This window comes from Leucoraja erinacea, chromosome 32 (assembly GCF_028641065.1).
Source record: "Leucoraja erinacea ecotype New England chromosome 32, Leri_hhj_1, whole genome shotgun sequence".
Taxonomy (NCBI): Eukaryota; Metazoa; Chordata; class Chondrichthyes; order Rajiformes; family Rajidae; genus Leucoraja; species Leucoraja erinaceus.
In genome coordinates this window covers 17,869,445-18,157,802 of record NC_073408.1, presented here as the reverse complement: position 1 = coordinate 18,157,802, position 288,358 = coordinate 17,869,445, and the positions used below count along the sequence as shown (strand labels likewise).

The 288,358-nt window shown below is 42.9% G+C and overlaps 3 protein-coding genes and 1 non-coding gene across 6 annotated transcripts; all 4 read left to right on the top strand.

Moving 5' to 3' along the window:
* The first annotated feature begins 93,408 nt into the window (after positions 1-93,408).
* On the top strand, positions 93,409-128,294 carry LOC129712409 (myb/SANT-like DNA-binding domain-containing protein 2). 2 transcript variants are annotated; one of them, XM_055660822.1, is made up of 4 exons: positions 93,409-94,569; positions 104,472-104,820; positions 117,893-117,950; positions 119,979-128,294. In XM_055660822.1, the coding sequence occupies exons 1-4, from the start codon at positions 94,198-94,200 to the stop codon at positions 120,844-120,846; spliced, it is 1,647 nt and encodes a 548-aa protein (XP_055516797.1). In that variant the 5' UTR covers positions 93,409-94,197; the 3' UTR covers positions 120,847-128,294. The 2 variants fall into 2 exon arrangements, with proteins under 2 accessions (XP_055516797.1, XP_055516796.1); XM_055660821.1 differs by having other exon boundaries at positions 117,890-117,950.
* A 12,637-nt stretch (positions 128,295-140,931) lies between these two features.
* LOC129712410 (endothelial cell-selective adhesion molecule-like) lies at positions 140,932-234,461 on the top strand. Its single transcript, XM_055660823.1, has 7 exons — positions 140,932-141,291; positions 209,621-209,769; positions 211,502-211,703; positions 213,420-213,575; positions 217,899-218,021; positions 221,037-221,178; positions 222,392-234,461. The coding sequence occupies exons 1-7, from the start codon at positions 141,237-141,239 to the stop codon at positions 222,786-222,788; spliced, it is 1,224 nt and encodes a 407-aa protein (XP_055516798.1). The 5' UTR covers positions 140,932-141,236; the 3' UTR covers positions 222,789-234,461.
* Positions 196,434-196,506, top strand: trnaf-gaa (transfer RNA phenylalanine (anticodon GAA)). The gene has a single exon. It is a non-coding gene; the product is annotated as a tRNA-Phe (tRNA).
* Positions 234,462-246,321: 11,860 nt separating the features above from the next.
* On the top strand, positions 246,322-279,146 carry LOC129712408 (V-set and immunoglobulin domain-containing protein 2-like). Of its 2 annotated transcripts, none has more exons than XM_055660820.1 (7): positions 246,322-247,183; positions 256,593-256,756; positions 258,911-259,118; positions 260,157-260,318; positions 262,531-262,653; positions 267,106-267,244; positions 275,918-279,146. In XM_055660820.1, the coding sequence occupies exons 1-7, from the start codon at positions 247,138-247,140 to the stop codon at positions 276,030-276,032; spliced, it is 957 nt and encodes a 318-aa protein (XP_055516795.1). In that variant the 5' UTR covers positions 246,322-247,137; the 3' UTR covers positions 276,033-279,146. The 2 variants fall into 2 exon arrangements, with proteins under 2 accessions (XP_055516795.1, XP_055516794.1); XM_055660819.1 differs by having other exon boundaries at positions 246,325-247,183; positions 262,528-262,653; positions 275,918-279,143.
* The last annotated feature ends 9,212 nt before the right edge of the window (positions 279,147-288,358 follow it).

The following is a 288,358-nucleotide window of genomic DNA, read 5'->3' as shown; positions in this document are numbered from 1 at the left end:
ATGGATAGGTGACGTTCCGGGTCTGGACCCTTCTGCAGACTCAAAGTCTGTCGAAGGGTCCCGACTCCAAATGTTGTCTGTCCATTCCCTCCACAGATGCTGCCTGACCCGCTGACTTACTCCAGCACTTTGGGTCTTTTTTTAATTTTTGGGTCTTCTTTAGAGAAAAGAACCAGCATCTGAAGTTCTTTGTGTTTTTAAGAATACATAATCCTGTCACACCAGATCGGATGAAAAATGAAAATGCCTTCAAACACATGAAGCCTCCAAATTACGTTCATGAGCTTAGAATTGCTCAGGGTACTTGATGGACACCAAACCACTTTGGAATTTAGATTCATCATTGAAATGCAGCAGACTAATTTGCCATTGCAAGATCCCCCATGCAATAATGGCAAGACAACCAGTTACTGTGCCGATTTAGTTTAGCGGGAACAGGTTGGAAACGGCCCCTTCGGCCCACCGAGTCCATGCCGATCATCGATCACTTTCACTCACAAGTTCTATGTTATCCCACTTTCTCACCCACTCCTTACACTCTTGGAGTAATTAACAGAGGCCAACTAACCTACAAAACCGCATAACTTTGGGATGTGGGAGGAAACGGGAGCACCTGGAGGAAACCTCACAGGGAGAACTTGCAAACAGCCGAGGTCAGGATTGAACCCAGGTCTCTGGCGTTGCAGCTTTACCAGTTGTGCCAATGTACCACCACAAATTTGATGCAGGATCAGGACGTGGCCTTGAATCTGGTTCTCTCAGGGCAGGCAAATGGGAAAGAGTACATAGATGTCCTGTTATAGACTCAAAATGCTGGAGTAACTCAGCGGGACAGGCAGCATCTTTGGAGAAAAGGAATGGGTGACATTGCAGGTCGAGACCCTTCTTCAGACTCAACGTTTTGGGTCTCATCCCGAAGTGTCACCCATTCCCTCTCTCCAGTGACGCTGCCTGTCCCGCTGAGTTACTTCAGCATTTTGTGTCTACCTTTGGTTTAAACCAGCAACGGCAGTTCCTTCGTACACATATATGTTCTGCTATTGTGCTTTTCATCCGCATGTGTTGAATGAGTTGACGTTTTCCTTTCCTGCACATGAAATCCAATTCATTATTCTACAATATGTCCTTTCACGATTCCTTAAACAGGAATGTATGCATCAATAAACTAGCAAAGGGAAGGGAGAGCTATCTGATATTCAAAGTGCGCTACGCAACACTAGTTAACACAAATGTGTTCCATGCTGTGACTCCACTATACTTTATTGCGGGCAAAAAATGCAGGGCAGCCTTTGAAGAGACTTAATAAAATGGAGTGCTAATTCAATATTGAATCCTTTGATGTTCAATTCACGGAGTGCATTCAATGGGAAACATTAAAGTAATCAAAAAAGCAATTTAATTTCTATCATAAAATATTCCTTAATATTGCACTGCTTGGTGGTTTGAAGTTTTATGTGGGAAGGTGGAGAATCAACAGCCCATGAATCATAATGTAAAAACAAAATGGTACACTTGCTAGAAATCTGAAATAGTATCAGAAAATTCTGGAAATACTGATGGGTCAGGCACCAATAGTCGGGAAATGAACCAAGATTTAATGTTTCATGTTATTAAGTGTTCATCGGAACAGGGGCAGAGCCATTTCTCATAAGTTTAACAATGCAGTCTTATGTTATTTAGATATTCAGATCTAAGATGTTATTCAGATCTTAAGATGTTTACAATAGTGTGTAGGAAAGAACTACAGACGCTGGTCGGTGGGGGCACTGCGAGCCGGCAGCCCTGCCAGCAGCGTGTTAGCTTTTCCTACTTTTTCTGTTTTTTTAGTATATCCCAATGAGTGTTTTTTAATGTTTCTCGGTGTATCTTGTGTGGGGATGGTGTGGGGCAGGTAAGGGGGAAACCGCTTCGGTCGCCTCCTCCACGGAGAAGCAACTTTTTCCAGGTTGCCTCCCCTGCGGCCTTTCCCGGAGACGCGCCCGGGGATTCAGCTGCGGGCGCAGTGTAGACTTTTTCATCGCACAGCTGGGGGGTCGCCAGAATGGAGCGCTCCGTTCACTGGCCCGCGGCAGCTAGTGCGGCGTCCGGAGCCTGGGATCCCTCGTTGGGGACCCCGGAGGAGAAGAGCTCCGACCACCGGCCCGTGGCCTACTTCTAACCGTGGGGACTTACCATCTGTAGTGGGATACCTCGCCGGGGATCCCTAGAGAAGAGCTCCGACTGCGGGCCCTGCGGTCAGCGGTGCTTCTAACTGCGGCGCGGCGGGGACTTTAGATCTTCGACCGCCGGCCGGTGGCCCACACCATCTTGAAGCCGCGGTCTCCAATAGGGAAGCACCGATTCAGGACTTACTTTTCTGCACATCTGGCTGTCTGCAGCGGTGACTGCAGGGTAGTGGTCCTGACCACGGGGGGAAATGGAGGAGGACTGACTAAACTTTGTGGCTTCCACCAAAGTGATGAATGCTGCGGTGGGATGTTTGTGTTAAATTTTTATTGTGTATTGTGTGTTCTTTTTTTTTATTGCACCGCTGCTGGCAAATTCATTTCACTGCACTTTATTGTGATATATCCTTCATCATAAATCTGACTTGACTGACTAGACTTGACTTGGTTTATACCGAAGATAGACAAAAAGTTCATTATCCACTGGAGATCAACATGTCCTACATTCTGCAGCCACTTTTCTTTGACTTTGGTCTTTACCCAAGCATCATTAGGAACAAGGTCTTCAGTGACTTTCTGTTCCTCCATAGAAACCCCTCCTGAGTGCCTGCAAACGTTCTGCTTATGAAAACAAATCTATATGTTCAACATGCTGTTCAAAGTAGCAAATAAACAAGAGAGAACCTCTAACCAAACATGGCACGATGAACTCCACTATTAGGAGTGATACACTATTAAAACATCCTTAAAAAGTACTGAAACATTACCGATATCTGAAAACAGGTCCCGACCCGAAGCATTACCTACCCAGGGATGCTGCCTGACCTGCTAAGTCACTCCAGCACTTTGTGATCCACCCACATCCAAAACATATGCTCGTTGGAAGGGCAATTGACAACTGTAAATGACACCTGGTGTAGGTAGGTGGTTGGAGAATCAAAGGGGTGCTGATTAGCATGTTAATAGAAAATAATTTGCAGGGATATATATGGAAGAATGCGAGCTGTCAAATGACCTTTCTGTATTTTAAGAGAACATGAGAATGAATGGGTGGTATGGTAGCGCAGCGGTAGAGTTGCTGCCTTAGAACTCCCAAGACCTGGGATCAATCCTGACCACGGGTGCTTGTCAGTATGGAGTTTGTACATTCTCTCTGTGACTACGTGGGTTTTCTCCGGGTGCTCCAGTTTCCTTCCACATTCCACAAGCATACAGGTTTATAGGTTCATTGGCTTTGGTAAAAATTGTAAATTTTAGGATTTGGCAGTGTATGGTCAGCCTGTTTCCATGTTGTATCTCTAAAGTCTAAAGTCTACAAATCTCAGGATTGACATTAATTGATTTTTGTTTTTTGGATTTTAAAGTATAAATATTTAAACAAATGTTTAATACAATTCTGGCAGTAATCTAACTGAAGGGCAGAACAAGCCCAAGAGGTTGTTATCACAAAGGGTTTTGCATGGCTTAAGAGTTTAGTTTAGTTTAGTTTAGAGAAACAGCGTGGAAATAAGCCCTTCTAGGTGAGTCCTTGGCGACTATCACCAAGGGTCTCGACCTGAAATGTCACCCATTCCGTCTCTCCAGAGATGCTGCCCGTCCCACTGAGTTACTCCAGCTTTTTGTGTCTACCTACCCGTTCAGACTAGTTCTATGTTATAGCAATCACATCCACTTCCTGCACATTCGTGGGAATTTTACAATAGCCAATTAACCTACGAACTCGCACGTCTTTGGGATGAGGAAGAAAAGCGGAGCACCCGGAGGAAACCTATGTGGGCACAGGCAGAATGTGCAAACTCCACACAGACAGCACCGAGGTCAGGATTGAACCTGGGTCTCTGGCGCTATGAGGCAGTGACTCTACCGGTTGCACCACTGTGCCGCCTAAGATAGCAGTGGCTATTGAAGCTATCTGCACTGCAGATGGCACAAGGGGTTAACAGTATATCCTTCATCATAATGTGCAGTAAAATCCAATCCTTTTTAAAGAATAAATTGAAGTGTCATCTCTCTGCTGGATGCCATGGCACTACATGAATTGAATTGAGACTTCCCAACCCAAGCTACTGGCAGGCAAAGTGCAAGCTTTTGCCAATGCTTACTGTGAACGGTGCGCTAATATCTGGGACAACTCATTTACCAATGTCTCTTGTCACTGCATGAAAGCAGCTCACTTCTGTTTAGCTTCTTCCCATAATGGCTGCAATGGGATTTGGGGCTTACCACGTGGACAATCACAGGCCTGAGCCCAGCTTCAATCCCCAGCCATCCACTGATAAATCAAACCTTGCGCCACCCAGCAAACCATCTCTCAAACCAAGCATTTGTCTTGTGAACGGAGAACAAAAAGTGTACCCTGGCTGAGTCAGGCCCCCGCTGTTGTTTCCTCTCTTGCCGGCAGCCCTTCACCTCCACATGAACCCTATTCACTTCTCCCAAATGCTACGAACAAGCTGTTCCATGGTTAGCCTGCAGCACATTCAATAAACAGCTGCTAACTACAAGAGGCAGGGGCAAGGATAGTCAATGCTCTTGGTTGCCTGCTAGCTTGCTGTTGGCTAAACTGGGAGTATGCTGGGCAAAGGTGCGAGATTTTGTTGTCATGTATAAGTGAGGCGGTTATTGTGTAGGAAGGAACTTCTGATGCTGGTTTACACCGAAGAAAGACACAAAATGCTGGAATAACTCAGCGGGACAGACAGCTTCTCTGGAGAGAAGGAATGGGTGACTTTTGCGGTCGAGACCCTTCATCAAGCTGGTTGTTATTATTTTGGTGTTGACAACATAGAAAATTCAGCCATGGGGTGGATGTAGAGTTAAGGAACAAAGTCCGAACATGTTTGCTAAGTTTCTCCTTCTACTTTATAACGACTGCAGCTACACTCTTCACTTCTGCTTTTCCTCATATTCAGTCACTATACACCTCCATCCCCCACCAGGAAGGCCTTAAAGCCCTCCGTTTCTGCATCCACAGAACCATCCAATTTCCATCTGCTAACAGTCTACACCGCTGGTCCTCACCAACTTCTCCTTTGAATCCTCCCACTTCCTCCAAGTTCAAGGTGTAGCTATGGGAACCCGCATGGGCTCCAGCTATGCCCGCCTCTTTGTAGGGTACATTGAAGAATCCCTATCCCTGTACACTGGCCCTATCCCCGAACGTTACATTGATGACTGCATCGGTGCTACCTCCTGCACCCATGCAGAACTCATGGACTTCATCAACTTCCCCACCAATTTTCATCCTGCACTCAAATTTACTTGGACCATCTCTGACACCTCCCTCCCCTTTCTAGATCTCACAGTCTCCATCACAAGAAATAGACTATTGAATGACATCTATTATAAACCCACTGACTCCCACAACTATCTCAACTAGACTTCTTCCCACCCTGCTTCCTGCAAAGACTCTATCCCCTACTTCCAATTCCTCCGTCTACGCCACATCTGATGAGGTGTTCCATACTAGAACATCCGAGATGTCCTCATTCTTTAGGGAACGGCGGTTCCCCTATCCCATCATAGATGAGGCCCTCACTCGTGTCTCCTCGGTATCCCGCAATTCTGCCCTTGCTCCCCCTCCCCCTAATCGCAACAGAGACAGAGTCCCCCTGGCCCATACCTTCCACCCCATCAGCCATCGCATACAACACATAATCCTCCAAAATTTCCGCCACCTCCAACAGAATCCCACCACGAGCCACATTTTCCCCACCCCTTTCCGCCTTCCGCAGAGACCGTTCCCTCCGCAACTCCCTGGTTAACTCATCCCTTCCCACCAAAACCAACCCCTGTAACCGCAGATGATGCAACACCTGTCACTTTACCTCCTCCCTCGACTCTGTCCAGGGACCCCGACAGTCCTTTCAGGTTAGGCAGAGGTTCATTTGCACCTCCTCCAACCTCATCTACTGTATCCGTTGTTCAAGATATGGACTCTTATACATCAACGAGACAAAACGCAGTCTGGGTGATCATTTCGCAGAACACCTTCGCTCAACTGGCCTGAACCAAACTGATCTCCCGGTTACTGGACACTTTAATTCTCCTTCCCATTCCTACACAAGCCTTTCTGTCCTCCGTCTCCTCCATTGTCAGAGTGAGGCTAAATGCTAATTGGAGGAACAGCATTTCATATTTCGCTTGGGCAGCTTACAGCCCAGTGGTATGAATATTGATTTCTCTCACTTCAGGAAGCCCCGGCATTCCCTCTCTCACTATCCCTCCCCCACCCAACTCACACTAGCTTCTCATTTTCACCCTACAAAAAGCTTACAATGGCCTGTTTCCTTTATCATTGTTACTTTTTTTGCATATCTTTCATTCATTATTCTTTATCTCTCCATATCACCAACTATATCTCACGTTTCCTTTATCTCTAACCAGTCTGAAGAGGGGTCTCGACCCGAAACATCACCCATTCCTTCTCTCCAGAGATGTTGTCTGTCCCACTGAGTTATTCCGGCTTTTAGTTTTTATCTTCAGTTTAAACCAGCATCTGTAGTTCCTTCTTACAAACTCTGCTGCACGGCTGATTTACACTGAATGTACCAGCCGAATCTGCATGGGAGATAAGGACTTAATGTTAATTACTTCTTGTAATTAACTTTTAATAACGTGAGAATTGTTAATTCCTGCCAATCAACCAATCACACGAAAAATATCACTAAGTATGCCGTCTCAGGTTTTTGACTAAGGATTGATTTTTGGGTACACAGGAGACACAAGGAACTGCAGATGCTAGTTTACAAAAAAAAAAAAAAGTGCTGGAGTAACTCACCGGGTCAGGCGGCGCACTCTGAAGAACATGGATAGGTGACACAAAAAGCTGGATTAACTCAGCGGGTGAGACAGCATCTCTGGAGAGAAGTAATGGGCGACGTTTCGAGTCAAGACCCTTCCTCAGTATGCCCATTCTTTCTCTCCAGAGACGTTGCCCCACCCGCTGAGTTAATCCAGCTTTTTGTGTCTACCTTCGATTTAAACCAGCATCTGCAGTTCATTCTTGCACATAGATAGATGATATTTCAGTGAGAGGCACTCTCACAGGTACAACCATTTTTAAAATAGTCCTTAAACTACCTCTTCTAACACCTTCTGTTTTTTCATCTCTGTTTTTTGTCCAACCATCTGCCTATATTACCCCCCCTCCCCCCCTTCCCACACCCCCCCCCCCCCCCCCCCCCCCCCCCTACCCTTTACCTGCCAGGTTTGTCCTGCCCTTCCAGCTTTCTTGCTTCCCCTTTTCACCCACAATCAGTCCAAAGAAGTGTTCCGACCTGAAACATCACCTCTCCATGTTCTCCAGATATGCTGCCACCTGTGTAGTACTCTGTTAGTACTGTGTTACTCCAGCATCCTGTATTGTTTTTTGAGAGTTTGAACATTGCCAAGATTGAAAATTTAATACATTGCTCTCATTTTTTTCACTCTTAATCCAGCCTTTCTTTTCACATATTCCTCTTTCCACACATAGTGGACACAGAATTCACCCACTCTAATTGCAACTTCTCCAGTTAATTTCTCAGTCTTTCACTTGGACGTTAGACACAAAATGCTGGAGTAATTCAGCAGAACAGGCAGCTGGAGAGAAGGAATGGGTGACGTTTCGGGTCGAGACCGTTCTCCAGTCTCAATCCATCATTAGGGCCATTTTGAAATATTATTATTTGAAGCAATCAGCTAATAATTAGTCAACTGAAAATGGTTAAGCATTAATTCCAACTTAAATTGTACTTGGAAGTTCTCTCCTTTGTAACTGTGTCTGAATGGTGGGGCAGGCATGAGGGGCCGAATGGCCTACTCCTGCTATTATTGACTCAATGACTGCATGTATAACGAGAGCTTCATTGGCTGGGGAATGCATTAAGTTGTTCTGGAAAGCATGTAGATACATGAAAGTTTTGCTTCTCAGACACTGGCTGTGATTAATGAACACTAGCATGTTACTGTGTAATTGAAAGTGTTGATTAATTTTATCTGGTTAGATGCTGCTGTGGTACAAAAAGATGGATGAAACCAGTCATCCATTGCTTTTCCAAAAAGAAAAGTCTCGTAGCTAAACACCAGTGGTATTTTTGTGGTTCAGTTTGATCAGCATTCCTGCCCCTCAGTCAGCAGGCTGGAACTCATATCCATTCTAAAGATTTGGATATCAACGTCTAAGTTTACACCCCAGTGTAGAGGGAGTCTTTCTTCATACTTTAAACTTTAGACTTTAGACATACAATGGAGAAACAGACAAACTCGTACACTAACATTATCCTACACACACAAGGAACAAATTGCAATTTTTACCGAAGCCAAGAAACCTACAAACTTGTACATCTTTGGGGTGTGGGAGGAAACTGGAGCACCTGGAGAAAGTCCACGCGGTCACATGGAGAACGTACAAACTCCGTACAGACAGCACCTGTGGTCAGGATCAAACCCAGGTCTCTGGCGCTGTAAGACAGCAACTCTACTGCTGCGTCTCTGTGCCGCACCACATCTCCTTTGAAAACATAGAACTTAGTGCAGCACAGGAACAGGCCCTTCGGACCTTAATTTTCATGCCGAACATGATGTCTGAAGAAGGGTCTCAACCCAAAATGTCACAATTTCTTCTCTCCAGAGATGCTGCCTGCCCCGCTGAATTACTCCAGCATTTTGTGGCTATTCAAACATAAACTAATATCCTCTGCCTCAATTCCTTGCATATCCATGTACTCATCCAAAAGGCACTTAAATGCCACTATCACATCTACTTCACCACCACCCGTGACACCCTTGAGGTCAATTGGCCACTGTAAGCATCAGGAGCACCAGGGCTGGAGCTGATGTCAATGTGAGGAGAATAGAGATTAGTGTATAATTAGTGTAAGCAAGCGCTTGATGGTCGGTGTGGACTCAGCGCACCAAAAGGCCACCTGATTCTTGACCTGTGACCTATGGACTCTATCACTTCCTCAATAGCCATCCTGAGGTCAGGAAATGTGTTAAACAAGTGCGACCCTTTTTAATTACAACTTGCAAAGGGGGGAAAAAAAAAAATCCAATGCATGTGATCAGAAAAATGCAGCTGGAAATGTTCTATTGACTGGTGACGTCACTACCATTGGTCCCAGTGCCTTGGGCAAGGAAGGGACAAGAAATCACACAGTCACACGTTCCCTGGTCTTTATTGCCAGACATGAAGAAAAGTGTATTCTGACTTAGATCTGAAGAAGGGGGCGGCTAATGGCGCAGCGTTACAGTTGCTGCCTTTACAGCACCAGAGACCCGAGTTCGATCCTAACTACGGGTGCTGTCTGCATGAAGTTTGTACCTTCTCCCTGTGACCGCGTGGATTTTCTCCGGGTGCTCCGGTTTCCTCCCACACCCCAAAGATGTACAGGTTTGTAGATTAATTGGCTTCGGTAAAAATTGTAAATTGTTCCCAGTGTGTAGGATAATGCTGGTGTATGGGGAATCATTGGTTGTCACAGACTCGGTGGGTTGAAGGGCCTGTTTCCACACTGTATCTACAAAGTCTAAACGTCTAAAGATAATTACTGTCCCTGCTAGTAGCATGCTAGTTGCCACGCTGTATCTCTAGTCTAAAGAGTTTCGATGGGAAACGTTGCTTATCCATGTTCTCCAGGGATGTTGCCTGGCCCGCTGAGTTACTCCAGCACTTTGTGTCCTGTTGCTTTCTGACATAATTAGCTAGTGCAGTATGTTGCATGGGCTCCTGGAATCCCCAAGTCTTTACTTTCCTGATGGACATGGGAAGAATATAATAAGAGTGATCTGAACAGAAACCATTTACTTATCACCAGTATCAGGAATGGGCACAGAAATGAAAGACAAATTCCAGCAGAATGCCATGTTGTGATAAGCATGCTAAGTCTGGCTGTGGAAGCAACCCAGTAAAGAGGAAGGTTAAACTCTTTCTGTGGAGAGCAGATCCATTGTATAGCTCTCCCCCTGGAGGCCGTGTACCTATCAAAGCACTGCCAGACAGAGTCAAAGCCCTTAACTTACTTAAAGTTTAATATCTAATAACTCCTTGGCAATTTAGAGAAAATTAAGTAGGTATTCATTACTCTAATTAAATATGAATGACACTAACTAGTAAAGTGTCCAAATTGATGAAGTGATTGTTAGTAATTCAATATCCATTATACACGGTCTTCATTAGAGATCCATTGTATGCACAAATGTGATTAGTTGTAGATTAGTGGAGATGGCGCTCTCTTAGTTAGTCAAACACTGAATCAGGCACAAAACAGAGGTGATGTAAGGAACTGCAGATGTTGGTTCACAAAAAAACACACATAGTGCTAGAGTAAGTTTGCAGATGACACTAAAGTGGGTAGTATTGTAGATAGCGAAGATGGTCCTCAGAAATTGCAGCCAGTTCATGATCGGTTGGGCAGGTAGGCTGAGGAATGTTTGATGGCGTTTAATACCGATATGTGTGTGGTGTTGCATTTTGGGATGTCTAACCAGGACAGGACCGACATGGTGCATGGCAGGGCTCTAGGGAGTGTTGTAAAGCAGAGGGTTCTGCAATGCAGATAGATATTTCCTTGAGTGTGACATCTCAGACAGATGGGGTGGTCAAGAAGGCTTTCGGCACATTGGCCTTCATCAGTCAAAGTATTGATTATTGAAGTTGAGAGGTTATCTTACAGTTGTACAAGACATTGGCACAGTCACATTTGTGTTCAGTTTTGGTCACCCTGTTAAAGGAAAGATGTTGTTACGATGAAAAGGGTGCAGAGAAGAATTATGAGGATGCTGCGAGTACTCGAGGGCCTGAGCTGTAAGGAGAGGTTGAGCAGGCTAGAACTTTATTATTTGGGGAGCAGGAGGATGAGGGGTAAACATATAGAGGTGTTTAAGATCATAAGAGGAATAGATAGGGTAAATGCACAGTCTTTTACCCAGAATAGGGGAATCAAGAACCAGGGGACATAGGTTTAAGATAAGGGGGGAAAGATTTAATAGGAACCTGAGGGGCAACGATTTTACACAAAGGGTGATTAGTATATGGAATGAACTGTGAGAAAAGGTCGTTGAGTCAGGTACTATCACAACATTTAAAAAACATTTGGACAGGTACATGGATGGAAAGGATAGATTTGGAAGAATGAGGGCCAAACACAGGGAGGTGGGACTAGTGTAGATGGGGCATGTTGGTCAGTGTGCGCAAGTTGGGCCAAAGCGCCTGTTTCCATGCTGCATGATTCTATGACTGTAACCTAGTTGGTAAGGCGGCACCTCTGGAGAACAAGGATAGGTGATGTTTATTGCACTATTATTGCATGTTTGTTTTTATGTGTATGTATATGTGTGTATATATGTGGGGTCAAGGAAAGAGCGTTCACGTCGCGGCCCTGTTTCCACCAATCTTTCCACCATTACGCACAAGAAGCATAAGCACCGATGTTGGGGAAGTCCAAAACAAGGGGTCACAGTTTAAGGATAAGGGGGAAATCTTTTAGGACCGAGATGAGAAAAACATTTTTCGCACAGAGAGTGGTGAATCTCTGGAGTTCTCTGCCACAGAAGGTAGTTGAGGCCAGTCCATTGGCTATATTTAAGAGGGAGTTAGATGTGGCCCTTGTGGCTAAAGGGATCAGGGGGTATGGAGAGAAGGCAGGTACAGGATACTGAGTTGGATGGACGAGGCAGCTGTCTGTCTCTTCATCTTTTTATTTTTTGTTTTAGTTAGTTAAGTGTTTTGTTTGGAGGTCTAGACTTTTTTATGTGGGGGTGGGGGGGGGGGGGGGGGGGGTGGGGGGGGGGGGGGGGAAACTGGGGAACCTTTTCAGGGTCCCTACCTGGTCGGAGTGGCAGCTTTTCTCCAGGCTGCAGCTTCGACACCCGTCCTCGCGGCCTACCAGCGGGCCTGGAGCGGCGTTTCCTGTCGGGGACCGCCCAGAACCTCGGCTTCGGCGGCGGCACAGTGCTGGAGCGCTATCGTGGAGCGGACGATGCCTTGCCTGGGTCGCCGCGCTGGAGCTCCGGTGAGCTGAGACCGCCGGGAACAACATCGCGGAGCTGCGGGACTGTGGAGCGACCAGCTGCGGGCGGCGGCGCTGAACTTTACACCGGGAGCCTGGGATCTCTAGATGAGATCGCCAGTGGTGGAGCTCCAACCGGCGCGGCCTCCAGTGCGGAAGCGGCCGTTCCAGGTGTCCCAGGCCCTGGGAGGACTCTCCCGACGCCAGAGCAACAGCACCCGGCGAGAACGGCCAGGAACATCGGGCCTCCGTGGAGGCAACTGTGGAGGCCTCAATAGGCCCGACTATGGGTGAACTGGGGTTGGGGGACTGGAATTTGTGCCTTCCCTCATGGTGGGAGCCATTGTGGGGGGATGTTCTATGTGTTTAATACTCTCACAGGTGTTATGTCTGTATTCTTTTTTTGTGTGCTGCAAAATGGCAAAAAGCATTTCACTTCACTACACCTGGGTGTATGTGAATGTGACTAATAAAATACCTTTGATACCTTTGATGATCAGCCACGATCATATTGAATGGCAGTGCAGGCTCGAAGGGCCGAATGACCTACTCCCGCACCTATTTTCTATGTTTCTATGTTTCTATGACAAGACAGGCACCATTGTAAGCAGATGCCGAGAAGTGTGTTCAGCTCTGGCTGAACAACATCTAATCTTGTGCTTGGACCCGATAAGAAGAAGATTTCTGTTGTGCTGCAGCAAATAATAATTTCATTGTTCTGTTCGGAACATGTGACACTAAAACACTCTTGACTCTTGATCAATCATCAAGTACTCTCAAGGCTAAGATAGGCGATTCGAAGATATCAGGTAATGCGGATAAAGCAGAGTCTCAGCGTGATCTTTGAGCAAGGGGGCAAGCTTGCGGCTGAAGAGACCGCATTGTCTTCATTTCCTTATGCCCCTATTTCTCCGCACAGTCTGCTGCACTGACGATCGAAGGAAATATTCCTTTAAACATAAAAGAATCCCATCATCGGTATACATGTTAATAAGGATATTGAGAGAAGGTTTCCCATTACGAATCACAAATTCAATCCCGCATTCTGAGATAAGTATTTGTGAGATTATTACGTTTGTCAGAATACTTAGTGGTTTTGTTTGATAGAGCCTATAAATTGAAGGTGTAAATTCAGTTACTCACATCCATTTACCTTTCACGGTGGTACAATCTATCATTGAATGAAGAAAATTGATACCGGAAAAAACATAAGTTATAAAAGACCGTGCAATATGGTCTGGCATCTGCAGTCTATTTTGGCTATGTACAATAAATCCTACCGACTCTGGGATTTCATTAAATGCAGTATATATAGGAAGGAACTGCAGATGCTGGATGTACTTTAACGAAGGTCGACCCAAACCTCAACGTGACAGGCTGTGTCTCAGGAGAGAAGGAAACGGTGACGTTTTGGGTCGAGACCTTTCTTCACACGTGTCTGTCCATCTTCATTAGATGCAGGTTGCTCATTGTGTCGGAGAGTCATAAAGCACAGAAACAGGCTCTTTGGCACAACTTGTCGATGCTGACCAAGAGGCCCATCTACAATGGTCCATTTGCTTGTGTTTGACCCATATCTTTCAAAACCATTCCCACCATATACCTGTTCAAGTGGCGTTTAAATTGTTATTGTAGCTGCCACAACCATTTCCTCTGGCAGCTTGTACCATATATGTACTATCCTCTGTGTGAAACGGTTGCCCAATACCATCCTATTAAATCTTTCCCCTCTCACTTAAAACATATACTCTCAACTTTTTGATTGCCCTACTCTGGGAATAAGATGGCGTGCACTTAACCTATCTATTCCTCTCATGATTTTATACACCCCTATATACACCCAACGGTATGAATATTGATTTATCTAACTTCAAGTAACTCTTGAATCCCCTCTCTCTCCATCCCTCCCTCACCCAAGTCATTGTACTAGTTTTCAAAGTCGTCATGTTGAGTCTCATTGTCTGTAATCCGTCTTCACCTAGCCCATAGCTAATAATGGCCCATTTCCTTTTTAATCATTACTTTTTTGCATATCTTTCCTTAATCTATATTACTAAAAGTAAGATCTTAAACGCTTTTGACTCACTGCGATATGATTTCCGAGAGAACGCCGCTACTTACGGCCATAATTTCTTGGCCACCTCGCTTAGAGCCCCTCTCCGCCGGACTGGACCTGAGGATTTTCCCCATCGATGAAAAATCAGAGAGATATTAATGCTTTTTTTTAAATTGCCATTGACTCTGCTGCCCCCACTGGCGGCAGGGTGGATGGACTATAAAACCTGGAAGTGCCGTGGCTCACTCAGTCTCAGCCAGACAGAGGAGGCGAGAGGGTCACGGCTCTCTGAGCTGTAAATAACACTGAACGCACGTCTATTCCACGGTGAGTCCCCGGGATGTGGTTTTCAGCAAATGTGTTTGTTGTTTGCAAAGTGTTTGCCCAATTGGCTTGGCTTTTAAAGAACTTGCTTGCAACAGTTTTCGGAAGGATAAAGCGTGAATAAACATTTTATTAGATAAGGACTGTGTTTAATTTCAAAGTTGGCGCTCATTCTGTGATTTTCGCTTAGTTGCAAGATGGTGCCGATGGCGTCATTTCCGGTTAGCGGCATGCTGGCGCTGAGTGCATAATTTCCGGTTCGTAGCAAGAAACGAGAGGGTGACGTCAAGATGGCGCCGAGTGCAGGCGCCGTTGAATAATTCAAGAGAGCTGACTGCTATGTCTATGGTGAGTGTGTTTGTTGGATGTTATTTAAAGCACATTTTTGCTTCAGCACCAGCAGCCTCTACCAGAGGCTTTAAACATTTGTTTTACACACTGTATATTCAACACGTTCTGAAGTTACTTGGCATTTTAGTATTGGGTGAGTGTGTGTGAGTGAATGAGTCTGTGTGTGTGTTTGTGTGTGAATGAGTCTGTGTGTGTGTTCGTGTGAGTGTATGTGTGAATGAGTCTGTGTGTGTGTGTGTGAATGAGTCTGTGTGTGTGTTCGTGTCAGTGTATGTGTGAATGAGTCTGTGTGTGTGTGTGTGTGTGTGTGTGTGTGTGTGTGTGTGTGTGTGTGTGTGTGTGTGTGTGTGTGTGTGTGTGTGTGTGTGTGTGTGAGAGAGAGAGAGAGAGAGTCTGTGTGAGTGTCTGTGCGATGGAGTCATTTCCGGTTAGCGGCATGCTGGCGTTGAGTGCGTCATTTCCGGTTCGTAGCAAGAAACGAGAGGGTGACGTCAAGATGGCGCCGAGTGCAGGTGCCGTTGATTAATTCAAGAGAGCTGACTGCTCTGTCTATGGTGAGTGTGTTTGTTGGATGTTATTTAAAGCACGTTTTTGCTTCAGCATCAGCAGCCTCTACAGGATGCTTTAAACATTCGTATTACACACTGTATATTCAACTCGTTCTGAAGCGTGTGTGTGTGTGTGTGTGTGTGTGTGTGTGTGTGTGTGTGCGTGTGAGAGAGAGAGAGAGAGAGTCTGTGTGTGAGTGTCTGTGCGAGGTGGACGGTGTGTGTGATCAACAAATAACAAATAGTACAAACTAGCGCAACAGAAAGCCCCCCCCCCCCCACTGGCCAGCAATATTGGAATTGGTGGAGGGGTGGAATATTGTGTTGGGTGACCAGCGCTCCCGTGTGATGCTGGGACTTAGTCTAGTGTGTTCTATACCTCTTTATATCACCATCTATATCTCTCCGTTCCCTTTCTCTTTCCCCTGACTCTCAGTCTGAAGAAGATTCTCAACCTGAAACGTCACCTATTACTTTTCTCCGCTGACCCGCTGAGTTATTCCAGCTTTTTGTTTCTACCTCTTATCCACTCATCCTCCTGTGCTCCTCCTGACAACATCTTCCCTGCACTCTTTCCAGCTTAACAACATCCTTTCTATAGCAGAGTGAACAGAAATAAACACAATACTCCGAATGCGGCCGTATCAACATCTTATACAGTACACCTGCAATACTATATTCAACGTTGATACTTATTGCTCTGACTAATGAAGACCATTGTGCCATAAGTATTCTTCCCCTCCCACCTATATCACTTTTCTGGCTTTACATGTTGCTCCACTTCTCTCCTTATCTGACATATTTTGTCATTTTTTTAATCTCCAGCCTTTGTCACTGACTCCACTCATCTGCAAATCAAACACTCCCTTATCTGTATCCAGCTGTCATTTGCTCGGCTTTCTCCCAACGTTATCATTATTCCAGCTATCTCTTCCCCTACTACAATCAGTCTGAAGAAGGGTCCCGTTCCCAAGACATCTCCTGTCTACTGCCTTCACGGATACTGCCTGACCCGCTAAGTTGCTCTCGCACTTTGTGTTTTGCCAAAAGTAGATATTTATGGGAATGGTCTCTGCAATGTCTTCCCACTGAAGCTGCCTTGCCGCCAGCCTTTTCCGCATTATCTGTTTTATATCAGTGTTCACTGTGGTTGATTTAGGTTTCAGTGAGCTAGCAAGAACAAAACTGTTAGAAGAAATGAAGTGCCAGGTCTATCGTGATTTATCTTTCCCATTTCGCACTTTAAGCCAGACTTTGATCCAGATGACCTTGACCAGTACAGCCCAGTACTGCTGTTTTCATCTTTCCACCAGCATGTAGTCAGAAGTCAATCACCAGCAGTACACTTCAAAGGATCCTCAGCTTCCTGCAGTTAAGACACCGGGTTGCCTGAAGACATATTTTCTTTAGATTTCTAATTATTTTCAGACTTTCCACCACTGATTATCTGAAAATGTTTTCAATGGGAACACAAGCTTGTTAGCAGGCGTAGCTGGAAGAGCTATTCTTGAAATCTGGCTGCAGTGCAATGATCTGGCGAGAGCTGCCATGCAACACATGACTTGCTTGGTGAAGGTGTATATGTGTCGGCTCCACTCTAACAGGGGCCAGAAGAGGAAGAATCAAGCAGAGGGACATCTGCAAGAAACGTCGAGCTGCAAACAATCAGCGCAGCATTCGTCCACAAGGTGGCTATTTTTTCTGGCCGCTTTATAAAGTGTGCATGATGAATGAAAGATATGGAAACGTCAGATATTCAATGATTCAGTGATTCACTGATACTTTATGGTCACATCTACAGTGAATAATTTTGTTTTTGCATACAATCTGGAAAAATCATACAGCAGACTTCATGTAGGCAGTACAAGAGTCGCCACATTTCTGGCACCGACAAAGTTTCAAGTTCTTAGCATAGTCATATCTTCTTGCAGTGACGAACCAGGCCTGCCATTGCACGTGGCCACACAGGTAAGTTTAGTTTATTGTTACGTGCACCATGAACAGTGAGGTACAATGAAAAGCTTTTGTTGAAGAAAGAAGGCAATACATGATTACAATTGAGCCATTCACAGTGTACAGATACAGGATAAAGGGAATAACGTGAATAATGTTTAGTGCAAGATAAAGCCGGTAAAGTCCAATCCAAGATAGTCCAAGCGTCTCCAATCAGGTAGATAGTCGTTCAGGACTGCTCTCTAGTTGTGGTAGGGTGGTTCAGTTGCCTGATAACAGCTGGGAAGAAACTGCCCCAGAATCTGGAGGTGTGTGTTTTCACACTTCTATACATTTTTTCCTGATGGGAGAGAGGAGAAGAGTGAGTGGCCAGGGTGAGACTCGTCCTTGATAAAGTAGGAGGAAACAAGGGCATGCAGAGGAAATCCATGCACTCAGAGAGAAAACTTGCAAACTCCACACAGACAGCACCTGAAGACACGATCAATACTGGGTCTCTGCACTGGGTGACTGATAACGGATGGTAGATAACATACCTTTTTCCTAATGGGAGAGGGGAGATGAGGGGAGTGGCCAGGGTGCCTGCAAGGACCCTCTTTGCTCTTGGCAGCCCGTCCGCTATGTTGGTCTCGGCGGCCCGTCCAGCGTTCAGCTCCGCGGCACATCCCGGGAGGCATGAGTGAGTATTGTGGGGGTGATGACAACATTGATTTGGGGCAAAAAAGCAAGTGCAGTGAAATATTTAACGTACAGGAGAGCAACGGAAAATTAGCTGGGGAGAAAAAGTTTGATATGCTAAAGTGTGCTCGGAATTGGCTACTCCCCGTACATGGAACAGATGGAGATGCATCAAAGAACATGTGATATCACCAGAGTCCCAAGAGAAAACTCAAACAGAGCAACCTGACCCCAAGAAGAAAAAGAAAGGTGATATTATGACTAATGGTAGGTCCAAAGATGTAAGTTACTTGTCATTCATTTTCAAACAAGAACATAACATGCATATTATTGCCATGTATATGGACATTAGTGATTAGATCAATCTTGGCTCAAACATTCCTTCCACACAGGTTTCGGAGGTGTAGCAATGCTGCAGCATCAATGATTCTTGATTTTCAGGGTTCTCTTTACCTCTTTGGTTCCTCCAGTAAGTCATAGAGTCACCTTCTCCGTGGAATGTCACCTTGTCGTGGTGGAGAAGCTTGTGTGGTCCTGAGATCCTGAGAGCGATGCCGTCTGGAGCTTTGCCACCCATGGCGGTAAGGACGAAGACCCATTCTAGCTTCCTCTCATGAATCAGCACCACTGTTAATGTGGCCATGCCAAACAGGACAATCCAATGTTTGTTGTTCCCCAGTGTGTGTGACAACTTTGAAACTCTTTGGGGATGTTCCAACCGAGGCCATGAATCACTTTCTCTCCACCACGTGACTGTTTACCCTCAGTCAGCTCTTCATGAAGTAGCTGCTTTGGAATTCTGCCATCTGTTGTGACAAATAAGGCGAAAGGGGGAACGTTTAATGGAGATGTTGGGGACAAGTTTCTTTTCACACAGAGAGTGATGGGAGCCTGGAACCCACTGCCAGAGGTGGTGGTGGAGACACATACATAGGGGTGTTTAAGATGCTTTTGGCCAGGCACATGGAAGTGCAGGGCATAGAGGAATATGAATCACGTACAGGCAAATGAGATCAGTTTAATTTGGCATCATATTTGGCACTAACATTGTGGGCCAAAGAACTTAGATTGTTCTTTGTTTTATGTTCTGAGTTTTATATGCAACCTATCTGATATGTGATTGCTTGAACAATGTGTAGATGCTGTTAAGGGCAAAATCTGAGTGTCACGACTCTAGTCTTGATGCAAAGTATTTTGACCAGAGGTCCATGTGGAAGTAGTTAAGATGTCTGACTTCTGCTATACACTGTCCATGTCTCGTAAGTGCAGAGTAAGGTGGGTGTAACAACAGCACAATACACCTTCAACTCAAAACACAAGCAGTCCATTAGAGCAGTGGACCATAAGGACATCCGAGAATTTAGGTAGGAGATTTTAATCCTGTGCCTTCAGAATTTTGACAAGATACACATTTGGTACATGCAAACAGAGACTATGTTGAAACAAGGAACTGCAAATGCTGGTTACAAAAGAAGACACAATATGCAGGAGTTACTCAGCGGGTCAGGCAGCCTCTGTGGAGAACATGGATAGGTTATGTTTTGGGTCGAGATGTTCAGTCTGAAGAAGGGTCCCAAACTTAAATGTCACCTATCCATGTTTTCCAGACATGCTGCCTGACCCGCTGAGTTACTGCAGCACTTTGTGTCTTCATTAGATGGAAGGTATCAGGCAAGAAAAAAAGGGTGCAACTTTTTTGTGGGATGTAACATCGGAGGAGAAAAATGCCCATTCAGCCCCTCGAGACTGCTCTGCTATTTAATCATGGCTGATCTAAAAAAATGTTTTTTTTTTATTTTTTATTTTTTTTGTTTGTTTTGTTCTTTCGTTAAAAAATTGTATAAAATAATAAAAAATATTAAATTAAAAAAAAAATCATGGCTGATCTATTGAATCATGCAAGAACTGTAGTAATTAATGGGATATCAGTGTACGTTCAATATTGGGAGCTATTGAAGTTAAGAAACAGGTGTGATATATAAATTAATTGTTATGATTAGTTAACGTGGCAGCAAAGATATGAAGGAAAACAAATACAAATGCACAAACAGAAAATGCGAGAAGAACTCAACCAGTCAAGTAGCATCTGTGAAGAGAGAAACTAGTTACTGTTACGCAAACCATTTCTGAGGAAGGATTGCTGACCTGAAGCAAAAACTGTTTTTTATTTTGATAGATGTTGTTTGACAGGCTGTTCATCCAGCATTCTCTATGTTTGTTAGTATTGAAGTGATGCACATTAAATGTGACGTTGTTCAGGTAGGCAGCCTCTAGTTTATTCATATACGGGACATATTGTTGAACTATTATGCCTACGTTATATTTTACTGTTTACAGTTAAGAGGATCAGAAGTAGATTATGCTTGGTTACATTTATAGAACATAGAATAGTACAGCACAGGAAAAGGGCCTTTGGCCCACAATGTCCTTACTGAACATGATGATAAGTTAAACTAATCTCTTCTGCTCGCATGTGATCCCTATCCCTCCATTCCCTTCATACCCATGTGCATATCTAAGATGCCACCCCAGGCAATACATTCATTGTAGGGTTTGAAGAGGGACCCAGCACAAAACGCTGTCTTCCTTTCCTTCAACACATTCTGCCTGACCCGCTGAGTTCCTGCAGCACTTTGTGTTTAGCGCAATGCATTTACTGTGCCTGACTGTGAGAGTATGGTTTGTAAACTTTAATTACATGTACAATTTACATTTTATGTACTTACTTAATAGAAATAATATATTTATTGATAGTTATTGTTAATGTGGGTCTGGTACTTTTGTAGAGGAAGCAATATAGTGAATATCTAATGCATACTGTATGTTATTTAAGAATATGACTACTGATATTTTATTTCTATCAACCACTGCAGTTACCTGAATGTTATTTACCTTCACCAATGGATTTACTGTATGGTGAGAAATTCTATCCTGTTTGATGACTTTCTTTACTAAATAGCAACATAGAGAAGTTACTGAATTTACACTATACATTGTTTCCTTGAAGTGTAGGGGCTGTACAGTTTAAAAGTATCTGATTGATATTACCCACAACAAACAACTCCATTGTATCAATATAATTACAGCCATTTCACTTCAAATGTGTTTTACCACATTGGCCTTGGAGTGTACTGGGGCCTGCTGGGAACATGAGAGATGCTTTATAGATGCCAGCTCTTTTTTTTTCTCTTTGAGTATGATACACAGCAACTGTGGGAATTGAAATGTGGCTTCATCTGCACAATACATGTATATAAAACATTACCAGGTCTGGTCTACAACAGTACATTTTTTATCTGCTGTAAGAATGAAATGGTGCTGAGGGAATATTGTATGGGCCCTCGGTGACCAGGAATTCCCTGCAATCATGATATCCTGCAACAACTTAGAACACCAGTGGTGAATTCCCAATAAATTTACTGGAAAACTGAATACATACTAAGTCTAATTACTGCTTGGAATGGACAATAACCAATATTTAATCGGGCTTCGGTACTTAGAAGCTAAATCTACTTCAGAGAACCATAACTATGTTTCATCTCAAGTGTGATCTTCATATTTATTCTTTGAGATATGTTATTTTATGATAACTTTCTATTTACTTATTGAAGTGTGGACACCAGCCATCTCAAAAAATTAGCAAGTACGAAAAAGGATGACAAGACTTAAGATTAAGAAAGCAAATTTGCTACTAATGCTACAAATACTCCGTTCTGGTGTCCAGCCTGCCAGAGGTGTAATACCTGGATATCTTTGGTATCCATTATAAATATTGGTAGATGGCTATGAATTCATCCCAAAGTGGCTCAACAACATACTGCATTTACACGGAACATTTAATACAGAACATAGCACAGTATAGCATACAACTGGCACCATCAGCCCACAACGTTTGTGCCCAACATGATAAACTAATCTCATCTGCCTGTACATGATCCATATCCCTCTATTCCCTGCACTTCCATGTGCCTATCTAAAAACCTCTTAAACGCCACTTTCATATCTGTCTCCACCACCAACCGTGGTAATAATTTCCAGTTCCCCACCACTCTCCTGTGTAAAACACTTGCCCCGCATATATCCCTCTTATCAGATAGCTATGTCCTCTAGTTTTGGACATTTGGACAATACGGTAAAATGTCTCAGGACTTCTCAATGTAAATTAATGGTATAAAACTAACAGTCAAAAGTAACTGGGCTGCCAAATGCTCAGTGAAAGGCTTTGAGAATTTTCATGAGATGGGGGATAGAGGAGCCAGAGGGATTTTGGAGGGAGTTCCAGGGCTTAAGGCCTAGGCAGTTATCTGGGTTTAGGTCCAAGGCAGATAGAAACATAGAAACATAGAAATTAGGTGCAGGAGTAGGCCATTCGGCCCTTCAAGCCTGCACCGCCATTTAATATGATCATGGCTGATCATCCAACTCAGTATGCAAGATGTAGCTTAATTGAACGAAAACCGAGAGTCCCCTGACAAAGGTGTTGCATTACTTTTTTTTACTTCAAACCTTATTGTGTGTGTCCAAAAATTATTTTGTTTAAGACTCCATGAGTATCCTCTACTATTGCAAGAAAGTTATTATTGAAATTCTGGAAAAATTGTTGTTAATAATTGTAGATAATGTTCGATAAAAGTGGGGGTATAATACAGTTTTTTATTTTCCTGAGAGGAGAGAAGTTGCAAGTATCTGGACACTGAAATCGCCTAAAAGAAAACTTGAATAAATTCTGGATGACCAGACTAGAATTGTGGGCAGAGGTATGGTAACGAATATTTAGATCCAGGTGACGCTTGTCCACAATATAAGTGATACGTGGCAATGATTCTTGAAGCCTTCGTAAAGGCTTAGGCAGTAGATATGTCAAATGCACAAGGTTTCTGGGGATCAGGTGTCATAAGGGAGACACAAAGAACTGCAGATGATGGAATCTTGCACAGAAATAAAGTGCTGGAGTAACACAGCGGGTAACGCAGCAATTCTGGAGAAAATGAATAGGTGGCATTTCAGGTCAGGGCTCTTCTTCAGCTTTAGAGAGGGGCAAAAAACTGGACACGAAGTTGGGTCTCTGAACAAGATGCCTGGCAGGTGAAAGTTGGAGGAAGAAAGAAATAATGCTAGTTTATACCAAAGATAGGCATTCCAAAATGTCACCCATCTTTTTCCTCCATAGACGCTGCCTGACCTGCTGAGTTACTCCAGTGCTTTGTGTCTATAGGTGACAATTGGATTAGGAGGTTTTGATTGCAGATGAATAGGAGACAAAAGGGGGTGAAAGGAGACAAGGAAATAAAAGATAAGAAGGAAAGAGTAATGAAAGAGCAGTAAAATGTAAAACCAGAGAAAGGGATATTGGAATGGGAGGTGGAAGGGGGTGCAGAATAGTGAGATAACTGGGTGTGCGGGGTTGGGAGGGGGGGGGGGGGGGGGGGGGATTGTGATAACTTAGGTCTGTGATAACTGTGTGCAGCAGCACCATTTACATGTGAACAGACAGGAGGCTCAGATTATATCGGAGAAGTTGAGAGGAATTAGTTACTCAGCAAAGGAGCATCGTTAGGGTCTCGCAGGCCAAGCTCATTCTCTCTGTACATTAATGGGCTTGAGTAATATTCCTGTTTTATATGAGGATTTAACTTATCAAATTAAATATTAATGGTTGCAAGCTAACAGTCAGGCAGCGTGGTGCTGGTGATACATATTAAGTGAAAGGGAGAAATGTGCTGATTTTTGAAGGGTTATGGAAAGGGCTCATGCTTAAGACTTTAACTTTCCCTAGACAAGGACCAAACCTGCTGTGCTTTTATAACTTTAATTTCATATTTGCAGATTTTTTATTTCCTGCTTTTATTTAGTTTTACTTCTTCTGCCTATTCGGTGGAGGTGCAAATGTCGCTGCCTGCAAGTGACAGGGATTCAGCATTAATTACACAGCAGGCAAGAAGAGAGAGATATCGAAGCCCATCAATGTATTAATGTGCATCGTGTTCTCAGCCGCATTGACATCTCCCAGTGTTAGTTGTTGGACTTGGGCCTCAACTTCCCTGCGAAAGTTACGGGGGTCTATGCCAGATACAGGGACAATTTCTACCCAGCTGTTATCAGGCAACTGAATCACCCTAACACAATGAGAGCAGCGCTGAACTACTACTACCTCTTTGGTGGCCCTCAGACTATTCTTGATTGGGCTTTGCTGGCTTTACCTTGCATCAAACGTTATTCCCTTATCATGTATCTATACACTGCAAATGGCTTGATTGTAATCATGTATTATCTTTCTGCTGCACACAACAAAAGCTTTTCATTGTACCTCGGTACACGTGACAATAAACTAAACTAAACTATGCCACGAACAAGCATCAAATGTAACTTTGCCAGAGTTAGAAACTAGTTCAGTTCAGTTCAGTTTAGTTTATTGTCACGAGTACTGAGGTCGAGTGAAAAGCTTTTTGTTGCATCCTAACCAGTCAGCAGAAAGACAATACAAAATTACAATCAATCCATTTATGGTGTACAGATACATGATCAGGGAATAATGTTTAGTGCAAGGCAAAACTAGCAAAGTCCAGTCAAGGATCCAACCGATCAATTAAAAATTGAGAGCCTTAGAATGGAAAGGGAGGGAGAGGTCTCTTCATTTTTGCATTTGAAAAAGTGATTAGTCTATCAAAACACGAGAGCATGTCAACAAGATTAATGAGATTGTGTCCGGTGACATCTGCTATACTTAGCCAAGCAGACAGCAGATATTCCCGCTCGAAGGAATGGGGATACAACATGCAAATTCTAATCTATATGTAGATTGGAGTAAGCGGGGTTAAACAGTGTGATACATCATGAGGTTTAACACAGGAATCTGAGCTCACACAGAACGGCACAATCACATTCTGGAATTTGCGTTAAAAAACAAGTATTTACTTTTTCCCTTTCCACATCTTGTGGGAAATGATCACATTAGACAGAGGGGGATGAGGTCATGGCTCACGAACCTGGCATTTCCACAACACCTCAAATCATTTTAAACCCAGTAAAATGACTTTGAAATGTAATGCCGAGAAAACACTGCAGACACTCCACACAGCACAGCCACAGAAGCACAAGTGGAATAAATAACGGTTCATATTGGTAATAAGCAGACAGGAAAGTGAATGCTTGGGAGCACTCCCACTCACCTTCGAAGAGCATTATGTACCTGGAAGACCTGCTTATGCATTGAACCTTATCTAAGCATCTCTCTATGACCCTCGGCACTGAGTGATAAGGTAAAAGCACAGACATTTGGGGAATTGGTAGATAAACAACTTGAACAGCTCTTGCTTTTGTCTCATCTTGTTACATTTTTCTTACTTTCGTTCCTGCCCTCTTCCCCTGCTGTGTGAAGCTTTGGCCGCAAGGGTAGGTTCAATGAATCCACCTCAAGTGGTGCAGTGCCTTACAGCACCAGAAGTATGGGTTCGATCCTGACTATGGCTGCTGTGTGTATGGAGTTTCTACATTCTCCCTGTGACTGCATGGGTTTCCTCTGGGTACTCTGGTTTCATCCCACACGCCAAAATCGTACAGGTTTGTAAGTTAGTTGCCTTCGGTAAAAATTGTAAATTGTCTCTAGAGTGTAGGATAATGCTAGTGTTCGGGGCGTGATCACTGGTTGGTGCAGACTTAGTTGGCCGAAGGGCCTGTTTCTATGCTGTCTCTCTAAAGTCTACAGTTTAAAGTCTATTGCTAATCTCAGTTTTACTTCATTGGGGTCTAATTGTAATACCCCATTGGTATTGGCCGGGTACAGTTACTTAGATGTAAATGAAACATGATCCTTTCTTGATTGGTACCTGTGCATGTGTTGGTGAGGACTTGATCCAATCGAGCCAATACTAACATTTCTCTTTGTAACCCAGGGATGGCGGGGCTAGTGCATCTCTCACACTTTGGTCCCATACTTCTCATCTGGTCCAGATGAGGGATCTTTGCTAATATATATATATAGATATAATATAGCTATTAAGTAGAACCTCCTTTGGTCTGCTCAATAGCTTGAAAACAGCTCAGTAGACACCAAGAAGTTCTCCTCATCCATTAAAAATCCTTAATCTTGTATCCAAGTCTGTCCAACACTTGATAAAAGTGCATTGTCTCAAGCCAGCTTTCGGGATAGGTATAGGATAGGCAGCGGCACGACTCGGGGCTGGGACGGCGCTCCGGTGAGGACGGCCCAGCTCAAGGCTGAGACGATGCTCCGGTAGCTGAGGCGGCGTCGACCTGAATCCGGGGCTCGGCCGCGGGCCAGTGGACGACATCGTCGGGAGCTCGCAGGTCACAGGCTGGTGCCTGTTTTCCGGAGCTCCCGCGGCAACAGCTGCATCAGCTGGACTGGAGGGCGGCAGCTTCGACCACCCCGGGCCGCGGAGCTTGAACCGGCCCTTTGGCGGAGCTCGGTGAGCCGCGGGACTGACTTACCATACCGCCTCACGCAGGGGGGAAGAAGAGGAGGGAAACGGAAATTAGGGCAGGAGTAGGCCATTCGCCTCAGCCTGCAGGCCATTCAGAATGATCAGGCTGATCATCCAACTCAGATCCCGTACCTGCCTTCTCTCCATACCCCCTGATCCCCTTAGTAACCACATCTAATTCCTCTTAAATATAGCCTCCATCAACACCCTCTGTGAGAGAGTTGCAGAGATTCCCACTGTGTGAACTCACTGCGGTTTTAAAGGATGCTTAATTGTGACCCCTGTTTATTCTTGCCTGTGTGTTTTGTTGTGGTGGATGCTATTTGTGTTTATTGTGTGTTTTGTTGTTTATTATTATATGTATGGCTGCGGGCAACGACATTTCGTTCAGACCAAAAGGTCTGAATGACAAATAAAGGATCTAAGTCTAAGTCTAAGTCCAAGAAGCTCAATGTAATGAGAGATCAGTGCAGAGGCTATGTGAAAGAAGGAACTGCAGATGCTGGTTTATATCAAAAAATACACACAAAGTGCAGGAGTAACTCAGTGCGTCAAGCAGCATTTCTGGAGAAAATGAATAGGTGATGTTTCCGGTCTGAGGAAGGGTTCTGACCTGAAACGTCACCTATACTTTTTCTCCAAAATGTTGCCTGTCCCACTGCGTTAATCCAGCATTTTGTGCCTATCTTCAATGCAGAGGCTAGTTTTACAAATGGGAAGTCGGTGGGGAAGAATCTCTTTCAGATATCGCATCAATCCTTGAATGCATGTGCAGCAAACGGCCCACTATAGATGTTGTTAGTAGTACATATGATGGGACACAGGATGGGGTGGCAGGAGGGCCGGGTGGGTGGGGGTGGGGAGCAGACATAGCTCATGGTTGTGGCAACTGTCTGAGAATATGCATAAAGCTTGTTTGCAGTTTGATTAATTGGATCAGAATTCCAGTCCAGTCCAGAATTATTCCATTACCGCCACTTAATATTATGCAGGACATCTGCCAATGGGTATTTTGTCATTAATGAACCTCATCCCTTAAGTAAGTCCAGCTGTTCATGATGTATTTTGCTTAGTTAACGTTTAATCCTCTCCCAGCACTCCAAATGGAGATGAAAGCATAGATCTTTTAACTGTTTTTTGTCCCTTTTTTAATACTATTAGTCACATGTAAATATGGATTCAATAGAGGTCACTTTTGGTCTTGGGTCAAACAGCCTATAGTAATTCAACACCCGATGTTGCATCTCCCTCTACTTTCAATTCTTTGGACATGATGGAGGGAAGAGATACACTGGCTTGTCTCACTCTATTGTGCAGTCAGAATTCATCAACTACCCCAACCCCACCAGTTTAAAATGTCATCAAATGCTGGAATAACTCAGTGTGTCAAGCAGCATCCCTTGAAGATATGGACGTTTTGGCTCAAAACGCTTAAAATCTATTGCTGAAATTCCTATTGTTTTCAATTATCCCGTTGAATGCTATTCAGCAGTAGTAACTATAAAAATTAAGTTTAGTTTATTTTGAGTGTGAAGAAGGGTCCCGATCCGAAACGTCATCCATCCTTTTTCTCCAGAGATTCTGCCTGACCCACTGAGTTACTACAGCACTTTGTGTCTATCTTTGGTATAAACCAGCATCTGCAGTTCTTTGTTTCTACATAGTAACTTTACCACCTTTGATATTGTTACCACTATTTCCTGTATCACCTCACTAGAAGTAATCACTGCTGCTGGATTAGAGAAGCCAGCTGATACTGTGGCCTATTACCTGTTGACAAGTTAATCGACCAGCTGCAGCATTACGTTCCTGTTCGATCCCTGTACGAACTCACTCTACAATCCAATCAAGCCAGGATCGTGTTTTCTGTAGAAATAAGGAACTGCAGATGCTGGTTTACAAGGAGTCCAAAACTTCTGGAGTAACTCAGCAGGTCAGGCAGCTACTCTGGAGAATGTGGATAGGTGATGTTTCAGGTCGAGACCTTTCTTTGGACTCATTTCCCGTTTTCTGTTCCTGACAAAGCCACTTTTGGACGATGATGTTGTTCAGCCCAAACTGTGTTAAACACAGAAATAAATGTTTGCTACCTTCCCAAAGTACTGCAAGCCTATATAGTTGAACCAACTAAAGGACTGATTATCTACCCTATTTATGCCTCTCATAATTTTATATACCTCTGTCGAGTCTTTTAGCTCATCACTTCATTGTAAAATCTCGCTGTTTGTGACTTGTTGCCCACAAAAGAATTGTGTTTGTAAATCATTGTTATTGCAGATACAACATGGAACAGGCCATTCGGCCCTACAAGCCCACGCCAACCATCGATCACCCTTTCACCAGACTGATTCCTGGGATGTCAGCACTTTCATATGAAGAAAGACTCGGTTTGTACTCGCTAGAATTTAGAAGATTGAGGGTGGATCTTATAGAAACGTACAAAATTCTTAAGGGGTTGGACAGGCTAGATGCAGGAAGATTGTTCCCGATGTTGGGGAAGTCCAGAACAAGGGGTCACAGTTTAAGGATAAGGGGGAAATCTTTTAGGACCGAGATAAGGAAAACCTTTTTCACACAGAGAGTGGTGAATCTCTGGAATTCTCTCCCGCAGAAGGTAGTTGAGGCCAGTTCATTGGCTATATTTAAGAGGGAGTTAGATGTGGCCCTTGTGGCCTAAGGGATCAGGGGGTATGGAGAGAAGGCAGGTACAGGATACCGAGTTGGATGATCAGCCATGATCATATTGAATGGCGGTGCAGGCTCGAAGGGCCGAATGGCCTACTCCTGCACCTATTTTCTATGTTTCTATGTTTCACATATGTTCAATGTTATTCCAAATTCTCATCCACTCCTTACACACTAGGGGCAATTTACAGAGACCATTTAACGTGCTAACCCGCAGGTCATTGGGATTTGTGAGGAAACTGAAGCACCCGGAGGAAACCCACGTGGTCACAGAGAGAACACACAAACAGCACCCATGATCCAGTCTCTGGTACTGTGAGACAGCAGCACTACCAGCTGCACTACTGTGCTGCCCCTTGGTTAACCAGAGCCTTGGAATATACCGAGAATGTTAAAGATGTTATGCAGTTCAATTATATTGTTCATGTTATACCATTAATTAGATGAGATGTTAAATGAACAAACGTGTACTGAGCCTTTCAATAGTCAATATGGAAAGTGGGCAGGTCCTGGTCTCAGAAAGGGGCTTGGTAATGGATTTGACCAAGTGAATTCAATGTGAGACATGCAGGAAAGATCAAGGCCAGCATAAAGGACATCACACCATCAGCAACCTGGGATCAGCTGTTTGTTCAACATACAATAGCTCCTCAGTGGCAGTTTATATACAAAGAATTCTGACATCAGAAGAATTCCCAAAAAGCTATAGACAGAATTATTTATCAAATCCATCCTGCGGCAAATTCAAGTGAACTTCAAAAAATTCTTCACAGCAGCCAGCAGACGGGCACTAAGGGATTTCCAATAAACACTGTGAATTAGTGGAAGTAATATGCAGCCATTCTGGACTCTTCAGCCAAAGGAATTATATTAAATTATTATATCCTGTTACATTATTGAAGGTCCCAATTCAACAATGAGCAAATCCAGTTAAAACTATAAAGATTGTGCAAAGTACCTCTTCTAAGTCAGAACAATTCATCAAAATTGAAAACAAATCACTCGTTGCTGAACACAAAGGCGAGATTAGTTGTTGTCCTAGTATTGAGATGTTAACATGAAGGCTCGATCCCATGTTCTAGGCGAACATCAAATTATTCCAAAAAGAGACACAAAGTGCTGGAGTAACCAATTTCCTCCAGGGATGAATAAAGTTTTATCGTATCGAATCGAATCGTATCGTATGGTAACTCAATGGGTCAGGCAGCATCTCTGGAGAACATGGATGTGCAATGTTTCGGGTCGGGACCCTTCTTTGGGCTGATTATGGTCGGGGGGAGGCGGAAGGTTTGCAGAAGCTGCAAGGGAGATAGGGATAGGATAATGTTGGTCAAGTGTTAGGTGGATACAGGTGAGAGACCGATGGTTGAAGAAAGGCCAGAGATGAAAAGACAAGAAGTGTGAGATAAAGAGAAAAGGATAGAAGAGGTGCGAATTGTGAACCCAGAGGAAAGAATGGTGGTGGAAAGGGCAAGGGGGAAGGGGAGAAATGGGTGCACATGCAGATGGGGCAAGAGGGGGGAAAGGGGGAGGATGGAGGATTTGTTTGTATGTTAGTTACCTAAAATTGGAGAAATCAATGTTAATAAGTTAGGATGTAGAATTTCCATGCAGAATAGGAGGTGCAGTTCCCCTGTTGCCATGCATCCTCAATCTGACAATAGGGAAGAGCCAGGATAGAAAGGTCAGTATTGGTATGGGAAGAAGGTGAGTTCCCATCGACCGACTGACCAAATGGTGCCAGCACAGCAACCTGGCACTCAACATCAGTAAGAACAAGGACTTTGGCAGGGGAAGGATGAGGACCCACAATCCTGTTCATATCAATGGTGGATGGTGGAGAGGGTCAATAACTTCAAATTCCAGGATGTGCATATTTCCGAAGATCTCTCCTGGACACAGCACACCGATGCAATTATAAAGAAGGCACATCAGCAACTCTCCTTCCTGAGAAGATTACGGAGATTCGGCATGTCGAAGAGGATTCTCCTAAACTTCTACAGGTGCACGGTAGAGAGCATTCTGACTGGTTGCATCGTGGCCTGGTTCGGCAACTTGAACGTCCAGGAGCGAAAAGACTACAAAAAGTTGTGACCACTGCCCAGTCCATCACCGGCTTTGACCTCCCCACCGTCGAAGGGATCTATCATAGTCGCTGCCTCAAAAAGGCAGCCAAAATCATCAAGGACCCACACCATCCTGGCCACACACTCATCTCACCACTGCCATCAGGAAGAAGGTACTGGAGCTTGAAGGTTGTAATGTCCAGGTTCAGGAACAGCTACTTCCCCACAGCCATCAGGCTACTAAACACAACAATGAATAAGCTCTGAGCTCTGAACTGCAAAGACTATATTATTATTGCACTATATTTGTTCTTTATTGAACTTTTTTCTTTGTTTCTCTTCGCCCGTTATGTACAATGTTTACATATTCACATATTCTGTTGTGCTGCAGCAAGTAAGAATTTCATTGTCCTGTCCGGGACATATGACAATAAAACACTCTTGACTCTTGGAATGGTTAGCAACCAGGAGATTAAGGAGGCCTTGGTGGACTAAGCGCGAGTGTTTGGTGAAACAGTTCCTAGCTTAGTCTTGGTCCCACCAATGTAAAGGAGGCCACACCATGAACACCAAATGCAATAGAGGACGTGCACCTGAGCATCTGTTTCACCTGGAATGCCTGCTGGACTCACTGGATGGATGGGAGGAAGGAGGTATAGGTACAGGTGTTACAACTCCTGCGGTTGCAGGGGAAAGTACCTGAGGATTGGGGTTGTTGGCGGGATGAGTAATTCAACGAGTTGCGGAGGAGCGGAAGGCGGAAAGGGGTGGGCATGGGGAGATCAAAATATCCCAATAAGATCCAGTGCTAAGTATTCTGTCTATTTCTTCTGCATTGAGCAAAATATATATTAGGTTTGACTAAAGGCAGAGAGTAGCTGCCACATTTAACTATCTCACCAGTCACATTGGAATTCACAAGTTCGCAAGTTATAGTAGTAGAATTAGGCCATTCGGCTCATTGAGCCTACTCCTTCCATGCAATCATGGCTGATCCCATTTTCCGTCTGGACCCTCTCCAAAGCCAGCACTTCCTTCCTCAGATAAGGGGCCCAAATTTGCTCACAGTACTCCAAATGCAGCCTAACCAGCGCCCCATAGAGCCTCAGCATTTCTTAGTGATATTATTTTACAAAGAGATCTACACAATCTTTATGTAAAACAGAGAACATGGATCAATAGAACTCAGGATCAGGCCCTTCCGGCCACAATGTCCATGCCGAACATGATGCCAAGCTAAGCTAATCTCCTGTGCCTGCATGTTATCCATGTTGCTTAATTCCCTGCATATATCAGTGTCTATTCAAAAGCCTTTTAAATGCCCCTATCATTACTGCTTCCATCACCACCCCTGGCAGCATGTTCCGGGCATCCACCACTCCCTGTGTAAAAAAAATACTTCACCGGTTTGCCCCTCTCACCTCAGAGTTATACCTTCTAGTCTTTGACATATTGACCCTGGATAAAAGATTCTGACTGTCTACCCTATCTATGCCTCTCATAAATGTATATATTTGTTTTGGGTCTCTACTAAACTTCCAACATTCCAGAGAAAGCAATCCAAGTTTGTCCAACCTCTCCTTCTAGCTAACACACTCAAATCCAGACAGGAATCTAATAAACTCTTCTGCACCCTTTCCAAAGCCTTCACATACGTCCTGTAATGGGGTAACCCAACTTGATCAATATACTCCAAACACGGCCTAACCAAGGTCCAACAAAGCTGCTAGATTACCTCAAGACTCATATATTCACTGCCCCACGACTTTCATCCCATTTGCCTTTTTTATCACTCTATCTACTTGAGTTGCCATTTTCAGGGAGCTTTGGACTTGGACCTCTAGATCCCTGTGTAAATCAATGCTATTAAGGTTCTTACCATTAACTGTACAGTTTTCCCTCTTCTGTATACTGTCTTTTATCTAATTCATTGAAATATACTATTCAATGGGCAGTACATATAACATCCACCAAAGTCCACTAACACCTTGTACCTACAGTACAACAAAGCCCTCTGACAATATTGGTTCATGGCAAGACCCTAGAAAATGTGGAGCCTCCTCTCATGGACATCGATCATGAAATTAGCCTTCAATGCACCACAATGGCCTTCGACTATCTGATGGAAAAAGGGTTTGATGATCAAGAACTCAAACCCAACACAAAGCTCGTTGTCTGCCGGGCAATATTGATCCCGACTGAGTCAATGGTTCGCTCCAGCAGCACTTCAATCCACTAATGTATAGATTCACTGGCAAATATGCCTTGTTCTATCAGCTGATCAAATGCAAATACATGTCTCTCACACTAACATTGTGTTCCAATGGACATCCCATCCTATAATTTTTGTCCTGTAGAATAACCATGGTTATTTCAATCGCTTTACCTTTAGGATTAGTCAACTCAGATTCTGGTGATTTTTTTTTCCATATTGATTGCAGCAGTAGTTGCTTCTTTGGATTTATTAAGATTTATATATATATTCTTGTGGATGCAATCCTGTTCAACTGCTGAAGACTCCTACAGGAGGCATGTTCTTAGCTCCTCCTTCAAGTACACAAAAATAAATGTGATTGGAATTCAAATGGTGGTCCAGGAATTTTAAAAAAATAGGTTGTTTCTCAGATGTGGAGAGAATCAGATCAAACTGTTTTCATGGACCAGAATTCACAAACTTACAGGTAGCCTGACATGAGCACATTAAATCAGTCCAGAGCTCGATGCTTGTACTTTACAAGAAAGAATATCGTAGAATTACACTTCTGCGCAAAATAATTCTACCACAAGGATTGCGGTATATTTAATTTATGTTCAGCTCTACTTAGTTATTCCAGTTGAGTTACAGGACTGGCATCTACCTGACAATATGAAGGATTTCCAAGTATTTCTTCTTTACAAAAATCTGGCTAATTACAGCCTAAACTGTCTCCTCTCATCTTCAGCAAAGTGATGGAAAGTGTCATCAACAATGTTAACGAGTGGCACTTGCTCAGTACACCTGCTTACTCACGTCAAGTTTCATCAGAACTATTTGACTGCAGTTCTAATCATGCACATGATCCAAACATGGACCTAAGAGATGAATTCCGGAGGTTTCATTTGCGGGTGAGTGGCTGAGAGAAGGAAGACATGTCACATATATAAACCAGCCTTTTGGTGTCCTTAAGTGACTATGGTGTATAAACGGAAGAGAGGCAGTATAGGGCTCTGGTAAGACCACATCTGCAGTATTGCGTACAGTTTTGGTCTCCTAATTTGAGGAAGGACATCCTTGTGATTGAGGCAGTGCAGCATAGGTTCACGAGATTGATCCCTGGAATGACGAGACTGTCTTATGAGGAAAGATTGAAAATACTAGACTATTATTCACAGTAGTTTAGAAGGATTAGGGGATATCTTATAGAAACATATAAAATTATAAAAGGACTGGACTAGCTAGATGCAGGAAAAATGTTCCCAATGTTGGGCAAGTCCAGAACCAGGGGCCACAGTCTTAGAATAAAGGAGAGGCCATTTAAGACTGAGGTGCAAAGAAACATTTTCACCCAGAGAGTTGCGAATTTGTGGAATTCCCTGCCATAGAGGGCAGTGGAGGCCAAATCACTGGATGGATTTAAGAGAGAGTTAGGCAAGGCAACTTTATTTATATAGCACATTTCATACACGAGGCAGACTCAAAGTGCTTTACATAAAAACATGTCATACAATAAAATGAAATAATAAAACAAAATAAAATAGAAGAATTAAAAGAAAATAAAAGCAAAGTTAAAAATGAATTATAAAAAGTGCAAAATTTAAAAGTACAATGTAGTTAAGATTTAGCTGAAAGCTAAAGTAAATATAAAAGTTTTCAGTGTTGTTTTAAAAGTGGTCAAAGTTGAGGCAAGTCTTAAATCTTCCAGACGTTTATTCCAGCTATTTGTTGCATAGTAACTAAATCCTGCTTTCCCATGTTTTGTATTTACTCTGGGAATCACTAACAGATTGGTCTCAGAAGATCTTAGCGGTCTAGAAGGCTTATATAGTGGAAGCATGTCAGTGATATACTTTGGCCCTAAACCATGTAGTGATTTATAGGTGAGCAGCAGGATTTTGATTCTCTGACATACAGGGAGCCAATTATAAGGATTTAAGAATTGGTGTAAAGTGTTCAAATTGTTTGGTCTTTGTTAGAACTCTAGCAACAGCGTTCTGAACAAGCTGTAGCTGCCTGACAGTTTTTTTTCGGAAGACCTGCAAGGAGACCGTTACAATAATCTAGCCTACTAGTAATAAAGGCATGTACAAGTTTTTCTAAGTCTTGAGCTGACATGAGTCCTCTTAATCTTGCTACGTTTTTGAGTTGATAGTAGGCCGATTATGTTACTGATTTGATGTGACTGTCGAAATGTAAATCTGAATCCATAATAACCCCGAGATTTCTGGCTTTGTTAGAAGTTTTCAGGGACAGAGAGTGAAGGTGTTGGGTTACTTTAAGCCTTTCTTTTTTAGCACCGAAAACAATTATCTCCGTTTTGTCCTTATTTAGTTGGAGGAAATTTTGGCATATCCAGTCCTTGACTTGCTCAATGCACTGGCACAGCAGATCTATGGGGCGATAGTCATTTGGTGATGGCGCTACATAGATGAGTGTCATCGGCATAGCAGTGGTGGTCAATATTATTATTTGGCATGATTTGCCCTAGTGGGAGCATGTAGATGTTGAATAAAGAGGGTCCTAAGATCGAACCTTGCGGGACTTGGTTGGTTCTGATACAAAGTCGCCAATGGAAACAAAATAGTTCCTATCTTGTAGATATGACTTGAACCAACTTAAGACTGTGCCTGAAAGCCCCACCTATTTTTCCAACCTGTCCAAAAGTATTGAGTGATCAACAGTGTCGAATGCAGCACTGAGGTCTAATAGCATTAATATTGAAACTTTGCCAGAGTCTGTGTTAAGACGGATGTCGTTTACAACTTTAATAAGGGCGGTCTCGGTGCTATGAAGAGGTTGAAATCCTGACTGGAAGTTGTCGTAGCAGCCAGTTGAAGCCAGGAAGTGATTAAGTAGCTGGAGGATAACTTTCTCAATGATTTTACTTATGAAAGATAGGTTTGATAGGTCTCTAGTTGTTAATAATAGAGGCATCTAGGCTCCGCTTTTTTAAGTTAGATAGAGCTCTAGGGGCTAGTGGAATCAAGGGATATGGGGAGAAGGCAGGCACGGGTTATTGATTGGGGACGATCAGCCATGATTGCAATGAATGCCAGTGCTGGTTCGAAGGGCCGAATGGCCTCCTCCTGCACCTATTTTCTATGTTTCTATGTAGACGTTTGGCCTACTGGAGTGTCGTCAGTGTTGGAAAAATCTGTGTGTTGAGGTGTCCCACTGTGCTTGAGGGTAAATGCAGAGGCATTTGCTTTGAGAGGCTTTGGCGAGAAGGCTGAGTGGAGGGTAACAGCAAGATAAGGTACGATATTTTTTGTTGTAACTTTTCTTTCGCAGCACAGTGGTGGAGCTGCAGTCTCACATTGCAGTGACCCAGTATTGATTGTGCCCTCTGGTGCTGGCTGTGTGGAGTTTGCACATTCTCCCTCTGCGAGCAATGGTTTCCTCCAAATGCCCACATTTCCTCCTACTTTATCAAGGATAAGTGTCACCCTGGTTACTCCCTCTCCTCCCCACTCCCATCAGGCAAGAAGTATAAAAGTGTGAAATTGCACACCTCCAGATTTAGGGACAATTTATTTCCAGCTGTTATCAGGAAATGAACGATCCTGCCACAACTAGAGAGCAGTGCTGAACTACTATCAACATCATTGGAAACCCTTGGACTATCTTTGACTGGATTTTCCTGGCTTTATCTTGCACTAAATGTTATTCATGATATTCCCTTTATCATGTATCTGTACACTGAGGATGGCTCGATTGGAATCATGTATTGTTTTTTCGGCTGACTGGTTAGCACGCAACAAAAACTTTTCACTGTACCTCTGTACAAGTGACAATAAACTAAACTCAAACCTAGTTGGCCTCTGTAAATCGTCCCTAGTGTGCTGTGCGTGAAAACGAAAGTGGGATAACATAGAACTAGTGTGAGCATCGATGGTTGGCATGGACTCGGTGTGCAGAAAGATTTCATGCTGCATCTTTCAATCAATCAAAACATTAGTCTGAGTGCAGTAGGGGTGGCAGCTAGCCTAGGGCACTGGTATGCTTCTCCTGCAGGATGTAGGGTCGGGGAGATTTCCAGTGTCCTTGCAGACTACACCTGTGGGAATCGCATCCAGGTGCATCCCGTGGCTAAAGGGCCTGTCCCACTAGGCGATTTTTTTTAGGCGACTGTCGGCGACTGGCATCGCAGAAAAAACGGCGACTGGCCTATTGGGCCTGTCCCACATAGGCGATGTTTTAGGCGACTGCCGGCGACTATGACAATGGAATTCACCTAAGTCAGCACCGGCGACAACCTACGTCACCTGGCAACAACCTACGTCACCTGGCAACAACCTACGTCACCTGGCAACAACCTACGCCATCCTGGCAACAACTTACGTCACCTGGCAACAACCTACGTCACCTGGCAACAACTTACGTCACCTGGCAACAACCTACGTCACCTGGCAACAACCTACGCCATCCTGGCAACAACTTACGTCACCTGGCAACAACCTACGTCACCTGGCAACAACCTACGCCATCCTGGCAACAACTTACGTCACCTGGCAACAACCTACGTCACCTGGCAACAACCTACGCCATCCTGGCAACAACTTATGACAACCTACGATAGCGCCTATGTCTGGAGAAGACAAGCTACGACAAGCCCACAGTCGCCGACTGTCGCTGAAAGGTTTTGAACATTTCAAAATCCAGCAGCGGCCAGAAAAACGCTACGACTCTTTAGGCGACTGAGGAGACGACTCACGACCATACAGGCGACACCCCGGCGACCGTGAGGCGACAGCCTAGTCTAAAAATATCGCCTAAGTGGGACAGGCCCTTAACTGTGCAAGGGAACAGGAGGTGCAGCTGCAGCTGGAAAACCTTAGGAACATCTGGGAGAATGAGAGTGTAATAGATGGGAGTTACAGTGAGGTGGTCACACCTACGGTGTATGCAGAAAGTAGATGAGTGGCCACTGGAAAAGGGAATAGACTGAGAGCACAGGAAACCCTAATGGCCATTCTCCTCAAAAACAAATAGATGCTTTTGGAATACTGTTGGCTGGAGCCATACTCCCACCATAAGGTATAATTGATGAACCTGCCATATAATTGTTGACGGCTACTGTCCAAACCTGACATGCCAATGATTACCTAAGAGATATAGTGTGTAAACAGGCCTTTCAGCCCACCCAGTCCATGCCAACAACAGATCACCCTATGGGTTCTATCCCACACATTAGAGACAATTCTTACAAAAGCCAATCAACATACAAACATGCATGTCTTTGTAATGTGGGAGGAAACCGGAGAATCCAGTTAAACCAGTCACAGTGAGAATGTACTAACTCCATACAGATAGCACCCTATATTCAGGATCAAACCCGCGTCTCTGGCGCTGTAAGGCAGCAAATCTACCGCTGCATCATTGTGTTTAAAGTGGAGGATAGAGTGATATTTGAATGCTACTTTGCCCTGGATGTTATTAAGCTTCATTAACACTATCGTGGTGGTCCTCAGAAGCCACCCAAGCAAATGGACAGCATTTTCCAAGAATCATAATTTATGCCTTGTAGTTGGTGAAAGATCATGAGAAATTGAGAGTTGGGACAATCAGCAGAGTTTATTTTGGCTATGACCTAATCTTGGAGCACAATATTAATTTGGTTTGTTTCATTGAGACACAAGCAACTGCAGATGCTGAAGTCTGGAGCAGCAAAGAAGGGTCATGACCCAAGCCTTGAACTGGCCATTTCCCTCCACAAATGCTGCCTGGCCCATTGAGTTCCTCCAGCACCTCAATTTATGCTCCATTTGTTGATACAGTGCAGATTATTCACTTGGGAGCATATCTTGTCCTTTCCATCCAATGTAAACACAGAATTGGGACTTTCAGTAACCATTGGCACAGCGTTGCACAGTTAGCATTCTCTGACATTAATTTCTGAATCCTACCCTGTGAAAAATGCACATCCATGGGTCAGATGTGAGTAGTTGTTCTTCCACAGATAACAAAGGACTACTTTCCGTGATAAATGGTGAATGTCACAGCTCCTTGTGAAAGTTCTGTCAAGAATTCCTCTTACTGAGGTAACCTCAGTCTGAACCAGAGTTTCTGAACTAATGGCCAGTTGCCAACTGGAGTCAGAAAGAAACTTTCCTAATTGGCACTGGTTTTATAACTGTTTTTTCCCCTCTTCCTGGAGATTTAGTTGTAAACGTACGCAAAAAACACGTATTATAGGCACAGAATATTGGAGTAACTCAGTGGGTCAGGCAGCATCTCTTGTGAAAAGCAATAGGTGAAGTTTCGAGTTGAGGCCCTTCTACAGACCCGGTCCAAAACTTCACCTATTCTTTTTCTCCAGAGATGCTGCCTCAGCCGTTGAGTTACTCCAGCATTTTGTGTCTATCTTCTGTATAAAGCAGCATCTGCAGTTCTTTCCAGCACACCTAGTCTTCTCCACATATTTAGTTCCTTTGAATTCAATTGAGGAATACCCATCAGGAATATCTCCTGGAACACTGCTTTCAACTATGGAGACAAGAGACTGTAGATGCTAGAATCTGAAGCAACACACCATGGTGGAACTGCTAGATGAAAGATCAATTACTTCTACAGTTTCTTTTACAAATGCTGCCTTACCTGCCGAGTTCCTCCAGCAGCTCATTTTTTTTTGCTGATTTGGCACATTATTGTTTGAATTGTTAGTTTCCTTTGGAAATTTCTGCATATTTTGTACTTTTTTTTTGAGCTGGCACATGTGTAAAGAAGATGTTATTCTGAGCCTAGAGTATCTTTTGTTTCAATACCTGTGCTGCGGTCTAAGTGCTCGGAAACAGAAGTTACTGGAAGTGTCCGCCACCAAAAGAAACAGGTTTAGTTAAGCAGAGATAAAAAAGGACTGCCGCAGAATTTAAATTCAATTTTTCCATTCACCAAACTCTGACTGAGTTGAATTACATTTTTTGTTTGAAAAAGTAGATGCATATTCAGTTATAAAATGAGAAGGCTGAAAGTCGTTTTACTCTACATACCAGACAGAATCAGGACAGATCATGAGACAACACAGTGCTCACTATTGGTACAATGAAAGTTTAATTACGTCTTGCCTGAAGGGTAACGATACAAAATGAAATGCAGCTTTAGAGTGCAGAAGGCCAGATGTCATTAACAATTCTTCATATCACACGAATGAAAAAGGGAGCAATCAGATATCTAATTGTACAATTCTAATTACAAGGATTACCATGATTATGGCATTACAAATTGAGAGTGCTGCAGGCAACGGAATAGATTAGCTGCCGTGCAGGGTTTGACAGGGTTGCGAGAGAACAGTCGGTTACATCTATGTCACTTCTGTGAGACAGTAACGGAGGAGGTAAGAGTCCAAGGATTTTTTTTGTATGTAAATGAATTCTGATTGGAAAGAGGATGTGAGAATTAGTCACGGTGCAGTTCCAGCATCTCTGATTTATTGGATATCGCCAGCAGTTTCACTATCAACTTTATGCATCAGTCTTCGCAAAAAGGGGGTATCTTTCTTAAACATTATGATAATTTTAAATGTATCATAATCTTATATATCAGTGAGGGAGGTTACTCTCATCATAATTTCACCTGCTTTTTGTAACAATGCAAGCTTTTACAAAACTTTTCTTTTTTCAAATCAGTTGTGTGCTTTTCAGGGCAATAGTGTAATATCGGAAAACACTATTCTTTCCTCACCTATTGAGTGGATTATGTTACCCTTGGCTGGGTATATCACTGGGGAATGTTCCTCTCAACTGCCACAATTACCAAGGTCAGGGTTCAACCTCCAAAGTACTGCAATTTGACTTTGGTAAAAATTGTAAATTGTCCCAAATGTGTCGGATAGTGCTGGTGTCCAGGGATCGCTGGCCGCATGGACTTGGTGGGATGGAAGGCCTGTTTCCGCACTGTAGTTCTAAATGAACTAAACCCCTGAATATCTCTCTGCTGATCTTCTTCCAAGCTGGACCATGGAATCACACATGGGTTACAAGACATCAAGAGGACATTCAGCCCTTTGTGTCCATGTCAGCACGCCACCAGAGTAGCTCTCCAGTTCCACCTCAAAATCCTTCCTCTGTAAGATTTCCCTGCAAGATTTTTGCCAGCATCTATTTGTACAATTCCCTCTTCAAGAACAAAATGGAGCCTGCCTCCATCAGCTCCACGACAATACATTCCAGATTCAAAACAAATGCTGCGTTCATTAATTCCCCTTCCCTTTTACTGTAACGTGTGGCCTCCAGTTCTCAAGTACTACACAAAGCAACTGTCTTCCATTATCCATCTGTCTAGCCCCCTATCATATTATATCTTTCCATCAAATCTCCCCTTATCCTTCACTTCTCAAAAGAAAGCAGTTCTAGCCCCTCTAATCTACCCTTCCACCTGTAGACTCTCATCCCAGATACCATCCACATAAATCTTTCCTGAACCCCATCTAATGCCTTCACATCCAGCCTTTAATATAGCGACCAGGATTGAAGATGATGCTCCAAAGGATGCTGTCCATGCCAACTATGTTAAAAGATAACAAGCTCAAATATCATCAGAATGCACAAATGCAGACTTTGACTGTGAAAAGTTCTGGTCAGAGATAACAAAGTTGGCCCTGGCATTGCTTTGAATACAGAGAAGCAGGACCTAAGAATGAAACCGACAGGTGATGGATTACCCGCGCCCTAATGTTGTCGAGCAGTCCAGTCCTTCAGGCTGCGGTAAAGCTATTGCGCTACAAAACTGAAGTACTCAATTTCAGGCTGAAACAGATGACAAAAGATTAACTTGGTAAATCCAGTGACATGATGTGCTTTTCTCGATTGTCTGGAAAATTGGTCTGATAGAGCTTGTCTTCAAACAATCAGAAGCCAATTTTGTGAGTAAGGTTTCTGCCTCTGGAATTAACAGGCAATCCACAACGGGACTGGAAAGAGAATCAATTCAATTTCTATTCTCAAAGTGAGGAAAAATGTGAGGAATTCTATTTGAACATCAGATTTGATTATGGAGAAATATAATGAAAGAAAGATAATGTGAACCGACGTAGAATATTTATGATATCTTTAACTTACTTTAAATATTTTTAAATATCTATTTCAGGAATAAATAATGTGATGTAAAATAGAACTTTATCTGCATCCTCTGTCACCCAAACATGAATAATTTACACCAGTTCAAGAGAACACATGGAGCGTCTTTAAAATATAATGTTTCTTTGCAATGTCAGCTCTGGCACACCTGATTCAATTCCCTCTTTAAGGTAGAAATCATCTTTAAAAGTCCTGCTGGATATCAACCAGCTGTGAGTGCAAGAGAAAGCATAGCAAATGAATGCCATTGGTGCAACAAGACTGAAAGATCATCCAACTATCAGTATTAATGTAATGTTAAAGCTCATTTCATTAAACAAGCCAAAAAGTCCAACAAAATGTTCTGTCCGTAAACCTGCAGTTGACCCACAAACAAATCTGGATTATTTTTTTGCTTGATACTTTAAAATGATTTAAACTCACAGCGCTCGGGCATCTTCACATTTTACGCCATTTTACATGGATAGGACAGGTTTAGAGGGATATGGGCTAAACACAGGCAAGTGGGACTAGTGTAGATGGAGCCTGTTGGTTGGTGTGGGCAAGTTGGGCTGACAGGCCTGTTTCCTCTTTTTCAACCTCTTTAATTGATTGAAAAATACAATTATTCATTCTACAAGCACCTGTTGGCCTGCACAAGCACCTGTTGGCCTGCACTTACAATGCAGACTTGAAACTCGGATTGGCGACTTGTGCACTGGTACTGAATCTAAATTGTGCATATGTATAGGAATACCTGTACTGAACTGTACACAAAAATGAATTTCACTGTAGCTCGGTACATGTGACAATAAAGTGCCATTGATTTTACCTCATTCACAGATTTCACATATCGCACTCTGTTCTCATTGATTGCCTCAGCTTTTACAAGCATGCATGTTCTTCTTCACGCCCAACTGATCTTCATGCCATGCTATTTCTAGGTCCAGAGGCAGGCCTGTTTCACATGCTTTCGATTTTTTGGGATAGTCAAAGCATAATGCACACTTTGTCAGCATTCACAGAGGTAATTGGGAGAGAGACAAAGAGTTATAAGGAGCCACATGATAGAAACAAGCCTTTCAGCCCAACAGGTAGAACTGGCCATCAGACATCCATTTACCCAAATATTATATAAATTCCATTTGTATTCCCATTTTCCCATCAATTCGCTGCAGATTACACCAGCCACCTACCCATTAAGGACAATTTACAGTGTCCTACAAACCCATATATCTTTGGGATATGCAAGGAAACTGTAGCACTTGGAGGAAATCCAAATATCACAGGAAGAACATGCAAACTCTGCACAGACAGCACCTCAGGTCAGGATTGAACCTTGGTATATAAGGCAGTGGGTTTATCAGCCATGCTACTGTCTCCTGTTATTTCCTAATTTTCCATCTGGCCAGAACATATCTCTCTTACTTCTTTTCCATACTTAAAGCTGTTCATGCAAGGAATGTTAGTAGATGACAAATTCATATATTTTTAGAAGGTGTACTGATTCAGCTTTATTCATAAGTTAAAACACATTGCTCGCTGGCATCCAATGAAATGTCATATTGATGTTTATTGCAATGAGTTCGGAATTTAGAAATATGGAATGTTGTTGCAATCGTTCAGGGTACTAGTGAGCCCATATCTGGAGTACTGTGACATTTTGATCCCTTATCTAATAAAGGACAGTGCAGCTTTGGAGGAGGTCTAAGAAAAATTCACTGGGCTAATTTCTAGGATGGATGGGTTGTCATAGCAAGAGAGGTTGGACAGGTATTCTCTAGGGTTCAGAAGAATTACAGTGATCTTTGTGAAACATAAGATTCTGAGGGGACATGACAGAGTATGTGTCGAGGTGTTTATGAGTGAGAGAGTCTTGAATGAGGAGTCACCATTTCAAGATGAGGGGCTAGTCATTTAAAACTGACATCCATAGATATTTATCTTCGCAGAAGGTGGTGAATCTCTGGAATTGTCTCCCCCAGACAGTTATGGAGTTGAGGACATGAGAAGTACTTAAGGTGGAAGTTAATAATTTTTGAAAGATCTCTCCCAGAAATGTATGGCTATGAGGAACTGGTACAGAATACGATTGATGCCAGCAAAGATCAGCCATGATCAGACTGAAGGATGGGCTTGACGAGAGAGGCCTTGTGACCAATTCCTGCTGATATTTTCTTGTGAATATATTACTGTAACAATATATATCTGCCTATCATCTTAAACCACACAGTTATTTTCACAGATTAGGTATGCCAGTATATTATCAACCAAAAGTGGTTTTGATTCCTATTGCTAACAATTGCATTTTATTTAGTGCTTGCAATATATATATTAATGAAGATATAACTTGTAAAATATTAAATAGATTAATTTTGAGCAATTGAATGGCCTTTTTCAACCCAACTTTGGTATTTTACTGTGATCATTCTTTTAATGAAAGAAAAATAGGATTCATTTAGCAGCTTTCACAACCTTAAACAATGAGGAACATGTGAAATACTATAATATAGAGAAATGTGGCAGCCAATTGCACACAGCAAGATCTCACAAACAGTAATTAAATAATCACTACAGAAAATCAAAGGTCCAAGAATAAATGTGTATCAGGAGAAGGAGAGAAACATTTACTCTTATGGGCTCCTTTATGGTCATGCAAGGTATTAGATGGGACCCCAGTTTGAAATATTGGGTGTGTGATAGTGTGGGGATCTTGAGATATCTGGTGAAGATAAATGTAGAAATATCTGGAGAAAGGACATGGAGAGAGTGCAGGGTAGAAAAATTGAGCAAGGATAATGAAAATTGTGTTTAGAAGGGACGGGGCAGTCAATCAGAGCTGCTGCAGGAATTATAGTAAAGAAAGAAAATTGAAAAGTCTTCATCTGAATGTGTACACCATTCATAATAAGATGGATGAATGATAAGACAAATAGAAATAAATGGGCATGATCTAAGAGCCATTACAGAGACACGTCTGCAGAGTTGCCAAGATTGAGAGCTGAATATTTCAGGTATTTAACTTTTAGGATAGACAAATTGAAAAAGGAAAAGGTTGACATTAAAAGAAAGGGTAAAGGCAGTAAGGAGGAAAGAAAGGTCTTGGCTCAGAAAAATTCAAGCAGTTGAATTAGTTTAAGTGATGCTAAGAAACTGCAATATAAGGGGATTTTTTATATATAGTCCACAAACTGTAGAAATAATCTGGGGCAGAGTATAAATCAAGACTTTGAGGCACATATAACAACACAATAATCATGGGCAATTTAAATCTAAATACACAGACAGGGCAAACTAAATTAGTAGTAACAGTGTAGTAGACAAATACATGGAATTATGTTAAGTATTAAGGAACCAACTAGAGAAAAGTGTGTTAATTAATAAAACAGATTAATTAAAACAGTTAATTAATGTAGTTAAGCTTTGAGACAAGAGTGTACTTAATATGATGGATTTTTGATATCAGCAATGATTTAGTTCAATCCAAAACCAGAGACTTAAATCTTAACAAAACAAATTGTGAAGGTATGAGGCATGAATTAAATAGTTGGTGAGGAAATCATATTAAAAGGTATGAGATTGCATAAGCAATTACTAAAATTGGAATTATTAATACATAGTTTACAAAACTATATATCCATTTTACAGCACAAGAGCCCAACAGAAAACGTGGTCCAGGTTCACAAGAGAAGTTAATTACAGCATTAAATTAAAGAAAATGGCTTATATTATTGACAAAAAAAGAAGCAAGCCTGAAGATTGGAAGAATCAACATTTTCTGTTGAGTACTTGTGCCACAAAAGGGACATATTGTTTTATAAACAATATACTAATTCTTCAGTTTCAGTAACTAGTTATGTAAAGACACCTTTTAATATCATCTCCTCAACAGCTATTCAATTCATGCCTCTTATGTTCACGATATTGATAAAGAATGGCAAAATAGAAGGAGTTTAATCTGATGAGAAATATAAACTGTAAAAGCTTCTATAGATGTGCAAAACAGAAAATATATGTAAACGTTAAGACAGGTCCTTTTGCAGATTAAGGCGAGAGTAATTATCTGTGGTAATAAGAAAAATGACAGAGAAATTAAACAATTATTTTGTCTCCACTTTTCTGGAAATAGTTCAAAACAACAGGTTCAGAGTAAATGATGAGTTGAAAGAAGGTGCCATTAGTGAAAAAAAGTTTGGCAATTAATTACCTGGGACCAAATGAAGTGCTCCCAAGAGTTTGAAAGAGGTGGCTACTGAAATATTGGATGCAATGGTTGCCATCTTCCAAAAATTCACAAATTGGAAGGTGGCAAATATATCACGGCCGTTTAAGAAAGGAATATTTTGTTGGCCTTTTATCACAAGAGGTCGTTAGAACATAAGTAAAGCCATTGGATTTGATTATTATTGTCACGTGTAACATATTTGTTTATTATTGTCAACATATAACAGTGCGGCACAGGAACACACCCTTCAGCCTACAATGTCTGTGCCAAACATGTTGCCAAGTTAAACTAATCTCCTCTGGCAGCACATGGTCCGTGTATCTCCATTTCCTGCATGTCAATATGTCTATCTAAAAAGCTTCATAAATGCCACTATCGTATCTGCCTCCACCACTACCCTTGGCAGCGTGATCCAGGCACGCAGCCCTCTGTGTAAAAAAAACCTGCCCTGCATGTCTCCTTTAAGTGTTGCCCCTCTCACCAATCTATGTCGCACATAATTTTAATAGTGTTCAATTATCATATGTACCATATACTTTTTATGCAGGTCCACCACCGATTTGTTTTGGCAACTGGTAGTCCGGCACCTCTTTCATACTGGACTAAATGACGAGAGTGCACTTGTACTTTTCCCCGAATGCCCCCCCGAAAATATGGCTCCTAGTCCGGGTGAGGCAGCCAATCTCCACCTCCTTGGGATCAAGTTCCGCGGTTGATTGTCAGATCGAATTTGTCGGCTGAAGCCGGGGCTCTGGAACTCCGGCTTGGCTGGAACCGGCAGATCCGTTCCCATAGCCAACCTCCAAGGTCAACTTTGTGGGCCGGTCCCCCCAAGGCCGTGACCTCTGTTAGTCCAGCAAAACGGACAATATGACAAGGCTCTGGAACTAAGGGTTCCTGAAAATGGGTGGTGGACCTGTACCTCTATTAGGCCCCACCCCTCATTCTCCAATTTTCCAGAGAAAAGCCAAGTTTTTCCCAACCTCTCCTTAAAGCCACCACCCTCTAATCCAGGCAGCATTCAGGTAAACCTCTTCTGCATCCCCTCCAAAGCCGTCATGTCCTGGCTACTCTCCACATCACATGTTGCTGGAGAAGTTGTAAAGATGTTTATCAGAGCCCCTGCAATCTTCTCTTTTGCCTCTCAATAAGCTACGGTAGATCTCATCAGGCTCCGGGGATTTACCCACCAATCTCTTCAGCAGCCTCCATTTCGATTTTAAACTGCCCTAGCATGTTAGTATTCCCCACACTGATCTCACGAAGCATCTTGATCCTTCTCTCCAGAGATGTTGCCTGTCCTGCTGAGTTACGCCAGCATTTTGTCTATTTTCACTTCCTTCCATGTCCTTGTTGTCGGAGATACAGATGCAAAGTACTCTTTTATGTTCTGTGATACAGTCCTGTTGCATCAAGGTGGAATGAGTGTAGATTAACCCAATAATTTGGCACTATCATGGTGGGCCAAGGGCCTGTTTCTGTGCTGTGCAAATCTAGATGTTGTCTATCAGTCTTTGATTCTAATCTGTTGATGACACGTATTCAAATATTAGATAGAGCTCTTAGGGCAAGCGGAATCAAGGGGTATGGGGATAAGGCAGCTACGGGGTACTGATTGTAGATGATCAACCATGATCATGTTGAATGGTGGTGCTGGCTTGAAGGGGTGAATGGCCTACACCTGCACCTATTGTCTATGTATCTATGAATTCTGGAAATCCTTTTAACTAGTAACCTGAGTCCGAATTAGCAGTGTCCACTGCTTTCCGTAAGTTGCGATGTAACTTTGTAAATTGTACTGGGAGACTGATTCTCATTTCTTGCTCCAGGATTGCTCCAATATTCATTTATGTCATCTCTTCTCTCGCTGATCAGCACATCAACAACCTTTGGTGCATCGGCCTTCATCATCTTTTTTGCTCTGGGTGCTTACAGAGGTAACAGGTGCATCCTGTATCCAAACCCATTGTATCGCAAACTTTTGTGCCGCACATTGCTCATATGTTGTGAAATGAGAATTCATTTGTTTGTGCCTCCAGTTCACAAGCGACATGTACAGATGACGGCCATTTTCGTGTTCTTCCAGCTGATCTCCTTCATCGTCGTGCTGATGGCAGCACTCTTCTGCCTGGTTGATCCAAGTAAGTGCTGTAACGTCTTTATCTTTACATTCTCACATCAGCCTCATTTCTTTGCCATCCATGAGATAGAGAGTGTCCCTTGGTCTAGCTTAGATGCATGTCCAGACATTGAACTCGTCTGAGAGCTTTGCTGTGTAGTTCTTGTTTTGATGGAGTGGGACAGAATACCAACTTGCACTTAGAACTAGTCTGCCCACAACCTGTTGGTCTTGCAGCAGAGTGAGATGTCCATCAGGGAATGTTGCCGACTGGCCCGCTCCACACTGTAGGAGTACGTGCTGTTGACATTTGAAGCTCAGTGCAGCCAACACCAAGGCACTGTGGGGGAGGAGCACAGTCTAGGGTCCTGCCGCTGCTGGGCAATATGACACTATTGATTGTATAGATGTTGAGAATGTCTGAAGAGTTTTTACACAGTTAGGGTTTTTTAATTTTTTTAAACTTTTGAATATAGTTTATTTTTGAAAATTCTAAAAGTGAGCATAGAACAGCATGAGAACAGGATAGACACAAAAAGCTGGAGTAACTCAGCAGGTCAAGCAGCATCTCTGGAGAAAATGGATAGGTGACGTTTTGCAGAGTGCTGGAGTAACTCGGCGGGTCAGGCAGCATCTCTGGAGCACATGGATAGGTGACGTTTTGCAGAGTGCTCGAGTAACTCAGCGGGTCAGACAGCATCTCTGAAGAATATAGATAGGTGACATTTCTGGAAGTGCTGGAGTAACTCAGCGGGTCAATCATATATGGAGAGAAGGGGTAGGTGAAGTGTTTAAGAAGGAACTGCAGATGCTGGAAAATCGAAGGTAGACAAAAGTGCTGGAGAAACTTAGCGGGTGCAGCAGCATCTCTGGAGTGAAGGAAATAGGCAACATTTCGGGCCGAAACCCTTCTTCTTGGTGTCTGCCCGAAACATTGCCTATTTCCTTCGCTCCATAGATGCTGCTCCACCCGCTGAGTTTCTCCAGCACTTTTGTCTATGAAGGGGTAATTGACGTTTCACAGAGTGCTGGGATAACTCAGTGGGTCAGGCAACATCTCTGGAGAACATGGATAGGTGACATTTCGCAGAGTGTTGGAGTAACTCAGCGGGTTAGGCAGCATCTCTGGAGAAAAGGAATAGGTGGCATTTCAGGTTGAGACCCTTCTTCAGAACCTGACAAGCCACAAATTTGTGTTTGGTGATTACGTGCTGATTGCCCTGTTAATGGATGTGGTCTTTGGATCTTGTACATACATTAATGTGGACAAGTGTTTGATATTGCACTTTGGGAGGTCAGATGTAAGGGGAAAGTATATAGTAAATGGCAGGACCTTTAGGAGCAGTGATGTCAAGTCAATTGTCATGATCGTGTATAGGTACAATGAGCAGCAATGACAACCTTGCTTGCAGCAGGATCTCTGGCACAGCGACTCAACACACAAAACAAATTAAATATCGTTTACACATAAATTCTAAAGATTGTGCAAAACACACTTAGAAATCAAGTCCATGGTAGTGAACACAGAACGGTAAAGCACAGAAACAGGCCCTTAGGCATAAAACGTTCATGATGCCAAGCCCAACACTTATCTCCTTTCCCATAATCATTATCCCTCTGTGTTCACCACACTCTGTGTTAACAGCTTTCCCCACACATCTCCTTCAAACTTTGACCCTCTCACCTTAAAGCTATGCCCTCTAGTATTTGATTTTTCCATCCTGGGAAAAAGGTTCTGACGGTCTACAATATCTATGCAATTCATTTTATATACTTCTATCAGGTCAGGTTCCCTTTGTGGGCCATACCTTGATACGAGATGGAGGCGCAGGCAAGTCTTGAGTCTGAAGAGGGGTTTTGGCATGAAACGTTGCCTATTTCCTTCGCTCCATAGATACTGCTGCACCTGCTGAGTTTCTCCAGCACTTTAGTCTCCCTTTGTGGGCCAAATGGCCTGTTCCTGTGCTGCACTGTTCCACCTTTAGTTTTCTGAGTCTTGTGAGAAACCTAAAACCAGAATTCATAATTTCTGATATAGATTCTGCGATATGGATTAGTCGCCATGTAACACGGCAAGGAAATATTTTTTTTCTGAGAGTTATTAACGTTTGTAATGGCCCTGTCTCAGGATCACCCATGAGTGATCCCGAGTTTAAAACAAATCAAACCAGTGGTAATCACGTTGAATTAACGTAGCGGGAACATCGGAACTCATAACGCTAACGGCAGGTACTCGGGAAACTGGTTAACTCGTGAAAATCTTTTGTGAAAGATTTCCATGAGTCAAATTTACTCTTGAAGTAAAAATGTTAAACTTTTAAACTCGTTGTAAGAACGTAGTAGCCCATGAGTTTACCGTAGTGACTCGTGAGTCTACCGTGGGCACTCTTTAACTCAGCGGGACAGGCAGTATCTCTGGAGAGAAGGAATGGGTGACGGGATGACGTTTCCAAAATTCTGCTGCGTCTTTGTGTTACTCCAGCACTGTGTGTTCACTTTTTGTCAACCAGCATCTGCCCTTTCTTGTGTATGACATTATTTGTATCTCTTGTCTCTTATATCTTGGTTGGTGGCAACATTTCAGGAGGGTTGTAAGAAAAATAAAATGGAATTAATGGATGTTTGAAGGCCTGTGGGGATTCAGTGAGCTGATCGGCCTTTTTTGTGTTGTTTGGCGCTATGACATGGAGTTAGTGCAGGAGAATGGAACTACTGTCTACACAGAAAATTGGGGTGGGGAGTTAAATAAGTCTATCCTCATGTCTATACCAAAGTATAACATGATATGAATGGTTAATAATTGCCTTGTCATTTCTTCAAGATGAAATCTTACCATCTCTGTCTCCAATATACCCAGTAAAAGAGATTTGGAATAACTCACTCGTGTAGGTCAAGAGTGTTTAACTGCCATACGTACTGAAACAGAACAATAACATTCTGCCTTGCAGCAGCGTAACAGGCTTGTAAACACAGTATTCAATAGAGAACATAATAAACAAAATTTAAAAAAATAAAATATTAGCAGAAAAACAAAAGTCCGAAGTCCCTAGTGCAACCAAGTGTGAGTGTGACATTGTCCCTGTGTAGAGCTTTGACAATGTACATGAGCCCATGATCCAGTGGCATTCATAAGGTTAAAGTCAACTGAAATGAAAACCTGAAATCCGGTCAAATTTACTTGGGGAGTGGACTGCTGTCCAGCTGATCCCACAACCCCCTGGAGTATGCCCATCGATCAAGGTCGCATCCCTTAGTTTAGTCTCAGTAGGCCATTGTGGTGTCTACCCTGCAAATACATCTGCGGCTCCGCATAGCTCAGCATCATTAATCAAACCAGTGCAGCAACCAGCCTTAGAGAAAGCACATTATCACCTCTGTTTTCTGTCTGTTTTAATTATACTCTCAGTGGGAAGCCAATGCAAACACACACACACACTGCCACCTCATTGTCTTCAGCTCATCATGGGACCTCAGTGGCTCGAGGGCACAACCTGGTCAAAATGATAGAGATATCTTATGCCCTTTTTTAAGAGCCCGGTTGACAACTCCATGTTTTTTTGTCATGGTTATATATTATGATCCAGACCTAGCTAGAATATATGGTTTTTAAGCAAAAAAAAAAATCCTTTTGCATTTGAATAGAGGTTTATTGAGTATAAATTGCCTTTCAATCTCAATAAAAGCTTTGACAATGAAGACAGATCTTTGGAATGTGAAAAACATCAAAATGAACAGAAGAGAGAATCCCAATTCCATTTTCTCGTGGAAATTCAAACTAAAATAAAAATACATAAATAAGAAATATATCACTGTCAAAGTCTCTCAAAGCACTTGACAGTGAATTGCCTTCACTGCCGAATTTGTAAACATAGCACCAATGTGCCAGCAATCCCTAACAAACAGAAATCCAACAAGCAACCAATCTGGCACAGTGCAATGTTCTTGGCACAGGGCATGTCCTTATTTACCGAAGTAGTCAGTCCAAATGGCTCCATGATGGACCATTTGTGGTTATTATCTTGTTTACACTGAAACTCAGTGCTGAAATCTGGGCACTGTGTTCAAGTAGGAACACTTAAACACACTTGAGATGGGGCTCTGGGTCATTTTAAGCCAGGCAGTCGGGTGGAAATGTGCTGAGAAGTGACGCAGGTTAGAAAGCTTGATGGCTTGACTATTAGCTGGAGAATAACTAGCTGGCTTCAGAGAAGTGTGGGTGTTAAAATTGCACACAAACTAATTCCACTGGCTTCCAACCCGTGAGTTAGTAAAAATCCCTCTCAATAGGCCAATATGGAATGGCACCTCTCGTGTACAAGAAGATAGACACAAAATGCTGGAGTAACTCAGCGGGTCAGGCAGCATCTCTGGGAAAACAAGGAATGTTCACCATTCATTTGGGTAAGTGCTGGTATAACATTACTCGGTTGTTGGATGTAACCTGGTGACTGGGATGACACGGTGGCGCAGCGATCGAGTCATTGCCTTACAGCGCTAGAGACCCAAGTTTGATCCTGACTACGGGTGCTCTCTGTACAGAGTTTGTATGGTCTCCTTGTGACCACGTGGGCTTTCTCCAGGTGGTCTACTTTCCGCCCACACTGCAAAGATACACAGATTTGTAGGTTAATTGGCTTTGGTAAAGATTGTAAATTGTCCCCAGTGTGTAAGATAATGCTTGTGTATGGGGATCGCTGGTTGGCGCCGACTAGGTGACCAAAAGGCTTGTTTCCACGTTGTATCTCTAAACTAAACTAAACTGAACTACACTGCTTTAACACAGCATTTCATACTTTAGTGTCTTCATACACAGGGTTAATTAAGAAGACTTGTTTTTTTCCGATCAACACCATCCTGGACCCCTTTGGTGATGTGCGGACACTTGACCTCCTCCACTGCCCTGTCTCTGGACTGACAACATCAGTTTTCCTCAACAATTGTTTCCAGTAGACATCAGGTAAATCCTGCCTGGGGTAAATGTCACTGGCTTCTTTAAGAACTATTAGTTGAGACTACACACTTTCACTGCATCTCCTGAGCATTTTTCCAGATGGAAGCTTTAAACTACTTCTCAATCAGCCAGGCATATTTCTTCAATTATTTAATAATGTAATCCCAAGGTTATTCTTTATTTCTATTTCTGTTTAAAGCTCACTGGCCATACTTGGGTAGCTTGCATAAGTGACCATTCTCCACATGTGGGCTTGGACAATGATCATTAATATTTCATGGGATCTAGCCCATGGAGCTTAACCTTGTCCTTACCTGTGTAAATGTTACAGCAGTGCCTGCTGTTTCTCATCATTTGTTCTTTCCATGCAGTTGACATTTCTATGGCTGTATTTGTTGCTCATCCCTGGTAGCTTTTAGAAGGTGATGTTTTGCATCCTTAATGGGGAATGCTATTTGGCAGGATCAGACAGTCACAAAGTTTGGGTAAAGTGCGATTCATAGAGGAAACGGTGCTAGTAATAAAGATAAAGCCAATAACACTGGAGTAATTCAGAGGGTCAGGCTGCATCTCTGGAGAAAAGGAATAGGTGATGTTTCCGGTTGAGACCCTTCTTCAGACTTGACCGGTGGTGCTGGTAATGAGTTGTACTGAGCTGGTGGTGGCCATCATTCCAAATATAACCAATTGTGTACAGCCTTTCATGAAAAGCACATCCAGAACTTACCAGGTCCCTTTGTAAGAAAGGAGCTGACGAGCAGACATCTGGCCACACTGGAATTCCCCAGCAGAAGTAGAGTATTAGCTTTGGTGATCCAACACCAGTCAGCTCTGGTGTGGGACCGGAACCCACATTCATTAGAATCAAGATATCAGACCAGTGGTGCTCCCATTACACTCTTTGGCACTATCAGAATAATCATGGGAAGATGTTGCAATCCATCCTATAGTTTGTATGGTGTATCAGGCTGAGGAGATGAGAGTCCAGTCTAGTGAAAGGGCCTTTGTATGAAATTGAGGCAACCATTTTCATACACAGCTAAGTCCTACGAAGACCCGCTGAGTTACGAAGTAAAATGAGAAGACCGTGCGAAGAACAATTCTTGAGTATCAAACTTTCACCATGTAATGAGCAACACTCGCTTGTTGTTTGATAAGGACCATTGAATAGATCCGTAGTTTGAAGAAAAAACAGCATGTTACTTAACTCGGTGGGGCAGGCAGCATCACTGGTGGACATGGATAAGTAACAAATCAGGTTGGGTTCCTTCTTCAGAATGATTGTTTGGAGAGTGGCGGTAGCGAGGGGTGGGGGGGAGGGGGGGAGGAAGGGCAGGACAAAACCTGGCAGTTAATAGATGCAAGGTAGACACAAAATGCTGGAGTAACTCAGCGGGACAGGCAGCATCTCTGGAGAGAAGAAATGGATGACATTTTGGGTCGAGAACTTTCTTCAGTCGCTGCTGCCGCCAGTTAATAGATGGATACAGGTGAGGGGAGTTTTTGATTGGCAGATAGTTGCACAAAGGCCAGAGATGAAAAGATAGAAGATGTGAATAGAGGTGGTGTAAGGACTTATTTGCATAAGGGTGATTCCTGTGAGAGTGCCTCTCACCAAAAATAGTGCAGCCTTACATTACAGACCACAAAGTGAGCCTGAATCAGAGGGTATCAGAGAAATATTACAACTGAACCATTAAGGTAACAAAATTAATCAGTTTACAGTTTAGTATCTCCAACTTTAACACAGTGAAATTTAGTTTTAAGAACGTTCAATCATTTTACGCGACAGATACCCGCTACATCTAAGTGCCGTAAAAATAACAATTTTGAATCACATTACGGTGTCAAGACATTTAAGTACATAGCCCATATCCTGAAATATGTCAAAGATCCAGTAACAAAAGAAGTCATTCCCAGGTTCACTAATCTAGCGGAATCACTGATGATAAAGTGTTAATGGTAGCTGAGGCTATAAATTGCATTAATTTCCTATACACCATCAAAAATGATTTTGTTTTCAATCACAAAATGTATAATACTGCCGAGTAATAATTCTTGTCCTCGACTATTTTTTCACAGATGGCAGCATGTGTTCCTGCTGATTGAATCATGAGAAGCTATTGAGTTAACAACTTTTTACCAATTATTTCAATTGTTTAATGGAGCATTTAGTAACTGGGTTTTAAGTTTGGTTGGGAATCTGCCAAATAAGGATATTATGTAAATAGGAAATGCTTGCTGACTTCCAAATATTTCTGAAGTTCTGATATTTAGCCGGAATTAGTGATCTGTAACATTTGGTTAACATTTATCCAAACAATAGTTAAACCGTAAAAGGCCAAAAGTTCAATAAAATACTGCAGCCTAAAGACTCAGTGCGGGTTATTTTGAGTTTGGTGATAAGTGGAAAAAGAAGAACATCATTTTAGTTGACGTACACATTTCCCTAATTTGAAGTCAATGAAAATGGAAATCAGTGGATGGATAATAGAGACTGATCACTCCTTTTAACACAATTATAGAAGGTACTATAAGATTACTACCATTACTTTATAAAGAGACTTCTTAGAACAGCTAATTACGTACAATTCTCACTATGTTAATATTTTCATTTTGTATTTAGCTTTCCTAAATTCCAATGGTTTTAATAGCTTTACATTTCAATAATTTAATTTTTAAATATACTATTAATTAGATAAGGTATTTAATTAATTTAGCTTGTGCAAAAGCAGATATGTTTAACCGTTCACTAAGTTAAAGGGGATAGGACCAGTGCAAAAGAAATACCTTACTTGGGAGTTGCGAATAATGTAATATGTGGTTTGCCACAGAATAGGTAACTGTTTATCCAGTGAGTCACTTAATACTATAAGAACAAATCACTGAAGAAAGATCCAGCTTCTGGTTGTGTAGGATGGAACTGCAGATGCTGGTTTGCACAAAGATTGCCACAAAATGCTGGAGAATCTTAGCTGGTCAGGTAGCATCTCTGGAGAAAAGAGGTGACGCTTAGGGTCGAGACCCTTCTTCAGTGAAAGTCAGGGGAGAGGAAAACTAGAGGCATGATAATGATCACCGCTTCCACGGCCAACATTCGACCATTGTGGGCTCCACCTTTCTTGAGTTGTCGGTGCCAGCTGTGATTTATTCTGTATCTTTTCATCCCTCTTGCTTCTCTCTCCCTTGTCTCTCAGTCTGAAGAAGGGTCTCAACGCAAAACATCACCTATTCCTTTTCTCCAAAGATGCTGCCTGACCCACCGAGTTACTCCAGCATTTTGTGTTCAGCTTCGGGTTTGGAGGAAACGAGGTCTACAAATAAAGTTACAGTGAAACTATGTAAAATGGAACCATTCTAAACACAAGATGAACACCACTCTACTGCTGTGATGAAAACGTGTTAGTTTGAGTGAGAGCTTGAAACGTGAACAGTGAGGTACTAAAATAGTCAAATTATGAATTTGGAGTTCATTTTTCTCCACTGTGTTCTATTAAATAATCTCAAGTTGATGTACTACAGTGCTCTGATTGTTTCCCAATGATGCTGTTCGAAAAAAAAGTTGTGTGTTTATTGGGCAGTATCACAGCTGGTAGAGTGGGCCAGAGACTCTGGTTCAATCCTGACCTTGGGTGCTGTCTGTGTGGAATTTAATTTAGCTGAGTTTAGTTTAATGTCACATATACCGAGGTGCAGTGAATAACTTTTTTGTTGCATGCTGTCCAGTCAGCGGAAAGATGATTACAACTAGGCCGTCCACAGAGTACAGATACAATATAAAAGGAATAATGTTATTCATAAGTCTGAGGGTAACGTTTAATGCAAGGTAAAGTCCAATTAAGGACAGTCCAGTAGATGGTAGCTAAGGACTGCTTTCTAGTTGGTGATAGGTTGGTTCAGTTGCCTGATAACAGCTGGGAAGAAACTGTTCCCAAATCTGGAGGTGGTTTCACACCTACACCTCTTGCCTGATGGAAGAGGAGGGAAGAGGGAGTGACCGGGGTGAGACTCATCCTTGATTATGCTGGTGGTGTTACCGAGGCAACGTGAAGTGTAGATGGAGTAAATGGAAGATTGCACATTGCCCCATTGCTGTCATTATCAGAACTCAAATGTAAAGACAAGTGATAAATGCAGGACCAGCAGGCATCTTCAAAAACATGGAATCCCTGTAAAGAATCAATGCCTTCAGAGAGATATTTAGCCGAAAAAAATGCATGATCCAGTTTCAGCCACTGCTGTTATCAGTGTAAGTGCAATGACTGACAGCTAAGGGATAGAGTTAAACTAAAACACAGCAGTTTAGAAAACCTTTCCGTTGAATGCTGATCCTGCAGTCCAGCTCTCGCTTTTAAAATTCTGTAACATTTGTGCTAAAACTGTCTAATAAGCTGCCAGGATTGAACTGCTAAACAGGCTCAGGGAGATTCACAGAGGCAGAGATGTGGGAACATTAAGAGTGCAGCATTTAGCACCCTTTGCCTGGTCTGACACTCAGTAAGTACATGTCTGATCTGCACCTCTGCTCCATTCACCTGCCACAGTGCTATCCTTTGATACCTTTTCTCAGCCAAAAATCCATCTTTGAAAACCCTCATTAATTCAGCATCCAGAAGAAGCGAATTCCAGATTCCTTTATCTTGTGTTGACATTGGTCTCTGATTCCCTGTCTAATTGGCTTTGCTCATTATGTATGATGTCCCCTTATTCTTGATCCTACCACCTCAAGGAACGGTTTTACTGGCTTCATCAAAGAGAATTTATTTAACATTATAAGCATCTCAATCAGTCCAGAATTTTATTTTTTATTCTGCCCTGCCAGCTTTTCATACCTCTAGTTTCCCTTCCCCCCCGACTCTTAGTCTGAGGAAGGAATTTGACCCGAAATGTCACCTATTCCTTTTCACCAGAGATGCTGCCTGACCCGCTGAGTCACTTAAGCTTTTTGTGTCCATCTTTAGTGTAAACCAACATCTGCAGCTCCTTCTGACACAGTCAGTTTGTCAACTATGTGAGCCATTGGAGAGGAAGGAAGAAAAGGAATAGATGACGTTTCGGGTCTTCAGATCCTGACCCGAAAAGTTACCTATTCCTTCTCTCCAGAGATGCTGCCTGTCCTGCCATTACTCCAGAATGCTGTGCCTATCTTAGCCAGGATAGCCATTATAGGTCTTCCACCTTCAGCTGACACTCACTGAGGCAACGACGCATGACATAGTTTTTTTGTTCCTGAGCAGGAAAGTCCCTGGACCGATTGTCAGGCTCTGCACCAGTCGTGCACTGGGCCCAGGATGATCTGGGTTGTTCCGTTTGGCAGCACTTAATAAATCTACACAGTGGGTTGTCTGGGCTGCTCGAGTGATTAATTTGTTGGTACAATGAAAACAATACAACTCCGAGAATTTGCTCCCTTTAGAAGGACCTCCAAGCTAACTGCACACAGATCTCACACTGCTTTACAAGAGGTCAGTGCAAGTGCACAAAGCAGCCGACATGGGCAATATTAGAATAAACAACTTTTTAATGCAATGCCCAGAAGGCTGCCAATAGCCTCTCTAAGCCATAAACGACAGAGAATTGTGCGAGTCATTCATCCAAATTAAGGTTTTTGTTAACAATCAGTGGTCATTATCCACAAGATTGATGCAGGACTAATCAAACCTTTTAATGGACACCTGGCTCGTGCTGTTGGGCACTGAATTTAACGGATTACCATGTCAATGGATATTTCATATCCTTTCCTGTGACTGCTAAATACATTTTTTGGGCAGATTTATAATGCTCTTATTCACAAACCTAATGTGCAGTGCTCCACCTGCCTTGGTCAACATCGTGCCCAGATTTCCTTCATGATTTTATTTTTTATCTTTTCCACAGGGTTAATAGTTGAGCGGCAGGCAGATAGATGCATGTTGGATGCAACTTAATGAGCAAATGTGTACTACCAAAACTGCTGATCTTTTCCCTTCCCTCTGCTCTAAGGATGTGACATGTATAGTTCCTCAACACCAACAATGAATGTACAAAAGTAATTGAATTTGTGCAGCATCTTCCATGACCCCAGAATGGGTGGTCTATCGTCAGAGCTTACTTAGTTGGCCAAAGGGCCAATTTCTGTGCTGTATAACACCATAACATTACTGGCACACACCAGTTACGGTGACACGGTGGTGCAGCAGGTGACTTGCTGGCTCACAGCGGCAGAGACGAGAGTTCGATCCCGACTACGGATGCTTGTCTGTATGGAGTTTGGCTGTTCTCCCTGTGACCAGAGTGAGTTTTCTTCGGGAGCTCTGGTTTCTTCTGACATTCCAAAGATATATAGGTTTGTAGGTTAACTGGCTTGGTATAATTGGAAATTGTCGATAGTGTTAGTGTGCAAGGAACGCTGGTCAGCACGGACTCGGTGGGCCGAAGGACCTGTTTCCACGCTGTATCTTTAAACAAACAAGTTATGTACCAGAGAGCTGCCAGAAGTCAAGAGAGTTTAATTATCATATGTACCAAAACAAAATAATGAAATTCTGACCTGCAGCAGCAAAACAGGTTTGTAAATACAGAACTCAACAGATAACACAATAAAGTTGAATACATATAAAACTTCAATATAGTTCAAAACAAAACAAATGTCCTAAGTCCTTCGTGCAACCAGGGCAGTTCATAGTTCTATGGTAGTTGATATCCATAGTGTTCAATAGCCTGGTGATTGTTGGGAAGAAGCTGTTCTTAAACCTGGAGTCACAGTTCACAGACTATTTTACCTTCTTCCTGATGGAGGGAACTAAAAGGAGCGCATGACCCGGGTTGTGTAGGTCCTTGATGATGCTGGCTGCCTTTTGAGGCAATGCCTCCTATCGATCGATTCGATGGTGGAGAGGTCAGTACTTGTGTTGGACCGGGCAGTGTCTACACGATCTCCTTCATTCATGGGCATACGAGTTGTCGAACCAGGCAGTGAACACTGTAGTGAATATTTTATAAGATTGGACTGGATTGGAAAATAAATGCATCTGTGTTTTGCCTTTTATATTTACTGTAACAAAATGACCATAGTGTTAAAAATACTCTTGTAAAATGGATTGTATTGATTTTATAAATATTTTTAAGTGGTGCTCTCACTACTTTGAGCCAAGATTGAAATATTACTAAGATCCACTTCAGGGTTAAAGGTTGGTCAGCCCCAGTGACATCTTTCTCTCACCCTTGAACTGACAACCATTCTGTTTGTCGTTAGTAAAAGATCAGCTGTTTTGATATTACACATTCTCTCATTAAGATGCATCCATTACACATCTCACTAATGAGTAACTGTGTAGTGTAAAGGCCGTTAAGCAGTCTACGTGTCCACGTGTGTGTGTGTGATATTGGATGGTAGAGAATTACTCCACCGTCTCCTGCCTTTCCTGCACCTGATCATTTGTGACTCTGGGGAGGTAGACTCAAGGTGCACTGCTGCCTTCTGGGATAGGCCTCAGCTGGGCCTAGGCTTGGTAAGGAGGCCCACAGAGAGCACCTGGCAGCAGATATCTCCTTGATAGATGGATCACTGTAAAAAATCCGATCGCTTTGGTCATTGCTCCAGTCTCCAGCATGGGAATTGCCTCCCTCTGGGGAGAAAACGAGTCACTGTTTACCCAATCAAAGTGTTTCTAACTGCTCCTGAGAGGATAATGGTTTTGGACTGGGGCCAAAGAAGATGAAAGTGTGTGTAAACTCTCTCAGCTGTCACCGACAGGAGGAATTAGAGGCACTCCATGAATTTCTATGGACATGGAAAAGCAATGAACAAAAATTCTAGCTTGGACCTCAACATTCCTCCTTTCAAGATGATCGGTCCAGCAGGCAATGTTTTAACCCTTTCCCAGTCCCTTGTGTTTACTAAAAGAACAGATTTTCTGTCGCAGAATATACCAGCTGCTGCAGAGCTATCAGTGAAGTTTGATTTCCTTATTGGGCCATTGAAGTTCAGCATGACTATAATAACCAAAGTGTTGTGATATGACAAATATCAATTAGTGCTCTGGCAACTTTGGCCATCTGTCTTGGCTAAAGCAACGAACAGCATCTTGATGACAAAACCTTTATCAGCACATTGTATTAAAAAAAACAAGATAAACATGACTGCCAAGAACTTGCACAAAAAAATAGAAATCTCTTAAAGATTTAAATCCATTGTTAATTCACTGGTCACAGTTAAAAAAAAAATATGGATAGGATAGCTTTAGGGGGAAGATAGGCACAAAATGCTGGAATAACTCAGCGGGTCAGACAGGCAGCATCTCTGAACAGTCGCTGAGATTGTCTATGTTCTGATATAGGCAGGAATCTTTCTGAGGGATTCGATGAGGGTTTCAGCAGAGGTTGACATGACCCTAATTGATGAGGGACAGGGGCGGGCAGGTGGGTTTGAAGAACGGGTTTGAAGGTGGGTTTGAAGAACGTGAAAGTACACAAAGTGTTGGAGTAATTCAGTGGGTCAGTCAGCTGGAGAACATGGATAGGCGATAAAGAGAGATGGGGGGGGGGGGGGGGGGGGTTGTGAATTTTGAAGGCACGATATCACTTGCTGAAGAGAATAAGAGAATCATTTATAATAGGAGATCACAAAAGCACCAGGCGTGGAACATAGAAAGTACAACACCAGAACAGGCCCTTTGGTCCACACTGGCATTAATTTCAATCTGAAGAAGGGTCTCGCCACAAAATGACACCCATTCCCTCTCTCCAAAGATGCTGCCTGTCCCGTTGAGTTCATCCAGCATTTTGTGTCTACCATGTCTAACACAAACATACTGCAAGTTAAAAGTAAACAACAACAGACTGCCATTAATACGTACACTTTCTTGTCAACATTTAGATCAATTAATTATCACAAGTTTCCCAACGCTTTCACCTCAAAGAACATAGAACATAGTGCATCACAGGAAAGGGCTCTTCAGCCTAAAATACCAAGATAAACTAATCTCATCTGCTGCTCAAATACATATAATACATATACATATATATAAATACAGGAAGCGGACTTCACACTTCAGCAGTGACTGGAAGGCGTTTGCAGCCCAGGCCACCCTTGACTCTCACACGGACATTGATTCCTATACATCCTCTGTTCTGGACTTTATAAACTCCACCATCAATAGTGTCACCTCCCTCAAACAGGTGACCATATACCCGAATCAGAAGCCATGGATGAACAGCGAGGTCAGGCTACTGCTGAAAGCACGGGACACCGCTTTCAGGTCAGGCGATGCTCGAGCCTACAGTTCATCCAGGGCTAACCTGAAGAGGGGCATCAGGAAGGCCAAGCACTGCCATAAGCTCAGGATTGAGGAGCACTTCAACAACAACTCCGACCCCTGACGCATGTGGCAAGGCATCCAGGCCATCACGGACTACAGACCCTCCAACATCACCCCCACATCCAGCGACGCCTCCTTCCTTGAGGAGCTTAATCACTTCTATGGCCGCTTCGACAGAGACAATCTAGAGACAGCCATCAAGGCTGTGCTACCTGCCGATCACCAACCCCTCACACTCACCCCCTACGACGTGTACGTGGCACTGAGTAGGACTAATGCACGTAAGGCTGCTGGCCCTGACGGCATCCCCGGGCGCGTGCTCAGTGCCTGTGCTGCGCAGCTGACAGACGTCTGGACTGACATCTTCAACCTGTCACTTGCCCAAGCAGTTGTCCCCACTTGCCTTAAAGCCACCTCCATCGTGCCAGTGCCAAAACACTCCACTGCGGCAAGCCTCAACGACTTCCGCCCAGTTGCACTTACCCCCATCATCAACAAGTGCTTCGAGAGGCTGGTCCTGGCACACCTCAAAAGCTGCCTACCCCCCACACTGGATCCCTATCAGTTTGCCTACCGCAAGAACAGGAGTACGGAGGATGCCATCTCAACGGCACTTCACTCCGCCCTCTCCCACCTTGACAACAGAGACACTTATGTAAGAATGCTGTTCATCGATTACAGCTCGGCATTCAACACCATTATTCCATCAAAACTGATCACCAAACTCGGTAACCTGGGCATCGACCCCTCCCTCTGCAACTGGATACTGGACTTTCTAACCAACAGACCCCAGTCTGTGAGGTTAGACAAGCACACCTCTTCAACCCTCACCCTGAACACCGGCGTTCCTCATGGCTGTGTGCTGAGCCCCCTCCTCTACTCCCTCTTCACCTATGACTGCACACCTGTACATGGTACTAACACCATCATCAAGTATGCAGATGATACAACGGTGATTGGCCTCATCAGCAACAACGATGAGCTGGCCTACAGGGAGGAGGTCCAGCACTTAGCAGCATGGTGCGCTGACAACAACCTGGCCCTTAACTCCAAGAAGACCAAGGAGCTCATTGTAGACTTCAGGAAGTCCAGAGGCGGCACGCACACCCCCATCCACATTAACGGGACGGAGGTGGAACGTGTTTCTAGCTTCAGGTTCCTGGGAGTCAACATCTCCGATGACCTCTCTTGGACCCACAATACCTCTACTCTGATCAAGAAGGCTCATCAGCGTCTCTTCTTCCTGAGGAGACTGAAGAAGGTCCATCTGTCTCCGCAGATCCTGGTGAACTTCTACCGCTGCACCATCGAGAGCATCCTTACCAACTGCATCACAGTATGGTATGGCAACTGCTCTGTTTCCGACCGGAAGGCATTGCAGAGAGTGGTGAAAATTGTCCAACGCATCACCGGTTCTACGCTCCCCTCCATTGAGTCTGTCCAAAGCAAGCGCTGTCTGCGGAGGGCGCTCAGCATCGCCAAGGACTGCTCTCACCCCAACCATGGACTGTTTACCCTCCTACCATCCGGGAGGCGCTACAGGTCTCTCCGTTGCCGAACCAGCAGGTCGAGGAACAGCTTCTTTCCGGCGGCTGTCACTCTACTAAACAACGGACCTCGGTGACTGCCAATCACCACTCCCCCCCCCCCCCCCCCCCCCCCCCCCACTTATTATTATTTATTTTTTTATTATTCAAATCGTTTGCTATGTCGCTCTTCAAGGGAGATGCTAAATGCATTTCGTTGTCTCTGTACTGTACACTGACAATGACAATTAAAATTGAATCTGAATCTGAATCTGAATCTGAATCTGAATATATATGATCCATACCCCCTCCATTCCCAGCACATCCACGTGTCCATCTAAAAGCCTTAAATGCCACAATTGCATCTGCATCTGCCTCCACCCCTGGCAACACATTGCAAACACCCACCACTTTCTATGTAACGTGATGAAAGGCAAAGTAAAACCAGAAAAGACTGGAAACACTGATCAGGTCAGGCAGCATAACTCTGTTTTCTCTTTCCAGAGATGCTGCCTGACCTGCTGGGCATTTCCAGTATTTTCAAGTGCCATGGAAGAGATAGATTTGGTGAATTGTTTGTAGTGCGGCATGTCTGAACAACCTGAAACGCCACCCATTCCTTCTCTCCAAAGATGCTGCCTGTCCTGCTGAGTTCCTCCAGCATATTGTGTCTATCTTCGGTGTAATCCAGCATCTGCAGTTCCTTCCTACACACTGCCCATTATTTCTGGATGTGCAGTCAAGATGGCCGACCTTCTTCGACAGCTGTTTGTTTTTTATTTCTAATTGCTCAGAATCATTAGCTGAAAGGGAAAGAAACAGAACTGCAAAAAAAGCAGCGCAACTGCCAAATCTCCACAGACAAGCAGACCAGACACACACATACCAAATGTGAAAAAGTGACAGCTGTTCTAACAAAACAGCACAACAGACAGATGATTCTGCCCAGTGTGATCTCTATAGCCTCCAAGTGCAGCAGATGACTGACATTATTTATTGGTGTCTGAATGCATTCAGTCTCCAACCTGTTGCAATCTCCACCAGTCACCTCGTCACATCGAAATCAGCTTCAATCCCATTTTTCAACTGTGATTTTTGTCCTTTGCAGCTCAGTTTATGGATTAAAACAACACGTGCCCCTCACAGAACACACCCTGCTCAAAAAGTAGCAAGAAACAAATGGCACAGATGCTGAAAGTGAATAAAAAGCATATACCAAACTGGTTTATAGACAAAAGAAGTCAGGCAACTGTGGGGGTGGAGGGATTGGTAAATTTGTAAGCGCCCTTTATGGGCGACTATTTGCATACCGTGGCAAGGTATGCAAGCGAAGAATGTCACTGTGGCTTGTCACATGTGACAGTCAAGTATTCAATTCAATATCTGTCACACAAATCATTTCTCCTGCAGAGATGATGCTTGGAGCATTTCTGGTTTTGTGTTTCCCGGTTTCTCATTAAGTATTTTGGCTCTGTAGATAAGTGGACAAATTCTTCTCATTGTAACTTGCAGTGCTGTGTCAGGACTGAGAACTCTCTGTCAAAGGACATTTTATAATCAAACATAAATGGCTGCACTTGATTGGTATGGGTGGTTTTCAATTTGCTCGTTCTTGTGATTTAATCCTGGAAACATCAGTTATTTCCTGACTGCATTGCCAAACCCCAGCTTCGGATCTCCTTTTTGGGTTTGGGCGAGAGTACTTCAGATTATTGATTAATCCAGTTCAATAACACAGTGAAGTGGAGACAATTGATTGATTACCGCATCTGGGGGTTGCAGTCCCTAATTTATGACCTAGGCTCAGTTGATACTTAATGGTTGAGTTGGCTCCCTCATATGTGCTCTGATGAATGCAAGAAATAAAATTATATCACACACACCAAAATGTATAAAAATGGCCTTTATTAAAATTTGACAATGTGCACTTTAGCCACATGTGATTTTTTTCTATTACAAATCCCAAATTGTGGAGTACAGGGGCAAATTAATAAGTGATGGGTCTTTGTCCCAAACACTATGGATCTTTGTCCCAAACATTATGTATACACACACGCAAGCATTCCCTGACTTACGTAATCGATGATTTATGTAAACTTGCACTTAGGTAGGCAATTCTATAAACCCACTGACACCCACATAGTCTCTGCCTTAGAGCTCCCACGTGGTCTCAGCATTGAACAATAAATTTACCTATGCAAAGTACTGTAGCACTCACTTTTTGACTTACGTAACATCCGACCCACAAGGGTCCATGGGACATAACGTACGTAAGTCGGGGAGCATCCATGTATATATTAGATATATATATCTATCTATATTACTAGAAGTCTGTTCTTGACCGGTTTTGGCGATCTGTGCTGCGATTTCCGAGAGAACGCCGCCACCTACGGCCGTCATTTTTGGCCACCTCGCTCAGAGCCCCCCTTCGCCGCATGTGTGCTGAGGATTTTTCCAGTCGATGAAAAATGACAGAGATATTAATGATTTTACAAAATTCCCCATTCTCTCTGCTGCCCCCGCTGGCGGCAGGGGGGATGGACTATAAAACCAGGAAGTGATGTGCCTCAATTAGTCTGCAAGCTGGAGGAAGGCAGAGGGTCATGTTTCTCTGAGCTGTGAATAACACTGAACACATGTCCACACAACTGTGAGTAAGTACCCTTAATGTGGTTTGAAAATGAAAATATGGTTAAAGTAAAAAAGGACTGCCTGCAAATGGTTGTTTGGGGGGTTTGGGTTGAAATAAAAAGGCACTCTCTCTCCCCCCCCCCCCCCCCCTCCCCTCCCCTCCTCTACCCCCCCCCCCTCCCTCTCCTCCTCCCCCCTCTCCCTCCCTCTCCCTCCCCATAGTCTCCTTTCCTCCCCTCCTCCTCTCCCCCCCCCACTCTCCTCTCCCCTCCCCCCCCTCCTCTCCCCTCCCCCCCCCTCCCCCCCCCTCCCCCCCCCCCCCCCCCCCCCCCCCTCCCCCTCCCCCTCCCCCCCCTCCCCTCCCCCCCCCCCCCCTCCCCTCCCCCTCCCCCCCTCTCTCCCCCCCCCTCCTCCCTCTCCCCCCCCCCCCCTCTCCTCTCCCCCCCCCCTCTCTCCCCCTCCCCCCACTCCTCCCCCCCCCTCCCCCCCCCCTCCCCTCCCTCCCCCCCTCCCTCCCCCCCCCCTCCCCCTCCCCCCCCCCCCTCCCTCCCTCCCCTCCTCCCCCCCTCCCCCCTCCCCTCCCCCTCTCTCTCCCCCTCCCTCCCCTTCTCTCTCTCCCCCCACCCCTCCCCTCCCTCTCTCCCCCCCTCCCCCCCTCCTCCCCCCCCCCTCCCCTCCCTCCTCTCCTCCCTCTCCCTCCCTCCTCTCCCCCTCCCCTCCCCCTCCCTCTCTCCCCCCTCCCTCTCTGTTCCCCCCCCCACCCTCCCCCCCTCCCCCCCCCCCCCCCCCCCCCTCCCCCCCTCTCCCTCCCTCCCCCCCCCCCCCCCCCCCCCCCCCCCTCTCCCCCCCCCCCCCGCTCTCCTCTCCCCTCTCCTCCACCCCCCTTCTCCTCCACCCCTCCTCCCCCCTCCCTCTCCCCACCCTACTCTCCCCTCCCCTCCTCCTCCCTCCTCTCCCCCTCCCCCTCTCTCCTCACCTCTCCCCTCTCCCTCCTCCCCTCACCCACCCCTCCTCCCCTCTCCCCCTCCCCCCCTCCCCCTCCCCCACCGTCCCTCCCCTACCCCCCTCCCCTCCACCTCCCTACCCCCCCCTCCACCCTCTCACCCTCCTGCCCCCCACCTCCCCCCCTCACCCCCCCCCTCTCCTCACCCCCCCTCACTTCTTTTTCTCCACCTCCCCTCCTCTCCTCCCTCTCCTCCACCCCCCCTTCCCTCCACCCTCCCCCTCCTCCTCCCTCACCCACCCTCCCCTCTCTCCCCTCCCCCTCACCTCCCCCCCCCCCTCTCCCCCTCACTCTCACCCTCCTCCCCCTCTACCCCCACATTTCCCCTCTCACCCACCCTCTGTCTCTGCAACTCACGTAGAGCGTGAGGGCAGAGCCCCTTCTCTCTCTGCCCTCACGCTCTACCCCCTCCCCCCCTCTCTAGATGCGACTGCAAGTTGGGGGCTATGCAACAGTAGATAGGGGGGTTATGGGGTATAAGGAGCAAATTAATAATATTAATATAATATCAAGGGGGGTAATTAGCGTGAGTGCGGGGGGGGGGGGGGATAGTTAGTGTGTGCGACGCTGCATGCCGCCTCCCCCCCCCACAACCGTACGTTGGGGGAACAGACCCAACGGGTCTGCACTTGGTCTAGTATTATATATAGATCTATAATAGGTCTGTAAACCAAGTACTCAAAAGATAACAGAAGAAAGGTTCAATAAATTATGAAGTGCAAAACAAAACAAATTCCCTAAGTCCCTAGTGCAACGAAGACTGTTCGTATTTCGGACTATTGGCATTTGTAGTGTTCAATAGCCTGAGGCTAGATGGGAAGAAGGTGTTCCTGAACCTGGGAGGTCACGTTTTTTCAGAATTTTATTTCTTCTTTTGCAATGAAAGGAAAGAAATGATAGAGTAGACAGTGTGATTTGGGTTGTTGATGATGCTGGCTGCCTTTTTGAGACAGCGCCTCCTACAGATCAATGGCAGAACCGTCAGTGTCTGTGGTGGACCGGGCGGTGTTCCCCACTTTTTATAAGCCCCTGGGCGTTTGAGTGATCAAAGCAGGTGGTAATGCAACCAGTCATTATGCTCTCTACTGTACAGCTGTAGAAGTTGAAGTGAATATTCATCGACATACCAAACCTCCTCAATCTTCAAAGGAAGTAGAGGCATTGATTGAGCTTTCTTTATGAATGCATCAATGTGCTGGGTCCAGGACAGATCTTCATAGATATGCACGCCCAGGAACTTGAAGTTGATGACTCACTCCATCACTGACCTGTCGATGAAGACAGGTTGTGTAGGAAGGAACTACAGATGCTGGTTTAAACCAAAGATAGACACAAAAAGTTGGAGTAACTCAGCAGAACAGGCAGCATCTCTGGATAAAAGGAATGGGTGACGTTTCGGGTCGAGACCTTTCTTCAGACTGGTTAGGGATAACGGAAGCGAGAGCTATAGACCACTGGGCTGTAAGCTGCCCAAACGTATATGAGAAGCTGTTCCTCCAATTTGCATTTAGCCTCACTCTGGCAATGGAGGAGACCTAGGACAGAAAGGTCTGTGTGGGAATGGGAAGAAGAATTAACGTGTTTAACAATCAGGAGCTCAGGTGATTTTAGGCGGGCTGAGCGAAGGTTTTCAGATAAACGATTGCCCATACTATGTTTGGTCTAGCCAATGGAGAAGAGCCCACATCTTGAACAATGGATACAATAGACCCACTGCAGTTCGCCTACAGAGCCAACCGATCCACAGAGGACGCAGTCTCAACAACACTGAATCTCGTACTGTCACACCTTGATCGGAAAAATACTTATGCCAGGATAGACTTCAGCTCTGCTTTTAATACAATCATTCCGCAGCAGCTGGTGGAGAAGTTGGAGCTATTGGGGGTTGATGCTGGCACATGCAACTGGGTCCTGAACTTTCTGTCGCAACGGCAGCAGACAGTCAGGGTGGGCAGTAGGACATCAAAAACCATAGCCGTGAGCACTGGCTCACCCCAAGGCTGTGTCCTAAGCCCCCTGCTGTTTAGTCTGCTGACACACGACTGTACTGCTAGACTCAACAACAACTTCATCAACAAGTTCGCTGATGACACAACAGTGGTGGGTCTCATCAGTGACAATGATGAATCGGCGTACAGGATGGAGGTGGAGCTGCTCACAGGTTGGTGCAAATCCCACAACCTCATTCTCAACGTGGGAAAAACTAAGGAGATGGTGGTTGACTTCAGGAGGGCGGGGAAACAACACCATACACCTCTGCACATCGATGGAGCTGATGTGGAAAGGGTCAGCAGCGTGAAGTTCCTAGGACTCCACCTGTCAGATGACCTGACGTCCACGGCCAACACCACAGCACTGGTCAAGAGAGCCCAGCAGCGACTACACCCTCTCCGAAGACTACGTAAAGCAGGTCTCCCCACTACACACCTACGGACTTTTTATAGGGGGACAATCGAGAGCACATTGACCTACGGCATCACTTCCTGGTTCGGGAGCTGCAAGGCGTACGAACGGCACCAACTAGACAGGATTGTGAAGACCGCCAGCAGGATTATTGGTGCTCCACTCCCTTTCCTGCTGGACATATACAGGAAGAGATGTATCAACAGAGCCATCTCCATCATCAAAGACCCCTACCACCCATCGCATCACATATTCTCCATCCTGCCATCTGGGAAGAGGTACAGGAGCATTAGCTGCAAAACCAGCAGGATGCTCCTCAGCTTCTTCCCGCAGGCTATAAGACTGCTAAACGGACTTTGCCCCCTTCCAAAGTATCGCGCACCAACCACCAACCTGGACACACTGCAGCAGAGCCACTGTCGTGCCGCTGCTGATCGGAACGCCTGTTGAATGTTTAGTAGAGTGTTAAATTTGTTCATGATATATGTATTTTTATTTCTATTTATTTTTAATGCACACTGAATGGACACTGGTTGAGCAACGTTTTTTTGTTTCCTCTGGGTATGTGAATCCTCAGGAAATGACAATAAAGATATACAATACAATACAATACAATAGATGAGGTTGGAGGAGGTGCTACTGAACCTCTGCCTAACCTGAAAGGACTGTCGGGATCCCTGAACAGGGTCGAGGGAGGGGGTATGGCGACAGGTGTTGCTCAGTGGTTTGGGTGGGAAGGGATGAGTTAACAAGGAAGTTGCGGAGGGAACAGTCTCTGCGAAAGGCGGAAAGGGGTGGAGATGGGAAAATGTGGCTGGTGGTGGGATCAAGTTGGAGGTGGCGGAAATTTCAGAGGATTATGTGTTGTGTGCGACGGCTGACGGGGTGGAAGGTTGGTTCGTAGATCCTCAGCCTATCTAAAGTCGGCAATCGGCTCATTGTTGGTCATTACTAATGTTGAGGAAAAAGGTTGTTGTTCTGGCACCATTCAATCAGACAATCGATCTCCCTCCTACCCTCATTATCCATAATTCATCCAACAACGTAGAACACATGGAGCTCGTCCAGGAGTGAAGCCAAGCTGGTGGGTGAGCTGCCACTTGAGTTTGCTTTGTAGGAAGTAATGGATTTCCCAAAGTGAGGGCAAGGGATGAAATGATAGACATCTTTGATGGTGGAGCAACAATGCTCAAGGGTCTTTGATCCTCTGGTGCTACATTGACTCAAATATGAAAGTCAGAGGTATGATTTGTAAGTTTGAATTTGACAAGTAAATTGCTGGTGGTGTTAATAGGGAGGAGGGAACAGCTCCCACACCATCCTGGCCACACACTCATCTCACCGCTGCCATCAGTTAGAAGGTACAGGAGCCTGAAATCTGCAACATCCAGGTTCAGGAACAGCTTTTTCCCAACAGCCATCAGACTATTAAACACAACTTCAAATAAACTCTGAACTATAACAGCCTATTGCACTTTATCTGTTTATTTATGTGTGTATACATATATATATATATATTCTATAGTATATGGACACACTGATCTGTATTTATGCCGAAAATATTCTGTTGTGCTGCAGCAAGCAAGAATTTAATTGTCCTATCTGGGACACATGACAATAAACTCTCTTGATTTGACTTGACATGGTCAAAGGTAGGGCGTGCAAACTCCAAACAGATAGCATCCGATGTCAGGATCGAACCCAGCTCACTGGAATGGTGAGGCAGCAGCTCTACCAGCTGCATCTACCAGCTGTGGCAACCTTACTGACTGGAAAGAAAAAGTATCTTGAAAATCATGACCCTCTCTGCATACCTGGCCTAGCCCATCCTTCTCTGCAGCTTGGAGATCCTACCCAGTGTCACCACGCTCACACCCAAACAGATGTGTCATAGATGCACAGCGTAATAGAGTCATACAGGACGCCCTTTGGCCAAACTTGCCCATGCTGACCAAGAAGCCCCATTGACACGTCCCAGCTGCCTGGGGTTGGCCCATATCCCTCTAAACCGTTCCTATCCATGTACCTGTCCAAACTTCTTTTAAATGTTGTTGTCGTACATGTTGTGTGATGAACCACCAAGCACCATAAATGGGGACTTGCCTCTTTAGCACTCTGCAGCCCATATTTTACGTCCCTTGAAGAGCACATGGAAGAAACCTGTTTAATTCCAGGTCCAGGCACTGCAGGGTTCAGAGGTTTGGGATGGAATGGTGGTGTGGAGTGCAGCGGGATCGATGATGAGTGCATGCATATTGCTGATGTATCATTTGTAAACGTGCACAGACACCACATGTACAGGAAACAGACGAACACAAAGCCATGCACACATAAGCCAGGTAAACATGCACACAGCATCAACATTATCAAATCATGCACAGAATCCACATGTACATAGTGATTCCACATGCATATAGCGAATCCAAATGCATGTGCATAACACAGACTGCTTTCAGTTGCAGATGCAAAGGGAAACTTGTACCTAAGTGTATATTAGCTCTGGACTGCTCCAGTTTAGTCTTCATCTGTTCAAAAAGGAAAGATCTGCACCGCAGGTATAATTTGCGACTTCAAGTGAGTTGAAAGATGATGATGATGACACATAATTGTCACTTGTTCCCAGTTAGGTACAGTGACATTCTTTGTTTTTGCATAAAAAGTACACAAAAGAGCCACCACAAAGGCACCGACGAAGTTACAAAAAATATGCATCCCCTCTTTGTCCCACCCCCATCCAGTCCCCATTTATTCACAGTGGCCTTTGTTTTGGTGAGGTTCTGGGGGATATCTGGTTATAGAGAGCCGAGTTTATTCAGCGAGAAATGTTCATATCATCCTAACTCAAGAGTGTGACTTTTTTTATTTGTTCCTGAAGGCTGCAGAGAGAGCTGGGAGTTTGTGGCATTCATCCAATTGAGGGTACTGGGTTTCGGAGACAGCACGGAGACCCAAACTGGTAACCATCTGGTGGAGGTGCCTGCCCCTCTCTGCCTCGAACACCGCACTGCTGGGCTACGGGCCTTTTTATGTCTCTCCAAAGGGTTCTTGTGTCCCTGGGCTGGGCAGATGGGGCTGTGGATTTTTCCATAAACACTGCTGTCAGTGTGACTCGCTGTGTGAGACCGACACTGTGACTTTTAACTGATGGCACCTAGTGGCTGGGTTGAGAATTCTGAGAATGACTGCTGAGTATTTTAATTAGATCGTACGTCCTTTACCAAGTCAATAGGAAGAATTTCACAGGGGAGGGAATGCTGGAGACCAGGACTTTAGACTTTAGAGATACAGTGCGGAAACAGGCCCTTAAGTCCACGCCGACCAATGGTCACTCCGTACACTAGCACTATCCTACACACTAGGGACTATTTACAATTTTACCAAACCCAATTAACCTACAAACCTGTACGTCTTTGGAGCATGGGAGGAAAGTGGAGCACCCGGAGAAAACCCACATGGTCACAGGGTAATCGTACAAACTCCGTACAGACAGCATCCGTAGTCAGGATCGAACCCAGCTCTCTGGCGCTATAAGGCAGCAACTCTACCACTGCGCCACGGTGCCGGAGGGTTTTGTTTCGCTGCAGATCACAACTCAAAGAATTCTCACCCTTAATGGCTTCATAGTAAGCGGAGAAAGTGAGGGGGAAAATGGTATTGTGAAAGCAGCATAATTTTGGTCTCATTTGCATCTCGTTAAGGGCAGCACGTGGCGCAGCGATAGACCTGCTGCCTTACAGTGCCAGAGAGCTGGGTTTGATCCTGACTGCAGGTGCTGCCTGTACGGTGTTTGTACATTGTCCCTGTTACCATGTAGATTTTCTTCAGTTTCCTCCCACATTCCAAAGACATGCAGGTTTGTAGGTTAATTGGCTTCTGAAAATATCCCCAGTGTGTAGGATAGTGCTAGAGTACGGAGTGATCGCTGGTTGGTGTGCACTGGGTGGGCCCTAGGGCCTATTTCCACACTTTATCTCTCAAAACCTATGTCTTCCACACTCAAAGAACATCAGTGAATGTTCAAATTTCACTCTTCCTATGGAACCAGACTCAAGATCACTCATGCAGTCGGGGGTTTAATGATCCTTGAGAAATATTTCCAACGTTAGTCCTTCTCCCTCTGTGACTCCCTTCTTTTTTTTTAAATCTCTTTCTTCTTTTGTATGCACTATCCTTGGCTTGTTGAAACATGGAACTATGGATGCTGGTTTACACAAAAGGACACAAATGCTGGAGATGGGCACAAAGTGCTGGGTAACTAAGTGGGTCACAAAGTGATTTAGTATGTGAGCAGGGCACAAAGAACAGGAGTAACTCAGGATGACAATAAGTGCTCGGGTAACTCATTGTGACAAGAAGTGCTGGAGTAACTCAGTCTGACTTAAAGTGCTGGGGTAACTCAGTGTGGCACAGAGTGCTGTAGTAACAGTGTGACACACAGTGCTGGAGTGACTCAGTGTGGCACAGAGTGCTGGAGTAATGCAGTGGTGCTTAGAGTGCTGGAGTGACTCAGTGTGACACAGAGTGCTGGAGTGACTCAGTGTGGCACAGAGCGCTGGAGTGATGTAGTGTGACACAGAGTGCTGGAGTGATGCAGACCTGAAACATCACTAATCTACATACTCCAGAGATGCTACCTGACCCGCTGAGCTACTCCAGCATTCTGTATCTTTGGCTCATTTACATTTCTCCTCTCTTCTCCCAAGACCACAAGCCACATTTTTGCTCTGATCTTCACTCTGGCAGTGAGGGTAGAGGCACTTTGTTCCACTTCTTGGTCATGGTGACATCGTGCTTAGGACCCTCTACCTACCAAGTACAATAAAGGACCATAAGCCAACAAACAGCTAATAATGGCCTGTTTCCTTTATCATCGTCACTTTTTTGCATATCTTTCATTCATTGTTTTTTCTCTATACCATCGTCTATATCTCTCGTTTCCCTTTCCCCTGACTAAACTGAAGAAGGGTCTCCCATTCCTTCTCTCCAGAGATGCTGCCTGTCCCGCTGAGTTACTCCAGCTTTTCGTGTCTATCTTCAGTTTAAAGCAGCATCTACTGTCCCTTCCTACACATTCCGCCACAAAGAACGATCAGGCAGAAAGAGACAGGAAACAGGCTTAGTGCCTTTTGTCTGATCCAGGATTTGATGCAAAACCTCATCAATTATGTATACATTTTAGAGAGTTCATGTCTGCTTCCTCAATTTTACTGTCAAAATGAACCAGCTCCCTTTCCAAATGAACAACACGGCATAATATGATTTGGAACAGATAATGTGTGAGATTGCAACCACATTAGAGCAGGAACTCAAAGAGACACAGAATTAAATACAGCACTGTATACCTGACAGCACTGACCGCACGAGGTGGAGAGGTACCCTGAAACAAATCTCAAAACGGGGGAAGAGAAACCGTTGAACACAGCGGCAGACTAGCGGGCACGCAGAAAGGAGCGCAGCAACTTCAACAAACCAGAGAAAGCGCACAAATGTGACCTTTGCCACGGAGACTGTCACTCCCGCATTGGTCTCTTCAGCCACAAGTGACGCTGCTCCAGCCGAGGTTTGGAGCAAGCAGCCAACAACTAGGATGCATCACCCATGGTCAGTCATGACTGAGGGGGGCCTGCAAAAATATATATACCTAGGATTGAAAACTTTTGATTCTGACATTTTTTAATAAATGATCCATTCTTTGCCCAGAGTGTAGAAAGTTTACAGTTGGCAATTTTATTTTTGGATGTAATATAATCTGGTGTTAATGCACCACGCTCCGTATTCTTCTCAATGTCTATTTAACAAGTGTGGTCTGATTTCTGATCTCCTTCCCATGTAACAAGATGTCTTATAGTTTTTGATCAGATGCAGTGATTCCACATGATTACCATCGTCTGAAGTGGAGATGAAGCAGAACAAGGTTGGCATATCAGGCCGCACTCAGTTCCCTGCTCGAAGACTGTGCAGAATCAATTCAGATTTCTCATCCTGCAGTTTTAAATGACCGCTGCTGGAAAATGTACAGTTATGAATACATTCCATGAGCAGATTGGGCTGCAGTCATTTCCCTGTCCCCTCAACCCTACTCCATTGACAAACCAATTCCCACCTCCATGTGCAAGGGCCTTTAAATAAAATTACCGAGTAATGCCACAAAGAAAAACAGCAAGCAAGACAGAAAGAAATATGATGCACTCCAAGATTTTTTTTTGTTTGCAGTAGTTTAGTTTACAGATACATATGGAAACAGGTCTTTTGGCCCACCAAAGGTAGACACAAAATGCTGGAGCAACTCAGCAGCATCTCTGGAGAGAAGGAATGGGTGATGTTTCGGGTTGAGATCCTTCTTCAGACTGATATCAGGGGAGTGGGCTTGACAGAGATAGAAAGTGGTCTGAGACAGTAAGACTGGTGGGAGAACTGGGAATGGGGAGGGGAGGGGATAGAGAGGGAAAGCAAGGGCTATTTGAAGTTAGAGTTAATGTGCTGTTCCTCCAATTTGCACTGGGCCACACTCTGACAAAGGATGGGGCCCAGGACAGAAAGGTCAGATTGGGAATGGGAGGGAAAGTTGAAATGCCGAGCAACAGGGAGATCAGGTAGGTTAAGACGGACTGAGCGGAGGTGTTCCACAAAACGATCGCCGAGCCTGCGCTTGGTCTCGCCGATGTAGAGAAGTTGATACCTGGAACAGCGGATTCAGTAGACAAGGTTGAAGGAGATGCTTCACCTGGGAAACTGTTTGGGTCCTTGGATGCAGTTGAGGGGGAAGGTAAAGGGACAGGTGTTTCATCTCCTGCAGTTGCAGGGGATAGTACCGGGGGAGGGGATGGTTTGGGTAGGAAGGGACGAGTTGACCAGGGAGGTTCGGAGGGAACAGTCTCTGTGGAAAGCAGAAAGGGGTGGAGATGTGAAGGTGTGGCCAGTAATGGGATCACATTGGAAGTGACGAAAATGTTGGAGGATGTATGCCACGGATCATGGGGTGGAAGGTGAGGACAAGGAGAACTCTGTCCTTGTTACGAATGGGGGTAGGGGGAGCAAGATCGGAGCTGCGGGATATCGAGGAGACCCTAGTGCGAGCCTCATCTATAATGGAAGAGGGAAACCCCCCACGTTCTAAAGAATGAGGACATCTCCGATGCCCTGGTATGGAAAACCTCATCCTGGGCGCAGATCTAGACTACACTTCTTCCCATCCTGCTTCCTGTAAATACTCTATCCCCTTCTCCCAATTCCAGGATGAGGTCACCCATTCCATCGATTCAGAGATGCTGCCTGTCCCGCTGAGTTACTCCAGCATTTTGTGTCTATCTTTGATTTATGCCAACATCTACAGTTCTTTCTTACACCTTTGGTCCACCAAGTCCACACCATCCATCAATCACCAGTTCATACTAGTTCTATGTTATCCCAGTTTCTCGTCCACTCCCTGCACACTAGGGGCAATTTACAGAGACCAATTAATGTTCAAACATCTTCAGGATTCAGGAGGAAACCAGGACACCCACAGGAAACCCATGTGGTCATAAGGAGAACTCCATAAAGACAGCACCCAAGATCAGATCCGAACCCAGGACTCTGGCACCGTAAGGCAGCAGCTCAACCATCTTGTGCCACTGTACCACCCAGTTTCATTCAGTATTAATAGTTGAAGAACATGTGGGAAATAACTTATTTGAAATAGGACCTAGGATCTTTTCCATCCATCCGACTGACCTACAGAATTATATCAAATTTGTAATGCAGCATCTCAGGCAATTCTGTACTGCACAAGAATCTCACACTAAATGTTTTGTTCAAATATAGGTTCCCACAACCATCTGATTCAAAGATTCTGAAGAAGGGTCCCGAAACGAAACGTCACCTATCCATGTTCTCCAGAGATGCTGACTGACCCGCTGAATTACTCCAGCAATTTCTGTCTCTTTTTTGTAAAACAGCATCTGTACTTCCTTATTTCTGCATGAAGTTGGTTATGGTTAATCTTTAATCTCAATTTGCATAAGGTGGGAAAAACTTCTGAAAAAGGGTCCTGCCCTGAAATGTTGTGTGACAATTTCCCTCCACACATGCCGCCTGACCCACTAAGTTCCTGCAACAGTTTGGTTTCTTTTAATTCACTGGATATATTTGTTTCTTCATGTCATAAGGTCATATGGTCATAAGGAATAGCCCTTCACTACTCTGTATGTTTCTATATTCTTCATTCTTCTAAACTCCAGCGAGTTTGCTGCTCACTTCCTGCTGGGACCTAATCAGTGATTTACAAATGTTTCACAGAACTTTGTACGTGTATTTCTGTATATGTGTCTGAGTGTATGTTTCTGAGTGACAGTGTCTTGTGTCTGAGTGTCTGTGTCTGTGTATGTGTATGTGTAATTATGTTCCCAAGAAAGCAAATATTAACAAATAAAAAGTTTAAATAAACACTCCAGTTCTTTCTGGAGAAGAGTTGCACATTTTCCGTGTCAAAATATATAATTCCCACACTCTGCTTCCTGTGCCCTGGTCAATTTCTTATCTGCTCCTCCAATGCCACAGTCGTCAATTTTACTGACAAGTCTATTATGTAGTACTTCAGCAAACACCATTGAAAATCCATATGCATAATATCAAGTGTACTATTCGTCAAATTGTTCTACTACTCTGTCAAAGAACTCAGTCAAACACAATTTGCCTTTCACAAATTTTCTGCTGGCTTTTATCTTTAATCCATATTTTTCCAAGCACCACCTGCCTTTTTTCCCCCCAAAGATTACAATCTCCAAGAGCTTCTCCACCCTGACCTGTCCTGTACTTGCTGCAGATAACATCAGTATGTTGGCTGAACTTGAAGAGGTTGTTGCAACAGATCCTTTCACCTTTACAGATTGTATCCCCTTTCAACACTCTGTAAAAATCTCTCGTCCCCACACTGGCTTCATCAACAACCTCAGAACCCGCAAAACTGGAGTGCAAGCAGGGCGACACGGAGGCGCAGCGGCAGAATTGCTGCCTTACAGTGAATGCAGCGCCGGAGACCCGGGTTTGATCCGTACGGAGTTTGTACGTTCTCCTCGTGACCTGCATGGGTTTTCTCAGAGATCTTCGGTTTCCTACTCCAAAGACATACAGGTTAATTGGCTTGGTAAATGTTAAAATTGTCCCTAGTGGGTATAGGATAGTGTTAATGTGTGGGGATCGCTGGTCGTCACGGATCCGGTGTGCCGAAAGGGCCTGTTTCCACGCTGTATCTCTAAACTAACCCAAATTCCTAGGGACCTGGAGGAATCTCACGCGGACACCTGGATGGTTCTTTCTGCACCTTCAATTCAGAGATCCAAAGAGTTCATTCTGGTTAAACGGATCAGCTGGCTTGCTACAAATTGCAGCCAACTTTACTGTGGTTTCGGTATTGCCTTATTATTTTTCACATGTACCGAGATACAGTGAAAAATATTTTTTATTGTGTGCTATCAGCACCTCATACAATGCAGGAGTACAATTCAGTCAAACATGAGTGCCACCACGGAGTAAGTGATGAGTAAGAATGGTCCTTGGACACCTTTGGAGAGGAAACATTGGATTGGAAACATTTCCAAGGTAGTTTGGGGAGATAACAAGGTAGTATGATTCATTGAAACAGTTCTTTTAAACTGGCATAGTGAGCAAAATTATCTCTCCTGTGTGGAAATAGAAGGCATGGCTGAGATTTTCTGAATTGCAGCAAAATTCAAGAAGGTCTCTGAATTGAAGGAACAGAATGAAAGGTATTTGGTGATTGTGCACACCATTCCTTAGGCTCATTTCCTTTCTTCTTGCCTATTCGGAAACATCTCCTCTCCATTCAATATCACAGCTTATTAATAATTAACTAAATGATAGGGGCGGCACAATGGCATAGCTGCCAGAGCCACTGTCTCACAGCTCCAGAGACCTGGGTTCGATCCTGACCTTGGGTGCCATGTGTGAGGTGTTTGCACGTTCTCCCTGTGACCCCATGAGTTTCCTCCGGGTGCTCCAGTTTCCTCGCACATTCCAAAGACGTGCGGGTATGTTGGTTAATTGGCTTCCATGAAATTGCCTTTAGTGTGTAGGGAATGGATGAGAAAGTGGAATAACAGAACTAGTGAGAATAGGGGATTGATAGTTGGCATGAACTCGGTGGACCAAAAGACCTGAACTGTCAGAGATGCCATCTTCCAGATGAAGTGTTAAACTCCCCTGTCTTCCACCTCGGTTGAATGAGGATAGTAAGGCACTATTTTCGTGTTCTTGTTCTATGTCTGCATAAAACTTGAGAGTCTTCAAGGTACAACAGAAGTCTTTATTACATGAACACAATGCTGGCAACAAGGACAACTAAAACTGGCTGCAACCACACGCTCTGACTGCACACTCACACAGTGTACAGACAGAGATAACCAAATATTATAGAGGAGCTCCTCTATAATCTTTGGAGATAACTATGTACAAAACATCTCCCTTTGTCCTGTCCACCGCCACCTGCTGCACGGGAGGAGCAACGGGTCCTCCCACCCCACACGGTCCACCAAACATCACAACTATATGAAAAAGATCATTAACCGTGTCACTAAATCAGATCACCTGGTTGTTGCTATTGCTTTGCTAATTGTTAGAGCTTGCCTTGTTACTTAAATTAAAAAAACACGTCTTTTTTTCAAGAAGGGAAGGTTTCGCGAAGATTTGCCTCGTTTAATATGTAACAGCAATGGCCATGCTTCAAGACACATCAACAGCAGTAAAACACTTTAATACATCATGACTGCAAACGTGGAGTACCAATGGAAGTCTTCATTATCTGTTCAAAATGAACATGGTTCTGAAAGCAAAGTAGCAAATAAGACTGGGGATGGATTGATTAGAGGTTATTTTGAGATGGGGAGAGTTTCTGATAAGCTTAGTTCTCAGAGGTGATAGTGAATGCCACTGCACAGAAGCTCCACTCTCTAAAGTTCTTTATACTTCATGGCTGTGGCTAGACTTGTATCCGTAATCATGTTGGTTCAGCTGCAGAAAGTTAAAGTAGAACTTGTTATATTATGTCACTTTTTATCCCCAAATTCTGGTGCATACCTACTTCCAATTATATAGCACCTTCAATGTTTTCCAAGCCATTTCGCAGGTGCAGAACCAAGTTCAAGGTCAACAACAGGGTCTCGACCTGAAATGTCACCTGGTCCTTTTCTCCAGAGATGCTGCCTGACCCGCTGAGTTAATCCTGTTTTTTTGTGCCTATCTTCAGAAATAACAGGACAGGCAAACAAAAGCTTGGTTAAGCTAGGTTTAGAGTGGAGCCTTCAACAGAAAAATGTATAATGGTAGACATTTTGGGCAGTAATTTTAGGATTTGTTATCTGAAAGCGTGAATGCAACTGATGATGTAATTTACTGAGAAGATTGTCAAGAAGCCAGAATTAGAGCAGACAGATATTTTAGAGATTTATTTAGTTGGTGGGGACTGCAGAGATCACACAACAAAACCAGAGGACCATGATGGATAAGATTTAAACAAGGAGCCTCTAATGATCAGCGAGAGTATGAATGATGGTCAATTAGATTGGAACCAGTTGGGACATGGGCAACAGAGTCATGGATGAATTTTACAGAGAATAGAATCTAATATAACATATGCACCAGTGCAAAAGATACAATGATGTGTAAATATCTAATTCCCCATAGTTTTTAAATCCATGCAAAAAACATGCAAAAAGTAGACTCACATCAATTAATGTATAATACTTTAACACTATTAGATTCGCTCTGATCGATTTTACTCAAAAATCTTTCCAGATATTTTTAAAAAATCAATCTCAACCCTTAATATTTAAATCTGGGTTAGGCTTTAACAAATAAGTCTAGAATCTATGCCCTGGAATATGCACTGGAAACAGAGGAGATTCCCTAAATGGCCTGTCCCACTTGGGCGATTTTTTAGGCTGTGGCCACACGGTCACTGGGGTGTTGCCTGTATGGTCGTGAGTCGTTTCCTCAATCGCCCAAAGAGTCGTAGCATTTCTCTGGTCACCGCTGGATTTTGAAATGTTCAAAACTTTTCGGCGACAGTCGGCAACCATGGGCTTGTCTTCTCCCTGACGTACGTGCTGTCATTGGTTGTCGCCAGGATGGCGTAGGTTGACTCCAGGTTATGTAGGTTGTCGCTGGTGCTGACTTCGGTAAATTCCATTGTCGTAGTCGCTGGCAGTTGCCTAAAAAAAATCGCCTAAGTGGCACAGGTCCATTAGTCCAGTCGCCGGTTTTTCGGCAACCTGCTACAACTATGACAGTCGCCTAAAAAAAACGTCTAGTGGGACAGGCCCTTTACTCTCACCTCACATTAACAAATGCATTAAGTATTATTTTTATTTCTAGACAAAAAGACACAAAGTGCTGGAGTAATTCAGCAGGCCAGGCAGCATCTCTGGCAAACGTGGATAGGTGACCTTTCAGGTCGAGATCCTTCTTTAAACTGCCTGAAGGGTCTCGACCCGAAACGTCACCTATCCATGCACTCCAGAGATATTGCCTGAAGCTGCTGAGTTACTCCAGCACTTTGGGTCCTTTTGTGTAAACCAGCATCCGCAGTTCTTTGTTTCGACATTTTCATTTCTAGTGTTTATTAAAGTATGTTATTCATTTGCAGAGATCACACGACAAAACCAGAAGGCCATGATGGACCATGTTTATTAAAGTATGTTTATTCAAATTATTTTGCTGAATGAATATCTAAAGAATGCTGTTCTTGACTTTGAATAACTTGTAGTTGATTTCACTCAAATATTTGAGCAGAATACAAAACAGAATTGAGGGACAACTGGAGCTCATTTGGACAGTGAGGGTAAAACTCAGCAACAATGCTGCCACCCAGTGTGCTATGAGAGTAACACAGGCATAGCTGAAGCAAATGCGAGAGAAAACCTGTACAATTACCACAAAAGTACACAAAAATGCTGGAGAAACTCGGCGGCTGCACCCGCTGAATTTCTCCAGCATTTTTGTGTACCTTCGATTTTCCAGCATCTGCAGTTCCTTCTTAAACAATTACCACAAAATGCTCCGCGGGACAGGCAGCATCTCCGGCGAGAAGGAATGGGTGCTGTTTCGGGTCGAGACCCTGCTTCAGACCCGAAAACGTCACCCATTTCTTCTCTCTAAAGATGCTGCCTGTTCCGCTGAATTACTCCAGCATTTTAGTCTATCTTCGGTTTAAACCAGCATCTGCATTCCTTCCTACCCATTCCTGTACAATTACCAAGCAGACACAAGGAACTGCAAATGCTGGAGTCTTGACCTGACACGCTGAACTACTCCAGCAATCTGTCTTTTCTGTCCAATTGTCAACGTGTTATCAAGTCCTTTGAAATATAATTTTTTTATAGATACAAAGTGATGAAGTAACTTAGCAGGTCAGGCAGCATCATTGGGTGAACATGGATAGGTGACATTTCGGGTCAGGACTTTCCTTCATCCATGTTCTCTTCAGAGATGCTGCCTAACCTGATGAGTTACTACAAAACTTTGTGTCCTTTTCTTGTAAACCCATATCTGCAGTTCCCTGTTTCTACACTCAGAATTATTTACATGTTGTTCCACTAATAAATTCATAAAATAATTTTATATCTGCATTACCAAAGTTCCATCAAGTAACTGAGACTATTGAAATCCTCCATCTTCCACCCATTGTGGAGGTCAGTACAGTGGTATTCAGCTGAGATTCCTGAGTGGTCTCAGGACTGACTCCAAACCCTATAAATGTGTCATAGCAACAAGTCTAGGACCGAAGACCTACTGTATTCTTCCCTCAGCTGACCAATCAGTGCACGTCCATGTTGAACAACGCCTGGAAGAAACACTGAAAGGAGAAAGGTGTGTGAGTGAGTGGGAAACCTCAGTGTCCGTCACCATGATAATCGATTTGTGAAAGGCACAGCCAGAGATTGGGTCTACAGCAGTTAGTGAGTGAACGGACACAAGTCGTTCACTCACCACCACACAATTCTCCCAATGGGACACTGATTCACCCATCATCACTTTCCTTACCCATCTGATTCCAACACTGGGAGCTTTGTGTCCATGTTCAGATTCAGATTTAGATTCAACTTTAATTGTCATTGTTAGTGTACAGTACAGAGACAACGAAATGCAGTTAGCATCTCCCTGGAAGAGCGACATAGAATATGATTTCAATAAATAAATCTATTTACATGCATACAGTCATAGTGTTTTTCCTGTGGGAGGAGTGTCCGGGGGGGGGGGGTGATTGGCAGTCACCGAGGTACGTTGTTTAGTAGTGTGACAGCCGCAGGGAAGAAGCTGTTCCTGGACCTGCTGGTCCAGCAACGGAGAGACCTGTAGCGCCTCCCGGATGGTAGGAAGGTAAACAGTCCATGGTTGGGGTGAGAGCAGTCCTTGGCGATGCTGAGCGCCCTTCGCAGACAACGCTTGCTTTGGACAGACTCAATGGAGGGGAGCGAGAAACCGGTGATGCGTTGGGCAATTTTCACCACCCTCTGCAGTGCTTTCCAGTCGGAGACAGAGCAGTTGCCATACCATAATGTGATACAAATGGTAAGGATGCTCTCGATGGTGCAGCGGTAGAAGTTCACCAGAATCTGAGGAGACAGATGGACCTTCTTCAGTCTCCTCAGGAAGAAGAGACGCTGGTGAGCCTTCTTGACCAGAGTCGAGGTATTGTGGGTCCAAGAGAGGTCATCGGAGATGTTGACCCCCAGGAACCTGAAGCTGGAAACACGTTCCACCTCCGTCCCGTTGATGTGGATGGGGGTGTGCGTGCCGCCCCTAGACTTCCTGAAGTCTACAATGAGCTCCTTGGTCTTCTTGGAGTTAAGGGCCAGGTTGTTGGCAGCGCACCATGCAGCTAGGAGCTGGACCTCCTCCCTATAGGCCGACTCATCGTTGTTGCTGATGAGGCTCATCACTCTCCAGTGTTGGTATCCATTTTCACATACCCCTTCCCCAACCTATCCACATTTCTTTGCCTTGCTTGCTTCTACCTATTATTTACCTGCCTCGGTTTTCCAACCCCATGCCACCCTCACCTAGCTTCATCCTTCATCCCTCATTGGTCCATCAATCACCCACCCCATACCTCACACCTCATTCCCCATCCCCAACCATTAGGTTGCTTGTTAATTAGAAAGGCCTAGATAGATGCGGAGAGGATGTTTACAGTAGACAAAGATTCTAAGACCCGAGGCCACAGTCTCTGAATAAAAAAATATACTTTTAGAATGGAAATGAGGAGATTTTTTTTATCCAGAGAGTTGTGAATCTGTGGAATTCATTACCACAGATGGCTGTGGAGGACAAGTCATTGAGTATTTTAAAAACAAATATTGATAGGTTCTTGATTAGTAATAATAATAAATAATAATAATAATAATAATTTTATTTATAGAGCACTTTAAAAACAAACATAGCTGCAACAAAGTGCTGTACATCACTAATCATTGACAAAAAAGTTAATACACACCAAAAATAACAATCAAAAGAAATAGTAGGAAAAGACATGTAAAATAAAGAAACATCAAAAACACCACAAACAGAAGCAAGGGCATGAAAGGTTATGAGAAGGTTGGAGAATGGGGTTGAGAGTGAAAAATAGATGCTATGATGTAATGGCAGAGCAGACTCAATAGCACACCAACATTAAATAGTTCAATATTAAACAGCTCCTACATCCTCCCCACTGCCCACACACACAGATGCTGCTCGACCCACTGAGTTGGCTTGCAGTTTGTTTTATGATCCTGATTCCACCATCTGCAGTCTCCTAATTTGCTCCTTATTCTCTATGGGCCACAAAGGAAACCCACACAATAAACAAGGTTCACATGCAAACTCCATACAGATGACAGCACTGTAGATCACTATTGAACTTGAAGCTTTGGATGTGAAAGGCAACAACATTATTTACTGCACACCATTGTGCTGCACAATAAATGGTTTACTCAGTGTTCATCGTCTCCTCAATTTTGGCTAAAACAGCAAGGAGGGAGGCCACCAACAAGGGAGGATGTCCTCTTGAAGTCAGTCCATTATCGAGCAGGAGCAGACTAATAACATAAACTGCCCTTGAGAGCTGTCAATGGTCCTCCAGGAGTAAGAAAATATTGTACATGAACAGAGAGGTGTTGCATCTCTGTGGGCTGTTTCTCGACATGATCAATGAGATGCTGCACATGAGAAGATTGCTCTCCGACAGCAGATATACAGTGCACATGAAATTATTCCACCCACACATCATTAAGGAAGTCTTGGATGCAAAGTGCTGGAGTAAATCAGCTGATCAGGCAGCATCTATAGAGAACATGAATAGGTGACATTTGAAGAAGATTGAAGATGGGTCCCGACCTGAAATGTCACCTGTCCATGTTCTCCAGGGATGCTGTCTGACCCACTGAGTTACTCCAGCACCTTGTGTCCTTTAGTGTAAACATGCATTTCCTTGTTTTGACATTAAGGAAGTCTTATAAAATTACACCGAAATCTGACTCCAAGGATTAGAGTGAAAACAGCAGGAGAAATGACCTCTGATTGGGGTCAGTCAGCAGCTCAGCTTCTGGTCTGGACATTAAATCAATGGCAGTGTATTCCATAGTGCTGACTTCCAACTGTAGCTGCTTAGTCAGAATAGTTGCCCATGTTCCACAATTTGACATTCCAGACAGCTCCTTCACCTTGTCTGGGCAGGCTATCCACCCAAAACCATTCAGACCATCTGTGCAACATCAAAGTGAAGGGGAATATTTTTGCAACAGCCAGGCAGTAGCCACATATTGCGACACAGCACCAGAACATCAAAAATTACATCTACAGACATGAAATAGGGAAGACATTAGGTTATGTAACTATTCAGATAAATGTTGCAGTTTCATACACACATACTATTTATTTTCTGAAGCGTCCAAACGTTACCCATCCTTTTTCTCTTTTTCTGACCTACTGAGTTACTCCAGCATTTTATGTCTATATTTTGTATAAACTAGAATCTGCAGTACACAAACACACTATTTAATGTTGGTGCGCTATACTCAATTCTTAAGACAGCAGCAACATTCAAATGGACAACCTGAAATGCCGATCACACCTTGATGATGACACATGCAGTCTGTTGGCCCATGTCTTTGCCCCGCCCCCCCAATCTTTGCACCCCCCAAGCCCTTTCAAGTCATGATTCATGTAATTAGTGTTTTTATGGCTGTTGACAGATCAATTTCTCTGCTGGGATAAATAAAGTTCCCTCGCATCGTATTGTATCGTATGTATACCATCACATCTGGTGAATGCTCACAAGGAGGCACCCCTTGAATAACGCATGCAATAGAATCTCAGCTTCATTAAATCAAGAGTGCGTTCTGCAAAGAGACTGATACTGTAGTGACTCTTATTACGTTGGTGCTCAGTTAGTAAGTTTCGAGTCCAAACTAGTGTGAGGAATGACAGCAGTAGAGGGTGGCTCTTTAACCTCAGTATACATCTCTCTGGATGGCAAAAAATGTTTGGCAATGAAAGCACATAGAACATGGAACAGCACAGCACTGGAACAGGCCCTTCAGCCCACGGTGTCTATACCAACCGTGAAGCTATTTGACACTGCACACATGCCTGCACATGTCCACATTCTTCTATTCCCCCACAGTTCACATGCCTGTTGAAATGCCGTTTAAATATTGCTTCCACCACTTCCCCAGCCACACATTCCAGATGTCGACCACTCTCCCTCTCAAAGCAAACTTGCCTCGTAAAGCTCTTTTAAATTTTCTCCCTCTCACCTTAAAATGATGCCCTCTAATTGACATTCCCATCCTGGGAAAATGCCTCTGACCACCTACCCTGTCTATGCCTCTCATTCTCTGTTTCTCCAGATAAAACAATCCAAGTCTTACATCTAATACTCTCTAATTCAGGCAACATTGTGGTAAAACCTGCTGCATCCTCTCCACATCCTTCCTGTAATGAGGCAACCAGAAAAACATATAATACTTCAAATGTGGCTGACAAATGTTTTATACAATTGCAACATGACTTCCTGACTTTTACAACCAACACCCCATCTGATGAAGATAAATATGTGTTATGGTTTCATTACCCGACCTGCTTGTGTTGCCATTTTCAGGAAGCCATGGACTTCCACCTCCAAGATCCTTCTATCCATCTATACTCCTGCAGGTCCAATCTTTACTGCATACTTTCCTTTTTCATTTAGTTTATTTATTGAGATTAGATTTACTTTACATATTACAGCACATTCAACCTAGTATCCATGCCAGCTTTCAACACACTAATAGCATAATCTTGATTCACCCTCCTAAAACCAGCATTTGCAGTTCTTTCCCACTCACTTCCCAGACCCTCCTAAACCTGCCGCCTCTACCATCAAGAAGGACAAGGGCAACAAGTGTATAGGAACACCAACGCAGGAAGAGGGCCTTCCGCCCACAATGTGCATGATGAACATTGAACAAGTTAAACTAATTTGTTCTGCCTACACATGATCCATATAAATAGTGGGCAATAAATAGTGATGCCCGGATCCTGAAAAAAAGAAACATTATCTTTCTTCTCTGCCCTTTGTATTCATTGGTCATGTCAATTAGAATATGTAATTAGAACATATATTTTTGGTTACCTTGTGTTAGATTGCTATGATTAAAGAATGCAATCCAGCTACATAAATTAAAACCAGTGAACTACAATGAGAAAATGTTCAAACCAATATTTTTGAATATATGCCATGTTTAATTCGTTTTGACTTATTCATGTACACTAACCCCTCTGGCAATGTAAATGAACATAACTACAGTCATTGCTTGCAGTACCTGCATGTTTTCTGCGTAGTGAACCAGCACACCATTTTTTGTAATAACCTATGGTATCCCTAACATTTAAAAATGCTATAAATTAAATAATATATAATATGGAATACAAAAAATGTCTCCTGTCCTCCTACCATTGAATAATCCCAAGTTCTCCCATGTTGTAATCCATCTGCCAGCTTGTTGTCCTTTCTTTCAACCTGGCTCTGCAGAAATTACAGAGAGGGAGGCTGAAATAATAGCAGAAACCATTGTAAGTACTTGGAAGGTCAAGCAACAGCTGGGGACACAAGGAACTACAGGTTGGAATCTTGAGCAAAACACAGAGTGATGGAGAAACTCGGCAGGTCAGGCAGTAACTGTGGGGGGAATTGGACATACGATGTTTCAGATCAGGACCCTTCTTAAGACAGGTGACAAGCAACAACCAAGGAAAGAGAAGCCTGGTTAACCATCTGTGAGAGCTGAGAGCCCAGTACTGATCCATATGTGACCCAATGCAAGAATTGGATTCATGAGTTGTAATTTAGAGTCTTCTACACAGTTGAATGTAACCAAATGGAGTGTCCTTCTTTATTCATCATTGTCCTGTAATTTATTTTATACCACATGCAGTGGTAGGCATCGTGGTCATAAAGTCATGAGTTATACAACATAGAAAGAGGCCATTTGTCCCAACATTTTGTCCTATCTATTCTATTCCCATTGCCTGCATTAATTTCATATGCATTGCTCCACGAGCATTGCTCATTCAAGTAGGTATTCATATGCCTCTTAAATGTTGTTACAGTTCCTCCACCATCATCTCCTCTGGCAGTTCATTCCAGAATCCTATCCCTCTTTTGTGAAAAATAATTACCCACCAAATGCTCTTTGAACTTTCTCCTTCTGACCTTAAATATATGCCCTTTAGTTTTAGACACTGCTGTCACTGGAAACAGACACAACAGACATCTACCTGTCTATGCCTCTCACATATACCTCTAACCTGTCACTTCTTAGCCAGTTTTGCTCCAGGGAAAATAAATCCAGCCTATCCATTCTCTCCTTATAACTTGGGTAAATCAATCAATTGAGGCAAACACCCTTATTTTTTGCGAACCTCCTCTAGAATATTAACATCGTTCCTTCAGAGTGGTGACCAAAACTAGATGCAGAACTCCAAATGTGAGCTAACCAATATTCTGCACCATTATAAACATGACATCCCAACTTTTCTTCTTAATGCTTTGGACAATGAAGCCAAGCACACTATACACCTTAAAAAAAGACACAAAATGCTGGTGTAACTCAGCGGGTCAGGCAGCATCTTCGGAGGTGACATTCCGGGTCTGAATCCACTACACACATTCTTCACCTTTCTGCCCACATGTGTTGCCACTTTCAAAGAACTATGCAGTGTATCCAAGTTCTCTCAATTCAACTGCATGCCCCTGGACCCTGCAATTTATTATGTATGTCCAGCCCTACTTGAACTTGCCAAAGTGCACTTCATAGTTGCCCAAGTGAATATTCCATCAGCCATTCCCTTACTCAATTTCCCAGTTGACTAGTTCTTGTTGTAACCTGAGACACCCATCTTCAGTCCTTTCTACTGACAATTTTGTGGTCACCTGCAATCACACTAATCACGCCACCTACATTCTTATCTGAATCATTAATACGTGACAAACAACAGACCAACCCTCGGGTACACGGCTTGTCAGGCCTCTAATCTGAAACGCAGTTTCACTTTGAAAATAACAAGTAAAATTCTAGAAAATAATCATATCATAATTTTTATTTCCGTAGTGGTTAGTACATTTCAAGTGGCATTTTTGAGCTGGTATTATCGGAATCAAGAACTAAACATAGTTCCATGTTGAATGAAGCAAGATCCCTGCTGTTGAACATCTTTATAGATTTCCACTGAATGGCAGGAATTGGTGCACGGCTAAACAAAAGAATAAAGTAGAGACACAATTCTAAAGACACTATCTCTAAAATCTAAAGTCTATGCTCAGTGTGTCAAAAAACTTTGATGCAAGCAAAGGGATGGCAAGGACCATGAATCAGGACTGAGTGAGTAAAGAGAGTAAAAATGAGAGGGAGGGGTGAAGCAAAGACTGGTAGGTGATAGATGGAACCAGATGAGGTGGGAAGATGATAAGCTGATGGAGCCAGCTGGGGTGAGTGGTGGTGAAGGTAGTTACAAAATGAAAAGCAAACTGCTATAGGAGTCAGCACATCAGTCAGCATCTGTGGAGCCAAAGTATATGGCTGATGTTTGAGTTGAGATCCTGCATCAGTCCTGTTCACACAATGCATGAACATTTGCTGTTTGACCCACTGAGTGCCACAGTTTTTTTTTTTGCTCCACATTATATCATCTTCAGTCTCTTGTATCTCCAAGGTAAAGATGCAGAGTGTAACCAGGTAAGGAAGAGATGATGGGGAGATGGAATCAAGTAGGTGTGGTTGACAGATCTTGATAATGGTAAGGTGATTGGTAAAAGTGAACAAAGTGAGAGACAATCTGGGTGGATCAGGAGGAATGGAAGAGGATCAGAGAAGGGTATGGGTTCCCTGACAGTGAAAAAGGCAACGTGCATACCATTGGATTACAACCCTAATGGAATACGAGTTGTCATCTACTTTGCACATGGCTCATCCTGGCAGTGAATGGACAGGTTACTGTGAGAATGGGAAGGAGAGCTGAAATGTCATGCAACTGGAAGCTCAATGTGGCTATTATGGACAGAGTGAGGGTGCTCTCCAAAACCGTCGTCTAGACTATGTTTGGTCTCACTGATGTACAGGTACACATTGTGAACACTGAATGCAACAGCCAAGGTCGGAGGAGGTGCCCGTGAATCTCTACCCCACTGAGCAGGACTGTTTAGGTAACTTGATGGTCATGAGGGAGGAGGTGTACATCCCACGGGTTCCTGAGGAAGTGAGAGCAGGAGGAATTAATAGACCAGGGAGAGCAACACCAAAAGTGGAGAGGAGGGGCAAAGACTGGGGAAAATGTAACTGGTGGTGGGATACCAAACACACCTCATATAGATATACGTCAAACAAAAGATTCATAAATTGCCTGGACTGTGAAGTTCAACACTTTTTTGGGACAAGGTCTTCTTTCAAGGATTGTCAGGCATAAGAGAGTAGCTCCTCTTTGTCCCATGATCCTCAAGTTGACATGACCAATGCTATAGTTGTTTGGGGCAAGAGGTCCCCTCCATTTATTTATGGCCAAAATAGCATATCCAATGGAATAAATATAAACTCAATACGAAGATAGACATAAAAAGCTGGAGTAACTCAGCAAGATAGGCAAAATCTCTGGAGAGAAGGATTGGGTGACTTTTTGGGTCGAGACCCTTCTTCAGACGGGTTAGGCATAAGGGAAACGAGAGATATAGATGGTGATGTGGAGAGATAAAGAACAATGAATGAAAGATATGTGAAAAAGTAACAATGATAAAGGAAACGGGCCATTGTCTGAAGAAGGGTCTTGACCCGAAACATTGCCTATTTCCTTTGCTCTATAGATGCTGCCTCACCCACTGAGTTTCTCCAACATTCTTGTCTACCAGGCCATTGTAAGCTGTTTGTAGGGTGAAAATGAGAAGCTAGTGTGAATTGGGGGAGGGATAGAGAGAGAAGGAACTCAACACAGTCTCTTTAGAATGACTGATATTACCAACTGCTTCTAATACTACAATGTTGCTGTAATGTTATGCCCAGACGGTTTAGTGGACAAGGAATGTAGTTGTGTTGGCTCCATCGGTATAGGGGTAACGGCCCCATGTTGAGTCTACTGTCCCACAATGCAGCGGGTGGAAGTCACCGGCGCCATCTTTGAAGGGGGCAACAGCTTCGACCCATATGACCTGCTATCATACAATCTAAAGTACGTAAATCTACGTTTTCAAATTGCATACAGTTCTGAGGCGTGGCGGGGTAACGTTACACATTAAGATGTTTCGGGTTCGCGCGATTCTATTTCGGAATTGGTGATAAATCAGAGAAACGTCTAATCACCTCGAATTAAGCGGGTTCACTCTGGCCGCTGCCGCCATCTTTGTTTGGGGGCACCAGGCCGCCGCAGGGTCTCGCAGATAAACCCAGGGCTTACATACTTTCCTATTAGACACGGGTTCCGATTGTTATCGATGTTCATATCGTTTCAACGCACTTTAGCCGAAGTTTGCGTGAATTTACAGGCAGTAATGAACTGAATGACAAATCAAGGCCGCCATCTTTGTGCGGGGCGCGATTGTTTCCTATTCGCTCCGCCGGGTGTAACCTCGCGAATCCCGTTCTACTGTCGCAGAAAGCTTTCAGCGACCTGGCGTTACTCTTTGAAATACTTTGGGCCAGCTTCTGTACCTAAACCGCTCTCCAGTCCAATTAAATGAGAGCGCTCGCCATTTTTCAAAGGGGCGCGGGCGGACTATGTCCCACAATGCTCGCTGAGCGGCCATCTTTGTGCGGGGCACGGGGCTCTGCTGGCGGAATGGCCGTGTCTCTGCGTTTAAATTGGAGTTTGCGGGTCGGGGTGAAGTAATTGAAGCGTTTTCCGGGCATTATTTGTAGCTGTCGGGTGCTAAGGGCTGTGGTATTTGTCCCGGGAGGAGGGGGCTGCAGGGTTTGCCCCTCTGCATCCCACAGTTCCCGGGGCGAGTGCACGGATGTAGACGGTGGACGATGGCGGCGCCCAGGGCAGCGGACTCCCCGAGTCGGAGCTGGCCGAGCGCGGCGGCCGATGCCTCGCTCCAAATCGTCGCTCCCACCTGGACAGAAGTGGCGGGCGACCCTGCCAGCGAGCCTCCCACCCCCAGCTGGAGCAGCGGGGCGGTGGAGAACCCGGCCCCCAGCCCGAGCCGGCCGCCCGCCTGCCGCGGCATCTCCTGGACCCCGGCCGAGACCAACGCGCTGATCGCAGTGTGGGGCGACGAGCGGCTGCAGGACGTGCTGGAGGGCAACCTGCGCAACTCGCACATCTTCGACAGGATCTCGCAGGCCCTGCGGGAAATGGGCTACGAGAGAAGCGCTAACCAGTGCAAGGAGAGGATAAAGGTAGCCGAGACTCCTGGCGAGTAAACTAACTGTAACCAATAACCGGTGTCTTGCAGGCACCGTCTCCATGGTTCAATGGCACTTTATTGCCGCAGATACAGTGAAAAATGTTGTTTTGCATGCAATACCATGCATAAGTACAATCGTACAGGAGTGTAACAAAAGGTAGTGTAACATTGTATGTAGTGCAGTTGGGACTATGTAAAGGGCACTCTACTGTTTTGAATAGCCCAAACCAACTAACCTGTGTGGTAACTCGTGTTATGTAATTAACTTGCCATCTAATTCATGTTTCCCATCTCTTATTGATTCAGTTTGGGCAATTCTAAGCCCCTTTCCCCCCTGTACCTGTGAATGGTTTCTGTTGTTTTTGATGGAACTGGTACTAAGTGGAGTTGGGCCACAGAATTAACCAATTTTCCATTCACACAATAGTTACAACACAGGAGATCTTCGAATCCATGCTAACTATGTGAGAGCAATTCGGGTTGACCCATTGCCTGTTCTCTCCCTTTAGCCCTGCAAAGTAATTCCCTTGAAATACTTATTCAGCTTCCACATGAAAACTACAACTGAATTTACTTAATCCACTATACATTCCAAACTCTAACCATTCTGTTTTCAAAATAAAATCACAGGATTATAGTTTGATAGTAGGGTTCAATGACTATGTTACCTTGTTAGGTAATTTCAGAGGCTAGTCAACTAATTAGATCTAGTGGGTACATAAAAATGCTGGAGAAACTCAGCGGGTGCAGCAGCATCTATGGAGCGAAGGAGATGGGCAACGTTTTGGGCCGAAACCCAAATAATTAGATCTAGTGTTATCAGACTAGATTGTATTTCTACCTTGAGAAAGTTGCTAAATGTAGTTTCATGTTTATCATACTATATCTTTTTCTTCCATATCTGTTTCAATCACTTATATTTAAAATTCCTTTCTGACTTGATAGAGCATAAACATGTTTCTGAATCACTGGTGCACGTAATTGATGACACCTTACTTAGTTATCTAAACTTACAGCAGCCTCAATCTATGACCCCACGTTCACAAATGTCAAAAGCATGTCGCGGTCTATCTACGCGTCCTCTGAGTCCTATAGATTTGTCACAAGCAACATTTTAAACCGTTACCTTTTTGCATGATGATTTCTAATTCCTAAGTTGAAAATCAGAAACTTTTGCTTATTCCCCACATTTAGACTGGATATTAGTTTCATTGTTCCTGTCTTATCATTCCATCTCCAGGTGGTTACATTCCTTTTTTACAAACCCGAAACAAACTAAGATTGGAATGGGGCTGAGTTTGGAGCTGAAAGAAGAAAATCCATCTTCCTAGGGACAAAAGTAAAGACAATAATGTCTGTCCTTCAAAGGCTGATTTATTTTTCAACTTCTATCTTTATTATTTGTAGTTCAGTTGACATTGGTGATTAGTGTTTTTTTTCCCCCTGGATTGTGTCCAGGTCTTGAGTGATTCTCATGTTTGTCTCCAGATCTCACTGCAGTATTCCAAGCGTGGTTTGTGTTGTCTTGTGCCACAGATGAAAGTCATGTTCCAAGGTGTTCAACTGTTTCACCTATAAGGTTGCCATATTATTCTGTTTGTATAATGCCATGCTACAGTTTGGCAAATTTTCTTCAGCTTTAGTTCAGTTGGTTTGATATCATTCATGTGTGATATTATATTCCAATGGCATCTTAAAACTTGGTTATAATTTTAATCTGCCCAGTTATTTTTATATATCAGTAGCTATAACCTTTAGTTCACGAGTATTTACTTCTGTTTTTCATATCTTTATCTATCTTTTCTATTTATTATATAAAAGTCTGCGGCTGCCGCCTGCCGTCCAGCTGCCGGCTGCCTTTCTTCCTTTTGATTCGCTGCTCCTTCCTATCAGCTTCCAACACACTTCAAAACAAAGTTGCAAGACAGGAACACTCTGAACTTTTCACCTCAATGGGATATCACAGCAAGTGCTTCAACAGGAGGGGGAGGGCCAATTGGTATTGCAATTGGAAATGCTGCAGCAGGCAGGGGAGGTGAAATTGGATTTTTTTTTTTAAATCCACTGGTGAGGGAGGCAGGGGAGTGCTGGAATCTTACATTTGGGAACGGGTTCAGTTCCGTTGGAGGAGACGGGTGCGTGGTGGAATATTGGGTTGGGGGATCACACAATTGGGGGAGCAGACCCAACGGGTCTGCACTTGGTCTAGTATCATTTACAATTTTAAGCAGCCTTTTTCTTTCACATCTAAGGTTGTAAGTTCAAGAAACCACCCCCATGGACACAGATTGGCCAAGGGTAGTTTAAATGCCAGGTATCTTTTCTGGTTTTAAAAACTGGTGACACTTTGAGCATTTGAGTCATGGAACCAACCATTGCAACTAGATGTCACATCCTTTGGTTGTTAAAATAAGACCTATTCCATAAATTTAAGCAGATAACCTGGGTAAAGCAGATAATTCTTCAAAGGGTCTCGACCCGAAACGTCACCTATTCCTTTGCTCCATAGATGTTGCCTCACCCGCTGAGTTACTCCACCATTTTTGTCTACCTTTGATTTTTCCAGCATCTGCAGTTCATTCTTAAACAGTAATATAGGAGTAATGTTTTGTTTTCTAAGTGGACTGATTTTGAATAACTTGTTAACCAGGGAGTCTGGACAGGTGTAAAAGTTGCATGTTACAATTCTGTATGTATGTCACTGATCTAGTTAACACCTTTTCAATCTGCCAACAGCGATTGTGTTTTTATTCACATTAAAGACCTTGTGTAATTGGGGTTTTTTTTTTAGCTTTGCAATAGTGGCAATGTTTCAGTGGTATTCAAAATATTGCATATTTCCAAAGATTAAATATACGTTTTTTTAAATCTAAATTCTACTGATTTTTGATCCTGCATAACATTTCAGAGATAGACACAAAAAGCTGGAGTAACTCAGCGGCACAGGCAGCATCTCTGGAGAGAAGAAATTGGTAATGTTTCGGTTCGAGACCCTTCTTCAGACCTGAAATGTCACCCATTCCTTCTCTCCAGTGATGCTGCCTGTCCCACTGAGTTACTCCAGCATTTTGTGTCTATCTTTGGTTTAAATCAGCATCTGCAGTTCCTTCTTACAAATAACATTTCAGAGAACATGTAACCTTCATAAAATTAAATGTAAATGAGGCATAAGGTCTGTACTAATACTTGATAGTCATTAAACAGAAAGAATTATCGAAAATTGACCAGTCAGTTAGAATTAAATTTTATGAATAATCTCACCCTTCGAATAAAAAAAAGTGTGGCTAATGTAGTGCGGGATTTTTGTTTTGTATTTCAGTGCATATTCAAATACCTTGGGGGCATTTAGAAAAAAAGCTGCATTATGTCTCATTTGTCAGAGTAAATAAGAACTTCAATGTGGCTCAGGACCAATAAAAGTACTTTTAACACTCGGCAGGTCAGTCAGCATCTATAAAGATCATACTTAGATAATTTGCTTTCAACTTGGCAATGTTTTATCGGCAAGTTTAGTTTAAAAACAATAGGCAAATGTTATTTATTTGTGAGTTCAATTTTCTTGTTCACAGCAGGAGACGCTATGCTCGAAAGATTTTAAACTTATGTTGGAATTTGTTTGAAAATTTGTAATCGGATATAATGGATGCACTAGTCATTAGTCAGTCTACCTGAAAGCAGTTCATATTAGTAAAAACAATAAATTTAACCCATAATTTATTATGGTCTGGAAATTAAAAAAAAATAAAAAATCTGGCTGCTTTTATTTAAAATTAAATCGTCATTATTTGAGAACTTGCAATTCGGTCTCACTGACATAATAATGCACAGTGGTGTAGCTGGTAGAGCTGCTGCCTCACAGCACCAGATTCCCGCATTCAATCTTGACCTCGAGTGCTGTCTGTGTGGGGTTTGCAGGTTTACAGGTTAATTGCCCACTGTAATTTGCCCCTTGTGTGCGCGGAGAGTGGATGAGACAGTGGGATAACATGGAACTTGTGCGAATGGGTGACTGATGGTCGGTGTGTGCTTGGTGAGTCAAAGGGCCTGTTTACATGCTGTTTCTTTCAATCAATCAGTCTTTGCTCACTAAGCTTTATAATTAATAACTATTAACTTACAATCAGCAACTCTTCATCCAAACTACAGTTAATTTCTCAAGCTGGTGACAAAAAGTAAATGGGAACTCGCATTCAAATCTGTTCATGAATGCATATTTTTTAAGTCATTGTTATGTTGGCAAGTTACACGCAGCATGATGCAATTACAGTACAAAGAAAGTAACTTGTTGGATCCTGAAATTCAATTGTGCGCTGCATTGTCTTAGCGTGAAATATTGAATTGATCTGCGAGTTGGATTGGGTACAGCAAATTGGTATTTTCCATTGTGCACTTATCATGGCTATACTTTGACATGTTGGGCATATACAAAAGCTTAATGGAGGGAGGAGGGGGGGGGGAGGGAATCTAGATCCTCCATGAGACTCCACATTCCAAATGTTTCACAGAGAATTGACAATATATTAAATAGTTGTTTACACTTTTGTAACTTGCCACAGTTAAACCATTTTGAGAGCATGCCACAACCCCCCCCCCCCCCCCCCCCCCCCCCCCCCCCCCCTTACAATAGGAGGAGGAGAAAGAACCCAGTAAATGCTTGATAACATTGATGTCTGCAGGAATATGCTTAGAGGGTACCTTTAATATTGCTGATCTTCACTTCAGAATTCCACTCTAGCATTGCTGGTCTTTTGGTCACAGTTAATCAGCCCAGTGCTAAGTGCAGCAAGATTTTATAACTATTTGAATTTGCAATAATGAAGGGCAGATGTGATTGTAATCCTTAGTAATGAGTACCAGCACGATAGATGCTTCAGGACTATTTCCATGATATTCATTGCTCCATTTCCCCCACCAGCAATATTCTGGGGCTTTACGTTGGAAAGAGAATTTTTGGAAGTAATCGGAATTGTTGGTTTAAAAGCTTATTTGAGATGGGATATGTTACTGTGAGGGATTTGACTATCGTCATGAATTTGAATATCTTCCATGTGTAAAGCTGAGAGAAGTTCTTTACAGCCATAAAGATATTAACCATATAACTATATAACAATTACAGCACGGAAACAGGCCATCTCGACCCTTCTAGTCCGTGCCGAACACGTATTCTCCCCTAGTCCCAATATTGACCAATGCTGTACCTTAAACTGCCCCTCCTCCCCTGCAGTGATGGTTCCTGAACTGAAATGTGTCTTCCAATACATAATCAAAATAAAGCATTGGTGCTCTGTCACTGTTGGATAGGCAAGGTAGATAAAGAAATGCAGCCTTCTCTGTTTTGAATATGTCTTCCCTCTCCTGAATGCTCAATCATGAGTATACCCTCACCACAATCAATGCACTGGGTCAGATCAGGGCTTTCTTGGTGCATTCAAATAGTGATGAAAAGTACCTGCCTCTGCATCTATGTTGCATTGCAGTGCAGGGCCAGGGGCATTAATGGGGCTTTGGTGTTAAGGGTTATTTTGCAAGGTATGGTTCCATAACTGGGACAGTTGAATATGTTTCCCACAATACACTGACAAGCTTGGTAGATATTTTAATTCTGTTGTGAAGTTAGTTGAGTTCCTGCTGCAGCTTACACAGCTTCCTGTTAATATCCACAATTGTAGCTGCTTCCAACAATTTTTTGGTTAATAGTATATTGCCATGAATTCTGCTTGTGGAGAAATGGACTACAACAATACCAATCAATGCCATATGGAAATAATGAGACTTCTGCAATGCTGATGGTCATAGCCAGGCTTTCCTAAAATCATAACTTCCCTTATCATTTTATTTGCTAATTATTCCAGGCCTTGGTGTATTTACAATATTCAAGCCTACGAGTAAATGGTCTGAAGGCTCTGTGCAGAGCTTTATGTAATATTAAAAATTGATTATCTTAACCATCTAGACAGTTGAGCAGGCATTTGCACAGGTTATGTTATGTCCCAAGCATCTGATGCATTCTATTCTGGCATGACCTATAAACTGCACCACTGGTTCTTATCTGCCCAGTTCAGTGTGGAATGTGTGTGACTTTTGCCACCAGGGACCTGTACACAAAATAACTTGCCCCGTGGCCTGGGTACTGTTTACTTGCCTGCATGTAGGTCCCACCTCTGTGCCACTCTGCTGTGAAAGATTGCCATAATTTGAGGTGAATCCAAACAAGAGAAGTAATCTTCCAATTCGATTGCTGGGCCCCTGTTAGTGGCAAAGTTCATTATTTTATTGTCTCCATTGGAAAAGGTGCAATGTCTGAAGAAGGGTCTCGACCCGAAAAGTCACCTTTTCCTTCTCTTCAAAGATGCTGCCACACCCGCCGAGCTCCGCCAGCATTTTTGTCTACCTTCGATTTTTCAGCATCTGCAGTTCTTTCTTAAACAGTTAATGTTCATGGTGAGGGGAAGGTTGTGTTTGAATCAATGGATGTGTGAAGAAGAAATCATTGGCGAACGATGTGCAAGGAGGGTGAGAATTTGTGCCTACCCATTGGTTTCTTGGTCCTCCAAAATATTCCAAATGGAATTTAAACTGGAGGTGGGTGATTGGTGTGAATGAAAAGTGTGCCTGTTCCTGTATCTCTACTCTTATAGTTTCTATGAAAGCTGATTGCTGACCTAGAAATAGCTGGATACATTAGCAGACGTGTTTGCATGTTCTCCAGAGATGCAAACCTGACCTGCTGAGTTACATCAGCACTTTGTTCTTTTGTGTATTAACCAGCATCTGCATTTCTTTGTTTCTACTCCATACAACTATATGCAATGATAATCCCCTACTTGGTTATAATGGACAATTGGTAATAATGGGCACCCTCTCCTCTCCTCTTCCCCACCCCCTCTCCTCTTTCCTCCTCCCCCCCCCCCCCCCCCCCCCCCCCCCAATGCCTGCACCTCCCCAATGTCTGTTATAACGAGGGTTTACTGTACCTATGAAAAGTTACCAGGATTAGTATTTTCCAGACCATCCAAGTGCTAATTCTTGTACAAGATCCCCTTTCAAAACATGCATTAATAGGACTTGGAATAAATTGAGGGGGCGGGATGTGTCTCTCAACCCTTTCAGCCCAGTCGCACTGACCAGGCACTAAAGTCAATCCTGATTTTAGTGTATGATACTTAGAAACCTTTTGAGTAGAAAGTTATATGCTCACTTAACTTCATTACACAAGAGATAACTTTAACAATCCGTCCCTTCCCACCCGAACCATCCCGTCCCTGGGCACTTTCCCTTGCAACCGCAGGAAGTGCTGCACTTGTTGCTTTACCTCCCCTCTTGACTCCATTGAAGGACCCAAGTAGTCTTTCCAACCTCATCTATTGTATTCGCTGCTCTAGATGTCAGCTGCTCTACATCGGTGAGACCAAGCGTAGGCTTGGCGATCGCTTTGCCGAACACCTCCACTCGGTTTGCAATAACCAATCTGATCTCCCAGTGGCTCAGCACTTCAACTCTCCCTCCCATTCCGAATCCGACCTTTCTATCCTGGTTTTCCTCCATGGCCAGGGTGAGGATCACCAGAAATTTGAGGAGCCGCACCTCATATTTCGCTTGGGCAGTTTGCACCCCAGCGGTATGAACATTGACCTCTAATTTCAGGTAGTCCCTACTTTCTCCTCACCTTCTCAGCTCTCTCTCAGCCCACTGGCTCCTCTTCCTTTCTTCTTGTCAATCTCAGCAAGATTTTGCTGCAATAAGTGGCAACAACCATTTCCCATCTAATTGCTTGTGTGTCTCCATCGTCTTGCATTTGTTGAGTCACCTCCAGATTCCTCAAGTGTTTGCTCTTTTCCCAGGAAAAAAAAAATGTGTTTCAACTAAAAATGAATTAAAATCAGGCACATATTTGTGGGTCACATATAGGCCAGACTGGCAAAGGATGACAGACTTCCTTGCTTGAAGGTTGTTGGGCCAGATGGAGTTTTGTTGCAATCTGTTAGTTTCATGGTTGCACTGGCTTTTTATTCCACTCCATTTAATGAACAATTTGTCTTTTCTATTTTTTTTTGATGGATGGGAATTGAACTCTTATCCTTGTATCATTCATCCACAAAAATGGTTTGCATTACAAAGGAAGCTGCAAGGTAACTTTGTTGTCTATGGATTGAAAGCCCTTTTTTTGAGTGGTTTTAAATTTTGAATCGTTGGATTCTGGGGAGTTGGGGAGAGAAAGGAGTTCCTAAACTTTGAAACAAGAGAGAAAATACAATTTAAAAATAAAGAGACAGCTCTTCCCAAAATAAGGCAATGGTAATTTAAAAAATGGACATAGAACAGTCGTCCCAATAATTTTAAGGATACGTGCACAGAAGTAACAGTTTGTCCAGGGTTGAACGTACATGTGCTGAGGTGATTTTTGAACAGCATGGCAGTTGTGCATCACGATTTGCTTTGACATGTTTTAAGCTGAGTAAGGGGAGCAGAAGAGAGGGACTCAAAATCAGTGTGTCCTTCTCTGCCCACATTTTTACTTACTATCTTTTTAAATTGGATATTTTTGGCATGTTGTAGAAATAATCAATTCCCTGTGCCTTGGTATATGTGAGGCAATGCAAGTCATGCTGTTATTATATGTTACTCAAGAAATCTGTTTTGGAGGTGGACAGAGTGCTATGTACAACTGCTTGTAGAATAATACCTGTGAAAATTGTATTGTGGTTTACAGGCTGTGAAGTAATCGTGTTTAATAAATGTACATAACAGACTTTGGAAACATTAGTTGTTAACCACCTATAATTTCACATTTAATGTGTTGCATCTTTTTGTAAATGCATTGAAACAGTTTGAATTAAAAACACTTATACTTGCAGCATCACTAGGGAATATTGAATATCTTTCCCAAATTCTTTTTCCCACTGGCCTATACTTCTATAGGGACTGGGAACCTTTAATTTATAATAGCCAACATAATCCTTTAATGTTCATACTAGAGTGGCAATTGGCATTACTAGAGTGAGGAGAATTGTTGTGTGTGGAAATGCAGACCTGAAACATTACCTGGCTTTTTGTCTTTAGAAGCTGTGATGGACCAGGAAAGTATCACCAGGATTTTCTGAGGGACTTTTACAAAGGAGCTAGGTATTGAACAGCTCTATTTGCAGTATATTGCTCTATGTAACAACAGCAGAATCTCTTAAGTAACTTTCCAAATCTCTCAGATTTTGATGTAAGCACCCATTTTCTTCTGCGAGGTGAAAACCTGTAAATTTACTACCTAGCTTCACCAAAAGTCCACAATAATCGTCCCACGTAACTTTCTTTGTGATTTTAACCGCTTCAGGCATGATGTCTAATGAGGCCTTTGCTTTAAAAAATAAATATGTTTTAGTCAGGGTCCCCATAACTTTGAATGCGTCATAGTCCTGATGTCAGTATTGTCTCAACTTTGTGTATTAAGGGAAATAAGAAATAAGATTATTTTGCTACTGGTCCTCAGGAAAGACACTAATTACTGTTCCACCCTTGGCAGTCTCCTGCCACTATCGGGAGAGTACTTGTCTGCTGTCACCATGATTGAACACTATTAAGTGTGAGAGTGAAACTATGTTTTTACTGTTTCTTAGATTGGCATGTTTCAAGTAAGATTTTTTTTTTTTTTTTTAACTGAATCAAGTTTTTCTTTGTTCACAGTATGAATCTGAAGGGCAAGCTGGGCCTGTAATGTAGGACAGCACCAAGAGCAGGAAATAAAGCATTTTTGGTCAAAATTTAGGAGATCAAATAGGAGTTTCTGGATTTGCACTCAGTGGGAGGAAGGAAAGTAGTCCTTCAGTTCTGGGGTTCTATGAAAGAATACATTTTAATTTGTGTTTAAAACTACTTTTAAGCCTTATTTTCATTCCTATACAGACTCTGAAGAGGTGCTATAGTCGAGTGAAGGAAAGAGGTCGTGGTAAGAGAACCTGTAACTATACGTTTCAACAGCTGGAGCAGGTCTTTGGACGCGTGCCTGTCGTGTGGGAACCACACGCCTATCAGCCTGTCCTTATTGACAGCAGTGGACTCTACCAGGACACAAAACCAGTCACTATTAATCTGGAAGAAAGCCGGGAAGCTCAGCCAACAGAGTTGCAAGATTGCAGAAACGAAAAACCAGATTTGCTCATCAAGCAGGAGGTGCTTATGAATCCGAGGCCGGAACTGCAGGTCTACCAGAGGCAGGATCTCGCTGTGTACCAGGACGCAGATCAGGATGTAGGTGAGCAACTTGCTGGCATTATACTTTTAGTACAACCAGAGGATCATATGTCTGTCATTTCTGGCTTTTGAATCGGTCTATCTTCTTTGATTTAATCATAATCATAATAAAACTTTATTAGCCATGTATGTTTTGCAACATACGAGGAATTTCATTTGCCATACTGTTATACCAATAAAAAGCAACAGAATACAAAATACAATTTAACATAAAAACATCCACCACAGTGACTCCTCCACATTCCTCACTGTGATGGAAGGTGAAAAAAAAGTTCAATCTCTTCTCTTTGTACTCTCGCGCTCGAGGGCTTCGAGCCTTCTGTTGACGGGGCCATCTTGGTTCCCGCAGTCGGGACAATCAAGCTCCTGCATTGGGGGAGGGGGAGAGAATCTCAGCTCTCCCACGCCGGGCGATCTGACCCCGGGTCAGGGCTAGTCAAAACCTGTGTCATTTGTAGCTTCCCGAGACCGAGCTCCTCGATGGTGAAATCCACAGGCCGCGGTTGGAGCGTCGATCCCAGGCAAGGGATCAGCTCTGATGTTAAGTCCACGGCCTCGCGGTGGGGCTCAAAGTCAGTCCCGAGCATGGCTGCCAGCTCCATGATGTTAGGCCTCGGAGCGACTGGAGATACGATCCGGAAAACAATCGCATCTCCAGTAAGGTGAGAAATTGAAATTTCTTCCTTACCCCCCACATAAAACAAACCAGAGAACATTAACACGTACTTTTAAAACACACTAAAAATAACCCAGAAAAGACAGGCAGACTGTTGGCGAGGCTGCCATCGTGCTACGATTCCGGGTGGTATAAATTCTTGTATGGCAAAGAGTCACCACAATTAAACTAATGGGTCCACAAGAGTAAAATTAGTGTACAATCTTGTATCATTGTTTTCATTGCATGCAATTATTGTCTGGTCATTAATGATCCACATCCATGAATGATACTCGGCACTGGATCTATTAGCATCACCTTCGTTCATCTAAAGATAGTAGTTTTAGTGCTTGTTTTTATTGAGACCAACTATCTTGGCACTCGGATTCAACCAAACTTCAGTCTTCTCTCGTTACCATTTGTGAATGCAGATATACTAAAGGAGTGCGAGTTTCAGGTTAATTTACCTCTTTATTCTTGCTACTAATTTTGTAACTCGCGCTTACTTAGATGAAATTGGATATGTGGTTTATTAATGGCCAAACATATTTTGAAAAGCTTGACAATACTTTTCAAAAGAGACAGAACTGTAGTGGCCATTTGGCCTGTTTTGCATGTCATTGACGATGGCATGTGCCTTTAAATTTTAGACTGCCCGTTATATTGTGGGTGGGATTTATGACGTGTTTTTGGGCGTGTTTGGAGCTTAGATGCTCGTGCAGAAGTTTCGTTTTTTAGATGAGTTTGGAGAGCCATGGGGGAGGTTAACCCTTCTACCATGTGAGAGCAGCACGTGAGATCATGTGGATCTTGCCCGTGTTACGGAGACACGAGGAGTTTGTTAATGTCTAAAGCAATGTTGGAGTTTGAAGAAGATTGCCGCAACGAGTCGGAAGAAACTTGGATGTATCTTGCTGTTTTCTAGCAGCAATAAAGCATTTACTCATCAAAAGACTGTCTTGAAGTCATATCTGAGAAGAAGCTCTGAAGGTCTCTGTGAGCTTGCATGCGTTTAGAAGATACCCCCTTCAACCATGCTCATCCAAAAAGTGGCTAGGGTGCTAATTACCTGAAAGATATGATAATCTGCCGCTACAACAACCAATGGGTCTAATGTGGGCACACAATGCTTGGGGTGTGGGCCCGATGCTTTGCTTCAATGACCAAGCTAAAGATACCCTCTGATTGCTGTGCTAATGTTATATTCTACAATTTGTGATTGGTTGGATATTACATCAGTCACTCGTGTTGTATTTAATGACATTTTTGTTAAACTTTCTGACATGCTCTCACTAATCTAACCAAAGCCAAAATCCAATTATGTTCTCCTCTGCAGTTGAATGACCAACTGTCTCCCTGTTCTAACTTAATTTAGATATCCTAATTAGTTCCCCTTTGACAGCTGCAAATCATAACCATGCAATCTAGTTCTACCTCTGTAATACTTTACCTTCTAAGATCATTTTATAAAGTAATAAACCTGATAGAGGCTGATAGTTAATTGCACATAATTAAGCTTAGTGATTGTGTGTTTTTCTATAAAACCTGTTGGGAATTAGTTTAGAGATACAGTGTAGAAGCAGGCCCTTTGGCCCAACAAATCCCTGCCGACCAGCGATCACCAGTGCATTAGTTCTATCGTATACATTAGGGACAATTTACAGAAGCCAATGAACCTACAAACCTGCATGTCTTTGGAATATGGGAGGACACCGGAGAAAACCCACGTGGTCACAGGGAGAATGTACAAACTCAATACAGACAGCACCCATAGTCAGGATTGAATTGGGGTCTCTAGCATTGTAAGGCAGCAACTCTACTGCTGCACCACTGTGCCGCCCAACATCTCCACTAGTTGCGGCCGGTCTCCATTCAGTAGTTGTCACTTTTCCTGTTGTGGCATCATGCTGATATATCTTGGTGTAACGTTTTTGCCTGCTCTTTGATTGTCCATCCCAGTTCATCCAGTAAAAGCTAGTGCAGTATGGCATCAGCATAATATTTCTTCTTGTGCTCTTAATGTTTCCACACTTGCACCTTCATTGCCCCCCCCCCCCTGCTTTCCAGGTCGGCATTACTGATATATATTGGTGCCAGTCTTGCAGGATCATAAGTTCTAGGAACATAAATAGGCCATTCGGCCCATCAAGTCTACTCCGCCTTTTATTCATGGCTAATCTATCTTTCCCTCTCAATCTGATTCTCCTGCCTTCTCCCCATAACCCCTGATACCCTTGCTGATCTAGTCTTGTTACAAAGTTGTTTTACTATTGCTATGTAAGAGAAAATTCTGTACATTATTCAAGAACCACCCAAATTAATTGTACATTTTTTTTTTCAAAACAAGAGTTTTAAATTGAGTATTAAAGTCAAAATTTGAATTTGAATAATTTCTAAGACATGGATCCATTTGGATGAAAACTTAGCAAAGTACCCTTTATTACTAAAAAAAAACCAACAGTATTGGACCAGCATAGCACTTTTGTGGGTGATTGACATGGTCACAATGTTGGCATGCGTTTCAGTCCAGAAGTAATATCTTCCATTCCCTTTGAAACCCCCAACATCACATTACTGGTTTGTTTTAATGTTAAAACTTTCATTTGCTTTTTAGGTGGATTATATGACCCAAACCTACTTTACTCACTTAATAGTTGCGTGTGTGTGCGTCATTTCAAATTGAATGGAAATAGTAACTGCAATTTAAAGAAAACTTGTGTAAAATCTGAAGCAAAATCATTATAGATGACCAGTTTAGAATAAAGGCTAAAGTTCTGCTGTGGTGATTTAAAGAAAAATCAGATAAAGTTATTATAAATATATCAGTGTCATTTTCTGAATTTCAAATTAAAAAAACTCCAGGAATAAAATTCTGGAAATGAGCAAGATATGTTGCTGTATATTTTGAACCACCAAAGAATGCGAGTCAGCATGTATTGTTAACCTCTAATTCTCCCAGGTCGTTTCAGATGGCAGTTAAAAGCCAACCACTGTGTCCAGAGTCAATTAATGATCCCTCAGGGTAGGTAAAGATGACTATTCTATCCCGAGGGTTATGATGTGAAACGGGCATCGTTTTATGATAGTTCAGTGTGTTTCATGGTCAGCTGATACTGGTACAACCTTCTTTGTTTCTAGAGCTGTCTTGGAGATAATTGAATTTGTTTCCAGATCAATAGTCCAGTGTCATGCTACCATGTCCACAATGTCACCTTTTATAATATCATGTTGTATCTTGCAGTATCCTTTATCATAATAAAATGTCACAAAAGCACCTGACTGGAGTGTCATAAGTTGCATTTGACATTGAGTGATAACATTTTTATTAGGATTTTAAGATTTATCTTAATTTTTGTCATTAATGTCAACCGTAAAATCCAACTTTACAGGAAGGATGAGAAAAAAACTGCAGAAAGGCATGAAGAAGAAATTCCAGAGCCTGGTTCCTTGGATTGTAGTGAGAAGTTGAATGTGAAACTTTAAAACCATTGGCTGTATAAGATTACTGACACTGCGCTGCCAAATATCCTCGTTATACCACAATTATACAACCCATATGTTTTAATTGTATGGAATTTGCCTCTCATGGATATTTCATGAGTGTGAGTTAGTTGCTGATATTCTCAAAGATTTTCTGATAGAAGGCAATACCTCTATCAGGATGTGTGCGCCTCTCCTGTTTTCCCTTCATTGTTTCACTAAAAGAATACCACAGTTTCAAAAACTGCTTTTATTGCTGATGACTGCTCCTACCCAATTTGCTGAAATTGGTAATAATTCCTACCATTTCAGCAGGGCATGTCAACTAATTATGTGTTTCCACACTTTGCTAGCACAGAATAAGCAAAACAAGCCCAAAGCGGTAGACGCTGAACAAGCAGATTATATATTTATGACTCTACAATTTCCTGCACTTCATAAGGGAGATTCTGTTTTGTTCTTTGGGGCAAAGATGATGTGCATGTGTGGCAGACCTATTAAGTTGATGGGCAGACTTTGATCCAACGATGAACATTTCCTTATCGGCCAAATGAAAAGAATGATAATATAACTGCATAGAAAGTATGGAACGATTCATAACTAATTTGAACGTATGTTGTATCAACTTGCAGAAAACTGCACCTGAACCGTCCCTGTTGCCATTCAATTCTTGTTCAAAAATATTTGTGGTTCAGAGGCAGCCCTGTTCTTTGACTTGATGAGGCTTCTTCTACTTGTTGGCAGATACTGAAAGCTCTGCACAACATATTATTAAATACTTGCTTTGGAAAGCCAGCATAACAATGTGAAACTGAGGGGCATTGGATGAATGAGGCAGTCTTTGTTTATGATGTAGGATTATACTTAGTAGATAATTCTCTCTCAGATGTTTCATTAAGGTTTTATCGAAACAAAGTAAGTGATACAAAGCTGTTGAGCAACTAATGAACTGAGATATTTGAGGAAGTGTAGTTAATAGCCAGCTGTTTGTAATATGTTTTTAAAATACTCTTAATATTGTTTTACTTAGTTTGGGAAATATTCTAAGGGAGGAGAAGCTGTACAATCTTTGTAAGCGTTCTCTAAATACTGCTGAAAGCACCAGAGAAATAATTCCTTATGGTTACTCCCTGATAACTGTCACTGGTAAAATTAATATTGCATTTCTACTCCTGCAAAGGCTGTAATGCACCAGTTTTATTCAGCTGGTGCGTTACCTGTGAATTGTTTGTCAGTACATTAATGGAGGATTTGTAGCTCCAAAGTGTGTTGGTCTGAATTCAATATCGGGTTAAATCTGCCTGGCAATATAAATTCAGAACTGGCTCAGAAAGCACTTTCATTTGGAATTTGCTCTAAAAAAAATATCCAGTTATAAGCGGAGGTGTCGGCAGTTTAACTTGAGCCAAAATATAATCCAGGAGTACAGCTCCATTTGTTCCATCTACTCTGACCCTCGTCAACTTCTTTCTTGATCTTTTCCTCTTCTTTTGTACGCAGTCGCGTCTTGGGTTCAATAATTTGTCAGTTGGCTTCTAAAATATAGAAGCTAAATTAAGTTTTCACCTCCAGTAAAATTATTTGGTGGATATGGGCAGCTGCTTTTTTTTTAATAGAAGGAATTCTTGTTTAGTGTTGCAGATTTTGCTGCTTTATTGGCATAAAGAGATCAGATTTTTCTCCCGACAAGAAACATTGTTTGTAATTGATCGATTGTCTTCTTGGGAACATGGGGTGCTGTTTGTGTGCACAAGATCTGTATCTGCTAATTCAACAATTACACTGTCATCTAGTTAATAATTATCCTACACCCCCTGAAAAGCCTCGCAAAAACCCAGCAAGAGGTGTTGGATTTTATGAAGCGTATCCATTTTGATATCGATAATTGCATTAATCAACTGGTCTGCAGCATTTCCACAGGCAAAAATAATATTTTGAGTTTCATAGTTGAAGCTTGCCAAAAAAGGCAAGTAAAAACACTTGTTTGGGCACAACTAGGGTATTGTGACCAATCTGGGCGTCATGCTTTAGCAAAGATGTAAAGGCTTTTAAGAGGGTGTAGAAGAGATTTATTAGCATGATTCCATGGATTAAGAAACTTTAGTAATGTGGGTTGACTGCAGAGACTGGAACTGGTTTCTTTTGAATGCAGTTGGTTGCAGGGGGAGCTAAGGGGTATTTAAGTCATTGAGTACGGGCAGCGTAGTTAGAGAGAACCTGTTCCTTTTGCAAGTATGTTTAACCAGCAGAAGTCGGGGAATTAAGTTGATTCCAAAAATAACCAAAAGTGAATATCCTCTAAAATACACGACCAAGGTTAAGTGGAAGGTGATTTAATTATGGTGTTCACAAATATGAACTGGATAAAACAATATATAAAACAAAATAATTTGCAAATATGGATTGAGAGTGGAAGACTGCAATTATTTGCATTACCTTTGCAGAGAGCCAGTATGCATCCAATGGTTTCCTTCTGTGCTGTAACTTTGTATGCATTTGAGTGTGAATCTGTATCCCCGGTGCCTATTTCCTTCACTCCATAGATGCTGCCTCACCCGCTGAGTTTCTCCAGCATTTTTGTCTACCTTTGATTTTCCGGCATCTGCAGTTCCTTCTTAAACATGTTTGGAGGTTAATTGACTTTGGTAACATTGTAAATTGTCTCTAGTGTGTAGGACAGTGCTACTGTACAAGGGATCGCTGATCGGCGTGGGCCGAAGGGCCCGTTTCCACGCTGTGTCTCAAGTCTGCAAGGAAATTGTTTGCGTAAAATCAGCGGTTACTTGTATATGCATTAAAAAAAAAAAAAAAATTAATGATGCCACACCAGCGGAAACTTGTGCAAGTGCAGCAGTAGTGTTGCTTCCATATGTGACCAATTTCAAAAATTTATTTTGGAGATATAATTAACACTGGTTAAAAGAAAGTTAACAATAAGAATCCTTTACAAAAGGAGTAATTACCTGCACTGTTTGGGAATTTTTTATTCGTCGCTCTGGAGGTAGGAAGTTCTGGGATTTGGGAAAAAGAATCGGTATAATTATTGGCAAGAAAATGCAGATGTTTTAATAGTGGTCCATTTGTTCACTTATAATCCAAAAATACATTAAAGGACTCAACAAATGGGTTTACTCCCAAGCAGTTAGCAGCTCTCTTACCAGATTTTACCAATCCAAGTCATTCTGGGTTTTTTTAAATTCTGAGCGCCAAGTAGCCATGGCTTTCCATTAATATTTAGTGAGAACCATTGACTTCATGCAACCAATTAACTATATTCTACACTCTGTCTTTCCCTTTGCTCTATTTATTGTACTTAAGTTTGACGATTGTATTTATGCATGGTATATCTGATCTGTTTGGACTGCATCCAATACAAAGCTTTACACTATACCATAGCCTTAATTCTCAAATCAATCCAGCTTATTGGAAGGGCAACCTACCTGCCCAGTTCTTACAATATGGTTCTCATTGCAAGAATGAAACAACTTGTATCTATCTGTGGGTGCTAGTTTGACCAACAGCAGTCCACCTCATTTGGAAAGATGATGGCCATGCGAGCAGCAGCAACACATTGAACCATCCTGTTATAAGGTTAATTGTTGATCACTCAATGGGGTACTGTGTAAAACTAACTTTGCGCCACATTGTACAGCGATGACTTGTTCCTATGTCAAGGGTACCTTCTGTCAGCTGGGTACCTCTCCTGTAAAATTTTCCCTCGGGATGCTCACTTAGAAAATATGTTTTCTTTTATGAACACCATCTCCACCTTTATAGTGTCCCTTGGCCTATCAAATCAGATATGTTTTCTCGATGGAAGTATTGGACTGTTTAAAATAAAAAAAAGTCTCTGTTGCACTTGTAAACTCCATGCCTTGCCAAGATTCCTTGCTAGGATTGAATAAAGAATGACAAACTCCCCATAAGATTTTGCTCCTTTTCCCCTGTAACTTCTCATCTCCCTGTCCAATTCAGCACATAACAGAAACCAGATTAACGAAGTTGATCATGAGTTGAATTTCATTCCTGTCATCTGAAATTAAAGCATAGGGATATGTGGAGAAATTTGTGCTTATTAATTAAGCTTTTATTGTAGAGCAAGTGTTCAAACTAGCCAGCATCCAGCATGTAAGCCAAATAGTTTTGGGGATAAGCTAAGTAGTTTTTGGAAAGGTATGAGGTGAGGAAGTGTGACATGCCAGTGGGTGAACATGGCTACCATGTGTAGCTGAAGGAAGTGAGATGCAGAAAAATATTTATTTAAATAGATTGGTGTCAGATATTTGGAGGAGAAGGAGGAGCAAAATTAATGTGAAATTATCTGCTTCGTGTGTTAGCAATTCTGTTAGATCGCAGGTTTACCAACAAGAACATAATTTATGTCTTTCTCAAATATGGTTCATTTGGTAACACTCTTGTCTCTAGATCAGATGGTTTCCACTCCAGTAACTTCATCTCAAACTTCCTAGGTGACAATCTGGTGGTGTTTTGATATGGGTACTGTTCATCGCGTGGGATATTAAACGAAAACCTCACTTGATCTTTAAGGACAACTTTGAAGATGCTGTGGTATTTTATTTTTAAGGAGCTAGAGAACTATCAACAAGGTTGACACAACATGCTGGAGTAACTCAGTGGGACAGGCAGCATCTCTGGAGAGAAGGAATGGGTGACATTTCGGGTGGAGACCATTCTCCAGACTGATGTCGGGTGCGGGCGGGATAGAGATCTGTGAGCGGGACAGAAGGTAGCATTTTGTGTCTGCCTTCGATTTAAACCAGCATCTACATTTCTTTCCTACGAACTATCAACAATGTCAGTTTCTTCTACTGGACCATGATTTTGAATGTGTACATTAAATCTCTCCTTCGATGTTGTGCAGTAAACTGGTACTGTTTAGATTTACTCATCAGTATAATCACAATTTGCATCATTCATGTTTTTGTATAGCACAAGGTACTTTACAGAAATAATTATGAAAGAGAATTTGAAGAGGATATTGGGGCAAATAACCGATAGATCAGAAAGCTTAATTGGTGGTGAGCACAATAGAAAGACTGAGGTTTAAGTAGTAAAATTTGAACATTTGAGCTCTAGCAGTTGAAGGCTTCATCACAATTGAGACCAGTGCGTGCAGCAGTCGATGTTTGAAGCGTGCTAAGATTGGAAGCGGTTATAGAACTGGAGTGCATTAGAGAATGCGAACAGCAAGACCATAGATGGATCTGAACTGAGCATAGATCTCTATCTGTTTAAGAAAGAACTGCAGATGCTGGAAAAATAGAAGGTAGGCAAACGTGCTGGAGAAACTCGGCTTGTGAGGCAGCATCGATATAGCGAAGGAATAGGTGATGGTTCGGGTTGAGACCCTTCTTCAGTCTTGAGCTGCTCAGTTTCTCCAGCAATTTTGTCTACCACAGATCTCTACCTAATCATGCAGGGGTTCCAAACCTTTTTTGTCCCATTTATCCCAGGCAACTTTAATAGCACATAACAATGTTATTTCTGAACAACTAATGATGAACAGCTACTGACCGGTATACCAGAACAAACTCAGTCAGTCAATGAGAAAAAATATGTACAAACCCAGAATCAACAAATTTACCCCCCCGGGTAGGTGGAATTTACCCTCTGGGGGTAAATTTACCCCAGGTTGGGAATCCTTGAAATAAATAATATACATTTCTATTTTCTTTATAGTAAACTTCTTCATCTTGTCATCCTTACTAAAGTGTTAAATACAGAATTGGGAGTACTCTACTGACTAGACCTAACCAATAATTTTATTTTGTTCTTCATGCCTTTTGCTTAGGGAACTCGAGAATCTTTATCTAATTTTTGTCGCCTTCCAATATGTGCTTGTATCCACATTTTCCGCTTCCCCATTTACACCTTTTGAAATCTGGAGCATGGTTACAAATTATTTGTAACATTTTTAAGTTGCAGAAATTCAATGTGTGTGTGTGTGTGTGTGTGTTATTAACTAAGTATGGAGGACTGGAGGTTTCAATTAATTTTCTTACCAAAGCAGACAGTTGCTGGAAAGAAAATACCAGAAGAAAATGGATTTCTTTGCTGCCGAGGAATGGAGCAGAAAATAAGTTAACTAACATAGATTCATGGTCATATAGTGTGGAATAAGGCCCTTCACCCCTTGCCCATACTGACCAAAATGTCCCATCTGCACGAGTCCGATCTGCCTCCATTTGCCCATATCCCTCTAAACCAGTGGTTCCCAACGTGGGGCATACGCCCCACAGGGGGGCAATTTGATTTTTAAGGGGGGCAATTGAGCGCGACTGAGGTCTGGGTCCAAATTTTCGATTTTTATTTTTTAGGATTTTCCATCAGGTAAACATATGTAGTTTATGTTTCAGATGTTATTTTGAGTAAATAATTTTTTGGGGGTAAAAAGGGTCTTTATTGTGTAGTTATTACAACCAAGGTATTGGTTGTAATAACTTTTAATATTGGCGTTTTAAGCTTCTTCAGCTGAAACGGAGTTCACTTTTTAAATGATAAGAATTATATATCACCACATGGGGGGGGGGGGGGCATCAGGATTTTAGAGGTGATTAGGTGGGGCATGGCCAAAAAAAGTTGGGAACCACTGCTCTAAACCATGTACCTGTCTAATTGTTTCTTAAACGTTGCGATATTCTCTGATTCCACTACCTCCTCTGCCAGCTCGTTCCATACACCCACCACCCTTTGTGTGAAAAAGTTACCCTTCAGATTGCTATTAAATTTTTTCCCCTTCACCTTCAACCTATGTCCTCCGGTTCTTAATTTCCCTACTTTAGGCAAGAGACTCTACATCTACCCAATCTATTCCTCTCGTGATTTTATATACCTCTATAAGATCTGCCCTCATACTCTTGCGCTCCAAGGAATAGAGTCCTGGCCTGCTCAACCTCTCCCTATAGTTCAGAACCTCCAGTCCTGGCAACATTCTCAGAAATCTTCTCTGTACCCCTTCCAACTTGATAACATGGTGCCCAGAACTGAACACGCTACTCTAAATGCGGCCTCAACAGCGTCTCTGCAATATGACCTCGCAGCTTCTATACTCAATACTCTGACTGATGAAGGTCAATGTGCCAAAAGCCTTTTTGACACCACCTTCAAGGAACTATACACCTGCCAAGTTAAAGCTTAAAACAATGCCTCGTAAGTCTGAGAAATTTGGAATGAACTGAGATTTTAACTTTATTTTTCCTGTCAAAGAATTCTGTGTCCTACTCATTTGACTGGTGGATTCAACTAAGAGGGATCCCTTGTAACTTTAATATAGATTGGAAGTGTGTCATCAGCCGGAATTGATTTGAGCCAACTGTTTCTTCCAGCATGGCTTCAGGCAGTCTTCTGCCAGAGTTCTCACAACACTTTGACATGGTGTGTGGTGAAGATTAATAACCAACTGCACTTGTGCCATGTCTTTGTTAGTGAGACCCTACCCCGGTTCACCATCTGATAAAGCTGCAACTGCTATTGAAAACTTGTGAATTCTGCACAAATCAGTGGTATTTGAAACCTATCAAAAAGAACTGAAACTTTTATGGAGTCTCAGTCACTTTGGTTAAAATCATTACGCATAGCTGTTTAGTTAACAGGGAGTAGCCATTGTGTCGTGAATCCTCTCCTGCTTCGCTGCCTTGTTTCTTGTTGAGTGCACTAACAAAGGATCAACACAATTTCTGGGCTCCAGATGAACACAGACAACTTTTAAAGAGGGATCAAGGGTATTTTTTTTTTTTTTTTTTTTTTTTAAATTTTGAGAATTATCTGACCATCCAAACCAACGCACTTCCATGCGGTAAGCTGGTTCATACAGTTTTCACTGTTTCTGTTATGCAAAGCAACTTAACTTCATGCATATTGAAAAGGGGGCTGTAACTATATGATGAGGAAAAGAATCTGGGTTATAGAAAATATGATTTGGAGTTTATAGGTTTTTGACTGTTGGTGAAATGACAACCTTTTAGTTGAGGTGCTTAAAAAATCCCACTGACTTTTGAAGGGTTGAGAAGTAGTCTGTAGCATGGTCTGGCAGGCGATCCTCTCTTGACCAACAGTACAAAATGAAATGCATTCATTTGGTTGCACTTAGTGGCCTTCCAGCATGCTTCTGTTTTATTCTATCTTCTTGAAAGAGTTGATATTCATGAAGGAAATATGGGTCTGAAGCTATGAAATAAACCAAATAAATCCTCTTCATGTTAAAGAAAATATTAACCCCGTCACGTGGTCTGTAATAGGTCAAAAATATTTTCTATCTTTATATTCTGTTCCTCGTTTAATCTGGTAGCAGATGTACGGACCTCACTGACCCCTGGTTCTTTATCACTCTGAACTTGACTGAAATATTTCAAAAGGGAATATTCCATGATTTGCTGTGCATTGACTAATATTTGTATTTCTAATCTGTGTCGGAGGGTGATATTTCTACGTCGGTATGGCCTGTTTTGATGCTCTAGCTTTCTCCTAGGTTTTAACAGAAGGGAATGAACTATCATTGAGCAAAAGCCATCTGCCTGGACCAGAACAGCTGGAAAAGATAGACAGTCTATTTTAGTTCCTCAGTAGTCTGAATAAATAATGTCTTGTCAGTTTTATCTCTAATAAGTTAAACTCCTGGTTTGATCACAGCATGTATGAGTTAAATGCTTCTGTTTTCCCTGTTGCAATTGGCCGATGATTAAATGTATTAAAGTTCAGTGGCGTATTTCTCCACGTGGGAACTGACTTGACTCGGACAGCTTTGCTTTGACCAGATTGCAGCATTTTATGGTACAAGGCCAGGACAGATTCAGAACACATGGTGAATAATGTGTTGTTGTCGTCTGTTAAGTGGGTGAACCTAGCGGTGAGGTGCACATGTGTTATTCTCTGAAACTCGACAATTAGCTCACTTTTTAATCTTATTTTTCTTTAGAAGAAATGAATTTTGTAAAGAAGAAGCCGGAAGCACGGCATGATTCCACAGAAAATATGCAGTAAGTCGCCTTTCCCAATTTTAAACGTAAAATTAATTGCAGGTTACTGCCGTGGATTTGAAACCACTGTCTGCGAGAATGTCAAATTTATTTCATCATTCCCAGGTGTGCAATTGAGTTTGTTTTAAGTGTCTGGTTCGATTGCTGATCTGTATTGCTGGGCACTATTCATTACTGATGGTCCTGATCCAGAGACTGATTACATTCACAGCTGCTGAAGCCCCCTGTCTTGCTGCTGTTAAATGCTGAAACAGTGAAGGTTGGTAACACTTCCCAATGCTAACCCAGGTGTGAAGAGGATCTTGCTTAAAATTTAGCAAGTTGAATAGGATTTGTTGGTTCAGGGTACCTTTTAAGTACATTCCTGCAAACAATCAACCTACAGAATGAATGAGGGCAGAGACAGCAGTGACAATGGCTGGTATCTTTGATCCCTGGGATCTCCCATTGCATTTTCTGTTGGTTTGGCATTTTTGGTTTCCTTTTTAAATAATACAATTCCACAGCTTTATGAAAAGTGTTTCACACTGATCCATATTTAAAATGACACAATCTAGGGTATCATCTACTCGGATTAAATAAAGATGAGATTATTTATTGGTCTAAAATTGTTGGCAAAATATACTTCCTGGGGACTGTGAAAAGTCTTTTGGTTGTCCAACTTTGCTAGGCCTGATAACTTGATGTATCGGAGATACAATGTGGCTCAAACTTCTGAAGTCCAGACCCAAACCCCAGGCTGCTCAATCCTGTTTGTACATATTCCTTGATTGATGGATAAATTCCATTGGCCCAAACGTTTGGGCGATGTTTTCCTTGGTCAAAGGAATCCTAATTGGTAAAAGCCCAACAATAGAAATATGGAAATGTGAATACTTCATATAAATGCAGGTGTTTTCATGCCACATGCTAAGTTTTGATGAAGACAAAAATGTTTGCCACTTTAGTTTTTGCGATACAGCGCGGAAACAAGCCTTTCGGCCCACCGAGTCTGTGCCAAACGGTGGTCCCTGCTATCCTACACCCACTAGGGACAATTTATAGTAATACCAAGCCAATTAACCTACAAACCTGAACGCCTTTGGAGTGTTGGCGAAAACCGGAGATCATGGAGCAAACACACAGGTCATGGGGAGAATGTGCATACTTTGTACAGACAGCACCCATAGTCAGGATCGAACCTCTGTCTCTGGCACTGTAAGGCAGCGAATCTACCGCCATGCCACCCTTGGTCTCAATATTTAGCCTAAACTAATAATTTGTGAAGAATTGGGGCTGATATCATGCTGACCAATTTCATTCATCCTTATCAGCAAGTTCCTCCACCGCCCTTCCCTGCCCCCCACAGTTAGAGCATTGGAATTCATTCCACTTCTCCCTTTGCTGAGGAGCCATTCCGTTCATACACTGATGTGACTATTTCAGATTTAATGTTTAACAATAGTCATAGTCACTCATTGAGCTTTGTCACCCACTCCATGAGCAAACATCATCTTCTTGAAGCCATCTAGTGAGGAACAACTGTAATGACTGCTGAAGTAATGGGAAATCTGGTTGTTGGAATACTGATACTGCCATTATGCCTTAACAAGTGATAACTGATGTCAAAGTAAATGCCTTGACTGATGAAATATATCCCCTCTCCAATTACATTGGAACTTTTCAAATACATTCTGCCATATCTCTAAATTTAACAACTTATAAAAGTTTTCCATGGGTTGGTAATTGGGAGACACAAATTTAAGATAATTTCCAGAAAGAGATGATTTAAAATATGAAGATATTTACATTTAATGTTGCTGTGATCTGGACTGTCCTGCTTGGTTAGTTTTGGTAACGGTTTTTTTTCGTAGCGAGCTGCATGCAGAAAGAAAACTTTGCAGGAATGTAATTGATATTAAGAGTGGAACCACTAGACATGATCTACCAAATAACATGCCTTTTTGACTCTTTTTAATTCTTTGCATATTGCAGTCTGCAAGCAGTTTATACACTTTTCTGACTTTCCACTATTTGCTTTTTTTCTAGGAAGCCAGAGATTGTGCAGGCTCTCATGGCACTATTAGACTTAGTTCAGCCAAGGTGGCAGGATTTCCAAAGTTTCGACGATCTCAGCAGTACATACTTCGCAAATAAACTTGGTATCTTCGCCATTGGTTATAATACGAGATGGGTAGAGGACATACGATACCATTACACAGAAATCAGCTCCCAAGTGCCGGTTGGAAAGAGACTGAAGGAATATTTAAGTCCCGAAAAGCCAGAGGGCAAAGTGATATCTGGTAAGCGTCAGAAAATGAACTGGAAGAAAGTATATTATAAGATTTTTGAGATCACGAAAAGTGAGGCGCGTTGTCTCGAGCTGCACTTTGCTTTTGAATGGATACCCATCGCACTTTCCCGAGCAGCCAATGACAACATTGTACAATATCTGCTTCCGGGCGGGATCCCGGATACCAACGGCCTCTACGTCATTGGCTGCGAAGAGGCAGAGGGCGAGGTTTTCTCCCCACGGCGAGATTACGGGATTAGGGTGTTGCCGAGGGTTTCCCTGCAGCACGATTCTGGCAGCACCACTGCAGGACCATCGCTTTTGGAGAACGATCTTAACCAAGGCAGTGCGATGAAGTCAAAAATCTGCTACTGTTATCTCGGTGTGGCAGAGGAGAAAACCATTTGTCAGTGTATACTGCAACACTTTCAACCACCTGTCAAGATGCTGGCCGTGGAGACATGTACCATCAACGGCTTCCTTTCTGAAAACTGCCAACCAGGAGCCAGCTCCAGATCTATTTACATCAAATTTATAGAAGTAGAAAAAGAGTATCTCTCTTCAGGCTGCGTGCAAGAGTGTTTGGAAAAAGCCATGGGGTATTCGTTACGGTTCACAAAGTAAACTCCAACCACAGCCAATGTATTCAATTATGATGTGCAAAGATTTCTGCCTGGTCACATTTAGAGCTTAATAATGTCAGGGTTTTGATTTTAAAGCTTCCCACATTCGCTGTACTTGATGGGTTTCAATACCATAATGGCTGAGAGCGAAGATGAAGAAAAGAAATCGAGCCACTTTGGTCAAAACTGGATGGAGTGGAAGTGCGAGACAGGAGCTGAAATGGTGATGGAGTTTGGAGTCAGTCTGTTCTGTGGAATATAAGCTCAACTCTGGAATGTGGAAAGCCTTAAAAAGGCTTTAAGGTCTTGGTTACAGTCCAGATGATGCACAGTGTACTCTGTAGGTCAATCAGTTTACAGTTGAGGACAAGAATGCAAGCTGTGAGCATACCTACATGTTACACTGTGGCGGTATATTGGGAAGCATGCTTTACTTGTATTGTGAGGTCTTGGCCTTGCCCAACATTCAAGCCGACCTGTCACTTTGGTGGTGATTTCATTGGTTTGCAGGCCATGTCACCAATTGAGTAACAGACAAGTATTTCAGTCTGGGCGTAACGTCTAAAAGGCGAGAGGGAAAGATGGAATGGAAATGGGATTTGACTGTGCAAGCACGCCTTTTCTACTGAAATTATCGTCGAACTAATGAGGAAGAAATCTCTGGTTCCTTTTTCTATTGTTCAGAAGCTGCTCTGGAGTAGCCTCAGTTGGCCAAAGTGTTAATCTGATCTTCCTCCTTTGATAAAATATAACCTGACTGTTATCAAAAACATAGTTCAGATAACCTCATTTTGTACGGATCCTAACCAAGCTCCAACCTACTCAGCTGCACTTGTTCTGGCTCATAAACTGATGTGCACAGTGCCTTTGAAAATATCCTGGGTTTGATTTGAGCGCACACTGAACATTTTGGCCAGGGTGGGTAAATGCAGTGGTAGCAGATGGCCAAGTTTGTGAAGGATTGGAGTCAGGGTGGTGGTGGGGGTGTGCGGTCAAACCCTTAATGAGGAGAATCCTAGTTCAACCTACTCCATTATGATCTCCTAAGTTTATTGATCATGGTGTCTAAAATAACCAGGTGTGTTGCATCAACCATTTCTACCTGGACTATTTGAAAATCAGTGATCAGACCCACCCTTGACATGTACTGATAACATTTACTAACTTTACAAAGGGTGCAGGCAGCGCCTTTTTGAACGAGGTTCAAGGCGAAGCTTCCATAAATTTCTACCTTCAATTATCCTTTAAAATAATCATAAAATTCTACAATTTTCTTTTTCAATTAGCTTATGAACTTGAGTGAGAGCTGTTGCTGTACAATCAGAAATAAAGCACCAGGCAGTTTAAGAGAAGTTCCTACCCAAGCTATCTTTCATAAGTAGTTAAACAAGCTAAGAAACGGTGCAAAGCACTGGAGTAACCCATCGGGTCAGGGAGCATCTCTGGAGAACATGGGTGGGTGATGTTTTAGGTCAGGACTCTTCTTAAAGACTTATGCAAACCTGAACAAGCTACTCTTGTGACTGGGTTTGTGGATCTGCACAGCATAGTATTATCTATTGTGGTCTTGAACATTTCGACTAGATTTTGCAACAGGTCAGTGGACACCCGTGAGATGGTGGAAGCTGGAACTTCAGTGTTGCGGTGTGCTATGAATTAGATTCGCTATAATTGTGTGAAATGAAGGCACTTTATTTCCCAAAATAGATTTTGGTATAAATTCATTGCTAATGTTCTCCGTATAAAGGTAGGTCCAATGAAACCATTGTTTCCAAGTTAATATTCCAAACAATTAAAAATAATGGCCATTTCCATCTTATGCCATTGTTTTTCACCTTTTAAGTTGTAGTACTATAGACAATAGGTGCAGGAGTAGGCCATTCGGCCCTTCGAGCCAGCACTGCCATTCAATGTGATTGCCCCTGTTGAATTATTAGTGGAACGTGAATGGCTTGAAACATGTAATATAGCGAGCCTTTGATATTTTAAAGACTCAAAACTAAGGAATAACAGCTGCTGTCACAGTTCAGACCTTTCAGGCCAGCTAAGTTTACTGGAGTGAGCTGTGAAGCTATAACTAGCTTTAACCCCAATCCAAGTATTTCAAATCAAGTATAATCTTACTTTGTCGAATACATTCTCCCTAGTGTAAAAAGGTTGGGAATCTATAACTTCATGGCAAAATCCCCAGTGCACTGTTGAGTGCATAATGCTGGAGTAACTTTAAAATTTCAGATATATACTATTTTCTGTTGATAGCCCATGGCAGACAGAACCAAGTGGGAAATGTGCTCATATTTTCAAAAATACAGCAAAATAAATTAAAATCTTCCTCATGTAATTTTCAGGGTAATAGTGGAACACCAGAGATTGCTAATCTCTCTTTTCCACCAGTTTAAATAAAAACACATGAAAGACACTGAGTTGGTTTGCTTCTAGAGATTCCAAAGCACTACCAAATAGATGAGAAACTTTCCAGATTTACTCTCCCATCTGTGCTTTTACAATATGGAGATAGCAGGTATTACTTTGTGCTTTGAAGTAAATAGACTATCATGCATTCTATTTCTGTTTGCTGCTGAGAATTACACATTGGCCCATTATACTTACAGTCCATACCTTTTCAGGCTGGGTCATGTCAACCTTGTATCTTCCCCTCTTTTGAGCAGCCACTCGCTGTTTGGAGTTGCACACTACGGGCCAAGATAATGAAAGTTATCCAGACTTGTGTCAGACTTCACGAGCTGGTACCTTTGGCAATATATATAGAAGTATATAGCAAAAAGCTTTAAGTATTTTAGGCCATTTAGTCTGAACAGTCATGGTGGGAACATTGATGTTTTGGCAGGCTGGGATTTGTCCCTGTAAATAATTGCATTTTGGATTATCGTATGCAAAATAGTAAGAGATCGGTCCTGTTATTATCCCCACGTTGAAAAGAGTTCAATGTGCTAATTGTATTCCTTTCCAGTCTTGGCTGGTGCATTACCAATGCAACTCGTTATTTTTTTTTTTGTTTTATCTAATCTGGCTTTGACTTCCTGACGTGATTTTTTTTAAGAAGCAGTGCCACATTGTAGTCACAATGCAACAGTTTTAATGTCCGATGTGCCTTGTTAAACAGGAGCATTAAAGATAACTGAGACCAATAAACCAATCTGACAACTAAATTTGCAAATAAACCCCTAATTGTACTAAACCCAATCAAACAAAATAGTACAAACTATCAATGTCCAATGCTTTGAAATTTTACAAGAAGAGAGGAAATGCATTCATCGGAGTTGTCCTGCATCATTTATCGTTATAAGAATAAACGAGTGATATGCAGAGTTTTCGTGAGATTTCATAATGTTTATATCTGAAACATAGTTCGTGGGAAACTTTGCAAAGTTGGACATTCACTATCTTTTAATTAGGATTTGATTCCCAACTTACTGATCCTGAATAAAATGCACCTTATGATTTGTGGATGTCTGTCTAACTTAAATCAAGCTATCTTCCTTTCAGAACCAGATTAGTGCATAGATTTGATGCAGTTTTGCTTGAAGCAGCATGCCTCTCGTACCTTCTCCTCACTAGTCCTGATGCTGACTGTTACTTGGTGTGATTCTGCAGGTGGAAGTGGCCTTCTGGTATCTTGCATAATTTTGGTTTTGGTACTTAAACATTGAATGCTGGCACATTATACAAGACAACACGGCAAGTGTTGCAAAAAAACTCACATCACCTGCTCACAGAATCTTGCTTTCCTAAGGTGTCACTGGATAATGATCAAGAACATTTACATTCATTCAGTTCCACATCGAAGGGCATTGAAACCAATAGCTTTTGCCCAGGATATTAGCTAATGAAATACAGCTCAGGAATTTTGTGGTGTATAAAGTTTAGCACTATACTGGATGGTATCCTTAACCACAAGATTATTGGGGGGGGCTTCCAAGTTTATATTAGACTAGAAGATCTCTCCAGTCTCCTTCTTTTGGAAATCATTAAATGTTTAATTCTGCTCTCTTCATCAGCTATTCTGTTAACTTTTAATTAGATCTGTGATCCTTCTGTTAAGGAAAGCATTGAATGATTGTGCATCTGTATCCTAGTTTCTAAGTGCTGGTGACAAGTTTCATGAATCTATAACTTGGGCAGTCTGCAAACATTCCAATCCCACGACAAAGTGCTGGACTGTTTTGTGCGTAGCTTTCGACCAACCTATAAAGGCACGGATGCTTAGCCTCCTGGACCTGCAATTACAGAGTGGATCTTTCATTGTTTTATTGGGCACGCTGTTTGAAAACTTGCCTCGGTGTGACACTGAGGCAGCGTTGTACAAGCATTCAAATATATCAGTTTTGAGCACTCCCTGATTTACATAGGACCACTGCAATTCCCATATAATTGAAGACCAAATGAAACAGTCAGCAACACAACACTGGAGAAAATCCCCAGAGCAACCCACTGTTCTGTGCATTGACCAACCAGGTAGGCTGAACTGTAGAATTCTTAGTATAGACACTGTTGATCAGAAAAAGATGAAGATATAGCTAGAAGTAACTTTAAACAAAAACAAATGTTTTTTTTTACATTTTTGTTTTGATTTTTCCCAAAGTTTTATTTCCAATGTTTTTCTTTGCTGTAAGTGGACAGTACAAAGCTTTGATTGTAAACAGGGCAGTCATTCCTCTTGTGTTGCTGACCAATGATGCACATGGACAGTATGACAGCCAGATCAGGACATGGTGTGAAGACATTTCATCAGCGTGCAGCTGAACCTTGCACTAATGTCCAAGTAACCACATTTAGTGGTGGTATTAAAACCTAATGTTGAATTTGCAACGAGTAAAAGTAATCACAGAATGGCAACGTGTTTCTTTCCATTTTTTTCTCAACTGAAATATTATGTCGTATTTATCCCTGCTGTTATTGATTATATTGTAATACTTTATGAAATGATTTATCCTTCAAGGAAAAAAATATGGCATCACTGCTGACTAGCAAATGCTTGAGACTGAAAAATGTGTATGGTATGGATTAGAATGTTGGTTCCAACATTTTTTTTGATTCACATTATTGAGGTATATAATCCTCTCTCACTGCCCCCAGCAATGAACTTTGGGGATTTTCCATTATTTTCAATGGAAACTCCTAGTGGCTCTGGGCTGCTTTGGTGAGATATGTCTTGTACTCTCTTGATGCAGCATTAAGCTATAAATTATTAGATATTAAAGATCATTATGACTTTATCAACTCTGTGTGTGGATGCCTTATCTAATGAAAGAGACCTTTCAGATTTTGAGCACTAGAAGTAATAAGGATTTATTTAAAAACATTACGGGGCGCACTCTATAACACCTGGACCGCAATCACAAGATGTTTCTGTACTGGGAATTGGTTGACGAGCTGATGGAGATGGAAAAACTGGCAGTGACTGATACACAGGAGTGGCTATGACCAAGCCCACCTGCTATCCTGTCACTATGGATGAATGTGAATCGGAGAAGGGATTCTGCTATTCGAGCTGTTTCATCGTACTTGTAGGTCAGACCATGTGCATCTTGACTCCACATCACTCGGCTGTTTATCCCTAAACAGTTGTGCTAGTTATTATTATCAATTGGACTAGAGGAACAACTTAAAGTTATAGAATTTGAGCTTGAAGAGATGCACTGACATGGCTAAATCTAAGCATTTTTGACATCATTCCCTAATTTGATTGATATCTGCCCCTTCCCTCCACCCAATAAATATTATTTTCTATACTCATAATGATGGTGATTCTGCTCCATCCTCCCACAGCTCATTATCCAAATCGAGCTATATTTTATGTAATGGGTGATCAAACTTTTGCACACATCAGTTCATTGACCTTAGGTGGATAAAAATGCTGGGGAAACTCAGCGGGTGAGGGTGCATCAATGGAGCGAAGGAATAGGTGACGTCTCGGGTCAAGGCCCTTCTTCAGAAGTTTGTTGTCCTTGCTACATTGATGCAAGGCACCTTAAATTACTTTCTCCCTGGTTCTGAGTTTCTTAATATGTAAAATTGGAACATAAGGCTACCAGTGCTCTGTTTTCCAATGAACTCTGCCAGAGGAAAAAAAAATATTAGGTTGCTCTGTGACACAACAGGTAGAATCGCTGTCTCACAGTGCCAGAGACCCAGGTTCAATAAAAGCTTCGGGTGCTGTCTGTGATGCATTCTCCCTGCATGAATTTTCTGCGGGTGCCCTCATTTCCTTTCATAATTCAAAACTCTGCGAGTTTGTAGATTAATTGGCATTTGTAAATTTGCTGCAAATGTGTATCGAGTGGACGAGAAAGGTGGGATAACAGAACTAATGTGAATGGGGATCGATGGTCAACATGGATTCACTGGGCTGAAGGGCCTGATTTGATGCTATTTAAATTAAACTAAACAAAATGGTTTGTCTTTCTTGGGCCCAATCATACTTTTGCACATTGAACTCCATCTGACATTAGCTTTGCCCTCCAATGTGTTCTTTCCTTGTCGATCTGCAACTTTGATCTCATCTACACTAATTAGAGCTACCTATCTTAGTGGTGTTAGTAAAGTTCAATGAATTTAAATGCTCTTCAATCCTTCAAGTAATTACATTTTAAACTGTTACATGTAAACCGCTGATTGTGATCATTGTCTCTGCGCGCTATAGATGATAGAAATGTAACAGACCACCAAAAAGTCTGGCAAATATGTTTATTAGATGGCTTCAGACTATTACATCACTTGGATATTTCAGGCACCACAACATTGCTCTTGTATTGCTATGTATTCTCTGTTCAGCTTGGTCACATAATCACATGAAATTGTAGTTTTCAGTGTCAACGGGTTTCAAAATGATCCCTGTTCTTAAATGAGTTCTTTGCACTGATTTGTTCTGTCCTCTGATTTGCTATTTTCTGGTTACGAAGGGAGTTGTCAGAGCCAAGGTTTTGTTCACTGGGCTGATTATCCCTTCCCAGCAACAGAATCTTTGCACAACAATAGGTTTTCTGCCTATACTAGAATGCAATTTGTGGCCTGACATCTAAGTAGCGATGATAATCCCCTTCTATGTTGTCAATCAACAGATTATTTGCTTTATCTGGGTTAAAAATGATCAGATGCAATCAAATTTTGCTAACATTTTGCTAACTTGGGCAACTCAAAGAAATATTTTCCAGTCAATAAGATCCTTAATTATCCACCAACTAATAAGAGTTCAGTACAACTTGCTACAGCAGTAGTACAATTTTCATTTTTAATTCAGTTTTAGCCCTTTCTGACCCCATATAATTGGTTATTATGTGTTTTCTCCTGAATAGGGTTTTGACTTAATTCATAATTTATAATCTTAATTGCAATGAAAGCTAATACATATTTTTCATTATCCTTGCTCTTACTTCAACACCATGCTTTTTGACAATAAGAATATATTAAGGGAGGTTTTAGAGAGGTTTAAATGGAATGGTACCAAATTGCTATCTTTATTTAAAAATAAATAAATAAATAAAAATGTTTTGAAGGCTTCAATTGCATGGACCAATGGAAGTTGTTCACGCAGTGAATGTTGAAGGGCCAAGAGACCGTCATGTTCAAAATCTTGATGGTTTGGTGGAGTGCATAAACTCTCCATAGGTTAATATGATAGTAATCGGAGACAAATTTAAAATCACTTTTTCAAAAATCCAGAGGAAATGTGGTGAATTACAGCCTGGAATATTCAGCCTTGAAGCTATGGAAGCTGATTCAATGATAACTTACAAAATTCTTAGTGAAGGAAATACTGCATTACAGCGAATTTCATTTATTGGATACATTACAATAGGGCAAAATTCACTGAAGTGCACCTCCTGTACTTCAAATTCCTGGTGTGTCAATATTTGCTTTCCAATAATATGTGAATCCCATTTTTGCTAAATCTTCTGGAAAGCTATCTGAATACCCACAGCTGCTTTGTCATATTAGTAACAGGAAAAATATGTCTTTCCCATTATAGATTAATGTTACATTTTTTTGGACACCTCATTTGAACAAGGGTCGGTCATTCCAAATCTAAATAACTATTATTAATAACATTAAAACTATTAATAACATAAGGTGATGTGATAGAAGCAGAATTTGGTCATTCATGTCTACTGGCTGCTTCGGGTCCCTCAAAGTCCAGTTGGAAACCTCTGGCCATCCTCAGCTCCAGTAAAGACGCGATGGAGCAGGAAGGGGCGGACCGTCCCAGGGAGTGACGGGGGAAGAGACAAATCCAAGCGGCGCCAACTGGCAGGAGAAGAGATCGATCTGCGCACGTGCGGTTTTAAAGTTTTTAAACATCGCTAACTTTTACGACATTCAACCAATCGGAACGAAACTTGGCATACTTGCAGCACCGGAGAACGGTGAGTGAACTGGCAAAAAAATCGTTGCGCTATTTTCAGTGCCCCGGAGTCTAAATTTAGTACAGGGAAGTAGTTGCTATGTTGTCTCCTGAGAGTATATCCTGCTGGATGGGGAATGGGAGGGGGAATCCAAAATCTAATATGTATTAAGTTCACATTAAGTGCGATGGGGAGGGAAGAGATTGTAGTGCTGTGAATTATTGAATTATCTCTCCAGGGTAGGGAACAAGCTTACCAAATTTGGTAAAGAAGATTTTGATGGCTAGTGCCTTTTAACATAACATCATTGAAAAAAGTAACAATGACGGAATCTTGAGGCAGATTATCAAATTAGAAATTGGGAACGTTTCCTTGAATATCATATTGCAGCGTAAGAATTATCTGGGTTCACACCAGCATTATTTGTTTCAATGGGTCTTTTCGATCCATAATCAAGTGAATTAATTTAACATTTGCTAATTGTCAAAGGGTCACCAAAGCTGTAGTTTTGAACCCGAACAATAATCTGTTCAACTTTGTCATAGTTAACAGTATTTAAATTGAAGGAGTGCATATATATTAATTGGGAACAGCTAATTGTCAAATAGTTTCAAAGGAAGTTCAGTTACGTTAATCTTAAATTTGTATTTTGGTATTTGGTGGTCGTAGAAAATGCTGACTTTGTTAATTCATTGTGTGTGTGTGTACACCGTGCCATTGGATGCATGAGATCCATGGATTTTTGATGTGGTGATTCATGTTGGAGTATATTTTGGATATCACACTAGGACCAAATTGGACTTGGTATTGCTTGCAGTTGAATAGCTGCCTTGTGCTCGCTCCACAGGACCACACGTGAGGTGTAACTGGTTGTGATAGGTAACAGAAGGCTGTGTTATACAGCTACAGTCACAAGGCAAGGGGAAAAACTGGAGTGTGTCATGTTTTAGGAATCTGCTCAGTAATGACTGAATCTACTATCTGGCAAGGATAACTCAGTGCTGAAGTTTGCCAAACTAAACTGTTGATCTTACTGTTTTACATTATCTTGGCTCTGGACAGACCAAGTTAAACATTGCATGAAATTAAAAGCTCCCATTCCAAATGCCTTATCTTTCTTGTATTTATTCTTTTGATGTGTGCATGAAGATTAATTACGGAGCATTGCAACTCTTCGCTGAATTAGATCAAACTAAAATGATAGAGGATCTCATAAGATGCATGTGCACACATCGCTCACAGCTGTTCACTCCTGTCCTCTGCTCTCCAGATGGAGATGATGGGCTTTGGATGTGTGTAGCACAAATGGACATCTTCAAGTGCAGAAAGGGCTAGGTCATATAAAGGGTGAGGACGCATTGCACATAATAGACACATTCCTTCCAATATCTGACCTAATGTAATTAAGATTTTGAGATGACAAAAATAATTGGTGGAGATGAAACAAATTGACAGGAGAGGCATTTAAACTTAATGCCCAGCCTTTCCGGGTTGATCTTAAGTACAGGGTGATGGGATTCTTAAACGCTTCCCAAAGACAGCTCAGGCTAGGGATCTAATTTTTGGTAATACTATTTGCAGAAGCATGGAGTTAAGATGCAAACTGGCCACTAACTAATTGAATGGCAGAATGTGTTGGAGGGAGGGAGGGGGGGGGGCACTAACTAATTGAATGACAGAATGTGCTGGGGGGGAGGGGGGGTGTGGTTTGGCTGCAGTGAGATTGCTGTCCCAACATTATCAAACCACTCTCCTTGTCCCAGCTGGCCCTCAGTAATGTCATCCCCTCTTCCTACTATATGGTGGGAAGCTACCGAAACAAAGTCAACTGCAACAGAAGGCCTGGCAACAGAAACCACTCTTCAAAATACGAGATACGATCAAACTTTATTTACCCCAAGAGGGAAATTGATCCGCCAACAGTCATAAAACAAGATACATGGAACATGAAATTAAAGGGACGAGTGGGAATGATGTGCGAGGGGAGAGGAGAGTCAGTATCCTGACGGTCTAACATGAAATAATCTCCAACAGACGCTCAAGTGGAGAGGGTTCTAGGGGGAAAAAATGACATGTCAATCAAATCTTTTAAAATATGCTGCAGTTATTTAACCATTTTATCCCCTCTATATCTCCAGCTTTATGTTTGTATGTGGATTAATATCAATCTTTTTGATGGTCACAGGCTTTCCAATGATTATCCCCACTGATTACGAGGAAGGAACTTCTTGCTACATTTGTATTTTTGTATTTTTCAGTATTTCTAACTGTTCAGCCACTGAATGATTTTAGCTTTGGAATCTGGTCTGTGTTAATAGCAAAGCTATCATTCTAACAGGTCTAATGTACATTGAATAAATGTGCTTGAATTTGGCTTGATCACTAAGCAGCCCGGAGTTTAATGATGTAACATCTTTTCCTAACTTACCATTTTGCCACTCCTTTCTGATAAATGTTAATTAGAAAAAATTGCCTAGTTGTTCAACTACAGAGGCATCACGAGGCCAGTCCTCACTCAGCAACTATGACTAGCAACTCCAGCACAGGTCAGTAGACCACAAATTGAAGCATGAAATCTGAACTGTAATTTCCATTGGCACGGGTCCAAATTGGTGAAGGTCAAATTGGTGAAGAACCAGTGGCTGAGATCAGCTGTATCAAAACGTAATCTAGGGCCTTGGCCTGAAAGACACTCGCTCTTTGAAGATTGGATAGCTTGCATCTGGATTTGATTAGTATCAATCGGGATCATTCAAGAATAAACACTTTGATTCATTTAATCCCTTTAAGTTCTCTCATGTGATGTGTCAAATCTTGTTTGAAAACATCAGGCCACATGAGATGATGAGGAAGTGCCTAAACGTTTGTAGAACGTGACTTGGTGTAGTATAGGAGTCGTGTTTTAGTATAGAAATTGTGATGCACCTTTATAAGACTGATTAGATGACATATGGAGTACCAGGCACTCACTACCTTCTGTATAAAAACTGCCCTCTGCAGTTCTGGTTACCCCATTAGAGGAAGGATGTGGAGGTTTTGGAGAGGGTGCAGAGGAGGTTTACCAGAGTGGTGCCTGTTTATGGGGTATTAGTTACAGGGAGAGATTGGACAGACTTGGATTATTTTCTCTGCAACGCTGGAGGTTTCTTGAGACGCCTGATGGAAACATCTAAAATTATGAAAAGCATGGAAAAATTATATGCCAGAGGGCATACCTTTAAGGTGAGGGGAAAAGATTATTGGAAACGTGTGGGGTAAGTTTTATTTGGGTGGTGAGTGCCTGGAACGTACTGTCAGGATGCTGGTTGAGGCAGACACAATAGTGGCATTTAAGAGACTTGGATTGGCACATGGATATGGAGAGAGATGGATTATGTGCAGACCAATAAGAGTTGGTCTAGATATGTTCAACACAGACACTGTTGATTCTGGATCTAATACTCTCTCCCTTGTCTGGTTCAGTAAAACCACTGAGTCAAACTCTGGAGTCCAAACCCTTCTTTATTTGTATACAGTATTTGTATTGCGGGGCCGTCCTCGGATCTACTCACTTGAGCCCTCAGCAGCCTCGCGTAAACAGAACAGAAGGAAAGCCAACCGACACGCGCCAACGAAACGATCGCCCTCGTATACCCCTCAATGGCGGGAAAACTAACACCGCAAAAGTAGAGAGGGAGGCAACCCCAACAAACCATTCACAGCACCTATTCAGTGCACAGAAACAAAGTAAAACGTATTAAGTGAGGTAACTCCTCTAGACCAATCACCAACATGGAACAAGAGTCAATGTATTGAAACGTACCAGAAACCTCTTTAGGAACCCAGACTTGGTGGGTCACATGGGCAGAAGCTTCCTGGAGCTTCTTCAGGGGTCCAGACTTACTGGTGACAGCTAGGTCACATGGGTCTCCAGCACCTTGCAATGTATTGTCACTATCAGTGAAGCCTAGGCTTTCACAGACACCTGCCTTTTTCCAAAGCACCCAAATCCCTGCATGTTCACAACACTGTGCCGAGGGGCCTTTTCACACGCTTAATTATTCCATACAACAGTGAAAGGTAGAGAGGATGAGGTTTAAGGGCCTGTACCAGTTGGGTCATTTTTTTGGGGGGCAATAGCCGAAAAATAGGCTGTATTGTCATGAGCGGTCTCCTCAAGTGTTATTTATTTCTTGTCGCCACTGGATTTTGAAATGTTCAAAACCTTTCGGCCACTGGACTTGACGTTGCCTGTCTTCTGTCATAGGTTGTTGCCGGGATGCCGCCAGCTGACGTTGGTTATTGCCGTGTCATGACCTCGGTGAATTCCAATGGCGACAACCTACGTCAACCGGCGACACTTCCGTCATCAAGAGAAGTATTCAGTTGTCTTCATTTGTCGCCGGCAGTCGTAGCTTGTAGCTGGTGGAGGTAGGTTGACTTTGGGTGTCGTAGGTGTGGACGTCCCAAGTCGCGAGGAATTGTGTCGCCAGTTGACGTAGCTTGACGTCGACTAGGTGGTAGCTTGTCATGGGCATTGTCGTGGGGTGGGTGCAAAAAGCTTCCAACGTCACACCGCGACATTGACTGTCGCCACAGTTGCTTAAAAAATCGCATGTGGGACAGGCCCTTTAGATAGCCAAATCCACAGCAATGTGCCAATGGAAATCGGAAAAATTAAACAAAGAATAACTGTTTCTTTACTTGGTTAGTGTTGCTGTTTAATAGCTACATTTTCTTGCATTTCCACAGCAGCTGCCTGTGTGCAGACTCGAGCATCTGGGGAGTTAAATCTAGGCAGGCACATCCTGCTGATATCAACACAATGAATAGAAGTTAAGCAGTAATAATGCTACTTCTAAAAGATTTCCCTGCAGGCTGCTATTTCTTTGTGATAGACAAGTGTTTGTTATATAGAAATTATTCATAGAGAAATAGATTTGCCTGAAAAGTCCTTGTTTCACCTCATTTAGGTGGCACCTCGTTTCAGTTTCAGGGCAAAGCACACATTATAACAATCCATGTCAACCTTAATGTAAGCCCACAGATTCCAGATCGATGCCATTATAATGTCGAGCTGCCCTTAGCAATCGCTCATTAATACACTCTCCATCATATGGGCCCAATTAAATGTTATTCACTTTGTGCTTTCCAAAAACAATGTGTGGTGCCAAATGAAAGGCGTGCTGGCTTGTAGGTTCATTGGCTTCTGTAAATTGCCCCTAGGGTATAGGATGCAAAAGTAGGATAACATAGAACTAGTGTACAGGTGATCGATGGGTGGCATGGACTCAGTGGGCCAAAGGGCCTGTTTCCATGCTGTATCTCTAAATTACATTTTAAAACTTGGGATCCCCATACATGTGGCATTGGTTAAAATTATCATCTAAAGTGCACAATATTGAGAAGAGATTTGAATCTTAATTCTTTAATTACCACAATATTAAGTTGAACATTTGCAATCGTGTTACATCATAGAATGCCGCGAGCACAAAGGTGACCATTCAGCCCATCATGTCCTCTGGGGTTCCCTGAGAGAGGTTTGCTCATTCTTCCCTCTGGCTCCTCCATAGCCTTGCCGCACATTTCTAAAATGTCCTCCTGAAGGTTGAAATTGAACCTGTTCTATCACATCTGCAAGCAGAGTTTCAGAATCCGCCACATGCTATGTAAATGTTTTTCCTCATGTCGCTGTTAATTCTCTTCCCTTTTATGCTTGTGACCTCTAGTCTTTGGCCTGTCCATTAATGAGAACAACCTGCACTATTATATGTTTCTATCGAATCCCCAATGTTTTGCCACCCCCAGCTCCTTCAAAAAGCACATCCATCCTTTCTGGAGAGGGGGGGGGGGGGGGGGGGTCCAGAACCAGGTGTCACAGTTTATGAATAAGGGGAAGGCCATTTAGGACTGGGATGAGGAAAAACATTTTCACCCAGGGAGTTGTGAGTCTGTGGAATTCTCTACCACAGAAGGCAGTAGAGGTCAATTCACTGGATGTTTTCAAGAGAGTTAGGTTTAGCTCCTGGGGCTAGAGAAATAAGGGATATGGGGAAAAAGCAGGAACGGGGTACTAATTTTAGATGATTAGCTAATGATGGCCTACTCCTGCACCTATTTTTCTATGTTTCCAATTTATCCACATAACCAGCTCATTATCCAAAGAACCATTCTCGAATGTCTCCTTTGGACCCACTCTGTACCTCACCACGCTTCCTGCAATGAGGTGTCCAGAATTGAACACCGTACTGCAATGGAGGCTGGACTAGTGTTTATAAAGGTTCAGCACCCCCTTCCTTTACTTTTATCCTCAATGCCTCGTGATAAAGCCATGTACGTGTGTGGTGTTAACATTTTCTCAACCTACCCAGCCAATTTATGCATCCTTATCCCCTGGTGCCTCTATACCTGCACCCTTGCAGAACGGTATTCTTTATTCAAAATTACCTCTTCTCGTTCTTCCTATCAAAATGCATCAACTTGTATTTCTACACATTAAACTTCATCTGCCACACATTTGCCCAATGCACCAGTCTTGTGTTCTGTGGGAAATTTTCATGATATCGCCAAGTTTTGGCCATCCTCACAATGTTATTTGTCAAGCCAAATAATTAAGGCAAGCGCAGGGCATCACTGGGGACTATCTTTTTTTATGCATCTTTGGGTTTTAACAGGGCATTTCTATAGGAGTTGGGGAAATGAAAAACCTATGAAAATAAATCTAGTAGCTTGAGCTGTAACTTGATGCAAAGCCACAAGAGGGCAGCATTGAACCAGCATGCATTACCTTGGGACCCAGTCCATGGTGAATTGACCCCTGATTTACACAAGGTCACTTCAACCTCATTTATTTTTGGTGTTTTGGCATCTAGTGGAGAAGACTATGGAATGATGTATGGAGAAGGGTTGGAATTGGGCCCATTTTAATGCTTGAGAAGATTGAAAAAGAGTTTCTGAGATTCCTGAGATCACTAATTGGACCATTTGTTTATAACAATTTATCATTAAGGGAATTGTATGGCTTTCAGGTAGAAGGTGTGTGTGGGTCAGACAATAGGCTACCTTTACAGATAAGCAAGGTCATCAACACATTCGGGCAGTCACAGAGGTGGCAGGAAGTACTTCAGGTGAAAACATTATCTGGCGATCTGAAATTCACTTGGAAGTAAAATGCCCCAGCAGGGTTAGGAAGAGTTGTCAATAGGGCATTGATTTTCCAATATTTTACTGGATGCCTGGAGACCGTAAAATCGACTGAAGGATACAATGCGTGGACACTGACATCATGTTAACTTATGTTGCCAATGGGCATTTGAAGTGAGATCCAGGAGAACCCTGACGACACTGAAGGTAGCCGTGCAGGAATGGGAAGAGAAGCTATCGCTGGTGATTGTGGCAACTATTAGATGGGGGAAGAATGTTACTCCCTGCTGGGTGAAGGTGGTGGAGCATTGGAGAATGGCCAAGGGGGGGGAGTAGACTGCTCACAAGGAAGGGCACTGTCACACCCACAGCACAGGATGTTGTTTTTTAGTGATTGCAATGAGCTGTTTTGGCATTACTACAGGCATTTAAAAAAAACAAAAAAACTTAAATACTTGAATGTTCTGTCTCACACATGAGCTCCTCATTGCCAAAGGATAGATACAAAAAGCTGGAGTAACTCAGCGGGTCAGACAGCATCTCTGGAGAAAAGGAATAGGTGACATTTCGGGTCGAGACCCCTCATGGCCCCAACCCGAAACATCACCTATTTCTATTCTCATGAGATGCTGTATGACCTGCTGAGTTACTCCAGATTTTTGTGTGTACCTTCAGTTTAAGCCTGTTCCTTCCATAACATTGCCACAACACCCACTTCATCCCTTCCTGGGTCCGTTTCATTTACAGCCATTCTCGTTTCCTCTCTGGCTTCAGCCGATTCCCTTCAGAGTTATGGGTGGACTAATCTTTCCACCACTGCCACATCAATGGTGTACAAGTTGAAAATAGGTGATTAACAATAGTAATCAATCAATCAACAAACATTTAGGTGGATATCTTCAATCTGCTCCATAATTACTTCCCTGAGGCCTCTCCTTGGCCTTGAAGTTGCTTTGCCTTCAGACCCAGCCCTCTGCCATCTTTCTGGGGCTTGGAATCATTTAGCGTAAATAGAATTTATAAAATTATCTAAGACAGATGGTAGTTGATGAGAATAAATTAAATAGACGATTGGGAAAAATCAGCTGTGAACCAGCTTGATTGGGCTAAAATTGCCACCCTCTGTTGTAAGGATGCATTACACGGAAGCAAGTGGCCTGATTTAACAAAGTTTCAATGGAGCAAAAGCAGATTTCTTTCTAACTTCAGTACTTCCAAAATATGCTTTTTATTTGCTAAATTATTTCATTTATGCTAAACATCTATGATTGTGTTTCTTACTGAATTGCTGTAAATCTATCAATTTGAAAGATATTTTTAAGCTGAAGTCACAAATTAAGTTTCTGCATACTTGTCAAATCCTAAATCCACACACTGATAAAGATCTGTCTACTGACATGCCAGTATAACCTAATCTGGATTTAGGAATTTCCTTACAGTACAACAGTAATGTTATTTAATGCCGGGAAAGCATTTTGGATGTCCTTAAACCATGCACGTCATACAGTTTCAAACATTTTCTTATTCGATAAGGCAAGTTAATACCCAATAAACTATTTTTTCACGTGAAACCTCTTCTAATTGAATTTTACGGCAGAGACCAAAAGGAAATGTTTTTGAAAGTTAAAAAATAATCAGATCAAGGACATTTATTAAAAAAATCAATATGCCATTTTAAGGAGACACTAGAAACTGCAGATGCTGGAATCTTGAGCAAAACACAACATGCTGGAGGAACTCACGGGTCAGGCAGCATCTGGGAAGGGAATGGAGAAGCAAAGTTTCGGGCCAGGACCCATGTTCAGACTAGAAACGTCGCCTGTCCATTCCCTCCCCACATGTTTCCTGACCTGATGAGTTCCAAAAGCACTTTGTGTTATGGCACATTTAGGTTAATGTTAGTGGTTTAAATTCAGATGGAGAACAGCCACTTTAAAACTCCTTTAGATTTTTATCGTAAAACTATGTTAATTTAATGGGAATATGTAACTATTTGCACACCTTGTGAAAGCAAAGAATTTCACTGTGACTTGTCACATTTGACAATAAAGTATTCAATTCAATTCAATAATTTTAATGTGTGACCTTTAAAAAAAACAATGAATCATAACAGTATTCCATTATTGGTGTATATGACAATTAAGAACCCTTGATTGACACAAAAAGCTGGAGTAACTTAACGGGTCAGACAGCATCTTTGGCGAGAAGGAATGGGCGAAGTTTCAGGTCAGAAGAAGGTTTTGACCTGAAACATCAGCTATACCTTTTTTCCAGAGATACTGTGTGACCTGCTGAGTTACTCCAGCTTTTTGGGTCTGTCTGATTAAAACCAGCATCTGCAGTTTCTTCCTAAACACTCTGGGTTCTTGGCTTTGGAAAACACATGCATACAAACTGCAGATATAAGCTGCATTCAGATTGCTTCTTGTATTGGATGAGAAACTCATTTCTCTTTAGTTTGGCTTCTGAACAACGGTTTCAGCTGGTCATTTAAGCCAGTTACCATCTTTTAAGGTGTTTGCATCCACGGAGCTCTGAGTTGTAGCATCAATGGATTACATATCTTGAGTGTTAATGCTCTTAAAAAGGAAGGATGGATGAAAACAAGGAATTTATTTGCATATAATTACTGTTTTAATATGTAGTGTGAGTTTGCACATAGGAAACTCTCACAGGTAGTAATTACGGTGATGAATGCATTTTGAGTTTCAGATATTAGTTGGACAATATGCAATAGGTAGGTAAACCCACCTCCCACCACCCATCCATATTACTGTTCATTAAATAGTGCCATGGTCATGTAAGTGGCCAGAAAAGATTAAAGATTTATGTTCCATCCAAAGTCGGTGCTTCCAATAGAGTATCATCCCTCGGAGCTCCACAGAACACCTTGAACCATTTCCTCTGCACTCTAGATAACCCAAAACAGTGAAAACACTTGGAATGAAATGTCTGTTTTGGCATAGCTTCAGGCATAAACATTAAGAACCCTTGATTGACACTGCCTGCGGTAGGGACCCACCTGAGTGTAAGTAGGGTCCCAGTGCTGGGAATTTTGTACTGGGAAATAATGTTGCCATTGGATTGTTTGTCCTGCTGGGAGGTATAGAGGATTTTACAGTTGGTGCCATCTCTCCAGTGCTTTGAAGGGCCTTCTGTGTATACGACTCCGAAGTACACAGGAGGGCAGGGACTGCTGAAACCTACGAGAAGATGGTTCTTGCATTAAATCTTGACAAAATAAAGATCCTCTGTCGGCATGCCCCACTGTCATCCATGAGTGTTGTGGCCAGTTTGAGGTCTTGATCTTCAAACACTTTCCTCACATGACCAAAAGCTGTGCTATCGGACTGAAAGTGATGTTAAATACCTTCATCAATGTCTGCCTTCAATGAGAGGTGGCTTCTGAAAAATAGGTCAATATGTTTGAAGATCATGTCTAACTCAATTACTGTCAGTAGGCAGTGTTGGTCAGTGGGGCAGGACATTCATTTCAAGGGTAATGAAGACCTTCATTTCTTCTGAACAAGCTGACCATGTTTGGGACTTGGCCTCCCAACAAGCTTGATCACTCCTCTACAACTTCATGACTGAAGGTACAAGTATCACTGCCAATTTGATCCAGTCCAATCACTCTGACACTGTGGCCAAGAAAGTAGAACAAACACTCTATTTCTCCAGAAGGCTATATAAATTCGGAATGTCTCCAGTAACTTTTACAAATTTCTATAAAGCACCATAGAAAACATTCTACCTTAATGCATCAACTGCTAGAAATTGCAGAGAGTTGCGTACACAGTCCAGTCCATCCAACAACCCATCTAGCCTGCCAATAAACAGCCAACATAATCAATGACCAGTCAAACCCTCTTCTCCCCTCTTCCTTTGGACTAAAGATGTCAAAGCAGGAAAGCTCAGCACCAGATGCAAGAACAGTGCCCCTCCCCAGTTATCAGAATATTGAACAAGGCTGAATTTCCCAATCTTCTAATCCATCCCAAAGACATCCATGCACATTTTTAAAAATCTGTACTTTTGCTATTGTAATACTTTATTTTGCACCCCATTTATTTTCTCCATTGGACTGCTTGATCTACTCATGTACGATTTGATGTCTCTGGGCAGCACGCAAAACAAATATTTTTCACAGTATCTTAATACACGTGTCAAAAATTAAACAAGATTATTGGAACGACTCAAAGAACTGCAGATTCTGGAATCTTGAGCAAAACATAAATTGCTGGAGGACTCATCAGGGCAGGCAGCATCTCTGGAGGGAATGAATGGGCAACCTTTTGGGTCTGAAGTAAGGTCTCCACCAGAAAAGTCGCCTGTCCATTCCCTCCTCAGATGCTGCCCGACCAATTGAGTTCCTTTAGCACTATGTGTTTCGGCTGTTTGTGGGATTGTTTAGCTGCATGGGGAACTTTATCTAAAGGACAGGTCACAGTAGCACACAAACACCAGTCTTTGTAAAGTTAACAACGGATAGGGGGGCAAATTCCCTCCAGTTATTTTGAATTTGTAGATGACGTGTTGCAGGTGCACAAGGAGGAACAAGACTGAACCCATTGCACGACCAATGCGTTGCCCCGTGTGGCGATTGTCAAGTGTTTCTACAATTGGGCGGCGCATAGTCCAGCAGGTAGGGATTTGATTGACCGTCTGCTGCCGGGGATCAGAGAGCGTTGCCACTGCTCCGGGCCATCCGAGGCAGAGTTGATTCTTGCTCGCAGCCTTCAGTGGCCAGTGTGGTTTAATCGCATCAGCGCAGTTTCTCGAGGTCCTACAAGCTGGGCTCTTTGCAAGATTTTTTCTCTCCAAGCGATTACCTTGCGGGAAACTAATACGGAGCTGCGTGTTGCTTTCCCCTGAGCCATTAGGATATTAAATCGGAAGAATCCCCATGGATGCAATGAAATTAACACTCTGGTTCCTGGTGGCTGTCGCTGTAAACGACGGTAAGAATTTAGTTTTAATTTCATTACCAGCGGAACGGAATTAACTTTATTCATAGAATGGTTTATTTGTGCCAAATTCTAGATTAAAAAAGTATCTTTACCTCTTTTCACTTTTGCAATAATTTACAGCTCGAGAAAACACAAACCGCGTCATTATATTTAATAGTGTATTTTAAGTCATTTCAAAGTAGCTCTCTTTTCTGCAATTTTCTTTAGCCAAACACACCAGGGATTTCCCTGGCCATTTGTTTTCCAAATAAACTTCACTTTAGCTCCCGGGGTTTGGGTGTGAATTGGTTTAAGGCAAGCTTTAAGTGGAAGAATGCTACAGGTGGATTAGACATTAGACAGCTCTTGTCGACTCGCTCTGTAAGTACTGAGGGAACCGTGATCTTGATGCGTTTTGCTTTTGCTGAAATAAAAAAATCTGCACGTCAAAAAATAACTATCCGATTCGAAATTGTTTCATTTTTCTGGTGACACTCTCAAAAAAATGTGTCTTTGAAGGAGCGATTCAATAAACCCGATGCTGACTTTAATGAGCGGCGATCGCTCTCGCGTTCCACCCAACTCCTAGTTCAGCAAACGGGCGATATAGATGTTGGTGGCACTCAGCTGGTCAGGCAGCATGTGTGGAAGGGACCCTTCTTCAGACTGATTTCAACTTTGGGGTTGGAAGTTTGTGAAGTACAAATGATTTGAGGGTTTTTTAACATGTGTTAAAAGCCAGGATTTTGTGAGCTTGGTTTTGTTACGGAACAATGTCTTGGTTTCTCCACTTATGTAAAGGAATTAAACTAGCCTTTATGTTCCCAATGAAAGACACACAGTGCTGGAGAAACTCAGTGGGTCAGGCAGCATCTCTGGAGAACACGGATAGGTGACTTTTTGGAGTTGGGACCCTTCTTCAGACTGACGGTGGGGTGGGATGGGGAGGGAGTTATGTTCCCAGTTATCACGGGTGACTTGAATCGACATATAGATTGGGCCAAACTGGTAGTAGCGCTGAGGAGGAAGATTTCCTGGAATGTATACGGGATGGGTTTTTTTTAAACCAATATGTAAAAAGAACCGATGGAGAGTGACAAGGTTAATTCAGAGACTAGGGTCAAGATTCAAGGGAGTTTATTGTCACGAGTCCCAGATAGGACAATGAAATTCTTGCTTTGCTTCAGCACAACAGAATACGGTAGGCATGAATACAGAACAGATCAGTGTGTCCATATACCATGATATAAATATATACACACATGAATAAATAAACAGATAAAGTGCAAATAAACAGATAATGGTATATTAATGTTCAGAGTTTTGTTTGAGTTGAATTTAATAGCCTGATGGCTGTGAGGAAGTAGCTATTCCTGAACCTGGACAATCTCCCAGAAATACTAGGGAACCAAGGATCTAGTGGGAGGGAGGAACTGAAGGGAATCCGTAGTCATGAAATGGTGTTAGGTAAACTGTTGGTACTAAAGGCAGATAAATCCCCAGGGCCTGATGGTCTGCATCCCAGAGTACTCAAGGAGGTGGCCCTAGAAATTGTGAATCCATTGGTGATCATTTTCCAATGTTCTCTCATCTCAGGATCAGTTCCAGTGGACTGGAGGGTAGCCAATGTAACCTCACTTTTTAAGAAAGGAGTGAGAGAAAAAAACAGGGAATTACAGACAAGTTAGCCTTGCATCAGTTGAGGGGAAGATGCTGGAGTCGATTATTAAAGATGAAATAGCAGCCTATTTAGAAAGCAGTGACAGGATCTGTCAAAGTCAGCATGGATTTATGAAGGGGAAATCATGCTTGACTAATCTTCTGGATTTTTTTGAGGATGTAATAAGTAGAATGGATAAAGGAGAGCCAGTGGGTGTGGTGCATCTGAGCTTTCATAAAGCCTTTGACAAGGTCCCGCACGAGATTAATGTGCAACATTAGAGCACATTGTATTGGGGTAGGGTATTGACATGGATGGACTGGTTGGCAGACAGGAAGCAAAGAGTAGGAATTAATGGGTCCTTTTCAGAATGGCAGGCAGTGACTAGTGGAGTGCTGCAAGGCTCAGTGCTGGGACCCCAGTTATTTTCAATTGTATTCTACTATTATTCTACTAATAGCATTATTTTAAAAATATGCTATTTTTATTCGACTAATGTTTTCCAATATTTTCTCTTTTTATTTCTGACTTCCAGCATCTTCATTTAAAAAAATAATGACTGACTATATTTCTTAAAGTAATTTATTTTAGTAATAAAATTGCAACACAATAAATGCTGAGCATCTGGAATAAAAGTGGAAAACACTGGAAACTCCCAGCAGGTCAGGCAGCATCTGTGGAAATAAGTATGGTTATCATTTTAGACCATATCTGCCAAAGGTACATCAATTTTAAACATTGCTTCTGCTCCTCTTTCTGCAGATGCTGCCTGACCGGCTGAGTGTTTCCAGTGTTTTTTTAATTTTCCTTGCAGCACCAGATTGCATTTATCACTGGTTTTATAATGGCAACACATTTTAAGATACTTCAGAGCTCGATACCAAGCCAGAGGTGGAAACATTAAGATGGGTTATCAAGTCCTCAAACCATTGGTTTTAAGCATTGGGTAGGAATGAGGGCAGCACGGTGGCACAGCGGTAGATTTGCTGCCTTAGTGCTCCAGAGACCCGGGTTCAATCCTGACGATGGGTGCTGTCAGTATCGAGTTTGTTCGCACTCCCTGTGATCGCGTGGTTTATTTTTGGGTGCTCCAGTTTCCTCCCACTCCAAAGACGAGCAGACTTCTGTAAATTGTCCCTAGTGTGTCGGATCGAACTGGTTTATGGGAGGGGGGGTTGCTGGTCGGAGTGGGCTTGGAAGGATGAAATACCTATTTTTCACACTGTATCTCGATAACTGAAAGACCGACATTGAATAGCTGAAGGCAGTGTTGGGGCATAGGAAGTGAATGAAGCTATTGGGTATATTTTGGGGGAAGATATTCCGGAGAGCTTGAGATTTACTTTTGGATGAATGCGCTGATGTGACTGATTATAAACTAATGTTTTAGGATGGTTCTTCACCACTATCAGGATTTAGAATCTCTGATCACAAAAGCTCCTGGGTGTCACAAGGTGGAATATACTCACAAAGTGCTGGAGTAACTGCGCAGTCACGCAGCATCTCTGGAGAAAAAGGATGGGTGACGTTTCGGGTCGTGACCTTCTTCAGACTCCAGGATCTATATCGGACTCCAGGGTCTGAAGAAGGGTTCCGACCTGAAAGGTCACCCATCCTTTTTCTCCAGAGATGTTGCCTGACCTGCTGAGTTACTCCAGCACTTTGTTTCTATCTTCGATATAAACCAGCATCTGTGGTTTCTTTCTATTCTCAAGGTGGAACGATGGGCAATTGATAGCACAAGGCAACAGAAACCTCTCGCTTTGAGAAAATTATACTAGTTCTGCCACTTTAAGATCAAAATATGTATTTATTCAGTTTCATTTTAAAAATGGACATACGTATTACAAAAAACACAGAAAACGTTACAAATGAGCATGTTATTATAATTTATTGACCTCAAATTATTCGAGTAAAATAACTAAACGCCAGCGTCATTGAACAGAAGTGAGACTAACTAAATGGAATCCTTTACAATGATTAATATTTCCCAGTTTAGTGCTAAACAACTAAGGAACTCTTAGTTAGGAAATCAAGTGAATAAAATGGAAGTCATGCACTATTATCATTCACCAAGGGTGTAGTAATTTAGGATCTTTGGAACTTTTTCCAACAATTTGGTTCTTATTTAAAGATTTTTAATATGTACTTTACATAACATAGGAGTCGTGAGGTCTATATTAGATGGCAAGTGGGCACCTGATGAAGTGGGCCCCTGATGAAGTGGGCCCCCTTTGTCTCCTGACAACCAATATTTTTAGACCCAGTCCGCCACTGATGGCAATAGTTCCTGATGCGCGGTTGATTCAATTAATCTCCTCCCCCACCCACCCAAAATGTCTCATCATCCTAGCCCCTTTACCCACAACTAATGGCTGGGCTATTTTACACAGCACCTCTTCCAGACCAGAAGCACCAGCAGGGTCAGGGAAGTCCAACACACAGTTCAAACCCACAAGGTAGTGTCCAGAAGAAGAACTCTTGCTACATCCCTTTCCACGTCCAAGCTTTGTGCTTGCTCGGTGCTTCCCCGCTGAGCTCATTGTCCAGCGCATTTCCTCACAGCAGTTCAAGCTTCCATTGTGTTCCTTTGTTTCCACAGTCAGGAAATGATCTTTGCCGGAATATTTCTGTAGCTCAGAGATTAAAGTTATCACCCACCATCCTGATTTAGACCAGACATTCTGGCACCTATTCTGCTTTGGATGTGAAAATGAGTGGGATACACTTTATATAAAACATGCACCAGTAACCTGGAGTATGTCTGGGTCCACGCCGCTGGAAAAGAGCAGTCCCTAGTTCGAATTCATATCCCAAAACTTAGGGCACACCCTCAATACCAATTGTGAAATATGAAAAGTGTAGGAAGGAACTGCAGATGCTGGTTTACATTGAATATAGACACTAAATGCTGGAGTAACTCAGTGGGACAGGCAGCATCCCTGGAGAGAAGGAATGGGTGACGTATCGGGTTGAGACCCTTCTTCGGACTCGTATAGAATATGGAAATACTCGCAATACTTCATTTTCATCTCCATCCATGTCCTCCAATTATGCTGTCTGACCCGCTGAGTTACTCCAGTTTTTTGCATCTATTCTTGCTTCGACATATCTCTTTAAAACGTTTGTGCTGACTTTAACTTGTTATATCTCAGTTTCCAGCTGCAATTATTCTGTAAATCCGATACTCCACAGGTTAGGCCGAGTGTCCTGTGCAGGTTGGGTTCATCCCTTGCTCTTTTCTTGAATGAGGGGTGAATTCTATCCTCTTTCCTCCTATATCTAAAATTGAAAAATCATGTTTGGAGTTTCCAAAAGATGAACAGATACTTCTCTCAGTAAACGGGGATGCTTCCCATTTGGGCTGCGTGCTTCTCTACTTTCCGTGTTTGGTATACCTAGGTAAAAGGATAGCACAACATAGCAGGCCGAATGGTCTGTTTCTGCATTATACAACACTTTGGCCCCAGCACATGGTGTCTATTTACATTCTGCCGGATAATGGCACTGCCTTTCCCTTTCCCTAATGCTTCATCAGTGTTAACTTCTGATGAAGATAGATGGAAAGTGGTCATTTAGTATCTCGGCCACGTCCTTTGCCTTCACAAGATCTTTTTATTTCTAATTGTCCATCTTCTAGATGACTATTATTTCACTGGGCTGACACAGTGGTTCAATCCTCTCTACGGGTGCTTGTCTGTATGGAGTTTGTGACCGTGAGGGTTATCTCCGGGTGCTCCGGTTTCCTCCCACACTCCAAAGAGGTACAGGTGTGTAGGTTAATTTGGCTTCAGTAAAATTGTAAATTGTCCCTAGTGTAAAGGACAGTGTTAATGATCAGGCTGATTGCTGGTCAGCGTGGACTCGATGGGCTGAAGGGCCTGTTTCCGAGCCGTATTTCGAAAACCTGCTAAAGATGTGATTATGAGCTGGTATTTTAATTTATTTTTCCACAATGTGAGTGCTTGCAGAAATATTCCTGAGGCTATGTGTCTGAGGATGGCTGAAGTTGGGGACAACTATGTTTGTGTGTGTGTGTGTCTCCACGACTTACTTGTGACGGATTATGGAAACTTACTGGTATGGTATGTTTGACACTGGTATGTTTGCTTTTAGTGCTGACGTGATCTGTGTTACTGTTGGGAAACTTGCCCACTGTTTTTCTCACGACCCTGGGGCAGTGGGGCGGCATCTCACTGAAGAGAAAGGAAACAAAAATAACATTACTGTATATAAAGTGACATTAGAAGGAGAGACCGCCCCCTCCATTAACCCTCCACGGACCAGTGTTTACATCACAGAAACCCAGGGGACATTGTACCACATTTATATCATTTCACTCTATAGACAAAACAGTTGCAATAAATTTGATTCTAAACAGTGCCATGTGAGATTTTGAATATTTTTCTGATAGCTCAATCATTATGTATTTTTAATTTCACCAATACTTTGCATTATACAGAAACAAAATAGCAAAGTTACATTTTGTACCAACAACATAATTATGAAGTAATTTGAATTGTTTTTTTATACAGAGAATAGTGGGGGCCTGCGAAGCACGGCCAGGGGGGGTGGGGGTGTGAAGGAGTGGAGTTACCTTCCTCCCTTCCCATCTCCCTTCCCGCCGCATCCCAGATTCCACATACTAGGAGCATTTTTACAGTAGCCAATTCACCTGCCAACTTGCACATGTTTGGGATGTAGGTGGACACTGCAGCACCTGAGTGAAATGCACAATATCACAGGGAGAATATTCCTATTCAACATTGAGTCACTGGAGCTGTGAGGCAGAAACTAAACTAATTGTAGCACGTAACTATTCCATCCTCCCCCTCTCCAACCGACTTTATGTGGAGCATAGTCTGACTTGACCCCTTCCTAAGGAATCATAAACCTGCTGAAGCAATTCTTAACCAACTCTGGGAATGCTTCCAGATCAGTGCTCGGACAAGTAACAATATCCGTTACGCGGCACAAAAGGAAAAGATAATGCAGGAGTCTAATACAGATCTGAAATGAGAAATGAAATGCCTTCAGTTGTGGAGAAAGTGTCTACTCCTGTTACATTAAGCAAAGTCATTATACAAGATAGAGTAGCTATCATGACTAAAGTGCAACGTGGACAATGTGATGAGCATGGTTATTAATCTAATCTAAGCCCTGAACAGCAATTCAAGCTCCATTATTGAATTATTCATTCACGGGACACGGGTGTGGCCACAAAGCTTTTATTGTTCATTTTCAATTGAATCCCAGGGCCTTTGGAGAGTAATTAGGAACTAGTGGCTCTGAAATCACATCGAGGGAATTCAGCGAAAGATTGCAAGTTTCCTATGGCAAGAACATGTGAACTTACAGAGATTTTATAACAATCCAGTCACCATTACTGAGGCTAACAACGTTTCATGGAGTCACAGAGTTCGTACAGCCCAGGAATAGACCCTATGGCCCGATTCTTACATGTTGACCAAGATGGTCCCATGTTCCTGTATTGGGCTGATTGTGTTTCTTTCTTTCCTATCCATGCACCTGCCTGAAATCCTTTGAATATTTTGATTGTAGCTACCTCCAGCACCTCCTCCAGAAGCTTGTTCCAGATACCCAGCACCGTCAGTGCGGAAAATCTCCCCCCCTCTACCCCCACCCAAACCAAATCGCCTTCAATTATTTCCCCTTGACTTTATGTCCATATCCAATTTCATCGTCATTTCTTAGCTGCCATCAATCACCTTCAAGTGTGCGCCACAGGTTTAATAATCTGAATTTTTGGATACATGTACAGTGACTTAGAACAGTAGCGCCCAAAATCAGGCCATTCAGTCCATGACTTGGCACTACATCTCCCAACCCAAATCTAGGCCATGCTTGAAGGGTAAGGCCAAACATACTTCAATCCAATCATCATCCAAATATGAAACCTCTTGAAAATTCTACATTAAGATTCCCCATCCTCCCCAGAACCATAGTGGTGCAGCTGGTAGAGCTACTGTCTCACAGCGGCAGAAACCAGGGTTCGATCCTGACCTGGGGTGCTGTCTTTGTGGAGGTTGAACGTTCTTCCTGTGACTGTGTGGGTTTCAATTCAATTGGGGGGCTCCAATTTCTTCCCACATCTTCAAGCCTTGTAGGTTTGCCTCTACAAATTGTTCTTAATGTGCAGGAAGGGGATGACAAAGTGGGATAACATAGAGCCAGTATGAATGGGCAATTGATGGTTGGCACAAACTCAATGGGCCGAAGGGCCTGCTTCCATGCTGTATCTCTGAAGCCAACGTAAACTCGTTAGCCAGGCAATCCATTGGGCAACAAATGGGTTTTACATTTTTTTTTCAATTGGCCACTTCCATTACTGCCTCTTCTTAGATGAAACCCCCCCCAGCAAATAATTTTGACTAATATATCCTCAAATGTGTGAAATTACTCAGCCCAGTCAGTAATACATGAAATGTAAGCCAGTCATGATATGCCCTTCATTCTTCTGAGGGTACTAGTTAGGTTAAACCAACAGCCGGAGGAGAAATTCTCCAGAACCCAAAGAGGTTAAGAATATGGCATGCCTAAAACAATTCCAAACTTTTTCAAAATTAATCAACTATTTCAAGCCAACTAATAATAGGAGATTAATAGACCCTTTTTCGTTTAGTATTTTGGTTTAGTTTAGAGATACAGCATGGAAACACGTTCTCCAGCCTACCGAGTCTGCGCCAACCAGTGTCCCCGCATATTAATACTATCCGACACACACTAGGGACAATTTGCATTTATACAAAGCCAATTAACCTCCAAACCTGTACATCTTTGGAATGTGGGAGGAAACAGAAGATCTTGGAGAAAACCCACGTGGTCACGGGGAGAACGTACCAAACTGCGTACAGACAGCACCCGTAGTCTGGATTGAACCCGGGTCTCTGGCACTGAAGGTGCTGTAAGGCAGCAACTCTCCCGTTGCACCACCTTTTATTCATTCCTCCATATTTTTTTTTTCTTCACGATTCATCATCTATAATCTCTTATGTCTCTAATAAATTTTGGACAAAGCTCACAAATTGTATCTACATACCTTAATTTAATGCTTAACTCGGCCTGAGAGTGAGGGGTAATTATTTCTAGACGTCCTGCCCCATGTAACCAAACGTTGAGTCTGTAATTACCTCCTGTGACCGCATGTGTTTGCTCGGGTGCACCGGTTTCCTCCCAAAGACGGAGGAAATTGCCATGGACCATTCCAGAGATGTGTGGGTTTGTAGGTTAATTGGCCTCTGTAAATTGCCTCGAATGTGCTGATGAGTGGTATATTCTGTGGGGAGTTAATGAGAATGTGAGGAGAATAGAATACAATGCATGATTGATGTTGTGGGTTTGATGGCCGTAAGGCTTGTCTCCATCGATGACTCTCTCCATCTATAACTCTGCATCATTTTCAATGGGAATGGAACATGTGGTGGAGATTCATAAGATACATATCATTTTCCCATAATGTACAGTGTTGGACTCCATGTAGAAAGGTGTATCTATTTGCCATATAAATAATATGAGCATGATGTATAATTTTGTTTTACATCATCTTCCAAATACATAGGCGTCTGGGGAAAAAAAGAAAGCTAGGCAACTGTGACAAATGATGCTGGCCAGTACCTTGAGATTGGTTAGCTTCCAAAGACATCTGGATGAGGTCCAATCAGCTGTATATGAAGAGAGCAAAACTATCAGAGTTCCTGCTCCAGATTGCCCATCCCCTGATGTCCTATTGTATTGTGCAAGGATGTGGATGTTGGGGAAATAGCTATAAAAGGCTCAGAAGGTCAATTTGTGTCCCTGCACTGTTTGTCTACTGTTATGTAGGAAGGAAAGCTGCAAATGGGGCAAGAGAGCCTGCAATGTTTGATTTTTTATTTTAGAGATACGGTGTAGAAACAGGCCCCTCAGCCCCTTGGGTCCCCGCCTACCAGCAATCACCCAAACACTAGTTCTGTCCTGCACACCAGGGTCAATTTACAGAAGCCAATTAACCTACTGACCTGCACGGTTTTGGAATGCGGAAGGAAACTGGAGCACCAGGAGAAAACCCACGTGATCATAGAGAGAACAGACAAACTTCATAAAGGACAGCACCCATAGTCAAGATTGAACCCAGGTCTCTGGCGCTACAAGGCAGCAACTCTGCTGCTGTACCACTGTGCTGCATCCTGTGGCCCATGTACTTCATTGCAGTAAGTCTATCCGAATGGAAGAAAAAATATAAAGAAGGAAAGAGAAATAAAAGCTATGTTGTAAACGCTAGGAAAGAAACCTCCCGCATGGGTTTCCTCCGGGTGTTCCTGTTTCCTCCCACAACCCAAAGACATGTGGGTTTGTAGGTTAATTGTCTTTTGTGGTAACCAGATGGATGGTGATGAGATTCTCATCAAGTTAATGTGATGTTGATGACTCATTTGAATCTGAAGGCTCTAACACTCATTCTCCTTGCAATGTTAATAAGGTTAACTCTTTGCTTTGATAGTATCCCCTTTTGACTTCTACTTGACTAATAAGAGGGTGTGGGGGGGCTGGCAAGGGAAGTTCAAATTCAGAAAATTCTCAGCTCAAAAATAATCTATAGTATGATTTAAAATGGGAAGTGGCCCTGAGAATGCATAATAAGAATACTCAACCCAACCCAGAGATATAGGATATTGTACTCCAACATTGCCACTGAGTTGAATTTGATATCAACATTTAAGAAAATGCAGGGTGGGTTTTCTTCTTCTTGCGTATGGCGTGCACAGCCTAAAGTTGTAGGTCAACTTGTTCTATTTGATCTTATTTGATTGTGCACACCCGGTTGATTGCATTAGTGAAAACAGGGTGGACCATGTGAAGGTTTCAATCTCCCACACCACAGGATGGGTGTCAGTGCATAACTGCGCATCAAAGCCAGTTTGAAGCTGATAGCTGGGAAAGTGCTCTCTAATAGCTGGGGAATAACCCCCTCGCATTGCCTGGCCAATGATCCAGGTAATACTGTTTCCAATGAAGCTACCAGAATGAGTTGAATTAAGAGAATATGTAAAAAATATGTGGTAAATATGCCTCTTTATCATGCTGCATTTTTGGAACACATGGAAGTACAGCACAGGCAGGTCCGTCAGCCCACAGTATCTGTGCTAAATGTGATGCCAAACTAAACTAATCTCATCTGGTTGACCCCATTTATTCCCTGCATTTCCATGTGCCCATCTAAAAGCTTCTTAAATGTCACTGTCATATATTTTTCCATTACCACCTCCGGCAGCGCATTCATCACCACCCTCTGAGTAAAAACAACTTGTCCTGCACATCACCTTTAACCCCTTTTGCCTGAAAGTTAACGTAGTCTTTCTAAAACAATTCACAATCTACTCTGAATTAATCCAGGGTGAAACCAGCTCCTGTATGATTCCTCAAATGTGTGTGTGTTTTTTATTTTATTTTACCCCTTTCCTTCATGTGGGCACCTAGGCACTCACTTGGACATCTGAAGTTGAGGCACAATTGCTACATGAAAGCGAATGTAGCAATCTCACAGTGATTAGGGTTTTTTTGGAAATGGGGAGCTAATACATTGAAATAGCTGAGTATGTTGTATATTTCATAGTTATTTCAATGCTCATCTGACAATTTGATAAGGAAACAAAAAAATGGAAGGCTACTAATTCTTGTGGCAGCAATATCAAATTTCCTATAAAACAAGACCATTATTCTACATTAGTTTATACGTAAAGATAGTGGCAGACAGACATAATTATGCCATGTTCCCTCAACCAAGCTGATCAATTACTTAATAAAATGCTTCCCATAAGCACAATAGTCATGAGTTTGGAGCAGTCATCCTCTCATCTGTTCCATTACTTCTTTGCATTCTGACAGATCAGAAATCTAATCGCACTTTGCCTCATAATTCATGATGCTCATTTATTGAAATTAATTATTGACTCCGGTCATTCAAAATTTAAACTGCCGCTGAGAGTTCCAATTACAAGCATGTGACCGTGATAGACCCTCTTCAGGAAGCTGCTGTAGTGTACCGATGGTTCATCTGGGAATTAACCTATAAACGTGGAATGAAAGCAAACCCAGTGGGATTAAAAGAGAATCGTATAACAAATTCTGATGAAATCTGGAATTAGGATGATACAAGGATTGGGAGTCTCTTGATATGTCTCGTGATATAGGAAAACTTCAAATTCCTGGGTGTGCATTTTTCCGAAGATCTTTCCTGGAGCCAGCACACTGATGCAATCACGAAGAAAGCACATCAGCGCCTCTACTTCCTGAGAAGATTACGGAGATTCGGTATGTCAAAGAGGATTCTCTTGAACTTCTACAGACGCACAGTAGGGAGCATACTGACTGGTTGTATCGTGTCCTGGTTCGGCAACTTGAACGTCCAGGAGCGGAAAAGACTGCAAAAAGTTGTAAACACTGCCCAGGCCATCACCGGCTCCGACTTCCCCACCATCGCAGGGATCCATCATAGTCGCTGCCCCAAAAAGGCTGGCAGCATCATCAAAGACCCACACGATCCTGGCCACACACTCATATCATCCCTGCCATCGGGAAGAAGGTACAGGAGCCTGAGAACTGTAACGTCCAGGTTCAGGAACAGCTTCTTTCCTACAGCCATCAGGCTATTAAACACTACAACCTCATAAGCTATGAACTCCAATAGAGTATTATTATTATTATTATTGCACTGTTATTGTTTGTGGTTTTTTCTGAGTTTTTGTTATATTATTTATTATGATTACATATTCGGTTGTGCTGCAGCAAGTAAGAATTTCATTGTTCCATCTGGGACACATGACAATAAAACACTCTTGACTCTTGATATGTTTTATTTGTGTTGATACACTGTAAACTACCAATAATCTAGCACCTTCATGAATTTGGTGCCAGATTTTCTGAATTATCAGATGTTACTTGGGTTAATATACCGCAAAGCATTTTCAGTTTGCTTTTTTTCCGATGTTGCACCGTACTATAACAAATATTTCTGTGAGTTAATGGCTTTAAGCAGAGTGTGGGAAACAGGCCCTGGTGAGTTTAGAATAAGTGCAGGATACATCAAGCAGCGAGCCATCAGCGTTTCTGAACAACCCTTGTGCTGAATCATGAGAATCCCAGCGCAATCAGATAGTAAATTAATGGAGTTCTATTGTATCCAGCAATGAATAACCTCAAGGAGGTCTGTAATTGTGTTATACTCTCTAGTGCTCTCTGGACCGCTGTTCAAAATAGTTTAAAGATGAGGAGCTGGATCTCTATCCTTGCTACTGTGAAGGTGTGAGTGAATGTAAGATCAGCCCTGCTGCAAAGCCACTCTATGAGATTGCGACTATGTGTGTCCCACAGTGGAACAGAGGGTTGTGCATTGCGAACCCTGGTGCTGTCTGTGTTTAATTTTCATGTGACAGCATGTGCTTCCTTTGATGCTCAAGTTTCCAGATACAGCCAAAAGACATGTTAATAACTCAGTAGGCAACAGAAAATTGCCCCCAGTACAGATGGCCATCTGAGAGCGAATGGGTGTGGGGTGGGACTAATGTATTGATATGGAGTCATGATGCTGCTTTACAGGATTTTTGTTTGTTTGCATTTGGAGTATTGTTGTGAGTTCTGGTAGCTCCATTGCATGAAGGTTGTGGAGGCTTTGGAAAGGGTGCAGAGGAAGTTTACCACAATGCTCCCTGGATTTAGAAGGGTTTAGCTACAAGGAGAGGTTGGACTGACGGATTGTTTTACTTGGAACGCCAAAGTTTGAGGAGAAACCTGATGGATGTATATAAAATGATGAGAGGCATAGATAGGGTAGACAGTCAGAAGATGGACACTAAAAGCTGGAGTCTTCTTCTTTTCGTGTCCATCTATCTTGTTACAAATGTTGACCTCGCTGTCATCGTCCATCCTGAAAAGGACGCAAGCTTCCAGCGACAATCAGTGGGAGCCATCACTTGTTGCAATAGATGATGGTGGTAGCAGAATTAGTTCAGGATACTAACAGTTTCCAGACCCGCGACGTGGACGTTTCTGCTGTGGGGCCAAAGCTCGAGTAATTCAGCAGGACAGGCAGCTTCTCTGGAGAGAAGAAATGGGTGATATTTCTGGTCGAGACCCTTCCAAACAGACTGAGGGTCTCGACCTGAATCATCATTCCTTCTCTCTAGAGATGCTGCCTGTCCCATTGAGTTATTCCAGCTTTTTGTATTCGATTTAAACCAGCATCTGCAGTTCCTTCCTACACACATAGACAGTCAGAACCTTTTTTCCAGATTGGAAAGATCAAATACTAAAGGGCATAGCTTTAAGGTGAGAGGGGCAAAGTTTAAAAGAGATGTGCGGGGAAAGTTTTATATGCAGAGGGTGGTGAGTGCCGGGAACCTGCTGCCGGGAATGGTGGTTGAAGCAGATATGTTAGTGGCATTTAAAAGACTTTTAGATAGGCACATGAATTTGTGGGGAATATTGGGATATGGATTTTGTGCAGGTTGATAAGTGATGGTCTTGGTGTCATGTTCAATTAACATTGTTCCAGTAAAAGGCTTTAGAAGGGATTGATTTAAACTGCATTGAATTGAGCAAAGTGTTTCCTATGTAGATTGCAGCTTCTAATTAATTTAAATTACTGATCAGAAAAACGTCCACTAATGGACCATTTTAAGACAGCATTTTAACCTTTTTCTGACATTGACCAATGCTACAATACTATTTGCAGCCAATTTTATCAACCTCCATTTTAATTGTTAAGCAAATAATTGGCAGTTTAAACCAACTTTAGTAAATTTGTAACTTGGAATTAGTCATTGAGTCATACGGCACAGATGCAGGCCCTTTGGCCCATGCCGACCAAGATTCTCCATCCAAGCTAGTCTTATTCGCGTACCTTTGGCCCATATCCCTCTAAGCGTTTCCTATTCATGCATCTGTCTAAGTGTCTTTTAAATACTGTTGTGTTACCTAAAAGGTGATATCTAGAATTTAGAAAGAACCTGGAATTCTTTGTGAACATAATGCAAAGTTGCTTCATATTTTCAAGAGAGCACAAACAGCAATCCTCAGCGTTTAATTTCTACATGGAACATTTTGGTCTGAAGTCTTTCCCGAACATCTTAAGTGATCTACTACAATGCAATGCAATTGTATACTGCCCAGTCTTCAACAGATTCTCCAACTATTGAAACTTTCATCTTATTGTGGTTTTTGGCCCATTACATAGCAGGCTGAGGAAGTTGGAGACCCTTGAAAGTTGGCAGGTGTTCCTGCCACACACTTTTTTTTTACCTGGTAGCTGAATGTGGACGGAGACTGTGGGCAACTTGCATTCACTTGTGTGCTTTGTGTGCGACTTTCAGTTCTAGGTTTGGCTTGGCTACTCAGCCGTCAAATATCTCAGGTCATTGAACAAGCTGTGTTCTCATTGTTGTACCATGTTGAGGGCACTGTATATATGCAGATTGGGTGAAGCACATAACCCACGTAGTAAGCCATTTGTCATAACATGGGTGATGATATAGGAGGAAAGGAATGGGTGGAAAGATGGTGAAAATATTTTTTATCTACAGTGCAGTAAGATGAATAGTGTTTTTAAGCTTATTTAACATTGAACGAGCTGGATGGAAAAAATTACTAAGGTCAAAGATTAGGAAATTGTGGTCTGAAAAATCGGGGAGACTTTGCTGTTATCTCCTGGAGTTATGTGACAATGACTGTGTTTCCTCCTTAGAGACGTCAACAGCCTCTCTTCACAGGGAATGGAGTCATCTCATGGGAACAGAGTGGCTAACTGTGTCTATGTTGGTGGAATCAGGCAGTTGTGCAGTGCATGAGAAAATAGGAACAGGAGCAGGCCACTCGGCCCCTCATGCTTGTTCAACCATTCAATATAATCATGGCAGCTCTGACTCACAAGTCCTCTGACAATTCCATGCAGCCTTCAATTCCTTGACCATAACAAAATGTAATTCTACTTCCGTTCTAAATGCCCGAATACCTGAATGCCCATTACCCAAGTGTCATCCATATACCGAGGGATAGGAATACCCAAAAGTTCAATATTGGGTAAATCTCCAGCAATATTGCATCTCTTCCAGATGAGCTTAATGTATTTTGTGGCCATTTTGAACAGCTAAACAAAGCTCCAACTTGACAAGTCCCCCCCACCCCCACCCATTGTTGGCACTGTTCCATTCATCATGGTGGAAGAAATCAGATCTGCTCTCATGTGCATAAACTCTCAGAAAGTGGCTGGCCCAGGTAGAGTCCTTGGTGTGGTTCCGAAATCATTCATTCATCAACTGGCCACAGTCTTCACCGACACCCTTCAACCTCTCACTTTAACAATCATCTGTCTCCTTAGGCTTCAAGGAAACTTCCATCATTCCAGTCACCAAGAAAAGTAAAGTGACCTGTCAATGATGACCACCCGGTAGCTCTAACCTCCACCATAATGAAGTGCTTTGAAAGATTGGTAATGGTCCACATATGTGTCAGTCTTCCGGACAATCTAAAATTGGATCCTGACCCAAAATGTCACTCATCCATTCCCTCCACAGATGCCTCCTGATCCGCTGAGTGCTCTAACTCTTTGTGCAGCAATCCAGCTTCTTCAGTTTCTTGTGTGGTCTGGCCGGTCCCTGTTATTGCCATTCAGGAAAAATTGGTCTATGATGTACACGATCTTTTTAGCATTACATTCAACCCTGGACTACCTGAACCCCCACCCCCAAGTCAGAACAGAATGCCGTTTGTCGATTACAACTCATGACTTAGTAGACTACATGCCTTCAATAGCAAAATATTGAATAGGCTCATGCCTAAACCCCTGACCTTGGCCTTGGGATTTCCATCTGCAACTAGCTTCTGGACTTCCTGACTTACAGAGCATTGGGAATAATATTTCCCTCCTGCTCTGACCCTCACCACTGGTGCCCCTCGGGTTTGTGTGTTACTATATTCCCGGGATGCCTACAACAGTGTGGCCAAACACAAAGCCGCCTTGATTTAAGATGGCCTGTGATATCATTGTTGTCAGATAGAAGTACTACAACAATGGGACAAAGTACAGAAAATAAATCAAGAACCTAGTGTCGGGTGAATAACCGAGAAGAGTTGGTTGTTGACCTTCGGCAGCAAGGGGCAGAACACAACCATCAACTGAGCAGCTGTAAGGATGGGCAACAGCTTCAAGCTCCTCGGCATCCATGTTAGTTTAGTTTAGAAATACAGTGTGTGGTTTAGAGATACAGCGTGGAAATAGGCCCTTCGGCCTACCGAATTCATACCGACCAGCGATCCGTGTGTTAATCCCCACATATTAACGCTATCCTACACACTCCAAGGACAATTTACACTTATACCAAACCAATTAACCTACAAATCTGTACGTCTTTGGAGTGTGGGAGGAAACCACAGATCTCGGAGTAAACCCACGCGGTCATAAGGAGAATGTACAAACTCCGTACAGACAGCACCCGTAGTCGGGATCGAACCCGGGTCTCTGGCGTTGCAAGTGCTATATGGCAGCAACTCTCCTGCTGCGCCAGGTAACCCAACCTTGTCTCTACACACTCTGTGGTAAGTAAGAAAGTACATCAGTCCTAGTCCCATCTGCCCATGGGATTTTACTTCCTCAGGCCTCGGAGAAGTCCAGAGATATGTTTTACACTCTTATTTAACATTACTGCACATATATAGTTCTCTCTAGGAACTTCATGTGAACATGGAATTTCATTGCACCTTGTGTATCTGACAATACTAATATAATTATTATAAGGATGCTGCCATGACTTAAGGGTCTGAGCTATAGGGAGAGGTTGGCCAGATTAGGGCATTATTCCTTGGAGCAAAGGAGGATGAGGGGTGACCTTATAGAGGTGCATAAGATCAAGAGGGGAATGCCCAGTGTTTTACCCAGAATAGTGGAATCAAGGACCATGGACATAGGTTTAAGGTGAAAGTGGAACTATACACTAGGAACCTGAACGTTAGGGATAGGAACTTTTTCACACGGGGTGGTGGGTATATTGAATGAACTGTGAGAGAAGGAAGTTGAAGCAGGTAATATAACAGAGTTTAAAAGACATTTGGACAGGTATCTGGATAGGAAACGTTTAGAGTGATATGGTGCCAAAGAAGGGCAGGTGGGACTAGGGCAAATGGGGCATTTTGGTCGGCATGGGCATGTTGGGCCAAGTGACCTGTTTCCATGCTACATGACTCCAACTAATTTAGATTCCACACTCTCTGTGGTGGAGAGTTCAAGCGATTCATCATGCATTTTAAATTAGTCTGCCTTGTAATTGTGTCCCTTCGTTCAGCACTGTCCCAGAAGTGGTTTGATTGCATTAGCTTTAAATGACCTGCTATTTCTTACTTGATTATAGACTCCAGCATGTTACCAGCAACATGATTGATCTTTAGCTAGCTGACCTATGGTTTCTTGCTTTTGTCTCGTCCCTTCTGAACGTGAGTCACATTTGCCGTCTCTAATCTACTTGCACCCTCTTAAAACTCAGTAACATGAAGAAGTTCAACTGTAGTCTCGTTTCTCTGCTGCCATTTGCTTGGATGTAGACAAGTGGGTCCTGGCGACTCGTCTGGCCTTAGTCCCATTAGTTTTCCAATACTTTTTCCCTATGTGTTTGGAATTGTTACATATTCTCTGCTATCTGTAACCACCCCATATTCTATCCATGGGATAGTTACAGTGCCCTTACACCATGAAGAAGAATGGAAACTATTATCCAACCCAAAGTGCCATCTGTCCATGTTCTCCAGGGCTGCTGCCTGACCCGCTGAATTACTCAACCCTTTTTGTGGGGAGATACCAAATGGAAACAAGGATTGGGAAAAGTAGCCTTCCCCAATTCAGGAACATAAGTCAAGTTAGTGTATATGAACAGCAACCTCCTTCTCTGGAACACCCCACCCTAGCAAGCTTGATGAACCCTTTTTGAACATTTCCTCTTTAGACTGTGCAGAGCCCAGTGTCAATGATTAAATCATCTGCATTTTCTCATTGATGGGCAACAGATTGGCTTCTTTATTACTAAAGGACCTGTCCCACTTGGGCGTCATTTGCGCGTCACCCAGATGGCGCGCAAACATTTTGTACATCCCAAAATCCTGGGGCACCGTGTGCGACCCTACCTACGTCACCACGCACCATGCGAGCATCAGGACACGTGTGTCGTGACGCGTAAATGAGGTGCAAATGACGCCCAAGTGGGACCGGCCCTTATCACTTTCTGACTTTTACAGTTGCACCAACCTCTCTAAGAATGTTGTTAATTCTTCAAATTTCTTGTGTAAACAAAAACTTGATGGTAAAACGATACCTCAGGACAATTCAAAGAGGTATACATCTTCTACAAATTAAATTAGTTGAGAGATACAGCGTGGAAACTGGCCTTTCGTCCCACTGAGTCCTCACCAACCAGCCATCCCCCGCACATTAACACAATCCTAATTAGGACAATTTACATTTTTTATACCAGGCCAATTAAACTACAAACCTGCATGTCTTTGGAGTGTTCGAGAAACCCACGCAGGTCGCGTATAAACTCCGTACAGACAGGCACACGCAGTCAGGATCGAGCCCGGGACCCGGATGTCTGGCGCTGCAAGGCAGCAACTCTACCGCTGCCCCTCAATGCCGCCCATAATACTCCACAAATGTTAAGACATTTCAATGTAAGCCACAAGCTGACAACACCCGACTATTGTTTGTGGGAGAGATTGTGTAATTTATTCCCTGTGCTTGCTTGCGGACAATTTCAGAAATAATCCACTGCTTAGACTCAGGATCACACAGTATATAAACAGGCAAGTTGGCCCAACTTGCTCTAGTGGACCAAGATGCCCCATTTATGCTAGTCTCACCTGCCCACATTTACCCCGTATCCTTCTATACATTTCCTATCCATGTACCTGTCAAAATATCTATTCACTTTTGTTATAGTTCTTCCCTCGACTTCCTCCTCTGGCAGCTTACCCACTACCCAGAGTAAAAAAAGTTGCCCCTCGAGTTCCTATTAAACTTTTCCCCTCTCATCTGAAATCTAAGTTCTCTGGTTCCTGATCCCCCAACTTTGGGAAAAGACTGTGCATTTGCCCTACCTATTTCCCTCTTGATTTTGTATACCTCGATTAGATCACTCTTCAACCTATTGCGCTCCAAGGAATAAAGTCCTTGTCTGCTCAATCTCCCCCTATAGCTCAGACCTTTGACACCTTGCAATATCCTCGTTAATCTTCTCTGCACTTCTTTCCACCTTAACGACATCCTTCGTCTAGCAGGAAGATCAAAACTGAACAGAATGCTCCATATGCAGCCTCGCCAGTGCATTTGTGCAACTGTAATGTTGCTTCCAAATTTCTTTGCGAGAGTATGAAACGTTCCAGGTGAAATGAAATGCTTTTTCATTCACATAGTGGTGTCACATTTTCTTCTTCTGACACCCATTCTAAATCTATTTTAGTGGATTTTAATATAGTGTGAGGCTGTGAAATATCTGTTCTGCACAGGACTCCATCTGTTCAGTCTGAATTTTTAGATTGCAAATTTTATGCAGGCACTCAGTGGTTGCACACTTGTTCTGTATCTTTAATGCTGAAACATTACTTAGTGACATTTCCAATGAGTTTCTGCATTATTCATGTCGTATTTATTGCTCATTGCTATTGATACTGGGAAAGCAAATTGCAAAACGAGATAATCCCACGCTTTGTCCCGTTCTTATCTCGCCAGCCATGTTCCAACTTGGCAGAAAACTAAATTCTAGGGATAAGACCGAGATTGCCAAAATATCACTCAGCCACATACATCATTAAAAAAAAAAAAAAAAAAAATGAACGCTGATAAAACATTAGTTTTGTGGACTAAAATGTACTGATTGGTACGAGCACATTTGGGACGAGCACATTTTAACTACAGTTGGAGCTAGCTCTAACAGACATCCAGGTAATCTCAGGATTTTCTTGGGCAGCACAGGTGGCTAATTCGAGTTTACTTTTGGAGTACATTTGTGGACTTTTTTGTCCCACTGCTATGAAATTAAAATGTGCTTCCGAACCCTGCATCTGTTACAGCATAATTTACACTTCTGAATTAATGCTTTGCTAATCTACTATTCTCCAAGACAAAATGATTGCACATTTAAATTAATCCTTTTGCTTTCACCTCCAGGGCTGAGTTGTGTGATTATAGTGGAACGCAAGGTGCTAGAGTAACTCTGCGGATCAGGCAGCATCACCGTTGAACATGGATCCATGACTTCCAGAGATGCTGCCTGACCCACTGAGTTACTCCAGCACTTTGTGTTCCACTCATGATTCCAACATCTGCACTTCCTTCTGTCTCCATGTGTGTTTAGTTTAGCTTAGTTTAGTTTATAGATACAGTGTGGAAACAGAAAACATATATATACATATACATATGCATTTATATGATCTAATATATGTCAGATCTAATATATTATATATCTCGATACTTGAAGAGTTTTTGTTAACCATCTGTATTGTAGTTTCACCACTAAGATCAGTTTTTTAAAATAGAAAATGGGGAAAAAAACTGAGTAAATGCAAGATAGTTACTCAAACTAGCAAATAGTAGGAAGTGGGGTTCCATAAATTACAAATATAAAATTCACCATTTTGTGTAAACAATTTGGCCTTTGGAATTGGAAGTACAATCAATGAGAAGGATTTGGTTAATGAAAAGGACAGTAACAAAGTACATCAGTAAACATAAAAATTAATTTAATTGGAAAAGTAATTTCAATACAGACAAGTGAGAGGTTAATACTTTTTAGGATACATAAAGAGAGCATGTAGACCTCCTGAAAATGGTTAAAATGTCTCTGCCCATGGTTAAATAAATGGGCAGAGACATCTGGGAGTGCAGATGAACCATCATTTAGTACAACGTGTACATGGTCATCAACAAATCATGGGTTCAATGGCTGAAAAAATGAGAATATCGCGTAATATGGGTTCTTTTTGTGTAAAGGAAAGTTCACGGGTAATGGTTTTAGGGTCATATAGTGTAGAAATAAAGATATTTCTAGATATGAGAAAAGCAGGAACTGGGGCTCCAAGTATAAGATTGTAACCTGGAAATACAAAAGGGAATTTGGGGTGAAAATTCCTCACTGAGAGAATTATTGCAAAAGGGTATGTGCTGCCACAGAGAGCTGTGGATGCAAATCGACATGTGCATTTAAGGGGCTTCTAAAGAGGTACACGAGGGAGGAAAGGATATACTGATGGAGTAGCACACAGTGGGCTGAGAGAAGGTCCAGATGGGTTGTAAATATCAGTGTGGACATAATGGGCCAAAATACTTTAATTGATTGATAGATACAGCATAGAAAGAGGCTCTTTGCCTCACCGAGTCCACGCCAACTACTGATCGCCTGCTCACTGGTTCCATGTTATCCCATTTTCTCATCCACTAGGGCAATTTACAGAGGCTATTTAACCTACAAACTTGCACATCTTTGGGATGTGTTAAGAAACCGCATCGCCTGTAGGGACCCCATATGGTCACATGGAGAACGTGCAAACTCCACACAGACCCGGAGTCAGGTTTAGAGCCCCGGTCTCTGGCATTGTGACCAGTGGCTCTACCAGCTCCACCACTGTTCTGCCTGAAATGTTTTTGTTGTCGAAACAATGCAATTCATGTCTTCAGGGTGACCCAAAGTGCTTTCCAATAACTACGCTACTTCTGAAGTGTTGCATTTGATGTGTGGCAGTGGTCAATCTGTGCAGAGAAATATCAGACAGATTTGCAACCACATCATTCACAATATGGATCGGTGATACTGGTTGTGGACTAAAGGCTGCAGCAGATTCTCATGCTATTTGTCAATCCTTTTATCTCACACCTGTTTTCTCATCTCTGGCCTTTGCCCAACCATCGGCCAACCTTGCCCACGCTGACCAACATGCCTCATCCACACTAGTCCCACCTGCCTGTGTTTTGCCAATATCCCACTAAACCGATCCTATCCATGTGCCTGTCTAAATCTTTTTTTAAACGTTTTAAACCTGCCTCAACCACTTCCTCAGGCAGCTCGTTCCACATATCCTTTGTGTAAAAAAAATTGCCTCTCAGGTTCCTATTAAATCTTTCCCCACCCCTCACCTCAAACTTATGTCCTCTGATCCCCCTACTCTGGGTAAAAGACTATGTGGACTTAAACTATCTATTCCTCTCATGATCTTATACACCTCTATAAAATCACCCCATCCTCCTGCGCTCCAAGGAATAAAGTCCTAGCTTGGTCAACCTCTTCCTGTAGCTCAGGGCCTCGAGTGCTGGCAACGTCTTCATAAATCTTCTCTGCACCCTTTCAGTATTAGTTTTGTGCTGAGCTTGGACAACAATATTTTGCCTGGTATGTAAATACTGGTGAGCCAAGACTATTGCAAAGACGTGAGTCAATACTCAGCGTCCATTAATGAACAATTCAGGATTCCAAAGACATACGTTTGTAGGTTAATTGACTTGGTATAGATGTAAATTTTCCTTAGTGTGTGCAGAATAGTGTGAATGTGCAGGGATCGTTGGTTGGTGCTGATTCCATGGGCCGAAGGGCCTGTTTCCACGCTGTATCTCTGAAAAAAAATTCTGCTCTTTTTATCAAGCCAACAGACTTCCCATTCAGCTGCAAGGTGACAGATGAGCTAAGGCAGGATTTGTTGGCGGTGAACTCTGAATTAATCTCCTGATCACTGTAATCCTTCTCGTCATGCTTTCACCTTTGAACAGCCCAGTATGTGAATAAGATTTATATTGCAAAGTACTTTATTGACACGATGCACATCTATGAGTTTATCTCAGCTCAGTTTAACTTGTTTGCTTTTTTGTTCAATGTGGATGGTGCAGGCAAGATGAGATTTTAAAAATCCGTCCAAATGATTTGGCGAGCTGTGGTCTTTAGACTTTACAGGTACAGCAGGGAAACAGGCCATTCGGCCCACTGAATCCATGCCAACCAGCAATCACCCCGTACACTAGCACAATTCTACACACTCCGGACAATTTACAATTTTCACTGAAACCAATTAATCTACAAAACCTGTACGTCTTTGGGATGTGGGAGGAAACCAGAGCACCCGGAGATAATCTTGTGTGGTCCATACAGACAGCACCCGTGGTCAGGAACGAACCCAGGTCTCTGATGCTGTAAAGTAGCAACTCTACCGCTGTGCCACCGCGCCACCCCTATCCTGCTCTGCTGTTGTCAGTGTTATGAAGGTACAACCACAGCACAATTGGCTAGGGAGTTGCAGGATTCTGAAGGGTCAGCAGTATACAATATATCCAAGTGAAGATTTGGTGTGAGGTGAGTAACGTGCAGATTGTAACCTTTGTCCTCCTTTGGCAGCATCTCTGGAGAAAAGGAATGGATGACGTTTTGGGACAAGACCTTCAGTCTGAAACATCACTCATCCCTTTTCTCCAGAAATGCTGCCTGTCAGGCTGAGTTACTCGAACATTTTGTGTCTATCTTCAGCTCATTAGCAGTGTTTCTTTCCTTAGCCATTAAAAACAAATAACGTTCTTTCCTCGTCAATTCTAAGCAACTTGGCAATTTTTTTTAATTTTCCTTCTTGAGTCACTCATGTTGTGAGAAGCTGGTGATGCTTGAATTCATGAGGGTCCATGGCAAGGAAAAAAAACAGTTTCAGAAGGTATAAGGCTTTGAACAGAAACTTTCCTAGAGAGGTCAACTTTACTAGGGTGGTTACGGTGGCACAACGGTAGAGTTGCTGCCTCACAGCGAATGCAGCGCCGGAGACCCGGGTTCTATCCTGACCATGGTTGCTGTCTGTGCGGAGTTTGTACGTTCTCCCCATGATCTGCGTGGGTTTTCTCTGAGACCTTTGGTTTCCTCCCACACTCCAAAGACGTACAAGTTTACAGGTTAATTGGTTTGGTTAATGTAAAAATTGTCTCTAGTGGATGTAGGATAGTGTTAATGTGCGGGGATCGCTGGTCGGCGCAGCCGGTGGGCCGAAGGGCCTTTGGCCCACTGAGTCCACATCAAATAGTGATCCCTCACCCCATGCACTAACACTCTTCGACACACTAAGGACAATTTACAATTTTACCGAAGCCAATTAACCTACAAACCTCTACGCGTTTGGAGGGAAACTGGAGCACCCGGAGATAAACCCACGCGGTCACAGGGAGAACATACAAACTCCGTACAGCACCGGTAGTCAGGAGCAAACCCGGGAATCTGGCACTGTAAGGCAGCAACTCAAGGGAGTCTCCACGAGTCTGTTTCCATGCTGTATCTGGGAAGTCTAAAGTCTAAAGTGAGAGAGTAAAAGAGAAGGAAATAGGGTGGGAGATGAGGGGAAAGATGAAGCATATCCCTAAAGTCTCCAATGAGGTGGATGTGAGGTTACACAAATGATTCCTCAACTGTTTCTTCACGTGGTGGAATTATGTATCACTTGAGGCCAAACCCAGGAAGTTCAAGGTGGTTTCATGGAGGACACAGGGCATGTTAGTTTGGGTCGGATTAGGATCCAATTCTGGACTTGCCTTTTGCAGAGTAGCAAATTCACAGACAATCAGAAATGGAGTGGTGTACCCACACCCTCCCTTCCTTGTCAATATCAAACCACAGCATTGTTGGTGTGCCTGCCCCTTTAAATGCCTGTAAAATCATCAGGCTTTTTCTTTCCCAGGAAGTTAAAAATATCCAGCATCATACTTCGAACTGCTCTTTAACAGGGAGAGAGTTCCCAGAATGAAGGGATTTTGTGATCATTAAATGAGATGAAGTCGCCAAAGAATGCATAGAATGCTCACATCATGTATGTTTGCGAAACTTGGCTGATTTTTTTTTTGCTGAAGTTTGGACACTACTCACACGTTGGCCCTCACTCAGTAGCCCAACAATTCCTATGTGGCTCCACTAAATGTTCAGTATTTTCCCCGTGAGATTTGTAAACACTTCCTACATTTTTACATGTTTTAAAGCTGTACAGACTTTGAATGGATGAAATTAGTGTTGATTTCACTGCCTGGGAACAAACTTATATGACTATTAGAGCTGAGTTCATAACACAGAAGGGAAATCATTAAACATGAGGTACTTTTTCATGTCAGAACTTTCCTACCTGTGGAGACAAAGATGACCAGTGAGAGGTTGGTCTTGGGGATTTTGTGATCATAGAAACACAGCCCAACGAAAAGCCATTCAGCCCATCATGTCTGTGTTATGGCCGGCTCTATTTCCAGATAATGCTGCAGTATGATTTCTCCCTTTCCAACATTTCCCTTTAGAAAGGTAGTATTGAATTTGCTTCCAATGCACTTTCAAAAGGATTCAGAGGTACAGCATGGGAATAGGCCTTACAGTCCCCCGAGTCCACACTGACCATCAGTCACCCACTTACACTGGTTCAACGTTATCCCATCTTTTCATCCACTCCCTACACAGCAAGGCCAATTTACAGAGGTCCATTAACCTCCAAGCCCCATTGTCTTTGGGATGTGGGAGGAAATCAGAGCACCTGGAGAAAAACCACACGGTCACAGGGAGGATGTGCAATCCCCACCCAGGCAGCACCCAAGATCAGGATCAAACCTGGGCCTCTGGCCTGTTTTGTGAGGCAGCAGCTCTACTAGCTGCACCACTATGCCACCACCAGGTGTGTTCTAGATTAGATATAAAATATATGTTTTGCTGATTATTTTATCTATTACCTAAATCCTCTGAATGGGGGGGGGGGGGGGGGGGGGGGGGGGGGGGGGGGTGGTATATAACTCGATAACTAGTGGGATAGTGGGATGGAGGTAGGGGGTGGGGGGAGACTGGATGGGTTGAAGTATTTGCAATAAATCCTGTCCTCTGATATCTCCATTGATGATGACCGTATTTATCATTCTTGCTCGCAACAGGAGGGAGACGGATAGAGAGGGAGGCGAGCATTATTAGAAAATCGATTTTCTTGTTGATAATTTATAGCCTGCTAAACAACTAATGTCTTTTGTGGTGTCGACAGATATTCTGTGGGAAGGCTCCACCATTTTTACTGTTCGTATTGTGTAGGCTTGTTTCAGTAGAGGGTTTAATGTGGGTTTCTTTGGTGTTCTCTGAGGAGATGGAGAGCTTTAGCCTGCGTCTTGAGAAGGGTGAGGTTACTGAAGTAATCCTGTAACTTGACACCCTGCCAAGAGCTGCTCTTGGGGCCCAGAGCTATTGACCTCTATTCCATGGGCAACTAATGACAGCATCTCACACTCTACTTTCCCAGGATTTGGTCCCTCTTAGCCTGGATCCCTACTCTTGACAAGATTGTTTTTTTTTTTTCCCTCTGTGAAAGTCACTGAATTAATGTATGTTGTCCTCGTGAAATTGCTCCTGTGAGTCAGTTCCATTGTGAAGTTCAACATGTCTTTAATTAGAAAAAGCAGTCAAATGTTGAGGTGGAAAAGAAAGACCCTTGAAGTTTAATGCAGGTCACTATGAGACGTTACATTTTGGGGAAGTTCAACCACAGATTTTGCAGCATTTTGTTGTTGTTTTTATTTTGCAATTTTAAGCTTTTAAGGAAATAACAATGTAGGCTAAATCATTTCATGTAGCAAGTATATCAGGCCAGAGGGTAAGAAATATGATTTTGGACTTTGTTTCTCAAAGGTCTACAACATAGGTTATTGTTATGACACTCCTTGGATCTGGCATTAATCAACAGATTGATTCATCAACAATTTTTTAATATTTCATAGAAACATGTTTTATAGGTATACGGTGAAGGGGGAAGGATTTAATAGGAATCTGAGGGATAACTTTTTTACGCAAAGGGTGGTGGGTGTATGGAACGAGCTGCTGGAGGAGGTAGTTGAGGCAGGTACTATTGTGTTATTTAATAAACATTTAGACAACTACATTGGATAGGATAGGTTTAGAGTGATATGGGCCAAACTCAGGCAGTCGTGGGCAAGTTTGGCCAAAGGGCCTGTTTCCATGCTGTATGGCTCTATAACTCTATGACTGTAACCACCACAATGACAGGAGGTAAATTGTGTGCTGATACAATTAATCTTGTGTTCTAATATGTATTTGGTTTGTAAGTTCTGGACAATATGGCTTCACAAAGTTTCTTCAGATTTACTTGGTCACTGAAGTAGGAATAAAGTAGGAATATTGTCAGGCTTGAAAGGGTTCAGAAAAGATTTACTAGGATGTTGCCAGGACTAGAGAGTATGAGCTACAGAGAGAGGCTGAGTAGGCTGGGTCTCTATTCCATGGAGCGCAGAAGGATGAAGAAAGATCTTATAGAGGTATACAAAATCATGAGAGGATTAGATCGAGTAGATGCACAGAGTCTTTTGCCCAGAGTAGGGGAATTGAGGACTAGAGGACATAGGTTCAATAGTAGCTTTTTCACGCAAAGGGTGGTGGTTGGGTGTGTGGAACAAGCTGCCAGAGGAGGTAGTTGAGGCTGGGACTATTCCATCATTTAAGAAACAATTAGACAGGTACATGGATAGGACAGGTTTGGAGGGATATGCACCAAGCACAGGCAAGTGGAACTAGTGTAGCTTGGACATTGTTTGTCGGTGTGGGCGAGTTGGGCAGAAGGACCTGGCTCCACACTCGCACTCTATGATTCTGTGACTCTAAAGACATACCTGTAGATCTTGACAGCTGCTAACTGAACCAAGTGAAGCTTAATTTACTAAAGGACTAGATCTCATCCGAAGGTCACTCTCAGTCTGAGCAATTGTCGTGGAAATGGCTTGTCTCGGGGAAATAATGTGTTATGGCGAGCACACTGTCTGTTCTCAAGGCTAATGGCAGGAAATGGTGATGAATCTCACATTGATCCTCCCAATTGGCCATTCTTCAAAGGTTTCATTGATTTCAAAGGTCTTTTTTATGGTTATATCTACCAATTAAGGTAAAATGAAACTCAAATTATCATACAGCCATACTAAAAAAAAGCACCAAGACACACAACTACATATGTTAACATACATATCCGCCACAGTGGATTCCCCATATTCCTCACTGTGATGGAAAGCAATAAAGTCTAAACTTCTTCCTCTTTATTCTTGCGCAGTCGGGGCAGTCGTACCATCCGTAGTCTGGGTGATCGAAGCTCTTGCAGCTTGGAGCTCCTGAAGTTGGTCCCTAACCAGGGATCGGGAGCTCCATGATGTTAAAATCCGCAGGCACCCGCGGCTTTTAGCGCCAAAAGTGGATCTCCAGCAGAGGCCACCAGCTCCTTGATGTTAGGCCGCAGTGCGAGAGGAGATACGACAAGGAAAAAGTTGCATCTCTGTCGCGGTAATATATATATATATTTTAAGTTTCCCCCAACCCCACCCCCCACATAAAATAAGCTAAAGAATTCTAAAACATTAATTTAACGCACACTATAAAAAAACAGAGAAGGAAAAAGGCAAGACAGACTGTTGGCGAGGCAGCCACTGTGGCGCCACCTGGTGGCCAATTGTTGGTAGATGGATTGTGATGATATGATGAGGAAGTCGAACTTTGCATCAAAATCACAAACAGTCTCACGCACTCGGGCCACTTCCCTGTGGGCAAGGCCGGTGAGCTATTCGGACAAGAGATTTAACAAAATCTTTTGTTCTTTTAAAGTAGGGAAATTGGGAACCAATGGTGGGGAGTGGGCTGGGCAATTTCCACCACCTTCTGCAGGCTCATTCATTACTGGGGTTTCAAATGACCAAACCAGGCCGTGATGCAACCAATTAGTAAGCTCTCCACATAATTATTAAATAGGGTGTTCTATCACTGAAGAAGGAGTGTTGTTGGTGAGGTTTCTTTGGAATTGTATCAATGTGCAAATTGAAATTTGGAGTTTTCATCCATTGCATTTTTCCAAAACCAAAACCAGTATTAAAGTCCCAAGAAAATCGTTTGAACAAAAATGTAATGAACAAAAAATTGTTTATGGAAATTTTTTTCTGAATATTTTGGATGTATTCGGAGCTAAAACCAAAGAGGATTGCTTTGTCTGGACCACCGGTTGTGGGGAGACCTGATAGAAGTATAGAAAGTTATGGAAAAGCATAGATAGGGTAGACAGTCAGAACCTTTTTCCCAGGATGGAGAAATCAAATATTAAAGGGCATAGCTTTAAGCAGAGAGGGACAATTTTTAAAGGAGATGTGCTGCTTTTTTTTTTACACAGAGTACTAAGTGTTTGGAACAGGTTGCCAGGGTCGGTGGTTGAGGCCGATATGATTGCGGCATTTAAGAGACTTTTTGATAGGCATATGGATATGGAGGGATATGGATTATGCACAGGTAGCATCGAACAACTATGGATTTAGCACTGAGGTTGTATGATGTGCTACGGCTTCGGCATGCTTTGGTTTAACTGATAATTTTATTTGTTGTGTTGCGTTTAATCTACCTGTAAAGCTGCAGCAATTAATACTTTCATTGTTCCAGTCCCAATGTATGCAACAATTAAACACATTTAACTACACTTGAAATTGATTAATTGAACGAAGAGTTTCAAGGACCTCTTCCAAGTTGTACATTTTACATATCCTGAAGGAAGTACATCGTCCTCTAACAGACGGACCAGCTGTTAAAGTCTGCATACTCGCAATGTACCAACACACACGCAAGCTGGTGTTTAAATGACTAAACACATGCACCCAAGATTGACACAATCTCTGATTTACTGCATTCCATGTGGAAGAATAATGTTTACCAATCGTTATAAGCCTGTGAAAGGAAGGGGAGAAAAGCAAGTGTGATCACTGCAACAATTTTGATTACTTCTCTTTATATTTAGGTTTTCCATCTAATGGTTACATAAAATGTGCTCAACAATTCTCTATTTGTAAAATAAACGTACCTAGATCAGCACTGTTCTAGAGTCATAGAGACATACAGCACGGTAATAGCATTCACCCAACTTGTCCATGTCCACCAAAATGCCCCATCTACACTAACCCCATCTGCCCGTGTTTGGCCCATATCCTTCTAAACTACGACACAGGCAGTGGCACAATGGGAGAGTTGATGCCTCACAGTGCCAGAGACCTGGGTTTGATCCTGACCACAGGTGCTGTCTGTCCACAGTTTGTATATTCTCCCTGTGACTATATGGGTTTCCTCTGGGTGTTCTGGTTCCCTCCTACTTTCCAATTTTGGTTAATTGGCTTCTGTAAATTGCCTCTAGTGTGTAGGTTGCGAAAAATGGGATAACACAGAACTAGTGTACGGGTGATCAATGGTCAGCGTAGACCTGGTGGGTTAAAGGGCCTGTTTCCACACTGTATCTCTAAATCTTTGTGCATCCATGTACCTGTCAAAATGTTTTTTTAATGTCATCAGGGTACTTGCCTCCACTACCTACTCTGGCAACTTGTACCATATACCTACCAAATTTAATTGCAATGTTTATATAATGCAATACAAAAGGAACTGCAGGTGTTACACCAAAGCTAGACACAAAGCACTGGAGGAACTCAGTGGGCCAGGCTGCATCTCTGGATAACAATCAGCGCGGGAGCACCTCAAAGCTGCGTGATCAGCCCCCTGCTGTACACACTCTATGCTCATGACTGCGTAGCCAGTCACAGTGCAAACTCCATCATCAAGTTCACTGACGACACCACTGTTGTGGGACGTATCACTGATGGGGATGAGTCAGAATATAGAAGAGAGTTCAAGCAACTGTCCATATGGTGCCAGCTCAATAACCTGGCCCTCAACACCAGCAAAACCAAGGAACTGATTGTGGACTTTGGAAGGAGTAGGAGGGGTACCCACAGCCCCATTTATATTAACGGGTTGATGGTTGAAAGGGTCAAGAGCTTCAAATTCCTGGGCGTGCACATCTCTGAAGATATTTCCTGGTCTGAGAACACTAATGCAATTATCAAGAAAGCTCATCAGCGCCTCTACTTCCTGGGAAGATTACGGAGAGTCGGTTTGTCAAGGAAGACTCTCTCTAACTTCTACAGGTGCACAGTAGAGAGCATGCTGACCGGTTGCGTCGTGGCTTGGTTCGCCAACTTGAGCGCCCAAGAGAGGAGAAGACTACAAAAAGTAGTAAACACTGCCCAGTCCATCATCACCTTCCTTCCATCAAGGGGATTTATCGCAGTCGCTGGCTCAAAAAGGCTGGCAGTATCATCAAAGACCCACACCATCCTGGCCACACACTCATCTCCCTGCTACAGGAGCCTGAAGACTGCAACAATCAGGTTCAGGAATAGCTACTTCCCCACAGCCATCAGGCTATTAAACCTGGCTCGGACAAAACTCTGATTATTAATAACCCATTCTCTGTTATTTGCACTTTATCAGTTTATTCATGTGTGTGTATATATTTATATTATGGTATATGGACACACTTATCTGTTTTGTAGCCAATGCCTACTATGTTCTGTGTGCTGAAGCAAAGCAAGAATTTCATTGTCCTATACAGCGGCACATGCCAATAAATTCACTTGAACTTGAAATTGGAGAAAATGGATGCCTGAAAAAGGACCCTGACCCGAAACGTCACCTATTCATTTTTTCCAGAGATACTGCATGATCCACTGAGTTACTCCAGCACTTTGTTTCTACCTTTGCAATGTTTACATGTTCAAATGATCTGAGATCGCTGTAAGCGTGTTAGTCACTTTGTAACTCCCTGGAAGTCGGAGGTTCTTGTACGTTGTGGCCGGTGCTGACTGGTGAATTTCATTGGCTCATTGGGAGAAAAAAGATAAGCAGTAGTTTTCAGAACCAAGGATAACCGACCTGTAATGTTAAATGTCTGCCGAGCTTCACAGCTGTGTATCTCTGGCTTCTTAAAAATTCCCCCCCCCCCCCCCCCCCCCCCCCTTCTCCCCCCTCTTTTAAAAGACTTAAAGGCAGTCTTAATTACAGAGCCCACCTTCCTGTTCATCACGGTGTGTGTCTGTATCATCTTGGCTTTGCACCGTGTGAATTTCACTCGGGTAGCGCTCCCCCCCCACCCCATTTGCCATGTCCCCTGCCTGCATAACGGGCTGGGGAAAGGAAGCGATGTGTGTGTGTGTGTTCCCACTCTGACAATCGCCGTTCCAATTGCCGGTTTTTCAGGCGACCGCTGGCAACTTGACGGTCACCGGCAGTCGCCTGGAAAATCACCTAAGTGGGACAGGCCCAGAAAGCTTTCACTGCATAGTTGACAATACTGATCAGCTGCTTATGTTGTCACTGTATCTGGGATAATAACGCTATGTCTTTTTTGGTCAAGTCGCCATCCAGAACTTCCATATAAAGTGATTTGGTTTGAGGCAGTGTGCTGATATTTAGTTTGGACCCCTTCCATTTTTTACAGAATTATTCCATGCCCTTTTACAGGGGGTAGTGATCTAACTCATTGGAACAATATATAAAAAAGGAGTGAAAATCAACAAAAAGCCTTCAGACATTAGAAATCTGAAATAACAACAGAAAACGCTGGAAATATTAAATGTGCCAGGGAGCTGAGTGTTTGCAGAAATTTCTGTTGCTATCAGAAAAGACTTTCCAAACTGCAGGGTAACAGAGGAATGGTGGAGATTGATATTCAGACTTATTCTTCCGTTTCCTTTCAAGTAGTCGAGGCTTTCACTGAAGTATCATCTTACAAATAGACCTGTAATTTGTTGTACCTAGAATATTGTGGCAGAGTAGAACAGAATATAGAACATAGAATCTATAACAATACAATGTGTTGGAAGGAACTGCAGATGCTGGTTTAAACCAAAGATAGAGATAAAAAGTCTTATGAGTTACTCCAGCTTTTTGTGTCTATAGAAAGAGACAGCACAGGAACGGGCCCTTCGGCCCACAATGTTTGCGCCAAACATGTTGCCAAGTTAAACTGATCTCTTCTGCCTGTACATGATTCATATCTCGCTATACCTTGCATTTCCATGTACCTGTAGGCTGTGGGCCGAGCATCAAAATGCGTCTAGAAATAGGATTTCGTGACCCAAGTCACCAAACTACATGGAATTTTCACATATTGTGTAAAGAAATTTATATAAATCACCCCTGAAATTCGATATGAAGAAGACTTGAACATTTTTATTAAATTAAAGAAAAACCGGAAAAATGTCGGGAATTTTTTAGTCCAAACAAAGCACGTTTAACATTGAGTTGTCTGCCAGTTGGCCAATCACCTCTTCATGTTGCGCACTTCTATCAGGTCTCCCCTCAGCATCAAGTGCTCCAGAGAAAGCAATCCAAGTTCATCCAACCTCTACTTGTAGCAATCCAGGCAGCCTCTGCTAAACTTCTTCTGCACCCTCACTAAAGCCTCCACATCCTTCCTGGAATGTGGTGACCAAAACTGCACACAATACTCCAAATGTGGCCTAAGTAAAGTCCAATAAAGCTGCAGAAGTGACTTGCTGACTCTTATACTCTTATACTCAATGCCCATGGAGGGAGGCAAGCAAAGAAGGTGTAAGCCTTCTTTATCTCTATCTAAATGTTTTTTTTTGTTTTCGTTTTAGAGATAGTGCGTGGAAACGGGCTCTTTGGCCCATCGAGTCTGCGCTGACCAGCGATCCCCATACACTCGCACTATCCTACACACTAGGGGCAATTGACTATTTTTATCAAAGCCATTTAACCTCCAAATCTGTACATCTTTGGAGTGTGGGATGAAACTGGAGCACCTGGGGAAAACCCACGCAGTGATAGGGAGAACGTACAAACTCTGTATTGACAGCACCCATAGTCAGGATCGAACCCGGGTCTTTGGTGCTGTAAGGGCAGCAACTCTACCATTGCACCACGGTGCCGCTCGAAATGTGTTACCCCTTTCAAGGGGTTATTGACTTCGATCCGGAGATCACGCCATACATGTGACCAAAACAGCAAATCTGCTCAAAATGATGTTGCAGTTTTGTAAGAGTTTGATGCAAATTAACTGCTGTCTTGAGATGGCAGTATGTGATTCTTTAGATGTCGTAGCTTCAGTTTTTTTTGTTATCTCCCTTGGGGAAATGGCAGCCTAAGCTGCTCTGCTCGGTCTGTTACGGGGATCATGAACTCACAACCTTGTGATGCTGAGGGCAGGGTGTTCCCACAGTGGGGAAGAGATGTAACCCACTGACCAGTTTCCCAAACAGACAGAAACAAATGAAAAGAAACGAACTAAGACTTCTTTCCCGACTTTCCCGCAGTTGCTAGTAATTGACTGTGTTGGACTGATAGCGATTGAGCTGACTGCTGCGAAATTGTTAACCATGCAGACAAATGTGGAGGTTAAAGATTTTAAAACCACTTATCCGCACTCCCTATAATGTTTCCTGCAGAGCTCACTGTTACTGCCCGACCTGTGGAATTAACACTGTTTGTTTTGACTTCTGTTGATTTGATCTTTTTAAGATCTGCTTATCTCCTGTTGGCAGCTCTTCCTGCCATTGCAAGTTACACTGCAGAAAAATATAGACCTAGCTGAATGTAGCAATTTAAAGGATACAGCTGCTTCCTTGTGATAAACTAAGGAGTGGGAAAAGGAGACACAAGATATATTTGCATTTATCACAACCCTGTTTAACCTAAAGTGCTTCCGTTTCTAACTCTGCATTAAGATCTTTGAATGTATAAAATGGAATTTAAAGTGCTAAGAACAGTTTGTAAATGTATAATAAGACTGTATTCATCACAATATGAAAGATTTTTGGTAACTTTGGTCATCTGTGCTGGCATAGTGGTGCAGCGGTAGAGTTGCTGCCTTATAGCGCCAGATACCTAGGTTCGATCCTGACTATGGGTGCTGTCTGTACAGAGTTTGTGCATTCTCCCTGTAACTGCGTGGGTTTTCTCACGGTGCTCCGGTTTCCTTCCACATTCTAAAGACGTGCAGGTTCATAGGTTAATTGGCTTCAGTAAATTGTGCCTAGTGTGTGGGGTAGAAGTAATGTACGGGTGATCGTTGGTCCGTGGGCTGAAGGGCCTCTCTCAACACTATCTCTAAACTAAACTGAAATCAAGTATGATGGCCTTTCTGGGTGGGACCATTTTGAAGAAAGGTCCCGACCCGAAATCTCGACTGTCCATGTCTTCCACAGATTCTGCCTGACCCACTGAGTTACTCCAGCACTTTATGTTGAAGTTTGCAAGAGTTTGCTAATACTTAATGAGTGCAACTCCCTAATGAAGGGTCCCAGACCTGAGACATTGACAGTTTTACTCTGTTCACAGATGTGCCATAGATCTCCTGGATGTTCATAGTATTTTCAGTTTTTATTCATTTCCTTTCATTTTCATTCCTTGGTGAATCAGTCGACGAAGGGACCGGCCGTTGAGCCTGGAAAGAACAGAGCACTCCGGTTCATGTTGGATAGTTCACCCAATGGCCTCAGCAATACTCGAGTCTTTGCTCCTAACATCAGAGTTAAAATTTGAAAGTTGCTGACTTTGATGAAAGTTGAGAATTATTCTCCCAATACCAGCTGAGAGCCTCGTGCAATACCACATTTAATGGTTGTAGTCAAATCAAACATTAGCAGAGGAACATTTTTTAATGGAATATTCTTAAATCACAGGATGCCTATTCTTGACTGAATTCTTAACACTCATTTCCGTGTGGTTACTCTGACCTTCAGCACAACATTTGGACCTGCCACTTCAAAAGATTCAACAGGGATGGGAAATCATTAATGGATGAATTAAATCCAAGATATAGTTAACCTGGAAATGAATGTTTATTTGTGATGAACTGGCAAAGGAAATGTATCCCTTGCAGTTTGGAAGGAAAATTGGAGGTCGATTCTTGCAGTGAAATTACTCTGAAGTCAATTGAAGGTTGTGGGAGGATTTGAGAATGAAGCAGAAGTAAGATTAGATCAGATTGCTCTTGGAATAATGGCCTTCAATTTACTCAGATAATGCTGTGGGGACCAGAAAAGGTTGAGGTTCTTCTTTTGAGAGGAGTGGGGTACAGAGTGACCTAACGGGAACTGAGTGACATTTTCTATGTATGTATGTGTTTCGATGTTATCCTGACATCCACCATCTGACATCATGGTTTGTCCAGTGTCTCTCTTCTTCCTAATGTACAATGTCATGGGTTAAATTGAAGTGGTGTTTCTGCAATAATGCTTATCTGTAAATAAATGAGTTTTACTCTGGGATGAGTTCAATTATTATTGTTGAGGAAGTTTCTCAGTTATTATTAGAAGGATAATCCATCAAATGGCGTAGAAAAGAAACGTCCTCCGGGAGGGAAGGGAAGTGAGAGGTTAGCAGTGATTGATTGATTTTGGAAATACATTAGGGATAGAGAAGCTAATGAATATGAAAGTCGATAACCTTCAAACCCCAAGGGCAGTCAATTGTGAGGCTCTGCTCTCCACGTAGTGCAATATAGGACAGTCTTTGCAATATGGTGGACGTGTACTCGAGAGTTAGGTTTAGCTCTTAGGGCTAATGGATTCAAGGGGTGTGGGGAGAAAGCAGGAACCGGGTACTGAATCCGGATGATCAGCATGATCATATTGGATGGCAGTGCTGGCTTGAAGGGCCGAAGGGCAGAATGGCCTACTCCTGCACCCATTTTCTATGTTTCTGTGTTTCTATTTATATGGAAGTGTGAAGTGAGATGGCAAAGTTTGGCCCAGAATGCGTCTCCACCCTGGCTTTCTATGGGCCTTGTGCAGAAGGGAATCATGTTTTTCTATTACGGAGAGGCTGTGGCTGGACAGCAGTGGGTTACATGGAAACAGCCCCTATGTGCAGCTATTCCTGCACCATCTAACAAGTACACATTTGCTTGAACCTTAACTAACCCCAATGCATTGTGCCCATGTTCTCATCCATGCCACGAATGTTCAACATCCACCTACATGAGGGACAGCCCAATTAATCTACCTACTTGCTTGTCTTTAATAATATGTGGTCAGAACTGATGCACACAGAGGAAACCCAAACAATCAAAGGTAGAGTGTGCAAACTCCACGCAGACAGCACCAGAGGTCAAGATTGAACCCAGAGCACAGGAGCTGTGAGGCCGCAGCTCTGCTTGCTACAATGCCCTGTTGAGGGTTGTTGGAATGACAAGGGGGCGACCCTTCCTATTCTCAGTGTTTATGGCCTCATTTATAGTTCTCCAGGCAAAAGTGGAGAGGGAGTTGACGCAGCCGAGAATTCAGGTGTGGACAAAATAAACATGGCTGGAAGAAGCTGCTTGGCATGGATCTAATTAAGAACCTCGAGCTGGCTTGGATCTTCAGGCAGTTGTGATATTTCCACCACACCAGTCTTACATGCGAGACACCAAGAATGTATCTCTATCCCTCTGTGCAATTGAAGTCTGCCCTGTGATTTGAGTGGGAGAGTTGCCGAAGTGTGTACTGGGTCACATGATCCCAGAGCAACGTCTTGCATCTCACTGTTCTTGGGTACCATGCAGTGTTGGCAGGGTGTTTTGGTGCTTTGATTTCGGGTTAAGAAATGGCTTAAAATAACAAACCTGCTGCAAGAACCTTATGGTTCCATTCCAGTACATATGACAATTAAACTGTATTGTCTTGAAACGCCAAGAGATTCCACCTGACCCGTTGAGTTACTCCAGCACTGTGTATTTTTTTTAATTTTTAGTATGAATTTTGAATTCGCCAATTCTAAGTAACACCATCCCAATCCTTTTTTCCCCCTCCCTCCCCAGCAGAGCACCCACTATCCGAGAATTCAGGTGTGGACAAAATAAATACCCTGTTTTCCCCTTCCACCTACAGTATATCCCTGCCTCTAGTTTCCCATTTCACCCCTCTCCTTATCGTTCACCATTTTGTCTTCTATTCATCTCTAGCCTTGGTCCAGTTATATTCCAATCAACCTCCCCTCACCTCTATCCAACTATCATTTGCCAGGCTTTGTCCCACACCCACTTTTTCTCCTGTTTTCTCTCCCCTACTACAATCAGTCTGAAGAAGTCCCGACCAGAATCGTCATCTAACCATGTCCTCCACAGTTGCTGCCTGACCCACTGAGTTACTGCAACATGCTGTGTTTATTTTTAAAACGTTAATGGACTGTTTGGCTCCTTCTTATCCTCAAAAACACACCGGGTTTCAGCTGTCAGCTTTCCTATAGTTGCATTTTGCTGCACTAAATGCTGATATGTCTTCTATTTGAATTTGAATTTACGACAACTAAATTAATGCGACTGCTGCCTGTTTCCTGCCCTTGCTATCAATTGGCTCATCAGGGCAGGGTATTTTTTTTACAGGAAATGAGTTGACTTACTCTTCCTGTGAAAAAGATTAATTAGATTAAAGATTAATTTATTTTAACTCCTTAGAAGGTTATAAAAAGAACAGCGATATTTTGTAAACCATCTTAGTCTCAGTGTTGGAGAAAGTTGTGGAAACAACCGTGGACAATGCTCGCAGTGCAGATTGATTAGAAAAAGTGGCATGGATTTAGTAACAGGCAAATAATGGCTAACTAATAAACTTCTGGACGTAACAGAGAGGATCGATGGAGGAAATGTGCTTGATGTGACAGTGAATGGATTTCCAATTTGAACGATAAAATACCACGGCAGATATCGTCATGTGAAAGCCATAAAATAAAAGAGGCTGTAGCGACATTGGTCAAATATTGGCAAAGTAATAGGAATAATAGGGAAATGTATTGCTTTTAGACAGATGTGTATAGCAGCGTTCCCTCCCGGTCAATAATAAGCCCACTGTTTTTCTTTACATGTTAATATCTTAAAAGGACACAAAGTGATTCAATGGCTCAGACAACATCTTTGCAGAATATGAATGTTACATTTTAGGTCCAGACGTTTCTTGAGACTCAAAATTAATATCTTAACTTGGGAGCATAAGGCTTTATTTCCAAATTTTCACGTAACATGTGATAAGTGTGAACCGTGAGGAGGATAGTTTTAGAACCTACAGAGAGATTAATGGTATGGATTGTCAGATTGAAATTTAGTACCGAAAAATGGGAAGAATTATGTTTTGGTTGGGGGAAAATAGAAGATGCAATATGATCCAGGGGACCATTTCCTAGTGTGTGGGAATGCATACAGCTCATGTCAAGTGGCTGGAAGGACTGAGAAAGTGGGTAAAATACATGCAGCTGTTTGGACGTTAAAATAGAAGCAAAAAGTGCAAAAAGCAGGAAAACCACAAATCAATAGTGTTTAATTATCACATGGCCTGAACAAGAACAATGATGTTCCTACTTGCTGCAGCTTTACAGGCATATTAACGCAACACCACAACAAATAGATATGTAATAAACAATAATACAATAAATTATCAGTTATATTACATAAACAGACCATAACAGTGCAAACTGATACCTTTCAAGTCTTAAGTAGTTCTGTGTTGATGTTGGGTTGTGCAGGGTGGTTCAAGAGCCTGATGCTGAAGGGCAGAATGTGTTCTTGAACTTGGAGATAAGCAGCCGTGTGCATGGCCAGGGTGGTGTGGGTTTTTGATTCTATTTGTTGACTTTCTGTTTATCCCTTCATCGGTGGGGAAGTCAATATTCATCCAATGTCCAGTACTTTATTTTTAGTTTAGTTTAGAGATACATGGCATGGAAACAGGCCCTTCGGCCCACCAAGTCCACACTGACCTGCGATCCCCACACACTAACACTTGCCTACAAACATTAGGGACAATTTTACAATTTTGCAAAGCCAATTAACTTACAAACCCGTACGTCTTTGGAGTGTGGGTGGAAACCAGAGCTCCCGGAGAAAACCCACGCAGGTCACGGGGAGAACGTACAAACTCCGTACATACAGCACCAGAGGTCAGGATCGAGTCTCTAAGCAGCAACTCTACCGCTGGTCTGCAGAAGGGCTCCGACCTGAAATGTAGTCTGTCTATTTCCCTCCACAGATGCTGCCAGAACCATTGAGTTCCTCCAACAATTTGTTTTTTGCTCAAGATTCTGCAGTTTGTGGTGTCCTGTTGTGTTGTAACCATTTTTTGTGATTCTGTGATTAGTGGATAGTCCAGATTAATCCCATGTCAAATCCACTGGAAGCTGCTAGTTTAGAAGCACAGATTGTGCTGTGTTGACTGACCTGAGTTCACCTGACAGTGGAGGTTGTGTGGTGGGTTGTCTGGATGCCCCCGACTCAGACTGGGGAATAAAAACGTCAGCCATTTTTATTGTTGATCCTTATCCAATTACACTTGTACTTGGAGGGCTGGGAGACATTCATTATGTTCCAACCCAACACAAGTTAGGACATTCAAAAGTAAACCAGATGACAGAATATCTTCCCACACGTGGCAGCATACATTTGAAAGAATAGAGATTTTATGGGTAAAATAGATTTTTGTAGGATTGCTTTGTGCATGGTTTGCACAAGGTTTATAGTCCTGTCTTTTTAGTTATATTTAACCTGAAGGCATTAACTGTCAACCACCATAAGATTATTTGTATATCAGTGCTCATATTTGAAATCTCTAATCTTTTTCGAGCCAACTTTGTTCAAACTTTGCCTTAGGCCATAAAGTGCATTAATCGCAGATTTTTGTGTTAACCTTCATAAACTAAAAATGACAGAGATGCTTCCTCTGGCTACATTTATTGTGGTTTGTTGCTGGTGCATTGGAACCAAGATATAACATGCCCTCCAGATCATGAGTTTCATTATTAGTACCATGAACACGGTCATGTCACCGGTCCCCATTTTACACATGGGCAGACTACTTGTTAGATTGCATCACTATGTAATGACCGAGGAGCTCCTAGGCCTTTCTAGGCCCTGACTGGGGCTTCACATTGAATTGAAGATGAGTGAAGCAAGTGCAGAAATATCTGCTTGAGGAAGTCACTTGCTCATAGACAACCATCAGCAACTTGCTACTGCAATTTTAAATGGTGTTTGTCCTTCAAAGTATAAGGATTAAAAGAAAATGCAGCTACTGGTTTTCTTAATGCAACATGGCCTTTCCTGTAAAGACAGGGTGGTACAGTGGTGCTGCTGGTAGAGCTACTGCTTCACATACCCCAGTTCAATCCTGACCTTGGGTGCTGTCTGTGTGGAGCTTGCTCGTTCTCCCTGTGACTGCGTGGGTTTTGGCTGGATGATCTGGATGATCTGCTTTCCTCCCATATCCCAAGGACATCACATTCAGATTCAACTTTAATTGTCATTGTCAGTGTACAGTACAGAGACAACACAATGCAGTTAGCATCTCCCTGGAAGAGCGACATAGAATATGATTTCAATAAATAAATCTATTTACATGTACCGAGGTACATTGTTGAGTAGTGTGACAGCCGTAGGGAAGAAGTTGTTCCTGGACCTGCTGCTCCGGTAACGGAGAGACTTGTAGCGCCTCCCGGATGGTAGGAGGGTAAACAGTCCATGATTGGGGTGAGAGCAGTCCTTGCCATACCATACTGTGATACAGTTGGTAAGGATGCTCTTGATGGTGCAGCGGTAGAAGTTCACCAGGACCTGAGGAGACAGATGGACCTTCTTCAGTCTCCTCAGGAAGAAGAGACGCTGGTGAGCCTTCTTGGCCAGGTTGAGGTATTGTGGGTCCAAGAGAGGTCACCGGAGATGTTGACCCCCAGGAACCTGAAGCTGGAAACACGTTCCACCTCCGTCCCGTTGATGTGGATGGGGGTGTGCGTGCCGCCCCTAGACTTCCTGAAGTCTACAATGAGCCCCTTGGTCTTCTTGGAGTTAAGGGCCAGGTTGTTGTCAGCGCACCATGCTGCTAAGTGCTGGACCTCCTCCCTGTAGGCCGACTCATCGTTGTTGCTGATGAGGCCAATCACCGTTGTATCATCTGCATACTTGATGATGGTGTTAGTACCATGTACAGGTGCGCAGTCGTAGGTGAAGAGGGAGTAGAGGAGGGGGCTCAGCACACAGCCCTGTGGAACGCCGGTGTTCAGAGTGAGAGTTGAAGAGGTGTGCTTGTCTAACCTCACAGACTGGGGTCTGTTGGTTAGAAAGTCCAGTATCCAGTTGCAGAGGGAGGGGTCGATGCCCAGGTTACCGAGTTTGGTGATCAGTTTAGATGGTATAATGGTGTTGAATGCTGAGCTGTAATCGATGAACAGCATTCTTACGTAAGTGTCTCTGTTGTCGAGGTGGGAGAGGGCGGAGTGAAGTGCCGTTGAGATGGCATCCTCCGTACTCCTGTTCTTGCGGTAGGCAAACTGATAGGGATCCAATGTGGGGGGTAGGCAGCTTTTGAGGTGTGCCAGGACCAGCCTCTCGAAGCACTTGGTGATGATGGGAGTAAGTGCAACTGGGCGGAAGTCGTTGAGGCTTGCCGCAGTGGAGTGTTTTGGCACCGGCACGATGGAGGTGGTTTTAAGGCAAGTGGGGACAACTGCTTGGGCAAGTGACAGGTTGAAGATGTCAGTCCAGACGTCTGTCAGCTGCGCAGCACAGGCCCTGAGGACGCGCCCGGGGATGCCGTCAGAGCCAGCAGCCTTACGTGCATTAGTCCTACTCAGTGCCACGTACACGTCGTAGGGGGTGAGTGTGAGGGGTTGGTGATCGGCAGGTAGCACAGCCTTGATGGCTGTCTCTAGATTGTCCCTGTCGAAGCGGCCATAGAAGTGGTTAAGCTCCTCAAGGAAGGAGGCGTCGCTGGATGTGGGGGTGATGTTGGTGGGTCTATAGTCCGTGATGGCCTGGATGCCTTGCCACATGCGTCGGGGGTCGGAGTTGTTGTTGAAGTGCTCCTCAATCCTGAGCTTATGGCAGTGCTTGGCCTTCCTGATGCCCCTCTTCAGGTTAGCCCTGGATGAACTGTAGGCTCGAGCATCGCCTGACCTGAAAGCGGTGTCCCGTGCTTTCAGCAGTAGCCTGACCTCGCTGTTCATCCATGGCTTCTGATTCGGGAATATGGTCACCCGTTTGAGGGAGGTGACACTATTGATGGTGGAGTTTATAAAGTCCAGAACAGAGGATGTGTAGGAATCAATGTCCGTGTGGGAGTCAAGGGTGGCCTGGGCTGCAAACGCCTTCCAGTCAGTGTTTCCAAAACACTGCTGAAGTGTGAAGTCCGCTTCCTCTGACCAGACTTTAACTGTCCTCACAGTGGGTTTAACCCGTCTGATGAGTGGGGAGTACTTAGGGAGCAGGAACAATGAGAGGTGATCAGACTGACCAAGGTGGGGGAGGGGGACGGCTTTGTAAGCTTCAGCCATGTTGGTGTAGACTTTGTCCAGTGTCTTGTCTACTCTAGTGGGGAAGGAGACATGTTGGTGGAATTTGGGGAGTACAGTCTTCAGGTTGGAGTGATTGAAGTCACCCGCAACAATGAAGGCTGCCTCGGGGTTGTGAGTCTGTTGTTTGCTAATGGCAGTATGCAGCTCTTTCATTGCAAGCTTGGCATTAGCATCAGGAGGGATATAGGCTGCAGTCACAACAGTGGAGGTAAACTCTCTGGGCAGATAGAACGGTCTGCATCTAACCAAGAGGAACTCAAGGTTAGCTGAGCAGTGACTCTCGATGATGGTGGAGTCTGTGCACCATGCTTTATTTACATAAATGCACAGACCCCCACCTCTGTTGTCCTGTCGGCTCGGAGTAAATGACACCCCGTTAGCTGGATGCCGCTATCAGGAACGTCGATGCAGGTTTGTTGGTTAATTGGCCTCTGTAAATTGCTCCTAGCTGTGAATCTCCCTCAGCCATGGTACCCTGTGGTTTCTCCATGTTCCTCTGCTTCTAACCTCTCAAGCAACCCCGTGTAATCACACTTGTAGAGACAGATGAAGATACAGCATCCCAAGGACCTAAACTCCATCCTGATGAAAAGTCATTGATCTGAAACACTACCTCTCTCCATTTTTCTCTCTCCACATTTTCAATGCCTGAGTATTCCCTCCTTCTCTTCAATGAATTTGCCAAACTGCCCCTTAGTATCCAATCTTCCTGTCTAAATTTGCTCAATATTTCTATGAAATGGTTTATGCTCTTTTGATAGATTAATGATGACACATAACTGCATGTTATCACTAAATGGCCATTTGGACAACTTATCGCAAGTTGTGGAGTTTAGGAAACAAAAACACAAATCTTCCGTTGTTAATTTGTAATGGCTTTCCTGTGCATTCCTAAAAAATAATGAATTGATAAGTGTCCAAAGTTTATGTCAACAGATATAGTAGCCAAATTTAGTATCGCAGCTACTCAGTAACAACAGATGGTTGAAATATTAAATAGTATTTTGAAGGATTGGATTGAAGGAAGAATGAATATGAAGAACTTGTCCAACTTTGATAAAAGTGCGGAGCAAGAAAGAAAACAACAACAAAATCACCAGACATCTGTTTGGAATGGGAGAAAAATATTCTGCTTCCTGAGATTAAAAGTTAGACCAATTTTCGGAAGGTTATGTCAACTATTTTCGGCTCTGCTTCTAACGAGGCTTCCTTTCCATCGGCTGCTCTGTGTAAACAGTCAAGTGGTACATTAAGGAGAAAGAACTCTAGGACATTCCTATTCATCCCTACATGGTAAACGCCCAACACTCCCCTGGGCCTGGCTGTGGATCAGAGATAAAGTACCATTCAATGTTTAATGCTCTAATTGGGTTCTGTTTTTAAGTAAACAAACTTAAGCGATGGGCAATAGACATCATAGTTTGAAAATGGTTTGCTCTCATGGCATTTGTGCCCTGCTGGCCTTGTATATGCAGCTAACATTCTGCAACAAGGAACTTTATGTCATGTTGAAAGGACAGCAAGAGGGAAAAGAGAAAGATGGGCTTGCAGATTGACACAAAAAGCTGGAGTAACTCAGCGGGTCAGACAGCATCTCTGGAGAAAGGGAATGGGTGACGTTTCGGGTTGAGACTAAAGAGTGTAGAATGGACTTGATCCGAAACGTCAGCTATTCCTTTTCTCCAGAGATGCTGCTTGGCCCGCTGAGTTACTCCACCACAGTTCTTCAGTTTAACCCAACATCTGCAGTTCCTTCCAACACGATGGACTTGCATTTGTGCACCACTCAAAATTTCAAAATGCTCATTGGAAGATTGCTGTTAATTAAAGTACTTTTGGATTGTGGTCGTTGCGAAAATGCAATCTCAACTCAAATTTTTAAACATCAAAAGAACCCAAAGCAGTTTACAATAGATTTGTAGCATAGTTACACTTGCAGGAAACACAGAAGCCAATCTGCATGCAATAAGATCTCCCATGGGGTAACTTAACATTAGTTTATTGATGTGGGTTGAGGAGACAAATATTGGCCAGAACATTAGAAATGATTATCTGGAAGCGTCCAAGATTATTAATTTTATCTCCCACACTAAATCTTCATGGTACAGATACACATAATACTGCCCCAGGCCTCGGCTTTCCCCCCCTAGTCATTTCGACATTTTGTGAGCATCTGATCACCCTTTCCCACAGCACGCTGTGCCCCAACACATTCCCACAGTTTTTCTAAACAGTTTGTACATGAGGAAAGAGCAGGATTTTTCAGAATAAATTTAATAACTTTAAGTAGATTACGTGACTATGTTTCCTGCAAGAATTAGTTCCACCACTTCCCCCTGCCAGTCTTTTGCCTTCCTTTCCATAATCTGTTTAAGTCTGGTTCCTGGGGGCAACTTCCCTCATCGGAAGTTGGATCTGAGTTTTGTACGTCCTGTCACTAAAGAGCACATATATCTTCTCTACTTTTATTCAGGAAGTCTGCTTTAATAGAACAGGTTATATACCAACGGACCACAGAAGGGGTAGCTCTGCTGATGGAAAATACCCACAATGGGAGGCAGCTTCGAATCTTTGGTCAACTATGCTGACTGGCGTCAGAGCTGATGAACGAAACGGCAAAGTACCAACGACATTTATTTAAGATGTTAAACGATGGTTGCAGCTGTGGCACTGTGGTAGAGTTGCTGCCTGACAGCACCAGAGACACAGGTTCGATCCTGACTATGGCCGCTGTCTGTACAAAGTTTGTACATTTTCCCTGTGACCGCGTGGGCTTTCTCCAGGTGCTCAGGTTTCCCCCTACATGCCAAAGATGTACAGGAGTGCAGGCTTTGGTAAAAAAATTGTAAATTGTCCCTTATGTGTAAGATAGTGCTACGATGTGTAAGATAGTATGGGGTGATCGCCGAATGGCATGGATTCGGTAGGCCGAAGGGCCTGTTTCCGTGCTGTATCTCCAGTCTAAAGTCTTAAATCTAAAGCTGGACTACCGATAGAGAGCAGGATGACTTCCTGTCCTCAGACAACACAGGTCTGGAAAGTAACAATGGTAATTTAAAACAAGACAATTAGGCTGTGTATCTAGACAGCAATCTGACTATCACAGTCGAGAAACTGAAAACGCAGATTTATTAATTAAACACTTTAAACATTTATAGACATTGTAGGGAGATTTGAGAGGGCAGTTGTGAATTTTGTAACTACAGAGATCTTACGCGTTATCTTGTTCATTCATTCACAGGGTGTGAACATGGCTGGCAATGTGGCATCATTCTGTGGCCCAAATTGTCCTTTAATTGAGAGTCATCCACATCAGTAGGTGTGGAGTGGTATAGGAACTGTCGTAGACTGGATGGATTTTTACAACATATCTGGCTGTTTCATGGTTAACAGTGCAGAGTTTTTTTTTAGACTTTAGGTTTTATAGATGGCACAGAAACAGTCCCTTCAGCTCACCGAGTCCACGCCAAGCAGCAGTCACCCTGTACGTTAGCACTGTCCAACAAACGAGGAACAATTTACAATTTTACCAAAGCCAATTAACGAACAAATCTTAATGCGCGGCACTGTGGCACAGCGGTAGAGTTGTCGCCTCACAGCGCCGGAGACCCGGGTTCGATCCCGACTACGGTTGCTGTCTGTACGGTCACAGGGAGAAGGTACAAACTCTGCACAGACAGCACCCATGGTCAGGATTGAACCCAGGTCTCTGGTGCTGTAAGGCAGCAACTTTATCTCTGTGCACTGTGCTGCCCAGATTTGAATCCATATTGATTTAATTACAGGTAGAGTAGATCTCCTGGATGCTAATCCAGTAATTTAACTATTACTTGCACTGTACACGGAAATGTAGGCAGAATGGCGGGTATTGATGGTTGAAGAAGTCATTAGAGAAGACTATCAAGGGTAGTGGACTTGGAGAACCATTAGTTGTGAAGATGTCATGATCTGCTGGGAATGAGGAGGAGATGCACCCCCGGCCAAAGTTGAACAGAGGTAGAGGTTTGTACAACAATAGGACATTCCAGAGATTGATTGAAAGATACGGCATGGAAGGAGGCCCTTCGGCCCACAGAGTCTATGTCGAGCTTCATCACCCTGTTCACACTATCTCTCTGTTATCCCACTCCCGACACACCAGGGGAAATGTAATCAACCTAGAGGCCAGTTAACCTACAAACACACACTTGTTTGAGATGTGGGAGGAAACTGATGCGTTCACAGGGAGAACATGCAAACTCAACGCCCGAGGCCAGGGTCAAACCCAGGTGTCTGGTGCTGCAAGATAGCAGCCCTGCCGGCTGTGTCTCAATGCCATGCTTTGCTGCTTGTGGGGAACGTTGGAGCTATAAAGTTATTTAATCAAACGTTTGATATTCTTCGGATAGAAATAACAAGTGATAGGTGGATACAGGTGAGGGGGAGAGTTTGATAGGCAGATGTTTGGACAAAAGCCAGAGATAAAAAAGGCAGGTGTGAGATAAGGAATGAAGAGTTGTTAATTGTGAAGCCAGAAGAAGGGATATAGGTGGAAGGGAAGAGATGAGGGAAGAAACAAGTCGCAAAAAATGCTAGGAACATTCAATAGGTCAGACAGCATCTGCAGAAAAAGAAACAGAGTTCAGGCCAGAGACTCTTCATCATGAATGGGAAAAAGATCATTTTAAGTTGCAGAGAAGGTGGCTGGAGGGATGGGTAGGACACAAGGATTATCTGCAATAGGGTGAGGTCAAAGACTGATTTGCAGGGTCCATCTGCTCAACCTGGACAGTTGTAAAGTGGGCGTCTAATATGGGAACTTTCAAACAAGTATTTATCAGTAAAAGTGACTTGCCCTGAAGCTGATAGAGCATTGTTAGAACAAAGCAATTCCTAATGACATTTGTCATGGCAACGTGAACCAGTCAGATTTTACGCCTGGATGCTTGTAAGGTTTTTGCAGAGGATTGAAGCCTGGCTCTGTCAAGGGTTCTGGCAGTGAGACAACCCCTTGAAGTGCCTTGGATGGCCTGATGGTAATTAACTCCCACCAGGGATGGGGCATAAGATATTATTGGGAGGAGGGTGCGATTGGAGAGGGAGGTGGCCACTTCTAGCAGAAGGCCCAATGGCTTTTGGAGATGTTTCCTACTTGGTCTCATTACCTGGCAGCTGTTATAAAGCACATTTGGATGTCTAATCGACCATGTTGGAACTAGAGCTTCCAGTAGGGCGGGCACAATGGCGCAGTGGTAGAGTTGCTGCCTTACAGCGCCAGAGATCCAAGTTCGATCCTGATTGCAGGTGCTGTCTGTCTGGAGTTTGTACGTTCTCCCTGTGACTGCGTGGGTTTTCTCCGGGTGCTCCAGTTTCCTCCCACACTCCAAAGGTAGAATGTATAGGTTCGTACGTTAATTAGCAAATTTTCTCTAGTGCGTAGGATAGTGCTTGTGTACAGGGTGATCGCTGGTTGGTGTGGACTCAGCAGGCCAAAGGGTCTGTTTCCATGCTGTATCTCTAAAGTCTAAAGTCAATAGTGAACTGTGGCTGCAAGAGCTCCCATCAATGGCAAAATACTCCACTTCATGTGCTTGCATTTCTCGACAGATGCATGAAGTCTGTGCATTATTGCACAGAGATTTGAAATTCTAATGTGCATTATATATTGCACAAAATTCCGTCTCAGCCCTACATGGAACTGATGTGGATTTCTTGTAATTTTGTACACTTTAACACACCTTTAAGGAAAGACAGACTGTGTTGGACAGACTGACTTGTCAAAGCACCTGTTCCTTTCTGTCATGGATTGTATGTCTTTTGCTGAACTGAATTTCTAGTTTGGGTCTTATCAAAGGAAAGTTGACATGGTATTTACTGACTTGGGCTCTCCACACGGTTTATCATCTGACCTACATTGATATTACACTACACAAGTGTGCTTGTGCCAAACCAAGGCCGTAGGGTCATAAGTGACAGGAACAGAAATAGGCCATTCGGCCCATCAAGTCTACTCTGCCATTCAATCATGGCTGATCTATCCCTCCCTCCAAATCCCATTATCCTGCCTTCTCCCCATACCCCCTGATACCTGTATTAATCAAAAATCTATATCTGCCTTAAATATATCCACTTGCTTGGCCTCCACAGCCTTCTGTGGCAAAGAATCCCACAGATTCATCACCCTCTGACTAAAGAAATTCCTGTGCCTTACAGCTTTACAGGGCAGCACAATGGCGCAGTTGATAGAGCGGCTGCCTCACAGCGCCGGAGACACGGGTTCGATCCTGACCTCGGGTGCTGTCTGTGTGGAGGTGGCACATTCTCCCAGTGACTGCGTGGGTTTTCTCCAGGCGCTCTGGTTTCCTCCAACATCCCAAAGACTGCAATTTGCCTTGAACGTGTAGGACGAGGATGCGAGAGTGGGATAACATAGAACCAATGTAACCGGGTGATCGATGGTTGGCATGGACCCAGTGGGCCCAAGGGTCTGTGTCTGTATTCTATCTCTAAGCTCTAGACTCAAGAATGTCATGACAGAACTGAAGCAATTTTGGATTTTTTTTTTTATGTGTTTGGTGCAGAAAGGAAGGAACTGGAACAAATTCAAAAGCATTTTTAAACAAATTGTACTTCAAGACATGACTCGTTGCATGTGTCTTTGTAATAATGGAAGTTGAGGCATAGATCCCAGTTGTTATAATGGAATTACCCTACTGGGGATTCTCAGAGGGTTAAACAGGAAATCAGTTCCCGTCTGTTGGGAAGCAGTTTTCTCAGCAGCCTCTATGTGTCTTTAAGCTAAAGGTTGCGGCCTATCTGTGGCGTGGGAAATTATCAGCACGTACTCAGTCATATCAATGGGCCCCATATCCTGACATTGTCTGGCAGAGTCTATTTCTTCATTAGGCCAAGTAGCTGCTGGAGCGGCAGGACGGAGAGAATAGCGTTGTCGTGGTTGTTCTGTACAGGGCTGTTCCACCAGCTGCATTGTCCCATTGTCCAGCTGCATTCTCCCATTGTCCAGCTGCATTCTCCCATTGTATCACATTCTGACGCAAATATTCAGGACTGAATTTATTTCTCACAAGTTACCACTCCCTATTGTTTAGTTTACTGCCAGGTGTATATATGTTGTGTATATACATGTTGTAATGAGTGAGATGGAATATGTTGGTCGGTGTGGGCAAGTTGGGCCGGAGGGCCTGTTTCCAAGCTGTATGACTCTATCACTATGATTACAATCAAGCCGTCCACAGCGTACAGATACTGGATAAAGGGAACAACATTTAGTGCAAGATAAAGTCCAGTAAAGTCTGATTAAAGATAGTCCAAAGGTCTCCAATGAGGTAGATGGCAAGTCAGGTGCGCTCTCTAGTTTGTGAATATTGGTTGGTCGGTTAGTTCATTATATTCACTACATAGGAGAAGTGGGGAGTAAGCCCCCATTCCATGTCAAGTGAGGCTGCTAAAATATTGCAGTTACTTCAACCAAAACTCTCGAAAAATTTGACAGCTGCAACTTTTGATACCGACACCCCAAACCTCAGAGACGCAATTGTGGAATGTATTACTGAGTTGAAGAATTTACCATGCACTCTCATTTCAGGATAGAGATGAGCAATGAGAGTTTGGTTTGTCTGTGGGCTTGTAGAAAGCTGCCCTCAAGACAAACATCTTCATACACAGGAATTCACATCCAGTCAGGCAAGCATGACCGCTACTGCTTTTTTAAATGGCGTTGAAGAATGGGACAGGGTTCTGTTTAAGACCGGTTGAGTCTGAAGAAGGGTCTCGACCTGACACATCACCCATTCCATCTCTCCAGAGATGCTGCCTGTCCCACTGATTTACTCCAGCATTTTGATGTCTGTCTTCGGTTTAAACCAGCATCTGCTCTCCCTTCCTACATGGAGTTCTGTTTTATGCAGGATTCAAATGGGCATGCTATGGTAATGCTAGGGGTAAGCTGAACAGGGAAATAATGGCAGTGTTTGGTTTATTGGACTCGACTCGTGTGGAAAGCAGGAAGGTCTATTATTAATGCCAATACTGTGTCAGCTGTGGCCATTGGCAACAGCCCTTTTATATCACCTGCAACAAAATGGGACTGGGTCTAAGTTTGTAAAGGTAAACAAAATACAGTGAGCACAGAAGATAGTAGTCTACCATTATCCCAGTGGCAATCTTCATTATATAATCTGTCTCCCCAAGTTCCCCGATTTTTCTTTGTAGCCCTTCTTAAAAAAAAAACACAAAGTTAGCCAGAGTACCAGGACCTCACCTGTGGCTAGTGTGTTGGTGCGACTGTGTGTGTGCATGCGAGTGCGGTTGTGTGTGTGACTGAGTGTGTGTGTGACTGAGTGTGTGTGTGACTGAATGTGTGTGTGACTGAGTGTGTGTGTGTGTGTGTGACTGAGTGTGTGTGTGACTGAATGTGTGTGTGACTGTGAGTGTGTGACTGAGTGTGTCAGTGTGTGAGTGTGTGTGTGACTGAGTGTGTGCAACTGAGTGTGTTCGTGTGTGAGTGTGTCCGTGTGTGTGTGTGAGTGTGTGTGCAACTGAGTGTGTCCGTGTGTGTGTGTGTCAGTGTGCAACTGAGTGTGTCCGTATATGTGTGTGCGCTTTTACTATTCATAGAAGCTCATAATTATTCATTGAATAATGAAACCAGGGATCTTTGCTGAAATGAACTATTGATTAAGGATGCAGTTGGCATTATCTTTAAGGTTACACAGAAAAGCTGGAGAAACTCAGCGGGTGCAGCAGCATGTATGTGTGCGAAGGAAATAGGCAACGTGTCGGTGAAACCCTTCTTCAGACTGATCAGGGGTGAGTGTGGGTGGGGACAAGAAAGGGAAAAGGAGGAGTAGCCGGAAGGCTGGAGGGTGGGAGGAGACAGCAGGGGAGCTGAGGAAGGGGAGGAGACAGCAAGGGCTAACAGAATTGGGAAAAGTCGATGTTCATGCCCCCGGGGTGCAGACTCCCCAAACGGAACATTATCTTTAATCCCAGCCCAGGTTACACACACTGCTGTCATTAGATAACTAAGATCACACATTCAGGTGGGGTACATGTTAGTAATGCTGAACTGTCATTGACCTTAGAAGGGGAACAATGGAGTGGAGATACAAGAGACTGCAGATGCTGGAATCTGAAGCAAAAAGCAGATTGCTGGAGGAACTTGGCAGATCAGCATCTGTGGAGGGATTGTCAGTCGAGACCCTTCATCTGTACAGGAGACAGAGGGGGTTTGTGCAGAATTTACCAGAACAGGTGGAGCTAAACTTAATCTTCTTGGAAACCTGCCACCAATCTGACCATATGTGCTTAAATAGGGTTTACATCAGTGGTTCCCAACCTTTTTTTGGCCATTCCCCACCTAATCACCTCTAAAATCCTGATGCCCCTCCCCCCCCATGTGGTGATATATAATTCTTATCATTTAAAAAGTGAACTCCATTTCAGCTGAAGAAGCTTAAAACGCCAATACCTTGGTTTAAACAAGCTTCAAAAGAACATGGCATCCATGAAAAAGAAAAATGAAATAAACAAAAGACAGTTAAAGTTCTGAGCAAGAAGTTACTAAAAAATTGTAAAAAAAAAAAGACATTAGGTGGAAATTGCTTCCCTTAAAAATCAAATTGCCCCCCTGTGGGGCATACGCCCCACGTTGGGAACCAATCTTATCTCATCTTGCTGGAGATAAGTGATGGATAATTCATAATGGCTGTGACATTTTAATCTCAGATTCCAATTGTAACAGTAACAACGACATTTGTGACATCATGTTTCGTATATGTCTGTATCTGTGTCTTGTGAATTGTGCATTTGTCACGGGTGAATTTAAGAATAGTTCTAATGTCGTGTTGCATGTAATGTTCCCTGGGACAGATGCTTGGAAATATGTACATAGAGATTTTGGGGATCTAATCACTCCTGTTGCATTCTCAACATGTAATCAATGTATCTTCAGAAGCTGAACAGACTCTTGCATTAATATTTAAAATCTGTGGAATTACATTTTTTTGTGAAAAAGTAGCAGGTCAAAGCAAATTCAAAAAATGAATATATTTTGTCTGGTTCTCTGCAAATCAATCTCCGCATTGTGATCCACAACCAATAGCCTTGAAACGAAATACCCTGAGGACTTGTTCTTCAATGTTTGGGCTAGACCAGGCCGACCTGTGAGCTACCAAGATACTATCAGCACGTGTCCTGTCCCACCAGAGGCTCAAATGCCCTCGAACACTGCGACACATCTGACTTACAGACTCTGCTCCTCCTTCCTGCATACAAGAAGAAACTGAATCAATAGGATTTGGTATTGAAAGTAGAACAGTATTTGTCTGAATAAACATGAGCTCCTACGTTACTGTTTGAGTCGGTGGACTGGTCTATGTTCAAGCGCTCGCCCCTAAGTGGGTACACTGGTTTTGTCAAATTCTGTGTGAGTCTTTATTTGAGATTTATTTGGATGGAAATTAGGAGCACAAATGTTTTCTTTTAATGTGGTATCATAAATAGGTGGAAACAAGGAACTGCAGATGGTGGTTTACACAAAAGGACACAAAGTGCTGGAGTAATTCATCTCTGGAGGATATGGATAGATGATGTTTCTGAAGAAGTGTCCTGAACCAAAAAATCCACTTTGTGACCTACTGTATCTTGAATTTGTCTTTTTTTTATATCAGTGTTTGCGGACGTGATTCTGTCCCCAGCTGTGACTACAGGAAAGGGAAGTTTGCTGGAGTAGTTTGGAGTTGTGTACTACAAAGCAGCATGACATAGTGCAACGCTTTTGAATCAAAATCAAATGTTTATCTGGCATCCAGCATCAAAGACTTTCCACAATGAGCTGAGACTCCACAAAACAATTATTCTGTTACACAAGCAAAGTCTGGTAATACTAACTGCCGACAATTATTTGTTATCATATTATGCTGTCTCTATGTGTGGACCCCAGTGTGATGCTCTTTGCAATTAACCTCGCACTCCCACAACCATTCTTTCAAACTATTTCTTCAAGGTTCGAACAAAATAATAATTTGTCCAATAACCGTGTCAAAACGGCAGATTATACAGGGGAGTATATTTAACTTCAATGGAAGTGAAAAGCAACGTGAAAAGGTGTTCTTTGTTTCACTCGAGTTTAGTGGTTACATAGATTGAGTGTGGTGTAAGTGATTCATGAACTTGTAAATCCCTCATTCCTTATTGAGCTTTAGACATAAGATGAAGGGACAGAATGCTGACTGTCAGTAACCTCAGCGTCGGTGTGCAAGTGAAGTCTGGAATCGATACTTTACTTCTCATATTCTGCCGAAATAGCTCAGTTGGGAGAGCGTTAGACTGAAGATCTAAAGGTCCCTGGTTCAATCCCGGGTTTCGGCAGTTGTAGGGGATACATTTATGTTCGGCACGGACTTGTAGGGCCGAGATGGCCTGTTTCCGTGCTGTAATTGTTATATGGTTATATTATCTCACAACGTGCCATTCAGCCCGTTGAGTCAATGCCAGATCTCAAAGCAATCCCAATATCCTGTTTACTTTTCTGTAATTTTCACCTCTTCCGTACCCACTAACTCCCCGTCTCCCCCCCCCCCCTCCAACGATGTTCCTTCCACCCACTTCCAATGGGAATAATTTACAGCAGTGAACTAGCACGGCAGTCAGCAGCATCTTGGGACGTGGAAGGAAACTGGAGTGAACTGAGAGATCATCCTTGTCCAAAGAAAGGAAGTACTACATGTGATATTCAAAAAAACAACGTGCTGGAGGAACTCAACAGGCCAGGCATCATCTGTGGACGGAATAGACATTGGGTTGGGACCAATCCTCAGTGTGACAAAGGGTCCTAACTCCAGACGTCATCTGTCTATTCCTTCCACAGACGCTGTTGACCCCCTGAGTTTCTCTAGCACTTTATTTTTTTTGTTCAAGAATCCAGCACCTGTGGATTTGTGTGACTCCATGAAATGTTCCAACCTAGATTTCATCAGGATCACTGAATTCCAGACCTTATCACACCCTTAATCAGAATGTGCACCAAAGAGATGAATTTCATAGATGAGGTGATACTGACGAGCCCCTGGCCTCAGACTGAGTGTGCCATCGGTCTTAGTATAGTAGGCATCGATGAGAAAGCAGTCCAGTGGCCAGAGTTATGGAAACAAGGAACTACAGGTGCTGGTTTACAATGAAAGACACAAAGTGCTGGAGTAACTCAGCGGGTCAGGTAGCATCTCTGGAGATCATGAATAGATAACGGGCTGGGAAGTTCTTCACGTTGATTGAAGTGGGGGGGGGGGGGGGGGGGGCAGGACAACAAAGCCAGTCAGGTAATAAGTTCCTACGGGGGGGTTGGGGGGGGGGAGGATATAGTTTAGCGAAAGGCCAATGTTTGGACAAAGGCCACTACAACTGCATTAAATATTGTTAATGCAGCAAATTTTAGCAAAATCTCATAAAACTACTTTTACTTTGTGGAACATTTGCATCTATTCCTTTTATAATATATATGTAACTTCTGCAATGCTTATTTTAAAACAAAGTGGTGTCCACTTTGAAATATGAAGTTTTACTTTATTTAATTACACAATGCTGCCCCCTGGTGTGTCATTTTATGTTGACTATCAATGAACAAATGCCTTTGACTTTACTTCTTCATAATAAGTGTGTTTGTTTCTGTTGATCCGTTTCCAGCAGCTAGCAAGTACTGAGTGGCATGCAGAGAAATTATTTTCCTTTTATTTTTGTCAAATGGTAGATGCTGTATGAAGCTTCAGGTGGAATGGGTGGTAGATCTGCACTTTTATATTGTACTAGACTAAGTAGGTCCCGTTGGGTCCCTGTCACATGGGAGGCCTGGTCCCCCAATGCAACCCATTCCCCAACGCAATATTCCACCACTCACCCGTTCCCCCAATGCAATATTCCACCACTCACGCCTATCCCCCTCCCATCGAATCCACCCCTCCCTGTCCCCCTCTCACTCTACTCCCTCCTTGCCCATCACCCCGGACCCCTTCTACACCCCTCCCTACACCCTCTGCACTCCTCTACCTCCCTCCCTCCCTCTCATTCCCCCCCCTCCCTCCCTCCCCTCTCTCCCTCTCTCCCCTCTCCCTCCTTCATCCCTCATCAGCGGGTAGACAGCGGGGCTCAGAGCTGCCCCCCCCCCCCCCATCTCCCTCAACCATCCCATCTCCCTCCTTCCCATTTCCCTCATCATCCACCCCTGCCACCCCCCTCCCTCATCCCTCCTCCCCATCATCCGCAACTTCAGCGCCCAGGAGCGTAAAAGATTGCAAAAAGTTGTAAGCACTGCCCAGTCCATCATCGGCTCTGACCTCCCCACCATCGAGGGGATCTATCACAGTCGTTGCCTCAAAAAGGCTGCCAGCATCATCAAAGACCCATACCATCCAGGCCACTCACTCATCTCCCCGCTGCCTTCAGGTAGAAGGTACAGGAGCCTGAAATCTGCAACATGCAGGCTCAGGAATAGCTACTTCCCCACAGCCATCAGGCTATTAAACTCAACTCAAACAAAACTCTGATCGTTAATAGCCCTTTGCACTTTATCTGTTATTTAGGTGTGTGTGTGTGTGTGTGTATGTGTATATATATATTGGTATATGGTCACACCGATCTGTTCTGTATTTATTTATTTATTTATGCCTGCTATATTCTGTTGTGCTGAAGTGAAGCAAGAATTTCATTGTCCGATCCTGGACACATGACAATAAACTCTCTTGAATCGTGACATGAAATTAAAGTGATGAGTGGAATGGATTGGGGGATGTACAAAGATTGGGGAGGGGGAGAGAGAGGGAGGGAGGAGGGAGGGGAGTCAGTCTCATTCTACCCCATGACAGAAGGGGGAGGAGTTGAAAGGTTTCCTAGCGATCTGTCCTGGGACTTGGACAATATTTGCTGCCTTCTTGAAGGACCACTTTCTGTAGATCCCTTTAATAGTGGGGAGGTCAGTACACGTGATGGACAGTGCAATGTCCATCACTTTCCGGAACCTTCTACATTCTGGGTATATTGATTGCTTAGACAGAGCAGAAAGCTGTCTGACAGAGCTTTGTTCACTGAGAACTCTAACCAATCCAAATACATTAAAAAAAAATGCTTCTGATTGATATTTAGGAGCTTAAAATGACAATCCTGTTTCAGGATGCAATCAAAGAAATTGATCTGGTTTAAGTAAAAGGAAGGTTTAATTTCAATTGAAGTGTTTTACTATTTTTGTAGCGTAATCCCTTTTAGGTGATGTTTAATGTCTGTGAGTCATATATAAGTATGCGCTTAGCGATATCTGCAACTTGGAATTCATAAACCATTGTAAATTTAGCTGCAACATTTGAATCAACGGATTTGTCATCTATGTTTATACCTGTGAATTATATCATGCCACAGTCTTAAGGGGCTGTCCCACTTGGGCAACCTAATCCACGAGTTCGGGTGACTTTGCCCTCGACTCATACTCGCAGCATGGTCGACACGAGGTCGTAGGAGGTCTTGGTAATTCTTCTTCATGCTCGAGAGTAGTCCCCGTATACTCGAGGCCTCAGCTAGGTTGCGGTGTATTTTTCAACATGTTTTACTCGTAGTTGTAGTCGGCATGTTAGGCGTAGGTAATCGAGGGTAGTCGAAAGTATTCGTAGTTAGTTTTCATCATAGTCGAAGGGAGGTCGAAGGAGGTTGTCTTCACTCTCCACTATTCGGTGTCCAATTTTCCCGAAGTTAGTCGCAGCGAGTCGAAGCTAGTCTTCTACATTGTCGAAGGAGGTCTTCAGCATGACATTTTTTCAAACTCTCCTAAACTCTTCTAAACTCGCCAATAAGGCCTCCCAAGTGGGACAGCCCCTTTATAAAATATTTGTTTTTAACGTTGAGAAGAAAATCGCATTCTAGATAGAGGCAGGTTAGAGAAGAAATGTTGATAAGTGCAGGCATCAGAGGTTATGGGGAGAAGGCAGGAAAAAGGGGTTAGGAGGGAGAGAAAGATCGGCCATGATTGAATGGCGGAGTAGACTTGATGGGCTGAATGGCCTAATTCTGCACCTAATCCTTATGACCTTAATAATGTTGAATATAGTGAAGGGCCTAGACCCAAAACGTCACCTGTGAGTGTTTTCCAGAGTTGCTGCCTGGCCCGCTGAGTTATTCCAGAACTTTGTTTCCTTTTTGTTTAACTCAATATATCTTTATGTTGTCATTCTATTTATTACTTTAGTAGTTTAAATCTACAGCAGGGCAATAGAATGTCATAGAAATGTGCTGGTGCATGGATTAGTCTTTCGTAAGTCATATAAATTGTATTGTCAGCTCCACGCTTTCTCCCCTAAGACATGCCTACTAATCGAAATAAGAAGAGTGATTGAAGATCGTAGGAACACTGAGGGTTGGAAATCCAATGAGAGAGAATAAATTACAGAGCAACGATGTGATGTTCTGAGTGCTGGCGTAGACTCGATGGGCTTAGTTCTAGAGAGGTCCTTTGGCTAACCAAGTCCACACCGACCATTGATCACCCATTTATACAAGTGAGTTCTCATGGTAGTTCTATGTTATCCTACTTTCTCATCAACTCTCAACACACTGAGGGCAATATACAACGACCAATACCTACACAACTAAACATCTTTGGGATGTGGGAGGAAACCTGAGCACCTGGAAACATTCCACAGTGAGAACCCCACGTAGACGGCACTCAAGGTCAGGATCGAACCTGGTTCTCTGGCGCTGTGAGCCAATAGCTCTACCTGCTGCACGGTTGCGCCACCTTAAATGACCTTTATATGACAAAAAAAATGAGAAGTAAGTCGTCATGAAGTATGACTAAAGCAACCTATTATTTTAAACGGACTCTACATTGTGTTCATCAGGAAGTGAGCTAAGGAGAATTCACCAGCTGCCACAATGAGCTGCAACTAACTTGGTAATTTTCCCATTTAGCTCACTTTGGCTCAGACAGAGAGTTTGTTTAAAGGACCAGTCTACATTAGTGCCTCAAATATCATACCTGTTTCCACACTTCTGATGAGCAATGGGAGCTCGCCAGTGACTGCCTCGGTCATATGTACGTTTATACAAGGGGCTGTTTCTGTGCCGGTTGGGACATGCCATAGAGTCACACAGCATGGAACCAGGCCCTTTGGCCCAATTCACCATGACAACCAAAGTACCCCATCCAAGCTAGTCCCATTTGCCTGTATTTGGCCCATATCCCTACCAAAATCTTTCTTACCCAAGCACCTTTTCAAATGCATTTTAAATGTTGTAATTTTACCCACCTCAACCACTTACGTGAAAAACTTGCCTCTCAGGTCCCCTTTAAATATTTCGCCTCTAGGGTTCTATTTATGCCCTCAAGTTTTAAACTTGCCCATCTAATATATGTGTGTGTTCATATATGTATTCGTGTTTGTGTGTGTGTATATATATATATATATTTATACACATACACATGCATACATATATATTATACATGCATATATATATATATGTATATTTTATGGGTGTTTTTATGATGGCAATTTAATTTCCCTCCTGACATTAATAAAATTCTATCGTATCACATTTATATACATACATACTTACACACATACACACACACACACACACACACACACACACACACACACACACACACACACACACACACACACACACACACACACACACACAGTTGAGGCAGGTATTATCGCTATGTTTAAGAAACATTTAGACGGGTCCATGGATAGGATAGATTTAGATTGGTATGGGCCAAATGCAGGCAGGTAGGACTAGTGTAGATGGGCATGTTGGTCAATGTGAACAAGTTGGGCTGAAGGGCCTATTTCCAGGCTGTATGCCTCTATGGCACTATGTTGCTGGGTAGTCGCATTTCAAACTCTTTGGGTTGGGAACAGTGCTCTGGAACAGACTGTCACAATGCAGGGGAGACATGGATAAGGTCAACCTTCAGCTTCCTTGGTTCATGTGACACCAATCCCAGGCTGTCCAGTCTCTCCATATAACTCAGTGATCCTGTCCCAGCAACATCCTTGTCAAACCCTCTCACACTTAATCACATCCTTCCTATAAGGTTTCAAGGTCAGTTTATTATCACATGTACCAATTAAGGTACAGTGAAATTCAGATTGCCATACAGTCATACAGATAAAAAGCAACAAGACACCCAAACATTTTTTTAACATGAATATCCACCACAGTGACTCCTCCACATTCCTCACTGTGATGGAAGACAAAAAATGTTAAATCTCTCCCCTTCTTTGCTCTCCCGCGGTCGGGGCACTCGAAGCTACCGTTGTCGGGGCGATCTTGACTCCCACAACCGGCGGTCGAGCCCTCAGCATCGGGGCGATCAAGCTCCCGTATCGGGGGGAACCTCAGTTCCTCGTGCCGGGCGATCGGACTCCGGGTCGGGGCTGGTCGAACCTCCTGCGGCTTGGAGTTTCCCGACATCAGTCTCTACCCGAGACTGCGAGCTCCTCGATGTTGAAATGCGTAAGCCGCGGTTTGAGAGTGACCACTGGAACTACACGCCACACTCCAGTTGCAGTGTCACCAACATCCCTTGCAGTTGCAACATGACAGCACAACTCCTGTACTCGAGTGAGCCAAAAACATTTTTTTGTAGACATTCAAGAATCAAGAATTAAATATACTCTCTTGATACTCTCTTGAAGATTCAATTTAATTGTCACGTGTATCAATTAAGGTACAGTAATATTTGAGTTACCGTACAGCCATAATAAGTAAAAAGAAAAAATACACACGGCACATAAAATAATGTTTAACATAAACATCCACCACAGTGGAATCACCATTCCCCACTGTGATGGAAGGCAATAAAGTTCAGTCATCTTCTTCCTTTGTTCACCCGTGGTGGTCGGGGCCTTTGAAGGGGGCCGTTGCCGGCAGTCCGCTGTTCAAGCCCTCTTGTCGGGATGATCGAAACTCCAGGACCGATTGGATTACTCCGCGGCATGGAGCTCCCGAGTCGGCAGCTTCTTACCGAAGACCGCTGCGTCACGGTGTTAAAGTCTACAGGCCCCGCGGCCGGAGCTCCCACACTGGCGAGCCTTGGCAAAGGATCCCAGGCTCTGCGATGGTAAGTCTCACGCCGCACCCGCGGCTTGGAGCTCTGGGCCGGTCCCCAGGAAAGGCCACGCCACTCCATGTTGTAGGCCACAGGGGGAGACGGAGACGGAAAAAATGATGGTAAACACAATTAATAAACACGCGTACCACATGGCCAGAGAAGAAAATAAAGATGTTTAGCTTTTTAGAGGAGCTGGTGCACTATACCATCACAAATAAAGCAATAGTGTTCAGAAATGTTCGTTTCCTAAATTGGCAGTTACAGCCCTGTCTAATACTTTTGGAGTAATTTTGGGGTTCCCTATCCAGCAGTTTATATTATTGATCAGTAATACATTTGTAGTGTGACTGTGAACACAATATATCTTTTTGAGTTTTTTGCCTGCATATTTTCTGAAGGGGTGGTGTTCTGAATTAGTTTAAAAAGTCACTCAAAGTTGAATTTCTTATGGCAAGGAAAACCTACAGATTACTTGTGATTTTTCTAGGTCATTGCTGAGGCAACATCAGTGGAAATTTTGAAGATATGGAAATCGTATAAATCTGTTTGACAGAATAAACTGAAGTAATACTTGTTGAAATTGCCGCAGCCTTGTGTAAATCAAGAAAGCTACATTATTAAAATGTTTTTGTATTTGATATTGAAAAGTATTACAGCTCAAATATCCAAGCAATAAGGATTCAATCCTTTTTATGAAAATAATCTTTTCTAATCCAGGCACCAATCAAAATGAGAACATGTCTTTGATCCATTGCAGTGACATTTATGCTGCTTCTTATTCCTTCATGACTGAACAAATGCATTTCTTTTAACTCTGTTATTGGGGAGAGTTATAGGAAATCATGTAATTATTTTATGACTTGCAAATTTGCATATTATTGCAAATTGAACTTAAATTCCAGCTGTCAATAATTACTTTTCAGTGTTGTTTTCAACTATCTGTATTAATCAGCATTAACCAACTTGCATATCAATTATACATGGGCTAAATGTCTTCATGAATCACAATTTTCCATTAGAAGCATCTACAGGGTCTTGGGATCATTGATAATGCAATGCAGAATTGGAGGTAAAGAGAGCACCATGCATTGATCCCACACCTATTAATTGGAGAAATGCTTCCTCAGAAGATATTTTATACCATGCACATTACTTAACATTCACCTCGGTGAAAGATGAATTAAGGAGTGGTGTGGAAATCAAATGTCACTGTGCCTGCTTGGTTTTGTCGGTAACAGTACATCCGATACTAAAGGTTCGATACACTTTTATGCAATTGTTAACTCCTTGCACTTGTAGCTGGTAAATACAAGGAGAAAAATCTCAACTTTTAGTGTCAAACCTTTTAGCTGAAATCCCTCTCTCCTGCAGCCATTCCAGTAATTATATCTCTCTAAATTCTCTCTCTCAAGACTTTAAAAGCTTCAATTTTCCACAAAATGCATGGTTGGCATTACAAAATACATTGCCAACAGAGATTTATCAATGTAATGAAGCACAAAGCAATTTTCTTATCGGTTAGTTTTTTTTCTCTGCAGAAAATTTCAAAATCTTTATATAGAACAGGCCATAATGAATCAAACTGATAGCCAAACAATGGATAAATTCAAGAAAAATTATCCTCCACAAAACAATCTCTTTCCATGCATAACTTTGGTGAACTTTAGAGTTTAACTTTAGATTTCAGAGATACAGCACAGAAACAGGCCCTTCGGCCCACCGTCCATGCTGACCAATGATAACCCTGTACACTAGCACCATCCTACAATAGGGACAATTTATAAATTCTACCAAAACCATTACATGTGAGCAAATTTGGGCCCTACATCTGAGGGAGAATGTGCTTGTTCTGGAGAGGGTCCAGAGGAGGTTTACAAGAATGATTCCAGGAATGAGTGGGTTAGCATATGATGAGCACTTGACAGCACTGGGCCTCTACTCGCTGGAGTTTAGAAGGTTATGGGGGGACCTCATTGAAACTTACAGAATAATGAAAGGCATAGTTTGAGTGGATATGGAAATGATATTTCCGCTGGTGGGAGAGTCTAGGACCAGAGGTCATAGCCTCAGAATTAAAGGGTGCCTTTTTAGAAAGGAGGTGATGAGGAACTCCTTTAGTCACAAGGTAGTTAATGTGTGGAACTCATTGCCACAGAGGTCTGTGGAAGCCAAGTCAGTGGAAAGGCAAAGATAGACAAATTCTCGATTAGAACGGTTGGAAATGGGATTGGAAGGCAGGAAAATGGGATTGGGAGGCAGCCACGGATTGAATGGCGGAGTAGATTCGATGGGGCCTAATTCTACTCCTCTAACTTGTGAACTTGTGAACCTACAAACCTGCAGATCTTTGGAGTGTGGGAGGAAACAGGAGCCCCTGGAGAAAACCCATGCAGTCACAGGGCGAACGTGCAAACTTGCAAGACAGTACCCATAGTCAGGATCAAACCCAGGTCTCTGGCTCTCTAAGGCAGCAACTCTACCGCTGTGCCACTATGCCGCCCCAACCATAGAGGCAACCTTGCTTAATGATGGAACACATATGTGAAGCATGAGGGTAAGGAATGAGCGTTGAATATTATGGTGATATTTAGAAGGGTAATGAAGAGTCGAAAGTGACCCTCATGAACCTCTTAAAGTGGCCAGATTAGGTTTAAGAGAGGAGATTCTAGATAGCTGGTGGCTCAGAATTCAGTGGTGGAGCAAGAGATGTTGATGCATGGGGTCGAGTTGGAGAATGTGATGAGTGGGGTTAGTAGGAGATAGGTGGGGGGTTAATAACAATAGGATTGAAAAACAGCTTCAACACAAATATAACAAAGATATACTGAAGATAATGTTTGCATGAAGCCCACAATAGTTAACAAAGACAAGGGTACTGGCAAAGGATATTCAGCACACATGGTGTACAGTAAGCAGCATGTGTTCAACAGGCTTCATTCAGAGAACAGCATGGAAACAGGCACATCGGCCCACCGTGTCCATGCCAACCATTGACTGGTTCAATGTTATGCCACTTTCAAATCCACCCCCTACACACTAGTGGCAATTTTACAGAGGCCAATTAACCCTATAAACCTGCGCATCGTTGGGATGAGGGAGGAAACCGGAGCACCCAGAGGAAACCCATGTAGGTCACATGGGTGAGCATGCAAACTCCACGCCGGCAGCAGCCAAGGTCAGGATTGAACCCAGGTCTCAGGCGATATGAGGCAGCGGCTCTACCAGCTACGGCACTGTGGTTGAATTTAAATTTACAAAATGGAGACACAAGGACTACAGCATGCTACAGAAATTGAGCAAAACACAAAATGCTGGAGGAACTCAACAGATCAGACAGTATAGGTGGGGGAGAATGGACAGATGTTGTTTTGGGACCCTTCTTCAGATGGAAGGGTTCCAATCTGAAACATTGCCTGTCCATTCCCTCCAGGTGCAGGCTGATCTGTTGAGTTCCTCCAGCACTTTGTATTTTCGGTAGTTTGCTAGATGAAAACAGCTGAGGCAATTTTATACTTCAGATTTTTGTCCAATACAAACTAGATTCTGAATCCTCAAACTCAACTGATGAAGGAATATTATGCTGTGTTCCTTCATTAATTTGGTGAACCTTACTTCAAACATGTATTGAGATTTGTTTTTGCGTATAATGCGTCTTGTTCCTTGGACCTACTGTCTGCTAATTGGTTTGGTTCATTCAACCGCCCTGCCCCTCACAGCAGATTGGAGTACCCTGAGACTTGCCCACAGTCATTTGGGATAAAAACTGTTTGGTCCTCTTTCTAACATTAAGAATGCAGTTTGGCTGTTTCATGGACAAACTGCAGATGCTGATTTACAAAAAAAAACCACAAAACTTCACCTATCCATGTCAACCAGAGATACTACCTGACCTGCTGAGTTACTCCAAAAGTATTGTCTGTTCCTTGTGTACTTCTTGTTCATGATCGCAGAATTGTATTCATTGTGTTCAGGGCTAATGTGCATTTTGTCGAGGTTGCCTAATTAACTAGTGCTTGCATTATCTGGCGCTACTTCAGCAGAAAACTAAAATATTTTAACGCTAATGAGCTCCAAAACAACTCCTGCTGTAGTTTTTTTTTTCTTAATGAGCTGTTCAGCATAAATTGCCCTCTTGATCTACAAGCAGGATGTGTTTCCAGCACTAAATCTTCACTAATTTATTATGTGTAACAATTTAAAATATCTGATAGAAGGAACTGCAGATGCGAGAATCTTGAGTCAAACACGGGGTGGGAGATTGCAACCTTCATGTGGTCCGCCCTTTTTTCGACGAATGCAATCAACCTGATGTGCACAATCAAATAAGATCAAATGGAACAAGTTGTCCTACAACTTTAGGCTGTGCACGCCATACGCAAGAAGAAGAAGAGTCAAACACAAAGTGTTGGAGTAATTCAGAGGGTCAGGCAGCACCTGTGGAGAGCGTCTGAAGAAGGGTTTTGGCCTGAAAGGTTGCCTATTTCCTTCGCTCCATAGTTTGTCCAGCTTTTTTTGTGTACCTTCTGTGGAGAACATGTCCACCAGATTGTATTTTAACCTAAAATGATCTAATCTTTGTATTAATAAGGGGTGGGACTAAGGGAGGTCACCTCACAAAAATAAAATATTGTTTGTTTTCAGCATTTAACAGCTTGTCATTGGTATCTTAGGCAAGGTAGGACTTGCAGTCAGGGAAATGCTCCCTCAGAACTTTTGGTCTAAGACATTCAGACGAGGAGCAACAAATAGAGGTTCCACCACAGTGCCAATCATAGAAATTCAACTGTTCATTGATCGGATCGTCCTAACTATAATGGTTCATCTTTGAAGCCGATCTGACCGTGTGGTGAGCTAATATGAGGATATAACCTCTTATAAGCTTGACGATGAGATGCTTTAGACAACTCGCCCACGTCCACTAGTAGAGGGCAAGTGGAGTTTTGTGAATATCTAGACTCTGGCCAATTTTGTGTGCTCCTTCGAGAAGTAGCAGATATTGCTCAGCCATGATCGCAGATGCTGGATAATCTGACTATCTTATCTGCCTTACGTTTACAGAGGACTATGTTTACTTATCTCTTGTGCTGCTGCGAGTTAGAATTTCATTGTTCTGTTTTGGGACTTTACTTTAGAGATACAGCGCGGAAACAGGCCCTTCGGTCAAACGAGTCCACAGTAACCAGGAATCACCCCGTACGCTAACACTATCCTACACATGACGGACAATTTAGAATTTTACCAAAACCAATTAACCTACAAACCTGTAGGTCTATGGAGTGTGGGAGGAAACCGGAGCACCTGGACAAAACTCGTGCAGTCAAGGGGAGAATGTGCATTTGGCGCATCGAGTCTACTCCGCCATTCAATCATCACTGATCTATCTTTACCTCTCAACCACATTCTCCAGACTTTTCCCCGTAACCCATGACACCCTTATCAATCAAGTATCTGTCAATCTTTGCCTTAAAAGTACCCAATGACTTGGTCTCCATAGTTGGGTGTGGCAATGAATTCCACGGATTCACCACCTTCTAATATATTCTTCTTCATCTCCTTTCTAAAGTACATCCATTTATTCTGAGGCTATACACTCTAGTTCTAGACTCTCCGACTAGTGGAAACATCCTCTATACATCCAGGCATTTCACAATGTGGTAAGTTTCAAAGAGGTTCCCCCTCATCCTTTTAAACTCCAGCGGGTACAGGCCCAGTGCTGTCAAACGCTCATCAAGTCAAGTCAAGTCAAGTTTATTTGTCACATACACATACGAGATGTGCAGTGAAATGAAAGTGGCAATGCTCGCGGAACAACAAAACAACCAAACAAATTATAAACACAATCATAACACACATATTATTTTACATAATAAATAATAGAAGGAAAAACGTTCTGTACAGTTAGTCCCTGGTGAGAAAGGCGTTTACAGTCCGAATTGCCTCTGGGAAGAAACTCCTTCTCAACCTCTCCGTTCTCACTGCATGGCAACGGAGGCGTTTGCCTGACCGTAGCGGCTGGAACAGTCCGTTGCAGGGGTGGAAGAGGTCTCTCATGATTTTGTTTGCTCTGGAGTTGCACCTCCTGTTGTATAGTTCCTGCAGGGGGGTGAGTGAAGTTCCCATAGTGCGTTCGGCCGAACGCACTACTCTCTGCAGAGCCTTCTTGTCCTTGGCAGAGCAATTCCCGAACCAGATGGTGATGTTCCCGGACAAGATGCTTTCCACTGCCGCTGCGTAGAAGCACTGGAGGATCCTCGGAGACACTCTGAATTTCCTCAATTGCCTGAGGTGGTAAAGGCGCTGCCTGCCTTGCCATCATATATTAACCCAGTCACCCTCTGTGATTTATAGGCGCTTCTAATTTGTATCTCCTTCTATTGTCTTTTGCAGATGTGCTCTCACAAGAAGTGCGGCTGGAGATGCCAAGCACCAAGCGGGTCTCCATTGGCGATAGAGTTGTCTTAACCAGTCTGATTATCACTGCCTCGTCAGATATAAACGTCACGTTTGTCAGTTGGAGGAAAGAGAACAGCGGAACGGTAAGTTAACAGAGGTTCAAGTGATATCATAGCAACAAAAATTGAATGTCTAAACTGAGGTGACTTCATCCATTTGGAATTGAAATCTCCAATTATTCAGCAACAAATGGCTGTGTTTGCTTCTTCTTCTTATCGAGACCACACACAAGATTAGAAGTTCTTCAGCCAGAGCTGAACACACTTCCCGGCATCTGCACAATGGTGCCTGTCTTGCGCTTCTTGTGCATGGTGGTGGATAGATTGGTGGAAACAGGGCCGCGACATGAATGCTCTTTCCTTGACCCGAGTCTTTGCTAGGCCACAGTTATCGATTCCAGCTTCCAATTTCCGTTTTACTATTAGAAGGTAATACGTTGAAACGTATGCTGAAGTGGATTCTGACAGCAATCCAGATATCAGGAATACCAAATGTCTATATTTGTGTGGTTTGCGCTTGGAAGGGGTGTGGTGTATATGAGAAATTAAGTTTAGCTTGGAGCTACAGCATGGAAACAGGCCCTTCAGCCCACCGAGTCCGCGCCCACCAGCGATACCCGTACACGAACACTGTCCTACACACTAGGAACAATTTACCATTTTACCAAGCCAATTAGCCTACAAACCCGTACGTCTTTCAGAGTGTAGGAGGAAACTGGAGCTCCCGGAGAAAACCCACACGGGTCATGGAGAGAACAAACAAACTCCGTGCAGGCAGCACCAATAGTTCGGATTGAAACCGGGTCTCTGGCGCTGTAATGCAGCAGTCTTATCGCTGTGTCTCTGTGGCTGCCCTAATGTTGATGAACGGTGAAGAAAAAATCCAATCTAAGCTACATTAGAAATGGCACAAGAAAGACCACAAAATGGTCAACAAACAAGTGAGTAACTAGGCAGCATTGTGATGCAGCAGGTAAGACTGTAGTTGCAGAGCACCAGAGAAACAGCCTGGATTCTGACCTCCAGTGCGACCTCATGATGTTTGTGACCGCAGAAATATCTCCTGGGTGGGAGAGGTTGGTGGCTGGGTGTGAAGTTGGGGGGCGAGAAGGAAGAGAAACCATCGTGACTATATTGAATCCTTTCAGTGCCCTTTACGTGGTGACTCTTTGCATACATGTGTATTTTATGCAAAACAAAGAATTTCACAGTACCAAGTACATGTGACAATAAAATATCATGAGAATGATCCTAACTGTCTCATTTGCATTTGTGTTGTAATGCTGCTGCAGTTATGACTTTGCTCTGCACTGGGTGATGTTAGTTAATCCAGTGGCAAGATTAAGTATGCGGGGGTATAGTAAAACCAATCCCTGCACCCACTGCACCTGAAGTTTCAGTCGGTTCACATGTCCCTCAGTGGGTTTTCTCCAGGTGCTCCGGTTTCCTCCCACACTCCAAAGATGTGCAGGTTTGTAGGTTAGTTGTAAATTGTGCCGGGTGTGTAGGATGGTGCTAGTGTAAGAGGTGATCACTGGCTGGCACGGACTCGGTGGGTCGAAGGGCCTGTTTCTGCACTGCATCCGTAAAGTCTAAACCCTCAGGAGAATTGATCTGAGAATTGAGTCTTTAAATGTCTCTTTACATTATTCCCAATAATTTAAAATACGAGGACAGTTCTACATCAGTAGTTATTTACAAATTTGCTTAGTACATTTCTGTTAGTGTTAAAGAATGTACAGATTTAGTTTGATTGTTTTAGTTAGCATGCTGCTAACTTTCCTTTTCTAAGGTATCTTATGTTTCTTCTTCCCAGATGTTAATTTACCAGGACAACAAAATTATAGCAAAGCCTGACTATCGTAACCGTGTTGGTTTCCTGCATTCGAAGCTAAACAGAGACGTGTCTATATATATCAACAACACCACTTTAGCTGATACAGCTCGCTATTCTTGCATGATAGTTACTACAAATCCTGATGACTTGAAAGAGAAAGCAACCAATCTGTCCGTGCTGGGTATGTACAGTCTGCTCTTATTATTACAAACCTCTGTATAAGGGTTTCAGTCATAGCATCCAGCGCCTCCCCATGGTAATCAGACAGTACTGTCTCTTTCAGGACACAAGCTGCGAGTTACACTGCGGGAGGTCACTGACATTGACGAGCAATTGCTTCAATCGTGACAGCTTTTGTTTAGCTTAGAGATACAGTGTGGAAACAGGCCCTTCGGCCCACCCAATCCATGCCGACCAGCGATCACCCCGCACACAAGCACTATCCTACACACTAGGGAAAATTTACAATCTTTACCAAAGCCACACGTACAAATGTTTGTACAACTGGCATATGTACAAACCTGCACGTCTTTGGCATGCGGGTGGAAACTGGAGCATCCGGGGAAAACGTACAAACTACACACAGAGAGCACCCGTCAGCACAGCACAGCATTAGGACAAAACCCAGGCCTCTGGCGCTGTGAGGCAACAACTTGACAGCTGCACCACCATGCTGCCCCTTAGCACAATTATACTCTATTTATCAATGTATCAAACACCATTTAATTTGGAGTAACAAAAATATTTTTTTAGCTGATAAAAAGAGCATTGCATTTGTATAAAACTCCATTCATAGAATGATTGGATTGAATCCCTTACTCGGTTGTAGCGGACATTCAGAAATTATCGTTCCTGCCCCATGGTCTGTTATAATGAGCGTTATCTGCATAACAATCTGCTCCGTCTGGCTCCAATCTGATTTAATGACTACAATTCCCAGGATGCTCTGCACCAGTGGGACTTGGCTAGTGGGTGCACATGTGCTGAGAATAAGGGGAGAGTGGCAGGTTTCTTGGCAGGACAGACACGATGTGGGGTGCCTGAGAATAATATATCAGGATTGCTTGAGTGGATCCCTTAGTTTTAAGGCAATGATGCCCTGCTCTTCATTATGGAGACTCCCTCTGTCATTCTTCCGTTTGGTGTAGGATAATATACTGTGATGCTAGATCATACTGCTAAAAGTACGGTAGAATGCAAATATTCAAACGTACCATCATCATTGTCACCACACTGGCAAAGGGCGCATGGTAAAGCCAAGACAAATTCCCATACAAGTCTTGAACCCAGCCTGACTTGGAGATTTGTCATCACTCTCTGAATCCTGAAACTCCATACTCATGAGCACCATGGGAGAGCCTCATTCAAATGGGCTTCAATTTCCAGGAGCAAATAGTGAACGGGAATATATTCTGGCCTTTCTTACAACACCACAATCTGAGCAGTAGAGTTGCTACTTTACAGTGCCAGATCCTGACTACAGGTTCGACCCTGTCTTTGTGTGCTTGTCTGTACGGAATTTGTACGTTCTCCTCGTGACCTGTGTGGGTTTTCTCCGAGATCCTCCCACACTCCAAAGACGTACAGGTTTGTAGGTTAATTGGCTTGGGATAAATTTATTAATGTAAAATTGTCCCATGTAGTGTTAATGTGCGGGGATCGCTGGTCGGTGCGGACTCGGTGGGTCAAAGGTCCTGTTTCCATGCTGTATATCTAAACTAAACTAAACCACAAACTGTAAATGAATTAAAAAGAAACATTTCTTTTGTCCAGAGATTCTTATGTTTGAAAACTAGATCAGGGAGTTCACTCTGAGTATTGTAGCAATTGCAATATGCTCCACGTGTTCTAAGCATCTGTCTCATTTTATTTTGTATTCCTCTTCCCCTCAAAACAGTTCCACCCTCAACACCAAAATGCAACATGTACGGGACTCAGATTATTGGGCATAACGTGACTCTGACCTGCCGCTCGACACGGGGAAAACCAGTCCCTACCTATACCTGGCAACGCAATACCCTCAAGCCGCAGTTTTTTAACTTCCCAGCCCACAGTGAGTATGGAAACTAAAGTGCTTTCATTGATTTATGTAATCTCGCTGAATTCTCATGAATAAACACGATGAATCATACAAATTTCATACCGTGCACCAGAGACTATATTTCCAACACGCTTCTTGTCTGTAGACTGTGTTAAGGTGTCCTGATGTTGGGATAAGCAGGATATGTGCATTGAGAGAGTCATAGTCATACAGCGTTGAAAGAGGACCTTCAGCCCAACTTGCTCACGCTGATCAAGATGCCTCCATCTGCACTCCCAGCTCACTAGGCCTACCTCCCTCACACTCTGTCCAAGCTCATGGGTAACTTTCTCTCACCCAGCCAGAGGCTCCTCATGGTGTCTCCCTCCTACACCTGGAGTTCCCTGGGTCTCTCTCGCCTGTATTCTCCAAGGTCCCTATGTCTCTCTTTCTCTTACTCTCCCCTTCAACTTCTGAGGTTTCTCTTTACTCCCCCCTCCCCCATTCCCCAGGACTCTCTCTTTCCTTATCTACCCCATGTTCCGCAGGACTCTTTCCTACTTGTTTTGTTGGACCAAACACTACTCCCTCTGGCTTGATATACTTTGGTGACCCAGTTTTGACATTGCCAGGGATGGTGACCTCCCAGTTTAAACATCTCTGATATGACTGGATCATTAATCTCAAAAAGAGACTTGCATGATGTATTTGCATGTTGGCCTCCATGGAATAGAGGGATAGAAATGTATTGTCTATCAGTGACTATGATAACTCCTCTGAAGTTAATGGAATTGAAATTCTCTAGAAGTTCAAGTTCAAGTTCACGTTGATTGCCACATGCACCAATTAAGGTACAGTGGAATTAGACTTACCATGCAGCCATACAATCAAAAGAGCACAATAGACAATAGAATACAACATCAACATCCACCACAGTGGCATCACCATTCTTCAAGGCAATAACGTTCAGTCACTCCTCCTCCTTTGTTCACCTGTGGTCGGGGCCATGAACCCTCCACAGTTGCCGCTACGGACAGCCCGATGTATAGACCCTCTCGTCGGGATGCTCGGAACTCCGACTTTGAGACAGACGGACACTCCGGGGCTTGGAGGTCCTGAATCGGCCTGAAATATGAGCGCACGCAGATACAGGCATACTTGTACACAGAAACACATACACGTACACACACATGTACACACACACATCCTACTCTTTCCCCATAATCCCTTTATTTTTTTTTATCTCTTTAACTCTTTATCCACTTTCTTTTCCTTTTTTTCAATTGAACCATGTTGCACCAGCCTTTCAGGCAGTGAATTTCCTCATCAGAACTTAAAAGTGGTTAACAAAAAGTTCTTAATTTTTTTAAATCCTTTTACATTCACCGTATCAATTTCTTCTGGTTACTCATACTTTGGCAACTGAAAACATCTCAATTTGTGGGCTGTCAAAACAATTTCTTGGCTCGAAATTGATTGCACAAGGTTATAATTTAATATGCTAGATAATTCAATTTCTGTGAATAAAATATTAAAAATGGATTGAAAATTTAGCATGAAGATTTGTGACTGGTTCTGGGTTTCTTCGTGTGTCTGAAGATATACACAACACACACAATACAATACAATTTATTTGTCACTTGAACCTCATAGAGGCTCAAATGAAATGTTGTTTCTGCAGTCATACACACAAGAAAAAAGACCCAAGACACAACACAATTTACACAATCTTAGATATACAATCCAATCCAATCCAACTTTATTTGTTAAGCACTTTAAAAAACACCCAAAGTTGACCAAAGTGCTGTACAGAAAAAAAAAAAAAAAATAAGCAAGACATCATAAAACAGGCAGAATAACAGAACATACAGCTAACATGAGGCGCATAAATTACATACGAAATTCAACAATAAATTAAAAAAACATAAAACATGAGTATGAACCACGCAGAAAAATTAAGCAAATAAAGTAAATAAATAAGTCGACACCTTACTGGTCTACAAAGGCCACGGAGAATAGATGTGTCTTCAGGAGTGATTTAAAAACAGCCAGAGAAGGGGCCTGTTTAACGTGTAGAGGCAATTCATTCCATAATCTCGGTGCTGACACAGCAAAGGCACTCTGAGTTTCCGCTTAGTTTTAGGCCCACTCAGGAGCAGCTGATCATCAATGATAACAATGATGATTACAATGGTATCTAAGATTGTGCATCTCACACTGAATGCTGCTCTAAGATTTTCATCAGATTATCATCACATCAGTTTGAAGAAAGGTCTCGACCCGTAACGTCACCCATTCATCTACAGAGATGCTGCCTGTCCCGCTGAGTTACTCCAGCATATTCTGTCTATCTTTGGTTTAAACCAGCATCTGCAGTTCCTTCTTACGCACTAAGATTTCCATTGTTGGCTTGGGCAATCGACATCAACTGAGTCCCTTGCACTGAACGAGGTTTTCAACGCATCTGTGAAGACTGAGAGACACAAGGGAATTTCATGGAGCAGATCCAGGCAATGGGAACTGGGAACTTGACTTGGACAGGCCCTCTCCAATTCTTTTACTTACTGATTCTCCTCCTGATTTACCACTATCTCCCCCACCATCCCATATCACCCAAAACCAAAGTAGTATCAACTCCAAGAGCTAGGATCTTGACACGAAACGTCACCCATTCCTTCACTCCAGAGATGCTGCCAGATATTAACCCAGATATGAACCAGTACCAAGGTGTGGGAATATTTATATATGCATGAAACAAGAAAATTAATCTCCAGGTGTTCAAACAGGATTATGTGCTGAGCAGCAACACTGAAAGTTAACAGTGACTGATTTTGTAGCCAGAATACAAACAGGGTTCATTGTTTATGTTGAGATCTTGCTTTGATGGTCCAGGCACCTGACCCAACCATTACAAAGCTAAATATAAAATGGGAGATTATTTAATAGTAGGATCGGGAATTTTATTGATTGGAGCAACTGAAAATATTTTTGGAATCCTCTTAATGGCAAGATTTTAGGATGTTCCCGATGTTGGTGGAATCCAGAACCAGGGGTCACACTGTTTAAGAATAAGGGGTAGGCCATTTAGGACTGAGATGAGGAAAACCTTTTACACCCAGAGAGTTGTGAATCTGTGGAATTGTCTGCCACAGAAAGCAGTGGAGGCCAATTCACTGGATGTTTTCAAGAGGGAGTTAATGTAGATTTAGCTCTTAGAGTTAAAGGAATCAAGGGATATGGGGAGAAAGCAGGAACAGGTACTGATTTTAGATGATCAACCATGATTATATTGAATGGTGGCGCTAGCTCGAATGGCCGAATGGCCTATTCCTGCACCAATTTTTCTACGTTTCTATGCACATTTAAATAGAAAATTAAAAAAAACTGAAATAAGGACAGAAACATATTGGAAACATTTTGCAGGGCAACACAGTAGCGCAGTGGTACAGTTGCTGCCTTACAGCGCCAGAGACTCGGGTTCGATCCTAACTACAGGTGCTGTCTGTACTGATTTAGCATGTTCTTGTGACATGCTAAACTGGAGTATACAGGTTTTCTCTGTATACTCCGGTTTCCTCCCACATCCAAAAAACTTACAGGTTCGTAGGTAATTGGCTTCTGTAAATTCTAAATTGTCCCTGCTACGTAAGTGTGTGCTAGTGGACGGGGTAATCGCTGGTTGGCGCGGACTCGGTGGGCCGAAGGGCCTATTTCCGCACTGAATCTCTAAAGTAAAGTCTAAAGTCAGGCAGAAAACCAGAGTTTCAGGTCAAAAACCTCATCATTATTGGGGCAGAGAAAGTTAGTTTTAATTTGCAGAGAAGGGGGGGGGGGGATGTAAAGGTGTAAAAGGAATATCCGTGCTGGTTCAGGGCCAGGGTGACTGTCAGGATGGGTTGCTGATAAGACAGTCAGAAGATGAGAAGGAAATATGATGAGCATACATCACCACCAGCTCTTCCAAGATCATCATTTCAAGATGTCTTGCCCATTTAATAGTCCCAGGTCTTGCCAGAGAATGGTTTGGTATTGGGATGGTGCGTAATCAGGTTATATTGAAGATATAACCCTGGACCTGAATAGGAATACTTCACTTCAAGGCAAACATTCATATCATGGATAAACACAGAATGCTGGAGTTACTCAGCAGGACAGGCAGCATGTTTGGAGAGAAGGAATGGGTTCATCATGAGCTTTAACTAAGTGGAAAATGAAAAAGAGCATCTTTTCTGATCTAATTCTAGTGGGTATGAATGAAAAGGCACTTGGGATGTATTTGTGACTTTATCCAGCAGGTTGCCGACCTTTGAGTCTCAATTGCATTTTGACTTTCTTAATACAATGTTTATTTTCTAGACTCTCAAATGGGAACTCTGATACTGAAGAACCTCACCAAGGAGATGTCTGGATTATACATTTGCAGGTCCATAAATTCAATAGGGAATGCATCATGCTCAATACAGATGGATGTGACAACTTGTAAGTACAGCAGTGTATTTGGGCCGTTCCTCGATTGTAATCATGCATTGACTTTCCGCTGACTGGTTAGCAGGCAACAAAGCTTTTCACTGTACCTCGTTACACGTGACAATAAACTAAACTGATGCATTTTGTTGATCCAAGTCAACTGATGTTAGTGATCAATTCTGTGGACATATTTTATGCCCTCTCTAGTTGTGTAACCCATTCATTCATGCACTGAGTATTTATTACCGAACAGACTTTTAAATAATGTTATCATCATTGTAGTGACAGATTATTATATCGTTCAAGGAATTTTTCCTCTAGCCACTATGATTGTAGACAGGGGTGAGGGGATAGCCTCATTACGCATGCGAGCTCTCCACGAGACATTCAAAGCCGTCCAGAGATAAATCTTCAAAACAAAGTCTCTTAATTAATAGTTTCTATATGGTAAAAACAGTGAGATATTAATCCAAACTTCTTCTTGTTTAAATGCACTTTGATCTTACTCATAGTCAAACTCGTACATGGGCGAAAGCTGTGCCTTCCCCACGCTTCTTCAAAACTAAAAACTAAAACTACTAGTGCATCTGCGCGAGAATCCCAGACTCAAACACGCCTACGTAATAAATCCCACCCACATAATTACAGGTAGATAACATTTAAAGGTTACACAGAAAAGCTGGAGAAACTCAGCGGGTGCAGCAGCATCTATGGAGCGAAGGAAATAGGCAACGTTTCGGGCCGAAACCCTTCTTCAGACTGATCAGGGGTGGGGGTGGGTGGGGACAAGAAAGGGAAAAGGAGGAGTAGCCGGAAGGCTGGAGGGCGGGAGGAGACAGCAAGGGAGCTGAAGAAGGGGAGGAGACAGCAAGGACTAACAGAATTGGGAGAAGTCGATGTTCATGCCCCCGGGGTGCAGACTCCCCAAACGGAATATGAGGTGCTGTTCCTCCAATTTCCGGTGCTGCTCGCTGTGGCCATGGAGGAGACCCAGGACAGAGAGGTCGGAGGCGGAGTGGGAGGGGGAGTTGAAGTGCTGAGCCACCGGGAGGTCAGCTTGGTTATTGCGGACCGAGCGGAGGTGTTCGGCGAAACGATCGCCCAACCTCCGCTTGGTCTCACCGATATAGATCTGCTGACATCTAGAGCAGCGGACGCAATAGATGAGGTTGGAAGAGATGCAGGTAAACCTCTGTCGCACCTGGAACGATTGCTTGGGTCCTTGAACGGAGTCGAGGGGGGAGGTAAAGGGACAAGTGTTGCATCTCTTGCGGGTGCAAGGGAAAGTGCCCGGGGAGGGGGTGGACCGAGAGGGAAGGGAAGAATTGACAAGGGAGTTGTGGAGGGAGCGGTCTTTGCGGAAGGCAGATATGGGGGGAGATGGGAAGATGTGGCGAGTAGTGGGGTCACGTTGGAGGTGGCGAAACTGACGGATGATTATTTTTTGTATGTGACGGCTGGTGGGGTGAAAGGTGAGGACTAGGGGGACTCGGCCCTTGTTGCGAGTGCGGGGATGGGGAGAGAGAGCAGTGTTGCGGGGTATGGAAGAGACCTTGGTGCGAGCCTCATTTATGGTGGAGGAGGGGAACCCCCGTTCCCTGAATAGGGGAGTCTGCACCCCGGGGGCATGAACATCGACTTCTCCCAATTCTGTTAGTCCTTGCTGTCTCCTCCCCTTTCTCAGCTCCCCTGCTGTCTCCTCCCACCCTCCAGCCTTCTGGCTACTCCTCCTTTTCCCTTTCTTGTCCCCACCCACCCCCACCCCTGATCAGTCTGAAGAAGGGTTTCGGCCCGAAACGTTGCCTATTTCCTTCGCTCCATAGATGCTGCTGCACCCGCTGAGTTTCTCCAGCTTTTCTGTGTAACCTTCGATTCTCCAGCATCTGCAGTTCCCTCTTTAACATTTAAAGGTAACTGGCTATAGTTATAACATACTCAATGGCTACTACAATCATGAGTGTTATCGTCCCCAAGCCATGCCTTGACCCCAAAATTTATCTCCCAAATTCCGAATGTCTTTTAAGCAAGACTGGGTAATGCAATGCTGTGGGCCTGTACTTGCTGGAGTTTGGAAGGATGAGGGGAGACTCAACTTAATGAACGGTGAAAGGCCTGGATAGGGTGGATGTGGAAAGGATGTTTGCACTAGGTGGAGTGTCTAGGACTAGAGGACACAGCCTCAGAATAAAAGGACGTATCATTAGAAAGGAGATGAAGAGGGATTTCTTTAGTCAGAATGTGGCGAATCTCTGGAATCCATTGCCACAAACAGCTGTGGAGGCCAATTCATTAGGTATTTTTGAAATGGAAGTTGACTGGTTCTTGATTAGTAAGAGTGTCAAAGGTTAAGGGGAGAAAGCAAGAGAATGGGGCTGGGAGGGAAAATAGAGGCTTTTGGCCTAATTCTGCCCCTATGACCTATGAAGGAATCTGAAGGCTTTGGAATAGAATTCTAGCCATCACAGCAGGGAGTAGGGATGTACTTCTACCTCACCCTTAGTCCTTCTCACCTCCCACAGCTCTCCCAGGATGAGAGGTTACAGTATAAGGAACGGAAATGCTGCACCTGATAGCGTTGGCTTGCATGCTCAATCGGAAATGTGAAGATTCATTGAATAACATTGCAGATAGTCATTTGCAGGGTTCTTATACCCAAAGAAGCCTCGAGTACAAATCCAATTTTCAACAGATGAAATGTGTAGGAAGGAACTGCAGATGCTGGTTTAAACTGAAGATAGACACAAAATGTTGGAGTAACTCAGTGGGACAGGCAGCATCTCTGGAGAGAAGGGATGGGTGCCTTTTCAGGTCGTGCCCCTTCTTCAAACATCTGAAGATGGGTCTCGACCGAAAACATCATCCATTACTTCTCTCCAGAGATGCTGCCTGACCCGCTGAATTACTCCAGCATTTTGGGCCCAATTTTCAGCATCTTGTTAAAACTCCTGTATTTCTTGTTTTTCTTTGCGATTTGAGGACCCGTCACGAAGGAATGATTCATCTTCAATTTGTTTCTACTTTCCACAGCAAATAATGCAGGATTCTTCGCTGGGGCTATTATTGGGGCATTCTTGGGGATATGTTTGCTGGTCGCTATCATTGGCTTCTTCTGCATCTATCAAAGGAAGAGAAAATTTGAAAAGGAGGAGGATCTGGCTAATGAGATAAAGTAAGTATCCAAGTTTCCATGAAGTTTGTGGAGTTTAGGTTAGTTTCAGAGATACCACATGGAAACAGGCCCTTTGGGCCACCAAGTCCATGCCGCCCAGCGATCCCCAAACTCTACATCTATCCTATATACTAGTGATAATCTACAGAAGCCAATTTACCTGCAAACCTGCACATCTTTGGGATGTGGGATGAAACCGGAGCACCCAGGGAAAACCCATGTGGACACAAGGAGAACATACAAACTCCATGCAGACAACACCCATAGTCAGGATCGAACCTGGGTCACTGGCACTGTAAAGCAGCAACTCTACTGTGCTGCCCCATTTGATGCGTTGGATCACAGCATATAGGCACAGTTACATACTGTATCTATATACATGAACCAGAAACAGCGTTTGTCACTTCAATAAGCAATTCACTTGAATACAACAGCAGTTTTGTTGATGTCACCTATAGAGCTAATGACATCTTAAGTCATCACTGTGAGATCAAACAAGCAGCAATGTTTCTGGGTTAAGGAATGTAGGAAGGGCTCGTGAGAACAACTTGGTAGAGACAGTAAAAAGAAAACAGGAAGCAAATATGCTTGGCTACTTAATTTTCAATTATGGAGGATAGGAGAACTCAACACCGATTATAGTCCTTTGAAACATCTGTTGACCCACTCATAACTAACTGCCTGTCACATTTATTTGTACACACTAGAGCTCGCCACTGATTTGCTACTAATAACGTCTTGGTTACAGTAAAACATTCACCCAAGACTTATTTAACTTTCTGCAAAAATGTTGTGATTTTAACTCATTCGACCCATTCCATACATATGTCTCATAGCGTTATTTCACCAGCCATTCCCACAACCTCATGAGAGTAAAACAAGGGTCAGTTTTCTGGTGGAAAAATATGTTAGATTAAAACAACCAAGGGATATTTACAGAGAGTACCAAGAACGTTGTTTCACATATGAGCAAAAAAGTAAGATGCGAGTCCCAGAGATCATAAGACATAATGGAAGTTTTGTATAGGATGCTATACTTTCTCACCTTGCTCCATCTTGTTAACACTTTACACATTATTAATACACATTATAGTCAACGTTTGCATTGATGAGCTAAACGTGATGAGCTAAAACAATTTAAAGCAATGATCCTCGCTGTCCCTACTTGGATTGTTGTAAATTGCACTGATTTTAACGCTTGTTTTGTTCATAGAGAGGATTCTCAGGCACCAGTGGGAAACGTATGGATGAAGAATGGGAGCTCTGACATCATCTCCAAAAATGGCACCCTGTCTTCAGTGAATAGCACAATGCGCGCCTACAAGCCGTATCCCGCCAAGCCACCGTCGGACACTGCGTCAACTATCACCGCAATGAACGTCAGTCGCGCCGGAAGTGGCAAACGTCCAAAAAGTGCCCAAAGACCAGCTACTGCACCGACTGTCAACACTCACCACTCTAGTCCTTCCCCCAAGTGGCAGAACAGAGCCCAGCAGCAGACACCGGAACAGGAGCCCACGTTGCCCCCAATGTCCTCATCAAATCTTGCCAGGATGGGGGCGGTGCCAGTCATGGTGCCAGCTCAGAGTCAATTCGGATCACTGGTGTAGGGGCACCTTGGCAGTATCATGGCACGAGATTCTCCAGTGATTTTCCTCATGTTACCAAACAATAGGCTTCGGATGCAACCTATTTATGGTTGCAGTGCAACATTGTAAACAATTACCTGAAGTCTCGTAAACCTCGTTTTAAAACATTTTACAGCTAGAAATCTAAAGAAGCCAGAAGTAAAACATTTAGTGGATTGATGAGCTGAGAACTATTTCTACCTTGGTATCCCACTAACATTTCAAACATACTACTTTCTCCAGACTGAATCCTTATAATCCTAGCTCTACTTCTGGCTGTTCTCATCTTGACACCAAACTAACGTTCCTCAAGCACTTCAATTCACCATATGGCTTGTTTTAAAGGTTATTCATTCAATTTTAGTTATACCCATAAAAAGTACTGAGAATCACACTTGCTAATCCCCACTGAAGAGGAATTCAGACATGACTACTGACTCGCATCACAATGTATCATTTTTCTGGGCAGTTTACATTTTCCTCTTTGTAGCTTTTATCCCCCAGCTCTATAATATGAGATAACAGCATGACAACATAATCTAATGCTTTTGTCAGCATCACTTCACCTTTTAGGTTGAATCATCCTTGCATACAGAAGATTATGATGATCAGATCAAAGCAATTAAAATAAAATAATTGAGGACCCAACAGTACAGAAAAAGCAAACACTATTTCCTTCAGCAGAAATTGATACCAAAGCAATGTAATCACAACACTGGAGCCAAATGAGTATGCTCTCTAACTCACGAGAGTGTATGAATTATGAAATTACCTCACTCAGAAGGCTGGACAATAAATGCAATTGATCTTGTGGTAGATTTTTGTTGCACGGTCAAGTATGGGGCAGATCGAACTGAACACCAGAGCCCCCTGAGAGTTGAATGAGCTACTGTTCTCACTCATGATGTTTGCCATTCGTACGTGGGGAATAGGCTGCATCAATTACAGTTGGCTGCCAACAGAGAGAAATCCAAACTTGGCGAATTGGTGCATGAGAGGGAACAAAGGACGTTGACATCAGTACGGGAAAGACTTGGAATGAAGGGGATCATTGGTTATGCTTCATCTTGTGGCCTATGACTGCCACCTTGATCCAATTACATTTTCATAAATGTTTTCAGCTTCCCTATACTACACGTCGACACAAGGAACTGCTGTTGCTGGAATCTTACGTAGAACACAAACTGCTGGAGTAACTCAGTGGGGTCAGGCAGCGTCTCAGGAGGTCGTGGATAGGTGACATTTTGGGTCGGGAAAGTTCCACAGATCATCCGTATGTTGGAGACAAATCAATAGGCTTTTAATACACGAGTGTGTATTATTCATGAAATGCCTCACTCTAACGTGAAGAAGGATCCTAACCTTTCTAGATGATGCCTGACCCACTTAGTTACTCCAGTACCTTGTGTTCCCTGTGGTAAATGCTAGAACTATATTATCTGGTATAAGCAGAGTGTATCCTGAGGACATACAAGAGCCGGAAAGCTGGAATGTCTGCAGAGCTGCTGTTGCCAGGACTCGAGGGCCTGAGCTATAGGAGAGGCTGATGAGGAGTGATCATCTAGAGATGTGCAAAATCATAAGAGGAATAGATAGGGTAAATATATACAATCTTTTACCCAGAGTGGGGGAATCAAGAACCAGAGGACATAGGTTTAAGACAAGGGGGGGTGGGGGAGATTTAATAGCAACCTGAGGGGCAACTTTTTTACACAACGGGCGGTAGGTATAAGGAATGAGCTGCCAGGGGAGGTAGTTGAGGCAGGTACTATCATAACATTTAAGAAACATATGGACAGGTGCATGGATAGGCTAGGTTTACCGTGATAAGGGCCAAATGCAGCTAGGTGGGACTCTTGTAGATGGGGCATGTTGGTCGGCATGGGCAAGTTGGGCTGAAGGGCCTGTCTCTCTGACTCTTAAGAGGCCAGTTTTCCTAGCATCACAAAGTATTCCGAGATGTTTGGAATCGCAGATTGTTTATCTGCCATTATTCATGAAATGCAGTGACAAACAGTTAAAGATATAACAGACAATTATCCATGAGTATTCCAGTGGTACAATTGGCAAGATATTAAACACCATCCATGAATGAACCAAGAAATAGATAGAAGGGAGAAAACAAAACTTGAGAGTAAACTAATTAGGAACAAAATGGGCTTGTTCATAAAAAGAAAGTGATTAACACAAGCTAGCATGAATACGGCAGAGGCTGTAAACATTATAATAAGGGATAAAGAAATGGCAGAAAAATTAAAACAAATATTTTGCATTCATTTTAACTGTAGAAGACGTGGAAGATATATAGTGTGGGGAATCACAAGTTTGACAAGGCTGAGCAATAAAAGATAATACATTTAAGAAAATAAATATATTCCAGGAATTAATCATAATTAAACCTAACAAACCATTGGTCCTGATGACTTACATCAAGGGTTTTAAGTACACAGAGAGCAGATGCATTCATTTTACTTCACCATAATTCCCCAGAGTCTTAATTGGCTCTCATGAATTGGAAGACAGCAAATATTCAAGAAAGGATGGAAAGCAAAAATGGGGAATTATAAACCATCGACATCAATGTGGAGTAAATAGCAATACCAGAAAGCATTATTAGGATGAGTAAAGGAGCACTTAGGAAATCAATGTTATTATTCGGAATGAACGCAATATTTTGAAAAGGTAATTGTGTTTCCCAAATCTATTCATTCTTTGAGGAAGAAACTAGCAAGGTACATTAAGTAGATTTTCAGAACGTACTTTGTTAATGTGCCAATAATTGGTTACTACACAATACTCATGGGATCCAGGTAGCAAATAAACATGAAGAAGCAAGAAACAGCAAATGCTGGTTTACCAAGGAAAGACAAAATCTTGTGCTGGATTAGCTGGGCGGCACGGTGGCGCAGCGGTAGAGCTGCTGCCTTACAGCACTTGCAGCACTGGGGACCTGGGTTCGATTCTGACTACGAGTGCTGTCTGTACAGAGTATGTAAGTTCTCCCCGTGACCGTGTGGGTTTTCTCCGAGATCTTCGGTTTCCTCCCACGCACCAAGGTTTGGTAGGTTGATTGGCATGGTATAAGTGTCAATTGGCGCTAGTGTGTGTAGGATAGCGTTAATGCTATTGGTGGGCCGAAGGGCCTGTTTCCGCGCTGAATCTCTAAACTAAACTAAACCAAATCTGATCAGTCTGAAGAAGGGTCACCCATTCCTTCTCTCCAGAGATCCTGCCTGAGTTACTCCAGCATTTTGTGTCTATAAACTAAACTAAACTCAGGCAGGCAACATCTCTAGAGAACATGGATGTTGGGTTGGGACCATTCTTCAAAATGCATGTATAAACATGGATTGGTTAAGAATAAGGGTAAAAGGGTAATTTAAAATAGAGCAATGTGAAAGTAGCTGATTTCCTCATAGATCGATCCTTGAGCCTAAACCAGACAGAATAATTAAGTGAAACCAACTATAATACTGTATAGAAGGTAGAAAGTAACTGGAGTAACTCAGTGGGACAGGCAGCATCTCTGGAGAGAAGGAATGGTTGACGAAAGGTGCTGCCCATCCCGCTGAGTTACTCCAGCTTTTTGTGTCTAAACCAGCATCTGCAGTTCTTTCCTACACACATAATATAGAAGGTTTGTACATGATACAAGGCTAGTTGGATAAATAAACGTTGTTGAGATTAGTAAGTATTGTGTGTTTCAGATCCATTTTGAATCCTTTACCTGAAGCATAAAACTTGAAGGTGTCACAAGCAACTAGGAAGGCAAATAGTATACAGGAGTTTCCTTATGTTCCTGAAACTCGATCATAAGTCAATACTGACACACAAAACCCTGTCCACACTACTCCCACTTATATTGCTGGGACCCACCTCCCTTGCAATAGATAACAATGTCCTGCTCACATTGTTTCTGCTGCTGCCTCCTCTTCTTATGAAGCATGTTTTTTTTTTACACACCAAAATATCACCTATTCCTTTTCAACAATGCAAGGCACATGTTAACTGAAGAGTTTAGCTTAAGGATAGTCTTGGGGTAAGGGACTGGACATTTGAGGCTTGGGTGAGTGGACATCTTTTCACAGAGTTTCACATATCATCAGTCTGAAGAAGGGTCTCGACCCGAAACGTCACCCATTCCTTCTATCCAGAGGTGCTGCCTGTTCTGCTGAGTTGTTCCAGCATTTTGTGTCTACCTTCGATTTAAACCAGCATCTGCAGTTCTTTCCTACTCCTTCATATATCATCCGTCTCATCCTGTTGTGTGGATAAGGTGCCCTAACGTCTTAAGGAGAACTTAATGGAGGTGCATGGAAAGCCCCAGAAATGCCTTGACCAGATTGTAAAGATAGACACAAAGTCGGAGTAACTCAGCAGGTCAGGAAGCATCTCTGGAGAAAAAGGATGGGTGAGATTTTGGATCGGGACACCGGTTTTGTTTGTTGAGCCATTCCCTTTGATCTTTGCTGTGGACATTTTCATTAGATTCTAGAAAGGGCTAATTTGATGGGAGCAAATAGTCAAACTGCCTATTCCCTGAGAGCACGCTGCTTCTCTTTATGCCAGAGCTATATGATCAGATATTTTGGCTTTATCAGTCGATTATTTGTTTAATTTGAGACCCCCAAATTTAGTACACCTTTCACCTACATAGATACATGGAAAATAGGTGCAGGAGTAGGCCATTTGGCCCTTCGAGCCAGCACCGCCATTCAATGTGATCATGGCTGATCATCCACAATCAGTACCCCGTTCCTGCCTTTTCCCCATATCCCTTGATTCCGCTAGCCCTAAGATCTCTATCTAACTCTCTTTTGAATGCATCCAGTGAATCGGCCTCCGCTGCCTTCTGAGGCAGTGAATTCCACAAATTTACAACTCTTTGGGTGAAAATGTTTTTCCTCATCTGTGCTACTCTCTCTTTTTACTCACCCCCACCCCACCTCCCCACCACCACATGGACAGGTCCTTGACATCAAACAGAAGGCAGGGTGAAGGCACTTACAAATAAATGGTGATCAACGATGCACCAGGGAGATGATGATGATGAAGAATATTGCTATTAGCTTAATGTTGCTGCTCCTCAGTTGATCAAAAACAAGTATCAGTTGATGCCCAAAGCTACCAACCTGACAGAAGCCTTCCAGACTTGTGTGCTTGTGGTTATTACCAAAATGCAATAAATCCTACAACATTCCATTTACAAGATTTCCATTGGAGAAAGCTTGGGCATTTAAGGAACATTGCCAAGTTGATGTTCTGATAATGACCAGATAATATATAGAGTGATTTGGTCATCTCTTTATATCTCCTCAGTTCTTCTTGTCGATATGGATCTGAGCTCCAACTAAACTTAAGGGCGGCACGGTGGCGCAGCGGTAGAACTGCAGACCCAAGTTCGATCCTGACTATGGGTGCTGTCTGTAAGTAGTTTGTATGTTCTCCCCGTGACCCCGTGGGTTTTTCTCCGAGATCTTCAGATTCTTCCCACACTCCAAAGACGGACATGTTTGTAGGTTAATTGGCTTGGTGTATGTGCAAACTGTCCCTAGTGTGTGTAGGATAGTGTGAATGTGCGGGGATCGCTGGTTGGTGGCTTGAAGGGCCTGTTGCGTTGCTGTATCTCTAAACTACACTAAACAAAGAAGCATCATAAAATACATTTAAGTCTGAAAATTGTTTATTACTTAGCATTGTGTTTTACATGCTATCTGATTTGTCTTCTTAAAATGTGACTTTATTTTGAATCAACATGGATATTCCCATTTCCCCTGGGGTCCGACATTGTCTTAAACTTTTTTGTAGCCTTTTCAGTTTAAAAGAAAAGGAAATTTATTAAAGCCATGAGTCAGGGTTCAGTAGAATCTAACACATAGGAATTATTTACATTAGTTTATCTGCAGTTGATCAAAACTGGATGGAGGTCCACATTGAAAACTGCACACAATGTGTTGGAATTATTTGCCTGGGTGTGGCTTGAATTGAGTTATTGTTGTGTAGAAATGTCCAATACATTAGTTGTGGATGACAAACACTTCGCCATTCATGAACGGATAGCATCAAAGCATGGGATTTTGTTGAGGGCAGGTCATTCTCACTGTACAATGAGATCATGTTGAGTAATTATTTGCTGAAAGCCATTCAGATGCCTCATATTTAATTACACCTCACGACTTCTAATCTTGATTGAATCCTCAAGCCTATCAAACCTCCCTTCAGTTAGGATGTTTACTATTGAGGTTACTTGTGGCATGGGAGCCAGAGTTGGGGGTAGTGGAAGAGTTGTTGAAACTAGTTACTATGTCAATAATTATTAATATAAGATAAATGAAAAGATATTGGTTAATTAAGGTTACTGAAGTAACTTTGAAACCTACCATTTTGACCTAGGAAATTGGAGCATAGATTAATGTTCATATTTGAAAGGTTTACAGAGAGTATACATCCGATTTTATGTGTACACAGACAGTGGACAGAGTTGTGCTCCCCTTTGAAAGAAGATTGTACTTTTGTGTTGCCCTTGGGTTTATCTGAACAAGCTGAATTTATGATGATAGAACTTTGTGAATTATGATGAAGAGGAACAGGAAGCTGTATTAATATAATTTTGGAGTTTTAGAGATGCAGAATGGAAACAGGCCCTTCATCCCAACGAGACCACACCGACCATCGATCACCTGCACACTAGTTCTGACATCTCACTTCGCATCCTACACACTAGGGGCAATTAATCTTAAGGCGAGAAGCCAATTACTCTAAAACCTGCACATTGTTGGAATGTGGGAGGAAACCGGAACACCCAGAGAAAACCCACATGGTCACAGGGAGAAAGTACATACAGCACCCGTAGTCAGAATCAATCCTGGGTCTCTGGTGCAGTGAAGCAGTAGCTCTACCGCTGTGTCACAGTGCTGACCTCAGCTGAATTTGTGCACCACAGTTCTCGATGAGAAAGTAGGATAATGTAAAAAGTAGTGTGATGGATGATTGGGGGTCAGTGTGGACTCAGCGGGCTATCTTTTAATCAATCAAACATTTCTCTCACTCACCTTAAAACAATGAGCTTTAACATTTGACATTTTCAACCTGGGTGAAAGTCTCTACCTTATCTATGCCTCCCATAATTTTATATACTTCTATCAGGTCTCCCCTCAGCCTCCGATGCTTCAAGTTCAAGTTCAAGTGAGTTTATTGTCATGTGTCCCTGATAGGACAATGATATTCTTGCTTTGCTTCAGCACAACAGAACACAGTAGGCATTGACTACAAAACACATGAATAAAAAAACTGATAAAGTGCAAATAACAGATAATGGGCTATTAATGTTCAGAGTTTTGTCCGAGCCAGGTTTAATAGCCTGATGGCTGTGGGGAAGTAGCTATTCCTGAACCTGGTCGTTGCAGTCTTCAGGCTCCTGTACCTTCTACCCGAAGGTAGCAGGGAGATGAGTGTGTGGCCAGGATGGTATGGGTTTTTGATGATACTGCCAGCCTTTTTGAGGCAGCGACTGCGATAACAATCCAGAGAAAACAATCCATGTTTTTCCAACCTCTCCTTATAATTAATACAGTCCATTCCAGGCAATGTCCTGGAGAACTCCCAACATCAAACCCTCCACATCCTTCCTCATGTATGTTGTCTCTTTACAATGCACTGCTTGTATTCTTTATTCACAATCCTGTAAATCAGTCCATTTATCTATCTACCCAAGCTAAAGAAGAGTTTCGGCCCGAAACATCACCTATTTCCTTCGCTCCATAGATGCTGCTGCACCCGCTGAGTTTCTCCAGCATTTTTGTGTACCTCCTTTTTAAAATATTTGTTGAATCTAACTCCACCATTGCTTCAGACTGGGTATTGCATCAGAAAACATTTTTAATCTTGGCTTGGTCCTTTGCCTAAAATTGAATGTCCTTGTGGTAGCAGTCTTTCTGCTAATGGAAATAGTCTTTGCTTCATTAAATCAATCAAAACCTTAATTATTTGTAATCTGTCTCTTCAATCTATGATTTGCCTCTTAATAAGAATCCTCCTTGTACACTCTCCATCTCTGACCTTCATCCCCAAGCCAGCCACATATCTGCACCAGTATACACTTGTGGCAAATGTAGTGACCATCCTGTAGAATATTCCTCTTTAACTCCCTATTGCCATGAAGCAGGTTTCAGGCACCACACGACCATATGAGACTGCTCACTTCCAGCTTTATCTAAGAAAGAACTGCAGATGCTGGAAAAATCGAAGATAGACAAAAAATGCTGGAGAAATTCAGCGGGTGAGGCAGCATCTATGGAGAGAAGGAATAGGCAACGTTTCGGGTCGAGACCCTTCAGTCTGGGTCTCAACATGTCAAAAAAGGTTTCATTTTTTGTCTACCTTCCAGCTTTATCTAGTTACTTACTGATTATAACCGATAGAGTTAAATATTGAGACACTTGGAACAGCAGATGCTGGTTTACAGAAAAAGATACAAAGTGCTGGAGTAACTCAGCGGGACTGACCCTTTGAGTTGCTACGACACCTTGTAAATTATTTATCGATATGGGTTTCTCAACAGCCAAACATGTGGATTTGAAACACAGCTTAATGAAAGATGTCCTTAAATGTTTGCCTTTCTGCTGCTAGAAATTCTGAGGATATAAATTACTAAATGCATATATTTTGTGGTCTGGTTTTAAATGTCTTTTATGTTATACAGCTTGCAGGCAACATTGGCTTCTGAAACTGAGTTCAACCTGAAACACATAACACATGAAGGAACAACTTGCTAACAGTTTGGTTTGATTCTGACATTGTAATGTTCTCAAAAAAATAAATGGTCCATTTTGCATTTATTTTTTGGGAGGGGAAGTGATTATGTGTCCTTGGAGGGTTTTATATTTTGTAATTCTTGCTAGACAGACAATGGAAGCTAAATGGCCTGTATGATCCACCAGAAGGATAATCCCTATTTGTCAGGGTAATCCTTCTTTAACAGGATGAAAGGCAGTTACTAGATGTGACGCCAACAACATGTGCTAATGTACTTAGTAATTAATATGGAAAAAAATAATTATTAATATGTAATGTCATTATCCTTGCTTGGATAACTGAAAGGATAATGGGGGAGGGATCTGGAAGTGACTGAACTACTAATACATTACTGGGTATTTAAGAAATGCTTTACATTGATAGTGGATTAAATTGTACAAAGTGCATAAATTCATGTCCTAGGAACAGAATTAGGTCATTCGGTCCATCAAGTCTATCTTTCCCTCTCAACCCCATTTTCCTGCCTTCTCCCCATAACCTTTGACACTCTTAATCAAGAACCTATCAATCTCCACTGTGAAAATAGGCAAAGATTTGGCCTCCACAGCCATCCATGCTAGTGAATGTCCTGGGATATCAGGACTTTCATATGAAGAAAGACTGGATAGACTCGGCTTGTACTCGCTAGAATTTAGAAGATTGAGGGGGGATCTTATAGAAACTTACAAATTTTTAAGGGGTTGGACAGGCTAGATGCAGGAAGATTGTTCCCGATGTTGGGGAAGTTCAGAACACAGTTTAAGGATAAAGGAGAAATCTTTTAGGACTGAGATGAGAAAAACATTTTTCACACAGAGAATGGTGAATCTCTGGAATTCTTTGCCACAGAATGTAGTTGAGGCCAGTTCGTTGACTATATTTAAGAGGGAGTTAGATGTGGCCCTTGTGGCTAAAGAGATCAGGGGGTATGGAGAGAAGGCAGGTACAGGATACTGAGTGATGATCAGCCATGATCATATTGAATGGCGGTGCAGGCTGGAAGGGCCGAATGGCCTACTCCTGCACCTATTTTCTATGATTCTAATACCACATTTGTTCTCATCTTCTTTTGAATGATGCATCTTTTTAATTTAAGGCTCTGCTATCTGGTCCTAGGCTCTGCCACTCGTGGAAACATTCTCTCCACTTTGACTTTTTACTCATTGCAATTAAATAATGTAAAACCATGGGTGATTTACAAGGCTACCTGCTCTGGGCCAGTGAAGCAGCCACCACCTCCCTTTGTGCTAATAGCAACTTAATGGAAATGATGTCTATTGCCCATATTAGCCCATGGTGGTCATCTTTAATACAAGCTATTTAACCAAAAACTTCATACCTTTCCTCTTCCCACATATTTATGTTTCCTTTCCTTTCAGCAAGTTACCTAAGGCACAAAGCCAGACAAAAGGCATAGTTCCCGATTCAATGGCTAACTTCATTATTGAATATATTTCACAATTACTCAATCCTGGCACTATTTTGAATCTGTTACACTGATTACCACAAAATTGCCATTCAATGCATATGCCAGTCCAGAAGAGGTACAAGTAGGCAAGAGAAAGTCGAGTTAAAATTCATTTTATTAATGGGTGATCTGTCCAGAGGTGCAATGCAGAGTAACCAGAGAGGAGCAACTACTTGCAGTGAGAGACAGAATACTCCTAAGTTCCTGAAGAAGGACTTTTAACTCAGACTTCCTCAAACTGTGTTAATCCTGTTGCACATCACTGTACTTTCCACAAGATAGTTACAATGTTTATTAACGCCAATTAATTCTGTCTTTTCATTAAAATAGGGAAGCTATAGTGGTGCAGCAGTAGAGTTGCTGCCTTACAGCTCCAGAGACCCGACAACGGGTGCTGTCTGTACGGAGATTGTACATTCTCCCTGTGACTTCTTGGGTTTTCTCTGGGTGTTCCGGTTTCCTCCCAAACTCCAAAGATGTTCAGGTTCAGGTTCCTGAAGTGTGTGCGTGTACAGGATTACTAGTTGGTGTGAGCTCGGTGGGCCGAAGGGCCTGTTTCTGCGCTGTATCTTTAAAGTCTAAAAGTCTAATGCTGTAGGACTAGAGCCTCACGTCACTGCTCTAATATTATTGGTATCTTAAACCCAGACTAATAACACCGCCAGCAAAGCTAATTATGACACTGCCAGAATCTTGTTTCTGCGAGTACATCTGATTCTGACAGATCTGGAGATTGCTTAACTAAAACCTTTACAGGAATTTTAATTGGAAACAAAGCATGAGATCTGTGCGACAGGATAGTTTGAAAAGGGTTGAAGTAAATTAACGACATTGCATTGTGCCAAGTTTCAAGAGTGAGGAAAGCCAGGAATCAAGAACGAGGTGTTCCAAAATTATAAGATGCCAAAGAATTATTTATGTTCTCTGACTAATTTTTATTTAGCAGTCTGACTACTTTGTTAAAACTGTATGGGTTGCCGAATGCCAAGGTAGTGTGATGGAGAACAGTCCCACCAATGATGCCATTAGCCTGAGGTTGACCATGCAATAATGACTTGTGTCCACTGTATTCTGCTTATACTGATGCCACTGTTTCACATGATGATGACGGTGTTCACCTAATGCTGCATTCAATGAGTTTTACAACTTGCTTTTATCAATAGTTGTGTTTTTGGACTTGTTTTTTTATTGATATTTGTATTTCATGGAATGTTTTCGGCCAACCTACCTGGAATCAAACTATTTGATGCTTCTTTGCTACTCTGACATTATCAGGCCTCTTTTGAAATGAGTAAGATTGATTTGTATCAAAATTCAATGGACTTCATTTCATGGTTGGAGTATTTGTTCAGTCTACTGTATATTAATAAACTCTGAACTATTTGCCGATCAGATTTTATTGTGTTATTGGTGCAACTTTTATTTTAAAGTTAAGCGATAGAAAAGCTACTAGCTTCATCATCCACCTGTATTCAAGAGAGAGTTAGATAAAGCTCTTAGGGCTAACAAAATCAAGGGATATGGGGAGAAAGCAAGAACGGGGTAGTGATTTTGGATGATCAGCCATGATGGTATTGAATGGCGGTGCTGGCTCGAATGGCCGAATGGCCTACTGCTGTACCTATTTTCTATGTTACCTGTAGATTGTGAGTTACTCTGTCTCAGTTTCATTGCTCAGCTCTCCAACCAATTGGGGAATTAATCCATATTTAGTCTCATAGCCCACAGCTATTATTAATAGGCCCAGCACATACACAATGGGACAAAGAGCCTCCCTATGTGTCCTAACATGGGGTATGTCCAAGTCCCCAGCAAGTGGGAACACCAGTTAAGAAAGTGTATGGCAGGCTTGCCTGCATCGGTCAGTCATGTTGTAGGTATGTTACAATACTTACCTTCAGCAGTGCTGCAAATCTGCCACTGACCGTGTGCGCGATTTTGGCGACTTTGAGGGGGGGGGGGGGGGGGGGGGGGGGGAGGGGCGAGGGGGGGGGGGGGTGGGGGGGGGGGGGGGGGTAAAATAAATTTTTTTTTTCTTACCATGTCCTGGATTATATTTGGTTGGACTGCAAGGTTTTGCTGAAGAATCGTTCCAACAAACATTCTGTGTATTTTTTTTTAATCGCCCGACTAGTTCAGCGCTGGAGTCATTTTAAAATCAGTTTCTAAAGCCGACAACGCCAACAATGGGGATGGATTTCATGTACGTGACAGGTAAACGAAAGCTGTTTGTTTTTATGTATACGTGGTCCTTAAAATGCCTTTAGTTCACATTTTAAGTTGCGAAACGGTGATTTAGTCCCCATACCAACCGGCAGTGTTTTTCATGCCGATATGGGGGTCTAATTCACTGCAAACCGCAACGTTCCAAATGGTCGTGTTCCAGAAAAACCCACTCTCAAGTTGATTTAAATGGCCATTAATTTACAGGTATTAAAAATTAAATTCCTTCCATTTGGCCTATAAATCTATGACAATGAGATTTAAAAATTATGTTATATTGTGAATTCTTGTGTGAATGTTATTTGAAAACTTAGACTATTTAGAAATGTTAATCTATTCTTAAGAAATTGATAGATGTTTAGATCTGGTCATTGAATTTTGTAATTAGGTAACAAACTAATTATATGCTTTAATTTCAAGGCATCTAAGTAAGATTGTTTCATATTTGTTTCAGAATGGTTCAATCTAGAATAACTGAAAATGTCTTTCAGTTCTCTTAATTTTAAAGAAAGTTATGGCCATTTGACTGTCCTTGATCACAGATTTTGTGTTAAGTTAATGGAAAAGCATAGGGATGCTGAGTATGAAAATTTCCATAACTTTTTTAATACTGAAGATATGAAAGTTAATTAGGTGTCAAATTAAACTTCTTTTTATGCTTTATCTGATGGGATAAATTACAGACTTGACTTTTTAAATCTCAAAATTTTTGTAACATTGCTATATGTTGTAGCTTTACAGGACACAAACATTAGGTCACATTTGGAGCATTGTGTGCAGTTCTGGTAGAATGCCACATTGTAGGAAGAATGTGCAGGCTTTGGAGTGGGTGCAGAAGAGGTTTACTAGAATGTTGCCTGGATTAGAGTGGATGAACTATAAGAAGAAGTATTTTCTCTGGAATGTTGGAAGTTGAAGAGAAATCTCAGAAGTATACAAAATTATGGGAGGCATATATGAGATAGATGATCAGACCGTCTTTCCCGCGGTTGAACTGTCAAGGGCCAGAGAGCATAGCTTTAAGGTGAGAGGGGCTAGTTTTATTACACAGGGTGAGATGGGCGATTGGACATGCTGCCAGGGTTAGTGGTGGAGGCAGATCCGATAGTGACATTTAAGAGACTTTTGGACATGGATATGCAGGTATACAGTTCACATGCAAGCAGAGGAGATTAGTTTAACTTGGCTTCGGGTTCAGCATTAATATTGTGGGCTGAAGGGCCTGTTTCTGTGCTGTACTGTTCTTGGTTCTGAATATGCTGTGATGCTAATCCCACCAGGCTAACTTGCTTGCTGGTTGCAGCCAGAATTCCCAGTGGATCTTATAAAATATTATTTGGCTGTCTCATTAAACAGATAAGTCAGTGAAGTTACATCTAAAATGAATTGAAAGAGCGAAAATACATTAAAGGAAACAGTAGGGGTTCTCCTGGTGGACACGAACCTTGCTTCACCAGAGGCGTTTTTTTGTCTTTTAAATGCTAGATCAAATGAAATATTGGAGTGTTGGCAGACTGCCACTTCTATCATGGGAGGGATCTCTCTTCAGAGCCTTAGGTGTTTAATTAACAATGTAAAACTAAGATCCAAATTTTCTTTGGAAAATCAATTCTAGGACATTTTCCACAAAGGTGGATTAGAGTCCGAGAGTTACAGTATACAGCGGGGAAACTGGCCCTTCAGCCCAACTCATCCATGTTGACCAAGCTGCTTAAAGTGAGCTAGTCCCACGTCTGCACTTGGTCCCTATCCATTCACACCTCACCTGTTCATGTACCTGCGCAGGTATCTGCTCAATGTCACAATTCTATCTGCCTCTACCACTTCCTCTGACAACTCCCATCACACGTTGTGTAAGTTACCCCTCAGGTATCGTTTAAATCTTTCTCCTCTCAGTTTAAACCTACACTCTCCAGTTTTAGACTCCCCTTCGCTGAAGAAATTACTGTGTTGGTCATTACCTTTTCTTTGCTCTCATGGCTTGATACACCTCTGAAAGGTCACTCCTCAGCCTCCAAGAGGGGGAGTGGGAAGACCTGCTTATCTTGCCTCCCAGTATAACTGTACGGCACGGTGGCGCAGTGGAAAAGTTGCTGCCTTACAGCGCTTGCAGTGCCGGAGACCTGGTTTGTTACCGACTGCAGGTGCCGTCTGTACGGAGTTTGTACGTTCTCCCCGTGACCTCGTGGGTTGTCTCCGAGATCTTTGGTTTCCTCCCACACTCCAAAAACGTACAGGTATGTAGGTTAATTGGCTTGATGTATGTGTAAATTGTCCCTAGTGTGTGTAGGATAGTGTTAGTGTGCGGGGATCACTAGTCATAGTGGACACGGTGGGCCAACGGGACCTGTTTCCGCACTGTATCTTTAAACTAAACTAAACTAAAAAATAAATAAATAAATTTACAGACCTAGTAACATCCTGGTAAATATTTCTTGCACCCTTTCCAGCTTAATGACATCTTTCCTGAAGCAGAGCGACCAGAAGGTGTCCACAGTCCTCCATACGTGGCCACGTTATTGAGGTCTAAGAGTCAGGAAGTTATGGTGCAGCACTACAAGACTTTGTTTAGGCTGCATTTGGAATTTGCATGCATTTCTGGTCACCCCATTACAGGAACGATGTGGAGGCTTTGGAGAAGGTGCAGAAGAGATTTCCCATAATGCTGCCTGAGTTTGAGGGTTTCAGCAACAAGTAGACGTTGGATGAACTTGGATTATTTTCTCTGCAATGTCAAAGATTGAGGGGGGACCTGATAGAGGTATATGCAATGATGAGAGACATTGATAGGGGAGACAGTCAGAACCTTCTTCTCAGGGTGGAAATGTGCAACACTAGAGGGCATAGCAGTACGGTGTGAGGAGGGAGTTTTTTCACACAGAGGTAGGGGCCTGGAATGCATTGCCAGGGGTGGTGGTGGAGGAGATAAAATAGTGGCATTTAAGAAGCTTTTAGGGGGGGCACATGGCAACAAAAAGTGCAACAAAAAGAGTGATATGGATCATGTACAGGCAGATGAGATCAGTTTAGCTGGGCTTTGTGTTTGGCACATACATTGTGGGCTGAAGTGCCTGTTAATGTGCTCTACTATTCTATGTTTTATGTAATGCCTTGTACAGCTGTAACATGACATCCCAACTCTTGTACTCAATATCCTTACTGATGAAGGTAAACATATCTGTTTAAGAAAGAACTGCAGATGCTGGAAAAATCGAAGGCAGACAAAAATGCTGGAGAAACTCAGCGGGTAAGGCAGCATCTATGGAGCGAAGGAATAGGTGACGTTTCGGGTCGACAGACTGATGTGAAGGTGGGGGTGGGGGGGGGGGGGGGGGGGGGGGGCGGGAAGAAGAAAGGAAGAGGTGGAGATAGTAGGCTGTGGGAGAGCTGGGAAGGGGAGGGGAAAGGAGGGAGAAAGCAAGGACTACCTGAAATTGGAGAAGTCAATGTTCATACCGCTGGGGTGTAAACTACCCAAGTGAAATATGAGGTGCTGCTCCTCCGATTTGCGGTGGGACTCACTCTGGCCATGGAGGAGGCCCAGGACAGAAAGGTTGCATTTGGAATGGGAGGGGGAGTTGAAGTGCTGGGCCACCGGGAGATCAGGTTGGTTAATGCAAACCGAGCGGAGGTGTTGGATGAGGTGATCGGCAAGCCTGCGTTTGGTCTCACCGATGTAGAGCAGCTGACACCTAGAGCAGCGAATGCAATAGATGAGGTTGGAGGAGGTGTAGGTGAACCTCTGTCTCACCTGGAAAAGGCAAACATATCTTATGCCTTTTTCCACACCATGTCTACTTGGTATTTTTCATGAAATCATATACCTGCACCCCTCGGTTTCTCTGTTCTCCAACACCTACCAGGATCTTAACATTTACCATGTTCTTGAACAATGGGTGATATTTACTAAATAAGGGGCGTCATTTAAAATGGAGGCACACAGGAACTTCTTGTAGAACTGCTGACATTGTCTACCCCAGAAGCTACATCATTAGAAATGTGTAACATAAAGGCAGATATATTTTTGAAAGATGAGGGAATTGAAGGCTAGGGCAGATAAGGGGCTTTGAGGCAAGTATAGGCCGGCTATGATCATTGAATGATGGGTCAGGCCAAAGAAGCCTGGTGTGTGGGAAGGAACTGTAGATGCTGGTTTAAACCAAAGATAGACACAAAATGCTGGAGTAATTTAGCAGGACAGGCAGCATCTCTGGAGAGAAGGAATGGGTGACATTTCGGGTCGAACCGAAACGTCACCCATTCCTTCCCTCCAGAGGTGCTGCCTGTCCCGCTGAGTTACTCCAGCATTCTGTGTCTATCTAACGATGTCTGGTAGCCTACCCCGCTCCTATTTCTTGTCACAGGGTCATTATTTCACAATTATTGATGTCTGAACTTTATCCTTGGGTTGAGTGGCATTGGAAAGCCAACTCTATTCTCTCTTCTACTTCTCCCATCTATTCACTCGTTGGCTATATGAGTGCCAATTGTGGGGAGAATGGGTGAAAGTAGGTTCCATCTGCATTTATAAGATAAAGCTTGCTTAAAAGTCTGGTTAAGCCGGGGATTTTAGGATTAAATGCTGATTACTCAGCGAGACCTACATGTACTAAAATGGAAACCTGTGCATTTAATATTCAAGAGATAAACTAGAATGGTACAGCGAGAACAGGCCCTTTGGCCCACAATGTTTGCGCCAAACAGGATGCCAAGTTAAAGTGATTTTATCTACCCACACATGATCCTTATCCTTCTAGTCCTTGCACTCAATAACTAAGGCCTCAAATGCAAAATAGAATCAGACAGCATGGAACACAACTCATCCATGTCGACAAAGATGCCCAAATTAAGCTAACCTAATTTGCCAGCATTCGGCCCATATTTTTTCTGAGTCTTTCCTATACATGAACCTGTTCAAGTGTTTTTTAAATGTTCTTATTGTACCTGCTTCAACAACCTCCTCCGGCAGCTCATTCCATACACTCATCACCCTCTGAGTGAAAAGGTGTCTCTGTACTGTACTCTGCACAATGACAATAATGTTTGAATCTGAATTGCCCTCAGGTTCTTATAAATGGTTTTCCCTATCACCCTAAACCTATGTCCTCTGATTCTTGATTCCCCTAAGCTGGGTAAATTACTCTTCTTTCATTCTATGATTTCCCCTCGTGATCTTATACACCGCTATAAGATCAATCCTCAGCATCCTATGTTCTGAGGAAAAAGATCCTTGCTTGCCCATTTGCTTCCTATAGCTCAGGCCTTTGAGTCCTGGCAACATCCTCTTCAATCTTCTCTGCACTCTTTCCATCAGAGTGACCAAAACTGAACGCAATACTCCAAACGAGGCATCGCCAACGTCTTGTGCAACAAACAAAAGATCTCAGCTTCCATACTCAATACGCAGACTGATGAAGGCCAGTGTACCAAAAGCCTTCTATACCACTCTATCTACCTGTGCCACCATTTTCAAGGAACTGTGTACCTAAACTCCTAAACCCCTCTGCTCATTAGCACTCCCTAGGACCCAACCATTCACAGTGAAGATCCTGCGCTGGTTTGATTACCAATCCTAGGCTGCCTACCTAAAGGTACCTGAAGTGGCTGACTTCAATTTTCTAATGACAAGTAGGCGAGAGGATCAGCCAAGATACCAGCTCTTGATCACAATGCTGCAGCCTCTGATTGGAGATGTGCATGGGTACATATGTGGGGGTGTTGGTTATTTTGAGACCATGCTTCAACCTTTCTTCTTCCTTGCTGTTCATGCTTTGCCAGAGAATTGGGTTCTGAAGTCAGATGAACCAAAAACTTGCAAAAATTAGAAAGCAAAAATGCTCCAAAAGAAGGCTCAGAATGCACCAGAGAGCATCGAAAACCCCAGAACCCCGGCCACAAAGGACTTTGAGCTTCACGCTTGCGATATGCTCTGCGTGCAATTATTTCAAATAAAATGTTAGTAATCCTGCCATGCCACCCCCCGTTTTGAAAAGCTTCGTAAGGGCCTGGTGTATAATATTTTTGACACTGTCATAGGCCTTTCATACATATGCTGTCACAACACACACATTAAACACTCATATCAATGGAGATGCAAGGAACAGCTGAATTCTTGAGGGAAAACTCAAAGTGCTAGAGTAACACAACAGGTTAGGAGGCATCTGTGGAGGAAATGGATAGATGACGTGTCGGGTAGGGACACCTTCTTCAGCCTCAGACACATTTCAGACCAGTCTGAAGAAGGGTTCCAACTTAAATGCCATCTAACAATGAAAATCTAACTCAGATACTGCCTGACCTATTGAGTTACTCTTGCACTTTGTGTATAGCCCTAAAGAACAGTCTGGGCTTATGATCCCACCAGCAATTCACACTAGTTTCAAAACAAATCTGTTTATTTTTAATTAAATTAAAGAAAAACATTTTTATTGTGAAGATTTTTCAGGGTGTCTTGTGTTGCACTGCTTCCAGATTCCACAATTTAAATGGTTCAATCGTTCAAAGATACTTTATTGTCGCATATATCTGAATAGAGTGAAATGATTTGTTTTACATACTATTCAGTAAAATCATACTATACATGAGCACAATGGCGCATTGGCACAGGGGTAGAGCTGCTGCCTCACAGCACTAGGCACCCTCACAATACCAGACACGCGGGTTCGATCCTATCTACGGATGTTGTCCTCCTATACTCCAAAGACCTACAGGTTTGTAGATTAATTGGTTTCTATAAATTGTCCCTATTGTATAGGATACAGCTAGTGTACAGGGATCGCTGGTCGGTGTGGACTTGGTGGGCCGAAGGGACTGTTTCAACACTATCTCCAAACTAAACTAAGCTAAACACAATCATATACAAGTATAAGAAGCACGGAAACAGGCCCTTCAGCCCACCAAGTCTGCACCGATCAGTGATTCCGCACATTAATACTATCCCACACGCACTGGGGATAATTTACACTTACATCAAGCCAATTAACCTACAGACCTGTACGTCTTTGGAGTGTGGGAGGAAACCGAAGATCTTGGAGAAAACCCATGTAATCACGGGGAGAACGTACAAACTCCGTACAGACAGCGCCCGCAATCGGGATGGAACCCGGGTCTCCGGTAAATGAAAGCGCTGTAAGGCAGCAACTTTACCGCTGCACCTGCGGGCTGCTCCGTTCTGTTTTAAGTTTATCACCTGTGACTGCGGTGCTATTTTGATTTTCTTCACAGTGGAAAGGCCTGCTCACAGGTAAATGCGCTGCCAAAGGTATTTGTGAACATTGTTGTTCTTGGCAGAGTTGGGAAACCTTTCCAAATCAAAGCAAGAGCAGAAATCAATCAGATTTGTTTGTGGCAGTCTGAGCAGTGAAGGGCAGTGGGATCGCGCTGGACTCAATTCCATGGGTCAGTTGAAGTAGATCGTTAAATAACTTTCGGTCTCTCTTTAATGTTGTGAATTGCAGCTCGAATGAACATTGAAGCTTCCCCATGACTTCACGCAAGGTCAAGGAGTCATTCAAATAACACCTGCAGGCAGGGAGGAAGGCGGCGAACATCATTGTGTTTCTCCACCATTTCACATCAGCTGAAGAGGATTAGATTCAGCTGGCGTGGTTGGATACAAGAGAGCTCTTTGCAGTTCAATGTTCATTGAGATGGAAAATAAGGTCAATAAGGAGAGAAAGAACTTGAAGTCAGGAAGAATCATTCTGTAGGGAGGAACCGTAGATGCTGGTTTAAAGATTAAAGATAGATAAATGATGGAGTAACTCCATGGGACAGGCAGCATCTCTGTTTTGGATCAAGACCTTTCTTCAGTGATTCAAACAAGAATCATTCTGAGATTGGATATGGTGAGTCTTCCATCAAAAAAGCAGCATAAACTTACATGTGTCTTTGCAGAAAAACATTTGAGTTGTTTTACTTTATTTTACTGCTTCTGCTTCTATTTTGCAACTAATTAATTATTTTATGTTTAAACATTTTTTTTAAATGATTTCTAAATGTTTTTAATGATTAACGAGACCCCCCTCCCCCACCAACAAAAAATTACCGCAGGGAACCATTGAAGGCTGCAAGGGAGTTCCAGGGGGCTTTGTCCCATGGAGGTGTGCTGTCTGAGACACTTTGGAGTCCGGACTCTCTATGGACACCTCTGGTGTGGCAGTAATTCAGCCCTACATCCCAATATGGAACTGTTCCCATGGTGGCGCAGCGGCAGAGTTGCTGCCTTACGACATCAGGGACCCGGACTCGATCCTGACTACGGGTGCTGTCTGTATGGAGTTTGTACGTTCTCCTTTGTCCCCGGTATGTGTAGGATAGTGTTAGTATAAAAGCCCCTGTCCCACTTAGAAAACCTGAACGGAAACCTCTGGGACTTTGCGCCCCACCCAAGGTTTCCGTGCGGTTCCCGGAGGTTGCAGGTGGTTACCGGACGTTGCAGGTAGTGGAAGTAGGTAGGGAGACTGACAAAAACCTGCGGGAACCGCACGGAAACCTTGGGCGGGGCACAAAGTCTCCAGAGGTTTCCGTTCAGGTTTCCTAAGTGGGACAGGGGCATTAGGGTTGATCACTGGTTGGTGCGGACTCATTGGGCCAAAGGGCCTGCTTCCACACTACCTCTAGAGAATCAAATACACAGGACTAGATGTTAAAAGTCCCTTGTGCCAATAGGTGGGGAGCATTTCACGACATTCGTTGATTGTTGAGAGTGGTAGACGCTCAACTAAATTAAACTAAACTAAACTAAACTGCTTTTATAACATATGATGAGTGTGGACTGCGGGCTGGGTCCAGGATCTCAGTCTAGGGAGATGGAGAAAAGTTAAGCAAACATTTGTTGCTGGCAACTTGACTGAAAATGCATTGCAAACTGGCAGAGCTTTGTGTTGTTGTCACCTATAAATGATCTCTTCCTCCACCAGAGGGAGCCTCTGCCACACTAAACGTCTCGACAAAAAAAAAGTGGTTGAGAAATTCCATCAGGATAATGCAGTGTGCGTGTGTGTGTGCGTGTGTGTGCTTGTGCAGTGTGCATGCGTGCCGTGTGTGGAAGCAATTTGCCAGGCAGCTGATAATTAAACAGTGATCCAAAAGACTTGAGTCCCATGGCAGCATCCTCTGTGTCAGTGTGGCCACTGTAAATCACCCCAGTGTGTAGCTGACTGATACAATCTGAGGGAATTGATGAGAATATGGGAATAATAAAAATAAATGGGATTAACATGGGATTGGTGTGACTGTGTGACGGTTGACATGAACTCAGTGGGTAAAAGGGCCTGTTGCTTCCTAAGCAACGCTATCTTATCTGCCTCCACCATCATCCCAGTGGCACCCAACACCCTTTAAAAACCTTGCTCTGCACATCTCCTTTAAACTGACCCTCTCACCTTAAAACTATACCCTGTTTTCTTTGACGTTTCCATCCTGAGATAAAGAGGCTCTGATTGTCTACCTCAGACCTGAAGATATGGAATCATGTTACATAAGAACACTCAAGAGTCCTCCAGAACTTACTGATCACTTCCACCTGAGTCCACATGAACGAGGGAAGTGCTTTAACCTCCAGGATGCTGTTTTTTCTGTGAAACCAGGGCCACTTTCTAGGAGTTTGCTTCTAGGAGTTTGCTTATACAGTGATATGTGAATTACCATACAGCCATACTAAAAAAAAGCAACAAGACACACAACTACATAAAAGTTAACATAAACATCCACCACAACGGATTCCCCACATTCCTCACTGTGATGGAAAGCAAAAGGGTCCAATCTTCTTCCTCTTTATTCTCCCGCAGTCGTGGCAGTCGACCCATCCATCGGGGCGATCAAAACTCCCACAGCCGGCGGTCGAAGTCCCTGTATCGGGGCGATCGAAATTCCTGCGTCGGGGTGGTCGAAGCTCCTGCGGCTTGGAGTCGGTCTCTGACCAGAGACTACGAGCTCCGTGATGTTAAGTCCGCAAGCACCGACAGGTGGAACTCCAAGGTCGATCCCTGGCAAAGGAATGGCGGGCTCCACGATGGTAAAGTCCCTTGGGCTCCCAGCGGTGGAGCTCTCAAAAGTCAGTCTCCAGCAAAGGCTGCCAACTCCTCAATGTTAGGCTGCAGTGCGGATGGAGATACGATCCGGACGAAAATCACATCTCCGTTGAGGTAAGAGATCAGAAAAGGTTTCCCCCAACCCCCCCCCCCCCCCCCCCACCCCCCCCCCCCCCCCCCCCACACCACATAAAACAAGCTAAAAATCATACAATTCACACATACTATTAAAACACAAAGAAGGAAGGGACAGACAGACTGTTGATGAGGCAGTCATTTTACTGGCACTACCCTCTCACTTGATCATGAGAACTTACTGAGTTTTGTGAACATTTATGAACTATAGAACAAAAGTAACAGCAGCCTCAGTGTCCTCTCACAGCAAGAACAGAGACAATGCTCCTGAGGAGAAAAGGTAATAGTGACTCTCAAACAATGGAGAAAAAGTGGGTCAAGGGGAGAGAGGACAAGATGGAGTTTTTTTTCAGGAGGAAGAGGAGAGAGGCTCTCTCTCAAAGCAAGATCAATCAAAAAGAGGACTTTCCAATGGGGAAAAGAGGGCAGAGAATGGTGTGGGAGGGTACTGAGGATTGTCATACATGTTTAGCGTGCAGTGTTGGAAAATAAGAGAGAAATAATCAGGTTATTTCAAACCATAATAGGAGAGTAAGGTTTGAATAACAAATCTTTCAGAAGACACATAGATTTAATATTGAAAAATGCAAATGCCGGAACTCTAAAACAAAAACCAGAAAATGCCACAGGGAGACACAAAATACTGCAGTAACTCAGCGGGGCAGGCAGCATCTCTGGAGAGAAGGAATGGGTGACGTTTCAGGTCTGAAGAAGGGTCTTGTGCCGAAATATTACCCATTTCTTCTCTCCAGAGATGCTGCCTGTCCCGCTGAGTTACTCCAGCATTTTGTGTCTACCTTTGATTTAAACCAGCATCTTCAGTTCTTTCCTATACACATTGTACACAGGGAAATAATTAACAGGGATGAATAATCCTGGACAAGGGCCTGTCCGACTTTCACAACCTAATTCACGACCTCTGCCGAGTTTGCCCTTGACTCATACTCGCAGCATGGTGTCACAAGGTTGTAGGAGATCGTAGGTAGGTCGTAGCAGGCCCTGATGCTAGTCGTAGGTACTAGTGGCATCAAGTAGGTCGGGGCGTTTTTTCTAGCATGATGAAAAATGTCCACGAGTAGAAAAGGTTGTGAATTAGGTTGTGACAATGGGACAGGCCCTTAACTGTTTCTTTTTCCAGTATCACAGATGCTGTCTGACCTGCTGAGTGTTTCCAGCATTTTCTGCTTTTATTTCAGATACGTAGATTATTTCATTGAAGCGAAATGCATGACCTTCCTTGTGGTAACACAGGGTTTTACCCGGTACTGAAAAGGAGTTTCGATTCCTCTCAGTCTTGTTATTTACTAAGATTAGTCATTCTTCATGAACAAAAGTGGCAGCAACTTAAGCTGTAGCCATTGTACGTTATCAGATGGAAATTGTAAATAATTTAAAATTTTTAATATAAAATAATAATACGAAAATATATAATTCCATAAAATGAAAAACTGAGTCTCCAATTTGAGAGAACGGTGAATGAATAACTAACTGCTCTGTTGGTTCCATTCTGTTTGGTTACTGCGTTAGACCGTAAACATTGAGTGAAATGTTTGCTCAAGGCCTGGGAGAGATAAAGCCCCTTATCACAAAATGAAACACTTCCATGCTTTAGCTCCGGACAACAGTAGAAGGGAGAGTTTCATGAAGGGGATCGCATCAGAACGATCTTTCCCTCAGAATGCTGCGGAAATTTATTCTGATCTTTTCTTCTATCCTGTACTTCGGTGAGTAGATATTGGAAACTTGCAATGTTCTAAACAATGCGATCACAGTGTCCTTGACATAAATAGCAGAGCCAAAGGTGCCACAAATCAGCCGGGAGTTTGGTCAGACACAGTCCCACCGGTCAGTGTTGGTGTTGTACTGTGCTGGGCATTTGGACAGACATAGACTCATCGGTCAGTGTTGATGTTACACAGAGCTATGCTGGGCATTTAGTTCAACACAGTCCCATAGGTCAGTGGTGATGTTATACTGAGCTGGACAGTTCCATTAGTCCGTGTTGGTGTTACAATGAGTTGGGCATTTGGTCAGGCACTGGCCTATTGGTCTGCATTGATATTACAGTACATGTACTGGCCGTTGGTTCAGTCATAATCATAATGATCAGTGATAGTGTAACACTGAGCTGGACATTTGATGAGATTCGGTCAACATGGGTGTTACATTGAGCTATGCTGAGCATTTGGTCAGACACAGAGTTATCGGTTTGCATTGGTGTGTTATCCTTTACTGTATTTGTTTTCCTCTTGTTTCTACCTCCACTGTAGGAAAGTCAATTTAAAGAAACAATTCAGAGGGAACATCTCAGTGCTCCTGGGTTGCTGATGTCCATGAAATGTTTAGTAGTGGCCAGTTACCCAATGACCATGGTCACCTGAGGCAGGGCCATTGAATAGAATGAACTGGTTGCCACAGCTGGACATTACAGAATGAGTCCGACAATGGGGATGTTTTACTTCCTCCATTTTGTATTGAAGGAATAGATTTCTTTCGAAATCATTACCTTTTGAATGGAGCCCACACGATAGTTGCCATGGTTACGGCCGTTTCTCGCTGATGGTGAAGGCAGTTGCTCCAACATTTAGTTTTAAATTGCTGTCAGAATATTGTTGATGTCTTAACATGGATTTCATTTTTCAAATGTATGAGCCAAGGAGTATGCGCCATAAATCATACTCATCAGATACTCCATATATTAACCATTTTACACAAATTGTAACACCAACACGGACCATCTTACACAAATCACAGTTCATTCATGTCACAATTGTGTGGTCCATGTTTCGGTCCTTATGAGTTCAGAGTTCAGAGGTTATCTTAATGAGAGGTTATCTTACTGAAAATGGTTCAATGGGTGGTCAAGGTGGCGCAGTGTTGCTACCTTACAGTGCTTGCAGTGCCGGAGACCCAGATTCGATCCTGACTACGGGTGCTGTCTGTACGGAGTTTGTACATTCTCCCCGTGAGCGTGTGGGTTTTTTCCAAGACCATCGGTTTCCTCCCATATTCCAAAGGTATGTTGGTTAATTGACTTGGTGTATGTGTAAATTGTCCCTAGTGTGTGTAGGATAGTGTTAATGTGTGGGGATTGCTGGTCGGTGCAGACTCGGTGGGCTAAAGGGCCTGTTTCCGTGCTTTATCTCTAAACGTAACTAAACTAAATTGCCTTTTATTTCTTAGCTGATTGGATAGATTAATAGTCTATGGTATAATCCAATTCTATGTTTGTTTATTAATATGACAGTAAGTTCCCATGAATATTACACTTAACTACAACTGGTCATACCATAGGCTTGGAGTCGCTATGTCATTGCAATGTCTATTAGGAATGCATTGTTTAGGGTTAAGATTTATTGTGAGCATTGGTGTTAAGGAGTGCATTGGTAAATAGTTGTTAGAATTAGCACTAAAGACAGCAACATTAAGTCAATCCCAGAAACCTTTGTCAGTGGTTGTACCCTTCTTAAATTATTTGTCGAGGCCAATTTATGCTCCATTCGATGGATATAGTGTCTTACTTTCAGGCCACTGTCCAATTATTAGCCTCCACACTAATGGAGCATGCCCACAAACCTCATTCCTGCAACGTAGTCAAGAATCCCTCATGGAATGTCATTGCAAGTGATTCCTGGAATAGCGATTAACACAGGAAAACACTGTGAGGTGTCAAGGGCTTGCATTTGTTCATCGACCCTTTACCCTCACCCCAAACAATCAGTTTTGTTTATTGTCATGTCACGCATACTGGGATACAGTGAAAAGCTTCTGTTGCACGCTAATGCACAACAGTGCCTGCAAACCTATAACATAGACACCTTGTATGATGCACTATACATGCTTGGAGCAACGAAGAGCGAACATAAAGCTTTACAAGAAAAATAAGAACAAGCTTTACATTTGAAAACTGGTAAACCAAGTAATGTATGTTGCCTCTGTCAAAAAGAGGTCGATACATCTGAAAGGTCTGGGGCATGAAATTACTTGGACCATTTTCATGACTTTAACAATTGCTCGATGCAATCCTCATTGGCTCATTCTAAAGCTGTGGGGAAATTCTGAGGAGATTCACTCACTTCATGACTATTTGCAGCAGAATGTTACTTGACATGGGTTAGCTCCTGGGACTGTCCAAGAGCTCAGATTTGACGTGTGAGGTTCACGCCACCACATAAATCTTGATTCAGGATATAAGACTCGGAAAGGTGTTGCGTACAAACTCATTCTTTGTTCAAAATCGCTCTTCAGAAAATTTGAATTATTTGGATTGTGTGTATCATTTAAAAAGTACTACATTTCACAGCCCAGTCACTAGGCATTTCTCTCCTCACGCAGACTGCCTGCTGAGTAGTTCCAACATTTTCATTGTTATTACATCTTCAAACACATGCTGCCAAGAAGCCTCTAACTCCCCACTTTCTCAGAATAACATTCAGGAGTCTGTGATATTTTGTTCTTGTAATTGGATTTTCTTCCCTCTTGCATTGAAGATACCCGATGGATCAGGGTGAAGGTGTGAGGACACCTATTCAAAGAGCTACCATCCCTAAGCAGGGATGGTGTCAGGAGGTTATTCATTGTGTGAGCATTTGGGTAATGATGCATGATTTTGCACATGTGCTTTCCATCAGGAACTATCATGAGTAGACACAAGGAACTGCAGATGCTGGAATCTTGAGCAAAAAACCACAAAGTGCTGGAGGAACTCTGCATGTCTGGAGGATATGGGTCGGCCATGTTTCAGGTCAAGGCCCTTCTTCAGATGGGTTGTAGTAGGGGGATAGAAAATTGGAACAAAGGTAGGGCAGAACAAAATGTGTCGGAAGGAAGTGCAGATGCTGGTTTATACTGAACATAGACACAAAGGGCTGGAGTAACTCAGCGGGTCAGGCAACATCTCTGAAGAAAAATGATGAGTGACATTTCGGGTCAGAATCCTTCGTCAGTCTCGATGAAGGAGGGTTTTGACCTGAAACATCACTCATCCTTTTCCTATAGGGATGTTGTCTGGCCCACTGAGTTACTGCAGCACTTTGTGTCTATCTTAAGCAGGGCAAAGCCAGGTGAGTGAAAGGTGGATACAAGCAAGAGGGTGTTAGTTGGCAGATGGGTGGACAAAGTCCAGAAATAAAAAGAAGACAAAAGAACTATCTTTGACCTGGCCAACCTTCAGTCTGATCCAGGTCAAATGCACTAAAGTTAATTTAATTTACAACCATAGCTACTGCTGTAAGGTAGATAATTAAATATAATCTCCAAGGACAGAGTCATTGAGTGATACCATGTGGAAACAAGCCCTTTGTGCTAACTTGCCCACACTGGCCAACAATGTCCCAGCTACATTAGTCCCACTTGCTTGTGCTTGGTCCATATCCCTCCAAACCTGTCCTATCCATTTATCTGTCTAACTGTTTCTTAGCCCCAGCCTCAACTACCTCGCCTGGCACCTTGTTCCATACACCCACCACCCTTTGTGTGAAAAAGTTACCCCTCATATTCTTTATTGTTTTGCAGTGACCTACTCTTTTTGATTGTGAATTAAAGTATTTCAGCCCAGGCAATTTGAGCTCCTACTACGCTGACCCATAGATGGGTCTACAAGAATCAACGAATAGTTCACCCAGCACTGTTGAGCATGGCTGTCTCAAATACTGAGGTTTGAAAATATCACTGCATAACTAGAGCTGCTATAATTAATTCTCATAAACTTTTTCTGACAGAATTGGGCCACATCCTGCTGTGAGCAGAAGAGAATGTTCTTTTTCAATTCCAAACTTATACTCGTCTTTAGTCCTTTTGCAGCAATACTTAACTGGAGGGCCATGTTCTAAACAGACCAACTCAGTAAATCTATTCCAGCTGGAATTGGACTATTCTGTCAGTAAAAGTAACACATTGTAGGTCCCCACTGTTCAGCTATGGAGTTGAGCACAGTACAAGTGACCCCACAAGTTATGCTGGTGGCTGCTGCCCATAACTGAAGAACGGTCTCCACTTGCAAAAGTTCCTCAGGGCAAAGTCCCAAGTCCAACCACCTTCAGAAGCATCGTCACTTTGGCCTAAGAGAAATGGGTTTGTTTACTAATTATTATATTGCACAGTACTCGGTTCCATTTGAAAATCTTAAGGTAATTAAGCAGATCTGCAGTAAGCCCCCTGCAGTTAGACGGAAATTATTTTCAGGCTTGGGCTCAGGACCAAATCAAGATAACACTTGCAAACACCAGATCTTCTCATCACCAAGAAGCAGAAGCTAATTGCCTCACTTTCGCTGTGTCACATCTACAGCATCGTGGGGGTTGTGGGGCAGTCAACTAGAAACTTACCTGGACCAGGTATATATACACTCTCGTGTTTCCAGAGCAGTTTAAAATCTGAATATTTTTACAGCAAGTAAATCACCTCCTGCCTTCCAAAGTATTTGTACCATCCATCAGTCTGAAGAAAGATCTCGACCTGAAACATCGTCTATCCATTCCCCTCCACAGATGCTGCCTGACACATTGAGCTCCTCCAGCAGTATCATCCCCTTTGCCCTATCTAGTACTATCTATTGTACTTGAGGTTGAATTGATTATATTTACGTAGGGTATATTTGATCCATTTGGATATCATGCAAAATAAAGCCTTTCATTATACCTTGGTATGTGTAATAATAATAAACCTAATTCTAAATAATAATAAACCTAAAAAACCTAAACCTAAATTACTGCATTAGAACTATCCCTTAAGGTGCCATTTACCCGGTGGTTAAATTTCCGCTGACATGTAGGGAGGAAGAATTACGTTTTACAGGAAATTACATTTTATGAAATCTGATCCCAGCTGAACAGTGAAAGGAGAAAGGAATTAGTGTGTTGATTAACAGACTATTGCTGTTGGGATCAGGTTTGGATTCAATCATGTGGTTCTACTGTGGCTTTATGTACATACTTACTGTATCAGTGAGTAAGCTCACATTGTTAATCCTGAAAGTCATTTGAAATGGTTGAAAGGCAATGAACTCCTTACAACGATTGAGTAATACACACAATATTTGTTGGCTGAGAAGGATTGGCTGAAAAACTAAGGGGATTATACAATGCAACAAACTTGGAGAAAAAAATCATCATCACCTTCCCTCTAAGATTATAGTCACAATCATACTTTTCACACTTCATTGTGGAATTAAATACAATTATTTTTTATCACAATTAAACTCATCATATCTTCTTTCTATTTTTAAATGTATAGATTAACTAGTTTCAAGATAAGACCAGATTCATCTGATGTGAAAACCACAGCTCCAAGATCCTAGCAATGCCTCATGATGATATCATATCTTCTATGTTGTCAGAATCCAGACAAATGAAGCTATGGGAATAGTGTGTGTGAGAGGGGCCTTAGAGGTCCTTAACATTGAACACTAACTTGATCCTAAATACTGTTAAAAAGTAAGTCCGTGCTAATACATAGGGACACTTGAAGATAGACGCAAAATGCTGGAGTAACTCAACAGGACAGGCAGCATCTCTGGAGAGAAGGAATGGGTGACATTTCGGGTTGAGATCATTCTTCAGACATATTCACACTTGACTTTTATTCCACAAAGCGTTACTGAAAACAGGTCAGGTTACCGAACTAACCATGCAACAGTTCAGGAACGAAGCTTGTTTTAATCTAACTGTCTGATCAGTTTGGTGACCTGTTTTGAAAAACATTTAATGGAGTGCAAGATAAGTTGGCTTTTAAAAACTTGGTTAACTTGATTACTCTCATTTTCCATTCTTCTGGTCAAATAAAATCTCTCTTACCTGGATGTGATATTACCAGGAAGGATGAAACATTGTAATCAAGGACTACAGTGGTGCAAAAGACTCACTACTGTTGTGATATTGCAAGGACTACTAAACAACGAGAGACAGGCAATACTGTAAATGTGGAGCATCATGTGTAACATGAAAAACATAGAACATAGAAAATAGGTGCAGGAGTAGACCATTCGCCCCTTTGAGATAGCACCACCATTCAAGATGATCATGGCTGATCATCCAGAATATGTACCCCATTCCTGCTTTCTCCCCATATCCCTTGATTCTATTAGCCATAAGAGCTATATCTAACTCTTTCTTGAAAACATCCAGTGGATTGGCCTCCACTGCCTTCTTTGCCAGAGAATTCCACATATTCATAACTCTCTAGGTGAAAATGTTTTTCCTCATCTCAGTCCTAAATGGCCTATCCCTTATTCTTACACTGTGACCCCCTATTTCTGGACTCCCCCAACATCGGGATCATTTTTCCTGCATCTAGCCTGTTCAACCCCTTAAGTATTGTATGTTTCTATAAGATCCCCTCTCATCCGACTAAATTCCAGTGAATCTAAGCCCAGTTGATCCATTCTTTAGACTGAGAATAAGCAGAAAACATTTACTAAAGGACATTCTTCATCTGATCTTGCAAATTCATGATCTAAAAGCCCAATGGAGATGCAATAGCACTCTACAAACTCCTACCAAACAAATGTAACCATGTAAATTATCCTGTCACATGATGCTGTCACGGGGCTTCTGTATTTAGTTTACTTTATACAGCCCGGAAACAGGCCATTGAGTCCGCCAAATCTGCGCCAACCAGTGATCCCCGCACACTAACACTATCGTATACGCACTGGAGACAATTTACAATTTTACCAAGCCAATTGCCTACAAACCTGTATGTCTTTGGAGTGTCGGAGGAAACTGGAGCACTTGGAGAAAACCCACGCAGGTCACGGGAAGAATGTACAAACTCCATACAGAGAGCAACCGTAATCAGGATCGATCCTGGGACTCCGGCGCTGTAAGGCAGTAACTCTACCGCTGTGCTACAGTGCCGCCCTGTGTTTTGAAGCATAGATACCTCTGTTCTTCCCTGAAAACTGAGTACAAATGAATAAGCTCAGCTGAGAATTAGATGTGAAGGAATGGAATGGCCATCAGCATTGAAAGACTGCACCTTGCAAATTATTCGGATGTAATGTATAAATGACCAAAAACAGCTACAATTTCATAAGAATATAAAAGTCAAAAAATAATAGGCTATTCAGCACTTTGTGCCCACTCTAACATTCAGAATATCAAAGGCTCACCTCACTCTGGGCGAAGAACGTTTCCTTCACCTCTGTGCCGAATGGCCAGCTCCTTAGTCTAAGTTTGTGACTCGTATATCCAGATTCAACAGCCAGGGCAGCATCAACTTGGCATTTGCCATCTAGCCCCACAATGAACATGTACATTTCAGAGACCTCATATTTTGCTTGAATAGTTTGAACATTGACTTCTCCAATTTTAGGTAGTCCCTGCTTTCTCCTTCTTTCCCCTCCCCTTCCCAGCTCTCCCACAGCCTACTGTCTCCAGCTCTTCCTTTCATCTTCCAGCACCCACCAACCTCCACATCAGTCTGAAGAAGGGTCTCGACCCGAAACTTCGCTCCATAGATGCTGGCTCACCCGCTGAGTTTCTCCAGCATTTTTGTCTACCTTTGTACATTTCAGAGAGATCACTTCTTAGTCATTTAAACTGCAGTCGATATCAGCCAATATGTTTACACCACTATATATTTGACAAGGAATCACTCTGGGCAATCTTCATTACACTCTACCGTCCTTACTTTGTATTCTATGCAAGACTCTAGCATCAGCAGTTCCTTATGTCTCCACCTCTATGTTTGTGCTTGTTTTGATTTTGCATTAAAGGCCAACATATTGTTTGGTATGCCTGTTGCTTGCTGAACTACATTCTCAAGGAAGGCCAGGTCACTCTCAGCACAATTAATCCATCTATCTGTGTGATAGCTGGTCGTCAAACCTAGATTAAATAAAATGTGTATTACTGATTCCTGATACCCGCTTGGAATGAGGGATGCAGGCCTGCCCTATCAATTCCTGTTCACTGATGGTTAATGGTGAGTGAAGAGAAAGTCGATATTCTTATGCTGGCAGCTCAGGTAATGCCCCTTATTTATGCAATTTATCATAACATGGTGACAGCTCGCAACCAAGATCACAGGTAAGTTGCTACACTGTGCCATGAAGTTTCGTCACCTTGATCACTGCACTCTGCTGAAGAGTAGCTTGAGCAGCAAACAATAAGACACTTCAAAGAAAGCGGGGATGGACAATAAATGATGGTCCCGACAGAGAGGTGCAGCTACTAGTTAGTCACAGCTGCAGTGACCCAGTTTAAATCCTGACCTTGTGTTTTGTCTATGTGGAGGTTGCATGTTCTCCTTGTGAATATGTTGAATTTCCCTGAGTACTCCAGTTTCCTCGCCAATTACAAGAACACGTGGCTTGGTAGAGTAATGACTCCAAGGTTGTAGGTGATTGATATAATCTGGGAGCAGTTGGATGTAAATGCAGGGATGCAAGGCAATGAGACCACACCTGGAGTATTGCGTACAGTTTTGGTCTCCAAATCTGAGGAAGGACATTATTGCCATAGAGGGAGTGCAGAGAAGGTTCACCAGACTGATTCCTGGGATGTCAGGACTGTCTTATGATGAAAGACTGGATAGACTTGGTTTATACTCTCTAGAATTTAGGAGATTGAGAGGGGATCTTATAGAAACTTACAAAATTCTTAAGGGTTGGACAGGCTAGATGCAGGAAGATTGCTCCCGATGTTGGGGAAGTCCAGGACAAGGGGTCACAGCTTAAGGATAAGGGGGAAATCCTTTAAAACCGAGATGAGAAGAACTTTTTTCACACAGAGAGTGGTGAGTCTCTGGAACTCTGCCGCAGAGGGTAGTCAAGGCCAGTTCATTGGCTATATTTAAGAGGGAGTTAGATGTGGCCCTTGTGGCTAAGGGGATCAGAGGGTATGGAGAGAAGGCAGGTACGGGAAACTGAGTTGGATGATCAGCTATGATCATATTGAATGGTGGTGCAGGCTCGAAGGGCCGAATGGCCTACTCCTGCACCTAATTTCTATGTTTCTATGTTTCTATGTTACTGTGGGGATGGGACCATTATGTGAGCTGGGATGGAACCAATGGGCTGAAGGGCCTCCCTCATTATCATGGAGATACTGTATAAAGACTGAGTTCCAGGAAATAATTTATTTTACCACAAATTGTCGTGTGCAAGTAATTCTCTCAAATTTGCTTTTTCAGATCCTGCACTATCAATATATGTCACATCAAGTCACCCGTATGTGGTAGTAAACATTGGCACCAATGCTACCCTTGACTGCAGTTACAAAACAGCAGTTGAATCCCAGTTCTCTCTTGAATGGCGGTTTACACCAGGGCCAACTGAAAATGCACAAGCAGAAAAGGTAAGTTTTAGTTGTGCCTCATTCATTACTCCACATCATAACATATCTCCTACTCACAACCACATGCCAAACCACAGGGAAAATAGGAGCACTGTATTGATAGGGAAAGTTCAGCGACATCCCACAGAATAATCTGCAAAGCTCTTTGGAAGGTGTTTACTGATACACTCCGATGCTGGTAACATTTTACTATAAGTTTGTAAATGTTACTGTTCAAAGTGAGATAAGGGACTGAACGGGGCACTGGGGAACTGAGAGGTGAGTTAAATGTGTAGAAGGGAATTGCAGATGCTGGTTTATACCGAAGATAGACACAAAGTGCTGCATTAACTCAGCGGGTCAGACAGCATCTCTGGAGAAAAAGGATGGATGACGTTTCGGGTCAGGACCCTTCTTCAGACTGATAGTAGAGGGGAGAGAACTGAAGATAAGAAAAGGCCAGAACAAAGCAGGGCCGGCAACAGATGACCAAGGAGGGGTGGAGCCTGTAATGGCCAATTGTTGGTTAGGGAAGAGGGGATAACGAAGAGATTCAAGGATGTGAAGTGGACTAGTAGGACAACTAGGGTGGGGGAAGGGGTGAGTTAGATGTGCTTGATTAAGAGAATACATGAAAGGTATAGATAGGTAAAGCTCAGCATTTAAGGAAAGAATGCATCAGCTGCAAAAAGAAATCCTTCAAGGCATAAAAACCCACAATGAAAAATTATTAATCCATGGCTGACAAGGGAAATTGACGTCAGCATTAAATCCAAAGAGGAGGCTTATAAAGTTGCCAGAAATAGCAGTTGGCATTTATAAACTCAGTAAAGGAGGACCTAGAAATTGACAGATGGACAGCCTCCTCTTTGGATTTAATGCTGACGTCAATTTCCCTTGTCAGCCATGCATCACCGGTTCCTCGCTCCCCTCCATTGAGTCTGTCCAAAGCAAGCGCTGTCTGCGGAGGGCGCTCAGCATCGCCAAGGACTACTCTCACCCCAACCGTGGACTGTTTACCCTCCTACCATCCGGGAGGCGCTACAGGTCTCTCCGTTGCCGAACCAGCAGGTCGAGGAACAGCTTCTTTCCAGCGGCTGTCACTCTACTCAACAACGTACCTCGGTGACTGCCAATCACCACCCCCCCCCCCCGGACACTTATTATTATTTATTCAAATCGTTTGCTATGTCGCTCTTCCAGGGAGATGCTAAATGCATTTCGTTTTCTCTGTACTGTACACTGACAATGACAATTAAAATTGAATCTGAATCTGAATCTGATAAAGGCAAGCTAGGATAAAAAAGTAGGATGGTGAGAAGTATAAAAATGGGCTGTGAGACCTATACACTTTCTTAAAAAGGAAACTATGTGAGGATGAATATGAGCTCCTTACAGAGAGAGAAGCAGCAGAATTTATGGAAATACAAGAAACAGCAGACGCTGGAATCTGGAGCAGAATGTAAACTCCAATGGGTCAAACAGCATCTAAGGACTCCTGATGTAAGGTCTCGACTTGAAACGTCAACCCGCTGAGTTCCTCTGGCAGTTAGTCTTTTTTTGTGACAGGAGAACTTATGATGATCTACAAGAAAAAAGCTTGGAATTAAACAATCGCTTAGCATTTGGCTTTGCAGAGGCATGAGTTAGAGAATCAAAGGATAGGAAGAATGAGCTATTGTTCTGAAATAAGCACAGCTACAAGGTGGAGTGCTGGCAGTTCCACATTGGAATCCATACAGAGAGAAAGGATCAACAAATTGGAAGCAATTGGCTACTAAATCTTTGTACTGGATCAGAAGCCTCTGAGAAATTGTAGCATTTAGGAAGTGCAGATGCTTGTTTACCAAAAAAAGAGACAAAGTGCTGGAGCAAACCAGTGGGTCAGGCGGAAAATCTGGAATACATGGATGGGCAACAATTCGGGTCGGGATCCTTCTTCTCACATGACTAAAGTCCGCCATACCAGAGTGGAGTGGGGCTACATATTCTGAAGAAGTGTCCCGACCTAAAACGTCACCTCTCCTTGTTCTCCAGAGAAACTGGCTGATCCCCTGTTACTCCAGCACTTTGTACTAAGAGATTTATTATCTTACAAGGCCAATGGTTAGATTGAAGGAATCAAGATAATTTATTTTAACAAATGATTTCTTTAACATCATTTCATCTGTTTAGATTCTTTACTACACTGATGGAAACGTTTATAAACTTGGGTCTCAAGCGAATAGAATCAATCTGATTGATCAGGTACCAACCAAAGGAGTTGCTTCCATTAGAATTGAAAACACCAAGTCATCAGACACTGGCAGGTATTCTTGCGATATCAACAATCCTCCAGACTTCACTGGGCCGAGTGAGGCATTTGTCAATTTAATTGTGCGAGGTAAGGAGGGGAAACTGTTCTTCTTGGTTTCTTAAGTATTGCTCCACATTTAAATGTCAAAGCACAGCAGATATCCCTTATGCCCCTGTCCCATTTACGTGATTTTTTAGGCAACTATAGGTGACTAGGCTGTCTCCAGATGGTCGCCGGGGTGTCTCCTGTATGGCCATGAGTCGTCTCCTCAGTCACCCAAATAATCGTAGCGTTTTTCTGGCCGCCGCTGGATTTTGAAATGTTCAAAGCTTTTCGGCAACTGTGGGTTTGACGCCAATGAGCATACCTTGACTTCTCCTGACATAGGTGCTGTTGTAGGTTGTCGCCAAGATGACATAGGTTATCGCCAGGATGATGTAGGTTGTCGCCGGTCCTGACCGGTGAATTCCATTGGCGACCATCTACGTCAACCTACGTCGACCAGCGACAGGTACCTGCGACTGAATTGTGTAATCTTATCTTGTCGTAGCTTGTCACGGGTGAATGAAGGTTGTAGGTGTGGTCGTAGGTGGACGTACCAATGGGACGTCAGTTGTCGCTAGCTTGCCGTCGACTAGGAGGTAGGTTGTTGTAGACATTGTCGTAGGGTGCTCCAGTTGCCAGTTTTCCGGTGACCTGCTACAACTATGACAGTCGCCAGCAGTCACTGAAAAAAATCGCCTAAGTGGGACAGGCTCATAAATATCTTTCAAACAATGAATAGATAATTTAAAGAAATTCCAAATATTCCAACAAAATAACTAACACGTCAATTTAAATGAGTAGATGCATGGTTTAATGGTGAATGAAAGATGTATATCCTACATAAATGATCCCTTCACTGCTGGTTTTGTTATGATTTATAAATCTGCTGATATTTATAAATATTTTGCCGATGTCCAAAAAAAATCCACCAGAGATTATTCTGAATTTTTCTACAATTTATCTGCCTTCAGAAATCTGTAACCTTACAGTTGCCTGACCATCATATATGCTTTGCCCATGTGGTCAGGCAATACTTTTCATGAGTGATACTGATGTATGTCCTTTCCTCCCAATTGGCAGTTCCACCATCGATTCCAGAGTGCAAAGTGATCGGAGCATCGTACATAGGAAATAACGTTACATTGCTCTGTCACTCAACGGTGGGTCGTCCGGCACCTCAGTACAAATGGTCCGAGGTCCGCTCTGCTACTGTGACAGCTTCACCAAGAATCACGTTGAAAGGTATCCCACATGGTGTTTCCCTATCGATATCTTCAGGCAACCCAAAGCCTGTAGGTTTTGTAGTTAATCAAGTTAATGTGGTTGACTTTGAAGTTAATCAAAGTCGCAAGTGTGGAAATGGATCAAATTGGCCCATGGTTCCCTCCGTCTCTCTTGTAATCTATTTTAAACAAACAGAGGGGACACAGGGACTCTATATGACTTTGGTTAGGCTGCATTTAAAGTATTGCATACATTTCTGTTTGCCCCATTCGAGGGAAGATGTGGAGGCTCTAGAGAAGGTGCAGAGGAAGATTACAAGAATGTTGCCTGGATTAGAGTGCTTCAGCTACAGGGAGAGATTGTGTAGACATTGATTGTTTTATCTGGAGCATCTGAGGTGGAGGAGAGACTTGAAAAAAGTATATAAAACTATGAGTGGCATCGATAGGATAGACAGTCAGAACCTTTTTCCCAGGGTGGAAATGGCCAACACTAGAGGACGTAGCTATAAAGTAAGAAGGGGAAAGTGTAATGGGGTAAGTTTTCTACCCAGAGAGTAGTGGGGGAGGCAAATACCTGGTGGTGGGGGCAAATACAATAGTAGGGTTTAAGAGGCTTTCAGACAGGCACATGGAAGACATAAACCAAATAGTTTGTAGTTGGTCTTTACAGGGTCCATTCAATGCAGCACTTTGTAAATATATTCTTGTTTGAGCAACAACTTCACTTTTGATATAGCATTTTGTCGTCTATTTATTTGTCCTTATACGGCCAAATGTAAAAGCCCAAGTGTTATCGCTCCATCAGTCACACCCGTCTCCAGTATGCATTGTTATTCAATGACAAATTCTCTCAGCATATGACTTTATGATTCACTGTGAATGTAAATGAATATTCCAATTGGTCTCAGCACCCATTGTGCTAGTAGGCAAGGCACTGTGTACATAGGTTGCTGGTTGCCCTGATAATGAGTGGTGGTATCAGAAGTTTGAATAATAGACCTAGCAAATAATCTGGTTTCATATTTCAGAGAGAGAACTACAAAAATAGCTTGCTTGCGTGTAATAGCAGATTTTATTCACAAAAGTATTTAGTGTTTGGGTATTTTTAAAGTGGAGATTGACAGGTTCTTAATTAGTAAGGGTGTCAAAGGTTACAGGCAGTAAACAGGAGAATGGGGTAGAGAGGGAAAGATAGATCAACCATAATTAGGATAGATTGATGGGCTGAATGACCTAATTCGGATTCTATGACCTGACTTATAAACGTATGCTGTACATTCTCAGCCAAATATTTGTAATGGATGGTAAACAACAATGGGTCCAGCACTGATCCTTGAGGCACAGTATTAGTCTCAGGCATCCAGTTCATGAAGCAACCTTCCACCATCACCCTCTGCTTCCTACACTCAAGCTAATTATGTATCCAATTAACCACCTATCCCTAGACCCCATATGATCTAAACTTCCAGAACAAACTACCATGCAGAAACCTATCATAGGTCTTGGTGGAGTCCATATAGACTTAAGCTGGAATAACTCAGCGGGACATGCAGCATCTCTGGAGAGAAGGAATGGATAACATTTCGGGCTGAGACCCGTCTTCAGGGTCTCGACCCGAAAACTCGCCTTCCATCTCTCCAGAGATGCTGCCTGTTCTGCTGAGTTACACCAGATTTTTGTGACTATCTTTGGTTTAAACCAGCATCTGCAGTTCCTTCCTACACACTCCTCCATATAGAATATGTCTGCTGGCTGGTTCTCATCGACATTCTTCGTTACTTCTTCAAAACACTGAATCAAATATGTGAGCCAAAATCTAGCCATACAGACTTTCCCTAATCAGCCGTTCTATTTCCAAATGCATGTATATGTTATCCCTTTGAATCCCTCCTATATCTTACCTACTCTCCACACCTGCAAGTGAAATTTAGTAAGAAAGTTTAATCAATGTTTTTTTTCCTTTTAAATGATCTTTCTTTATTCCATATCCCAGTGACATTATATGGCAGATCTGCAGATGATGCAATTCTAGGGATTTCTGAGTAATTGCAACCAATTAAATTACAAAATACAAACATTTGGCTAAGAATGTACAGCATACGTTTATAAGTCATAGAATCCAATTAAATGTAGTTTACTAATTTACTACTGTAATGATAAATTATTTTACATGTTCTTTTCTTGACTGTGAATATCTAACATTTTATTTCGATCTTCTTCTCTAGCAGTAGATCCCAAAAAAGGAACCCTGATTCTGAGGAACCTCACAATGGAGGATTCGGGAATATACCGATGCATGTCATCCAATGTCCTTGGGGGACAATCATGTCAGCTGACTTTGTCAGTCACAGGTAATGGGCAAATCTCTATTCCAATTTGGACACTTAAAACATCAGAAACAGAGTTAATTATAGCTATGAGCAAACACTAACAGATGGCGTCAGGCAAAACTATTTACAACATCATTTTTCTGGATAGGTTTGACACACCGTGCTTCACTGTCCTCTGACATCTTGTGAATGCGTGGGTGGAATTCAGTAAGATTTAGGATGATTATGGAAAATTGATTTTAATAATCCCAATATTAAAAAAGAGTCCAGATCAGAAATCAGTTCGTACCTACCTGTTCCTGGTGTGCTTAAACATTGTTGTGTTCAATATTACTGCCTTTGAGGTATGCTCAAAATATTGTAGCCAGTTAAACATTTCCATCTTCTTTGGCAGTCCCTCGGGATCGAGGAAGGCTTGCTTCATTATGTGTGAACCGCAAACTCATTCACGTATAATGAAGGTGGAGCCTGACAGGATGGGCGAGTGGATCATCTGTGAGGCGTGCACTCTTTCCACCACTAATGTAGGGTTTGTGTGTGGCCCTCATGAATGGACTCATGGTTCTCAATCCTAACATATGCTCGGTCTCCATTTTGAGTGATCGGGAGTCAAACATAGAGCAGTACAACACAGGAAAAGGTCCTTTGGCCCACAATATCTGTGCCAGACATAATGCCAAGACAAACTCTAATCTGCCCATTTGTGATCAATATTCCTTCATTCCATGCATATCCATGCACACACCCAATAGCCTCTGAAATGCCACCATTGTATCTACCTCCACTACCACTCCTGGCAGCGTGTTCCAAGCACCCATCACCCAGTGTGTAAAAACCTGCCCTGCACATCTCCTTTAAACTTTGCCCCTCTCACCCTAAAGTTGCTACTAGTATTTAATATTTCCATCCTGAGAAAAATATTTTGACTTTCTCACCTCTCTAGGTCTCCCATGATAATGTATACTTCTATGTCTCCTCTCAACCTACAGCATTCCAGAGAAAATAATCCAACTCTGTCCAAACTCTCCTTGGAGCTAAATACCCTCTAATCTAGACATCATTCTTGTCAATGGGAAGGTTTCATTTTTTTCAAGGAGACTTTAAGGACATGCTTGAATTGTTTTCCTCTGCGGGTTTATCTGTAACAGAGATTGGAGCTGAGTGCCTATTTTTAAGAGTCCAATGTTAAACATCCACACAACATGGCCTGCCTAACTCAGTCGATAGAACATAATTAGGGGCTCATTGCTAAGATGTTAGCCTGGGGCTGATATCAGTTTGTTGATTCCACCAGTGAAATTGTAAGATTTTGCTGAGTCAATATTGAGAGTCAAGAGTCATGTGTTTAATTATCATTTGCATCAGGAATAGAACTATGGAAGGGAATACAAAATGTTGGAGGAACTCAGCGGTCAGCAGAGAGGGAATTGTTTACAAAAGCTCTTTCCCTACCTTGGGGTATCATATATAGTGAGTTCAGTGGATGTTACTGTTATATATGGAATTTTAAATGTCATGAACACTTGTGAGATATTACCAGCTGGTGTTGTTTTCCATCTATTCTGTGATGTCAAGGCAAATTCACAAGAAGATCTCAGATTAATTTCCTATTCTGCGCCAAGCTAATGAGTTAAATGATTTCAATCATGGAGGAAAGGCCCTACTGACTAGCCTATGTCAGGAAGGCTGCCAAGGCTCAGTGCAAGTAAAGAACGGGTTGCAATCACATCACCAGAGGATTGTCAGAGAGAAAATAGGTCACACACAATGGCCCCTGTATTGACGGCAACTAATTCATATCTTTCCATGGAGATTGCCAGAATTTTCAAACTAGCACCATTACTGCACATATTCGATAGTACTCCAAGTATTGATGGAACACAGACAACTAAACCATTCCTGAGGACTGCTTCCATGTCTGAACTGCTTGAGCACTCCAGCAAAAAAACAAGATTGTAAAACTGACAATGATTTTTCAATGTACACAAAAATGCTGGAGAAACTCAGCGGGTGCAGCAGCATCTATGGAGCGAAGGAAATAGGTGACGTTTCGGGCCGAAACCCTTCTTCAGACTGATAGGGGGTGGGGGGGGGGGGGGAGAAGGAAGGAAAAAGGGGAGGAGGAGGAGCCCGGGGGCGGGGGGATGGGAGGAGACAGCTCGAGGGTTAAGGAAGGGGAGGAGACAGCAAGGGCTAGCAAAATTGGGAGAATTCAATGTTCATGCCCGCCGGCCGCAGGCTACCCGGGCGGAATATGAGGTGCTGTTCCTCCAAATGATTTTCCAATGTTGCCTTTCTTGTTTGGCATTAAACTCTGCTTTTATTAGCCTCCTCCACATAGCCCTTAGTCTTTGACGATTGAAAGCAGTCACTTTTGTGGAGGACAAAAGGTTTCTAACTGTACATTTACTCATAATTGTTAGGTATTTTCAACTCTAAGAACAGTTAGCTATCAGCAAGCAGAAATTACATACATTTGCAATTGCTATGCTTTTCACAAGCCTGCCTAGATTTAAGTCTGACAATATTTTTAATTAGCATTTACTTTCACCTGATTATACCTCTGTCAATGACATTTTAATGCAATAAGGTGTTATATTGTTCATTCTGGAGAAGATCATTCTGACAGACAATTTTGTCATGTAAAATTGGTCGAAAATTATATGAAAAAACATTAATTTTTATTTTTATTATTGTTTAAACAGAGGGTCTGACATAAGGGGATGCCGATTCAAACTAATGAAAGATAATTTTAGGATTAAAGTCGGGGGATATGTTTCCATGTGGATTGTGAAGTGATTGGGCAGAATGTGAAAATTAAAAATCCCCCTGTAAACTCTCTTATTCCCTTTGTCTCTCTCTAATCTTATCCAGTCAATGACATCAGCTTTATGGATTCATGGATTTATAAGATTCACATGGACAGAATGTATCGTACAAATGGCACACCATGTGACTGTGATAAAAGTAAACTGTCTCTGCTAATTCTCGATCCATTACAGGTTTTGACATGAATTAATTACAACATGCTCCTACAATTTTCTCCCATCAATATCCAGTTCAATGGGTGTAGTTCCAAGGACAAGGCCAAGACATCATAAAAAATGTTACTTCTGGTGACCCCATGGTTTATCCTTCCATTACGTGCAGCAACATCTTTGAAACCTAATGAGAGATGTCACATTTCTCTTTTTGACCCATAACTCCACGTCCCTGCTACATCTCAGGACAACTCAAGAGTCTTTGCACTGTGAAACTGCCAGAACTGCATGAGCAAAGAAAGACACAAAGATAGGACAACCTCTTAAGAACCTCCCCCACGCATCTGGGTCTAGTCAGAGCCTGGGCTGACCCCAACCCTTGACCGTTGGGTTTTCATCATCACGTGCCTGAAACCTTCATTCACTTTGTTGTTGCCTCTAAACTTGCTTTTCTCATTCTAACCTCTGTCAGTTTGTTGCTCCCATCTTGAATGCCAACAATCCCACTCACCTACATCCAAGATTTATTCATCTCCATTTGTTTCTGCTGAAGCAATGCTTCAATTAAAAAAAGACTCATTCCTGTTTCCAAATCACTTCATGCACTCACCACTGCCTAGCACTTTAACTTTGATAGGCCTGCATACCTCCAATTTGGCCCCTTGACTGTCCGTGAATTTAATTGTCCATCATTCAGTTAGGCTTTCTTGTCAAGGTCCTGAGTCTTGGGGTTTTTCCCCCAGCATCTCTGACCATCTACCTCAATGTCCTCCCTTAATGCACTGCGTACACCTTTGACCAAGTTTCTGGTTATGTGCACCCAAACCCCCTCCCTTCCCGTACGTTTCAGTGTTACACCTTGAGTGATATTGCTTCTCTGAAGGTCCGAGGGATGTACTGTCTCATGAAAGACTCTCCAGCCATGCATATCATCGTTGAGTCACTGATGTGCAGCATTACATGAGTGTAAGGGTTTGTTCAGGGTGGCTGCATTCAGGCGGGCTGGATAACTGCCTTTTGCGGAAAGGAGGTTGTGATCTTCTGAAGGACAAAAATGAGCTGTCCTATCTGCCACGAGAAGACCTGGTGGTACTGCTGCCTCACAGCGCCAGAGACCCGGGTTTGATCCCAACCTCGGGTGCTGTCTGTGTGGGGTTTGCATGTTCTCCCTGTGACTGCATGGTTTCCTCCAACTGCTCCGGTTTCCTGCCACAATTCAATGACATGGGGGCTTGTCGGTCAATTGGTCTCCGTAAATTGCCCCTAATCTGTAGGAAGTGAGAAAGTAGGATAACATAGAACTAGTAGGGACAGGTGATCAACAGTCAGTGTGGACTCGATGGGCCGAAGGACCTGTTTCCATTCTGTATCTCCAAACTAAACAAAATACTATCATCTGAGCAAACAAATCTGCGTCTGAACCACATGAGGTGCAAATGCCAACATTTCTACCTATTTTGTCTCACTGAGTAATAATTGATTTTCCCCACAGTGAACAACAGGGCTGGAGTGATTATTGGCGCTGTGATTGGTACCCTTATGGCTCTGATCCTGATCGCTGTCGTTGCCTACTACCTTTTTCATAAAAAGAAGGAGACGTCCAAGGACCACTACATGGGACATGAGTTGAGGTTTGGATACTTATGTTTTGTCTCAGTTGTTCTCACAAAGGAAGAGAGTAGCAATCTCTCTATACCATGGCCAATATATACATTACTGGAGTAGGGCATCTAATGATATGCTCAGTAAACATAAGAAATAGAAGTAAGCCATGCAACCCATCTCATCTGTCTACCACTCAATTAATTCAAGGCTAATCTTTCACCGTAGCATCACCTACCTGAGCCAACTGTTTCATCTTGTTCTGTCTCTAACTGGACGATACATAATGGACGATTAAAGCAGCTTTGCTTACTTGAACTTTATTGGCTTTCTGCAGTTCATCTCTCTGCCTCTGTATCCTTATCTGCAACTGGGCCACGAGCCCAGTGTCACCTCTAAAACCAAAGATCTTAGAGCGAAGCAAGATAGGTTACTCTCACGCAAACGTGAGGTATGCTCATGGGCGGTTTCATGGGTGATTACAGGACACATTTTAGCAAGCTGACTCCGCCATCTTGTTCCGCCATCTTGCTCCGCTTTCTTGCTCCCGCCTTCTTGCTTCCGGCCAAAGATTGGATCCGCAGCGGGGAGAAGGAGTGCAAGGCCCGGGGCAGCGGGGAGAGAGAGTGCGGGGTCCGGGGCAGCGGGGAGAGAGAGTGCGGGGCCCGGGGCAGCGGGGAGAAGGAGTGCGGGGAGAGAGAGTGCGGGGCCCGGGGCAGCGGGGAGAGAGAGTGCGGGGCAGCGGGGGAGAAGGAGTGCGGGGCCCGGGGCAGCGGGGAGAGAGAGTGCGGGGCCCGGGGCAGCGGGGAGAGAGAGAGTGCGGGGCAGCGGGGGAGAAGGAGTGCGGGGCCCGGGGCAGCGGGGAGAGAGAGTGCCCCAAGACAATGTTTCTTATTTACAATGTTTCTTATTTAATGTCCCTTGTCTAGTCTGAAATAAAGTTCATTATTGGTTTAGAAGAAATATAATTGTGTGTGTTATATACATTTATATAATTTTCATGTATGTGTGTTTATAAACATTTTATTCCTTAACAAGAATCAACAGAATTATGAACTAATTGAATTATGAATCTAACCCTATAATCACGCACAAAAAGTCCCCCCTGTCAATCACCCTGCGAGTCGGGTCGGTTCCGGTTACTACAAAATCAATTCAAACACGGCTTGTGAGCCATTTAAAAAGAAATGATTTAAAAAACATTAAAAAAGACAATTCCCAGATTCAAATTTTATTCTTGACAAGAAGTTTGAACTGACAGATTTATGAATCTGACCCACACAAACTGTTGCCCCGCAACATTGATTACAGTGCGAGTCGGGTCGGGTTAGGTAGGCTCAGGTTGCTAAAATGGGCGTGGAAAATGCCCATGATCCCCTCCATAGCGTACTACACGTCAGTCCATTGCATTTAGCAGGAGTAGCCTATCTTGCTCCGCTATAAGATCTTTGTCTAAAACAGTCCCCCGTACAACAGTAAAACAGTCCCCCGTACAACAGTACTTAAATAAACAATCCTATTGTCACATCTTTCTTTTTCTTTTTTCAAGTTAAGTCTCTTCCCCTTAGGTATTCTAGTGCAACAAACTTGTACCATATGCTCTGCTCATTTACAACAGATCTAACAACATAAGCAATAATAAATCAACAGTTCAAAACATCAGTTTTTTCCCACGTGCATAAACAACACATTTTCATTTATTTTATTTTCCTTTCATAGTCCATTCTCTAATCACTGAGTATAGTCTGTCAGGTAGCGGGGTCTGATAACTTGTCGACCTGACCTGGTGACCGTGCCTTGGTTCTCTGCTGGGCCATCTGGCGGTCTGGCCGCCTCAGTCACTGTTGGTGTGGGCGTGTTTTGTGTTGGTGTGAGCGTGGTGGGATTGTGTCTGAGGTGGCCACGATTTCGTCTCAGAACACCTCCTGACTCTAACTCCACCTCATACGATCTATGGCTCACCTGTTGGACCACTCTCGCTGGTCTCCAGCCCTTGTGTGTATCACAGGGCTGTACTCTCACACTGTCCTCTCTATTCAGAGTGTCCATGTCTTTTGCTGTGCGGTTGTAGTACTTTTCCTGTCTCTGTCTGTTGTATTTCAGTCCCTGTTCGTCGTGTGTTACCTCTGGCTTCAGCAGAGTGTCCTTTGTGGGAAGCAGGGTCCTGGTCCTCCTGCTTAGGAGTCTCTGTGCCGGGCTTGTGTTGAGGCCCTGGCTCGGTGTGTTGCGATGATCCAGCATTGCCAAGTACGGATCCTGTCTCGCTGCTGCAGCCTTCAGCATCAGGCGCTTGGCTGTCTTTACTGCTGACTCCGCCTTCCCATTACTCTGCGGGTATCCCGGCGACGATGTACGGTGTTCAAAACCCCACTTCTGGCTGAAGTGCTGAAACTCTTGTGATGCATACTGGGGTCCATTATCCGAGATAACAATGTCCGGAATCCCCTGTCGGGCAAAGTGTGCCTTGAGTTTTTTGATCACTGTGTTGCTCTTAGTGTCAGGTAGATAATCGACCTCCCAAAAGTTTGAATAATAATCCACTGTTATCAGATAGTCTTTATTGTGAAAGGAGAAAAGGTCCGTTCCTACCTTGGCCCAGGGTCTGCTGGCCATGTCATGTGGATGTAGTGTCTCTCTTTGTTGCCTTGGGTCCACTGACCTACATATGTCACATTTGGCGATGAAGGTCTTGATCTCCTCGTTCATTCCAAGCCAGTATACACACTCCCTCGCTCGCCTCAGACATCCTTCTACTCCCAGGTGAGAGGAGTGGATCCTGTGAGTGATGTCCACCCTGAGTGCGTCAGGTATCACGGCTCTGTCCCCTCGGAACACTATGCCGTCCTGGAAACTCAGTTCATCTTGGAACGTGTGGTAGTGCCTGATGTCACTTGGTAGGTCCTTTTTTCTCTTGGGCCACCCTGACAGTATTCTGTTTACCACACTCTGTAACTTTGTGTCATCTTTTGTTGCAGCCCTGATGGCACTCAGCCTCTCTGCTGAAATGGGTAGGTAGCTGACCATGTTCACAGTCTCGATATCTGTCTCACTCTCTCCCTTAGTGCTCTCTGGTAAGTATGCTCTACTCAGCGTGTCTGCAAGTAGCATATCCCTGCCTGGAACATGGGTCACACTAATATCATACTGCTGCAGTCTGAGTAGCATTCTCTGCAGTCTCTTAGGTGCACTAAGTAATGGCTTTCTGTGTATATTTTCTAGAGGCTTGTGGTCGCTTTGTACTGTGACCTCTCTACCATAAGTATACTGATGGAACTTTTCCATCCCAAACACTATGGCTAAGCATTCTTTCTCTATTTGGGCATAGCCCCTTTCAGTTGGTGTGAGTGCCCTACTACCAAATGCTACCGGTTTACCTTTCTGTGTCAGGGCGGCCCCCAGTCCAGTGTCAGATGCATCACACTGAAGTGTCAACTCCTCTTCCTTGTTGTAGTACTGTAGAACTGGTGCTTTAGCGATTTTGTCTTTCAGTCTTTGAAACGCCCCTTCTTGGATGTCCGTCCATTCCCACATGTTCTCCTTGCGCGTGAGTTGTCTCAGAATCTCAGAGTCATCTGAAAGGTGGTCATAGAACTTCGACAGATAGTTGACCATCCCAACTAATCTCTGTACCCCTTTCACGTCCGTTGGCCTTGGCATCTCTCTGATTGCCCGTACTTTCTCCGGGTCAACCCTCAGTCCCTCGGCCGTGAGCAGATGACCTATGTAGGGTACCTCTTTTTGTCTGAGCTTGAATTTGTCCGCGTTCAGCTTGATGTTACGCTCTCTGCACCTGGTTAGAAAGCGTCTGACTTTCTCGTCGTGGTCCTTTCCTGCCTCCTCTTGTGTTGCTCCTTCCCCCGTGATTAACACATCATCTGCTATGACGCAGACTCCTGGGAGGCCCTCCAGGGCATGCATGAGCTTTCTTTGGAACACTTCCGGTGCTGGGCTTATTCCCATCGGCATCCTTAGCCAACGGAAGCGACCAAATGGGGTGGCGAATGTGGTAAGGTAGCTCGACTCTTCCTCTAGTTTGACGTGCCAGAAGCCTTGCTTCACGTCGCAGACTGTGAATACTTTTGCCTTTGACATCTCCGGCAGGATGTCATCTATAGTTGGGAGTGGATAGTGACTTCTTTTTAGTGCCCGATTCAGCGGTTTTGGGTCTATACAGATCCTCAGCTTCCCATTAGGTTTTCTCACTGCGACCATGCTACTGATCCAGTCAGTGCTGCGTTCCACTGGTGTGATTATCCCTCTTCTCTCTAGATCTTTGAGTTCCTCTTGTAGAGGTGTCATCATAGCTACAGGCACTCTGCGCTTTGGCAGTTTCACTGGCGGTACTCTGTCATCTATCTCTATTCTATATTCACCCTCCATGCAGCCATCTCCAGTGAACACATCCTCAAACTCTTCATTTATTTTGTCCATGGTCACGGATTTGCCACTTTCTCCCTTTGTCACTGGACTCGGCTCTGTCTTCACTATGTTGTCTATAGCCAGAATATTCTCGTATTGTACTTTTATCAACTTCATTGCCTCACTGGCTTTTCTGCCCAGTAAAGGGATTCTGCTACTCTGGTCAACCACTTGAAACTCTAGTCTGTACAGCTTGTTGTTTCTGGGGTTTCTGACCTTGACCTTACATGTACCCAGAGGAGTCAACTTGGTCTTGTTATACATCACTAGCACTTTCTCAGTGTGCTCTAACTGTGTGCCTGGGTTTAGTAGATCGATGGGGATGATATTACCGGTGGCCCCACAGTCTATCTGGAAGTCAACTAACTTTTCCCCTATCTTCATTCCTGCAAAGAGCTGCTGGCCCTGACTGTGGCTGTTTTTAACCTGGTTTACAGTTTCATCCTCTCTATTTGCTTCAGTTATACAGTTGACATCCTCATAAGAGTCACTGTCACTAGTCTGCTCTGTAACTGCATGCACTTTCTTAGTTTTCCTACTGCTCGCTTGTCTTGATCTGCACTGAACTGCAAAATGATTTTCCTTTCCACACCTCTTACACTTTTTCCCAAAAGCTGGGCATTTTTTCTCATTCCTCTCGTGTGTTCTACCACAAAACTTGCACAGTAACTCATTGTCTTTCTGTCACTCTTCTGCCTGTTTCAGTGCATGTACCTCCTCCACTGTCTGTCCTTGCAGTGTTCTGCTATTCTCCCTTGACAGCTCTGTAGCTCTACAAATGTGCAGGGATGTCTCAAGAGTCAGCTTCTCTTCCCTGAGTAATCTCTCCCTCAGTGCTGAGGTATTTGTACCACACACGTCGGTCTCTAATCAAAGAATCTCTAATGTCCCCAAAGTTGCAACTACTAGCAAGGATTTTCAAGTCTGTTACATAGCTGTCCACATTTTCATCCAAACCTTGGTTCCTCATGAAGAATCGGTACCTTTCCACAGTCTCGTTTACCTTTGGGTTGCAGTACTCGTCCAACTGTATGATCATTGAACTAATTGTGGTCCTCGCTGAAGGGCTAGCACTCGACAAAGTTGCCCAAAGTTCCCTGCCTTTTTCTCCGATGAGATAGTAGAATAGCTTGACATTTGTGGTATCTACGGCGTCTGGCATGGTAAGGTCTATGTACAGTGTGAACTCCTCCTTCCAACTTTTCCATGACATCGCCAAGTTGTTGGAGTCCAAAACCAAAGTTCCAGGGGGTCTTAGTCCTTCCATCGCTAGCTAATGTTTTTTTTTTCCTTTCTAATGTTTTTTTTTTTCTTTCATAGACAATTTTTGACGTCCACCGCTGCCACCATGTTTCATTTTGTTCTGTCTCTATCTCGACGATACACAATGGACGATTAAAGCAGCTTTGCTTACTTGAACTTTATTGGCTTTGTGCAGTTCATCTCTCTGCCTCTGTATCCTTATCTGCAACTGGACCAGTCACCTCTAAAACAGTCCCCCGTACAACAGTAAAACAGTCCCCCGTACAACAGTACTTAAATAAACAATCCTATTGTCACACCAACCATGTATCCTTTGATTCCCTTAATAGCTAAAGTCTACTGATCGTTTTCTTGGATGTAGTCCAGAATTGAGCCTCCACAAGACGAGAATTTGAAAGATTGACTATTGTTTGGGTGAAGGAAGCTTTCATTTTTGACCTGAATGGCTGACTGCTTATGTAGAAACACTGCTCTCTGCTCTTAGATCGCACATCCAAGAGAACCATTTTCTCCACTTCTATTCTATCAGTCTGGTACTTGGATGAGTTATTGGGACTAAAAATATTTGTTGTGCATAAAAAGGAAGTAAGCTGAATTAGAATTTATTTGGATTCAAAAAGAGAAATATAAAGTGAAGGAAATATGGGGTTAAGTTTGAAAGAATAAAAATACTGAATAGTAAGAATATTAAATATTTGAATTATTTAAAAAAATAGTCTAGCAGCGCCTTGGTACTGAAAGAAATGGGACACAGTAGTTTTAATTATTTTCTTTCTAACCTTCTAACGTTACACATGTCACATTAGTCAATGCTTACATTGTTTAGCATTAGCCCTAAATTTCTGCATTGTATTTCTGGTGAAAAGCCAGCAGCTTCTTCAAACACATTGGGAAATCTTGTTTTATGAGGCTAACAGCAAGGTGTCACCAATCATTGCAGCAATTTATGTTGAAGCACAACTCACAGACTAACGCTTCCCTGCCAAATATTCCATGCACCGATAGTTTAACTCAGCATTATTGTGCCAGCAGATTCTGCCCAATGATATGTTTACATCATTTCCTTTCTGCATCTGTTTACTCAACCATTAATTTGTTACTAGGTCATTGAGCAAAAGCAGGCAAGCAGCTCACGACTGCTTGAAACAGAGGTAGTAGACATGAGCGTGATGCTCAAAGGATTTAGTCCCAAGGAAAGTTGAATGCTTTTATTGATATCCAGTTAAAGCACAGCTTTGAACAAAAAAATATACAAATCATGGTTCTTTGAACTCATATATTAAAAAATGTGGATATTTGATACAATTACAGGCAAGAGAAAACTGTTTATCTGGAGAAATGTTCTTAACTAAAGAGAAGAGGTTTGAGATAATTTTCAAAAAGTGCTGATTTTTTTTGATTCTTGTGAGTTGGGTGGCAGTATGGCACGGCTACATCATGGCAGTGTGCTGGGTTCGAACTCAACCTCCACCATTTTCTGCGTGGAATTTGTATATCCGCCCTTGCGGCCACGTGAGCTTCTTCTGGTACACCAGTTACCTCTCACATGCCAAAAACATACACGTTGGTATGTTTATTTGTTCCTAACGTGTAGATGAGAGGTAGAATCTGGAGGAATATGATGGGAAAGTGGGAGAGTAAAATGGGTACTTGTTGAAGCGTTTGGTTGAAGGGGGCAGTTTCTGTGCTGTGTCACTCTGTGTTGTTGAGAACCAGAATGCAATGGCTGAAGAGATAGGAAATAAAAATTTAATCTCAACCTTCGAAAGATAATGGAGTATATTTTTGTAAAGGACATAGGGCAGCACAGTAGCGTGGCTGGTAGAGCTGCTGCCTCACAGCACCAGAGACCCGGGTTCGATCCTGACCTCGGTTTTCGAGTTTGCAGTTTCTCCCTGTGACTGCGTGGGTTTCCTCCTGGTGCTCCAGTTCTTTCCCACATCCCAAAGATGTGTTGCTTTGTAGGTTAATTGGCCTCTGTAAATTGTCCCTAATACATAGGGTATGAATGTTAAATTGGAATAACAAAGAACCAGTGTGAAGATGGTCAGCATGGTCTTGGAGGGCCAAAGTTCCTCTTTCCATGCTATATCTTTCAGTTCAGTCAGACACAGTAATTGGAACATAGAGAAAGCAGCGGAGTGAGACTAACTGTGTGGCTCATGGTAAGGTTGTCCCAGGCATAATGAACTACATGAACTCCTTCTGTAGCTTGTTTCTATAATAAATAACTCATTTATAATTGGTGATGATTTCTAATACCGTTAGTTTATTTGTGGACAAGGCAGTGCAAAAGTTAGTTGTCAAGGCAACATCAGGCCTCTGCCAATGGATTAATTTATTTCACGAAAGGATGTCAGTCCAATAGTATGGGGAAAAAATCTGTAACCTATTTTGATATGCCAGCACACAGTAAATTAAGCTTTTACATTAAAAGTAAACCGTAGTAAAAAATAACCATAGGAGGCAGCTGCGAAACAGGAGTAGCAAATGCTGGAATCTTGCGTAAAACACAAAATGCTGGAGTAATTTAGCGGATTAGGCAGCAGCTGCAGACAAAATGGATAAGCAACGGGTCTTCAGACTGAAGAAGGCTCCTGACCAAAAATGTCACCTATCCATTCCTTCCACAAAGGCTGTCTGACCTGCTGAGTGACTACAGCATTTTTGTGTTTTCTAAAAGGAAGGCATTTGGCCCATTAGGTCAATGCATTCCCATTATTCTTGTTTCCAATTTGTTTCCTTGTAACCTATTCCATTTCACTTGCCCGACAGCTTACTTGGATTCTTCAGCTACCCGCCTAATTTAGGGGTAATTTACAGTGTCCAGTTAACTAACATTCTGCATATCTTTGAGAGAAAGCCAGAGCACCAGGGAAAACAGGGAGAACATGATACTCCACTCAGGCAACATTATAGCTCTGGACTGAACTTGGGTACCAGCAAACTGTGAAATATTAGTGCTTAAGTATGTGGTAGTTGCATCTTCGTTCAATGGTTGAATCTTTTGTTGCTTTCAGAGTGGATGCAATGGCTCCTGGTAAAGAAACTAATTCCAATTTACTGGCATCATCTGCACACAACCAAGAAACCAAGTCAAACAGCATGAACTCAAAGTACAATATTGTTGTGTGACTCTCTAACCTCAAGCTCCATACTTTACAAAACTGAGAAATTTAGAGTAAGATATTTAGAAAAAAAATCTCATTGCCTTTTTATATTTGTTTTGCACCTTAAAATTTCTTCATATACATTGTTGTCTTATAATAAAGCTGTTTTTGGCTCTGATCAAGACAATTGTTCAATGAATTCAGATGTACAAATATGACATTACTACATAAGCAATGAAGCCTAAAAATCACAACTCAATGAACTTTTCATTGTTTTGCTTCTCGCTTTCCAAGTCTTCTTTTGCACAAGTTTGAATGTGTCAGCTTTAGGAACACAATTCTCTTCAGGGCAAAATGACACAACGAGCTGGAGTAACATGGAGTAACTTTGCACAAACTTGAATGTGTCAGCAGATCAGACATCATCTCTGGAGTAACATGGATAGGTGACGATTTGGGTCGGGGTCCTTCTTCAGGATATGCGGGGCACTCTCACCTCTTTACGGAGATACAACCTGTAGCATTCAGAAGGAGGAGGCTAGCACAGAACCATTAATTTCCTGGAATATAACTGGGATAAATGATACAAACCATTTCTCAAACTATGTATAGATTATTTTGTAGGCTGATCATTGTTGTCTTTCATTATCATGTGAGTGAAGAACAGAGCAGAAACACATCAGCCCAGTGACCAAGGTTTAGATTTATTATTGTCACATGTACCGAGCTACAGCGAAAAAGCTTTGTTGTCTTTCTGCCCCATCAAATCAGTTAATACTAATTGGACTATTCCCCAGCTTATAGAGCGTACCCTCCATATGAGAAGACCATTTATGGAGTAGCTGAAGGCAGATGGCAAGAGCACTTTTATTCAATGTCTTCATTCATGGCATGTGGGTGTGTTGATAGAAAGGCCGGCACCCTTTTGTCCCTTGAAAATCCATGTACAATTTTCTCACAGTTCTATTTTTGAAATCTAGCTCCAAATTGGTTTCCAGTGCTGCAATGCTACCACTGCAGTAAGATAGCCCTCCCCACCTCCAGTCTCCCTGCAGTCTTCATCACATTCAAATGTTGCCTCCTCCACCGCATTTAGTGGATAGATGATAATGATACAGTTCAGAAATAACTTTTTTGAACACCTTCTCTTCAACGTAAATCTTGACAGTCAAAACCTTTTTCTCAGGGTGGAAATGTCAAAGGATAGAGGGCATATCTTTAAGGTGGAGCCAATTTATATTAAATGAACATGTACATTTAAACATACATGCCGACCAGCACATTGTCACAAAAATAGGATTGAGTATCAATAGATACATGAAGATAGACACAAAATGATGGAGTAACTCAGCGAGCCAGGCAGCATCTCTAGATAGAAGGAATGGGTGATGTTTTGGGTTGAGATCCTTCTTCAGACCGATAGATACATGATGGATAGCACTGGCATGTAGGGTGAGGCCTAGTTTCACTCTATGATTCAATCACTCACAGTATTAACACTGTATCAATTCACTTGTTATGATTTCAAGGTCAAAACATGATGAATAGATCCATCATCCCTGAGTTTGCAGCTAATCCCACTCCAAACACGGAATGGAATTGGTCCTGGCATCATGTTTGGCACAGGCAGCCTGTAATGTCATCGGGCATTTATGGGGATGGCTGAGTGTTTTGGCATTGGTGATAAATGTGGCAATCATTCAAAAAGGTTGAGAACACTAGATCGGTCCTTTTAGCCTGGGGGCATCCTCAGAGTACTTTCATTTGGAGTTCAAACATAGTGCAGAACTACGTAAAATATGGTCTGTTGGGAGATTAGAAAATCTCAGGTCAGACTTACACAGTACTGAGAGCACATCAATGAACTCCATTTCAGTGACCTGTACCATGTACTATAAGGAGTATGTGTATGTGAACAAGCAGCATTTATTAATTGAAACTGCAGGCTTCCATTTCATGAAATGTACCTCCCAAATTAATTCAGGCACAAAGGTTAAAAAACACTGAACCTGTTACCAATGCCATCTGTGGATAATGCAGGAAACAGGACCCCCTGGCGATGGGCAAGGCTTTCTTATCAAAAGCACAGTGTGATAAGGCAGGAAATTTGGCTCTTATAAATTGCTGCCTTGGAATATGAAGAAGGAATTGTGAATTTGAAACAAATGTTCAACATCATGCATGTTTCGGATTTGTTTTGAACATTTCTTGCTTGACCATCAGGTTGATAGCCTGTAAGGACATTTAAGAAGGCCGAGTAGCGGAGATAGTGATGAAGTGGATACCTCTAGGGCAGGCTGTAGAGCTGGTGGTGTGCAGAGGAGGCTGGAGAATGAGAGGGTTATGGATGGGAACAATCTGACATCAGGATAGGAACTGGTGGTTGTCTAGTGCAGGAAAGTTTTGAGAGATTAATTGAAAAACACAGCATGGAAACAGACCCTTCAGCACACCGAATCCACACCGACTCAGAGCAATTTATAGAGGCCAAATGTGGGAAGAAACTGGAGCACCCCAAATAAACTCATGTGGTCACAAAGAGAATGTACAAACTCCACACAGACACCACCAGAGGTCAGGATCAAAGCCAGGCCTTTGGCACTGTGAGGCAGTAGCTCAAGGATGGTGGCTTCCTCTGTTACCCCCCAAACAATAGACTTAAATGATGGATTATTGCCTCTTATTAGCCAGAGATTGTGAGCTCAATAAGCATTGTGTGGACAGCAAAGACCAGGGGAGATGAGAAAAGAAAGTGTTGATTTTGCTATTAGTTTGGCCAAGAGATTATGAGGCTAGCTATTGACAGAAAGACCAGCTACATCCTCTTTCTTTCAATTATATTGTTATTCTACAGCACTTTATGACAAAATCCTAGTCCATCCATGAAATGGTATGTGAGTCAGCCTCCACCAAAGTGTGGATAGGCAAAGTCTGCTACTGTTGTTTATAGTCAAGGATTACTGGGTGACTAGAATACACTTTATATACAAGGCAATATAATATGGGATACTTTTTCATGTGGATGTTCGTGACAAATTAATCACAAGGGACAAAAATAAACTGGTTGGTGGCTCCATATAATGTATGCATGTCAAAGAGTGCCAAATAATAAAATCATTTGATTCAAATAAGATAAAGATATGCCTGTTTCTACTGCACCTTTGACCGAATATTTACATCTATTTCTTTCACCTGATATATATTATTTTTAGTTTTCAGCTGAACTTAAACTGAGAATACATAATTCATTTCATAGCTCTGAAGTTAGTGCCAACATGAAGTATGCAGGACAACATATATCAAAAGTTTTGATTGATGATTGAGCGATATATGTTGAAAACGGGCCCTTTGACCGACGTCAACAATCGATCACTTGTTCACACTGGTTCTATATCCCACTTTTACATCCACTCCCTACACACGAGGGGCAATTTACAAACACCAATTAATCTACAAACCTGCACATGTTTTGGATATGGGAGGAAACCCGAGTACCCAGACACAAGTAAAATGTGCAAACTCCGCATGAGGTCAGGATTGAACCTGATTCCCTGACGCTGTGAGGCACCAGCTCTACCAGCTGCACCACTGTGAGAGAGACCGATGAAAATTCAGCATTATAAGGCAGTGAATCTCCTTGATAATACAAGCAAGAGAAATGGACTGCCCTACTCTGTACTGATGTTTATTATAAATCTTAGAATATTACATAGTTTCATGAATGTGTAAAAGTACACAGAAAGATTTAAAAAATCCAAACAAGACTTTTATAAAAATGCACTGCAATATTTCCTATATTCGATTTATTTTTAATAGTTGTGCACTTATATTTTATATATTATTAATACATGCAATTTTGATTTCAGCTGAGTCATTTCAGTGATTACACATTGATTTACCTGCAGTTTTATACTGTCTGTATATCAAAGAATGCTGAATAATAAGATCATTGAGAAAATGAAAATAGATGCGTGTTCCACTGGCAGTCGGATATTATTTATTTTTTGAACACACATTTACATGCTTATTTTTTACCCAAACATATTGGTTTTGTTTTATTTTTCAGCTGGATCTAAATCTATGCACTATTAAAGATAGCTGTATCATGAATGCCAGCATGTAGTATGGGTGAGAACTGCATATGTCATAGCCTAGTAATGGTAGAATGCAAGGAATCAATGCAGGAGGTCACAGGGCCCGTTTTGCCATGAAAGAAGATGACGATCGAACATCTACAGCATCTACTTACCTGGCTGCAACCATGTCCGTTGATTCCCATTGAGTTAAAATTAAATATTGGTGGGTGGGTTCAGATGATGGAAAGGCTAATGGGGATAATTACACTGGGGGTAGTTTTGCAGTAAAATTCGAGTGGGGGTAATTACTGCAGGGGTGATTTTGCAGTAGCCAAATAATATCACAAACTTTGATATATGGAAGGAATATAATTTAGAAGAGAACAGGCGATGGAGTGTGATGATATTAGGGTTTCCAAATGTCCCGTATTAACCGGGACATCCCGTATATTGGTCTAAATTGGTTTGTCCCATACGGGACTGCCCTTGTCCCGTATTTGATTGCTACTATTTGGGTCGAGGGGCAGTCGGGTCGGAGCGCTGCGTCCAGACCCACCTCACCCGGCCCGACGTAGTGTAGCTGATAGAGTGCAGCAGCAGCATCTCGCCCGTGGCCCCGTCGGTCGGCAGCCCGGCCAGCTGTCCGACCTTCAGACATTCGCTTACTGCCGACACCACCACCATCCCTCCTCATGGCCGATCATCGGTTCTTTGCGCGTGGCCCGGGCCAAAACACCTCAGCTGGGATGCCGGCTGGGCTTTGTGTGCAGTCCAGCACCTGGGCCAACTCATCATTCACCCAGCCACAACCGAGTTGGTCAACGAATTGCCGTCGGGAATTGGTTCCCTATTTTGACCTTTTGTCCCTTATTTGGGAGTGAGAAAGTCGGCAACCCTAGAGGATATGGTGGCACAATGGTTAATGCAACTGCTTCTCAGCTTCAGGGACTCCAGGTTCAATCCTAACCTTGGATGCTGTTTGTGTGCTGTTTGGCTGTTATATCCGTGACAGGGTTGTGTTCCTTCCATATTCCTAAAACTGGTCGAATAATTGACAAATGTAAAATCTCCCCACAGTGTATGTGGGTGATAGGAGAACTGGGAGGAGTAGATTGGCATGTGAGAGGGAACAGATCATTGGGAAATTAGGTCCTATTGTTAGGGTGGCAATAAAGCTAATGATAACAAGGGTGTAATGCAGGGGTCGGCAACCTTGTTCTGCATAGAGGCCAGGATGCATGTCTGTTAGCGGATGGCAGGCCACATCTGTCACTTGTACACATGGATCCCGCCCCGGAGGGCAGGCATCAAATCACGTGTTCACATAGATCCCGCCCCTTCGAGGATGCACCCAGAGCACTGGCCCCTAGTTACAGGCGCTCACGAACATGGCGTACCTACAGACCATTGCCTTGGCTCTGTCCTGAAGGTGGTGGCTCAAATACTCACACTCACTCATCCCCGGTCTTTTGACAACCCCGATCCGACAGTGAAGCACAGACACAGAAGATGCCCGGCCGTGCCAGCGGCTTTGCACAGGATGCGGTACAGCCAGAGCTCGGCCGTGCTCGGTGCTCAGCTGTGCTCAGTGGTGCTCGATTGTGGCTGCCCGCACAGGCCTACTTGCGTCACCGTGTTTGGGCGCCACGACCTCGGGCCCGGGAGGTTCCGAAGATGATGGAAGTCTGCGGGCCAGATGATTACAGAAAAAATAATACGCCTGTAGGCCGGATGATTTTGGGTTACGGGCCACATTCGACCTGGGGGCTGTAGGTTGCCGACCCCAAGTGTAATGGGAAGAGAAAGAACATGCAGATAAAAGTGTGCACCTGGAGGGATAAACAAAATTAGACACAATAATAAAGGGATCTTTATTGGATTACATTTAACATTCATAAGAAGGGAAATGAACTGATGACACAATTAGGAATAAATTGATATGATCCGTGTGGATTTACATAAATGTGGGGGAAGGTGACCGCTGTTATACTTAGCATGATTGTGCTTAATGTACGGCAAGATTGTCACTGAACTGTATGCAAAAAAAAAAATTTCATTGTACTTGGGTACAGGATTATAAAGTACCATTGAGAGTGAGAACTGAACATTCTCATGTAAGTGATATTTCAGAAGGCAGGCAGAATGTAAAAGCATGTGTTACAAAAGGATAAGATCGGTACAGCAGTGAGAAGTGATCTTGACTTGAAAGATAAGATGTAAAAACAGTTTTGGTGGAAATTAGAAATAGGTGAAAGCATTTACTGATGATAGAAGTTAACATGCTTCCTAATTAGAGCTAATACGTAGGGCAGTATAAAGCAAGAACTAATAAGGGCTTGTTAAAAAGGTAATGCAAAACTATTTGGGTGAATTTAATTTCCATATTGGGTTGCCAATTTGATTTGTCTAAAACAAATGAAGACATTGTCACAAAGTGAATTTTGTATAGTTTCGAAGAACAAAGAGCAATTTTAATCTCTATGCAACTGGATCATCAACTTCCTCCTTGCCATATCACAATCAGTAAGAATTGGCAGCAACACTTCATCCTTGATACTCATCAGCTGTTACCCACAAATGTTTAGCTAGACATTGTTCCAATGCTGTCTTTAAATTCGCCATGAAACCACCGGCGAATAATGAGTACTGATTTATTCGAGGGAAATTGAAAATCTGATTGAATGATGCCAGAACAACAACATAACTCTGAAGAAGGGTTTTGGCCCGAAACGTCACCTATTTCCTTCGCTCCATAGAAGCTGCTGCACCCGCTGAGTTTCTCCAGCATTTTTGTGTACATTACTCTCAATGCTGGCAAGACAAAGGAGCTGATAGTTGACAGAAAGGGAAAGTCAAAGATCCAAAAACCTATCTTCATCAACAGGTTGGCAGTGGAGAGAGTAAACAACTTCAAGTTCCTGGGCATGTATATCTCTGAAGGTCTGTTCATGGCCCAGCACATTGATGTAATCATAAAGAAAGCACATCACTGCCTCTACTTCCTCAGAAGATTGAGGAAATTTGGCAGGTTGATGAACACTCTCTTGAACAGTGGTGAATGCATCACGGCGTTGTTCAGCAACTCTGGCTGAACGACCATCCTGGTCTTGTTCTCATTTCACTTCTACTAAAGGCTATAGGTGTCTGAAGATATGAAGATTTTGACCACCGGGTTCAAGAATAGCTTCTTCCCAACAACCATTGGGCTCTTGAACACTAGACAACATTAACTTCAACTATGAACTGCTATCGATTGTCTCTGATTGCACCAAGGACCTCAGGTTATTTTTTTGCACTAGTATTGGGGTTATTGATTTATTGAGTTTTTGTTGATTATTTATTATTTATGTGCATTGTGTTTGCAGGCCTGTTATGCTGTTATGCCCTCTCCACTGTGGTGGATGTTAATTTGTGTTTATTGCATGTATTGTTATTTATTATTATATGTATGACTGCAGGCAACAAAATTCCGTTCAGACCGAAAGGTCTGAATGACAATAAAGGAATCTAATCTAATCTAATCTGTTGTATGTGACATTTCATTCTTCCTTTGTAAGTACATGTGGCAACTAACATTTTTGACTCTCTCTTACCCAGGCAAGGAGCAGGATATTTTAGTTCTGGTCAAGTGTAACAAAACACTTGAGAGATCAGGTAGCATCTGTGGAGAGGGAAATAGATTTAACATTTAATTTATTATATATCGTACTGGTGGCTCATCCTAAATTAAACCTAGGTCCACCTGGAGTCCTTTGAGGAGAATCTGACTGATGTTAAGCCTGATGGTGAAAGTAAATTATTAAGAGGTGAGATAGTGGGGGCATGGCAACGCAGCAGTAAAGTTGCTGCCTTACAGCGTTGCAGCGCCAAAGACCCGGGTTTGATCCCAACTATGGGTGCTGTCTGTATGGAGTTTGTACGTTCTCCCCGTGGCCATGTGGATTTTCTCTGAGATCTTCGCTTTCCTTCCACACTCCAAAGAGGTACAGGTTTGTAGGTTGATTGGCTTGGTATAAATGTAAATTGTTCAAAGTGTGTGTAAGATAGTGGTAATGTGCGTGGATCGCTGGTCTGTGCATAGTCGGTGGACTCAAGGTCCTGTTTCCGCGCTATATCTCTAAACTAACTAAACTATTCCAGGAATAGTCATGTGAGCTGAATTTTTTCATAAGTTCAAATCATAACTTGTTCATTTAATTGCAGGACTCAGTTGAAACCTATATGACGAGAACAGTAGCATCTATAGATCTCTTTAAAAAAATGCTGGCATTTCTGAAAAATGAGCAGAATATGGAAATTTGTGAGAAAATATAATATAAAATCCCAAAGCAGATGAAACAGAATTGTACATTAAGTATGTTAATAAGGCAGAGAGATTAATAATGAATGCATTCTTTATGAGAATTCCAACTCGCAAGAAGATCTGACCAATGACTGTCTGTTACTAAATTAAAAAAAGAAAATTGGTATTTATATAACATTTTTTTTATCAAGTTCTCATGACATCCCACACTATTTCTCACCCAGTGAATTACAATTTGAAGTGTCATGCAGCCAAAATGCACATAGCTCCGTGACTGAGATGAGATACTGTACACTCGGTGAGATGAGCCCAACACCTGAAGATTCACCTCCCTTCCTGTCAACCATGTCACTTGCATGCCCCAAACTCAGAGGCACAAGCAGCATGGACACAGACACTGAGTCTGAATTATTTGCCAGCTCATGTTTGCCTGCATCAAGAATGAGATATTTTAGTTGCGATGTAAAAAAAAGTAATAGGAACCTGAGGGGTAACCTTTTCACACAGAGGGTGGAGGGTATATGGAACGAGCTTTCAGTTATTAGTTGATGCAAGTACAATAATATCATTTAAAAAAAAAAATTTGGACAGGTACATGGATAAGAAACGTTTTAGAGGGATATGATCCAAATGCAGGCGATGGGACTAGTTTAATTGCTTGGCATGGGCGAGTTTGACCGAGTTCACCCACTTTAGCGTCTTCTGCAAACTTATTAATCATGCCATGTATATTTCCATCCAAATTACTGATATAAACCAAAAACAGCAAAGGGCCCAGCACTGATGCCAGAGGCACACCACTAGTCACAGACTGCCAGTCAGAAAAACAGGCTTCCACCATCACCGTCTGCTTCCTTCCACAAAGCCAGTTCTCTATCTAGTCAGCTAGCTCTCCCTGGATCCCATGTGATCTAACCTTCCAGAACAACCTACCATGCAGAACCTTATCAAATGCCTCGCTGAAGTCAATATAGATAACATCTACAGCTTTGACCTCATCAACCCTATTGGATACTTGTTCAAAACAACTCAATCATATTCATAAGATACATTCTCCCACATACAAAACCATGCTGACTATCCCTAATCAGCTCATGTCTATCCAAATGCATATTTATCTTATCCCTCAGAATACTTTCCAGTAACTTGCCTGCTACAGATGTTAGGCTCACTGATCTACAGTTCGCAGGCCTTTCCTTGTAGCCCTACTTAAATAGAGGCACAACATTAGCCACCCTCCAGTCATCCTGTCCCTCATCCTTGTCGATAGATGATTCATATATCTCAACCAGGGGTTCTGCAATTTCTTCTCTAGCTTCCCACAGTGTCCATGGATATATCTAATCAGACCTGGGAGATTTATCTACCTTTATACGCCTTAGGACTTCCAGAACCTCCACGGCCATAATACAGGTTATCTTCGGCATCACCATTAACTGTCCCAAGTTCACCAGTCTTCATGTCTCTTTCCATGATAAAAACAAAGGAGATATACTCATTGAGGACCTTGCCCATCTCCTGTGATTCCACGCAGAGATTACCGTTTTGGTTTCTGAGGGCTTTATTCTCTCTGTGGTTCCCTCTTTGCCTTAATTTACACTTTGGATCTCTTAGTATTTTCCTTAATATCATCTGCCAGAGCTCACTCCTACCCCACTTGTGCCTTCCTATTTTCCTTCATAAGTATGTTCTTCAGTTCCTGAAACTCTTCCAGGGATACACTCGTTCCCACCTGCCTTGCCCTTCACTATAACAGGAACAGGCATACCCTGAACACCTGTCACTGCACTTTTAAGATACCTGTTTCCTTCCTTCTCTCCAGAGATGCTGCATGTCCCCTTGAGTCCCTCCAGCTGTTTGTGTCTATCTCCACTTTCCAAATGTTCCTTTGTCCCTAAACAGCCTACTCCAAACAACAGGAGAAGGGGAGATGCAACGAGACCTGGGTGTCATGGTACACCAGTCATTGAAAGTAGGAATGCAGGTGCAGCAGGCAGTGAAGAAAGCCAATGGTATGTTAGCATTCATAGCAAAAGGATTTGCGTATAAGAGCATGGAGGTTCTACTGCAGTTGTACAGGGTCTTGGTGAGACACACATGGAGTATTGCGTACAGTTTTGGTCTCCCAATCTGAGGAAAGACATTCTTGCCATAGAGGGAGTACAGAGAAGGTTCACCAGACTGATTCCTGGGATGGCAGGACTTTCATATGAAGAAAGACTGGATAGACTCGGCTTGTACACGCTGGAATTCAGAAGATTGAGGGGGAATCTTATAGAAACTTACAAAATTCTTAATGGGTTGGACAGGCTAGATGCAGGAAGATTATTCCCGATGTTGGGGAAGTCCAGAACTAGGGGGTCACAGTTTAAGGATAAGAGGGAAGTCTTTTTGGACTGAGATGAGAAAATCATTTCTTACACAGAGAGTGGTGAATCTGTGGAATTCTCTGCCACAGAAGGTAGTTGAGGCCAGTTCATTGGCTATACTTAAGAGGGAGTTAGATGTGGCCCTTGTGGCTAATGATATCAGGGGGTGTGGAGAGAAGGCAGGGATGGGATACTGAGTTGGATGATCAGCCATGATCATATTGAATGGCGGTGCAGGCTCGAAGGGCCGAATGGCCTACTCCTGCACCTATTTTCTATGTCTATGTAACTTTAGTAAATTTCAGTCTAATACCATCGAAGTTGGCCTTGTCCTATTTCACGATTTGAATTTAGCTCAAGAAATGTTTCCCTTCTTCAATTAGGACTAAGGTCTTCATTACTTCCATCTGTCCTTGCTGACAGACTCTTATTTTAAACTTGGGAGTGTAGACTATTCAACAGCTCGATCAATAGTGCATTGAAATGTCAATCTTAGATTATGTGCTCAAATTCTGGATTTTAGATTAGGTAGTTAAATCCTAAAGTAGGGATTTAATTGAAAAGCCTCTGATAGTGGTGAGAGTGAGACTAAGCTAACACATTACTTTTAATTCAGTTTAGCTTCAGATGGAAGTGGATTAGGACACAATCATTTGTTGGATATACCTGCATGTGTTTATTGTAGGCACCCAGGAGATTTCTAAGTAACAGATAGAATGCTTTTGTAAATTACATGTGTACAGTGAAGAATAAATGCTGCTCCTATGGAATCCCTTAATGGTTGCTTTGCTGAGAGTTAGAGTGATAATGGCATCCAAGTTTTCCAGGTCAGCTCTGTCGCATAACTTTTCCAAGCAATTTTTTGTAGCTGGTATGAAGAACAAGCAAAAGGTAGGATTGAAAAAGAAATTAGGCTCAGTGCAATTAGGAGATTTTTGTTGGCCTGGAATATTGAAGGGCGAGCAGCTGAGAAAGTTGGAGTTCAGATATAGATCAGTTAGTTTAGTTTAGTTCAGAGATGGGGTCAAGGAAAGAGCGTTCACGTCACGGCCCTGTTTCCACTAATCTTTCCACCACCACGCACAAGAAGCACAAGAAACGCAAGATAGACACCATTGTGCAGATGCCGAGAAGTGTGTTCAGCTCTGGCAGAACAACTTCTAAACTTGTACATGGATTTGATAAGAAGAAGAAGTTTAGAGATACAGCATGGAAACAGGTCATGTGGGAAAAGGAGTTCATGCCGACATCTTCATACTAGTTCTATGTTATCCCACTTTCTCATCCATTGCCCACACATGAGGGGGCAATTTACAAAGGCCAATTAACGTACAAACCCGCACGTCTTTGGGATGTGGGAGGAAACTGGAGCACCCGGAGGAAACCCATACGGTCACAAGGAGAAGGTACAAACTCCACAGAGGCAGCACCTGAGGTCAGGATGGGACCCAGGACTCTAATGTGTGAGACAGTGAGTGGCTCCACCAGCTGCACCACTGAGCAGCACTTAACCTGAATGTCACCTATGTGGTTTAATGTGCACTTTAATACAAAGCTGGCCGTTGACAATAATAAAGGCTAGGAAAATAATATGTGGCAACTA

Bases quoted from the DNA above. Each gene is read 5' to 3' on its own strand.
- LOC129712408 (XM_055660819.1), top strand. From the start codon at position 247,138: ATGCTGCGGAAATTTATTCTGATCTTTTCTTCTATCCTGTACTTCG. The intron at 260,319-262,527 runs GTATCCCACATG...CTTCTTCTCTAG, and splicing joins ACCAAGAATCACGTTGAAAG to CAGTAGATCCCAAAAAAGGA. The intron at 262,654-267,105 runs GTAATGGGCAAA...TTTTCCCCACAG, and splicing joins GCTGACTTTGTCAGTCACAG to TGAACAACAGGGCTGGAGTG.
- LOC129712409 (XM_055660821.1), top strand. From the start codon at position 94,198: ATGGCGGCGCCCAGGGCAGCGGACTCCCCGAGTCGGAGCTGGCCGAGC. The intron at 104,821-117,889 runs GTGAGCAACTTG...ATTTTTCTTTAG, and splicing joins GGACGCAGATCAGGATGTAG to AAGAAATGAATTTTGTAAAG. The intron at 117,951-119,978 runs GTAAGTCGCCTT...CTTTTTTTCTAG, and splicing joins GATTCCACAGAAAATATGCA to GAAGCCAGAGATTGTGCAGG.
- LOC129712410 (XM_055660823.1), top strand. From the start codon at position 141,237: ATGGATGCAATGAAATTAACACTCTGGTTCCTGGTGGCTGTCGCTGTA. The intron at 209,770-211,501 runs GTAAGTTAACAG...TCTTCTTCCCAG, and splicing joins GGAAAGAGAACAGCGGAACG to ATGTTAATTTACCAGGACAA. The intron at 218,022-221,036 runs GTAAGTACAGCA...TACTTTCCACAG, and splicing joins ACAGATGGATGTGACAACTT to CAAATAATGCAGGATTCTTC.